This window comes from Drosophila mauritiana, chromosome 3R (genome assembly GCF_004382145.1).
Source record: "Drosophila mauritiana strain mau12 chromosome 3R, ASM438214v1, whole genome shotgun sequence".
NCBI classification, from domain to species: domain Eukaryota; kingdom Metazoa; phylum Arthropoda; class Insecta; order Diptera; family Drosophilidae; genus Drosophila; species Drosophila mauritiana.
Window position 1 is genome coordinate 10,191,021 of NC_046670.1, and position 211,189 is coordinate 10,402,209.

At 43.1% G+C, this 211,189-nt stretch overlaps 20 protein-coding genes across 42 annotated transcripts; 11 read left to right on the forward strand and 9 right to left on the reverse strand.

The window, feature by feature from the left end:
- Positions 1-5,561: 5,561 nt before the first annotated feature.
- On the reverse strand, positions 5,562-7,279 carry LOC117143495 (glucose transporter type 3). The gene has a single exon (XM_033308211.1). The coding sequence runs from the start codon at positions 7,249-7,251 to the stop codon at positions 5,728-5,730; it is 1,524 nt and encodes a 507-aa protein (XP_033164102.1). The 5' UTR covers positions 7,252-7,279; the 3' UTR covers positions 5,562-5,727.
- A 156-nt stretch (positions 7,280-7,435) lies between these two features.
- On the reverse strand, positions 7,436-9,236 carry LOC117143628 (glucose transporter type 3-like). Its single transcript, XM_033308403.1, is given in 2 exon segments — positions 7,436-9,058; positions 9,060-9,236. Coding segments are annotated over 2 exon segments (1,521 nt in total). The 5' UTR covers positions 9,209-9,236; the 3' UTR covers positions 7,436-7,686.
- A 15,300-nt stretch (positions 9,237-24,536) lies between these two features.
- On the forward strand, positions 24,537-48,898 carry LOC117144807. 4 transcript variants are annotated; one of them, XR_004459665.1, is made up of 3 exons: positions 24,537-24,844; positions 37,494-37,615; positions 46,413-46,880. XR_004459665.1 is itself a non-coding variant. In XM_033310182.1 (3 exons), exons 1-3 carry the CDS (start codon positions 29,418-29,420, stop codon positions 48,330-48,332), a joined length of 339 nt encoding a protein of 112 aa, XP_033166073.1. In that variant the 5' UTR covers positions 29,256-29,417; the 3' UTR covers positions 48,333-48,898. The 4 variants fall into 4 exon arrangements, 2 of the variants coding, with proteins under 2 accessions (XP_033166073.1, XP_033166074.1); XR_004459666.1 differs by having other exon boundaries at positions 24,844-24,878; XM_033310182.1 differs by lacking the exons at positions 24,537-24,844; positions 46,413-46,880 and adding exons at positions 29,256-29,582; positions 48,281-48,898.
- LOC117144808 (dynein light chain roadblock-type 1) lies at positions 40,006-40,658 on the forward strand. The gene has a single exon (XM_033310185.1). The coding sequence runs from the start codon at positions 40,096-40,098 to the stop codon at positions 40,399-40,401; it is 306 nt and encodes a 101-aa protein (XP_033166076.1). The 5' UTR covers positions 40,006-40,095; the 3' UTR covers positions 40,402-40,658.
- Positions 48,899-57,287: 8,389 nt separating the features above from the next.
- LOC117144469 (homeotic protein ultrabithorax) lies at positions 57,288-133,156 on the forward strand. Of its 4 annotated transcripts, none has more exons than XM_033309634.1 (4): positions 57,288-58,318; positions 65,656-65,706; positions 80,309-80,359; positions 131,884-133,156. In XM_033309634.1, the coding sequence occupies exons 1-4, from the start codon at positions 57,553-57,555 to the stop codon at positions 132,183-132,185; spliced, it is 1,170 nt and encodes a 389-aa protein (XP_033165525.1). In that variant the 5' UTR covers positions 57,288-57,552; the 3' UTR covers positions 132,186-133,156. The 4 variants fall into 4 exon arrangements, with proteins under 4 accessions (XP_033165525.1, XP_033165529.1, XP_033165526.1 ...); XM_033309635.1 differs by having other exon boundaries at positions 57,290-58,291; XM_033309636.1 differs by lacking the exon at positions 65,656-65,706 and having other exon boundaries at positions 57,290-58,291.
- Positions 133,157-135,281: 2,125 nt separating this feature from the next.
- LOC117144423 (modular serine protease) lies at positions 135,282-138,409 on the forward strand. Of its 2 annotated transcripts, XM_033309565.1 has the most exons (6): positions 135,284-135,508; positions 136,089-136,392; positions 136,472-136,953; positions 137,021-137,324; positions 137,377-137,598; positions 137,652-138,409. In XM_033309565.1, the coding sequence occupies exons 1-6, from the start codon at positions 135,442-135,444 to the stop codon at positions 138,157-138,159; spliced, it is 1,887 nt and encodes a 628-aa protein (XP_033165456.1). In that variant the 5' UTR covers positions 135,284-135,441; the 3' UTR covers positions 138,160-138,409. The 2 variants fall into 2 exon arrangements, with proteins under 2 accessions (XP_033165457.1, XP_033165456.1); XM_033309566.1 differs by lacking the exons at positions 137,377-137,598; positions 137,652-138,409 and having other exon boundaries at positions 135,282-135,508; positions 136,472-136,949; positions 137,021-137,232.
- Positions 138,410-138,500: 91 nt separating this feature from the next.
- On the forward strand, positions 138,501-139,319 carry LOC117144424. Its single transcript, XM_033309567.1, is given in 2 exon segments — positions 138,501-138,670; positions 138,673-139,319. Coding segments are annotated over 2 exon segments (645 nt in total). The 5' UTR covers positions 138,501-138,606; the 3' UTR covers positions 139,254-139,319.
- A 78-nt stretch (positions 139,320-139,397) lies between these two features.
- LOC117143922 (N(6)-adenine-specific DNA methyltransferase METTL4) lies at positions 139,398-140,564 on the forward strand. The gene has a single exon (XM_033308836.1). The coding sequence runs from the start codon at positions 139,423-139,425 to the stop codon at positions 140,500-140,502; it is 1,080 nt and encodes a 359-aa protein (XP_033164727.1). The 5' UTR covers positions 139,398-139,422; the 3' UTR covers positions 140,503-140,564.
- On the reverse strand, positions 140,565-142,974 carry LOC117143921 (T-complex protein 1 subunit gamma). Its single transcript, XM_033308835.1, has 5 exons — positions 142,869-142,974; positions 142,637-142,730; positions 142,517-142,578; positions 141,932-142,431; positions 140,565-141,845 (listed from the first exon to the last, which is right to left on the reverse strand). The coding sequence occupies exons 2-5, from the start codon at positions 142,668-142,670 to the stop codon at positions 140,807-140,809; spliced, it is 1,635 nt and encodes a 544-aa protein (XP_033164726.1). The 5' UTR covers positions 142,671-142,730; positions 142,869-142,974; the 3' UTR covers positions 140,565-140,806.
- A 624-nt stretch (positions 142,975-143,598) lies between these two features.
- Positions 143,599-145,526, forward strand: LOC117144128 (G-patch domain and KOW motifs-containing protein). 2 transcript variants are annotated; one of them, XM_033309152.1, is made up of 3 exons: positions 143,599-143,821; positions 143,871-144,592; positions 144,655-145,526. In XM_033309152.1, exons 1-3 carry the CDS (start codon positions 143,685-143,687, stop codon positions 145,416-145,418), a joined length of 1,623 nt encoding a protein of 540 aa, XP_033165043.1. In that variant the 5' UTR covers positions 143,599-143,684; the 3' UTR covers positions 145,419-145,526. The 2 variants fall into 2 exon arrangements, with proteins under 2 accessions (XP_033165043.1, XP_033165044.1); XM_033309153.1 differs by having other exon boundaries at positions 143,696-143,821; positions 143,878-144,592.
- LOC117144130 (ARL-6-interacting protein 1 homolog) lies at positions 145,427-146,874 on the reverse strand. Its single transcript, XM_033309154.1, has 3 exons — positions 146,688-146,874; positions 146,213-146,578; positions 145,427-146,054 (listed from the first exon to the last, which is right to left on the reverse strand). The coding sequence occupies exons 1-3, from the start codon at positions 146,709-146,711 to the stop codon at positions 145,851-145,853; spliced, it is 594 nt and encodes a 197-aa protein (XP_033165045.1). The 5' UTR covers positions 146,712-146,874; the 3' UTR covers positions 145,427-145,850.
- A 1,298-nt stretch (positions 146,875-148,172) lies between these two features.
- On the reverse strand, positions 148,173-150,515 carry LOC117144627 (protein no-on-transient A). The gene has a single exon (XM_033309922.1). It carries the CDS (start codon positions 150,424-150,426, stop codon positions 148,378-148,380), a length of 2,049 nt encoding a protein of 682 aa, XP_033165813.1. The 5' UTR covers positions 150,427-150,515; the 3' UTR covers positions 148,173-148,377.
- A 2,166-nt stretch (positions 150,516-152,681) lies between these two features.
- Positions 152,682-165,401, reverse strand: LOC117142267 (fasciclin-1). Of its 11 annotated transcripts, XM_033306133.1 has the most exons (17): positions 165,309-165,401; positions 164,429-164,679; positions 161,053-161,091; positions 158,926-159,058; positions 158,678-158,844; positions 158,373-158,603; positions 158,137-158,305; positions 157,899-158,059; positions 156,352-156,360; positions 155,636-155,644; positions 155,029-155,183; positions 154,872-154,962; positions 154,587-154,807; positions 154,366-154,528; positions 154,160-154,307; positions 153,926-153,961; positions 152,682-153,751 (listed from the first exon to the last, which is right to left on the reverse strand). In XM_033306133.1, the coding sequence occupies exons 2-17, from the start codon at positions 164,531-164,533 to the stop codon at positions 153,546-153,548; spliced, it is 2,043 nt and encodes a 680-aa protein (XP_033162024.1). In that variant the 5' UTR covers positions 164,534-164,679; positions 165,309-165,401; the 3' UTR covers positions 152,682-153,545. The 11 variants fall into 11 exon arrangements, with proteins under 11 accessions (XP_033162024.1, XP_033162029.1, XP_033162026.1 ...); XM_033306138.1 differs by lacking the exon at positions 161,053-161,091; XM_033306135.1 differs by lacking the exon at positions 156,352-156,360.
- Positions 161,950-167,948, forward strand: LOC117142269 (coiled-coil domain-containing protein 63). Its single transcript, XM_033306144.1, has 6 exons — positions 161,950-161,969; positions 166,116-166,386; positions 166,445-166,740; positions 166,878-167,386; positions 167,447-167,621; positions 167,685-167,948. The coding sequence occupies exons 2-6, from the start codon at positions 166,162-166,164 to the stop codon at positions 167,899-167,901; spliced, it is 1,422 nt and encodes a 473-aa protein (XP_033162035.1). The 5' UTR covers positions 161,950-161,969; positions 166,116-166,161; the 3' UTR covers positions 167,902-167,948.
- Positions 167,949-168,025: 77 nt separating this feature from the next.
- Positions 168,026-172,815, reverse strand: LOC117145328. Its single transcript, XM_033310930.1, has 10 exons — positions 172,715-172,815; positions 172,552-172,664; positions 171,984-172,494; positions 171,217-171,928; positions 171,076-171,161; positions 169,846-170,031; positions 169,675-169,787; positions 169,105-169,615; positions 168,334-169,045; positions 168,026-168,273 (listed from the first exon to the last, which is right to left on the reverse strand). Exons 1-10 carry the CDS (start codon positions 172,788-172,790, stop codon positions 168,186-168,188), a joined length of 3,108 nt encoding a protein of 1,035 aa, XP_033166821.1. The 5' UTR covers positions 172,791-172,815; the 3' UTR covers positions 168,026-168,185.
- Positions 172,816-173,598: 783 nt separating this feature from the next.
- LOC117142495 (fatty acyl-CoA reductase wat) lies at positions 173,599-176,105 on the reverse strand. 2 transcript variants are annotated; one of them, XM_033306526.1, is made up of 6 exons: positions 176,026-176,105; positions 175,554-175,622; positions 175,171-175,468; positions 174,602-175,112; positions 173,825-174,536; positions 173,599-173,766 (listed from the first exon to the last, which is right to left on the reverse strand). In XM_033306526.1, exons 3-6 carry the CDS (start codon positions 175,357-175,359, stop codon positions 173,679-173,681), a joined length of 1,500 nt encoding a protein of 499 aa, XP_033162417.1. In that variant the 5' UTR covers positions 175,360-175,468; positions 175,554-175,622; positions 176,026-176,105; the 3' UTR covers positions 173,599-173,678. The 2 variants fall into 2 exon arrangements, with proteins under 2 accessions (XP_033162417.1, XP_033162416.1); XM_033306525.1 differs by having other exon boundaries at positions 175,554-175,828; positions 176,026-176,094.
- Positions 176,106-176,350: 245 nt separating this feature from the next.
- Positions 176,351-177,346, forward strand: LOC117142497 (ATP synthase mitochondrial F1 complex assembly factor 1). Its single transcript, XM_033306531.1, has 2 exons — positions 176,351-176,637; positions 176,694-177,346. The coding sequence occupies exons 1-2, from the start codon at positions 176,393-176,395 to the stop codon at positions 177,283-177,285; spliced, it is 837 nt and encodes a 278-aa protein (XP_033162422.1). The 5' UTR covers positions 176,351-176,392; the 3' UTR covers positions 177,286-177,346.
- Positions 177,337-179,832, forward strand: LOC117142496 (synaptic vesicle glycoprotein 2B). 4 transcript variants are annotated; one of them, XM_033306528.1, is made up of 7 exons: positions 177,340-177,428; positions 177,487-177,811; positions 177,874-178,410; positions 178,468-178,612; positions 178,682-179,087; positions 179,152-179,199; positions 179,765-179,832. In XM_033306528.1, exons 1-6 carry the CDS (start codon positions 177,395-177,397, stop codon positions 179,184-179,186), a joined length of 1,482 nt encoding a protein of 493 aa, XP_033162419.1. In that variant the 5' UTR covers positions 177,340-177,394; the 3' UTR covers positions 179,187-179,199; positions 179,765-179,832. The 4 variants fall into 4 exon arrangements, with proteins under 4 accessions (XP_033162420.1, XP_033162419.1, XP_033162418.1 ...); XM_033306529.1 differs by lacking the exon at positions 179,765-179,832 and having other exon boundaries at positions 177,337-177,428; positions 177,474-177,811; positions 179,152-179,295; XM_033306527.1 differs by lacking the exon at positions 179,765-179,832 and having other exon boundaries at positions 179,152-179,295.
- Positions 179,412-181,099, reverse strand: LOC117142498 (neuropeptide F). Its single transcript, XM_033306532.1, has 3 exons — positions 180,956-181,099; positions 179,732-180,011; positions 179,412-179,679 (listed from the first exon to the last, which is right to left on the reverse strand). Exons 2-3 carry the CDS (start codon positions 180,005-180,007, stop codon positions 179,647-179,649), a joined length of 309 nt encoding a protein of 102 aa, XP_033162423.1. The 5' UTR covers positions 180,008-180,011; positions 180,956-181,099; the 3' UTR covers positions 179,412-179,646.
- Positions 181,100-181,881: 782 nt separating this feature from the next.
- On the forward strand, positions 181,882-187,154 carry LOC117142494 (uncharacterized protein K02A2.6-like). Its single transcript, XM_033306524.1, has 2 exons — positions 181,882-182,125; positions 183,029-187,154. The coding sequence occupies exon 2, from the start codon at positions 183,048-183,050 to the stop codon at positions 187,062-187,064; it is 4,017 nt and encodes a 1,338-aa protein (XP_033162415.1). The 5' UTR covers positions 181,882-182,125; positions 183,029-183,047; the 3' UTR covers positions 187,065-187,154.
- Positions 187,155-211,189: the final 24,035 nt, after the last annotated feature.

A 211,189-nucleotide genomic window follows, 5' to 3' on the forward strand; every position in this document is an offset into this window, starting at 1 on the left:
CATAAAAACGAGCTGCGCCGCCCTTAAAAAATATATTTAAGATATTTTTTTTTAAATATTCCTTTTAATACAGTGGAATAGCTATAATAGGCAGATCATATATAAAACAATAGCATTTAAATCGGGAATATAGAATCTTGAATCAATTTTTGAACTTTAGTGCACTCTACTTTCCGACTTTTAATCGGCTGCAGACTCAAATTTTCAATTTGCGCACGAACATTTTTCCAACTGTACGCAATTTTAAATATTCCACTCCGTAATTATATTTATGCAAATGCGCAGCGCACATGTGGGCGGGCAGTGGGTGGTCGGAGATATTGGTTTGAATATGCGTGCTTGGCAGCAGCTTCTGGCAGAATATAATTTTCACTTTTAATATTCTCTTGCATGCACGGAGTTTGTACATTAAACTTATTTATTGCCGCAAATATTGGATCGGATGCCGATGGCTCGGGTCTCTTTCCATTTGCATTATTGCGGCTCCTTTGCTCTGTCGCACACAGATGCAAGCATAGAATTTGTCAGATATATGTATTAATATTTATATATACGCATATGAATGGTGCTGGAGTTTTCTCATAGACCTGGTATTCTACAATAATGAGACCTCATGATCGGAAATAGAAAACCATTAACATTAAAATAACTAAATGAGAATACTGCTCCTCACTATTGTACACGAATTTAGAAAAAGGATCTTAAGGTTGACTTTGTAAAAGACAGTAAAGAATCGGACTTAAGTAACCAACTTAAAGCCTGGAAGCGGTTCCACTTGATCCGATTCGAAGCCTCCTTTTCTGCGGGAGGGGGTGGGGTTGCGTGGGAGGAGCTGCCTGTTGTTTGCTCAAATGGAATTTCCAAAGTCGTTTAGCTCCTTATTTTTCTCGTTTCGCTCTTCTTAAATGCCATTTTTTTCCATTTCGTGCGTTCGCATCCAGAGGCAGCTGCCGCCAACTCCGAGGCGGCAGGAAACTTCCCGGGGTGGCTATGCGGAATTCCTGAGTGCCGGGGCACGATGGCGCACGAGAAGATGGCTGGCTGCCATCGCAGGAATGGCAACCCACCCTTAAAGGCGCCTTCCTCGCCTTGGCCGATTGTTTGCTTTTTGCCGCATTTCTTGGCAGCCAACTGTTTCTACACGGACAAAAAACTATACAAGATTCAATAAATAAGCACTTCATTGAAAATGTACTACCAACACTATAACACTTTTTAAATGCCAACTGAAGACTTCAGGCTAAGAGTCTTTTGTATCACATTAAGGGTCTCAGTTAAGATTAATTTATTTGTTTTTGCAATCTAATCCGTTACAGAAAATGTATATATTATAAATCAAAATGCATCAAATATAAGAAGTTCTTCAAAAAAATAATTTTTTTTGTCCTGTGCAGCTTGTCGGGAGCAGCATCGTCTTAGGGTCTGAGATGCCATTCGGATAGTTTGCTTAGGTTCATTTTCCGTGGGCGAGCAAGTGGGTGGTGCGGACGGTGGGTTGGTGTGCCAGAGGGTGGTGGAACGGCCATTGTTGCCAGAGTGTGCGCTCGTAAAGAAGATTTATTGGGAAGACGCGCGCGCTTCTTGGGGCGCACGTAGCCAGCGGATTCCATTTGGCCGGGAAGGAAATTGGGTTTGCTCTTCCATATCCCCTCCCCTCCTGTGCGGCTTTTCGCCCGCTCCCCCTCCCCAATCCACGACCTCGGCCCAGCAGCTTACTAAATTGCTTTTTCTGCTGGGGTGTCTCAAGAAAAATTACTTGCCCGCTCGCAAACACAGGCGCACTTGTCCTATCTGAGTCCACGGTGTGGGTTGGATATATGTACATTCCTATATCACATTTCTCACATCTGAGACTAATGCTATTGCGTTTTTGAGAGTTTTTCTAATTTGCATTTAATTTTTGCAGCTGTTACAGTTTCTCTGGGAGGGACTTGTCTAATTTCAGCGTCTTCAAGTGGTTGGAAATTCAGAACGCGTTTGCCTTTATTTTAACGACGCTCCATATTGAAAGATAAACATTTGAGAGGCAGGATTTAGCTTGTGGCGCTTCGTATGCAACAGGATGTTGTCCCTAACATGCGAACCCATTAAAAAGTTCCTTTAAAGGAGACAAAGTCTTGACATTGGATTGGAATAGGTATTACAAACACTTTCTGGCACTTAACTTCCTTATTAATTAATCATAATCATTTTTAAATGTAATATTTAATATAATATAAATTATGAGATGAAGGTCATATGTTGGCTAAAATCGCAGAAAAGTACAGCACTTGTGTTCCAAAAAATCCGAACTCAAATCGGTAATGTGAAACCAAGGACAATTCATTGTAATATGCATTTATTCTTTTTGCAAGGTGCTCACTTTTTTGCACTTACTAACCCACCGCAACGGATGCGGCCAGTAAAAATTCGACCAAGGTTAATTGCCAGGGCATAAAAAGAGAACGAAGTACTTGTAGATTTCATATTTCACGGTTATTATCACCAGCTTTGAAATTTGCACTTGGAACGGCAAAAACCAAACAGGTACGAGATGCAGCTCTAAAGGAAGGTCCTGTCTCGAAGGTTAAGTCAAAATCCTTGAGTCTCGGCTGAATAAAAAAAAATACACACGACTGCGGGAGGAGGATGTAAAAAGATGCACGAAATTATTCTTGGCATTTCCCACAAGACCAATACAAGAAAATCGAATCTGAGGAGCAAGGAGCAAGTACCTGGCCCGGTTCCACTAGCTTGGCTTGGAACCGCTCTTTTTTGTTGCTCTTTTTTCGCTTGCCAGCAGCGTTCTTAATCTCGTTTATGACCTCGTATATCCTTGGCAGGGAGCGCAGCTCCCAAAAAGCCGGATGGGAACGGGTCCTTCGTCCTGCGGCGCCGGTACAACGGCCATTACAATAAACAACGAGGCGCTGGCGTCGCCATGCCGGGAGGCTGGGGCTGGGGGCTGGGCGCTGGAGGTCCTTCCTCCCATATCGCAAATCCCAAATCCCGCCCCCGAATCGCGTATCGTTCTCGTATCTTCGGATGTCCCTTCGCCATTTCCGTTCGCTGGGATCGGCGAAAAAAGGGCGATTTCTAGGGGGGTGCACTTTTTTCGCCGCCTTATCCTTTTGGGATTTTGCACCATTAACGTGAATTGCTTTTTGGCCAAATTATGTATACCCCGTACACAGCAGCAGCACAGCGCCAGGAGCTTTAATGTTTTGTAAATTCACATAAGGAAACCATTATCACCTGAAATATGAAAGCAATTTTCATGCATCCTTTTGAGCGCCTGCGTTTCTCCCCCTTTCTTCCCATGGGTCCTTTATCATTAGGCTTCCATGTGCGTTGGTTCGATCGATTGGATCTGGAGATTAGAACATTTTCATAACCTTTTCGGCAGTTTTTATCAATTGGGATCTCCTCGAAAAGTGTGTCGGTGTATGAATTGTTCATTGATGCCAATTTACTACAACAAATGCTCTCATTATCTTAAGCGTATGTCTGAAAATGGATTGGCAAAACACATAATTAAGCCCAAGTTGTAATCTGTTCTCCCATTTCATTTAAATATTTGTGGTTCAACAAGAAATTAGCCATCGCCCGACGGCAACTTTGAACAAAAGAAATTTGAGATGAGTATTTTGCTGCCAGTCTGAGCTTTTTCCCATCCACAAACTTGGCCAAGAATGCTGTTGTCTAGCTCCTGGTTCAGCTTCTTTGGTGGCCACAAGCCGAAGACGATGACGATATCGTCTCAGTCTCAGACTCGTTCTTGGCAATTGCTGGGAGCATCGTTTGGAGCCATTTCGGTGGCCATAACAATTCTCGTAATACTTCGGGCATCGCCGACTAAACGATAATCGCGCGTAAATGCGCCACTAAAATCAATACGACGACTTGCCTTTGCCGTCGAGCTGGAGCCACGTTCGTGGATTTCGACTCCAGTTTCACCTTCGTTGGCTGCGAGTTTTGGCCATCTTGCCATCCTTTTCGCAGGAGCACAGCCAAGGAAAAGTCGGCACCCACGCAAATGGGCGGTTATGCACATGCGCTTCTTAGTGGCAGCTTCTTGTTGGCTTCTTTCTTTACTTTGGCCCCCTTCCAGGGGTTTCCACTTGGCCAGCATCTCAGGGCGAAATGAAGTTGGTCCGCACACAAATTGAGTGTATTTCAGGGTTTATCAGATGCTGATTTATACATTCGCATATAAGCAATTGTATGTGCAAATCCAAAGCGGTTCTTCAAATGGCATAACTTAAAAGGTGCAAATAGATCACTGATCTATAACCAATACCTGACAATTCAAAAAAAGAATCTTGGTAATTGAGAAAATATTTTGATTCCTCACTTGGCCGAAGAAAAACTTTAAACTTTAATATGGGAAGCATTTCGATTTAATTTCAAATATTTGACACATGCGAGCTTAAACTGTCATTTCAATTAGCGAATGCAGCTCATTACAATTCAATTCGGACTGCCTTTGTTCGAAGCGCACATTCGAATAATTAATTTTCCATTTCACTTTAAGAAATTATACATTTAAATGTTCCCCGGTTGTGAATAATTAACTGCCGAGAAACCCAAGACAGGCCGAGCTGAACATTTTAATCAGCCTGTGGGACTGGGAGCACATGGCGGAGTCCTCCACTAATTTACGATTCGGCGGCATGGCGATCCGAGATCGGAGATCGGAAGATCCCAGCGGGCAGGTAAGCAAAATGAGAAATTTATCAAATTTATTGAGGGGAATGAATTGAGATATAATTCAGGGGAATTGGACTTACAAAGACCCAGGACCAGCCACCAAAATGGAGGCTTAAAACCCCAATAAATAAGCCAGGAAGAAGTCCGGGAAAGACAAAGGCCAGAAGGCTCAGCCATTATATTTTTTTCTGTCCGGCGACCGCACGCTGTGTCCGTAATTAAAAGTCGTAAACTATTTTTATGGTGCCTCGTATTTTTGCCGCAAAATGTCAACCCCGATTTGCATGCGCCGCTCGTGGGAATGTAAATACTTATCCGGTGGACAGGTGAGCGGGGTATTCGGGTCGATTTGAATTCAATTTAATTAATTGCGGATAGATAAATCGAGATGATCGCAGAGTACCACTGCGAATCGGCCCACTTACCATCCATACCAATGCCGCAGATCAAGACGAAGTATGTCGGCCATCGCAGCCCCTTCTCTGCCATTTATCTCAATGAGGCACCCAGTTGCAGTGGCTCATTAATTGGACTTTATGGCCGTCTAAATCATGTGGCAAAATGCAAATTAATATTTATACTCGTACCAGAACGCCAGTGGAACCCGATCCCAGTTTGTGTTCGCCTTGGCGCAGCTTTCAGCACACACAGCGCATAAATTCATAAATGTGCCAGCACCGCCAATGAATTTACAGTGTAAAACATAACTTTTAATTACGCGCGCAAGGAAAAGTGCACAAAACAGAAAATGTCGCCACACAAGTGGCATAAATAAGTAAATGCTTAGTAATGATTAAGACAATGTAGTAACAAATATGGCACGAAGTTCAGCAAATATATATATATTCTCATTAATTTGCTAATATTACTAATATATCACTCATTCATCTTTATTAGAAGCGATACATCTCGAATAGCAAAATTGCTTCCCTCATTGGGTTACACAGTTTCACCCATTACATTTAATTTAATGTTTTTTGATTACTTAGTTCTTGACCATTTGCAAATATCACTTCAATTTCCTTGATATCTCAAACACTAAGCGTTCGAGGAGTCGCTGCTGGATGTGAATGTGATCACTGCCGGCCGGTTCATGAACCCGCCCATTCTTTGTTGGATCTTGGCCGAGGAGAGTTTCTTGGTCTCCGGGATGTAGATCAGCGAGAATAGGAGGATGAGCGAAGCGATGATGGCGAACAGCAGGAACAGGTAAGGCTGGCACTTGACCCCGTGGCTGCCAAACCAGCAGATGACGAAGAAGGCGGTCAGCCAATTGAAGGCACAAACAATAGAGCAGCCCAATGGTCGCATGGGCCTCACAAGGAGCTCCGCATTGAGCACCCATGTGAGCGAACCCACTCCGGCGGTGTAACAGCCCACAAAAATAGCTATGCAGAAGAGTGCAATCCAGGACATGACGGTCAAGCCCATCTTCATCCATACCTTAAAGTACAATCCAAGGTAGATGGACACAAAAAACATTCCGGCCGAGGAAAAGATCAGCAGCGGTCGACGTCCCAAACGATCTACGAGAAAAAAGCAAGCCAAAAAACCTGGAACCACTCCCAGACATAAGATCAATGCAAACTCTCGCCCAATCCTTAGGCAATCCAGCATATCAAGGCCATAGAAGATAAAGATCAGGGCACCACACAGCTTTTGGAGCAAGGCAATCGCCAAGGATCGCGCCAGACTTCTTCGTACTTTCTTGTACTTGAAGCCCAGCAGCGGTCCTTGGCGCACTTCCCGCTCACTTTCTGTGGGATCCCGTGTGAGAAGGTCGATCTCCCTCCTGGTATCATAATCCTGGCCACGCAAAAATCTCAGAGAGTCCTCCGCCTCTGGAATGTTATCGTGATCCACATAGTACGCCGGCGACTCCGGCATGAGAATCTGCAAAGGGCCCAGTGCAATCAGGCCCAGATTCACGTAGTTGATGGTTCGCAGTTCAAGGAAAAGGGACATTGTGAAGCTATAGATCACCCCACAAATGCAGGCCCCTTCGAATACTACGCCCATGGCTCCTCGTTTTTTAATGGTGCTGATCTCGGCGTTGTAGATGGGCACCACCACGCAATGGGCTCCGCCGCACATTCCAAGGAAAAAGCGACCGGCATAGAGCATCGGTACACTTCGGGCGAAGACCGTGAGGAACCATCCCAGGAAATTCGGCAGTAGCTGGATGAGGATGGTACGCCTGCAGCCCCAGAGTCGCACCATCATTCCCATCGGCAGACACCAGAGAGCCGCCCCGAGCGTCAGCAATATGCAAACTCCGCTCCATTGCAACGACGTGGGTTGAAAGCTGTAGGAGTGCTGCTCCATCACACACCTCTCCGCAGTTCCTGACCAGCCCACTGCTATGCCGAAGAAAAAGGACCCTATGTTGCTGTACAAGGTTGCCTTGTAGAGACCCACGTTGTTGATTTTTTGGCGGACCGGAGCTGGCTCTACATGTCCTGGCGGCGGTTCAGACGGCCTCTTCGCAAACCAAGCGCCACCCTTCGTCGAAGATTGGCGGGGATCGACCGGCTCCGCATCTTGATTTCCCCCTTTCCTCATTTGTATTAAAAATAAAAATACAACTACTTTAGAATCCAATTTTCCAAATTTAAGGAAAATTTCGTTTGGGCTACTACGGTGTAAAATTGTCCTAAATTGATTCTTCGCAATTTGTTAATAGTAAATTTTAGTCGTTTATCAATGACTTAAGGAGTTAAAATAAAATGTTGAACACGATCATTTTAGGCCGGGTAATATATGTGCGAAATATGCCTTGAATGTGCAAAATGGGCTTAAGAGCACTTTCCAAACATTTGGTTAACCTGAAAGCACGCCCAGTAATTATACGTCTCATTATGATATTCCCAGCAAAAATATCCCAGTATAAAGCCCAAAGCAATGAGGGGATTGTGGGCGAGCAATTTACAATATTGCATTTCCAAATCCTCTTGACCATTTGCAAATATCACTTCAATTTCCTTGATATCTCAAACACTAAGCGTTCGAGGAGTCGCTGCTGGATGTGAATGTGATCACTGCCGGCCGGTTCATGAACCCGCCCATTCTTTGTTGGATCTTGGCCGAGGAGAGTTTCTTGGTCTCCGGGATGTAGATCAGCGAGAATAGGAGGATGAGCGAAGCGATGATGGCGAACAGCAGGAACAGGTAAGGCTGGCACTTGACCCCGTGGCTGCCAAACCAGCAGATGACGAAGAAGGCGGTCAGCCAATTGAAGGCACAAACAATAGAGCAGCCCAATGGTCGCATGGGCCTCACAAGGAGCTCCGCATTGAGCACCCATGTGAGCGAACCCACTCCGGCGGTGTAACAGCCCACAAAAATAGCTATGCAGAAGAGTGCAATCCAGGACATGACGGTCAAGCCCATCTTCATCCATACCTTAAAGTACAATCCAAGGTAGATGGACACAAAAAACATTCCGGCCGAGGAAAAGATCAGCAGCGGTCGACGTCCCAAACGATCTACGAGAAAAAAGCAAGCCAAAAAACCTGGAACCACTCCCAGACATAAGATCAATGCAAACTCTCGCCCAATCCTTAGGCAATCCAGCATATCAAGGCCATAGAAGATAAAGATCAGGGCACCACACAGCTTTTGGAGCAAGGCAATCGCCAAGGATCGCGCCAGACTTCTTCGTACTTTCTTGTACTTGAAGCCCAGCAGCGGTCCTTGGCGCACTTCCCGCTCACTTTCTGTGGGATCCCGTGTGAGAAGGTCGATCTCCCTCCTGGTATCATAATCCTGGCCACGCAAAAATCTCAGAGAGTCCTCCGCCTCTGGAATGTTATCGTGATCCACATAGTACGCCGGCGACTCCGGCATGAGAATCTGCAAAGGGCCCAGTGCAATCAGGCCCAGATTCACGTAGTTGATGGTTCGCAGTTCAAGGAAAAGGGACATTGTGAAGCTATAGATCACCCCACAAATGCAGGCCCCTTCGAATACTACGCCCATGGCTCCTCGTTTTTTAATGGTGCTGATCTCGGCGTTGTAGATGGGCACCACCACGCAATGGGCTCCGCCGCACATTCCAAGGAAAAAGCGACCGGCATAGAGCATCGGTACACTTCGGGCGAAGACCGTGAGGAACCATCCCAGGAAATTCGGCAGTAGCTGGATGAGGATGGTACGCCTGCAGCCCCAGAGTCGCACCATCATTCCCATCGGCAGACACCAGAGAGCCGCCCCGAGCGTCAGCAATATGCAAACTCCGCTCCATTGCAACGACGTGGGTTGAAAGCTGTAGGAGTGCTGCTCCATCACACACCTCTCCGCAGTTCCTGACCAGCCCACTGCTATGCCGAAGAAAAAGGACCCTATGTTGCTGTACAAGGTTGCCTTGTAGACCCACGTTGTTGATTTTTTGGCGGACCGGAGCTGGCTCTACATGTCCTGGCGGCGGTTCAGACGGCCTCTTCGCAAACCAAGCGCCACCCTTCGTCGAAGATTGGCGGGGATCGACCGGCTCCGCATCTTGATTTCCCCCTTTCCTCATTTGTATTAAAAATAAAAATACAACTACTTTAGAATCCAATTTTCCAAATTTAAGGAAAATTTCGTTTGGGCTACTACGGTGTAAAATTGTCCTAAATTGATTCTTCGCAATTTGTTAATAGTAAATTTTAGTCGTTTATCAATGACTTAAGGAGTTAAAATAAAATGTTGAACACGATCATTTTAGGCCGGGTAATATATGTGCGAAATATGCCTTGAATGTGCAAAATGGGCTTAAGAGCACTTTCCAAACATTTGGTTAACCTGAAAGCACGCCCAGTAATTATACGTCTCATTATGATATTCCCAGCAAAAATATCCCAGTATAAAGCCCAAAGCAATGAGGGGATTGTGGGCAAGCAATTTACAATATTGCATTTCCAAATCCTCGTACCGCCCAACTAAGCTGAAAAGGGACATCGAGTCGTCCATAAACTGGCATCTGCAAATATTTGTTCGCTCCCGACCCATGGGCACAGGTACAACCGGACTTTGGGTGGGTGGGTATTTATTCCGAACTCGCATCCGATGCTGTGTTTTGAATTTGCACGGGTATCTGTCCGGGTGTACTTCTGGCAAAGTGCAGATATTTATGCGTATTTGATAGCACTAATGGGCCATTAAATGCGTACGCAAATATGATACACACACGTACCCGTTCGTATACGTATATGAAGCGGGGATCGTGTGTGGGTGCCAGGATGAAAATGTACCTAAGCGAATCTAAATGGCATCGGGGGCACCGAACATGCAAAATCATGTACTCGTAAATCTCCTTAATGCCATCGGCCTCCGGACAAACTGAGACACCCGGGAAATGGCAGGAAAAGCAGAGGAGCAGGTGGCGGGGATGAGGATGGGGATGAGGATTCTGGGGGCACACTGGGGCGGTGTGGGGTTAAGCTGTTCCACACATCGCATGTGCACGCATGGTGGATGCTTGCCTTGCCCCAAGTGGAAAAAGTGGAAAGCGGGAAGCGGATTTTCCGTAATGGAACTCGATATATATGTATATGGCCTGGTATTTGTGTGTGGGTGTGGGTGTAAGGTGCTTTCGAATACGTATTACGTAACTAACGAAAATTAACGTTAATAGCCCTGAGTATCAAAATAATGGCACTCGCCTGTTGGTTGCCCTCACCACGAGGCCGCATTTCGGATTGGATGGCTCCCTTCTCTCCACCCGGAACCCGAAATAAATTTCAAAAACCCATTCCCGGACTTGGGAAAAACGTGAAAATATTGTTATGACCTCCTTCGGGTGCAAGGTTTCTTTGGTGTGCGAAAAAATCATGGGGAAGCAAGTTTCCTTCGCCTTATGGAACATTTCCCATCGAACTAAATTAGATTTTAGTCTCAGACTTACGATACTACAGCGGCTAATTGAGAAAAGTGAAGCAGCGATTTTTAATGATGTTGTGATTTCGGGTGGTGATGTCGTTGAAAAAGACATGCTTATATGGTTTGGGTAATAGGATCATAAAGCTATGTGTGTGCACAGAGTCTTTAGAGTAACTTAGAATATTGGTGAATTATTAAAAAGTATGTTATAGTTCTTAAGAAACTTGAACGTAAGCTATCTGTAAAAACTTAAAGCTATATGCTTTTTCATTTTAAGCATTCACCTAAAAAAGTAGGAGTGTGGAAACCTCTTGACAGCGCAATTCAGTTTTCAACGAAATTGAAATTTCGAACCAACCACCAAGGCAAAAAAAAAAAAAGAAAAAATAAGATACTTTATATAAAGGCCAACATTTCGTGAACTGGGTATGCGTGTATCGTTAATTTTTATTGGCGAGCTCTCGAGATCCCCTTTCGCATTGAAATCGAATGAAATTCAGTTGTTGGTCCTTGTTTGCTTGTTGCTGGCACTCATATCCGGACCCCAATGGCTGCCCGTGCTGGGGGTTTGGATGGGAAGGACGAAAACGCAATAAGCAGTTAAAAAATACTCGTAATTGCAGCGGGAGTCAAAGCCCCGGAGACTGGCTTGCTGCATGCCTCATATGAGATGCCATTGTTGCTTTTTTGTGGAACGTGCGCATCTCATCGACTCGATTTCGATTGCGCCCCTCTTTCCGATTGAGGACAACGGCGGGAATGACACTCAGCGGACTCGTTCCGCCGGAAATTCATGAATAAGAAGATGAAATTGCTTGTACTACAGCCGCCTCCTCTTAGCATATTCGCCCGATCTGCCCAATCACAAGCTTTTCTCGAGTTTGCCTATCTTTAAAAAGTTTTAAAGAACAAAGCTAGCACCGGTTACTCTTATGTCCGATATGCGTTTGTTTGATTTCAGAAAAAGCCCACTCAGAGGTCGACCATCGAGGATGGCTTTTCCTTCCGCGGACCTTACCGCGTTTTCTAGTTTTCCTTTTGTCCGTCTCGTTATTGCCGTAATATCGCTCTGCCGGCGAGGGCGTCGCCTGTTGTTGCTGCTGCCGTCGCCCTTGTTTTTGTAGTTATAATGGACATGGACTACTGGCATTGTGGACGCTCGGCAGCGGCAAAAATGTTTCACAAATGGGTTCATATTTTGACGTTTAATGTAGCGAAAATGAAGCGGGGATTTATGGAATGTGCACGTTGCCCTCGCGACGGTTCGTCTGCCCTCTTTCCCAATTCCCCTCTGTCCCGGCGGCCAATTTCGAAATGGAGAGTGCAAATCAAGAATCAATTGCATTATTAGAGGCGATTCGGAATCACCGGGGCGTAGAGCGTGGATTCGCCGTCTGGACATCTTTGTCTGGAAAATATATCAAGGAGGAACTTAAACGGGCCCCCTCTTTAAGATTAAAACTCTGGCATATTTTGTACCAAGCTCATAACCTGCCACCGGTGTCCTTAATGGCCAATAGCGGATGATGAAAACGCCATCGCTTGCGGCCCGAAGTTTGCCTAAAACGGCTAATCGACTGGCTCGGGCACTTGAGGCCAGCAGTTACCAGGAGCAGTTCCGGCCACCCCTCCATAGATCCAGGACGCACGCCGGGGATCAAGTAAATTGCGAAAACTATGTGCAAGATGGCCTGTTATTGCAGCCGAAGCGCTTGTAATGATGACTCTAAGTGTCGTTTCCTTAAGTGTATTACCTATAAAAAATTTATACAAACATGCTGCCGAATTCGTTCCCATTTTCCCATCTTCCCACCACCGAAGAGGGGAGGAACTCGGCTCCGGCCTCATCTGCCTTGGATGCGATAAGGTGAGGGAACCAGAGCGTCTTGGCGATAAAATGCAACATTAAGTTGCTGATTTCAGCCAACCGCCCCTTTTCCGTGCCACGGACCTATCTTTTGGCCTCGAGTGGCGGCAGTTCATTAGGGTAACATTGCAATTGGGTACGAAAAGGTTATCGAACGTGCCCGGGGTGTCGGTGTCCCAGTCGCAAACACCGAGTTGGTAAATATTAATTGGTCATTATGCATGCAAATGTACCAAACAAATTCCTAAAAGGCAAAGTCAGCAGTCAAATGAAATATGTATCGGGAATGGATTCGTAGATGGCATCTTAAATTACTAGACTTAATCTCATGAATAATCTTTTCATATAAAGAAATACATATTTTCGGGATAATTACCTATCGAATTTTCTTACATTTTTCAAGAGCTATTGAGTTAAATATCAATTCAATATTAAGAATATTTTAATAAATATTAATTTATCTGAAATTTAATATTTTCAAATTTGCTTACAATCTGAAAATAATTTTTTTTAAGGTCTTGATTCAAAATAAATTTCAATGTACTCCATATAAGCGTTTAATTAAAAGCTTAACTCGAACGTATTAAAATGAGAAATTATAAATGCTCGGTATATTGGAATATATAATGGCATAAATTCCGCAGAACGAGCTGGTGTCCCGGTGTCCTGTCTGTGTATCCTGCTGCGTGAAATCACCATCTCGCGAAAAGGACGACCGCTCCCTTGGCGCTCGTAGTTTATGTTTACGTAGAAATTAAAATAAACGCCGCAATGAGATTTATTCAATGTTTGTATTAAGCTGCGCTGTCCAGGAAACGGGGAGCACAAGGAGCACCATGGGCCAACCACCCGCCTGGAACGATGCCCCATCCAGCACGGCTGAAACCGGAGTTCCCGGCCATTCGGGGTGATATCCTTAATGGCCTAGCGAGTCGCGTCCTTTGTACTCGCTCTTGTGCGAGAGCAGGGTTGCTGGCTGGGTGGTGAGTGCTTGGTGGGTGGATTGGTGGGTGGTTTTGCCCTGCCACCGGATTTAAATTCTAATCTAACGGGGACAGCGCCGCTTGGAGCGCTAGCGTTCTGCGCCGACTGCGCACTTATCCGGCATGGCGGTAATAGCTTTATCTGCCAGCTGAATTATGGCCACTCGTCTGATTCATGATCCCTCGCCAGGACCTCAGATCGAAAAGGGGTGTTTGTTCGTTAGAGTCGCACAGGAAGTCGCTGTGTAGGCATTGTGGAGCTTTGCTGTCGATTTCAATAGAGTGATGAGCATACATGTAGTGTATACTGCGTCGTTCATAATAATAGGTTATTCGATTAGAAATGGACTATTTAAAATATTTATGTAACTGCACACTACTAATATATAATTTAAAGCATTCAAGTGTCAATCAATGTGATCACAAAAAGGTTCAACCATATAAACATACACATTTCTGAATAGTCAAAACAAAGTCCATCTGGCATATTCATATTTTCTTTCCCCAGACTGTGGCTTTTCCAAACTAGCTGGTTGATCGAGTGTGCAGCTGAATGAAACTGAATGGGTGGCCGCCGCAGGAGGCTGCCTTACAGCATTCGTATCTGTATCTACACGGCCGGCGGGGCAGAAGAGGAAATCCTGTTCGCCATGCCAGAGACTCCACGGAGCAGCATGGAAAATCGATGCCAACATGGCGGTCCATGGTGGCAGCAGCCACCCCGGAAAAATCCGGGCTCAGCTGGGGGATGTTTGTTTAATTTGCCGCAGTGCAAGTGATGAAAATCTATTGAATGTGCGGCTAAAACTCCCGAATTCCCGTTGGCGTCCTGTGAAAACATTTATTCAGTGCAGCGCAGAGTGAAACGGAAGTGCGATTGCCAGGCGTCGACTGACTTCGATCCTAACTTTCAATGTCAACACAGGCGATTGGAGGGGGATGATGGGCAGGACAGGCCGTGAATGACACGCACTCGCTTAAATTGACATTTAATGCCAATACAAGGACAGTTATTTTAATTGTGTTTGGGTGCTGCGGCAATTTATGTTATGGCTGTAATTGTTATGGCCAAAGCGAAGTGTTTGGGGAGAGCATCTCCATGATTTGCCGTTGTATCCGCTCAAGGACAGTGAGGGTATTTTTGGTTCCACCAGTTGAACTTGTACAATTCTATCAATTTAATTAAATTTTTAAGTCAAGTCCTGGGATAACTTTTTATTTTTTGTAAAAAATAACATGTTTTAGATAATCGAATCAGTAATTGAAGGATCTTATGTATCACACTTTTTTTCTTATATAAATAATTTGTTAATTATTCATTGACCATATTGTAATTTTCCAAATTTGACTCATTTCAGGAAACTGAGGAAGCAGACATTTATGTATATTGTCTTTGTTAATGAGATGGCTTTAACTATTTATTCACTAATCAGACAGAAGATCAGAGTTCTCAAATACGAATATATTGTTTTAATATAAAAATGTATAGAAATAAAGATAAAATAAAGAACTAAAAAAAGGCTTTTTTATGATTTCATTTTTGTGATTTTAGCTAGAATTTGGGGCCCCTAACCCGTTTCAACAGGAACTTCGCTCCCGAACCGAAAACAGGTTTTCCTGGCCATGGCAGATAGGCAGGTTTCGCGGTCTGGCCGGAAAGTGAAGGGGTTCGCCGGGCTAAGGAGGGCGTGGCCCGCCCCATCGCGCCGCAGTGCGTCCACATGCCGCTAGATGGCGCGCGGGTCAATTTAGTGGAATTAATGGAATTGGAATTCATGGCGCGGAAATTGAATTTATGGCTACGAAGGAGGTCGTCCAATCGGCGCGAGCAAAATCCAGGGTCAGAGGGAATAGGGCAGAGGCAATCGACTTTTAATGCGCCATTGAACGCTTCGAAACTGTTTGCGATTCCCAGCCATTGGCAAGTGCAACCAGAAATTCCACAGTTTTCCGAGTTCGGGAAAACTTTTTCCGGCTAAAAGGCAAGTTTACAACGGATAATGTCGCCCGTAAATAGCGAAGGGGGCTCCGTAGTACGAGTAATTAAAAACACGTTTTGTCCTTTTGGGCCATTAAGGCAAAAGGGAGACCGACCGCATTTCTCGCATGCCGCTGCCTGGGAAAAGTTCGAAATAAACTTCTGCGGCGAAACAAAAGGCCAAAAGCACATACATACATATTCGTTACTCCGTGATGTCAACTTTCGTGTTTGGTTTCGCATTCCCATTTCTCCACCTCTTGTTTTCGGCTTTTTGTTCCCATACGGTTAACAGCACCGGGCTCACCTTTCCCGCCAGTTGATTAACGCAGACGAATCACGAAACGGGCTCCTTTTATTTTTGGCCTGCCGTTAGTCATTTCGTTGCTGCCGGCGAACTAAAGGATTCGGAACTGGGATTTCAGGAGGGCAGAGATCGATAGACGGGGAATGTGAACTGGCGCAGAGATGGAGTCATCGGAGGGTTAGGCTTTAAGGCATCCAGTTGAGCTTTAACGGTTACGGCTAATTAATGTGCTCAGAAACTGAGCTCCCAAAAGAGGTTTTATTAATAATTTTGAATACTATAATCCATTAACACTATCTCAGTAGGTATGTATAATTAAATTTGTATCGCTAAGCAATAAATTTTTTTAAATGGTAATGACTTTAATGGCAAATTATTTTATCCAGGGAAAAGTTTCCCAATTTCTTTGCCAATTTCGTTAATTTTAAGTGACCTCTTGCTCTGGACATGTAAATTGATGGCGGAAACTTGGCCAAGAAAATGATATTTGGCCAAGTGTCCCATCCTCTTCGGTCAGAAACCGCCTCTTTTCCGTTTCTGGAGCCGGGCCAAATCGTGCAAAGTTGCGAAACTTTGCTGAATTAATTTGTTAAACTCTGTTGAAATATGTATTTGTTCAGAGGACAACCACAGGACCGCTAAGACCGCAATAATGCCACATAAGCCACGGGCTGGCGAGGTTGAAATCCAATCTCGCAAATCAGGTTGATAAAGCGCCGGCACGCAACCCTGCGAATTGAACCCTTTTTCAGCAGACCATCAAGTCATATATGGCCACCGTAAGCCGGCTTTAATTACGCTCCACCGAGCCACTGAACCCACTCCTGGACCACCAGCACCAGAAACATGCGACACAATTAAGCATTCATGGCTACTGGTGAGCTTAAATTTTGACATTTTCCTGTTTGCTTACGGATGCGGCTGGGTATGGGCCAAGGACCAAGGACCAAAGAACGAAATGGACGGACGAAAGGACAACTGGGTCCGTAATCAGACACACGTCCTTTCCCTTTTCGCTGATCCCGGCGACCATTTTATAATGTGTGTATAGCAGCTTAGGGCACCCGTGAGACCCATTGCCAGCGGCACTAAACAATTTTATCATTTTTAATCATCAGAGTGGATTTGGGGTTGTCGCCGTGTGCAGGACGACAGACCAGGATTAAAAACTCATATTAAGTTATTATCGGGATGGCAGATATGATACTTCCACCCACCGACAGAGCAAAATTCATGATTCCCTGACAAATGCCAGAGAAAACCTGCTGGCCAATAAAAATTCATTCCAACCAGACGATGTTTAAAACATTGTCTGCACTGCGGCAACAAAGGATTGCTGCCAAATTGGTCTTGAGCAGCAGAAAGCGGGTTCCAGGCTCATGGTTAATGCATGATTTAATGCAACTCGGACCGTCTCACACGCATTCTACAGTCGCCGGCCAATTTGGCAGCGCATCAACACGCCATTTGGGAACTGGAATGGTCACACAGCGAAAAATAGTTGTGGTTATGATCAGTTTGGGCTTTGTCGTAATTGCAAGACTGATGAGAAAATAACAATAAAATATTTTATTACCCCAAATCTTCCAACTACTAGTAACACAAACAATTTTATAGTTTCATCTGTAATTTTTTTCTGTGCACTCCAAAACATGGATCCCACTGCAGCATCCCAACATCGACCCGGACACTGCACATGTTTCCATTAATGGCCTTTCGCATCCTTGGTGGCAAATTGGAGGCAGCCTCGATGGCCATAACTCTGCTGCTTAGCTGCCATTTATGGCCTGTCGAGAGTTGGCGGCGGAGATGCTCCATTGTTTCTGTTCCTCTTAAGTGAATTGCCGGTGTTCCCCGCGAGGTTTCAGCCATTTAATGAGCTGCTATTGCACCGCAATGTGCCTCGTCAGCAGTTCAATGACGTAATGAATATCGGCATTACTAAACGGACTGAAATCGGCTGGTAAATAGGTTAGGTAATCGGTTAGGTGAGTGCAAACCAATCAGTCGTAAGTTAGAGATTCATTAAATTGTAGGGGGAAAATCAAATAAACTGGCCTGCAAGGGGTGTTGTGGTGTGCTACAATATCCATGTACTCATTAAATTACAATACAATTATTTGCTTTTCATAATTTCAGTATTATATTTTAAGTATTCCGGTGCTTCAGTATTGGAGAAGTTTGATAATGCTCGATTCCACGGAGCCAGCTACGATTTAATCCTCTGGTGTTTCTTAACCTCAGCCGGAAAAATAGGATTTGAAAATGGTCCTCTTCCTGCAGCAACCGCAATCTGCATACGTGTAAAGTGAGCTCAAGTTTTGCTCATCCAATTGCCCATTCTGCAGGCAAAGTAAAAGTTTTAAACTCGAATGCCGTAATTGCTACACGTATGAAATGGTATATGCCGGTCCGGAACAAAGCCAAAGCCATTAGGTGAGCACACTCCGGTCCGCAGAAGAAGTGCCTCCGCCTGTTGTGAGTCACAATTTTAGAATTAAAACCCGAAATGCATAAATTGCCGTTAACCGCAAGAAACTTTAGCCTTGGCTCGACTCCAGGCTCCCAGCTTCGCCGCCTGCCCCTCCATCGTCATCTCCATGCTCATCCACGTCCACAGCCTCGCAGGCGGACAGAGGAGCTGCTCCTCTGGGGAGAGCACAAAAAGTTGCTTAATTTAATGTTATTTGCGCTTTAGCATATAAAGAATTTTGTGTCTTAATCTTTTGACTCTGCGGCGAGCACGACAGCCTCTGGAGGCTTTGAATATGCTAGTGCTATTTATGCCCGAGACGTGAGTCCGAGCTCCTTCCACGAAATGTATTTGTGCAGAGTGAAAAAAGCACGAAAATAATCACAGCGTTCCGAATATACCATATCAGAAGAAACCTATGTCTGCCCTATAAAATCTATATACATCTTCCGATACTTCTGATTAAGGTGTTTTTCCAAATTTTCTTCATGGGCATAACAAATGTTTATATAAAATAAAGTTGAAAGCATATTCTCTTTTCTTAATTTTTACAATAAGTAGCAGCATGTTTAAGCTGTAAGTGTTACAATATCATAAGCAACTTATAGGAACCGAAACAAACATTTTTTTTCTGTGTATAAACTGATTGCAGCACACATAGAAACGCAAATGCTGCATCGGTGTGCGAGTGTGTGATGAGCTCAAAAAGGGATGCAAATTTATTTCTTCATTTGCATATTTTAAGGAGCTCTCTGCGAAATATATTTTTCGCCATCTTCGCCGCCGTCGTCTTTCCGACTTTCCGATATTCATGCGCCTTGTGTGGACCCGGCCTAAAACCCTTTCTGCCTTTATGCCTTAGTCTGATGAAACTTTATGAACTTTGGCTTTGCGCTGCGAGTGAACTATAAATTCGCGAGGCTCCTCTGATTGCTATTGTTGTTTTTCCGTATGCCTGCATGTAAATCGCATCTGTATCTCCTGCAATTGTGCGCAATCAGCAAAATTGTAACGCAGCTCGTTTTTCAGCCAGCTTCAATCCGGCAACCGATCCGCAGATGATCCCGCCTCAAAGGCGTCGTAAATTCACCACCATCCGCCATCAGCTCGAAAATGTTTTAATTAAATATCCGCTGTGCCGATGCGCCGGGCATTCGTTTCTGGATTGTCATCTCTCCGTGTGGGAGTTGGCCTTAAAAATAATGTAATGAATATTTATCTCAGAGGCGAAACGACATTTCTGCCTGGCTTAACAATGGAAAACATCAGCATCTTAATATTCATTTGGATGAGGCGTTTTAATAACGAGCTTTAACATGTGTTCTTGAAAATATTCAGTTTGATTTGAATTTAAAAACATATATATATTTAGATTCATGGGCTGAAACAAGAAAATGGCCTGTATTACTCCATCTGTTTTATCAGTCAATTATTAGCAATCTTACCACATCATCCACACTTAATTATAAGCTGAATCTGTGCAATAGTACTTGCAAATTAGTAATCAGATAGCATCAGTTGCACTTTTAGATGCAATCATCGTGTGCTCATAAGTAATAACAGTTGGCAGTAATGCCTCAAGCTATTGCAATCGCAACTAGAATTGCATAAGTACATACATTTGTATCTTTGAGTTAGCTTTGGAAGTAAGGTGGCCGGTTACTATGTCTGATCTATTATTATCTGCGAAATCAATTTAAGAAGTAGAGATCTACACCTAAAATATCGCAAAGTTGGGCCCGTTCTTACCCCTCAATTATTATTGTTTTCTTTTCCACCGATTTCCAGGAAAAATAAGGCACAACTACTTAAAGCTAAAAATGGCCGTATCATTTACCATGGTCCTGCAATATTTCACTCTGATTTCGGATAAATTACCAATCCCATAACACTTCCGTCGCTCCCTTAGTTTCCCAATTTTAAATTCTTTTATTCCCATTCAGCGAAATAAAAAACGAATCAGAATTGGAATAAAATTATGCGACAATCTGCCCAGGTTCTGGGATCCGTTCGACCATAAATCGCATTAGAATGCAGAGCAGATCCTTATTGATTCACTAATCGAATCGGCAATGGCGGGCGGAATGGCGGGCGACTGGCGACCCCCTCGCAAATAACTCATTTAAGGCGCGGGCCGTGCGAGGAATCGAAAGCGATTATGCAAATGGGAACACGGACGCCATGGGCATGGGTGGCGATTTTTTCTGTGTCTGGGGGGATCCAGAAGAGGCCGCCACTAGGGGGAGACAACGCGTCACGCGCCGCATAAATATCTGCAAAATGTTTCTAATAATAGTCGCCCAGACGGATATTAAGGAGGCTAAAGCATCAGCTGCACGGGAAGGAAATGCAAAATGGAAATGGATATCCAAATGGAACGAGAGGTGGCGGAACATTTGCGTTTTTAATTTGTCTGACAGAATTTATTTAACACTCATGGCTGGCTCGAATCCCCCACATCCCTCGTTTCGCTCCTGCAATTGTGTCAAGGATTATTTATGAATGGCGCATCAAACATTTCACACAGGCAGAAAATAACAAGAAATAACACAAAAACAAGATGGAAATTTTCAAACAATCAATTTATGTTGTTATTGTAGGATCTTGTTGTATTCCTTATTTTTTTTTTTTTTCGTTTTTAACATAGCGACACACTTGAGAAATATTTTATATATATACCTACGTTTTTAATTTGAAATTATTTAATCCTGCTATTTGCCCTTTTTTCTGTGCAGCATGTGGGTCTGGAAAATTGAAACTCCACTTTGGTTTTAATTTCAGTTATTTTTCGCCCTTTATTTTTTTGCGTCGAAAAGACCATAAATAATAAAATTACTCATCCGCATTGCAATTTACTGATAAAAATATTTAATTGGCTTTTACTCGCACGGCAGCCGCTGCAGCTGAAAAATCGAATCCGAATCGCATTTTTGCTACCGCGCATAAATCGCGTATGCGGCGATGCAAAGAGTCTGATAAATAATTTAATCGAAATTTTTCCACGACGCGGACACAGTGCAGTGCAGCGCGATAGGAGCGAAAATGGAAAGCACGCACTTCATTTATTTTTAATTTACTACGACGCCGCTCCATGTCGGAGCCCGGGGCGATTTCTAGCCAAAACCTGGGGATCCGGCCATTACAGGCGATCTCATCTTACAGCGCTGTTGCAGTTATTTTTATAACTAAATTATATACGCCTGTCTTGGCAGCCCACGGCCACTAGCTCCTTGCTCCTTGCTTGCTGGCCCAGAAACAGAATCGAGTCGGAACCAGAGGACTATGTTCAGAATCTCAGCTCCAGAGCTTGGCAACCAGGGCGTCTCCTCCTTTTCCTGCTCGATTTATGGCGCACAAGGAGCGCGAAACCATAAACAGCTTTTATGGCGTTCTACTGGATTATTGCCAGCGAGTCGGTCCAGGCCAAGCCCTAGAGTCCGGGCCAATCCCCAGATCCTTTTGATTTAGCCAGGCCAATAAATTGCTTGCCCCACATACAATTGTTTCTCCATCTTAAGGCCTCTCTTCAATTACCGGAGTACTCGGCTTGGACCATTCGCAAAACGTGTTGCAAATATTTGATCGTTCGATGCTCTAGATGAAGTACGGAAAATTAAGGGATCTCGTGTATAAATCTTTGGCTAAGTATCAACTGCACTTATTTCCAATCGATTGACTTACGCTTTACTTTATTTATTTTGTAAACAATAACTGGATCTACTAATGTATATTTATACATAGACATGCCATGAAAGGATACCTTACAGCTCAGTTCTCACCATTAAAAAACTTATGAATATTTCAAAAGTCAGCTTCTAAGAAAAACTCTGTTTGAAAGTAGCCCCCAACGGATTTCTATTTCAATCAACTTAAAACAAGTTAAGGCGTTTATTTATTTGCCTTCTAATAAATAAATGTATGAGTTAATCGATATTTGCTTTTGTTTCAGGCCCAAAGTATTTCCTTATGTAAACGGAATTCATTTATTGGGAACATTTGAGTTGCCCCGAGGAGCGGAGAAACTTTTTTTTGCCAAAGTTGTGGTGGGCCAGTCTGTGGCGACATTGTTGTTGTTGGTGTTGGCGGTATTGTTGGAGCTGTTCCTTGGCCACCACCACCCCCCTGGGGTTTATTCATGACGCATAAATCTCGGCGGCAACACTTTATGCGAACTCACAACCACACCAGCGGAAAAGTCGGCAACCACACGCCATGTACTCCTCGTAAATTTCGTGAGTAACTTTTTTACGAAATTAAATCTTGTAACAACAACAGCCTACAACAGCATGTATACATATATTTTTATTTATATGTAGGTATATTTTTTTCGTATTCATGTAATGGAGTTGGTTGCGCCGTTTGGTCAGCACACGGAGAGAAAAAAATGAAAAGTAAATAGAAATTAATTTTTGGCATCAAACAAAAACACTCCCCAAACACGGTAAACGTCGAATAGTTATAATATTTATATTTTTGACGGAAAACAACTCACAACGATCGGGCTACATTCTGTGCCTTCCTTAAAAGGTTTTTCTGGTTCAGTTTTTAATTTTGCTGGAATTGGGTCTTGCATTTTTCCCTGTGGATCTAAGGCCAGAGATTTTGGCGGGCCAAATCTGAAGCTGGCCAAACGGGGCTTCAAGGTGGGCGTCGTGGTTGTTGGTGGTGCTCCGGGTGTTGTCTGTGGTGCGTCCGTCGGTGGGTGGGGCGCTGTCGTGGGCCAATGCGTGTTTATTGCCCTGCAGCCGGGGGCCAGAGATTTACAGGCCAGGCAGCCGGGCCGCATAAATCTGTCCACTCAGTTGTCCTGCTGCCGGCCAGAAGGGAATTGGAAAGGAGTGGAACTTGGAGCTGTGGAATTGTGGGCGGACTGCCGGAGATACGAGGCTGCCTAGGAGGATCGTGTTACCGGGGATGGATGGGTGTGCGGGACTCGAGATGGGAGGTCACGCTGCAGAGGAGCCCAATGGATGCGGTCAGCTAATTGTTAATGCACTCGCCATTATGGCCGACCACTGGGCGAAAAGCAGCACGTGAATGTAAAATGCATTTTAATTACCCGCCATATATTTCACTTTGAGCATTTCAATGCAAATTGCCCGGCAATGCAGCGCAGACCGGGGAGGAGTCGTATTAAATGTAATTATTTGGCACAAATTGCGTGTTTAGGATTAATTATGATATGAATAGGCTAATAAAGCGGCCCGAAGTGCAAAAAACACATTTTCAAAATATGCGCCGTCGCTCTAAATGAGCTTTGATTGGTGGCCATCGGATAGGGTATCACATTAAAGTTAATACCACGCACCTAAATAATGCAGTTACCATATGTGAAAATGGGTGTGCGTGTTGGGAATTTAATGTAAGCCGCCTTGTTTTATTAGATTTAAAGTGTTGGCGACATAAAATGGTTTTGGGGCTTTTAAAGCCGTGTTTATTAGCCAAATTAGGAGCAAAAATATTTAATTTTTTTGCATCCCTGTGCACAGTAGAAAACACTGTAAATAAGCGCTATTCTGTTATTTAATTAGTCTCTTGCTTAAACCTATCAGAACCAGAGACTTAATAAGCTTCCCTAAAGTGAAGGATTAAATTCTCTTGTGCAGTTCTGCCAAATTTGTAGTCAATGAATTTGTGCGAAAGCTAGACGTTCCCCATTCCATTAAACATGACACTACATAAAACAAATTTAATTACGCAAATGTTTTCATGTCCGTGTAAATATTCGTGTTCGTGGAACGCCTGTTCGGAATGGCAGACATCCCGAATTTCGCAGGACGACATAGGGGAGGTTATTAAAATCTGTGGAGGGTCTAAATGCAGCTGGGACTGAGCCAAGTTAAGGGGGGTCTAAACAAATTGAATAAAAAAACCTTGTAGAATGCTCAAGGTGATTTAGGATATTTCCCTTGAAAATGTTTTAGCAGGTTGCGTCATTTTACAGGATATAAGAAAATATGAAACAATCATAATTTTTTGCCATGGCTAATAAAAAACTGCGTCCAAGGTCAGGTCAGGTTTCTCATTGAAAACATACAAGTGCAGCTGCTAATGAGCGATCTTTTACCGCGGTATCTATTCCTTTCTCTTTTAGCCCTCATAAAGGTGAGCGAAGGCACCTTTTTTAATGGCCGACGGCTGTTTTGACCTTGGTGCGAATTTTTAAGCGGAAAAAGGCAACACACATTTTTTATGGCGCATTCCCGTTGCGTGGCGAACCGTTTCGGATTTGGTTTTTTACCAACAGCCTTTGGAAATTTATGATTTATGACGCTGGCCGTGTCCAAATCCGTCCGAATGCCCACATCCGTGACCCTTTTGCATGCGGTCCAGGATCCGTGCATGTTTTAGGATCCTCAGGGATCGGCGGCTGATGTTTTGTAAACACTCAGTATGAGTTCCAGTTCCCGGGTGCTTGGACGTTGCGGATCGTCTTAAAAAACGCATCGGAAGCGAGAATATTCTGCTTGCCAGCAATTCGAAATGAGTTAAAATGTGTGCAAAATATGATAAAAATATATGCCATAAATGTCATATGGGCTGCTATCCATGAAAAAGTGTTAAGTGTAGTGTGTCCTATGGACCGAAATAGGTCCATGTGTTAAAGATGTGCTTGCCAAATAAAAAAACCGAAAAGTAGAGAGGGTTAATGATAATTCTCTAACCGAATTGGATAAAGGATTCTACGGTAAGATTTCTACGCATGTTTTTTAGAACAACATGTAAGTGCTTCTGTAACGGAATATATTCTTTTTCTGAAATTTATGTCTACTTGGTTCATTAAAAGGCATTTATATTCAATATATTTTCTAAGGCATTTATTTTGCAAATCGCATATTTTCCAATTTTCATTTTAACCGCAATGATTTTAACGGCCATTTTGCTATTCAAACATCACTTCAAACTATAGTTCTTCGCATCCATCTTCCAATTAATTGTGTTCGAAGGAAGCTCACAAGCCTTCTTAAGACACCAAAACAACGGGGGAATTCAAGAAGGGACTAAGAAACGGTGAAGATAAATCACAGACGACGAAAACGCAGACATGCCAGGGCATCTCATCTGGGTAGCACTTCTCGCGTCCCTATCGCTCCCCAGATTTTTCTCAGCGTTTTGAGTAATTCCGCGGAATAAGCAACGAAGCTCCGTCCGAATGGCCCCAACCCCTGAAAAACAAAAATACTGAAAAATAAACCCGCTCCAGGTATAAAAACAACGAGATCGGGCTGCGACAAATCTTGAGAGAGCAATAAACAACATGGTTGACAATCTTAAATCTTGCGACTTGCAGGCCATCCCACACAGATACAGATACAGACAGATACGGATACAACCGCACAGATACGAATGCGAATGAATGTCGCAGCCATTATGAAACCTCTTCTTTTTTTGTTGTTGCCTCCTTTGTGTTGTTTTTCTTGGCTCGCTTCTTTTCCAAACGACCAACACTATCGCAATCCCAATGCCAGTTTTCAGATTCAGTCCCAGTAAATGTTGCGGTCATTGCTATGCCGGAATGCAACAACAGCAGCACCGCCAACGGCAACGGAGCAGGGTTCAGGCCGCTCCAAAGTCTTGGCCTGTTCTGGCCCGATACGGCCCATAGCTAGGTAGAAGAAGCCAAGGCACCCCTGCTCCCAATACAAGTTACTATGGGTCACGTACGAAGAGTCTTGTGTCGATGTCTAATGGGCGGAAAATGAAACAATGAAATGTTAGACCTTTTTTAGAAAATATTTTGTAAGCTTTTGATTCCTTCTTAGCTATTACATTACAAATAATTACACACAACAGTTTTGAAAGTTCTCCTACACTGCACCACTAGCTTGTAATTTATATATTTTTAAATGATTTTCTTTTCAGTTCAAGAACATTTTTAACCACTTATTGTGTGTTACCTTCCACTGTAAAAGCATTGGCTTGGACCAAGTCAGCAGTTGGCCTTTTGGCTTCGCGTTGAGTCTTTTTGGCCGCTTGGCCTGTTTGTTGTTTGTCTCCTTTATGGCTTCTTCTCGTACCCTTTATCGCTATCTCCGATTGCAGTTGGATTTTTCCTTGCTTTTTTATATAATTTTTTCTTTGGGGTCACATTTTCATGCTTTGCAGGTAAGAGAAGCAAACGAAAAGCCTTTTCTCTGGTTTTGGTCGTTGTCGTTCGAGATTCCTTTGCGGAATCCACATCCATAACTTGGATATCAAGTGTCTGCTAAACATTCAAATTTAAGCTAAAGCTCAACAAGACTTTGACTTGGAAAATAACCACTTAATATTTGAGCCCGTAAATCATCCCAGAACTGGTTAACGACATTTTAAACACCCGGGAAATCAGGGTACGACATAAAGATTCAATGAACAGCCAAGACATAAAAACCACAGACAACAAGCTCGAACAGAAGCGTTTGGCATTTGATGTTTATTTAATTTGCCGCAATTCATAACAATTTCGTTTACGACATTTTTACTACTCGACAAATGCCGTAAACAAAACAAAGCGTCGATTTGCTCGAAGCCCTCCTCTCCTTTTAGCCCCTGGCAAACGCTCAGGTTTTATGACTTGGTGTCCGTGGACTTGGATCAGCTCTTCGGCAATTAAACGCCATCATCATCGAGTTGATTCGAAGGCGAAAGTGCAGTCAGCACCCCAGCGATTTACGGTCGTTTTATAGATCGTAAAAGCCGCTCTAACAGCCGGCCAGATGATTTTACGACGTGTTGAAATGCCACCAGGACGAGATGTTCTACGACACCGCTATTTGGGCCGGACTGGATCGCATCGGATGTGGTTCAAGTGCAGTGCGTCGTAAAAACTTCCTCCGTACTCCCGTGACTACTTGAAAGAGCCGTAAAAGGGCTATAAACAAAAGTGGCGCCGCAGGAGACACCGCAGGTTGGCCAGACTTACGTGTCGTTATCCGGGCGGATTGTGTGAGCGATTCGATTCTGATTTGATAAGGATAATTATGTCTGATCGCCATAAAAAGACAATCAAGCCAAGAAGGCGGAATGAGCATATGCCCAGTAATTGTTCTATTTAGGACAGAGAATTAAGAAAGTTCTTAAATTGAATTATTCCTAGGTATATAAAAACGGAACCAAACGCGTTTAAAATTTGTTGTATATTAAGTATATTAAGTACACATACCAACTCTACTTCCTATAGTTAATAAAGTTTATATTGGGCAATAAACTTAAGTAAATGAATAAATTTTTTATTTGTTATTAATTTTTCGAATTACAGAAATGAGCAGCGAAAAATATGCATTAAATAATAAATTAAAACCATTTTATATTGCTTTTCTCCTATTTCAACTTTCAACAGATGTATGAGCATTCATTTGGTCGCGGGACCTTATCTGAAAACCCAAAAAAAAAACAAGTGCACTTGCGGCTAATTGAAGTCTGCTAAAGACAACAAAGGGCCCCATTACCCGCGGTATATAGCTTATCCATATCGTGCGTGGTATCCATTATTAAGCCAACCGAAGACGTGTTGATGCACTGGGCCAGGAACCAGACACTTCAGTCATTTCAGACGGGTCGGACAATGCAAAGCCAAAGACAGAGGCCCATGGACAATGAAAAGCGAACAATTGAGCTAATGACGTGACTATGGACACTCGGTGCTCTGGTCGGTCATTTGGCAACCGAAAAAAAGCAGACCCATTCCGATTTGGATGACCATTCCCAACCAGCCCGTCCCACAAAAGTGCCCGTCTGGCAGTGGTTCATTGTTATCATTCGAAATGGCAACGGCCAAACTTATGCATCGAAAGTGTTGTTAAATTACGCCAAATTGCTTAATTTCAATATTGAAACGAACCGATGGGTCGGTAACCACTCAATGAAATTATAAATTTTCGGACCAAATGATATGCAACGAGCACTGAAAGGGCGGAATGATCCGTGATCGTGATGTCTCCTCTTTGAGTTTCTTATTTCGAATACGATTTCAAGTGTGTTTCCCCAATTCCAACACACAGAACAAAATGTATTACTTTTTTGAGACGTGGGCATGTGCTGCTTAGTTTTTAAAAAAGAAGAAATTTTTCTGAACTATTGTATTTTTATTCTATACAACTCATTTATCATGACTTTTTGCACTTCTGCTAATAATTAATTTTTTTTCTGTGCATATTTACTCGATTCCGTCCAGACGGCGGCTCGACTCTTCCAATTTAATGGGCCTATTGAATCGCTCGTTAATGTTGCTTTTTATTTGGCCTTTTATTTGGTCCTCTGTGTTGCTGCTTTATTTTCCTCTGTTTTAGTCTCTTTTTATTCGCTTATTGTTGCTGCAGACTTACTCAATTGTGTTATTGTTTATTTATGCAAGCTTAAGTAATGCGCTGCAATTCAAATTTCAAAAGATAATTTCAAATTTACTGTCAAATAATTTATTAGATGAATGCCTCTCCACTGGGGAGCTACTTCGACTGGAGCTTTATGGTCTTCTTTGTTTGTTTTTTCGGATGTTTGTGTTCTTCACCAACAAAAACACTTCCACATTTTTGTGTGTTTTGAAAAGATAAAAGCGAAGCCGCAACGAAAAGTTTTTATAAAGTTTTACGTATTATTTATGGCTTGGCTGTCGTGGGCGTATACGTAATATTTCATAATTCCCGAGTCAGGGGGCAGAAACTAGTTGAACCAAATGACTTGTGATTTGACACGACAGACAGTTTTGATGGTCCATTGATACCACTTTAATGCGTCAAACGTCCCCTTAATCAGTTTCAATCTTTTACAGCTTTTTTGATTAGTGAATAGAAGAATGGGAGGTGTTCAATTGGATTAACTGACAAAACAGATAAAACTGATTGAATATGAATAGTTGGTAAAAATTGTAATATTACAAAATTTGCATAAATAAAGTAACCTAGCTATTCGTAAGGCAATCATTTCGTAATTTTATAAAAGAGAGCTTTTATTGCTATCATCAAACCAATACCTGTAAATCGAATCAATCAACCTAACGAGTTTTTCGATATCCCACTTCTTTTCAGCCAATATATGTCCCTAGTTTATCATTATCAATCAATTATCAATTATGGCCACTTTTGGCTGACGCCATCATAGTCGTTTTACTGAATGCAGAATCGGCGGCTCACGTCCTTCGTGGGCTGGTGTCTACTGTGTCGAGTATATAGATATAGTAGTTCCTGCCAGATCGAGAGACATTGCCCCGATGAAGGCGTTCAACCCAGAGCGCTCCATGGCATGGAAATTGCGAGTGGACTGGTGACGTTTGTTGGCACTTTATCATGGCCGTGCATCATAATTTAGGCAGCCGTTCCACCCACACTGCCTCGGCTAACAAAGAGGCATACATACTGACAGAGGTTGCGAATAATAAATTCGTTGACATTCGCTGCGCGCTGACTAAGCAACCAAAAGGCCGAGGACGTGTGCAAACCTGGCCAAGATGGGTAAGAGCGATAGCCACAAAACACTGACCACGCCCACCCATCGGACCTGGCCCTGCAGCTCAGGGCCATTTCCTGCGACAACTTTTTGTGCTTAAACACTCGTATTAAGTATTAAGTATGAGCATATAATGGTTCTGTTTTCATTTTGCGACCCAAAAATGTAAGCACAGTGCTCGGGCCCCATTGATTAAGTGAATCGATTGGCCAGCCAACCTGGCTATCAGCTCTTGGCCCAAAACACTGAAATTAGTTGGCATTTTAACACGAACACCTGACACTCCAGTCCGGCCAAAAGCAGCAGCTTCCTTTCGTGATATGGTGGGGCTCTAGTTTCTCTTTAGTCAAATGGATTATATTACAATCGGAGGGGTGCGGAGGTCTGACGGGCAGTACGTGGTCCACCATTATCGATGAGGCCTGACGCAGCAGCAAAACTAAATCACACTTTTAAAAAAAATTTTAGGTTACATGAAAAGTGAAAGACTTTTAAATTGTTTTATTTAATGGTAATGCAATGTTACGTAATGTAAATATTGAAAATATTTTTGTCTTGTGCTTCAGTGACAGTGACTTTAAAGTTTAGTTTTTCCCAAGTGTACCAATGGGTTATTGATCGATAATTCCATTTAAGCAAATGTTCGCGCTGAGCACCAGAATGGGCCAAATTATATGTGTGTGGCCTCTGCACCGAGTATGAATTAAAAAAATGCCCAAGTTTCTTTAAAATCAACTAATTTTACCAAAACGCTGCTAATAACAGAGTCACCCGAGGGATCGGGATCTGGGAATCCGGGAATCGGGCAGTCTCTCACTGCCGAATGCGTTTGTCGCTGGTGGATGTCGGTGCCGCCAACTCATCAGAACCCAGCCCATCTTCATCTACATCCCATCCGCTCTCCAAGCAGATCCCCAGCATCATCCGCATGCACATGCACATCCAGAAGATGTATTTTCACTTAAACGTTTTACTCGACGAATAATGGCTTTAATGACTTTAATGGCGTTCGGATAATTTGGCCTCCGGGCAGCTGCCCGGACTTCATCTCCATCTCCATTTGCGTCCGAACTGCTCCTTCGTAATTGACGAAAGTAGATGGCCGCCGGTGAGATCCACATGCACATCCTGGATGCCAATGCGAAATGTATATAATTTGTAATTGTTGTTCCTCTTTAAAATGCACTCGACTGCGGACCGAATAATTGCAATGAGCAGTTGCAAAGAGATCCAAAATGAAATGAATGCAATTAAATGAGTTTTCTCCATTGCTTTAAAAAATTAAAAGCAAAGCTTTTTTTTGTGGACTTTCTCGCAATATATAAAAAATATATATATATTTTAGTGAAGAAAGAGAATTTATAGCCCCTTTTTTTTAAATAAATTGTACTTGCCAAAATACACAAACTTAGATTCCTTGATTCATCTATGTAACTTACTTGCTTTGCAATTAATTTATAAAGGGAATTGTCGCAACTTAAGATCTTGGTTGACTTTTACATTATTTTCTTAAAATTCCTTGATTATTTCTGGATATAAAGCTATTAGGCCCTTGCTTAAAAATTAAACAAAGCCATTTAAAAAATCGTAATGAATCGCTTTTCTCAACTTCTTTATTATATCCTTGACATTCGATTTTGCCAATAGATAGCACCGGTACGCGTCATTCACCCGCCGCGATTGACCTTGAGCGAACAAAAAAATCCATTGAAGCAATTCGTAAAAAAGACATAAAGAATACAGGTATGGCCAAAAATTACAGGCACCTCGTCACATGGCTATACAAATCAAAAGGTGAAGCATAAAATGTGGCATTGGGAAAACAGATAATTAAGGAAAGGAGAAAGAGGGGCAAGTGGAAAACGGGATGTCTGACCTGAGAAAAGGAGGGGGTGGAAATGATGCTGCCGAATGACAAGTCGCACATTTTCAAAGAAATTACCAACGAAAAAATGGGAATAGACAAGAAAGAAAACATTGGAAAAGTCTCATAAATTTACCGGGACACATCCACAAGCGGACCAGAATGGAGGAGTATCTGGAGAGCCGAACAGCTGCCGGGGTAAAATGGGATTGCGATTGGAGAAGCGTTGATGGAGGGCCGGGAAATGAAAGGAAAAATATACAAAATTAGTCAAACCGGGCGAGTCAATTAAATCAAATGGGATGCCAGGCAGACGGAATATATCGGATCGCTCATGGCGGAGCTTCTACTTAAAAACGCATTTGCTCGAAAGAAAATATTTTCTTAATATTTGTTTACAAAGAGATTCTGAAATGTCGCCTTGCTGAATTTACAACCGGCGTTCCCCATGCGACTTTTAAATTAAAATTCCGAGTGCATTCAACGTCAAAAAATGCTTTTATTATTTTAATTACCCATTTCGGACTTGGATGGTCCCGCGGCACTCAATATTAATTTCATAAAAATAACTTGCCGCCATTCTTTCTGCTGCTTCTGTTCATTATTGTCTCTCTTTCAAAACGTGTCTTTTGTTTGTTTTCCAGCCAGCTGGGTCCCAAAACAAATACCCCAAAAAAAGACCCAACTGTTTTTTTTTTCACAAAAAGAACACCAAAACAAAATAAAGCGCCAAACATTCAGAGGATAGATACGCATTTGTCCGACGTTCGATAAACATTTATTGGGCAATCCAATCACGGAACTCACGTCCCCAAACCGTGACAGTTTCGTTAAATGCTTTTTCTTTATCTGACTTATTTCTCTCCTTTCGGTTGTATGCTGCCAGCTTGTCGAATTCCACAAGAATTATGTTTGCCTTATGAAAACGAAATAAATAAACTATTTTTGTATGCGAAAGGTATATCGATACCATCGCAATGAAACTGAAACTGAATCGCAAAATTTATGGAGTTTTTTAATATGCCGATATGCTTTTTTAAACAGTTTGTGGAAATGATTTTCGTGAATAAGCTAATGAGAGTAACTCGAAAATTTCTTTTAAAACATGTATGCCTGGGAACTATGGTCTGCTTATCAGGAAGTCCATATTAATATTAAGAAAAAGTTGTATATTTAAAATAATTATTTTTATTCATAAATAAATTGTGGAATTTGGCTTACAGAACTGTTTCATAAAGCATATGCAACCTTAGATTAAAAATAAATTTTTCAACCAAAAATTGTCAATTTAAAAATAAGGATATCTTTTTAAAAGTTTTCCCAAATTAATATTTAAAACCAGATTTTTTTGAGGCATCATGCATGACCACCCCCTAACATCCAAAGGGTGCATCCAAAGTTAGCCAACTGAACAACAATATAAAGGCGGTGATAAGGACCATAATCTTCTGTTGCCGGAGTAATTTGTCACCGCAAAGCACTGGGCCACTAAAATCACTTAATGCGAAATAAAAATATTTTTTACGGCCCTTTTATAGTTGTTGCAACAATCTAATAACAATCCAAATAATTATCCAAACAAGCGACGGCAAATGTCAAAGAAGGAACCCTACAAAATCCAAAACACGAATACAAGCCCGAAAAAGAAGAAGAAGCGGCGGAAGAACGCACTCAAAATCCGAAAATGAGCCATAAAACCCCAGTGCGAAATGCTACTGCTCTCTAGGCCACGCCCCCTTCACACGGAAGCCATAACGGCAGAGCCAAAGTGCCGATAACTCAAAAAGAGAGAGGGCTATTCCAAGTCTGACGTGCGTACGAGCGAGATACAGATAGGACTGCGCGCACCATAATGGCTGCGCCGTATAGAGAGAGCGGTCAGAGCGAGATGGCTGTCCGTACCTCTCCCTCTCTCCGCAGTCGCGGCGCAGTCGCTGCCTCTGCGGCTCCGTCGCCATAACTGTCGTTCGTAATGGCCGTTTTAAGTGCGACTGAGATGGCCTCATAATCGTTTGCTGAATCAGAATGGTTTGGCTCAATTGTTTGGCGCTCTTTTCCTTGCTCTTTCTTCTCTCTCGCTGGTTGTGTTTGCCCATGTTTGCTTATTAATTAGTATTGATTTAATTGCCCAGTGAAAATTTGGCAGCTTGCAAAAGCCGCTACGAAAAGCTCTCGCTTGGGACTCTCTCTAACTCGTATTTTTTTTTTTGCTAGAGCGAGAGAGCAGCGTAAAAAGAGCGCGCGCATCTCTCCATACCGCACGGCTGTTAGAAGGGGACATAAAATGTGCCAGGCAGTTAAAATGTAGATTTAAGTAAGTGGAAACGAGATCGTTACGTTGGCGCATAAAAATAAAAATCATTGTGCTCGGGCACTGATTGAAAAAAAAAAACACGAGAGAAGAAGCGGAAAACGAAAGAGAGCGCCAAGGCAACAGGCGAAGTTCCACTCAAAAGGAAAGCCAACGGAAAAGCGAGTGGAAAAGCCACAGCAGCAAACATGTTGCGAGTGCTTTTCCATATCAATCAGGAATCACCTTAAACTTGTTTTTCCCCCTCCTCCTCATCGTTCTCTCTCGAAATTCATCGCTTCTTGTTGCTCGCTGCTTTTTAAGATTCTTTTCATTTTCGTTTTATGGTTTTTATGGTTTTTATGCGGGTCTTTATGACTTTTATGGGGTTTAGTGCGTGCCAAAAACAAGGGAAAAAAACCAAGCCCCCACAACAGCAACAATTTTTAATTGAATAATGCCGGCATCGGTTGTTTGTTGTTTCTGTAGCTTAAAGGCGTCGGTAATTAGCCAGAGATAAACATTTAATTGGCAAATTCAAAATTGAAATTGCCGACTTGCCCATTTTTAAATTTCCATCGGCCACATGCATTCTAATTGGGTCAAAGAACTCGAAATATTATTGGGTTCCTTCTTGGCGAGTTGATACTTGGGTGGCCCCGTTTAGGGTTAACTTTTCGGATCTGTTTAAAATATATAATTCAAAAGTGATATGAATATCGTTTTTTAACTAAAAATATATTGAAAGCTAGTTTTAACGTAACTTTTTCGTTTCATTATATTTTCCTTAATAACCGAATATATTGAAATTTATCGTACGAAGGGTACCTTAATGGAAAAGCGGCTTACGTATCACCCCAATTATGGTTTTCAAAAGCCCGATTAAAATAATGCACTTGCTAGTTTTGCGGACGCGGAAAAGGTAAAATGATTAATTATAAAAAAGAAACTTAATAATATAAATAAGAGGGGCCGCACCTGTCGCATCGACTCACAACTCTCGCGGTAATTGGCAAACTGGAGGCAGTGGCAGTACTTAATTGCAGTTTTTAATATCCTGACCCTCTTTGCTGGATTTTTTAAGGGGCATGGGAGGGAATGATTGGGATGTGAGTGTAAACACGACATGAAATGTTGCACGGCCACTTGGCCACCTCGGAGTGGCTCGAATGGAGGCCCAGACCCCCCGTAGCACGCTACTCCTTTTGCTTTTCCCGGCAAAGGACTGAATTTATGACTCTGGGAGAGGGCTTGTGTAATTGCCACGCAATGCTGCATCCGCATCCGCACACAATTTTCAATTTACAAAAATTAAAAATAAAAAGAAAATATGAGACGTACGGCGGAGGGAAAACAAACAAGGTGCCGAGGTGTCCCTTTGGCACGACACGTCCTTTCGACCGGACACATGTGGATTGCCGGCGTGGAATGTCCTTTTAATGGACTCTGCACTCTCACACTGCCTCGCATCCTTTCGCCGCGTGTGCCGCGCTGTTTGATTGCCGTGAATAGCTGTCTGCAGGATTCCGATCCTTTTCTTTCTCTTCCTCACCGCCCTTTGTTCCATCAACGCAGATGTCATATATTTCGCGTAGTCCTTTCAAGCAATTATGGCATGGTAAAAGCACTAGGACAACAGTTGACCAGCTGGGACCTCTTACGGTCGAACTGAAAGAAATTTTTAGGGAGTTTTGTGCTCACAATCGATTCATAGGATTAAAATATATTTTAATTTAAATTTCCTGTAATGAGTAACACTAACTTACATTTTATTTGGCTTATCCACATTAATAATATGTATCTTATTAATTGTTGCTGCAGCCATAAAAATATTGTTGTTTATAGGTTTTGTTGCATATCTAAGCTAATAAGCATATATAAGCTTTAAAAATTCCTCCTCTGAAATCAATAGAATTCCTTTAATAACTTTATATATTAGGACATAAACTACGCAACTGCTGGATCTACGATATTGCCTTAGCTTTGCCCTATAAATATTCACATAGCATGCTAATATGTCACATAAAAGTCGCCAGAAGTTGTCTTGAAAAAGAGAAGAGCGTAATGCTGCATTTAAAGTGCCACGGATGATGCATGGTACAGTTAGGCCAAGAGGTCGAGAGTGGCTCTGGAGGACCAAGTGTCAGTGGTGCCCCCGGAAACCCCCAAGTGGAGTCCATTGCTCCACAGATGCGATGGCGTGGCGTCAAATGTGACGCTGAATTTATTACGGGGGGCTATATTTATGCGCTTATCTCGTTGGCAGTGCTGGCCTTAGCACGTTGTCAAGTGTTTATCTTGGCCTCGGACCCGAGAGCCAGCCCCAATACCACATCCCCAGTGCCGACCCGTATCCCCAAAGTCGGAACCCAAAACCAGATCCCCGGCCAGACCGAAATGAAATACCAAAAAGCTTAAAATTGAATTTATGGCTGCACCTAAATCATGCGTCGAAAAAACAACACAAGTTACGAATATATACGAGTGTTTTGGGCGCGAGAGTTGGTTGTTTTTGAATGAGCCTGTCGCATGATTTAGAGCCACCGACTCGCTGTCGAAAAATTTAAATAATAAATATTCCATAGTTACACAAGCGCACAAAGCCAGCAAATGGTGGCTCAAACCCAATTTCGATTCAGATTCAGAAGATGCGACCAATTCGTAAAATATTCAAAGCGGGCGCGACTAAATCAAAACGTTGTCGAAATAAAACGTTTGAAAATTGAATTTGGTTCGGGCGAAATTGAAAAGCATTTGTAACGGAAATGAAAATCGTTTGAGGGTGGAAACGAACAAAACTCAATTCACTCTGACTCTGAATTTAAATTAAGAAATTTATCTTTTCAATGGCCTTTGTGTGTGTGCGCCTTTGTTGTTGGCCCAAAGTAATTTTTTCCAGCATCTCCCACCTTTTTGAGATCATAAAATTAAATGAATTCAATTCCTTTGTTTTGGCAAGCGTTTTCGCTTCGACTTCTAAGATTGCTGAAACTTGATATTCAATACGCTGTTGGTTTTTTTTTTTATTAAATTCTAAATTTATTTGCGCTGAAAACGAGTCTCATGAAGTTATTAAAATTAGTCGGGGAGATATATTAAATCGAGCCGTTTTGCACCTCTTCTAACAATTTGTACTCGAGTGGAGGGCAAGCATTTCGAGCGGTTCGAAATGGCTTTTATGGCCGACTTCATGGCTAATAAAAATTTGCATTGTTCGGCCGGGTAGTATATTGTCGATTCTGTTGGTCGAAACCAGATCGGTTGTGGCCATGCTTGCCGCTTTCATAAATTAGCAAGCCAACTGCCATGGGAATTAGCATACGAAATTACGCTTCTTAAAGATAAATACCTTAAATTGGTTGTTATTTAGAAGTCCATAACATAAATTCGAAAAGCAAATAATGCCATTTATCAATGGGATTACGAATTTGGGGCTGCAATAAGTTCACAGTTTTATTGTTCTCTGCGCATCTCAAATGAATCGATTCGACAATTTGTCGTTAAACATATTGCAATCATGTGTTAATGAGTAATCCCTTATTTTATATGAATTTTGTGAGTGGGTAGCTTTTTGAGTTTTATTTATATTTAGGAGAAGCCGTTTTAAATTTTTCGAAAACTGTAATTTTTCTAAAGAATATTTTCTAATGTCTTCTTGAACCAAACATAAATATACTTATGGAATGTGAATTTAGTTCACTTAGAATAGGTTTATTAATTCCCGAGCCCATTTAACACTTTCCATTTAATTTTCAATTACAGAGCACTCACACAGCCAATAAATTGTCCGGCCGCCCGATTGCCACTCCAGGATACCAAATATTACACAACTCCCGAGGACTTTTCTCCATTTCGGGTACATTTAAAATTCAGAACGCGTTGAGGTGAGTCCACATGTAGCATGTATTATATGTGTGTTGTACATTATTTATGGGAGCTTCGGAGTCCGTAATCAAAACTGGGTTTCAGATGCTGGTGATATGCGAGCCGAGAAATTGTGTCAGTGGGTCTGTGAAGGAAAGGGTGGCTAAAGGATACATTTGGGCCAGTTGGACAAAGGCGAAGCCCTCGGCCAATTTGTGCCATGTGTGTGCGACGTGTCCCTTTCGCCGCTCGAGTGGCACAAATGAAAGGGGCCAAAGCAGAGGGCAAAAAACCAGATACCCAGATACACCGTTCCAGAACTGACCGAACTGACCGCCGGCCAATGACCGGACTCTAAAAGGGCCTGAATTCCAGCTCGAGTAGCTCATTTGCATTTTCGGGAGCGAAGGCAGAGAAAGTGTTTTCAAATTGTCCCCGTACGTCCTGTATTTTGGTCTTTGTGAGTTTTTTTTAAATTTCAGTTTGTCAGTTGGTTTGCTGGCTTTTCTAATTAACGAAGGAATTTTCCATTTCGTAAATTTCATTCTCTTTGGGTGTTATTTATCTTTTTTAATACCGCCCGACCTTTTCACCTCATCGCGGTTAGCGGGGGTTGGTATCGTCCATTGGTGGATGAATTATGCCCAAACAGCGATAGTCATCTAATTAAATGAGTTATGGCACCGGCATAATGCCGAGTATCTTGCTTTCGGATAAGCGCTTGCCGCCTAATCCCGCCCCGTGGCCAAAACCCAAAGCCAAAATCGGCCCCACAGATAGTCCGACTTGGGCTCAGGGGATTTACGAGCATGCATTTTGCATAGTTTGAAATGGCACCAGGCCCAACTTGAACACAATTCATTTTCCGGGCCACAAATCTCTCGTTTTGCATTTGGCGGCCATTATTCATGACTAAAAGGGGAGTAGGTTTGGGGGAAAGGCTGTTTTTAAAATTTAATTCTTTAAAAGCGTATTGGGGAAAAGCTCAAAACTCAAAACTATGATAAATTCATTAACAAAATATTCGTTAAGTTTTATTTTATATGGTTAGTGCATGAGATGTTACAACATTAGTCTATGTACTGTTTTATAACTTTACATTGATTAAAGAATCATATGCGTATTATGACATCTTTTCTGTCTAAATATTTGAGATAGGCACCTATGAATATGTCACAATCGCCAGTTTAAGGACTGGCCAATAAATAAAATGTACCCACTGTACTTTCAGTTTGACCCGATAAATGCAAAGGCTTCTCCTGGACGGCGAGAAACGTCCAGATTCGGGTTGCCGTTGAACGGCATCCGGATTTATGCACATTTTATTGACCAGCTCAGAGGGAAAAAGCGGACCAGAGTTGAGAGCTGTTTGCCGGGCCAACAGCATGTCCAAAAGTGTTTTATGGCCGTTCTGGGCGCTTGAGTGGCCATTTTGGGTCGATCCGGGGATATGGGTATATACCCGGGCTCCCACATGCACTCTGGACTTGTCCGACAAGCACTTCTTCCCGAGGAGATGGGCAGATGAGGAGTTGAGCAGACAGGGGCCCTGAATGCAGATGAGCGTGGCTCTGATGAGTGTTGTACTAAATACTAAACACCCGCCAGAATTCAGTATTGCACCACAGTTAGCACTGATTTATGGCAGTCGAATAGGGTTTTAAGTGGGCTTTAAGCTAAGCCAGCAATTGGAATTAGTTTAAGTAGCCGGCGGCAAGTCAACGACCTGCAACAGTGCAGTTCAAAGTCAAAAAGTCAATTATACGGATACCTAAAAATACACCAGCGGGTGGAGTGGAAATCTCGTTAAAAGCCAATAACAGACGCCATTAAATGTGCATGAAAATTAAATGAAAACGGCTTGATGATGAGGTTGCCTGCGGGAGGAGGAACTCGTAGCAGCCACGCGACCACTTGAACTTGGGCGGGAATATCAGTATTTGTGTGCAGTAATTCGAACTGACCTCGTCGAGCGTTCAGATCCAATTGGAGGGCAAGTTCAATGGCATTGGGGATTCCAGGGGGAGTGGGGATCGAGGGCCGCAGCGAGATAAGGAAACTCCGATAAGTTTAATTTATTCGACCCCACTGCCATCTGTTGCGATACAAGCAACACTTATTTAATCAACGCGATAGGAATAGGCTAGTGCTGTAATTATAAATCGGATTTGAAATCGAACATGGAGGCTCAATTCAGAAGGAGGTAAATGAAAAGCGAGAAAGGGTATTTTCATTTTATACGGGACCTAATTGATGTACTAAAAAACTTTAATAGAAAAATAAAAAGCCTGTATGAATTTCTTTTACAGCTTGCATAATTAATAAACTTAGTGAGTGCAGGGATGTCAAATTGTAGTTAATTTCTAAAGAATGCTGAGACTTAAAAGTCAAAACAAACTTCTGTATTTGAATCGATCGTCTCAAAAATATTCATTTCTGTCCTACAAATTCAACAGGGAAGTCAGCTTAATAACAGTCGCAAGCCAAAAAAAAAAAAATAATGAATCGCATTCTCGAGAAGGTGATTCACCAGAATGGAACCATCGTGGATCGCATTCTATCGGAACATACTATTGGGTATGTGGTGTCCGATAACACAGCCAATGCGGTGGCCGAAACGTCCTTCGATAACACAAGTGCCCAGGCGATCCTGAAGCACTTACATGGACTCCTGGTGAGCACCTGCCAAAGCGTAGTCCGGGACATTGACCCGTCCAACAAACTCTGCTTCATGCGCCTGGCCACTCGCAAGTTCGAGTATCTGGTGGCCCCCGAGGAGTACTTCACTATTACAGTGGTTCAATAAAATGACAAGACTATTGCTACAGAAGATTCATGCAAGTTGAACGATTTCGGAAGAAACACAGTTATTGCTGCAAAACCTAAAATTAAACTAGACATTTTAGGAGCGATTTCCTACAACTGGGTCAAGTTTTTAGGAAATTGGTTCCTAAAATATGAAGGTATTTCAAAACATACACGAATCTACAAGGAATTTAATGTTACGAAGACAGCATACAAATATCAACCAAAACAAAAATATAGGATGATCTTAGCAAATTACCTTTTACTTGGTTTTTTTATTCAAATTTTTTATTTTAATACACGGACATTTGATAGTAAAATGTCGATCAACACTAAAACATTCAAAATGGGGTGGCCTAGATCTTGAACCCTTTCAAATGCAAAGCAAACACAGGAAGAATTCTTAAATCAACAGGGCTGCCCGAAAATCCTTTATAATGCCCCAGCGACGTTCCGATCCTGATTATTTATGATATGGCTTCATCGGGCCGAGAATCTATCTGTGAGAATGCGGCATCTAATGCGATAATTCAAGAGATTTACTTCTGTCAACATGACCATTTTGTCCGCTGGATTGGGTTTGCAGGGTGGAATTGTATGGCCTTTGACCTTTTTCATTTCGCCTCGACCATCTTGCTGCCACAATGGAGGCTGCCTGCTATTTTAATTTAAAATGGCAGGACTCGTAACTCATTTTTACGACGCACCCTCCGGGCAGATGAATGTGTGTGCGAGTGTATCTATATCTTGTCCTATTTTTACGGATCCCTTGCAGGGGTTGCAACAATAACTTATCTGCCCTTTTTTTACCCGGCTTTCAACCCGAGTTCATAAACACCACGAGACGCTCCTGGGGTGCTTTGTGCCCCGGCAGCTATCTTTAAGCAGTTTCCATTGTCTGGCGTCGTTTTGTGGTGCTGGGTAAATATGAAATTGTACAAATTTGTACTGAAACTTGATTCAACTATGTCTCGGGGCACAATGGACGAACATCGATGGTGGCAAGGTTGAGCGATGCTTTCCCCCCAGAACTGCGCACTTCATTTGAGGCAGCGTGAAATGAAATTACTCCACGGTCTATTCCCGGTGACGACTTTATTCGTGCGAAATTATCAATGCCCGGGCCAATTTGAAACACTTTGAATTAAATTCGAATAAAACGTTTTCCAAGCCATCGTGAAGAGGATGTCTACGGCCAACTGCTCATACATCACATTTTATGAACTCGTCAAGCGGCTACCGTTCCCATATCATGGTGTTCACCGTACGGGTGTGCCAACACGCTCTATGAATTCAATTAAGTTGTGCCGCAAACCTGAAATTGAAGTTGCAACACGACGAAGGCATCGAGTGTGATGAATACTCAAGCGCAACATCTGTCTATTACATTAGAATATCTACTAAGTTGTTATCAACTTAAGGTCATGAGTTAGTTCGGTTTTTATTTAAAGATAAATTTGGAAACTACGAAACAAAATTTAAATCTTCTTGTTCTTTTGGCATTTGTAAAACCGTCCAGTATATATTAATCTATTTGGTAAATTGGTTCACAAAATTGAACACTGGCTGCCTTTACAAAATTCATTCATTACAAATTCGGCCACCTTATATGTTGTTAGTGTACTGCTGTTTTTACAACTACCATTTTCAAGAAAATACACATTCTTAACAGTAGATTAACAGCTTTTACATATAAACGTATAAATTTATAAAAAATCTTATTGTGCATGATTTCATTTCAAAATTTTTAGGTAAAAACCTTTTTATATTAAAGAAAGAAGTAATTTGTAAGTTCTCGTGCCATTTCTTACATTTTGCGCCGACGGGCTATCAAAATAAAAAGAGTGAGAGGAACCTGAAGAATAGAAATCGAGGAGAATGAGTGCCTCGAAATACTCACTCAAACGAAAAGGCCAAGCCCATTTTCTTGCTGGTGGTGGTGATGAAATGCTGGATTTTTTCTGGCTCGTTCAACCACCGCGCCACATTTCCAGTTTCGACTTGCTCCGGCGCAGACGTCGCTTGAGGGACGGATGAGCGATATCTGACAAAAAGGCCAAAGGCAAACAAAAGCAGAGGCTAGTAAACCAAAAAAAATATTGGAAATATTTCAGAATTAGATCAGTGAAAATTTGTAAAATATGAAAGAATCGGAAAAAGATAAATCTACAAAGCTGCTAGATATAACTTCATTTAAATATTAACGGAAAATAGGTGGGAGCTGCAGATTTCTTACGTCAGATGGCGGCACTGAGTCGCATGCGCCATCTATGGATTCGGTTTTCATAGTTTTGGAGTCATATTGTTCGTCCAGTTTTAGAACCACTGTTACTCCTTTGAAGTTGTTCTATGTTACATAACATAAATATGTTATATGAAATGTTAGAATTAAAAAAGGAGGGCGAAAATTTGCGCGTTCAGCTTGTTACGTCCTTTCTTGAACATAATAAAATTACAAAAAAAAAATCCTTTAAGAAACGATTATAAAACCCTTTCTAATATCTTTAACCACCTTTTGATGATTAATACAGCATATAAATGGAATTTTTGGAATAGTACTTTACCCCAATAAAAACTTTAATGTAAAACCCTTCAAGTCATATAAAATTATTTATATTTCATGAATTTATTTGGCAATTTATTTACCTTAATTCTTATACTTACTTCCTTTCCAACCAACAATGTTTAATTTTAAAATTAAATTGCTAACTTTTAGATTAGACATTCTAGTATTTTCTTGATACTGCCTATTTGCCTATTTTCCGCTCCGGTTTACGATCGACTGGCAACTTGTTTAGGGGTCAACGGAGCATATTGCCAATCAAAGACTTCAATTCAATTTCCCCGACTTGCCAGAGACGATAATGGCAATGGGGCATAAAGCCAAGTGCGGGTGTTGCAGTGCAAACGATTCCATTCAAAATCGGGGCAATCAAAGCATCAAGATGTCAGTAAATGCGGTTAAGACAACAAAATCACTTTGAGCATCGTTAGGGCCACGATTCCAGCTCAAAACTGGTGGAGCACTGGAAACGCTGAGGGGGAAAACATGAAAATCATCTTTCAACGCGATGCGCTTTCGACATTCGCAGCATACAGCCATCGCCGTCCGCTAAAACGGCTAAAACAGAACACCAATCGCAATCAGGGGAAGTGGGCGGTGGGGCTGCAAACTGGAGTTGTTGGCTTCGAGTTGCACATGTGATGGGCAGAAAATAAAGTAAAAAATAAAGAAATATCCAAGCCATAACAGAGACAGCCAGCAAGTGCAGAGAAAGGAACCAGAGGAGGCAGCGACTGCTTTTCATTTGGCTGCCGGCAATGTCCATCCAGTCGGGCACCAACTGGTTTCTTTGGAGCGTATCTTCCCATCTCCAGCACCCATCATTTGAAACTAGACCCATCATCAGGGCTCCCAGACTCGGCAAAGTGTAGTGAAAACCAATAAAAGCTGATTTTTTAAAAACCCCTGATTCTAATGCGTAATAAGCAAATCACCTATTTATTTATTTTATCTTTCTTCACTTAAAACAGTTCTTCAATTCCAACTGGAACGTGTATTAGTGACTGTTTAAAATTTGCCTGCCACATTTACTATTCAGGACGAAATTGTGTTTGTTTTGGGGCTCTCACTGCCCATCATGCAATTGAGCACCACCCACTCCACACTGACCCCTGCACCACCGCCCCATGCTCCCTATCCATGGATTCAACTTCATCTAAGCTGATGCAACACCGATACAGAAACGGTTCCATCGCTCCTCGGTCCACAGTTGTCGTCTCTGTCTCTGCTCGTGTTGCTGTCCCTTTCTCCGTCTCATTGTTCGTCTCGGTTCAGTTTGGCTTGGTTCCGTAAATTACACTTTTGATTTTTAGTGGCCGTAAAATAATCGTAAATGTCGTGGTTATTGCGACCGAAAGTGCCCATTTTGAGTGCTCCCCTTCCAGCGCTGCCCCTCTAACTGATATTTTCGCTCAGTGCAGCTTGTCGATGTCGGTTGGGACGTGCTGCCACTGCACAAACAGCACGAATGCCCCCCAGTGCAGCCAAGTGTTAGTCTGAAGCCAGATCAAAATTATTTCCAAAAATAAACTCTAAACGCATTCTGTATTAAATTTGTCAATTATTTTTATTAAATTAAAAATATTTTGAAATTTCTTATATGTTTTATAAGCATAATTGGTTTGTTCACGGCAATTAACTTCATATAAAATTTTTTAAAATTTTAACCCAAAACCCTTTTAGTTCCAGATTTGGATAGGTAGCTAACTTGACATCACCGATACCCTCCGTGTCTTTCCTTTCCCCCCTTCGCCGACCGTTTTGACCAACTCGCTAAGCAAGCTGCACTTGTTGTTTTTAATAAGTTTCTGGTTGTTGGCTGTTTGTTGTTGTAGCTCTGGCTGGCTTTCTTCCTTTGATGTTTCGATTAAGTTCGGAGTTCGCGTTGCCGAACTGGTTGGTTAGGTCCCCGCTCCGTCCTCTCAACCCCTTCTGGGAACCATTCCCCTCAGTGGGAGCATTTTGGCTTAAGTTTATGGCCATTTCGTTCGTTTCACTGTCTTTGCTTTTTGGCGCTGCTCCTCGTTGGCTTCATTTTCTTGAGCATTTCACCCATTTGCCATTTACCTTTGCTTATTTGGGCTTGTGCTGAAAATTTTCTCACATCGCCGCTCTGACGCAACTGGTTGCCGATTGGCCCGCTCCACTGCACTCCCCTTCGTTCCGACCAACTCCCTATCAGCCTATCCACCCACCGCTCGCAAATTTCAAATTTGATTTTATTGTTATGATTTCAATTGTTTTCGCAACGTAAACACTAGAGATTTCCAAAGCAGACCATGTCGAGTTGTCGGTTAAATAATTTTCAATTTTTATTGCCCTCCGCCAGAGAGGTTGTGCATTTAGCGCATAGTGTTCGAGTGACTCAGAACAAGGGGCTCTGCAAATATGAAACCGCAGCTAGGTATCCCAACTCTCAAAGGAACAATCAAAATCTACGTTTTTTAAGTAATCGCATATTGTGTTATTGAAAAACTTAAAAAAATTTCTTCGAGAAGTGTACTGATTCGACTATTTGCTTGCATAATTAGTAGCCATCTTATTAGCATTCGCAGACAGTTTGCCACAAACAAGTCACATTAGAACGCCCAATTTCACGAGAACAATTATGACCTGGCACCGCCGAAGGTGATCCTAATAATTGCACCAATATGCTTCGGTAATCGTTTTGAGGCCAGACTCTCCCAGGACTCGAAGGCCGCCTATCCGAAACTACAAAAAAGGTATAGATTGTGAGGAAGAAACCCAAAGTCGAAACCAAATCAATTCATAAATCATAAAAATGTGTCATAAAAAATATTGCTGCCATAAATGGGAATGGAAATGGTAATGCTGCCTTTCAACATGTCCTCGACAGCGTAAAAAAATGCCAAGCGAACGATACTTTTTGGCTGACCTTAGGAGATTTGTTTTGACTCGTTGTTATCGCATCTCCGCCGAGCCCAAAAAGGACACCCAGGTATTGTCTATTCGATTATAGCCGCCTTGGTAATAAATCATAAAAATATGCCTCAGATGCCGCCCAGAACTGGAATGGGCCTCGTTACACGGTGGATTCGTAAATCCCCTGTAAAATTGGTGGTGCCCCTCAGTAGGTACTACGTGTATATGTATGTTCAGTATTCGGATGATCGCGCCTTCGAGCATCTGATAACAAAACCACCGGCATGGCCAAATGCCCAGGCAAACAAAAGGGCCAGAAACTTTCTCTTTTGCGCCAGCCGATTCGGGCCGCATTCATCCTTGCCAAATATGAGAATTTTGATTTATTTCCCAAAAACATATTCCAGCAGAGGCTGTGTTTGTTTGGCTGTCAGTAAGAGGCGCCTGAAACTATTTTCTTGTATCTGCATTGCCCTTCTTGAGAGTCTTATTGTGTAAGGAATTCTTTGTATTTAAATGTATGAAATTAACTTCATTTACTTAATCCATTTTCTCTTACACTAAAGCACATTATCACTTTCCATTGGACCGAGATGACTTCATTTTTGTGCCATATGCCTGTGCCGGTGCTGTACTTGTGGTTCCACCCGCTCCTCTTAAGTCGCTGCCATGATTTACTACAAGCAGATGATTTAATATAACCGCATATCTGGATATAGAAACACGCACACACCCGGCCAGAGTGCACTTCAGATGCATTCGACTGTATTCGACTGCACTGGAAACAGGAACCCGTTCAACTGGGCCACAAACAGAGGCAGACACCCCACACATGTTGTCAGTGAAGCGTCCGTTTTGGAGAAAAAACGGGACGACTGTTAAAGGTCCTCCATCTTGAAAACTGACGCCTCTAAGAGGCGGCTCCGCAAGAAGATAACTCAATTGAATATTTAAACAAAAAGCCAATTGTAAATAGCTTAATACTTTAAACTATGGTAACAAAGGGTAATTTGAATATTATTATTAGATTGTGTGATCGGTTAGAATTTAAAATATTTCCTTTATATATTAACATTGTATTATGATCAAGAAAATATTTAATAAATGGTTTCTCATGCCTTAAAACCACAAGCATTTGTATTACATTGTTTCAATTCCTCGGCTATCAACCAAGTTAACTAGTGCGATAGTTGGGGAGAAATTTTCTACATTTGGTTGGCATATGAGTTTAAATTGGCTTTAAAAACGAATACAACTACTACATATAGAGCCATCAAAATGAACTTCTGGCAGTGCGTAAATCTAGGCGTCGACGAGCTGCGACCTTACCGAAGGGCTAATCAAGATGCTGGCCAAATCCGACGTCAAAACAAATCGTTAAAAGGCCATAAAAACCGTAGCCATATGCAATCACTGAGCCCCGGCGAAGGCAAATGCATTCGAATAAAATTTTACCGCCATTTCCTCGGGCATCATCAGCGTCATGAGGAGCATCTCATCACATCACATCAAACCAACGGCGGCAGCTTCCGGGGCACCTCGTAAAAGTAATGATGTCTATGGGCCATCAGCATTTGTATCTACACGAAGGGGATATCACAATAATTATGGCATACGTCACGGAACTTGGGTTTTATGTCTCTTATATTGATTGTCATCGTGTCACACTAACAGATCGTAAAAAGGTCGTAAAGTCCGCCGACTCAAACTCGAAACTCACTCACGCCGAAAATGAACGCAAACGCACATCCCCTGAGGCACTCAGGATCACAAAGGACACTCGAACCGGGAACTGGCTTGGATGCTGAGGCTGAGGATGTTCGGATCGCTTTGAGTGAGTTTCAGAAGACTATTTTTACCATCGGATTTCAGCTACTCAAGTGGCGGTGGCGTCAAGTCGTAAAAAGAACATAAAACTTCGGCCTGTGTTTTGGTATTAACCGCAATTTGTTTATATAGTTGTTAAAATGCCATTCTATCTTGTTCCGCTCTGTTCTGCTTAGCATTTAATTGCCGACTGCCGGTTTTTCTTTTTACGAGCCAATAAAATTTATTTTACGACAATTTAAATGGTTTCATTCTCTACTTGGTGGTACGACATAGGTACGAGGGCTAAAAGCAGCAACAGGTTCTATCGCATCTTGTCACACTACTTCAATGTTTGCTTTTTTATTAGCCAGCCCTAAGACTCACTAATCCCAGACATATGTTAGTCACAACCGATTCGTTGTGGGTGGTTCTGACTAGTTCAGATAGTATAATCTACTTCCAAGAACCTACTTTGCTTATACATAAGCTAATCAAAGTAAGATCTGCCTTTATGCTATCCCTGTATATAGATATAATAAATATATATTCTCAATGACTCATGTTGCACTTCACTGATATTTAAGAAACAAATACCCAATTTATTCTGTTTATATTTTCCATTCAGCTATATTTTAGGCAAGATGTCCGTGCCATCCCCAGCACGATTCCGGTCATAATTCTTCCGGGTTGATGACCGCATTCCCACCTCCAAAACAAACGGCTAAGGCGCCGCGGTAAAAATTTGTTTGCGACTTGATGGCTTAATCCACCGCAAAGTGGCTCAGTGGTGCCTGGTATGGGCTCATTACGGGTCAGAAATCAATTGTGGTCCGAAATCGCTGTGAACCAAAGCAACTGCTTATGCAAAGCATGCCATCCAAACAGAGCAAAACAATGGAGAGCGAAAGAGACCAGGCCAAAGAAATTCCTCGGACACAATGAAGACATTTGCTGCGGACCATACTACCTACTAATCCTGGCAATGAACCCTTGACTTCTGGCCGCAATTCATCAAACAATTGGCCGAGCATTTGCATGCGGTTGTTGGCAGCTCTTCATTTTCAACCTCCCATTCCCGTATCTGCATCCTAATCCGGAGGACTGAGGATTGCGGATTGAGGGCGACTAATTGAGCACTTTTGTTTGAGTGCGGTGCTGCGCGGATTTCGCCTACTTGTTAGTTGCTGCCCAACAACATCGCTCTCCTTCCTCATGCACTGCGGAAAGGATATTTGACTTTATATAAAGCCTCTTAATTAATTGTATCCTTAAAATATACGAAATTGTTAAAAAATATATATATGTGTTATAGATTAGACATATTTCGAACTTAGTTTATATCCAAAGGATCTATGCAAGTAGTGTAAATTAATCAAAGGTTTCTTTTTCAGTGCACCATTATTAACTGGGGCGGTGTAAGCCTGAGCGAAATCCTTTTTCACTTTCCACGGCCTGCGAAAACGTGCAAAGTGGGTGTAAACGGATCGAAATGATGATTGTTTATTGTAATTTTTATGACTGCTTTGCACACAAACACGCCAAGGCGCCGATGATTGCACTCCAGGGGTAGGAAGGCCAGAAGCCGGCTGCCTTTGGCCCGAACTAGTGGGCCACATCCAGCGACTGGCCAACTTTAAGGGTGTGGGTGGAGCGGAGGCACCAGACCCAGCCATGTCCTGCGGATAGACCAGCGAACAGAGTCTTCAGCGACGACAACTTGAACACTTGAAAACTTTCTAATTAAGCCATTTGCCAGATAGTTATTGATGGTGGAAAGTAATGTGACTGGGCGGACCCAATGACAGTAATATGAACATCAAAATTACAATTGCACTTCATCGACAAATATATTGTGTTTCAAAATTAAGCAATTCGAGCAGAAAGAAGGAAATAAGTAAGTAGATAAGTAAGTGTAAGTGTAAGGCTTAAATTTTATTTATAATGATCTTGGGGAATTAAACGATTAGCCATATTTTCAAACATTGTGAGTCCCATAAAGTAATCAAAAGCTTATGGAAGCCAATAAAGTGCATTGCCTGATCTCATATATTCTTCATCCATATACATTATATTTATTTGAACGATCGAAGCAAATGACCCTTAATATCACGTCTTTGGGATCTGATTAAATATTTTGCATGCTCAAAGTTGGCGAATCAATGGCGGCTTATCAATTTCAATCAATTTCCCCCGAGATAATTTACTTCTTAGACACACGTTACGAATCCATCAGGCCGATCTGCCAATCAAGTCCACATTGTACGAGTTTCTATCGTGAGTGTGGCCATAACATGCATACGGATGACCAGATGGGTGGCACTCCACCTGGCCGCAGCATCGGATGGTAATGGATATCGGGTTCCGGCTGGCGGGGTGCCATAACACTAATACGCAACTATTACCTGGGACTGGTTTGCTTTATGGCCAGAATCGGTGCGGCCGTTTTTCCCGGCCCACCGATGGGGAATAAATTAAGCCAGCGTTTATGGAATGGCGCTGGGGGCGGTTATGATGCATTTTTAATTGACGTTCATTTGAAGAAACGCGAAGAGCGCTTCGATTCAATTATGCGCTGCTGCCTCGCCGCTCAACGAGCGGTTGCAAGTCGTCAGTTGGCAGTTGGCTGTTGCCGGTTGCAGCTCCGTCCGCAGCTATGTACGTCTCTGATTGTATAGACCATAAAAGGCGCTCGCAACGGTTTTGGGCCCAATTGCCACTTTGTGTGCAAATTTGAATTGTGGAAATGCTGCGCATAAAAATGGAAAATCGCGCGCCTCGCAATTGTTCAGCCATCCCAGGTACACCCAGAAAAAAAGGTGTTCTTGATACTTACCATACTTTGCAAGCCAAAATTCATATTGGTTTAGTATTCGGATGTGTTAGGAAGTTGGTAATTCAATTAAATCGTTGGCTTTATGGAAAAAAAGGATTATTTTTAACCTAAGAAATTTAAGAAGATATGTACATGTATACATGAGGACACTTACCAGAAATAAAGCAATTGTGCTGCAAATACATTTTTTTCCTTTAGTCTATTGAAATCCTTTTTTCTGCGTGCTTGCCCTGGCATTCGTATATCGCGAATGCAATCTGCAAACATTTTAAGCGTTGCAGCTCGTCAAGCTGCAATGACAATGGCAGCCACTCCCCCACCCACACACGCCTCAATTACCACCGGCACCGCCAACGTTGGTGGCACTCGCTAACGAATATGCACGCCCAATTGTTGCACATTGCGGCTGAAGCTGCCCCTGCAACTGCCCCTTGGGTGTGCATTGGGTCGCATTTGACAGCCGGCGGTGGATCGTCAGTCGGTGGCACGTCAACTTAATCATTAATTCATCAAATCGAAGGAGCTCGCTTTGGAATCCCCTCACGATTTATTCGTACTAACGCAATCGCTTTGGCAGTCGTCGTCGATAGTCTTAATTGGCTTCGTTTCGATTCGATTGTATAAAATAATCGTTAGGAAACGTGTTCTGCTTAATTGGAAAATTTGTATGTCTTGTCCGTAGGCCGGGCTTTTTGCGTTCATTGATTTTCCAACGGATTCGAGCTGGAAAATGCATCGAGTTGTCTGTCCAGGTCGCGAGTCGTCCTATAAATTCACCTAACGGTGGAACGACATTCAAATGAGACTTAATGGTTGCCTAAATGACATTAGCTCCAAGGATATTTAACTTCAGTATTTCAGTTGAAAATATAACTTTTATCTGTTTAATTCTATGCAATACAAAGAAATATAACTTCTTTAATAAATAACAAAATAATTTTACACGCGATTTCAAGTTTAACGCTTTTTATTCTTTGTTTTTCTGTTTAATATTCATATTTAATATTTATTTAAATTCCTTTAAAAAATATACTTAACAAAGTGAAATTAACCAGAAGTAGAGCGAAATTCAAAAGTTTTTCTTTCGATTTTTCGATTAGAATAAACGCTATTAGCCGAAATTGAAATTCCCATTGATTTTGCTAACTCAACTGCAGTTTTCTGTTCGATTTTCGCCTTGCACTGACACATGTTTAATTTTAAGCGGGCTTAAATAGAATGAATGGTTGCGCCCACAATGAATGGGCACTAAATATTCAACTTTGTGCACCGCACTTCTCCCTCCAATCGATTCACCTGAATTTGACGACACTTGCACACAAATAGGCCTTAAGTTTAAATCCGCAAATATTTATAATTCCGTATTAAATTCATAATGCAGAATGTTTAATGCATAAATACATAATAAAATTTTACGACTTTTACCTTATCTTGTCAGGCAAAAACAATAATAAACTTTCATTTAAAAATGAAAGAGGAAAATTTTTTCCGTTGCTTCTGCAGCGGTCGGCTCAATTTTACGAGTATTTTATTTGTGCACGTTGCATTTGCCGTTGCTGGCTGTGCTGCTACTGCAGTTGCAGTTGCAACTTGAAACTGGCAACACACGTGCAAAAGGGCAGGCGCCACATGCAAGCGCCAAACAATTTGTCATTTTTTGCCATTCGAGTGGGAGTCGGAGGCGATGATCAATGCTTTGAATTATGATGAGGATTTATGCTTGACACTGTCGCAATGTGGCAGATAGTGCCGGACAGCCGGACAGCAGATGGATGAATGGATGAAAGGGTGGATGGATGGACAAGCATTTACGGCCCTTTCCCGGTTTAGCTCGGTTCGGTTCGGTCCGCCGGCGCTAGTTTTATGGCCACCATTTCCCCTCCAGAGGCCGACGAAGCGTCGTCAACGGAATGAAAACGAGCTCCAGGGGCGGCTGGAACCATCCTGCACCACCCACCTGCAGCCGCCCTCCTATGATTTATTAAGTGTTAATAAAGAACTTAAATCCGTTGGATTGCATTGCGCATTCGGACCTCTGTTTGTGCTCTTATTCGCATCTCTGTTTGCCATGGCCCTTGCTTTCGGGTCAACTGCCACTCCCCAAGCCAAACCGAAAACGCGCCCAAAAAAACCGCTGCATGGCCCTCAGGATTTCCTTATCAATGCGTTCCATATTCGCGGCGCGCCGATTTCATTTTGCGCTCCCGCCAATTTCGCAATAAAATTTCGCCAGCCTGCAAATTAAAATTGCAATGTAATTGGTTAATCCATGCGTACATTATGACCATTGTAGCCGGGGCCATTCAAATTTGCAGAGGAAGTGCGCCCGGTAGTTTCATTTCTGTTCGCTCCTTGGTCCATTTCGTTCACTCATTGTTTCTGGCTCATTTTTTTGTGGATTACATTTTTCATTAAATTTTTCGGAAAAGCGTCGGTGTGGGAGGTCGCACTATATGGGTAGCTCTTATTGTTTGGGGGGCGGGGCTTTATTTCAAATTTCTCAGGCTTTAGTTTGGCTTATTTTAAAAATAATTCTTGGCATAAATATTTACAAAGTTTGTAGGCCCCAATTAAAAATAATATCAGTGAAGGTAACATAAAATAATTCGAAGAAAATTAGAGGTTGTATTGTTTTATTATTAAAAAACCTACTGTATTTTATAATAACGACATCATAATATTGTTTTAAGAAAACGTACTAAGGTTCCGCAATCTAATTAGTGGCTCTAATCAGTAGCAACATAAGAAATCTAAATGCCAAATGAATCAAATTCTGCCATTTGTTGGCTCATTAACTTGTCGACACCACGTGGTTCGCGATCATTTGGCTTCGGTCTCATCAAAGACCAAAAATCGACAGCGAAGCGTATTGACTTTGAAAATTCTGAACGATTGGGGTGATAAATTTGGAGGGCGTTGAGATAGGCCCTTTCAAAGTACCACCCAAATTTACACAGAAAAAAGTAAGAAACAGTTAAGTTATTCTACTAAAGTGGATTATTTGTTTTAGAAAGCTTCAAGCAGTTGCTAAAATCGCTACATAATGTAGCAAGAACTAATCATTTTTAAATAATATTTCCCAATAGCAACGGCCTTTTTCAAGTATTTTTTCCCAGTGCACCATCTAACAGGTGCCGAGCCGCATCGAACAGAAAAATGCCGAAAGACACAGCCGAAATCCTTATAGACAATACGTAAACAAGTCGGAGAGTGCAGGCAGTATTTTGTTGAACATTTTTGTGTAAATAAACCTCGGGGCCACGAAAACTTTGATCTCGAACGGAGGAGGGCAACTAGTATACTCTGGTACTAGCCGTTTGATGTTTCTGGACTGGCGTCAGCGCCGGCGCTTCCAGCTGCCAAATTGCTGCTTTATTAGCTGCGTAAGTGGCTCCCCCCGATTTCCCTCCTTTCCACCTGGAGCAAATGTATCTGTTTTGGACTATGATTAGATTGGGTGCGCCCATCGCACGCATACGAATGGCGTCGCTCGATTTGAGCGATTGTGGCCAATAAAACAGCGGGTGAGGAGGCAAACGAGCTGCCAAGGTGGCAATTAAACGGCTTGTCTAATTGCCCTGCACCAGTTCTCAACAGCGAACGGTGAACGGAGATGGAGGCCATCAATCAAGGCGTTGGTGTGAAGGAGGAGTCAGGTTTTGGCCACGGATTTGGCCGCCTCGGGGCTAATTGGCCACATTTAGCATTGTCCATATCCACTGGGCAACTGGGCAACCTCAGGCTATTTGGACAGGTGTGAGCTTTGCACTTAATACCCCTTTTCGCGAAACGGAAGCTCTCGTAAATTGCTGCAACAAGCTACCGATGACAGTGAAGCGGGGGCGCTGGTGGTGGCCATATGAAAATGAGATCGCTTTGTATGCAAATGCCTGGGAATCGAATTGCGAATCGGGAATCGCACAATCTCATTGCGACTTTATGCCAAGACAATCGAAGCCTCCCTTTTCGGGCTGTGTGGGCGTGGTGGCGGCCTCCATTGTTAAAACGTGTTTACACATCCAGAAGAAATAAATAAATAAATGCTGCTGCTATAGAGAATGTTACTAGTTTCTAAGTAAAACGTTCTTTTAATATTAATCGTAATTTTTAAATTAATGTGATTGGTGAAAAATCTCCAACAAAAACGCTTCCACTTTCGGAAAGAAATACATCAATTCATAACCGAGCAGTAACTACAAACACTCCTCTTATTTCAGCCAACTCGAGAATGCAGAGCGGAGGAAAAAACAATCATCGATGTCGAACAAAAACAAAACTGCGCGTTCCAACTTTCTGCAGGAGGAGTAGCTCCTGCAGGAGGTAAGAGCAACGAGAGGAGCAGGAGCCACAGAGGGGAGCTGGCGCTGCCCCATTGCATACCCCATAACGTAGCAAGTTTGAATATACTCGTACCCGTAAGATTCCCGAGTATATTAGGTAGCAAAATTTTTACGAGCTCATTATGGCTCATTTCGGCGATTGTTGTGATCCTTTTATGCGCCTTCGAATGGCTTCAAATGGTTATGAGGCTATTTCTCTGTCATCCCCGCGAGTCCTTCGCACTCGTGTCCTTCCCCTGGGTCCCAAATGCGGGATAGCGAGTTTCTGGGTCCTGGATTCCCAACTCACGATATTTAGTTTGCAGTTGCGACTGCGATTTTTACTTTACTTTTGCTTTGCTCTGGGTCTTCTCGCCTTTTGGCTTCGCTTTTCCTTGGGCTTTTGGTCGCATATTTGGAAAATGTCGCCGCGTCTCCGAATGTGATTCAAGTGTTTGCCAGAGTGTGTATGTGGTGGTGTGTATCTGTGTTCTGTGCAAGTTTTTGTATCTTTCGCTTGTTGTTGATTTTTAAGACTTGGCACCGAAAATTTTAGCGGCGGAAATGGCGCTGGCAGGGGTTGGAAAAGTAGAAAAGTAAATTTCTTCTTATAATAAGTTTATTTTGCAAACACTTGTGGCAAGCAACTTTGTTTGTTCGCCGTCGGTTTCTGGCTTAATCTACGAGCCGTTTGTGCGAATGTGGAAACTTTGACAAATATTTGCGAAACTTTCGCGAATGGCGCGGCGTTCTCGGTCTGCAAGACCCCGATCTATTTGCATTATGCATATGAATTTATTAGCATCAATTCCCACCATATTTACATTGACATTAATATCCCATTGAAAGTATTGGCGAACGGATTGAACATTTGGATTCGAATGCGAATTTGAATTTGAATAGGAAAAGGAAAACCGCAGCACACAAATTTTCCGGATCCCTGGCTTGTATTACCGTACCCTGCCGAGCTTGGGGTTGACTTATCATCAATAAACTAATGCCAAACACGGGAATTTTTTTTACAAAAATTATGTCTTTATTAATATATTATAATTCGCTTTTAAATGCCTAATAAAGCTTTTAAGTGCTAAGTATCTTTTTATGCCATATCAAATTGAATTAGCCTTGTAGGTTGTTTTTTACTTCCATAGAAATAAAATTAATAATTACAATATTTCCACTATTAAAAACATTTTTTTAAAACAAAAGATATAGATATAATTGAAAATAATACATGATTAAGGTTTGTTCTTGTGTACTTCACACAATTAAACATTGACGATTTGTGTGCAAAATATTTCCCAAAATATTGAAAAATTAAAAAATGGGCGGCTTAAATTGAAAAGAAATAGTTATAAATATTTTGCGTAAGTCATATTCTAGCACAAAGACAGGGAACTAAAATTGTATTCATGAGTGCGCTAAAACCGAGCAAAAACGGGATGCGCATCGTTTGGCGTGCAACTGGCAACTGGCGGGCAGCCCGTCGAGCGTTTTTTCGCCACTCAGTTGAAGGAAAATCAGCCCTCCTCCATGATGAATTTCCCGCGGCGAGCGCATTTTCCTTCCTCGCGAATGAATGAACAAGAGGCGCCCACCCCGATAAACTTGAACTGAGCACTCAAGAGAGAGCGCAAGAGCGCTCAAAAACAATCTGGTTTTGAGCGTTTCGCTGGCTCTCTGTTTCTGTTTTCCACTCGTTTTTAGGCCGAGTCGAGTGAGTTGAGTCGGCAGAGCAAAGTCAAAACACTGGCAACTGCGATTTGGTGCCACATTCGTTCGATGGCAACGGATTGGATAACAGGCGCGCGCTTTGTTTTATTATCCACATTATCAGCGGCATTATTGTTATTATTGGCCCTCAGCGCTTTACCGCTCGCCCACGCGTCCGCCCGTGAATGCCGCGCGGAAAAGTCGCTTTCCACTAGATTGGCGTCCAGATTCGAGGAAATCCGTCAGCAGACGCATTCGCGCCCGTTCGGTCAGCACTAAGGCTAATAACCGTTCAAATCGTTGAAATCGTTAAAACCATAAAAATAATAATAATAATTGCAATAACAATAAACATAGTAATAATCGTAACGCTTACGAGCCTTTGATAGTGCCAAGGCAAGCGCAATCCAAGTATTCAAATTCGAATTCAATTAACAGCAAAGTGCAATTGGCTAAAAACCGAAACCAAAACGCAACAAAGTATACGAAACACTTGTGAAATCGTACAAACAATTGTGGAAAAATATTTAAGATTATTAAGATTGAAGTTTCAATAAACATTAGTGCTAAAATAAATTTTAAAACGACCCGCGTGGAGAGTGCAATAAAAATATTAACTTTTGAAATAAATATTTACCAAACAGAAAAATATTTTATAAATATTTAAATAAATGAAAAACAAATTGGTTACTTCAAACAAAGAAAATTTAAATTGGTGCTAAAACAAACGAGAAAAATTTTCAAGAATATTACAAAAATAATAAGACATATTTAACTATAAAAAACAAAACTTAATCAACAAAGACTTGGAGTGAAAATAAAAAATAAATCTTAAAAAGAGTTTAACAAAATTTGTTTAAGTCCAAAGAAGGCAAAGGAACATCACAAACACACATCAGGAAACACTCAAATAAAATTCGCCAAAAATCGCAGATCGCTGGAAACCAATTCGTGTGAAATCGGTCAAGCCCCCAACGACTTTTAGCCCGTCTCAGACGGAGCACCGCCAAGATTCTCACCGCCAGCAGCGCAATGAACTCGTACTTTGAGCAGGCCTCCGGCTTTTATGGCCATCCGCACCAGGCCACCGGAATGGCGATGGGCAGCGGTGGCCACCACGACCAGACGGCCAGTGCAGCGGCGGCCGCGTACAGGGGATTCCCCCTCTCGCTCGGCATGAGTCCCTATGCCAACCACCATCTGCAACGCACCACCCAGGACTCGCCCTACGATGCCAGCATCACGGCCGCCTGCAACAAGATATACGGCGATGGAGCCGGAGCCTACAAACAGGACTGCCTGAATATCAAGGCGGATGCGGTGAATGGCTACAAGGACATTTGGAACACGGGCGGCTCGAATGGCGGCGGGGGTGGCGGCGGAGGCGGTGGTGGCGGCGGAGCGGGCGGAACAGGTGGAGCCGGCAACGCCAATGGCGGTAATGCGGCCAATGCAAACGGACAGAACAATCCGGCGGGCGGCATGCCCGTTAGACCCTCCGCCTGCACCCCAGATTCCCGAGTGGGCGGCTACTTGGACACGTCGGGCGGCAGTCCCGTTAGCCATCGTGGCGGCAGTGCCGGCGGTAATGTGAGTGTCAGCGGCGGCAACGGCAACGCCGGGGGCGTACAGAGCGGCGTGGGCGTGGCCGGAGCGGGCACAGCCTGGAATGCCAATTGCACCATCTCGGGCGCCGCTGCCCAAACGGCGGCCGCCAGCAGTTTACACCAGGCCAGCAATCACACTTTCTACCCCTGGATGGCTATCGCAGGTGAGTGTCCTGAAGATCCGACCAAAAGTGAGTGTCCACTGCAGCACAAGTCCACTGAAAGTCCCCCGAAATCCCATCCCTTCTCTACTCATCCCTGCAGTGCCAACCAAAGCTTTGTTGTTTTTCCAGTTGTTATCAAGCTCAACAGATTGCAGCTATGGCAACAAAAGTCATCCTGTGACTAATTGCCGTCTCTGCTCCGATTAACAGACAAGTCAACATGTAAAGCAATTTAATAAAGAGCTCGAATCGATCATGGGAAAAACAGATAACAACTTGTAATGTAAGACATATAAAAGCAGGCAGAACAGACCTCTTAATGGGATGTACCTAGGAGTATTGTACACCTTATTGGCAATCAAAAACTTTCCATTGAAAAAACTAAAATAGAAACTAAAAATTTATTATTGATTTAGGATGCAAAAAATAAAGTCCTAGTTAAAATTGTGTATATTCAAATTGGCTAAAAAGTTCAGAAAAAATATGTGATTATACTTGGTAAAAACATTAAAAATTAAAAAAAAAATAGTTAAAATATATTCTTTAGAGGAAGAAAATTAGGACGTATATTTTAGATTCACTAAGTGTGAAAAAAGCAAAAACCCCTTTGGCTAACTTAAAATTATTATCCAATCATTCTATTAAATGGCACCCGTTGGGGTGGCCAATCCGACCATAGTTTATTCGCTGCCCGCCAATTTCAGCGATTTAATCACTCTAAGCGAGATCACAGCCATAAAGAAGAGCCATGAGTAGCTAAAAAAAAAAAAGAAAAAACCAGCTCAGACCCTCCGATTTCACCTGCTCCGCTCCGCGACACCTTGCAGCGCGCTACGTCTGCCTCATAATTTTCAACACTTTGTTTACTAATTTTTGTCACCTTTGCTTTTAATGATGCTCGGCGGTAATTGTTGCAGCGCTGGCAGCCCAAGTGAGCTGCAATTTGTGCAACAAGAGAGCGGCAACGAGCTGCGTGAGTTATGGCATGCGGCTTAAAAAGAGCTGCAAAATAGCAACGGAGAAGGCTAGAAATAGCAAAAGGCAGCAAAGGCAGCCACAGGAGTCGGCGAGAAAGGGCAAGAATCCTTTCAGGACACACACTGCGCGCAGAAGTCGCGCTTATTACGGTTAACTACGCCATTATGTAATTACGTTCAGCACCTCACCGCCCGACTTTTCCACGGGTTTCAGCCACCAGCCGAGCGAGGCGAACGGCTTGCGTCTGGGCCGAGATTGCCGTTTGGGCCAAGAACAAAGCCAAGAGTAGGTCAGCCGAAGGAGGTCTAGGTGCTCGAAGATCGAACATAAACTGCACTCAAGTTGGCACTAAAGAAATTGGGAAAATAAAGTGCTTACAAGTTATTATTTTCAAAATAGCTTAACAATTTAAACTTAAAATTATTACATTTTCTGAATTGTTTGAAAGGCTCAAATAATTATTTGCCTAATAATTTTTGTCTGTGTATGAAAGGGAGCTTGTAAAATACCCTTCGAAAATCAATCAAATTTCACTTATAGCCAACGCGAAGAGCTGGTTAAAAAACAATTAAAGTTGAACTAAATTCGCGAGCCTTGCGACAGGTTTTCCCTCGGATCGATCCGATCTGCAAGATGATCAGGGTAATGAAATTTATGCGCAGAGCCTGACCAGTCTGAAGTGTCGGTGATGAATTGGCCAGGCCAAGACCAAAGAAACACCATTGCCGAAAACCATTCATACAGGGTGTCTTGTATAACACTTCCAGTGTGTCAGACAATCTCTGCGAGGTATAACATCTTAAGTGGAACATTCCCTCTAAGAAATTCAAATGCATTCTTACCTGAAGATGGTAGGACACGTTTACCTGAAACTTCCATCTTAATTTGTTTCTTATAAGAAAACGAGACGAGCTGGAAGTTACGATATTCAGACTGATTGAATTTTTTGAACTTGAGACCTGGAATTCAAAATATGTTATATGTATATGTATATGGCCTTATCTCTAATTCGCTAGATCCGCATTATTGCCATTTGTCACTGTTATCGCCGATTTGATTTACTCCAAAACATATAATGCGAATATAATTTAATTTTAAGCGACTTGCTCTGAGCGAACTGATTAAATCTGATGATCGCAACGGAAAATCAAGTCATAAATAAATCGGCGCACACTTCCAGCGATCATCGATCATTTGCCGCTGATCCGGGGCCCCAAATGCAAACCAAATTCAATTTTATCGTATCTAAACATGGCTTCATATTTGAAAAACCCACATCAGAGTTTTCTGGCCTTTGGATTCGCAGTTGGCGTTGCTATGTTGTTCTTGGGCCGCTGTTTGTTGTATGTGCGAACACGGCGAGCGGCGGGCGGAGGGCATTAAATCATTGTCCTGAAGGCTTTTAAGTCATTATCGATAAATTTCAACATAAATTCGTAAATTTGCTTTATTTGCCCGGGCCGGTGTGTGAGGTTCACGTCGGCGAAGTGGTTTATGGCCGAGTTCTGCGGCTGTCCGAAATTTGTCGGTCGCCTAATTTCGAACGTGGCACAGGAAGAAAATTATAAAGCGAACTACGAAGTTTTACAGGGAAAATCATTGCAGCTGTATTTAACAAATTTAACAAATTTATTTATTAAAAATGATGTGCAATGTGTGATTTTGGCAAAGCAAAGCCAATAATTTTGAACTTACATATCACTTATGAACGAACTTAAACATCAGTCATAATCTAAGATATCTCTTTTGAATAGTAAAAATTATTTCCATACATTGTGTATTAAAATCGCATGCCAATTTATTAAAGTGATTATAGGAAGAATTCAATGCTGATGCTAGTTTTTCCCAGTGTAAGCACAGTTCGAACTCATAAATAGATTTTGTTGCGGCTTGTTACTTTTTTTTGTCCCACAATGACCTTGAGAATAGCTGGGCGGCTGGGCAATTGACACGTTTCGGTGCAATCATAATTCATATTTGCCGCAGTTCCCGAGGAAAGAACTCTCACGCTGTGACGTAATTATCAGGATGCCTGGTATTCCGGTAATACACTTAAATACATATCTACCTGCAATTGTCGGGAACACGTAGGGCCGAGGAGGGCACGTCATATCCCTCCAAGGTTAATGGGCTGTGGGCTGCAGGAGACACACCAAAATTGTGCAGTTCAAATGTCGGGCAACAGTTGCCGTTGCAACATGCAATTAACTGCCAGGGGAAGTGCGTCGATGATGCCGCTGATTATGTAAATGGCGAAGTGCAAGCGAACGCACACAGGAAAACCTTTCAACGCGCGCTTTTAATCATTTTTTTCGCGGAGCGCAGAATGCAAAATTCAGCAAGATCAGAAACAAATCAAAGCGCCTGTGAGCATCGCAATTTCTGTGGCGGATGCTAGGGATGCGGATGCCCCCCTTGCCAGTCTCTCCCCATTCTGGGGCATCGATTCTCCTTTTTCGGGGATTGGTTTTCGGGTTCTGGGGCAGCTTCTTGCATTTTTTAATGTATTTTTAAATAAGGAATTTAATAAGCACCTTGGCGGTCCTCAGTTCTCAAGTCGTTGGACTCGCACTGCGACTGCGACTGGCGGTCGAGGAGACCAAAGTTGCAAGACGTCGACGTCGCCAACGACGACAACACAAAGTGGCCCAGACACATGGCCCAACAACAACAGCAGCAACAACAACGGCCACTACGTGGAGCTGCAGGGCGAGGAGCAATTTTGGCTTTTCCCTCGTATTTTTCGAGGCACTCGTAGTTGCACTGGGCAAATGCTAAGTTTTTTGATTCAAAAAATTGAAACCATGAGCATAATAATATTAAAATACATAAAAAACGTTATTCTCCAGAAACTACGAATAACTAAAAAATTGACTACGGGAAATATATTTATATAACAGTATATAAATGATTAAATTATATATATTGTATTATAATATAGTTAATTAATTAGAACGCAAGTGTGAACGCTTAAACATATAAAATACATTTTAACAACACAATTTACGGCGCTAAGTTGTTAAACTTATTACAATCCAAAGTACCAATTCAAAATCATTCGCTCTCCCCCAAATGACCCCATTAAAAATGATTAGGTGCTGTATTTTTTACAATAATTTCGTGATCAATAACTATTATACATGTAGAACCGATTGCAGATAAGCAATAATTGTTAGAGTATATGTACTGTGAGATTCTTCCGTATGGTGACATTATCGATCATCATCTTTGACATACAAATGCCATGTGAACAAGCCGTTATTATTCATATTTGTGGGCCCACTGTGCGGACGTCTTCCCGTGGCAGTTGCAAAATCATGTTCTAAGGTGTTTTTGATACCTAATAAAAACAACAACACACGGCCCGGCCAAAAAACACATGCAAAGGGGTGAAAGAGAGATGGACAGAGCGCAGCCATGCCAGAAGGGAAAGGGACAAGGGTCGAGAATATGGGGATATGTATGTGTACATACGGGGGAGTATGGGAACATACATACGTATAGCAGACGTTAGTGACCGAAGCAGAAGACCCCCTCCATTAACCCTTTGGTGGCTACGTCATAGCCATATCGCCACTTGGAAGACGCCAACATTGCTGCTCGACGCTCGCCGTGTTTATTATAAAACAACAAATCATTCATTATAACCACTTGTGTGTCTGTATGGGAAAGTGGCGTAAACATGAAAAGAAACAAATACACACGCACGCGTACACAAAACGCTCCATGTTGTTTCCGATAATATGCATATTTGCGTATTATTTTGATTTTAATAATGATTTATTTATTATTAATAATTCATTGGTGGTGGCCTCTTGCCGGGATTTCGGCCTGATTGCGATCTGATCCCCACGATCCAACGGCCCCAAGTTCTCCGAGTGCAAAAGCTGCCCACCAGTCTCCCAGTCGCCCAATCTCCATCTCGTTTGAATATCGCCTGTCTTCGGGTTGTGTAACAGAAGTTGGGCTACCAGCAAACAAACACGCCGCATCGTAGGAAACGCATATTATAATGAGCTTCAATTAAGATAGAAATCTCCAAGACTAAAAAGACAAAGATTAATGGGTTCACAATTGTCCAGTCGAGCAGCTTCAGGTGGCTCGGCCAATAGAACTGGACAGAAAAAATTTAACTTTATAACTTAAAAACCAAAACTTACTTTCCTAAGAAGCCACATTACTTATGATCTTAAAACAAGAAAAAAAATTATTGAAACAAACTATATTTTCCAGTGTAGGCACAAAGCCACATGCTCACAAGCTTAAGCATATTAAGCATAAATACTTCTTTCGTCTGTTCACGCCATTTAAAATATGTAAGAATATTTTATATGAATAAAGAAGTTAATCAGAGGCATACAACGTTTTAATAAGGAAACCCCCGTGTTTTCCAAACTAGATTCCCCTACCCACTCTATGGCAAAAAATGAGGGCATCTCGGATTCGTTGATACCTTTTCTCAAGAGCCTGTTTGGCCAGCTCTTCATGATTTACGAGATTTGCCTTGGCCAAAAATGTGGGTAACTGTTATGGCAGCTTGGAATATATTTTTTCGTTGTTGGGTCATCGATTGGTTCGAAGCATTCTCCAAACATTTGCTTTTACACTATAATTTATAGATTTTTATTTTGATTTATCTGAACTAGAACTTTGGTCAGAACTTTCGGCTCCTCCGGCTGAGTCCTTCGCCTCCTCCGTTTGGAACCACATTAATGTCAATTTAATGTTTCCTTAATGACTTCTTCTGGCTGCAACTTCTCGAACTTGTTGTTGCCGGCCAGTTGTTATCAGTTTGCTGGTCAAACTGGGAAAGTGTTTATGCTAAATAGCTAACGAGTTTTCCACTCGAAAGTGAATCGCTCGGATGTTCAAGTTGCATTCTGTTGAGTTTGATGGTCTGCTCAAAGTTCTCCATGCCACATGCTCTTGGCGTCTATTTATTTGGGTCGGCAATTAAGATTTATATCAGACCATTTGATGGGCAATAAAAGGCCAAAGACGCCGCAAGCTGCAGCCGGAAAATGAGAGCATTTTCCCGGAGATCTCTCTCTCGTTCATTTATGCGACTGGCGGCTAATCCGCCACAAAAACGAAGCGTGCGCCGCCTTAAAGAGTCATAAAAAATCAGTTTCTCCCGTTGAAAAGGTGTGAAAATTTCCTGAGGGGGGAGGGGCAAGAGCTTAGTTTTCAGGGGGCAAGACCGCAAACTAAATGTTTAATTTTTACAAGTCGCGTCGCATGTAAACAGCACTCAGCATCCCCCCTTTTGCCAGCCATTTGTTTGAATTTGTCTAAAGTGGCGGCTGGCCGTTTTCCTCTTTTTTTCCTTCATAATTCCCATTTTCATTTACAGAAAGAATGAGACAGAGAAAAAGACAGAGAGGAAAGCGAGGCGTTTGTCAAATGTAATACCCTTTACCCCCCCTCATAGTTTTTGGCCGTTTTCTTGTTATTTTTTTTAATTTAATATTTTCTTTGTTGTTTCTTTGCGTCTGGATGGCCACATAGTAGCAGTATCTGTGTGCGGCACTCGGCTGTCTCTGTGTCTGTTAGCTGGAAATTACGTTTACTCAGGCGCCAGGCGCGCATATTTAAATACACACGTGTTTTATCGCTGCCATTAAATCATATTTTTATACTTTTACCTTTTACCTCCACGGCAAGCTGCCGACGCCCCCTCATCGACCCTTTTCGAGGCGTTGGCATTTCGGATTGTTTACATTTTGCACTTTCATGGCATAAACAAAGCTGAGGCGACGCTAAATATCGTGAAAAAGGCGAGACATCCAGCAAACTGCGATAGAAACAGGCGATAATGCCGCGATTGATAGCCCTAGTTCAAACTTTGAAAGACTCTCGTAGGGCCAGACGAGATATCATGAGCTATGAAGTGCACTTTGAGTGGCTTAGAAACAACACCCTTCCTAAAACTGATTATTAAATGGGATATTCGAAGGAATGTTGTTATAGTTTACACCTGGGAGAATTACTAATTAATTGTTTTCTAATTTATATTTTTATACAAATAATTAAACAATTAAAATAGATCTATTGACTTTGATTTAATATTTTTTTAATATAACAATCCGTGTGCCTGTAATTGATAATTGATTCCAATTATCAGTTATCTTTTTGTACCTTTTCATATTTCTCTAGTCAGTAGCCAATATTCCATCGACAACAACAAAGCTTCGGTTGGCAAATCTTAACCGGCTTCGCAACACGTGCGGCTGCTTAACCCTACGATCCCCTGCCCCCTAGATCCCCACGTACCCCCATATAGTCCAAACACCATCCATCTGCATCTCGAGATCTCTTGAGAGCAAACAATTTTGATTCCACATTTTTTAAACGTTTTCTTCTCTCCGCTTTGCTTGCATTTTCAGGTAAGATAAGATCTGATTTAACACAATACGGCGGCATATCAACAGACATGGGTAAGAAAATTTCCACTTTTATTTCGTTACATTATTCGCTCTTAAGTTTTCCGCAAAATAGAGTATAGAGTATAGAGTGTAGAGCAGGTCCACTAACAAACCGTAGAGAACTAATCCCATTATGGTGTTGGTGGCTAAAATATTGTAGTATTCCTCTTTTAGGTGGGCAAAATTCATGAATCAATGGGGCGGGGCTGTGGGTGGACCGGGAAAACCTGGGGGCCGCGTGTGGAAATGATTGATTCACTGTCCCATGATTACGCTCCAGCCGAGGGAGCTCGCCATGTTCGAGCTGCTTGCTCCGCTGGCAATTAATATTAAACATGGCAATTCAATTGGCCAACAAACGCGGCCAACACGCACGATGGATGGGCAGGGGGAGAAGAAATCCAGATCTTGGCCCGGTTGGAAACCTTGTTCGAGCGGCTCCCTTTTCCCTATAGTACCTCGTGCTATCGACTCTCGTTCCCGCCGACGATCAAGTAGCCGAATTGCGTGTTTTCCCTGCATACCCTGCACTTTGAGTGTTAATTTCGTTAATTAACAGCTTTCCAGATAAAATATGAATTTGAATACATTTTTTTTGTTTAATTATTCATTGTCTGAGTTTGCTAGAGCATTCAAATGATTATATGAATTTTTATTTATTTAATTATAATATAAAAACGTAACAAATATTCTGACCTTCTTAAGTAATAGAATGTAATTCTATAAAGCTGGTCGCCTTCAGTTTGCAGCTAGATTAATTATTCTCAAATAATGCATACAGCGAATAAAGATAATGCAAGTTAATAAGGGAATTTGCATTACTTTTTCCATATTTAATTTGCTGGAATATTTGCATCCCCTTTTATTTCAGTGTATCACAAATTCGTCTATATCTGATCCTCTTAAGATAGTCGCTGCCGAACGCGAACATCAAAGCCCCAGAGCCACTGAAGGCGTTTATTTCAGCCTGTTGTTTGGGACCTTTTGATGCGAGGTTATCAATCAGTCTTGTCTCGCGCAGCTACTTCTTAAAATCCAATTACACACGTGAACAAGGGAAAAGCCGGGGACTCGGGGACTCGGGGATGGATGCCTCCCTCTGATCAGCGCGGGTCTTGAGTTTTTTTTTTTGTTTTTTGCGGGCAGGCCACTCAAATTACATACATTGTTGCCGGGGCATTGGGGCGAAAAATTGCCGGGCCATCAGTAAAGCTGAGCCACCCAGATTGCTGCTCAGTCAGCTACTTCGCTCCCACTTATTATTTATATTCAATTGATAATCTCGTGCAAATCGGTAGCTAAATGTTGGCACAGGCGCAACAAGTGGGCAGCTACTTGGGAATCTGCGATCAACTATCCCACCAACTGTGCACGGAGAGAAAAGTGTGTTGCTAAACAACGTGTTTTGATCGAATCCAAAACATTAGTGGAAATAGAAAATTATTAGCTTGCAAGAATACATAAACTGGTTTTAAGTAACCCTGTTATATATTTTACATGACAAAAGAGAGAATTTAAATTCACAAGCAATTACGATCAGTTAAAGCCGAATTCGATTTCCACTTTTCCCCGTGTGGCATCACTTTTGACTCCCGCAGATAAGCACCGATAAGCCGCACAGCTTCTGGCTGTGGATTATGCCCAGCACTTAGGCGGCAACTTGTGGGGGAGGGGTCTTTGGACCCAACAGGGGAACCACTCTCTTCCGGCTTCTCTGACATTGAAAGCCGCGATTTGGGTCCGTAGCCGCAAGAGATAATTAAATAGCGGCCTTAATAGAATTAAATGCCGTGTTTGCATTTCAAAATCCGCAACGTGCCAAAATGCAATGGCCAACGGGCTGACGCCCCCAACTCTAAAATGCATGTGCGTCCACCTGGCTGGCCGGGAAAAAATGTCATTTTGGACAAGTTTTGATAATTGCTGGTCCCCCTAGTTACTCCATATGTTTGTGTGTGTGTTGCTACTGTGCGGCGCGTTGCAGGTTGCATGTGGCCATGTGGCCATGTTGCATGTAGCATGTTGCAGTTAATAATTATTGAAATGTGCGGCCTGCCAGGAGTCGTGCCATGCTCCTTGTGCTTCCTGCGCGGCTTCCTCCATCTGAATGTCCGTATAGCTGTCCGTTTGTCCGTTTATCCGTCAGTGGCTGCATGCTTCGTTACCTTTTAGCCTGGCCAAAAGGCTAACAATGCTTGCATTTTCCCACCTTTTTCACATAACTTTTTTTCGCCTCTCCGGCTTTGTTTTGTTTTCAGCGTGGTTGTTTTTGTTCTGTTTTTTTTTTTTTGTCTGTTTTTCGCCTTGTGTGTTTGCTGGTGGCAGGGTAAACAAGTCGGCCACTTGGCCAACTCGTTACTTCCCGCTAAAACCCTCCCCTCACATGTCGATTGGCGATGTCGAAGTTGTTACCACTTTGGACGCGCGGTTCGGCCTCCGTCGGCCGGCACCCCTGTAATAAATTCATATTCAAATTGTTAATTGAATATTATTTGTTAAATTTGCAAGCATTAAATGTAAATGTCAGCGGCGGATGTCCGACGCAGGGGGCGTGGCACATGGGGGCGAACGAGAGCTCCTTATTTTTATTCGTTTGTATAATATTGGAATCGCCAGAGCCGGTGTTCGATTTAATTGAATTTATGTGGGATTTTTTCGAAGTGCGGGATTTTTATTTATTTTTTTTTATTTATTAGACTTCTGGTACCTAGACATTCAAATTAAGCAAGGATTCTTGATCATCCTACATAGTTAGCAAATGTTAGGTCCAACCTTTAAAAGAGATCGAATCCATAAAAAAAAACCAAACTCGGTCACTGTACCAACGACCTCAAAAATCGCCTGCAAACATGCGGAAACACCGCCCCCAAAAATCAACAAAAAATCCTCCCAGGAGAGTTTTAAAATTCGCGAACGAATGACAAAAAATGGGCAACAAAAAATTGTGCCAAATGCGACTGTGAGTATTTTGAATACTCAGGCTCTTGTTCGCTGGTCGTTGTCCTTGTCGTTGTGGCGCTGCAATTTCCATAATTCATATTCATATACATTACACAATAACAGCCAGTAGAGAAAGGAGAAATGGAGAAAGAGAACGAGAAGTAGACCCAGTCCAGACAAACAAACGACAGCACCTGCAATACGGACAAATGTCCGTCCTGGCACAGCCAACAAAAAATAGACAATAAAAGAGTGTGCAGAGTGCGAAAATATGCCACATATGCTGGAAACGAAAAAGAGAGTCCAAAAACTGTCGCACCACGCTCATGCATAAATTATTCAAGAAGCAAAGCTCAAAGAAGAATTCTGCCACTAATTTGATGGGCTTCAAATCACTGGCAAATTAGCCCAACACACAGCACCCATGTTATCCGACAGATACTCCGATCACACATCCGCATTCGCAACGTGCTGGCAATTTGATTTTACACACTTCGAAATTATTAACTGGGGAGCACTTTGTGTGTGGCAAGTGTAAGTGTTGTACTCTTTCCAACGGAGCAGAAACAGTTCATAAAATGGCAACAGGGCACTTTCGTTTTTACCGTTGGCATTTGCAGCATCTGCAGGATGGGCAGGACGAAAAGGGGGTGGCCCTGGCAAGGACATCGTGGCGTGTGTCGCCAACGAGCATAGAGCCAATGGACATCTGGCCTGGCCTGGTCAGCACCGGACTGAGGCAGGTTTCAATTAATGAATTAGTAATTTTGGCCTCATTGCCGTAATGAACACTTTGGGGAGATTTGAATGAACTGGCAAAGTATGTGCTAATTATTGGTACTGAAGCTCAGAAAATAAGATAATATTTTAAATTATTAGAAATATAGAAAGTTGTTTATCAAAATGATAAAATTCGAATAAAACAGGCCGAAATAATACATTGAAACATTATAAATAGCTTGTTTTATACAAATTTCCCGTTTAAATATCTTCTTTTTACCTAGAGCAACTTTGTTTGCTTCAAAATCTCTCAAAACAAACGTGTATTTAATATTAAGTCAATAAGCACTCCTCACACAGCGCAAAACACTTTAAGCTCCTTTTAGCAGCCGTGATTACAGGCCACAGCTAATAGCATTTACACTGGCGTAATTTACCATATCATTGTGTCATTAAAACGTGCATTTGAATCTTTGATCCAAAGTGAACACACGTTGGAATTGCAGTTTGTTTTTCTAAGCCACACTTAATGAACGGTTGGAACTCGAAAAACAGATACATATGATAGTAGATGGAACCACCACTTTGGGGAGTAGTGACCATATTTGCTCGCGATGAGCCAATGGCTTCAAATATCCGGGAATCCGTCTTATCGCGGAATTTACATCCGTATCTTTTCGGCTGCTCTCTTTCGATTCACTTTTATTGCCATTCTGTTTGCTTCGCTGTGGGTATGCAATTAGTCAATTAATTTGAAAATTTATTAACCGCCAAAAACCAATTTGCTCCAGATCAGCAAAAACACACGAGAAACGAAACGAACGGGGGGAAAACAAAAACAAAAGAACGCGCTGCGAAGATCGCGAAATGCCGGCGGTAAACTGGCCTCGATCTTGGTCAAGATCACGGCTGCGAAAGCTGTAAGATCCGTTCAAGGCGTTGGTCAGCGTACAAATGAAGGGTCTATAGTTTGCAGGACTTTCAGCGAGTTAGGGATTTGAAATCGGAGCCCCTAAAGGAGTTTGGTCCCCCCCCTGTTCAAGTTTCAAATTTGTGGAAAAGTAGTGCAGATAATTTATGGGTTCGGCGGCAGCGGAAGTGCGTGTGTATCTGGGAGATACGAATCGGAATCGCAGCGGCTACCGATGATTTTCTAGGTCAAAAAGCAGAGCCCGCGAAATAAATGACTTTTGTGCATGTCGCGGACTGCTTGCCGTCGGCTTGGCTTCAAGCCATAAATTTTGTGGTATTTGAAAAGCGTTTGTTGTCTTTCCCACTCACTCTGTTGGAGGTGCGCTCTCTTTCCTCTTTCGGCTTATGATTAATAATGCTCGGTTGAGCTGAAAACCTGCTTTTGGCGGCCATCATGATCAGCTGATCGCGCAGACCCGAAAGAAGAGCAAACGTCATGACAATGTCCGCGTCCGTTGGGCAAATGAAATGAACCTGGTGGTGATCGCTCATAGAAACAAGTGACTGATCGCCCATAGGGACAAGTGTGCTGGTGTGCGTGCGTGAACCCATTTTGGAAATGTCAGATGGCTGGAAATCTTCAGTGATCTTCACCTGATCCACAGAATAAGTTGCTTGCTCACCGCACAGGTATGCGCTCGTTCTTTCTCTCTCGCCTTCTTATTCATCTGCTCTCTGTGCGCGTTCTCTCTATTTATCTGGCTCCTCTCTTTCGCTCACCTGGTGATCGATCATCATTTCGCTCAGCCGGTTTAGTGGTTGCTTTGGGAATAAATTTATCTGCTCTCGGCGGAATGAATCTCAATCTCACCTTTATTCGAATTGGAACAATACAGGTGACCGTAGACCGTTTACGATATTCGCAGCTGTCAATGGGAGTCCGCAGAGGTGAGATAATTCTTCTGATTAGACCAAGGTTAGTGCTGCAAAGAACATTGTTATACCAGTTAAGATTACCTGGAGTCGTTAGGGGTTCTTGGTTGGATTAACATGTATCTTATAGATGTTAGCTTTTGAAAGATATTAGAAGTTATGAAAAATTATGATGATGCCGCTTTAATATTAATATATTTTATTTTTAAACTTTGGTTCGGAAATTTGATTAAGATGCTGAATATATTATCAAATTAACATGAAAAATTGTAATTTTTGTTGGTTTTACTGTTGTCTTGTTTTACTGGAAATATACCAATCACGCCCCGCCCTTTTACCAACCCCCACCGAACTGACAACAAAATCACGTTCCCCCGATTTCATGAGAATTTTGTAGGCAGACAGACCCACCGCAGTAGGACCGAACCAGAATCGAGCGTTTCCCTGAAATCTCAATCGATGATCTATTAACGAGTGTCCATAAAAATTATGCAACTTTCCGCTGCAGCAACAAAATGGATGTGCACAACAACAGCAACGACAATTGAGCCAGAATGCCATTTCCTTTGTCAGCTGGGGCCATAAATCTTGAGCATATTAACATGGACGTGCGATGAAAGTGCCAGCCAAATATGTCATTGTCAGTTGGGTTTTGGTCAGGAAGAAGGGGGATTGGAACGGATTGGATTGGATGGGATGGTATCGGATAGGTTGGGATTGGATTGGAGTAGGAGGCCAAGACGCCTCTGCGGCTGCCGAAGGCGAGTGTATTGACACCTGAGCAGCCCAAACATTCGAACTAGAGGATGGAAGAGAAAGTTAGGGACTGTTAGGGCCTCAGATCAATAGAACAGGTAGTTTTCTGTTTTGGGAATACTTTCGGCAGTAAATCACCGAGCCAAACTGAAACTGATAACTGGCCAAAAGTCGTATGCCAAGTATTTTGGGCCCTGTTTATCGCACTCGATGCATTTGGAATTGGTCAGAGTATTTTTACGTATTTATGCGCAAGTTTGTTGTGTTGTGTCTGTGACACAAACACAAAACATGACCAAATTTTTGGGCGTGAGCTCGATTGAAGAGCGAGAGAGAGAGAGAGAGGGATAGATAGAGAGCAACAGAGAGAGAGAGGGCATACTGACAGCGCCCATAAATCTTTGTAACATGACACTTTTGGCAATGGAAATAAAATATGGCATTCGGCGCACCAAAATGTCGCACCAGGCTCCCTCGATTTTTGTTCTGTTCCTTTTATATTTTTGGCATTGCCCCCGGCATTTTTGGCCCACTGTGCCATGCGACACTCACCGGATCGCTCGCGTACAGCATTCAGCTAATTACAAATGAAATTACAATGGTCAGATTGAGCCCCTGCCCACCGCCATGGCGATCCTCTGAGCTGCTGTTACTGCTGCTGGCCAAGTGTCACTTGCCGCTGTCATTTTCGTTTCGTTTTCATGTGTCACTTGGCAGGCCTTCGCTCCGAGCCCCTCTTTACTCCTTTTACCCCTTTTGGCCCCAGTCCTTGTCCTTGTAATAAAGCAAAACGGCTGCGCATGCGCGCAAGTCACTCAGCAACGATGCACTGCGGGAAAATGGTTCAGTGACCATTTAACTATAAAATCCTTGCTTTAAACACATAAAATTGATTTGCACAGTTCGGTATAAATTATTCCAAGCTTCATCACACGTGCTTATTTCGATTTTAAAATGAAGATGAAATATTGGAAAACCCATTTTAAACCATTTTTCTAAGTGCAACAACAAAACAACTCGGTAAAGCCGCTGCCTCTGTCAGATTTTGTGAGTGTCACTTGGGCTGCTTTGTTGCTGGGACCCGGGTTTTGGTCGTGGTCTTGGTAACTCGGATCCCGAGCCAGACTCTTGGGTGTTATCTGTCCCGTCGACCGTCTTCAGTTTCGCTGCGGTTGCATCTCGACGACCGGCGAGCGTCCGGTGACCGTCTTCGAATCTGTATCTGTATCTGAATTCCTGCGGAAACACGCGAAATGCGCGCCTCGGCGTATAAAACTGTTAACTAACTCAATTTTGTAGCTGTCAGTTGGTCAAGGGGGCTGCAGAGTTCAGCATGGGTTAATGAGTTGTTGTTGGTCGTTGCCGGCGTGCCGCTTACACATGTCACAACAAATTGCCAGCCGTTGAGGTTCGGCTTGCCCATAAACAAATCACTTGACCTGTGAGGCGAAATTTCGCCAGGCTTTTTTTACATTTTGATGAATCCAGATCTGGTTAATATATAGGATTACCGCGGATGTGGAGCAGGTATACCGGCGGCTCAGAGCACGTGTGTCACGCAGCAAACTCACGGATGCACGCCGCGCACATGTCTGTCACACAAATGTCACTTAGAGTTGCAAACGCCGCGGACGCTTAACAATTTCATAATTGGGTGGAGAAACGAGGGGGCTCTCTGGAACAGTTGACATTGGCCCAGGAGAATCGGGAATGCGAAAAGCGAGTCCGGATATTTAGTATTCACCGCGCATTTGAGCAGCCAAGTGACCAACAAGAAGCAAAGATTTCTGCACGAAAAAATATTTACGTAATTGGTAAAAGTATCTATTATTATTAAAATACATAAAAATTTATATTTTTTGAGCAACTTTAGGATGCAATAATTATTTTTGATTAAATTCGAACTTTAGGTCAAATTTTTCAGCAAGAAATAGTTAATTTTTTGTAAAAGAAATGTTTTTTGTGCAATGTAAGCCCCTTTCGCACCCGCTTATTCCCAAAAGGAAACAAAGTTGACAATTCAATCATTCTGGGTTCTTGGCCGACCGGAGGCGCCATTGCAGCTGGAAGTGCCGGGCGCCTAATATATAGAAAATAGTTAGTTGTATGCACTACAACTGCCGAGGTTTCCCTCTCCTTACCATTCTTTTGTTTGTTTGTGTCACTTGGCAGCTTCTGGGTTGGGGAAATGAAAGGAAAATAGGGATGGGGACGGGAAAAAGGGGGCACGTTGACAACGGCAACAATTGCAGCCACAACAGTAAAAGGGGGACAAAAGGCGCACCACGCGGCAATTCTGCCCAGAAAGAGTTTTGCCCATGGTCTAGTGTGCTGGTGTGTGTGAGCCAACAAAACTTGGGGCCATAAATTTGCAGCGGATCACATAAATCACATTCAAGTGAAGCTTAACACACGCGCCCAAGTAGAAGACACACACACTAACTCGTTCTTGCAAGTCCCTGCCTTGGTGTGCAGAAAAACACTTTTTCCAGTTCTGGTAGAAGAAAAACCGTTGTAATGGGAACTCGCAGGGTGCAAAGTGTCCCCAAGGGTCAACAAAGGTCAACGCGAATGCACATTCTAAAAGGTGTGTAGCTTATCTTACCTTGAAATTTATTAGCTCAGATAAATTAAGATGTATCAAATGGTAGACACATAAACGAAAGTATTAAGCAAACTAAATTAAAATGCTTTGTGCTTGTGTTGAAATAATATTAAAAACAAAAACGGCTTAACAAGTAAAAAAACCCTCTTTTGAAGCATTAAAACCCCTGCTATCTAGAGTAAAATGCCAAATTCCAAACATATTGTAGTGGCCAACTCTCTATTAGGCAACATATCCGAAATTACCCCCAGGATGGCAAAACTTTCAAGCCAAATTAACTAAACGGTTAAAGCAACAATTGCAAATTGGCAACAAATTCACAGATCATAAAGTGCAGCCGAGGTGGGACAACAATTCCAGTTGCACTTCCGTCTGCAAACTCCGGTTTCCAGTTCCCGGCACCCAGCATCATTTCATTTGAAGAACTTTGCCATTTGAACTTGACATTTAGCACACGGTTCGAGGGGACTTCTTTGCAAAACAATTGCAGGCCAACGGAGAGAGAGAGAGAGAGAGAGAGCGAGAGGCGGTTGCGGCGAGAAAGAGAAGGGAAGTGCACTTTTGGCATTCCTCGACTGCCAGGGAATGCCATCACACAAGCACACGAACTCACTCACACACACACACATGTGCAGGCTGTCAGGACGAAAGGAAACAGTTGCAAGGGTGCGAAGGGATGGGCCAAGCCACCCCCTGCCGGCAGAAAGAGAGGGGTAGATGGTGACAGGGAGGGGCGAGTCCGCATCAGACGGGCGGCCATTGCAGCACCTGTCGGCCATGCGGCTGAGTCGCGTGCTCGTCTCTTTATTTGCTTCCCGGATTTTGCGCCATTAAAAATATGGTTAGAACCTTCCCCTTTTTGGTCACTCTTTACTTAACATATATATTGCATCGAAAGAAATGAAGAAAAATTTAAAATCAAAAGTGGTGTTTTCCTCTTCATGTTTATTTAATAAGTAATAGTATTCGTATTTTTTTTTAAATGTTAAAACGTTTGGCACTAACTTTTAGATAATCTATCTAGCTAGAAAACCACCAGCTTCGCACCTCCGCCAGTCCCTTGGAAAACTGGTGAAATGGGGAAACGCCGTGCAGTTGCTTATAAATTAACCCATTGGCGAAATGAAAATATTGTCTGTTAATTGATCAATGTGTATGCAACGGGAGTGCAGTTGTGCCATTTGGCATGTACTCAGATGTTTGGGGCGTGCGTAGTGCAGCTAAAATTTAATTAGATTCCGTATTAGCTGCTGCGCCAAATGTTCTGGTCCTACAGGCTTTATCAGCTGCACACAATTGCATGGAACCCAAACTCACACACACCAGCGCACTTTATGTGGTACGTGCAGATTTATTGTTATTGAAATACAATTGCAAAATTAACTGTCAAAGTGTGCGACCCATCGTCAATGTACTCGCAAAATGCCATATGTTTTCCTATTCAGTTTGTGTGGGGCAAGTACCACCCATTTATTCAAAGTCAGCTTACGGGATAAAAAATTGGTATAACAACATTAATTCAAATTAAAAATGGGAAAAATAGCTACAAAAAATATGATAAATCTATAAGATATCAATTCAGATTTGAATATACATTTAAAATTTAATCAATGCGTTAGCGGTCGTCAAAATACATATTTTTATTACCATTTTATGGCAGATTCAAAATTAAGTTTTAATGATCTCTAACGCTCAGTGTACTTTTGTCATGGTCATGATTAACGACACGCTTATGCACTCGTAGGGGCTTTATTTTGAATCCATTTCTTTGGCCAGCACCAAAAGTTGACAGTACTCTAAATCAGTGGCTAAAACTCGCCCAAGAACCCCCTTAGAACCTCCCTCCACACCTCCCCCAATAAACCCCCAACTGTTTGCGCTAAACGAGCTTTGCATATTTACTGTACTAGCAGCAGACATTTTACGATATATTGAGAGTTATTTGCAATATATTTTGCAACGGGCAACAGCAGCAGCAACAAGGACGACAAATGTTCCACCGACGGCGGCGGCAACAACAAGTGCAGTGTGTTCGGTGTTCAGTGGAAATGCAGGCAGAGAAAGCTTCTAATTCCGGCACTGAAACCATAAGTCTTTGTCGCATTGTACACACACACACACACACACACTCAGATACCCACTAGCAAATACACTCGCAACGGGGAAAGGGATGAGGGGTTGTATTTGTATGGGTGGTCCTGGCATTTCAGGAGGTCCTGCGAGGTCTAGGCCTGAAGTTGCGTCCATTACTTAGGTTCGATACACAAGTTTCGCCTATAAATTCGAAACTTATTTTTCTGTTTTCGAAGATTTTGTTTAATTTAGGTAAATTTGCATAAGATACAATTGTGCACACCCCATAAGACCGTTTGTAGGATCTGCAGAGTCCTGTTTGCCTTTTGGAGTCTCTAAATTTGTGCGAAAATTGAGCCAAAGTTCAGTTTGGCTCTGAAAGAGGAGCAACAATCGATTCTTTCTATTTCTCTTTTTTTTGCACATTTTATTGCCCCGGCCTGGTCTAAATTTGAATTCAGCTCAAATTGAAAGTTCACAACGCACATATACACTTGTAGCCAGATCTGGCGGGGATTCAAACATACAAACGTGCATACATACATTTATATGTATGTACATACATACACTCGGGGAGACACACCGATATTTATGCGTTTTCGAATGCAGCTCAACTCAGCTTTAATTTAAATGGATTTCTCTGGCTGGCAACCCTGGCAGACATATGGCAGCATTTGCAATTTGCAGCAGAAAGGGGGTTAAAAGGGGCTAAACGGGGGTCCAAATGGATGGGAGGTCGCACTCCCTGGATGGCCGACTCCACTGACTGCTGAGGATTGATTGTGCTTGTTGATATTTTGTCAAATAACGCAAATAAATACACAATTACACACTCAAGTGAATCCGTTGCGAGAATGGGGTGTTTTCGAGCGGGGGGCCTGGGGGTTTCGGTGTTGCCAGGGGTTCCTGGAGTCATGGGGTTAACCCGAGCATGGACGTGCTCTCTGTGTGTTATCCTCGTTTAAAGGATTTTCATTTGTTTAAATGTGCTTTATCGAAAATGGCCAAAAGGCCGCTGGCCATTGCTACTGTTGCTGTTGCTGTTGTTCCCTCAACCCCCTGTCCCTTGTTGGCACGTGAAATTTATTCTCAGCGGACAGTGGTTACAAAATTAGTGGGTCATTTTAGAATCTTATGAACGAAATCCAAAAATTAAATAATTTTGTTAACAAATTACTTGTGATAATAATAATACTGTCATAAATTGTCAAATCGTATCTTAATTTCTTTAAATTATTTTTGTTTTATTTCAAATGGTTTGAAATCGTTCATTGAAACTAATACAGTTTCAATATATTTTCTTGTATAAATTTCAACCAATATGTACTAATATGTACCACTGTTCCGCAACTTTTGACTTTGTCACTGTTTGTTTTTGCCTTTGGCATTGTTTTTGTTGGGGCTTTTTTCGGCGCACGCCCGTAAATTCCAATGTAAAATGTTGCATTTATCTTGTAAAAATAATAAATCCGGGCAAAGGGACTTTACTCTCTCACGCTTGGCGGCACATCCAGTAACAGATTGCGCCGCCCATCTAAGGGATGCAATCGGAAGGGTTCGAGATGGTATGAGATTGGATTGCGGGCTGCGGGATCTGGGCTTTCGGTTTTGGGGATGGTCATTGTTAATGGCCGAATGGGTAAAGAGACGTAAATTTGGCTAATTTTATTAACCGTCAATAGAGCAGAGGCAACGACAAAGGACATCACAACGGGGAAGTGGCGACAAAAAATTAGTCAACACTCGGCCATTAATTTAACTTATTTATTGGCTGCTGCGCATTTATTCCAATTCGGAAAATCCCGAACTGCTGGCGCGATAAATTTAGTCGAATGTGAAAATGGTGCTGCTGCATTTCCACTGCATTCACCATGCACATGTCGCGGATTTTCATTATAAAATATTGCGGAGGGCAGCGGGCAACGGGCACAGGCGACTGTCGCAAAAGAGTTTGCAATTTATTTTAAAATAAAAGTATCTAAAAGCATGACAAATAGTGTGAGATATGTTTTTGCGCACTGCAGCAGGCCGAACCCCTCGTCCAACCCCCCCGATCCGGAGACATATGATGGGGCGCCGCTGATTTATTTGCATACAACAGCGCGGCAGACAGAGCGAAAATACAAAATTCCTCGGCCTGATTCCTCCCCTGGCTGATTTTATTTCTCATTTTTTCTGAGCTACGCCCATTTTTGACGCCAACAGAGACGCGCCGATTGAGTTGGCTGCAGTTGCCAACTTTCGAGGGGTTTGCAAAAGGGGGGCTGTGGGATGCCGACGGAGTTCATGAAAAATCCATTCAAAGTCAAAAACCAAAATGCCAGCAAGCTACAATGAAGGTGGATTGTCACCATGGCAGAGAACATATTTTCAAATGGGTTTCATTGCACCCAAAATGATACGTTGTTGAGCTCCAGTAAATGTGGCACATTGCTTATTCAGCAAATCATTGTTAACATAACCAATAAAATAAATATGATATCATAAAAAGTTCTCTATTTAAATATATTTAAACTGCTTTATAATTGGTTTCAAGCATATAAATAATGTTACTAAATATTTTAAACCAAGCTGGCATCAGCATCTTTTCATTTTATTCCTTCGTTTTATGACTCATCGTAAAAAGTTGAAGTACAACCTGGTTATTAAGAGATTTCAGCTTTTCCTGTATCTTTATCTGGCTTAAAATTACCCTGCGTGTTTGCCTTCCCTGTCTACTGCTCAATTCATCATTTGGCAACATTTTGCCCAGCGCCAAGTTGCATTTAGTTGTTATTTATGCAAATTTTACATGCTTCAACTTTTCGCCAAGTGCGTCTTGTCGTTTTCGATTATTTAAAACTTTGTACGGAATTTACTAGGTTGCTAGGGATGGAGGAGGTCTCCTTTTTAATGCGCACACCTGACGCGCTCCAACGTCTTCCGCCGGGAACACGGTTACCTCGGGCCGGAGGATTAGGGTCTGCCCTCCGTGCATAATTTTGTGCGCTGCTGTTGAGGCAAATAAATTCTTGAGACGGCTAAAGTTATTAGATTAGCATTAGAGAGCGCTGCGAGATGGGACAACAGTCCCCGGGCTGAGCTTAGAATTATGATTTAACTGGGGTTATTTACATGCGCATAAACGAAATTCCTACGGCAGCCTCAAATTTATGAAAAACTCTCTGTTTAGCGAGTCATGTGGCTTTTATAGTTTCTCAAACGGCGCGGCAATTTAAACATTATTATTTTTTTACATTTTACAACCAAAGTGGAAGTTTTCAACCTTAATATGCAAAATTATCTGTTTGCCATATCGTTGTATTCCAATTCTTATATATGTGCGCTAATAATTTTATATTTGCTTTCTGTCTTAATAAAATAAAGTGTTCCTTATAATATTATATTTATTTATATCTTTTAAACCCAATATTTTTAAATGTCTTTTAAGTTTCCTACTAATATAAACAATTCTAATATACCTTAATTTAAAAATTTAATTTACTTTAAGATTAAATTTGTTAAGTATATAATTATAATAATTTATGTATTAATATTGCTATTTTTATTTTTTATCTTTTTTATTTATATTTATTACGTTTTTTTATATTAACTCTGCTTGAATTAATTTACTAACATGTGAGGCATTATTGCGTTCCTGGACCTTTATAAACTATTTCTCTCTATTTTTTCCAGGTAAGAGATACTCAGAATCTCTTGCGGGCTCACTTCTACCAGACTGGCTAGGTAAGTCGAAGTTTTGTTATATTTTTTGTAACCCCTTAGCCTATAGTTTTGCCTATTATTTAATTTGAATTTTTTGTGAGAAATCCCATTTTGAATTTTCACATATATTTTTTTCACATATATTTTTTTCACTTATTCGATATGCGTTGCAAAGCCATTTTTCTTTTTTGTGGAGCATCTCTCTTTTGATTTTGAGATTGCCAATTCCCGAAATCCAAGACCAAAAACATGCATTTCGAAAGCAACATATACACAAAACATACAAAACAAACCAAACCGAAACCCGTCCACTCCATAATGTCCAGCATTTTTCCAAAATTCTCCAAAAACTCCGGATCCATTGAACCGAGCTTCTTTGAATTTTGCGTTGATTTTTTGCGTTTGGTTGTTGTTGCTGTTGTTGGTGTTGCAACATCATCACATCACCATCATCCAGATCATCCCGTTTGTCTTCATTTCGTGTCAGTCAAAAGGAAGCGTCTCCTGCCAGAGTTCGAGAGGTAAAGCGATACTTTCAAATTCAAATAAATCTAGTAAGTTCTGTGTTGTGTGCATATCCTCAAACTATACCCCTAGAATCCCAATGTACATACATACCTATCTGTATCTCAGTGTCTGTCATAGTTCAGCATGTGCATGCCTCCAAAAATAGGTGTTGGCCCAATAAGTTATGCAACTCTGTACGTATAATATGTGAAATTATCAGCTCGTAAAATTTGCCCAAAATAATTGCCAATTATTCAGTTTGTCAACTCGGGCCAAAGCACACACACATATGTACACTACATACCAGTGTAACTACCAAAAACACTGCACACACAGAGACACATTTTCCTTGCTCTTGGTGTGCAATTAAAGCCACCCACCGCCCAATGAGGAAAATCGGGTAAAAGTATCACTTGGCACGCAAAGAAAATCAGCGAGAAAAATGGTGATGCCTGACTGCGAATTTTACAAAGCGTATCATTTTGTTAGCAGTTTTTCAGCAGGCTGCACTTGACAAGAATCGCCCCGGGGCACGAAATACCAAGTGGCACTGTAGTGCAGCAGTCACACAGTGTAGTACAGTGGCACCTCCCCCGCACAGCCAATTAAACACACATTTAATTTACTTTGCCCGTTTAGGCACTCGAAAGGCTGTTAATTCCTGTTTTTAGTTATGTTAACCAAACACTCGACAGACGGCCAACCAGCAACCTCTGCAGTTTCCTATATGTTTATGGGCAATTTATACAATAGCATAAATTACCAGCACAAACATAAACAAAACATCCTTCCACCGAGTGCCATTTGCCAATCGTAATCAATTCCTGTCCATAAAAAAACAGGGACACAGCCCGGAGAGTCCTGTCGCCGACAGTGGCAACAACAAGTACGTTTCCAAGTTCGTATCTATATCCTCATAGCTACCCAACCTACCAACCTACCAGCCAACCCAACCCCACGCATAAATATTTATCTGAAATGTTGAAATCTTCAACTGCAGAAAACGTAAAATCCATTAGAAAATTAATAAAGTCTATGGCGGGAAATGTATTCCTACGAATGCGGTTTTCCACTCTCTCTTTGTCCCACTCCGCATTTTCCTGACTTATTTTTTGTCATATAGGGAAAATTTGTGGCTGTTTTTTGAGGGGCCAAATGTATATTATGCCGACGCTAATAGAATAAAGTCCAATCGATTACAATAATGCTTCTTTGTCTGGATAATGTTTCCGTCTGAGTTTCGGAGGGAGGAGTTTCTGGAGCGGTTGTTGTCAGCCATTTAAGGATATAATCCATTAGACCAGTTCAAGGCAGATGTTGCAGGGGATGGGCGGCAAGGATGTTTACGTTTATAAATGAGAGGTAATAGTTGTTGGATATATTTTAGTAATTTATTACACAGGATAAATTACTAATTTTACAAGTCAGCTGCATTAAATTAGGACACTTGTTATAGAAGATACATTAATATATACTAATACAAGATAAATTTTCCTTAGATAGATTTTCTTTGTCATCCGTTTTTATTTTATAATAAATTACAATTTAAAATCATTTTTCCTAATATAATAATAGCCACCTTTGTAGATCCTCAATTGCTTTGATTAAGATAGCCATACAAATTCCCATATTAGATCAATTATATTGTAGATTGTTATAAAAGATACATTTTTATTCCCAGTAACTAAGAAAATATACAAGATTTGTACACGAAATATGTAAATTCCCCGATGTGTGCGGCTTTGATCGTTTTGTTGGCCAGATGTTTGCACACACTTTGGAGTAGGCTTCATTATCATTCGGGCGGGGTCTATTTATAACCGGGGGGAACATGAATAGAGCAAATGTCTTAATGTCTCGACAAGATCGACGCGTCGGCGCCCTCTTCTCCATCCCTCTCCTGAAACGATAGCAAATGGCACGCAATTCACAATAATAACATAATAATGTGCAATAAAGTATCTTAATTTGTTGAATTGTTGATAAACTTTGGCGCCACTTCGCGGATAAACATGAAACGAAGCAATTGGAAAATTCTGGCCCCCAATACGCCTATGAACTGTTCCATTTGGTGAACGTAATTCGGCAGGTTGGAAATACTTTTACTTTGGGTTTGCTTATCCCACACCAATTACTTGCCTCATGACAAACAGAAAGTTCTCCCTTTGTCATTTCCGGTATTTCGATCCACTTCGTTCTATTGCAATTATCAGTTCGCTTGACTTCTGACACGACCAGGTGAACGGGCAGGTAAACTCTGAGATGAGGACAAATTCCACCTGCAACAAGTTGAATTATCTGCAAGTGCCTCACGTGGGTATATATGTATGTACATGTTTGGTGGGCCAGTATGAGTGCACTTCCCTATCTGGTCGTTGGTCGTGTCCTCTTAATTGCCCCTCAGAGAGAGACTTGGCAAATTAGTTAATTGGCGGCCAGCTCACTTTGAACTGCTCCACGGCCACTGGCCAACAACGTATCTCGGAGATGCAGATACTGTGGAAGTCCCCAGATATATTCTACTTCTTACTTCTACAGGGATAAACCTTTGTCGTTAAATCATTTTAATTAATTTGCCAAGTAGTACCCATACATAGAAAAAATACACGAGTTCCTATTACACTGATTTTTGAAACATTTTTTAATGAAATTAGTTTAAACACATGTACAACACATCTGTCTGAAAAAGATCCATTCTCTTAGGGTCAAATACCAAAATTCGACATGAAAACACAAAAAATAATCAGCTTTCCTGTTCTCTCTCTTCAAACGTCCTTTGATAATGCCGCATTCTCAACGTATTATTATTAACACTTATTATACTTGTGTATATATCTTTGTATACCTACATGTATATTTTTTCTGTTACCGGTTATTTGAACTTTTTTTTACCTTTTTCTCTTCTTGACTTTAAAGTAGTGTATTTTTTTGACAGTAATTACTGGTTATAGTCAAGTTATATTCTTATATGAAAGGTTTCTGATACTCTAGAATGACATTTCAAAATATACAAGAAAATAAAACAAGATTTCAGGGTTAGTGTCAATACAAAATAATACCCAATAAAAAATCAATGTTTATTATTTGTTTGTAAGCAATAAAATTAAAATATGAAAGCATCTAAGTCTATAATAGCGCATTCGCACTTTGTTGTTGGCTAATAAAACCCGCCTACAAATGCTAATTTAATCGCTCTCTCTTAATCTCCTTAGATGAATGATAAATGGCCGCCGAATTTGAATAAAAATGTTTGCAATTAACAACGGAATTAATATTTGAATGCCGTTCGTTTTCAACTCGATTCGCGCGCAATTAAAACACTCGTTCGTCAGGTGAACAGAAATAAAACCAAGTGGCTGTTCTCCTTTTATCGATTTTTGGTGGCCATTAGCTTTCGCACAGTTACCCATATTTTCCGCCATTCGGAAAACTCCCCCAAAAATGGGAAATGCGAGCATTTTCAGCTCCACCCTCGCCGCAGGCAATGTGGCAGATATTTTTCTCGTTCTTTTGCCAGCTCAGCAGATGAATGCGTATAATTTTCGGTTTGATTTATGGCCATTGACCCCGCTTTGGGCCACCTTTAGTCGCACACATGGCCAACATCCGACAGGCAACCTCAGATTTTCTATGGCTTCTGATGCTGCTCCTTCGGTTTTATCGCTGCGAATGCTAAACGCAGGCCATCCATTTGTGGGAATCCAGGGATCCAGCTTTTGGGAGGGCGGGCTTTATTACATTAGGCGTTCGTAAAGTAAAAATTGTGCCACTTTCTCAAAAACACGCACAGCACAATAAGTGGGTGTGTGCGTATTTGCCACTGGCGTTCAACCTGCTGTGGCAAACAACCAAAAAAAAGCCCGGAAAATGCCAAAAGATACAGGACCCAAATGTGCTTGCCTGTACGCTTTTGTTTGGGCTCACTGCGTTTCCTTTCGCTTACATAATCAGTCATGTTATCCTTGTTTCGCCGCCCGCCACCCAAACACATTAGGATACACAACGCGACAGAAACAGGCAAAAAATAAGAAATATTATTTATTTATGTCGCAGGCCTTAGCCAGATATTTTTTTATTTCCATTGCGTGCGACTAGGGTGGTTTCAAATTCTGTCAACCTTTGCGTCGAATTCGTGCGACTGTATAGGAATGTCCAATATTTGCAATGGAGCTTAGGAATTTTCCTAGAACTTGGTATACAAATCATTATTTTTTAATGAAAAACACATTTGGTTGTTAAACAGTGACATTATAGCTCGATGTATTAAAAGCCTTGATCTGAAAAGTCCATTTAATTTCACTCGCATCTTGACCGTGTGTTTGCTCGCATTTCCATTTCCCCAGCTTTTCCCAGGACAAAAACTGGGTTTTTGGCCTTCCGCACCGAATTCCTTTTGCAGTTGATAAATGGCTTTCTACTCGGAGCTTGTTGGTTTTATTGCTCTCCGGGTTCTGGTTTCTGGGCCTTCTATGCTCTGCTCTCGCGCTTTTGGCCATTTGTCCTTTTCGCATTCGCCGACGGCGAAATTTTTGTTTGTTTCCACTTGCCTTGCGCCGGCTTTCTCCTCGAGTTCCTTTTTTTTGCTTGCTCAACGGAATCTGTGCTATTTATTCACCCAATTTCTATTTTTTCTTTGCCTTTTGCTTTGCACATTTATCATTGTGCCTTCAAATGCACACACACACATTCGCAGGGTAACACCCACCAACTTGTACACTTGCGAAAATCACCGAGTTAATAGTCGGTGACCTTCTTTTCTCTGCATCCATTTTGGGCTCTTGACATTTCCCAAAGAGTCTCAAGTCTATAATCTACCATATTTTATTAATCATAATTGCCATTACGTTTTTATGCCTTTCGGTGACTTCGAATCGAAGCCAAATAGGTGAAACCCCCAAGAGAGGTGCGGCCAATGCTTATTTTGTTTGTATTTCCCACCAAGAGTATATCATATTAGGAACCAGCGAGTTCTCTAACTCAAATTCCACATATTATAACATATTTGGAGCTTAAAACCATCGTAAAGAGGTTATAACAAAAAAATATATATAAACACATTTAATGCGATAAATGAATGTACCGTTCCTAGAAAACTATATCAAATAAATTAACAATTTTAGAGATTTTTATTAATTGTCAGCAATTTGTGACAGTTCCTAAATCTTTATAAACAATAAGATAACCCATTACCAATGCTATATGTGTTTCCACCTCAGCGAACTCATAAATAAACTTCCAGCGTCGGCGGATATATGCGATTTCTGTTTTTTCTTATTGGTTTGGTGATACGCATGTTGAGCCCAGCTTGCCCCGCCAACTGGTGATGATGACGCTCTTGTGCGTGTTGGAAACCCAAAAAACCAAAATGAGCTTCTAAGGCTTGGCCGTCGCTACAAACATACCAACACACTTATACCACTTTTGGGTTTCTGGGAAGATAAGGTGATGAACGAATTAACCCATTACTTAAAGAAAACCAGGGTTTTTAATTGCAAGCCATTTATATTATTGCTGTGTTACAATATCTGTTTGATGGTTTTTATTTTTTGAGTATAGGCAAGGTGCCAATTTTTTTCTAAGTGCCTGTGCAAAGGTATTTAGAGGGTTAAGAACGGCGAGCCATCTGTCGGCCATCCCGGGTACCTGGAAAGGGCAAAAGGCAAAGCTTTCGGCTCAAAAGACGAGCTTACGGGATCGCTGGCTTAACACTGGGCTACAAAAATCGAGTTCCGCGGGCACATCCTCTGGATTTCGAATTAAAATGCATTGCATGCAGCAACGCGTGGGTGGAAAAACACTCGTTTTGATGAGGTGTCGGCTGTAATTTAAACAACAACACAGGCCAGAAACTGAATTTCAATTGCCGATTATATAATTGACTCTTGCTCGCTCTCTCTAGCTCTTTCTCCTTGGCACTCCTTCTCCTCTCAGCCTATTCCCAGTGGAATGACCCATATACGAATTTGAATTCCAAAACCTAGCCGATAATGATGGAATGTGAGTACGAGTGCTTTATGGCAACTCAAGTTGCTCTCTTTTCACATCTCGAGTCGTTTTCCCGCATAAATAAATCGATGAGCACTCGAGTTTTTTTTTTTCAAAAATTCTTCATTCTATTGATTTGTTGCCCATTTGTATTTGTTTGTTTACCTCTTAATGAGTGTTTTTGTTGTAATTCCAGCTGGTTAATAAAGTTTAGTTTATTTTTATTGTATGAAAGTCTCTTTCAAACTCTCTCTCTTTCTCTCTATCTCTCTCTCTTTAACAATTTAATGACCATAAATTGTGCAGCCCTCGTAAAACATGCGACTATTGCAGCTGAGTAATTTCCATCGTTTTTATTTTGCGGAACATGCGCAAAAGCATAGGAAAAGATAAAGAAGAAGAAGAACTAGCCGCCGCGTCGCGTGTGTAGAAGATAAAATTAATTTATTATATTTAAAAGTAGCAGGTTGACTACTCAAAAAAAGTGAGAAAAAACAGCCAAGAAATACGATTCTCACATAAATCGCGCAGCTAAAGACGTGCTTAATACTTTTTATGTGTATTTCTAGACACTTGGCAAACAAAGGAAATGGTTTATGACCCGAAAGTATTGAGTTATTGTTGCTACACCGCTGAAAAAGCGAAGTGAATCTAAAAACTTGGGTAAAAACCGTATTACTTTACCTATACCGCGCTAATTTACTTGTGAATTGTTGTTCAAAAATAATATTTATTAATTCCTCAAGCGACAAAGAGCGAGAAACGAGAGAGTGAGCACTTCCCCTCCACAAACACACGCAAAAACACATACACGGCACCTACTCAACGGCTGCTGATTTATTTCACATAAGTCAAAACAGGCGAGCATATAAGCGCGCCGCGCTAGAGCGAGACAGCAGCAGCAAGCGAGAGAGAACGGGGCTGGGTTATTTGTCTTGCGGCAACCGCCATTATTCATTTGGCTCTTTCGCTCTCGCGTGTTCATTCCGATTTTCACTGGACGCGCTCGCTCTTTGAGCGAGTGCGCTCTCGCTCTCTCACTGTGATTTTAATGGCCGCTCTGAAGTGTTTATCGTTGGCACACAATATTCGCAAAGTGGCATTTCTTATGGCCGTCTCTCTCCGCTCCTCTTTTCCGCCCCTTTTTCTCTTGCTTGCTCTCTCTCTATCGTTTTTGTTGCTGTTTTCCATGGCTTTTCCTGTTGCACTGCACTTGGCGTTTTCCAGAGGCAAACTCTTGGCTTTTCTTCTTGGCAGCAGCTGAAAAACCGAGCAAGGTTCCGCTGCCTTCTCTCTTTCTTGGCAAAAAGAGTTGTTTTAAAAATTATTTACGACCGCTTCGCTGACGCTGTTCATTTTCCCCCGTGCACTGAGAAAATTGTATATTATGAGCTGTTTAGCTAAACAGTTAATAGAATTATTAAATTGTTATTCAAATGGAAATATTTATTTTAGATTATACAATCTGGAAATTGTGGTAATCATCCCGAAATAAGTGCAAGAAACATTACTCTAAAAAAAGGCGATAATTATAAACACGATTATTTTCTTGCTGTGTGGAAAAACTCAAACTCACTTCCATCCTTATTCGCTCTTCCTCTTCGTGCTGGCCCTGATTAATAGTTTTATTTATTTTTAGCGCTCATCTTGCAAGTCCAAAGTCGTTTTGTCGCTTTTGTTGTCGTCGCCAGCGGAATTTATGAGTCTTTATTAAAACGCTGTATTTCTTCTCTTCCGTCCTTATACATTTATCCCCCCGTTGTGGCTTTTTTTTTGTTTTACCCTCTCCGGCATTATCAGTTAAACCAAAATTTTTGTTTTTATCAAATTTCTGTCACATTTCGCTGATTTATTAGGCCCCCTAATTTATTGTTCAATGTTTTCCCAAAGACTTTAATGAAGTGACCGGCGGGGAAAATAAATTACCAATACTATTCATGGCCCTGCCAGAAGTGATAATTGGTCCGGGAGAATATATTTATGGATTCAAGGTTTGATGAATGGTGTGAGTTCATAAGGTATGAAAGAATTTTTCAATATCATTAGAATTGGAGAAGGGATTATCATTATAAGCTTTAATTAGAACGGGTGAACTTTTTATTTTGTGAATAGTAGAATATATTAGTTAAAACTATTTTAAACGCTTGCTATGGAATGTAAATGTTGTTACAAGTTTTTTTTTTCAGTTTATGTTCATGGTTAATTTTTAAATAACCTGTACCTTATATTTATTTTTATTTCGGGAAAACGTTAAAACACTTTTTTATCTTTGTATGTTGACAGAGTCGAGTGTTTGGGCTTAAAAAAAGTTGCATCCAAAAAAGGAGACACGACCACGACTGCTAACTTCCAGCTGACCTCGCTGACCCTTTTGGGCCAACATGTGAGAACTCTGCAGCTCCAGCTGGGCATCCGATCGTGTGGCTCCGTGTCCTCGAAGAGATCATGACAAAATTTTCGTGCCGGCGCAGGAGGATGAGAAATGTGGCGCGGGACACGATATTTCTCGACGAATTTCGGCGGGAAATCGTTGTAAATTCTCAGGCGGCACGAATTCGAACTCGACGGAATCGCAAATAACAATCGTTAGAGTTATCCTTGACTTATGCATTGTCTTTTGGTCGTTTGGTTATTTTAGGGAATCGTTTTTTATGTGCGCGTCTGAACAACACATGCGAAACATTAAAAAATCGTTCCAGAGCCGATGGTGATCATTAACTTTTTGACGCCGCCTTCAAGGTGTTTTTCCCCGAAAATTATTTCACCCAGCCTTCAAATCGGCGAAAAATGTGTGCAGTTTTTTTACGAGGCCATAAAAAGTGCAATGTTAAGTGCCGGGCGTCGTAAACAAAACGCGCGCCTTGCAGCGGAGGCAGCGCTGCTAATTTGGCCTTCCGTTGAAAATTCAGGATGCAGGATGCTGCGAGACAGGCCAGGCGACATGGCCAGGACACACGCTGTCCTGCGACCTCTGCCCTCGCGATCCGGAGCCCAATCCTCTGCCATTTAGGTAGATGGGCCAGTGCATTTGGCAGTTTTTTATGGGCCCACCGGCAGTTGGCAGCCGTCGCAGTGGCGGAAAAAAAGAATAACAAGAAGCCGAAAAGTCAAAAAGTAGATAGCAGCAGGTAAATGCGGCAAATTGCATCCAGAGTCGCAGGAGGTTCACCTGATGAGTGGTGAGAGTTTCGGAAATTTAAACAAAGTCACAGGAGGTTCAGTCCCTAACGGTATTGGAATGTCGTCGATATAAATTTCTTTAAATAATAAGGTGGAAGTTAAATAACTTTAACAGTTTAATCCTGCACAATAAACAGCAACCTAATGAACTCACTTAAATTAACATAACCATATGTAAGTTGTCCCTTAAGTAACTCGTCAAACTTTTGAGATTATTAAAAGATATAAAAAGATGAGAATTTGTATATATTTAATAATGTAAATTTTAAGACCTTCAAAGTAAATCCGTTGTCTTTAATGTTTTTTTTTTTTTAAATCCAAACATTAAACAAACTTAACAAATTATACGAAATACTTTCTACATGTAACCAGCAAGCAAAAGAAGTAGAAAACGGGCCGAAAAAGGTATCATGTGGCCAAGAACAAGTCAAGGCTTAGCGAAAAAAAGCAAATTAACTAAGGCGCAATTCGAGTGGAAGTCTTATCAGATTTCTAATTAATTTAATTCTGCCTCGTCGGCCCAACCACTCCCTGCCGCCCCCTAAAACCTGAGTCGACAAAAACGGCGCACAGGTCAGTTGGTGGAAAAGGGAAAAATAGGGGGAAAACTGTGAAACATGTGGGGGGGGGGTGTAAGGGGGATGAGGGACGCCGGACGGTTGACTTCCTGACTCTTGTCAAAGTTTGCTGATTAAATCAGTCATAGAAATGTCGAAAGGAGAACGGAGAACGGTGAGATACACGGCGACAAATGAAAAACTTTTAGACCAAATCAAATATTTGCCTTGGCCAGGACGGCCGTCCAGCCATTTAACCGTTAGTTTTGTGGTCGTATTATGCAAAAAAAAAGAAACGAAATAGTGGATAAAAACTATACAAAGACCACCAGCAGTTGGAAGCCATGACACGGAGGGGGAAAAAAGCTGGTTAAAACCAAACACGAAACAGTTAAGAGGGAGGCAGGAAAAAGCCATCGTCATCGGCAATTCAAACATATGCACGCCTCTGCTTGTGCCGCAGTCGACGGCGCTGCCGACTGCTTAGTTAGCCTCATTTAGAAAACGTTTGTTATGCAATGCCAACATTTGTATTCGAAAATGTTTTTTATTCAGTTGTTGACTTTTTTCCCGTTCGCCGTTGAGTTGGCGCGGCCTAAATGGCCGACTTGGGGTCTTTTGGGCCTGAGAACGTCGAGGAGATGGTCGAAACGATGGCGACATGGCTTTGTGCCGACTTCAGCTGTTTGTTTTTTCCTTCTTGGTCTCGCTTTTTTCCTTATGTTGTTTTTTTTTTTGTGGTTTTTTGCTTTTCGTCCCGCGCTCGAGTTTGAATTTTAAATGCAATCATTTCCTTTGCCGCAGTTGGCAACCCGTGGAGTAAGGACTTCGTGATTTTCGCTATGATTGTTTAAAATGTTAAACGGGTTAACTAACGAGCCGCAGAGAAACGGCACCCATATACAACAAGAAACACTAAAAACCTTGCAAATTCGCTCAGTGTACGAACGGTGATTTCAATCGCTGCACGCCCGCAGAATTTCCACAAAAATTCGAAAACAAAAGTTCGTTTGATTTATGCGTCGAGCGATTTATAAAGATGTCGACTGAAAGTTTTTTTTTTTATATATTTTTATTTCTGTTTTGATACATCTCCGTGTGCTTTGGAACACAAGTATATAAGTATTTCGTCGGGGTCCACGTTTTCGTATACTACCTGAAACCCTCCATCAGCTGAATAAGATAAAAATTTCGAGTTTTTTTCGTGTCCGTCGGTCGCTGTCAACCCAATTCAAATTGTGTACAAAATCGTGAGTCGCATAATTAAAATTTATTCGTTATAATCATGGCAGGAATCCGGCAATTGAGTTGTTCGCGGTAATGTCTGAGTATCGATAAGCAGTTTAAATGAGAAATTATAAAACAGTAAGCCCGATACTCCTTTATTTTCAAACAATTTAATTGAAGTGCGATAAATTAGGTTTTTAAATTAAATTAAATACCTAACAAACCGAGCAATTTTTTTTAAATATTGCATATTATTGTCGATCTTCGCTCTTCAGGAGTAATAAAAAAGACGCATTTTTCCAGCAACGTGATACGTATATAATGCCTAGGTATCTGCTTAAATTAATTATTGTTTGTTCTGTACAATTTAAGTGTGATTAGACATTTTGCCAGTCATGGCAAGACATTTAACCTAACGATCTATCTAAAGGCAACTGGAGCAATGTGGAGCCTATTTATAGACAGCCAATCGATCAGCAGCCACTGCAAAAATCATGGCGCCAGTTAGGCAGTACTGAAAAGCGGTGAAAATCGCGACGAAAAGCCGCCAATCTGTCGCAGCCACTTGAGTCAAGTGGTCAGGGCCGCGGCCATTTTTGGTTGCGATGCGAAAAACTTTACAATGGCAATTAAAAGCAATTACCCAGGCCATTAACGCAGCAGCCACTGCAGCGCAGATACCAAAAATGGAAAAACGCCGGCTAAAAGCTAAGAAAAGAGCCAGTCAAACCACAAAAAAAATTGAGAAAAAGGAAAAAGAGTGCACGTAATTTATTTGTCATCAATCGGCTGGCAATAAGTCAGACAATCACAAAAATGCTGTCAACATTAAGACATGTGAATACGAATACATTTGGCTGCAGCAACAGCGGCAACTGTAAAATCCCAAATAAGAAGACTTTACTCGTTGAGTTTTTGTAAGAAACTGGTTTTATTTGGAAATATCTTCGGTTTAGATAGGTGACATGAGAATCGCATCTTAAAGTAAATGGCCTACGCAGAGGCCTAAGTAAATAGTCCCCGCCTTATCGAGGTCCCACGCTCGGGCACATCTGCCTATCTTGAGCGGCGAGGACCTTATCTGTGGTCTCCCACTAAGGGACTATTTTAGGAGGCGGGGAACGATCTCAAGTGACTGACTCATGTAGTGTGCACTTAAATTACATGTTTTTGAGCAATGCACCCATGTCGCCTTAGATAACAAAATCCTAAATATAATTTATCGCTCTCGATTCATTTACATAAGATATGAACGGAGCCCAAAATTGTAAGTCTTTAAATATATTCGTGTTCATGTGTGAACAGCAACATTGTGGTTGCATTTTGCTGAGACGATGGCGACGACGTCGCCAGCATTTCAAGATTTATGGGCGTGTAACCTGTTTCTTTAATTGCACATTTGCAGCCCCAAACGACGTCAATAGCGGCAGCAAAAGCAGCAAGAAACGTGAAAAATGAATTAAATAAAACTGCATACAAAGCAAACGAAACGATTTGAAAATGAACTGAAAAACAGTAGCAAAAACACTCCGATGCAAACAAAAGCTGCGACCACAAAAAGCACTCATTTAATTCGCTTTTTTTTCAGTCAGTTCCTCTTGTGTTTTTTACATGCCTTTGCTTGGCTGAACTGCATCAAATCTGGAGGCTGACGATGCAAAGACAAAAGGTTGCCATTCGTCAGCGAGGCACATTCGCCATTTTTGGCCTACAAATTTTCCTTTTTGGCGACATTGCAGCTGCAACATCGTTAGCGATTCGCCAAATACGTGAATGCAATCCATCATTAAATTCTATTACCAGCAGCCGTTTAGGCGATTTCGACTTTAAAATCTACTGAACGACACACTAGCTAGATTAAAATGAATGAATTTAAATGAAGCATGGCTTAAGGAATCGTACATCTTGATGTTTAATGGAAAATGATTTAAACCTCTTTTAAAACAGAAAATTTGCATTGCAAACAAAAATTCATATTATTAACTATTTATTTATTCAAATAATTCGTCTTATTTTAGTACGAATCATTCATCTTATGAGAAACAATCGCTTTATAAATTTAAGTTACGATTGCACATTGAAGGAACTCAGAGTCAAAGTTTGGGCATCCAAATTAATACAAGCATGCATCAGCTAATTTTATAATTCCTTTGAAATATAAGGACCCCGCCATAAGAGCCGCATCCTTTGGCATTGGCAAATACAAACACACAGCCGAAACTCAATGAAAACTTGCAGGCAAACAACATCCCAATAACTGTTTTGAGTTTCATGTTTTTGTCGAATTAAAATTTGCTACAAGGCACGTCTCGGCGAGAGCGCCAAACTTTGCCGCTGCCGCTGATCCTGTGGAGCACACAGAAAAAGGACGAGGACAAGCACAAGGACCCTGCCCCTTGTGCCAGTGCAATCCTTTTGCCGGCTTGCTTAGTTATTCATGTACATTTGTATCCTGCGCATAAAATTGCGGCTGCGGCTGCTGTGCGGAAAGGCAGCAGACAAATAGTAATGAAAACTCTTCTCGACTGCCAGGACACTATTTCTTCCGCTCGTATCGCCATGGTATCGCCCCATTGTTGCAACAACGGACGGCAGCGGCAACATTTCGACATAATGTAAACTAATTAAAATTCAAAAGCCATAAACAGATTTTGCCAATAAAACTTTGCCAGCTAAATATTTTTTGCACACACACACACACACCGAGTGGTTGGAGGGGCTTTCTTTTCCTCCCTCCGCAGGGAAAACAAAGAAAACTTCAGACAGGATTTTTGGCTTCAAGTTGTTGGCCTGTTATTCGCATTTTCTTGTCTTGCCGCCTTAGGGCCAGAAATCTCGGGTTAAAGGCAGCTTTAAAGTTTGCAGTTCGCATCTCCAAGATACATTCCCACTTGTGTTTGTTGCCATTGTGCATTGTTGTATCTGCGGAGATGTATAGATACGGCTGCAGATAGATGTGCACATACTCTATAGATTGTATGGAGATTGTGTATGTGCGGAGTGTGTGTGTGCCGGTGGAGGAGGAGGATGCAGCTCAGCTCGAGTCGAGTGCAGGAAGTGAAACGTAGGAAGTGTGGCCAACAACATTTTATACTCGAGCGCATAATATTCATATGCAGGCCATAAAAAACTTTGGCAGCTCAACGAGAGATCTTCTTCCGACGTACCGACAACCCCCTCCAGGTTTCACCTCCCTCGGAGACACGAACAGTGGGCTTTAAAATCCGGGAATGTGGTTCTTCAAGGGCTTAAAAGGGTTAAAAATCTAGTGAAGTTTAGTCTTTTTCTTGATGCTTTGGGTATTTTTTTTTTTTGACTTTTTGGTATTTCTTAACCCAAGAAATAAAAAATAGAAACCAAATTCATAAATCCTCAACATGTTTTTAATATATAGGACATAAAAATGCAAAAGTAAACATGAACACTGAGAAAAAAATTAAATGTCGACATTATTATCATAATTATACATCGAATTTGATTTCTTTTAATCGATTGGCTTAGTTTTAGTGAACTCTTTAGCAATAATTTCCCATAGTGGCTCATAATGCAACGCTCGATAGTTGGGCAGACATTTGTGCAATATACGAGAGTCGAGTCGAGTTGAGAGCCAAGCCGCCCCTCGGCTCGCCCCTTTGACCCCTCGTGTCCCGATTGTTTGTGTTGGCTGCTGAACAATTGAAGTTCGTCGGCGCAAATATAAAAAGTGAGCAAGAGCCAGAGATATATGCACATTTATATCCACGTATACATCCAGCGGGGCAGAAAGAGAGAGAGAGAGTGCTAGCTGAGACTCAGCTGATGGTTGTTTTTGTTGGCGGTGGTGGCGGTGGTGCAACGCCTCCATTTGCAAGCTGTGGGCCAAAGTTGGAAAACGGGAGCGGCAGGAGCTTAACTTAACTTTGCTTTTACTGCGATAAAATGAAAATTGCACACGCGCCATAAATAAGGATTCTCACAAGGATAATTTATAAAACTTTGCTCACAAGCGTTTTACTTATGAGAAGCGAGCGACGCCAGACAACGTACTCCACACCTAAAAGGACGAAAACGGGGGAAAAGTCCCTGCACTGAGGGAAAAAAGAGTGAGATGTTTGAACCACACAGTCGAAATGATTATGTCAAATGAATGCGATAATCAATTCTTTACAAATATCCTTATGACGACTTTTTTAACCCTCTTGAAATTGGAAAAGACAGTTTGTTGACCATGAATAACCAAAACTGTGACTCGATATGAGTTTTATTTAACTGTATTGGTTTTCACCGTGTACTTGGTTTGCATTTTCCCCAACCATTCGTCCTGCCGCAAGTGAAGTTTGTAAATTCCACGGGAGTTGGGACCGTGACGTATGCACCAGTACCTGACCCGCCGTTGGCCCAAGCCCCAACCCGCAGACCTCCCCCGCCAATGGTGACCCCGCCACCTCTGCAAATGGCCGAAATATCCGTAATGGCCAAAACCCCGGAATCTGTCGGCCTGGGACGCACTCCGGCATTGTAATCGATGTGCGAAATAAACAAAAGCGGACATAATTATCGAGTTATCGCGCGGCGCCTTGCTGCGGGTGTGCCTATCCCCCACTGACCCCCTCGTGATCCCATCGTGTGACCCCGTCGCAGGCGAGCCACCCCCTTTCGTAGCCCTCGGGGCCGCTCGGAATGAATGGAACTAAGCCCGCACCGAAAATGTTCGTTACGACGGCAACGCATCGATATTTATGATGTCATGGATTTTATTGTTGCCTGCTGCAAAATATTCATATGCACACTGTGCCGGCCAAGAGTCCTTGCCGGCCCAAGCCCCGCCCTCCGCCCCCAGCTCCACTCCGCCTCACACGGAAACAGTAAAATGACCATCAGCAGTACAGGATGTAAATTTTGCAGTAAAACGAGACAACGCACAAGGATATGAACGGGCTGAAAGAGTGGCGAGTGTAGGGATAGTGGGTGGTTTTTGGGGGCACTTCAGTGGGTGGTTATTGACGTCGGCGATAAGGCGGAAAACGGAGGAGGAGCGAGAGATTGCGATAGTCCGGCAGGATGTTCGGAGTCAAATTTGAGCAGGTCGTGGCCCCCTGACCACCCTCGCTAGGTCAGAGGGCAATAAAATGTTGCCGATATTATTTCGCTGTTGCTGCTGTTCTATTTTTTCATCCGATTTATCCTCTTTTTCTTGTTTTGGCCTTCCTTTGTTTGCCGAGAGGTGTGTGTGTGTGTGTGTGTGTGTGTATGCCTATTGCCAAGTTTGATGGGGTCCAGCATCAGTTAAGCGCCCAGCAGCAACAGCAACATCGGAAGTTGCACATATGCCTCTCGGACCCGGTCCAATGATGCGGGCTCGTTGGTGTTGCTGCACTTGAGTTATGCGCATAGATTGAAAATCTTCGATAACCGAAAAAGAATCGCACGAAATGCAGCAACAAACACGCGCTTTGCAATTGTTTGCCGGACGGGTGGGGGGGTATGCCCCATCCCATCCTACCCGAAAGGGGGCGTGTCCACACGAAGTTTGCGGCGCGTGATGCAACACGCCATTATAAAGTTATTAAAAGGGAACACAGCCGGCTAAAAGATACGAAAACAAGCCGTGAAACAGGTAGGAAAATAAGGTGGGTCGGCCCAAAAGTTGTGCGAATATTTGTGGGACAATGGGGCAGGTGCATTAATGATGGTTAGACCACCTTAATTAGCCAAAAAGTTGGCTACAAAAAAGAAAATAGTTTTCAATAGTATCTCTAGGAAATGGATAAAAAATAATAGTTAATTATTTGTATGAATCTACAGTATGTCAAAAATAGTGGTCTAAAAAAATTCATTTTGCTTTTCTTTACACTACTTTGTTTTTCTCAAACAATTTTCATTGAAGCTGTATTTTTTATTTGGTTACAAAATATTCTGCCTGCCGTCTGCTGACAATCAACAATGCCAAAAAGTCGAGGAAGGAGAGCGAATTTGCAACAATGCAGAAATTGTTTATGAGATTAAGCACATAAACTGCGAAAATGCATTTTAATTGAAGTGCAGCTTTGGGACTTAATAATATTTCGATTTTTGCCCTTTTTGCAGCCACAGTGGCCGATAGTAAATTTTCCAATATCGGGACGCGAAAGGAGTCGGTTTAAAATAAAGCGAGAGGTCCGGACAATGGCGTTGATTGTTTGAACTCTGCCCGGCGCTTCGATGCATGTTTTTCCCATCATTTTTTTCATCTCGCAATAAATTGGCAATAAGCATAAATTGTGGGGATTTATGCGCGGCGCTCACATGTGAAAAATAAATTGTCTTTTTTTCACCAACCATCAAATAGAGAAAAGAGATTAATTAACAGTGGCGATGAAGCAGAGATAGTTAGTAATTTGCACATCCCAAACGGATGCGGATACAGCACTCGAGATGGAAAGGAAACGCTTGCAGACAAGGCGCTAATTGTCCTGCGTCCTTGAAGGGGACCTCATAAATACTCAATGTTTTGCATGAATTCGAAATGAAATGTTGTCTGAGCCGAAACAGGGCATTTAATTTGTATGGAATCCATCAGCGATCCTTTGTCTTGTTTAGTACAACGTGAAACCGAAAAAAGCACGAAATAAAATAGGGGAAAGCCAGACAAGAAGAGGAAACCTCCAGCTAGCCAACTCCTTTGCCGCTTTCATGGCTTTGTTCAAAATTACCATCAAGTTGACAGTTCTATGGCGCGATGACAGTTCACACAGATACACGAACACACGGACACACAGATGCACATATGTAAATGTCGCCAACTCGTTGGCTCATTCTTGTGGAAAATGTTTTTCTGCACCGCAAAACGGAAGGAAAGGAAGGAACTACTGGGCAAACGAAACGAAACGAAATGAAGAATGTGAATGTGGAAAAAAAATAGGAAAAGGGTGGAAAATGCGATAGCCATGCTTTCCCTCGACTTGAAAATGCAAATAAATGTAAGGTTTTGTCATTTTTTAGTCCTTCCACGTCACGAATTCGTCACCGTCCACGTGAAGTATACCCCATCTCCACCTCCGTCCAAGTTTTTTTTTTCACATTGTTTTTGTATCCACCGCAGTCTGGCACTATTTTTGTCGCTGGCATTTTAAGTGTCACATTTAAATGGGATTTTTATTCGGTCCTAGCCACGCAAATGTGTGAATTTTTGTCGCGCCTCGGTTGGAATTTTAAAATGGGCTCCCACCTTCCCGCTTTTAACTCGTCTTTCATATGCAGTGGCCGCGGATAAAAGTCACTCAGGTGCTAAAATACAACGGCACTCACTGAAGGGGTTATTTATGCGGCTTCAGCATAGAAATATATTTTCAGATTTATACGTTCTAACAAATCAAAATATGCCTAATTACATATATCTGTATTCAAAACTAATCTCTTGTAAAATGATGTGGGAAACTATCCGTTAAGCCTATTTTAATTGAACATTTCAAGTTTCCGGCGAAGCATATTCCTGGGGGGGAACCAAATCTTAGGTTACAAACCAACTCCTAAATACAACGTGGCTCCCCTAGATTTAAAATGTGTATCCCCCATCAAGGAGCAGATCGCTTCTTGACAGTGGGAAACTGATAAACCTCAAGAGACTCGGAAAATGCCATGTCTTATCGCTGGAGATAATTGTCAGGCCATAAGAGTCATTCGAACTCCAATTACAAGCACTGTGCTATCTGCCTCCTTTGCTTTTCGTTAAAAAAAAGAAAAATGGAAACATCCTTGATCCTTGTCTTTTGGGAAACATGGCAGCCATTACTCAAGGGCCACACACAAATGTCGCTATTTTTGGTCGATTTCGATGTTCGAGTACTTCCCACTTCTCCGCTTTCTCCGCCTTTCTCCTGCCCATTCTCCCGCTGCACTGAATGTCTCACTAACTAGCGCATATGCGCACATTTCCCACACACACACTCACAGGGCTGTGGACTAAGTACCCTTGAGCCAGCTACAACATGTTCCAATCATAAATCATAATTCAATATGGAGTACTCCCCCAACTCCGAAATATACATACATATATATTCAGAGTGCCCGAACACGCATTACACCCATTCAAATGAAATATGCATTAAAATTGCCTACCAATTGGTGAAATAAAACCCGATCGGTTCTGGGGGTTACGCCGGAAAATTAACGGAACAGTTGGGAGCTATATTTTTTCCTAGAAATTCAACTGACACTGCATTGTTGTATTCCATTTAAAACCCAGACGTGGTAATGTGCTAATTGCCTTAAATCACATGAGGATTTCGTTTGTCTGGCAAGTACACGTTGTGTGGTTACTTAAATTTTAGAGTTCTAAGCAAATCCCACAGTATCTTTGGCAGTGTTCGAGGTATTAGCTAAACATTGGCCAACTAAAAACCCGAAAGCTCCCATAAATTGCCATTGTGATCCTGGTTTTGGCATACGAGTCGAGCCAAAAGATTGCTCAGACATCAGGGGGAGATTAGGTCGAGGATTAAGAGACTGCTCACATGGTTATGCAATATGCACTTCAGTACTCTTCGATCAATTCCCAGGTACCATAAAGATACTTGTCCATAGTTCGATGACATCGCGGCAAGCTGCAAGTTTGTTGCACAAGAAGGAGGAGCGGCTGGTCAAAGATTTAAAAGTAAAAATAGCTTCTTATTCATTTTCGATACGAGAAGCAGCTCGAAAGGAAGTGAAACTGGGGTCTGCATGCCCCCATAACCATTCCAGTTCCCAATCCCAGCCGCAGTCCACAGCCATTTCCATTCCTATTCCCGGAACGTGCAATGGCAACTCGCATGTTGCATGTTGCACGTTGCATGTTGCGCCGCGTGTTGCTTTATTTGCATACGAGGACGCAGACAGATGGTGGAGATTGTTTTTGGGGGTAGGTGAATACAAGCCGAATGCAAATCACAAGACAGCCAAAAGCTGCAAATTCAAGTTTCATTAAGGAGTGAGAGGGAAGTATTGAGATATTCTCTTCACATCTAAGTAGTATAGAGTATAAATTATGAATCCTAATAGCGTTTAATACAATCTCTTAAAATACAAACAAAACTAAGGAGATATGAACCATAAACTATTCGTCTTTCTATCTTTTAATCTTAATTTAAAAGTAAGAAGTGCAAATATTTAAAATATCACCGTACTCCTTGTAACCAACGAACTAAATTAATGTTTCAGTCTCAAGTGCAATAGCGTTAAAGATGTAGGCCATGGTTTCGGCCTTTTATATCCCCATATATACGGACAAAAGATACATACACATGTGAGCTCCATCTTCAATCGGTTCTCCCTCAATTCCAGAGTTCGAATCGCTGTCGGACTTGGCAAAAGATTGGCTTTTGAGATATGCCCACAATAAAACACACAAATAAAGCTTGCAAACCTGCAGCAACTGCGACTCACCTTTGCCTGCCCCATGCCCCTTGGCCCATGCTCCTTGCCGCTCCTCCCCTTTAGCCCCTTTTTCCTCCTTTTTGGCCTGAGTGTTTTGGCTTCTTGGTTGCGTTTTCTTCTTCTGCTCCTCTGTTGGCGGCAAACCTTTTGTTTATTTTATTATCTTTGGCTATTTGGCTGCTCCATGTGCTGTGCCGCCCCCTCACCCCCTGCCCCGAATCCCCCTGCAGCTGCTCTTCTTTTGTATATGGAGTGTGGCGAAAACGCTTAAAACAAAATTTATTTAGTCGGCCCAAACGGAGGTCGCGCGAGATTCGCAATGCGACAAAAATGCGACTAAAAATAAAGCAAATAACGACACAAAGTGAGCAGAAAATGCCAGGGGGAAACTAAAAATAAAAATAGCAATAGAAAGGCGTTTCTAAAAACTAATTTTATTTTCATATATGTATGTGTGTGTGTGTTTTAAGTAAGCAATTTTTCGCGAGGGATCTAAAATAGCCCCCAAATCGGATTCGGAATCAAAATCTCAATCCGAACCAGAATCAGAATCAGCTGCCAAATCCAATTTTATGATGACGCGCAGGCATTTGCATAAATGTTTTTGGTGGCGCGATAGGGACGGCATCTGTGCCGCGCGAAAGAGATGGACATATGGCCTACAACAACGCAGCATGTGGCAGCCTTGTTGATGTTGTTCATTCGCGAGGGGGTTTTTGGGTGGCAGATAGGTCCCATACATAGGGAGCCGGACATTGGACATCGGACATGACATCGCATTGCATTGCATGTTCGCCGTGTTTCGCAATTCTCGCATGCAACAGCAAACAGCACGCGAAGACAGATTAGAAACGGACTAGCACCGAACTGCAGGGGGTTAAGGGGTGCCCAAGGGGGGTTGGTGGGGTGCGCCAAGTGGGGACTATGGGAGCCGTCTGTTATCATTGCAAAAACACAGCGGGCAGCTGCAGTCGCGAAACCGAGAAGCATTAACTGCATCTGGGCTACGAATTGAATGCTGTGGCACAGAACCCAAAGATCCAATCCGATCTGCCCTGACTAAGTGCAAAATGAGTTCTGAATGCAAACTAGAGTTCAAAAAGATACACCTCAGCAATATAATATAATATCAAATATCTATAAAATGTCTTCAAATACACCAAGGAACATTTCCGTAAATATCTAAGTAGGTAAAATATTTAAAGATATTTGTGGCACTTAGCCAATTTAAGTTTCGCCATAAACCAAGAAAACTTTTCGGTAGCGCAACATTAAATCACGAGTCAGTAAATGTTGGCTATTCAAAACGGGGGGCTTTTGCTGAAATATTTGCTCAAGTATGGTAAAGGCAATGAACAGCGGAGCATATTCTTTAAGGAGTATCTTCATTACTCTATCCCGTATTTGCGCCGCCAACCCTTTTTTCTGGCCCGTTCGCAAGTTTAGCTGCATTCTGGTAAAAAATTTGCATATGCCGCCTGTCGACGTCGAGGCAAAAACTTCTTAGCATTTCTGCTCCTTTTGTTTGGTTTTCAGTTTTCAGTTTTCCGCATTTCAGCTTTGTTTTGTTTTGCTCCACTTGCTCCTCCTTGCTGTTGTTTTCCCAGTCGCAACTGTTGGCATTTTCCATTTCGAGGGGCATGGGAAAGCTGGAATGGAAATACGAGCCAGCAATTTCTTTAATTTTCTAAACGATTTTAAATTTATTGCCACGTCTTGCAAGGCTCCTTCAATTATATTCGAGATCGACTGCAGGTTGGAGTCTCCCTCTCCCTCGTTTTTTGTGTATTCTCTGGGCTTGTTAGTTAAAGCTGCAGAAATTGCAATAATGTTAATTTCTTGCAGCCAGCCGCCATGTTGCCATGTTGCTGCAACAGCGGCAGCGGCAGCAGCAGCCGCCGAAAAGGGTTTAATTTCATTTCGAGTTTTCAGGCTGCGGCCCTCCACCTCTCAGGGGGGGCTCCCCTTAACCCCTAAGTGTGTGCTTATGCAGGAGCAGACCTCGTTCACTGTGGCTCTGTTATCTGCGAAACTCCATTAGAAAGGCAAAGGAAGCAAATGGCAGCTAACGAAGGCGAACACAAAGGAGTCTGGTGAGGGGAAAACTGCCAGCAGGACGGCAGACGGATCGAAAAATACAAAAAGAAGAAGGAAAAAACCATCCACGAACGAGCGACGTCGCTTAACGACTTTAAAGAAAAATTAAAAACATCCCAAAAGGAATACATCTTCGCCCTGCCGCATACATCGGCGATACATGGCCACTTTGGAATGGGTAACTGAGAACTGAGAGCTGGGCACCGGGAATCGGGAGTCGGGGACCCCGATGTTGCCCCGACTGTTCTGTTGCATGTTGTCCATCCAACATCCAGCATCCCATCCGATGGTCCGTCCTTCCGTCTGTCCGCTCAACATTGTTAGTGGCTCTCGAATTTATTTTAACGAACTAGTTTGGTCACTTCATACAACATTTTTTGCTCGCGCGGATTCCGCAGTGCTGGCTGCATTTGCTCCGGGTTATAAAATATATTCGCCTTATATAAATAAATAAATTGGTAAATGGCGTTTCATTTGGAGCTCCATCCTACATCCTCCGACGTTGCTGATGCGATGATAAATGCGACAAAAACCTGTCGCAGTCCCCTCTGACCAGCAGCAAATTGAATTTATTTGCTCGCAAATGTCGCAAGATGGAGTTAAGGCCAAAACGGGAACAACAGAAAAGGTAACAAAAAAAAAGTAAAAGGCGAAATGCAGACAACAGCAGGGAAGAAATCTAAAGAGAGGTTGCCTTTTATGGCTTACAGCGGTTTAGTTTGGTTCGATTTGGGCTTGTCTGATTGCCAGCAATGTCGAGTATTTGGCGGATGCTGGCAGCTCGATGGGAAAAACTGGAGGATGTGGGGGAATCGAATCCGAATCCGAGATCATTGTCTGCTCCGCCGCCTGGGGAATTGTCAATCATCGGGCATCGAGCATGCGGGCCAATCTTAGGTCACTCTGGAAACCACGCACAAAAAGTATGATATGATTTGAAACCACCACTAACTAACTTATTCCCTAGAAGCAAAAGTATTAAGTATATGTATATAATAAGTAAATATTTCATTTTAATAGCTACTTAGCACAGTGTATACTTGCTATAATACGTCTCCATCTGACTTTATCAATCTCTTGCTCACTTCTCGAGAATTCAAAAGCATCTCCGCATAAAGTGTTTTATATAATGCACCCAAAACATGAGATAAACGAAACGGAACCACTTTTCATTCTTTTCTTTCCCTTTATCCCTTATTTTTATTTATTTTTTTTTTTTGGGAGCTGCATGATGAGCAACATCAGCAGCAGCAAATAAAAAGCAACAAACTCGCACCCAAAATGCTTAACGAGCAGAGCAGGCACTTGCAAAATGCTCAAAAGCAAAAGCGAACAGCTAAGAATTATTTACTTCAAATTCCAAGTGCAACATAGAATTCGTGCAGCGGCAGCAACATGCAATGCACGGCAGCAACATGTTACCAAAAGGAGCAGAATGCAGTGGTGGCGTTGTGAGAGGGGGTTTTCAAGGGGAATTTTTTTTTTTTTTCGGAGGGAGCAGCTACAGCAGCGGCAGCTAAAACGCCGATAAAAGCAACGATGGCAGTTCAGCTTCGTTTGCTGCTCAGGCGGCCATGTTGCTGATTGCCATTGCCGTTGCTGTTGCTGTTGCTGCTGTTGCTGCTGCTGCTGCAGCGGCAACTCATTGCAAATGCAGCCCAACTGCGCGCCTTTCTCAAGACTCCGTTTCGGCGACGTTCGGCCAGCATCATTACTTCCATTCAAGCTGTTTGGCTTGGCGTGTACATAAAAAAATGCAAAAAAAAAGCAACAACGGATACGGAAAAGTAAAAAGGCCAGCAAAAAAAGAACGCTGCATGCCGGCGCTGCTGATGCTGCTGCTGCTGCGTTGCCGTTGCCCCAACCTCAAGCATTTTGGACAATGCGACTGGGCAGCAGGAATTGTTGCCATTGCATGTTGCTGCTGCAGCTCCCAAATAAAGCAAACGCATTGCGAATTCCTCTTGGCTGGCTTTTTTTCGCCGCTGCCTTTTAATGATTTAAAATTCCATTTTAAGAATTTTATACTTAATGATGTGTTTTGCGTTGTATAGCATCGTTGTCCAAGGCAGATGCCCCCGCCACCGACCGCCCCCTTGGTCCTGCGCCCCTGGCAAATGGCGATTGTCGTCGTCGTCGTCGACTTTGCTTTTGATCTAAACGCTGCGTGCTTTTCGTAAATTGCTTTTCGTTGTCGTCGTTTGGGTCTCTTGGGCTCTTACCTTTTGTGGAAGCCGCATGAAATGTGTGCGAGTTTCGCCTGCTTTTCTCTTTTTTTTTTTGTTTTGTTGGTCCGAAAAAATGGTCGGCAGAATTAAATGCAATTGCAATTTACAGGCATGAAATCGCAGCGACCAAAATATTTGGTACGAGATTTATGGTCCATGCGGCAGTTGTAAATCAAATTTCGATTTTTTGGCAACTGTTTGCGAAATTTCCCAAATTCTATTGACGCATGCAAATTTCACGGCGCACCGCCCGCTGGCTTTGTTTTTGTCATTCTACAGCAGCAGGTATGGCAAATTTCCCGGCCAAGTGCGTGCGGAAATATGAATTTTCATAATTTTCGCACAGTCTGCGGTTGGCAAAAAAAAAGGTCGACTTCTGGACGGTCATAAAACAGCTGCAGCGAATTTTTCATATCGTTTTTGTGTGTCCCCGAACTGATAAAAAGGCGGCTGACAATGGAAAAGGCAAAAGGTTTTCCTCCGACTTCTTTTGAGATGTTTAGAAAGTGCGTTACATGCTTTGCCAGGAAATTGGCACATGACCCTGTGATTTATGGCTGCAGAAATTGATTCCGGTGACTGTAGGTCACAGTTGAGAGTGCACAGTACCGAATGCACCTTTTGCTGCGACACTTGGAACTCCGATTGTGGAGCTCTCGAGTTGGGGACATAAAAATTCAATTATCACTTAATAACAAGGGAAAATGAAAATTGCGTGCGGCGCTGCACAGTTGCACATTGTTATTGCCACCGTGGGGCAGTTGCAGGTGGCCAGCAGCAACATTTGCACTTTGCGTTATTAACAGAAAGGTCGTTAAGGTATTTTAACTTACTTTACACCTTTACACGGGCGTATTTTCATTTTAATTATTTCATTTTGTGCAATTACACAAAAGTTGCGAATGAAAACTTGCAATAATTATGTTTGAAATCTTCTTTGCTGAAAAATGGCTTTGCAACTAATTGAAACGGTAAAACTTGAGATTTTCTTATGTAAATATGCATGTCTACTTTTAGTACTCACAGTTAGCCTAAAACTAATCAAACTATTTTCTTCTCTTTTCTAGGTAAGTGTCAAATATTTAATACACCCTAAAACCAAAAACAAAAACATTGACAAAGTGAGTAAATAAGTATAATAATAAAAAGAACGCCTCAACCAGTTAAAGCAGCGAATGGAGAAAAACAATTTTCCGGATTAGCACAAGATGTGAAACAAAAATTGGAAAAATTACTCATGCGTGCTGGGCCAAAGCCCAAGAGCAGAAAAAACTTGCAAATTTCAACAACCCCTCGAAATCCCCGGGCCAACGCAACTCAACGCCCCCATTTAAATTTATTTGCCCAAGTTTACTTTCCCATAGCCCGAAATCAAATCCAATCAATAAGTATCTTAAATAAATTCATGGCACCCACACACCCCTGCCATCCACATCCATGCGGCATCCCTTCTGGTTTCTTGTTTCTCGCTTTTTTTTTCTTTGCCAGCCAGCCACTTAGCTACCTCATTTTTTGCAATGCTAAATAAATTTATTTGCTAATGTAGTTTCTCAGCTTTTTTCCTCCGGAGAAGTGCAGCGGAGCAGAGAGGGCGGGATAAAAAAGGAGCAAGAGCGCAAGCCAAACGGAATGAAAAAGAAACGCTGGTACTTGTTAGTTTTATCTGCATATCATTGAGATAAATTTGGTGCCGATCAACTGTCTGTCTCCGTCCCTTTTCCGCTCCTTTGCCGCCCCTCTGCCCACTCTTTCCCTCGAACGGCGACTGTCGGCTGCCGTGTGGCACAGCGGCACAGAAAAAAAGTCCGCAGAAAAGCCGCTGATTTGCATACGAAAGTAATTTGATGTCTTGCGAGCAAAACACACTCGCACACACATACACACACCGCATCCGGAAAAACAGGGCGGTGGGTGGCAAATAAGCCGTAGGACACGTCATGAGTTACATTTCCTAGTCATCGATAAGCGGGAAAAATCGGCGGTTGGCAGCTGAAAAAGGAGAAGCGGTTTTCCAAATTAAAATAAACCGATTTGGATTTTTATTCTGGCAGTCATGCTTAACACTTAAATTTATAAATTTTAAAACGTAATAGAAATAGAATATATAAATCTCCCAAGGAAAATCGTAACTCGAATCATATTAAGCTCAAACGGTAACTTTTATGATGAATAACATCGCGTAGACATATAGGAAAATGTTTAGGAAACAAGATCAAACAAAGGCCGACAAATAAATCAGACTGAGTTCAATTTCCACGCAATATTCCAATTACTCATTGACCGAACTGAGGCAGAATCATCATGGCAAGATTAATGTGTGTGCGCCGATTGAATTTATCCCTTGACCATATTTTCCTCGTATCGCCGGTTTAGTTTTCCGGCGTTCCCTAATTTGATTTCTGGAGAATTTTCAATTAACCGTTTGTCAGCTTAGCCAACCCCCGGCCGATTCATATGGATTCTCCGTTTTGGGGGTGGGAACCATTTTGCGAGGCCATAATAGTCGCGGCCATTGCAAAATGGCCGCCACAGAGGGAAAATTTAAATTGAAATTTTCCCGAAATACAAACCACCACCCACCCCCATCCCAGTGCGGAGCGGAGCTGGTGCTCACATAGTTTTATAGTTGTTTGGTCAGTGGACAGTAGTCGGTGCATATGTAGATTTTCAGCTGACCTGACAAAAGGCAATGTCAACCCATCTGGCCCACGCCCCATTTTTGGCCTACTGAACCCACCGCACAATTTATGGTCCTGCAAAATTCCTGACACTTAATTGTCTGCGTTTAATGAATGAATAAATGCCGGGGCCACATTGTCACCCACTCGGATGTCCTGCCGAATCCCTCGTATCCCCCCGCATCCCTGGTACATGCAGAGCATATTTATCGCTCGGTCCAGGCGGTGCCATTAACTCTCGATTATTATTAGTTTTGATTCGATTTTTCCACTTTTGATTCGCAGTTTTAATTGAATTTTAATGAATTTAATGTGCCGTGCGCCGCATGCACTTCGTATTTATGCTGGCCATTTAAATACACATAATGCTCGGTCGGAGTTAATCAAAGTGCGCTTGATTATTTTTGCTAAATTAAATTTTATAATATTTCGTTGGGAATTTATTTTGCACACTAGTTTAATTAGTTTACACAGCTCTACAAATTTTCGGAAGCTGCCTACCCCCCAAAAGAAAAAAAAAAGGAAAAAGAACGACGAGGACGACAAACGTTTTATTTTCGTTATCTTTTTGCCGCAGGCAGCTGCAAATGCCACGCAAATTAAACAAGCTACCTTTTCTCTTTTTTTTTTATTTGGTCCTTGGTTGGTCCTTTTTTGTTGTTGCCTTGCCTACTGATTTTTTACCTTTTGCTGGGTGACAAAGTGGGCTCTCTCTTTTTTACAACCTGCTTCTTTTTTCGGTGGGCTTGCCGCGGGAGCAGGGGGCGGAGTGGGAGGCATCCGGTTATTAAACACCCACTTATTACCTCTTTTTATTTACATATTCATGCCGAGCACTCCGCGCTCCCGGCCTTAATTGGCAGCCTTCTTATTTGGCCACGTAAATTTGCCGGTTCCGCAACTCCTTGCAACCTGAGCTGCTGCCCCTGACTCCTGCTAATCGCATCATAAATATTCAGTGTGCCTCGGTTTGGTTTTTGATTCCAGTTTTCACACCCCCGGGCTTTCGGGGCGTTTAACGTGTTTTATGTCTGGCCAAACAGAAATTGTTGCATACTGCGCGGCGCACGCATGTGAAAAAGGGTTTTTCGGGCTCGCCCGATGCTGTGTCGCGGTATTGGTGGACCCGGGACATAAATTATTTCACTAAATTACGCCACATGAAGCTGCAAACGGTGGCAAGGCATTGCTGCCTGTAAATAATTTTTCAAGCCCAAAGTTTGTTGAACTTCACTTCCCCGCGGCGGCTGCGGGTCCCGCTGCTCGGAAATTAATTGCTTAATTAGTTACGGCCAAACACTTTGAAATATGGCCGACATCGGTCGACTGTTCACGACTCTCAACTGCTCATAATTGCTCTATTAAATGGGCTCAGTGTTATTTTTTTTTTTTTTGCTTTATTTTTTATTCCTCAGATTTTTCGGGGGCTGGCCAGCCTGCACTAATGGCCTTAAAGCGAAAGCCCCTTTCCCTTCGGCCTGTGCTGAGTTATTCGATGACTTTGCCATTAGCCGGGCCATATATTCTATATGGTTCCATAGTCCATGGCCGCTGCAACAAAAACATGTTTTATGTCGCCCCTAATGACCCCGGAGTCTCCAGATCCGAGATCCGAGATGCGAGTTGCTAGTTGCTAGTTGCGAGACTGGAGACACTTAATCGCTTTGAATTGCAAAAGCAAATAATGTGCAAAAAAGCATAAGGATAAAGGATAAACCAAAGCGTCGCCAGCCGGGGAGTGTGTGTGTGTGTGCGAATGCCCTGGCGGATCCTTGTGGCGTCTTTGTCGGCTCACCGCCCCCGAAATGCCAATCCCCTTATTTTGGGCTCCAATCCGAAAGCCAAGCAGCAATCCACTGCGGCGACCACTGCAGAATGACGCCATTATTTTGACAAATTTTTTGGCAATCCCGATGTTGTTGTTGGTTGGCTTTTAGCTGCGACTGCTGTCAGCTTTTGTTGGTTTTTAAATTGCATGCAATAATTCAATTTTATATTTCCGCAAAAAACTTTATCATTTTTATTGGCGAGCGAAGTTTTCCCCCTCATCGCATGGATTAGCGTCGGGGGAGGTCAAGAATTCGTTGGCAAGGATTTTGCATAGCTGGCGGGGCCAATAAATTTAATAATAAATAAATATTTGCACAGGCCATAAGAGCTGCAAAATTATAGCGGACATCAAAATGCATAAGCTTTTGGAAAATGGATAAAATAGTAAGATTATAATACATATAATTCTTTGCTAAATAAGAAATGCAATAGATGAGTTATGGTAAATTTGAGATTCAAATGACTTGTGGCCTATTATTCGGTATCTGTATCTGTAAATGAAGCTTGACATTTGCGATTTGAAAGTAGAATAAATGTTAAAGTTGAGCAAACAACACAAATGCTTATTTCGAATTTTTCTGCTCACGAAAATTGTTTTGCCATTCGAGTTTCGAACAAATGAAAACAATTTCAACTATTCGGAGTTTATGGCAAACTTTGCTCAATGGAGCAAAAATATTCCGAGTTGCCGGTGGCGCCACAAAACTGTCCCCCTTTGTTGGGGAAGCTGCCTGTTTGGCTTTCAGCTTACGGCTTTCGGCTTGTGGCAGGCAGATAACAAATATTTGCAGGAAACCCCGAGACCCTTAATTAGTGTAAAGCAGCCCCGCACCTCTGAACCACATAAAATGCGAGCAAGGAAGCAATTTATCAAAGTTTTGTTGCTTAATTGTCGTTTGTGCGGGTGTTTTGGTGTTTGGCCAGTGGAAGTTTAGAGGGCGTTGGGCTGGAAAACCCGTCGGTTGGTCCGTGGGCGTGCTCTGTTCATTTGGCCCCGCAATCAAGGACCACGGACCAAGGACGAGTGTAATTATCCTGATAAATGCGGTGCAGATCCCCATCATCATTATCGATTTCACTCGCCCCACCCCCTCCCCCGGCAGGCCGTGCAGTTCTCGAGATATTTTCCACATCATAAATATATAAGTACGCAAAGTGCGGCACAGGCGGTTGGCTGAGTAAACACACGGGTCCGGGCTGCGTCGCCCATCACATTTATAACAATTTAAAATTGCTCGAAAAAATGGCAATAAAATCCCACAGACAAACGAAATTACGTGACCAATGTGTTTTATTACGATTTTATTGCGAAAATGCCAAGAAGAAGTCAGGTTCGTGCGGGGATTCGGCGGGGAGCAACCGCAAATATGAGACTGCGTCTGGGTGGAGCGGCATCAGATTATTTATCTTTCGGCTGAAATCGGCACAGAAGCGCAAGGAGGCAAAAACAGGAGCAGCACGGAGGATGAAGAAGCTGGAGCTCAGTTCGGTAGATGAGGGTGGCACGTGAGTGGCCGAGGGTGGCTCGCAAAGTTTCCCGCGATTTATGGCCATTCTTCACGGCGCTACGCCGCATCAGGTTAATGCACAATTTATGAGGAAAAACACGGTTCGGGCACACGAAAAAAAAAAAAAACTAGAGTTTAATTGGATACGTGGTGGAAAAGTGGGTTTCAGCTGCCTCAGCAGGTCCATCATATTGAAAGGCCATCCCTTCCTGACTTCGGGGTGGACAATCGAAGGGGTTGTGTACCCTGTCTAAACCATAAATGGCCAAATACTAACGCCCCAGGTCTCGCATTGGCCTATTGAAAATGTATTTTGTTGTCGACAACATTTTATTAAGTAATTTGCATAAATTTCCATGGCCATATGCTGCACAAACGCCTGAAAGGGGTAATTAATGTTGGACAATAAAAAAACGAAACAAAAAGTGAGATAACTGAACCCGGAGAATGCAATCACAATGATAAGTAATGCTATTAGTAAGTCCCAGGAGATGTAAAAAAGTGACTCCAAATCCAAACCTTGAACTATCAACCAGCAATTACAGGTCCGAGCTTAGACTCGCCAATCTTGATGGCTTGATCTAATGGCTTTCAATATTTTTGATTGCTCCGCTCCAATTCCGGACTTTCGGACCATCCATCCATCTACCTTGATACCCCCTGTACTTTCGTAGCCCTTCACAGCAATCCATCTTGGATAATAGTTAGTGCTGCCATACTGTCCGTACCCCCAGTTGCCCATATTGCGCATATTGATTAAAGGTAGGGGAAATAAATTGCGGCTCTGGCGAGCGGGCGGCGGTTATGTATAAAATGTAATTTTCAACAAATTATAGCAATTTTTATGCTTATAGAAAAGCGCACTCAGCTCGCAATTTGCTGCACTCGCTAACCCTAAAGGGTAAAGAGCGATTACTTTTATTATTCCAACGGACCATGGACGTCGCTGCACTTTTCAGCCGGAGGGGCTCGGTTCGGTTCGGATAGGCAGGGAGCACGGACAGAGGTCAATTCCTTTAAAATCGCTCCATGATTGATGGGTGTCTGTCTAGGCAAAATATATATATCTATATATATGTAGATGTTTCGTAAATCGCGCACAGATATTATTATAATGCAAACTGTATGATTACGAGCGTGGAATGTCCTCCCGCTCGCTCTTTCTGCTGCTCTTTCTGGCTCGGCGGCATCCGAACATTTCTGGTTTTTCTCCTTTTTCTGGTCTGCTCGTAAATCGGCCGAAACTGTCCACAGTTCTTAACTCATTTGGCCTGGCCAGGCGATGAAAGAGCCAGGGCATAACGCGCGACGTTTATTGGCTGCGTCTGGCCATTTATTTCACTCCTATGATCGCTGGCGGAAGCCATTAAAGCCGCCACCGAGCCGGCTTGGCTTCTTATTTTACCTGCCCTGTGGAAACCGGTTAGTGGCACTCGGTGCCCTGGCAACCATTTAGCCATTTCGCTGGCAATTCATCAGCTGCATCTTTTGGCGACCCATTAGAGCGTCGCCCTCCATCCAATCCACGTGGTCTTCTTAGCCGGCAGGTTAATCATATGCGCGCCAAGTGCCAAAAGCCGATCTCAGCCGGTTTGGCCAGTTGTTTGCAGTCTGTGTGTGGTCTCGGCCATGTCTATGAGGCATCTGGAATCCCCTCCCATAAAGCCGAACCGCCGAAGATCGGACCTAAGCACAGTCATTAGTTTAATTGCACTGTTTATGGAGGAGCAATGTCGAACAGGTTGGGGTTCCTCGGTCGCTTATTACCATTTCGCATGTTGCGCGTCCATTGCGATCATGTTGTTTGGGCTATGTTGTTTTAAATTAAATTAAATTTAACATCGGTTAATAGAAAATGTATGCGAATCGGTGGTGGGCTTTAACTTAAATAGTGGGCTGCACTGAATGGGAAAATGGAAGAAAGTTCTGCAGCATTAAGAGGTTGCGATGCATTAGTATGGAATGCAGTTGGGAAAATATGTATCATGGATTAATATTATTATTATCATAAAATAACATGGGAAAACCCCATGCCTTAGGATAAAAATCATAATAAAATCAAATAAATTGATTCCATTTCAGCTAACTAATCCGCGATAGAGCCGCTTAACATTTTTGTAATCTCCGGTGAAAATCAAAAGAAATCCAACAAATTGCGCTTAATGTTAACAATCAATTTGGCCATCTTATCGCGACAAAATCGACAAGTGCAGCTGCGACAAATGCGGCAGCAAAACATTTAGAAGCAAATAATTTCCAAACGTACTTAAAATCAATTTACTTAATAACCGGGCAATTTGAAGGGTTGGCCAGGGGGCAGGGGTACGACCACTGCAACTACAACTGAAACGCATGTGTAAGGGGGGGCAACTAAACATGTTGCATGCACCGCACAAACTTCTGCTGCGTCCGCCGGCTGCTCAATTCATTTTGGCATGCGAATAATAATTTCCAGCCAAAGCAGAACAATGGCCGCAAAGCGTTGCACTTGTAAAAAAAGCAGAGCAACAACAACGACAACAGCAGGAACAACCACATTGTGCCGGCCAAGTTAATAATAGTTGTTCCAACACATACCAAAAAGCGAGCCTCCTAGCCGGCGGGTAATCGTTTTACTCACCCGGCAAACTGGCAACGAGCAATTTGAAAGCGCACAACGGCAACAGCAACACGGCGAAAGAGCGCGGCAACAACCGGCCAAAACAAATCAACAGCAACAGCAACCTGCTGACCAGTCCCAGTCGCCCTCTTTTCCCAAATGCACTGGGGAAAATATGAAGAAGTGGGTCCTGCATTTCAGGAGGGAGCCATTTTCATGCCATTGCAACTCAGCATTTGACATATTGATGGTCAGTTCTTAGTGAATTGATATCAGGGAATAAACATTAGACTATCATAATCCTCTTATTAAAACAATAAGCATTCAAATATGAATGCAAAGCAACGATGTGAAGTGTTTACCATTTAGCATTAACATTTTATAATGATTTCTCGCCGTGTGCCCGTCAGCATTGCGATGGTCATCGGGTTTCGTTCCTTTTTTCACGCGCCCAGGAGCGTGTCCCTGTGCCGCCTGTCCATGTCCACGTTCACGTCCACGTCCACGTCCATTGCCATGGTCCGTGCTCGCATGCGAAGGAAGCGGGAATATGCAATGTCGGGGTAAATTGTCCGAGGTACCGCCAGTCCCAGACCCAGTCGCAATCCCAATCCCTATACCCGCACCGAATCTCCCCGGCCAAGTCCAATCAACTTTGGCTGCCTCTCGGCGTGCATAATTCGCTGTAGCTGGTGCTTGTTGCTTAAATTGCAAATTTATAATAAATAGAAGTCTGCCCCACTCCCCCTCGCCCCTCCTGCCTGGCTGCGTTCAATCATCTGGGCGGTGGATTAGCCATTTGGGTGGGTGAATAACAAGCATTTCATTTCAGTTAAAGACTTTAGCATCGGCATTCGTTCTGCTTTTTAAGCACTCAATCTGGTTATTTATTTAATCGCAAGGCGCATAAAAGGTGGGTTTTTCGTTTAGAAGTTTTGTAATTAAATGCTCGCCTACCTCTAAATCAAAAATACCGATAAAATTCCATTAAGTAACGCTATCAAAAATGGTATTAAGATCTTTGTGAAACTAAAGACTTATTCGGAATTGCCTTTCATTGAAGGATTGCAAATTAAGTTGTTTCTTGCACATATAGTATTTTCCAGCAGGTATCTTTTGCCATCTGACAGATTATCAGCATGGGCCATAAATTAAATTCAGACTGTTTGCCATTTATTATCACATAAGCCCGATCTGAAAAGAACATTACATTTAAAATCGAATAAATTGCTGTGCTTTTCCCAGTCCTCTTGACCATTGAAATAATGGCTTTTGCCCGCAGCCTCGAACGCTCAACTAATTAAAACTAAGCTCAAATGGCCGCCTGTGCGTGCGAATTATTTTTGCCAACTTATTTGTCAAATCCACTTGGCCATGGTCAAGTTTTTGCTGCTGCCAGATAGTGGTATCTACACACAAGTGTGTGTGTTTGTGCTCTCCAGTTAGTTTTTCTGCCGAAGCATCCGGCATTTTGGGGCACGGTTTGTTTTGTGACCATTATATTGCATATATTTTGTATAATACCAGCGAGGGCAAGAACAACAACAGCAGCATAAATGCCAAAAAATATATACGTTTATATGTTATGTGTTGCATGTATGTATGTGCTGCTAGCTGACTGCAGAAATTTGTGTGTGCAGAGATAAAAGTGCCAGGGCAACTTGTCATAATAAATTGTGCAGCTAGAGCTGGCTTTTGCCTTTTTTATTTATGCGCTTTTCATAAAACACAATAGCTTTTGTTTAATAACGCTGCGATTTATTTTTTTTAAATAACGCCGGGTGCAACAACATCAACATCAACATCGACAACCAACCAACCTTAATGAAGCCCGAACAGACAATTTCATGGGCTTCGATTTTCGAGTATATTTTTTGCGAGCGATTTTTGCAATTAATAATTTGCATAAATTTATGTGCGCTTTAATAATCTGTTAACTATGAAAACAAAGCCGGTGCGCTCGCATGCAACAAGGGAAAATGTGGAAAGTCGGAGCAAAAAGTTTATCAATGACTGCACAGGCCCACAAACAACCATCGTCCACGATGCAAATAAACTGCAACACTGTTTAGAGACTGCACTGCAGTCCCCCTCTCCCCCGCCTGAAAACAATGTGCAGCATTCAAATGATTAAAACAGCTCCGAAATGCTGCAGCCACAGCCCAGTTTAGCTCCGTTTGGTTCTGGCCAGGCCGAAACCAAACACAATCCAGTATCCAAAATACGCCATACACCAAGCGGCGGCCACAACAACTGACTCCCTGCATGCATGTGAGTGTGTGCGCCACGTTAATCTTTGAAAATCCGAGTGCTGTATGCGGTATTATGCGAAAATTTATCTGATTTAACACCTAATATACAATAACTTAATATGCAGTGTGCTCCGGCACTTGCACGAGCGGCGGCCCAGGCCAGGCCTGCAGTCATCCACCAAAGCCAAAGCCGGCATCCAGACTACCACTCCTACTCCGATTTCGACTCCGACCCCACTCTGTCTCCTCTGGCCCAGCGCCATCCCATCTGCCAGGCTTTGATCTCGACCAGGCACTGTGGGATACTCATCCGATTGGGAAGCCATCAATTTACAGCATCAGATGATACAATAGATAAGTTATTAGCTGTTTTTCAAAACAAACTATACTAACTAGTTTCTTCCTAGTATTCCTTTCTTTTTAATGAGCAAAATGTTAAACAAAAATTAGCACGCTTGACATATTTTAGATAGATTTAAAATTGTTGCAAACGCAATATCTTGGTATAAATAATAAATTATTATAATAATATTCTTTAGTTATTCGTACTCAATTTCTTGAATTCCGCAATATATAAATATTTCATTATTATAAGACATTTTTAAAATCTAATCGGGCTCATCTTTATATAGTTAATTATTTGACCACCAAAACCGTTTAACACCCACTGTACCAAAACCTTAACAGCAACAAAAACTGCAAACTGCAATGCTCAGCGCCCATTTTGCGCCCAAAAAAGCTCCAACAATTGCGGCTGGACTTACTCTCCCCCCTAAACGCACACACACACACATGTAGGCTGGCCTGGCGAACACATATGCACATTGCAGTGTCCGTGTTGGACACTGTCCATGTCCCCCTCCCCCCCTGCCACCCTGCACCCGTGTGCGTTTCGAATGCTGGGTCTCTGGTATGCGGCGTTTGGAAAATGTGAATATGAACTGCATAAATCTTCCAGGGCGGCACTCTTTGCCACTGCGCCTAAACCCCATCGTGGCCCAGCCCCTCGGAAAAGCCCCCATCCGAAACTCTCGAGGCAAAGGCTTTACGGCTTTTCGGCTTCGTACTCGGCGTTGACTCGCTCAAAATGCAAACGGACAAAAAATATCAGGCGGCCCGCTGGCGCTGAAGCGAGTCGGTGCTAGTCCTAGTCCTTGTGATACACTCAGAGAAACTGGGCTGACAATGGGCACATTAAAGATTCATTTAAGTACAAGAGCAGGATGTTTTCTCAATTTTGTATTAATATTTTTTAGTAACTTGACCTTACACATATTGATGTTTAACGTATCATACATTTTTAAAATATTTCTTAAAACTTCTTTCAACATTTTTTCGCAGTGCACAGCACACATATTCCTGGGCCGGCCGACTAAGATATATGGCTATAGGTAGTTGGAGCGCAAATGCGAATAGAATGTGGCGGCATCAAAGTTCAGCACACTTACTCACCCGGCGATGATGGCCGGGAATGGGGGATTTTGGGGGTGCTGAAGGACTTTAGTTTGCTGCAGTTTTATGCGCCGATTTAGGAGGCGAGCGGGCGGGCAGGGGAGCGGACTGGACGGCGGGGTCTGGCCGGGTCATAACTCTCGTATTATTATGCATTCATATCGCCATTTTAATCACACTCACACACGCATCGGAGGATGGAAAAGCTGTGAGCGATATGGGATTACGGGGATTGCCCTTCGATTGACCAGTGGAGCCACAAGACTTACAAGCTGTAAATGGAGAAGGCCAAAAGTCCTTATTTAGCTAAAAAAAAAACAAATGTTCACAGTAAAAATGTTTACAGTAAAAAAATACAATGAATTTATTTCCACTTTAATTAACTACCGTCGTTTGAATCGCACTTTCCCGCAAAGTCAATTTTCCCCGGTTATAATAAAGCCAATCAGTTTTCCACGCCATTTCCACCAACGGCATATGTCGCAGTGTGTTGCAAAATCTATATAATTTGTAGCTAAACAAATTCCAACTGTGTACATTGTGGAAGTAACACTTTGAGGCCCCCCAATGATTTATTGCCCAATTTTACTGCCATGTTTTCTTAATTTCGCATTCGACATTTTTCCCTTGCACCTCCGTTCGGTGGCGGCCATGCGCACAGCACCACCCCATCCTCAACCACCCGACCGCCCAAAACACCCCCGCCCACTGAACCAACGAGCACCACCCTTCGAGGGGGCGGAAGGGAAAAGCGTGTACCGTTAGATGGTGGATTGTAACTCAACGAAATAAAATAAAACACGCACCAAAGCACATTCATCCCTCGAGAAATATCGCTTATTTGGTCGGTAATAATTCTTGGCCTGTGTGCCAGGCCCGAAAAACCCACCCACCCACGGGTAAAACAAAAGGCAGCATCTTTGGCTGCTGCTCTCTTCTGCCTCTTCCACTTGCCACGTGCGTGAGTCGGGGGCGAGAGGCGTGGCAGGACGCCCTGAAGGAAAGGAGAAAGTTTTGTGCCAGCAACTTGAGCAAGACGCATGGCCCAGGGAAATTCTGGTGGGAAACTCTGGCCAAAAAAGGTGAAGTCGCCGTAGGAAAAACGGGCGTTGGGCAAGGGGGATGGGAAAGTCTTTGCCGGGGGGAAGGGCGGCGAAAGGAGCAGAAAGAGAGCAAATTTTTCTCTCGTAGACACTTTTTACGAAATATTTCATCGAAATGTGTCCCTGGTGTAACATTTAATATTAAAGGTGGGCGGATGCGGTGGCCAGACGGGCGGAATAACTCGGAGGAGGCGGACTCCTTATAAATTAGCCTTATTCTCCAAGACATTTTGTTGCGAATAAAGCAGGCAGGAGAAAGTTTACAAAATGAACCACCGGACCGGGGGACAAGTGCAGGATAAAGTGGCAAAAGGAAAATTCCTGCGAAAGAATAAAACCAATGGCATGAATAGAAAATAAAAGAAAAGTAAATGAAGCGGACCCGCAGACGCGGCAGAGACCGCTAAAAACTTAAACCAATAAATCACAAGTTAATTACAGGCGCGTATTAACTCAAGGCACTGCAACCGCATTGCCACCACCCACAAGGGCGCCCACCCCCGCGCCATCGAGTGCGGAAATCTCACTCCGCTGAGAGCTACAAATTCCATAATTATATTTTATGCGATTTATTTGCTCCTCGTTGTCATGTCTGTTTGCCGAAAGATAATGCCAAGCTGCCACTGGCTTCTTCGCTCTTCGAGTTTCACCCCTCCTCCAATCCAATTGGCGTCATGTGCTGGACCATTTTAATTGCCCAACTTTTCTTTGGGGGAGCGGGAACTGCCAATGCGGGCTCTGGAGAAGCCAGTGACTCTCTCGAACCCAAATACCGAATCCGAGACCGAACCCTCCTCTCCACGATTAATGCTCAGCAAATAATATTGCGCCCCTCGCAACGGCAAACAAATCATATTAATTGTGATTATTAATTATGATTGTTCATTTTATTGGCTACCCATCTGCAACTGAGTAGGGTGCTCTTGCCACTCTTCTTAAATAACTTTAATCCAGAGTTCTTATAAGATCTATTCAAGAGCTGTATTCATTCATTATGAATTATTGTATACAGTTTTTAAACTGGCATATGAATACAAATTTGATTCATTTTAAAAACTGCCAAGGATAACAGATGACTATAAAATATTCACCAGCAAATCCAGCTTAATTTTCTCTGCTTGTTAAATGAATATGGAAACAATTTCCACCCCGACATTGAGCGCAATCACCCCCCCCAATTATAAAAGTATATATTTAATTTGATGGTCTATTTACCATATTCATGATGTCACTTCTATGGCATCACTCTCATAACTTGAAAACTTTTCGTAAGTTTTCTTTTTTTTTTGGAAAAGTTTCGCTTTTGCCCAATGCCGCTGGGCGAGCATTGGCAGCTGCTCAAGACGAATCGGGGCGGAATTTTCACTTTGTAAGCTAAAGTTTTCATTGCCCTCCCAAGATTGCGTGTGGCAATGTTTCTTTTTCTACTGTCTTCTCCATTTCGATTCGATTCGACTCGCCGCTCTGCAATGTTTACTGTTTTTATTTACCTTGGTGGGCTTTTTGCAAACTCATTTGCATTTTTCCAACCCACACCACACCATCCATCTAAGGCCCTAGCCATTTATTCATTAATTCCAAGTTCTGCGACATAAATTAGTTAACTTGGACTCGCAGTTCGCAATTGGCGGGTGTTTCGCCCAAGAATTTTAATGTGGATTCCCGCGGGGAACTGACATTTTATTTGCCTATTTTTTGGTAAGAAGAGGGGTAGCATAAGCTGCGGTTTCTTTCGCCAGTTGTGCCGAAGTGCATGTTTTCCTAGGGAAAAGCAAAAGGAAAAGCACTGGCAGAGGAAAGCGTACAACAATTGAAACGCCAACGAGGGCGTCGGTGCCAAGTCAAGTAGAAAAATACTCGTACAATGCAATAATACAACAAAAAACAGACAGCAAAAACACTGAAAAGCAAACCAAACCCATCTGAAAAAGCAAGTGGGAAAAGTGGAAATTTAAATGCTCTTAAATTTAATTAATTTCTGCAATAATTCCATTGAGAAATGATATCTTCTGATAATGATAAATAAATGAATTAAACAGAGCTGATCAAAAAATGAGATAAATGTGCTAGAATAGTTCTTAAAGTATATACTCTGTTTTGGTTTGCTGTTAAGATATGATTCTACCTACAAACATCGAATCAATCGCAATACACCCTTTGTAAGGGTATAAAGAGGCAACATTGTAAAATGAAACAACGGGCGTGAGCATGGAAAAGCGAACGGCATGGGTTGGTTGGGCAAAGTTTTCCTTTGCCACGTTTTTTTCCGCTCTCCGTTTTGTTTGGGCCTGCAACAATCTTGAACATTTTGGCGCTGTCTTTTGCCGGCCCAACTGGAGAATGGTATTGGGATTGGGAATGGGTAGCTGGAGCTGGAGCTGGAAACTCAGGACTGGAACTGAGACTGGGGACTGAGCAGTGGGAATGGAGAATGTGGGCCGCAGGCGGAAACACCCAATACAAGTCACAGCTGGATTTATGTCATGCCTTTAATTGGCTGCTGTGCCGATGTCGAACTCTCGAGCGCGGAGTACCGGCCCAGTCTTTATCCTCATTCCCATTCTCGGTTTGCAGTATCAGTGCGAGTACCAGTCCCGGTCTGCTCTGGTCTGGTCTGGTCCTGCTCTTCCGAAAGCAACAATTCTGCCTTCATCCATTAGCTGGAAAATCGAGTTTTTTTTTTATTCAGGTCTCTTTTTCGACTTCCTCGAGCTTGGGCCGAAAAAAACACAAGTGGCAATATTTCTGCTCGAGTCTCGGTCTCGGCGATCCGGCGGGATTCCGGGGCAGCAATTAAAACGAAATTTTTCTACCCGCCGCCATCTTCGGGATTTTGCGATGGCAATTAAAAACGAATTTTGCGCGGCTTCATTAGGCGATTTCGAATGGCGGCTGGTAAATTTTGAAGGCGGTGGCTGCCTGCCAGCTTAAATATTCATATGATCCAGGCTTTCGGCTCTTAAGGCGGAATGAGAAACGATGTGCGGATGTACAGATGCAGATACGGATGGAGTAGCAGATATACATTTAGATACAGATACAGATACTGACACTGATAGCGAGCACCCATCAAGTGCCAGCTGTTGCGGGGGCCATTGGGCGCATTCAAATTAAATTCAATAAATTTTTCACCCATATTTTTTATCCGCATTTTTTGTCGCCTCGCACTTGCAGAAGTCAAACGACCATCGAACGAAATATCAACACTTGGCCTGGTCTCCCGGTCCTGGTCCATCTGGAGGAGATTGGCTGGGGGGGTTTTGGGGGCGTGGCAAAGGGTTAGGGCGGCTCTTGAGGCCCAGAAGCCGTCTGCGCCCCACTTGCAATTTATGCGCTCCGGCGACAACATATGGTCACGTAAATTCATGCGACAATATACGATATGATGTCACACACACATGACTCGGTGCTTTATTTTTTATGCAAAACGTTGTTGGGATTTTTTCTCTGTTTTGGTTTTGCTCTGCTTATTTTTAATATGTGAGAAGAGACTTGAAACGCCGCCCGGGAAAATGTCGCACTTTGGGTGGGGGATTGGGGGATAAATCCAGGCGAGCAGGCGCATTGGAGTGGGCTGAGGGGTCTGATTTACGACAGACAGCCGGCCGCCATTCGCTTAAGTTAATAAGCGTGCCTGGCGGAAGGAGCTCCATTCATTCAGAAAGGAAAGCTTATCTGGCAGTTATTATCGGCGATAAAATGGAGGGATAGTCGGGAAAAATGCTTTCTTTCAAATACCAATTTAATACAAATATGCGGCTTGAAGAAAACATAAACAATTGGGCAGCTTGAACTATTATTCATAAGCATATGCCAATTTTCTGGAGAGTGCATTTTTCACCTCGACTGCTTTGTATAAACTGCAAGAAATGTCACAATATTTTCCCCAAATTCGGACCCTCAGCACACCTCTCATTCCTAAGCAGGCTATTGGCCAAAAGTTATGGTCCGCCCTGCAGCGTTTGGCAGAGTGTGAAATTGGCAAAGGGGGAAATGAAAAACTTTTGCCCAGACTGGGGGACGGGTGGGGAAAGTTTGCAGTTGTGGCCAGCCAGTCAGCCATCCAGCAGCCTGCCAAGTTCATAATTTCCCAAGAAGATTTCGCAAAATATTAGTTAAACAAAACATAAACCAAAACCCTGCAGACGTTTGTGCATACAAACGTGGGCTAAATCACCTAAAAGCATGCAACATAATTCACCCGACGCCAGCTCCTTGGAACCCAACACTCTCACACACACACACACACTCACGCAATAGAGGGGGAATCCCAAGAAGCGACGAAGCTCAACGTTTCCGTTTCCTCAAGCAGCACTCCAAACATCCTCCCACACAACGCCCACTTTTAATGGCCCTGAGTTCAGTTTTCGGCAGTTTGGGGATCGTCTTTTGCATGTGCAAGCTACGAGAATCGGGTGGGCAGTGGGGTATAGGACAGGGACAAGGACTTTCCTCCGAGGAGCACGCATGCGAGGACAACAGAATGGGTGGCTGGGACGGAAACAACAAGCCGGGTTGACATTAGCGGGCACGGCGCACAACGAAACCCAATTAGAACGGAGATATACGACACCAGAGCGAGGCGACGAAACAACACGGAAAATGGAGACCCTCGATGCCAGCGGAACCATCTTCCATATCCAGGGGCGTAGAGTCGGGGATTCAGAGAACGTGATGTGCGTCATTATAAAATGTATTCATATAATATACAGTAAATACCTACTCCCATTGCTGATTTTTAATCATTACTAAAGTTTACAAAAGGAAAATTTTGAGCAGAGTGTCCACTTTCAATTTTTTCCCCCTTAAACTATTTCGCAGCACGTCCATGGCCATCTTGGGAGCTTCTTTCTGAACCTGCGCCCTTTCAACAATGAAGCGTGTAATTACAAGCGTAAACGCTGTGTGGGTGGTGGACCAAAAATCACACGACAGGAGACATTTTTTGAAAAGGGTTGCGCTGACTTATGGCGGTGGTGGTGAAAGTGGAGGTGGAAATGCTGGCTCTCCGGTTTCTCCGGTGGGGCAAGGTGGCACATACACACTCGTACGGATGCGTCGCAGCGCATAATTACTTTACAAGTTCATTATAAACCATCATAAATCTATGAAGGAGCATAGAGCCAGGCGACGACTCACAATGTAAATGAAAATTTTCAACCTTAGCACTTTCTTTCTTTGCGCCTTTCCGTTTTCACTTGATCCCCACCCCCACTTTTCCATCTTCCCGCTCCCGGTTGAGCCGTAAATTCTTTGTCTGAGGGATGAGCAAAACAATGGCGAGTAATTCACTTGCGAAAATGTTATTGATTACGAAACAGGACGGCAACAACTGCGGCACCCGGCATCGACCAACTGCATCCCCAGTGCGAGGTACAATGGGATGAAATGATAAGTGGGGAGAGAAAATTCTCAGGGATTTTTATACCACCCTAGAATTTTGGGACAATATCTTATATAAAACTGGTTTTAAATTCAACCAACACAAATTTAAAATCTTTAAATGTTAGGATCAACTGTATTGCTATATTTACTTAACCCACTGTATTCACTAGCCCTCTGCACCTTTGGATGTTTTTGTCGATTTTGCGCAAAAGCAATTTGAGCATAAATCTTCCCAACGACAAACTCGCCGCCTCACACACACACACCCCCACTAACACACACACACACAACAGAGTGCAACTCTCGCAATGGACGCGGCAGGAATCGAAATCGGAATCGGAATAGGAATAGGTGCGGGGTAAGGATCCAGGACTCCGGGATATGGAATGCTGGATGTGGGCAACTGCAACTTTGAAATTAACTGTTAGTTTCACACGTTCTAGCAGCGAGGGCTGGAAAAACAACAATACGGGGGGCAAAAAGAAAGAAATTGTTGCTCTTAACTTTCACTTTTTTCTGTCAGACGGTGGAAAAGAAAGAAAAAGCAGCCTGGGAGCAGCTGGTGTGACCCCAAAAGGCCGAACCCAAAACCCGAATTCGACACCACGCCGAATGGCATCACCATGTTCATCTCCGTCTCTCTTCCCCCAATCCAGCCATCTCACTTGCACAGTTTTTGGACCATAAGTTTGTCGTTTAGTTGGGGGGGCAAATAAAAATAAAAACTTCAAGTGCCAATTATGTGTGAAATTCCGACACTTTTCGCTTGTTTACTTTTATGCGCCCTTAATGAAGTTTCTTCTGCTCCACCTGACCTTTCTCCCCTTTCATAGACACATATGTGTAAGTTAGTGTGCGTGAGTGGGTGAAGGGGCGTGATTTTGGGCGTGTAATGCGAATCGAAAAGGTGTTGGGCGAAACCGGAATCTGCGATAATTAATTAGGCAAAGGTAAGCTGCCGAAATTTGACTAGACGAAGACGAACCTTCTGGCATCCGTAATGAACTCACTCTTTTTATGAGGTTACATGTGACAGTAACTATAAAAGTAAATTACTCCATTAAAATCCTTAGAAATCAAGGATATATTTACAGAAAACAGCAGTAACTCACAGAATACTCTTTCTTGTATAAAAATTGTACTTTTTTATATCCCACCAACAAGACATATATTATGGGGCATAAAATACACCCCTAACTGATTACAAAAAAATGCAATTAAAAACGCATTCGAGGCGATTTCTCAACCGATATCGAAGAAGAAAGACGCCGCCCCAAAGCAGAATCGCAAACGAGAGGGCGTGTCGGATCAGAATGGCGCACTCTCGCGCAATTAAAAGATACTCAGATACATAAATGGCGCTGCAGCCGTCGTCCGATTTGTATCTTGAAGAACCTTCCGCCTGCCCCACCACCCCAAAAAAAAAAAAAATAAAACGAAGCATAAACAATCCGAGTCTTATCGGGGTTGGCAGCCATTTTCCCTATTTGGGAGTCATTATTTAGATTTGACACTTGGCGCTGATTTTTATTGGCCCGTTTTTCGGGTGAGCAGCGGAAATGTTGCACATTTCCGTTCCAGAAGCAGCGCCATAACTCCCATCGATAATTATCGGGGACTCGAGGTGACGTCAGATGAGTGGCTCTATGCGAATTTTGTGAGTTGTGCGTTTTTAGTTTCCGTCTAATGAGCTCTGAAATCGGGAATATATTGCCGGGCAGAACGATGTTCTCCGCAGATATGAAACAGCTTGACATCGTGCCACTTATTTATTTATTCGACGTCCAAGACTGTTGTTTGTCGGCTGTCTTGGGATTTTGCCGGACTGAAACTGAATCGAAATCCCCCATTGAACAGCTTCATCTTCGTGGTCACGCTTTGCTCGCATCTTCCACAAATGCCTGTGCTTGTGCTTCGCATTTGAACTGTTAAAATTTAGTCTGAGTATCCGTATCTCTATCCCTCAATCCCCATCGATGCGTTCCGCCAGCTGTCGCTGCTTTGTATCTGTATCTGCGACTGTATCTGCGGCTGTATCCGTATCTGTCTGTCTATGAAGATGAAAACTGGAAATGGAAATAGAACTTGAAACGGAGCCAAAATAGAGTCGTTGATTATTTTAATGATGACGCCGAGGTTAAAGCACGATGGGAAGGCGTTCCGCACTCACACACACTTGGCTGGGGTATATACGTACGTACGTACATATATATCTAGCAGGCCCTAGATGGTTCGGGTCTATGTAAATATGGAAATGGCGTGTCGCGTTCACATATATTTTTCCTCTTTTTTGGAGGGGCAACGGGCTAAAGGGGTGCCGCGGCGTTCACATCGCTCATTAATTGAGCTATTAAGATAAACCCACATCAAATTCCGCGTTCAGCTTCGACGCGCCATGGGTTTTTGAGCTCCAGACGGCTGAGCTTGGGGCACTGGGTCACTCAGCCATCTTTTGGTTTGATTCGGTGTGCCAATGATGATGGCATTATTATACAACTAACATACTGAATAGAGACAATAAACAGTCGAATGTATTCATTCATACACAAATTGGCTTTTAATTGCCATGACATGCCGGCCCACAAGTAACGCCTAGCTATAACGTGAAAGGGAAAGCCCCAATTAGGGAGAATTGGAAAATTTCAGACTATTCAAAATACAGTGTAGTTTAGTAGATGAAGTTTGATAATAGATAGAGGATTATAACTCTTCTTAACACATAATTTTATTTACTTAAGCCAAATACTTTATTTATAACCCTTTAGAAAATGTGGTACACCAGCTTTCGTCACTAGTCGAAGCTCCCTCTTTGACCTGCGTTTTCCCTCGAAATGAAGGCTGTCCCTGCTAAATTGCAAGCTCAACAGGCCCAGTCGTAACTCAAAACCGGGAAGATGCCACATAACCGGCGGTCGGGGATCGCAATATGGATTGCTGGTCAGTGGCCCTGAGTCGAGGCGACCTGCTACCTGTTGCACCGGCAGCTACCGCGAGCAACTTGCAATGAATTATTTTAATGACGAGAGAGATGCCCCTTTCGTTTGATCCTGGGCATGCGTAAGAAGATACGCCGCCATGCCCGGATCCCGTGCGAGTGGAACCAGTTTCCCAGGCCGTTCCACTTCTCAGATCATCAGGCGGCCATTGAGAGTTGCGCTTGCAAGCCAAAATTACCGAGATAAAGGGAGACACATGAAGCAAAAATTGAAAAAAAAAAAACTAAAACCAAAAAGGTGCGTGAGGCATAAGCCCTTGCGTTAAGCGGATTTTATCGGCAATTCGCCAAAAATTTCACCAGAGGTGCCCTTTTCTTTTTGGCCACAATTACGCCACGGCATCGCAATTTTGTAGGCTGTACGCGCCACAAATTCCGCGATCCGTATCGAAGCGATCCCAACGGCACTTGGCACAACATTTTTCGGCAAGAGCCCAGGGAAAATCTCAATTACCAGCAACTAGGAGTTGCAGATGCAGATTCAGTCTTGGCACAAGCCTATCCTTACCCACCGAAAAGCAATTAAAAACTCTGATTGCCTTGTGAGTTTGGATTTGGGTTTTTGGGGAAAAATTGAAAATTCAGTTCCTGGCTGCGACAGCCATAAGATACTGGGCCAAGTTGGGGGTGCACACACCCTAAACGTGTATCTCAAAATTTGATAACCGCACCGCACCGACAGCTGCAGTTGCAAGTATCTGCAACCTGCAACTTGCTGCTTGCAACTTGGATTGCGTTCGTGTCTGTGCTGGCAATTGCAACTCAATTGCGCATTTGCCACCGCAAGCATCAATATGTGGCATAGGCGTAGTCATTCGATGGGGGCCATAATCACGTCTGAACACCGAGCGATCCAAGGCAGCCACGCCCCTATTCCCATTCCAGTCCCCAGAGCCTCGTACTCCCTGCGGCCAATTTAATTGACAGATTTAGTGGTGCTCGATTGGCAGAGCGGAAAATTAGTTTTCCGTCTCGCAGTCAACCTCAGCCGGAGCTGAGACGCATTTAATTGTTTTATAGACACTCGAATTCGAATCCGGGGAGAATCTATGTACTGACCCACCCCACCCACCTTCCCACCTATATATCTCCCTATATATCTGGCAGCTGTCGGTGGGTGTGTGGGTTGTGTGTGGGTTCGTACATCATATAAGCAAGGTGGAACACGCCCCTGACAAACACGCACGAAAATAGATTTAATTAAATTGCGAATAAAATGCGTGCCATAGAACGGAACGGAGTGGGTGGGGCGACACATGTGTGCCAAGCCATCCAATTAATCGATGGCCAAGCGATGGCTCTTCCCGCCTTTTGGCCATTTTTCCCTCCAAAAAGGGTTCCTTCCGCGTGTCCTTACGGCTTGTTGCTGGGAAAAAATAGAGGCAATTAATTTCCGGTTGGGCCTGAGACGTTATAAATGGCAGCAGTGAGTCCCATTTCTTCAACGATTCCCCGTAATCTTAGTATTGTATCGATGAGATACCAGGAATGTCCCCATCCGAGTTCCAGCTTATCAGACCCGAGGACAGCTCCCCAATTTCTGGTAAAATCTCAACTCAGATAGCACGTGACGATGACAAAAACAAAGCATAAATTAGAAAGAGTAAGATAAGGCCGAAAACCAAAATCGAATTAAGTATAAGTAGTGTATGTAGTAGTGTGGCGTGTATCCGCATCTGTGTATATAAATAGTTATAATAGAAGCATAGATCACACGATGTGCCGCATGCAACATGGAGTCGCCGTCACCTGGAGATTTATGGCCGCTGGCAACGCTCCGACTCCGGGGGTGAGTCACTACCCCTTGGGCGGAAAGAGACGGATATATGCGGCGAGAACGGGACGGGCATAGATATCGCTCCGTTTCGTTTCGGTTCAAAGTTCGCTGCAAATGGGAAACACGTAAACTGTCAAAACTTTAAATCCCTGAGGAATTTAAGTTAAAAAATATAACACGTACTGGGGACCCAGGCGCAGCTGTGCTGCCCCAAAAAAAAAAGAAAAAACACACGAAGACGTAGTCGACAAAACCTTGAAAATGTATCTTCAGGGCGGCCGAGGAAAAGCCATGGAAAGGCCCCATGGAAAACCGACTGGAACCGAATAAATATTCTGAAAAAAGATTTCCTAGACTCACACCCCCACTCCACTCCACTTCGCCCACCGCCCTCGTTTAAATTATCTACAAGAAATTTCGCGCCTTGCCATACCAAGTTTTATTGTGCCACCCCCTCGCCCGCACATACCAGCATTTAAATTATGTACTTAGAAATACACAAAAATTTTCCAAAAGTCTACAAAAGAAAATGGCACAGCACAGCAGGACGCAGATGAAGAAGAAGAAGCAAAGAAGCGAGCCAGCAAAATGAATTTCGCACTTTTTCGCATAATAAATTTGGAAACTTGGCCAGTGCTGGAAAAAATTCTAAAACGGGTGAGAAAAACTCGGAGGGGTGGTTGGGAATAAAAATCGCGGCAAAGCAAAGTTTCGTAAAAAGTTTATTTTTGCATATACATACGCGTACGTAGGGCTCCTTTTTTTGTGGGGCTGTAAGTTGCGATAAAATAGTCGGTCGCCGAGTGACAAATTCCATTTAGAATTGCCGAGCAAAGCTCACGTACTCCTCAAGCAAAATCTCCTACTTCGCCGGCGAGTCCTAAATAAAATGAAACTTTTGCTAAACCTCAGCGTGATGTATTTTCCAGGCCAAGAAGCTGGCACGACGACTGCCGGGGATTTAAGTTAATCAGCAAACAGGTTTAGAGCCAAATAAATTTATTTACGAGTATACTACAGGCTTTTGCGCTGCTTATTTGGCCGCGAATCGCGTGGAAATTACTTGGGAATTCTTCGACGAGTGGGGGCTTCTTTGTTTAATTGAAATTCCAACAGCACTTTAAACAAATAATCTGCGCGGATTTACCAAAATAGGTTGCTGTATTTTTGCTACCATTTCGTTAAGTCCTTCTGAGAGATATTGCCGACAAATTGCCATAAACTGACGCATCGCAAATCTTGTGACCTGTCACTGGCCAATTTTCTGGCACATTAAATGGGTCTTCATAATTCTCGCAAGGCAGTTTAAAAATAAAGCCACATTAAGGAAATTTATCAGCATGCATGAGCGAGCCCATATAGATGATAATTTTCTTTGTTGCATCCTGGTCATTTTATTTCCATATCATTTTTATTGTCTATAAAATTTTTTCGCCATTTATTTCCAACACCCACACAATTGCACTCGCTACGTACGCTGCACATGTGTGTGTGTGAGTGAAAGATAAATGCGTTTTCACTTTATGACTTTCGTGTCGGCATAAATTTGTTAATACCTTTAGGCCAAATTTATAACATAATAAATGCTCATAATATTTAACTTAACATTGTGCTCGGGCCCAGGAGAAAGACCTGGTCTCCAAAATGCCAAGTTAACATGGTCGAATGGGTGGGTTGGTTGGTTGGCCGTTTGGTATGGTATGGTTTGGTTTGGTATGGGTTGATTTCGATAATATCAGACATTGTCTGGGCCTCTTCTTCGATGGGAGATGGGCCAGAGACAGCTGCAGTGCATTTGCACACACACGAAATTGAGTTATTGCACTTGAAGGCAAATTAAACTTCATAAATATTTAAAATCAGAGATTAAACACGGCATTGTGCTGGCCTGTTGATGCGACTTCTGGCTCCCCCTCCTCCTGCCCCATCTCGACTCTCAGGATGCCAATTAAACGGGCATTATCTGGCATAACTGCAATTTAAGTAGCCACATTCGCCATATCCCCAGTGCAATGCCACAACCGAGTGCTCGCACGTTTCTCCTTTTCATTTTAATGTGGCTGCATCTGCGGATCTGTGTATCTTTGTATCTGAGGAACTGTGGAATTGCGGATCTGGATGCAATGACAGCACGGCATCAACATCGGCGGTGCAGCGGCAAACGATCAATTTAAAGTAACGATCGCGACGGAGAAACAAAAACCGCAACTGCAAACTGGCAAACTGGCAAATACTCGGCGATACTCGTAAAGATGAAATGTATTTTTTGCGCTGAGATCCCCATTCCTTTCGATTTGGCCCCCTTCGCTGGCAATTGCGGCCTACGTTCGAGCTGCTTGATGATCGCTGGCAAAAAGCAGAATTTATATTTACGACTTGGCCAAACAACAACGGCGAACAGCAAACAAATGTTGAGCTGCTTGTTGCAATTTTTCAATTTGATTTGCCCGATGAAAGGCCAAAACATAAATACCCGAAAACACTCTGTCACTGCTGCTCAATATGACTTAAATTTTGAGGCAATTTTAATAATATGCGTGAATCATGTGCTCTTAAACGTTAATACAACCAATTAAATCGCTTTTGTGGCGACTTATATAAATAATTAGGCCAATAAATCGATAAACATATATATTTACTTAGTCACTTTGTCAATGTTTCCCTAACACACATCTGCATTTGTTTTGGAGCTGCTGTTATAAGACAGATACTTTTGATTGCAAATGTATTTCGTCGATGCAGATCCAAAATGAATAATATTAAAAGTATAATATTCTGGTTACTTACCAATGCTTTCCCATTCCGATCTGCAGGTACAAATGGTCTGCGAAGACGCGGCCGACAGACATACACCCGCTACCAGACGCTCGAGCTGGAGAAGGAGTTCCACACGAATCACTATCTGACCCGCAGACGGAGAATCGAGATGGCGCACGCGCTGTGCCTGACGGAGCGGCAGATCAAGATCTGGTTCCAGAACCGGCGGATGAAGCTGAAGAAGGAGATCCAGGCGATCAAGGAGCTGAACGAGCAGGAGAAGCAGGCGCAGGCCCAGAAGGCGGCGGCGGCAGCGGCTGCGGCGGCGGCGGTCCAAGGAGGACACTTAGATCAGTAGATCCTTAGATCCGTAGATCCTTAGATCCGTAGGGTGTATGTGGGTGCTGACGCGGAGACAGATACAAAGCAACTATATTGTAACAAATGAACTATTTACTTAAATGAATAATATTTAAATATTTTGATGGTACTTGTGCGAATACGAAACTTAACCTAAATCGAACCTAATGGAATTATTTCAAGCGTTTGAGCAGCAACCGAAAATACGTAAATGAAACAAAACTACAAACTAATTAACTAGGCTAAGTAAATAAAAAGTAGTGGAAAGAGCGCAGATTATAAACCTACTTAGAATTAAATGAGCATGACAAACAATTTTAATTTAGTTCCAAACGAAATAATTCAAGAGGATTCTCTCGAAATGGAAACCTCTGTCCTGCCCCTTTGTTGCTTACTGCTATGTTTAAATTAATTTCGCGAAAAATACTCAAAAATTGAAACACAAAGAGAAGAAAAAAACGAGAGTATACCATTATAATGTTGAATGCGAGCAAAATTCTGTTGATATGAATTTTTGGTAAAAACATGTTCTAAACCAATTTAAGATACGTAACGAAGGATACAAAAACAAAATGAAAACTATTAAACTTTAACTTAAATATAAATAGAATTTGTTAGCCAAGTAAACATATTACGACACGAAGAACAAACGTTTTCGGGAGTATCGAATATTTGAATGTGTATAGTTTGTGCTTATTAAATAAAATAATGCAATTTTAGTTAACTCTGTTTATTTGTAAACGAATTTGTTTAGTTCTCGCCCAAACGACTAGAGTGAAGCTGTTTCTTTAAGTAATGTGTAGTGTGTTTACCTTTTAAATTAAATTAATGCCTAATTTTATTATTATTATGTTTAGTTTAATGACAAGCGTTTATGAGATTATCCGACAGAAGCGGCGAGATGAGGAGTGCGACAAACCGTTTGCCCCGGCAAACGCAAATAAATTATTGGTTTTGAAAAAATCTAAAGAAAACAAAAAAACAATGAGAAATCGAATCCGATTGTTGTGTTATTATTTTAGTTCTGCCATTGCTATTTTCCGTTCTCCCAGTGTAATTAGAGCCTGAGTTGTTTGAGAAAGAGTTCGCGGACTGCCCGCTTGCATGCGAAATTGCTTTTGATCTCGTTTCGATCCGTTAATTGATCGTGAGTTGTACGCTCTATAGAGATACCCATACCGATTAGCTATAACGATACCATACCGATACCGATACCATATATATAGTTTAGTGGATCCAACGAGCTGTGCTCGACTCAAGCCACAAGGCGCTCCGTGTGTGTGTCCCGAAAATTGATCCTTCAGTTGAGTTTCCATGGTGGTCCCAGTTGGGGCTGTTCGAAACGAGGTCCTGCAGAAGATGTATACGTACTACCGCCTAAGATTCGATTATAGATATATTATATTTATAAATCTTGATATATATTTATGTACTTATGTATGTGGGGATCGAGTCGAGATGGACAAACAATAAGAGAGTAATTCTGCGGCACGGAACGGAGGCAGATGCAAATACGTAAATAAGAATAAGTTAAATGTTATAGATTTTAAACGCATATGCGTGGATCGAATGGGGTGTCCCCGCCACCGCAAACCAAGAATAGACGCTAAAATACAATACATAAATATTTAAACGTGGATTATCGTAGCAACAGATATACGTAAAAGGAAGACGATTCGGTGGGGTCTTGCATACAGTACTGCATCCTACCACTTACCTACTACTTACTTACCAGTGCATTCGTAGTAAATAGTTAAATAATCGCTACTTACTTGTACATTTGCTAGTGGCTTTTACTTTAAACTCTCTGACCCTCGGCCGAGCAGGCCTATCCATAAGAGACTACTACTTTTCCTATATACCTACTTCATCCGATCAGATCAGACCTACAGATACTTTGCGGTTACATTTTCTACTTGTAATTTCCCCTCCCCGCGATCGACGATTGGACCCGCAGGCTCCGTTTATACTTAATCGATGTAACTCTAATTTAATGCCATTCTATGTTAGCTCCGTAAGTTGTAAATTATCAATATAAACTACACGTAAAAAGAACAAACACAAAACAAACAGCAACCAGTGAGAACGTGGAAAATGAAACAAATAAATTAAACAAAACGATTTAAATAATTTAAAAGCTGTCTTTGGATTGTTAATGTGAAATAGTTGGTTTTGGAATTGTAGGTAATTCATAAGGGTGGTACTCTTAAAATCGCAGACCCACATTTTAAATTCCTAATAACAATATTCTTCATTTGGCACTAAACTTCTTTGGCTTAAGAAGTATCTTGTTCCAAGATAGTCCATAAAAATTAACATTTTTTCTTGCCGTGCTATCCAGGAATACAATTTTTAGTGCAAATTCAAACCATACAAATGTAAAAGTAAAATTTACACAAATGAAATGTAGACTTCGCATATTCTACATTGTACGCTACGCGTAGAACTGATGGAAATGAATACGATCTGAAATATACGTTGGATTATGGGGAAGGTAATCATTATTTCGAAGATCTGGCAGCACTAGCGTCAAAAAATTTAATTTGCAAGAAATTTGAGTACTTTTAGACTTTAAAAAAACGTACACATTTTTTATTGGGTTTTTATAAGAAGGCCATTTTTATTTAACCGTTTTTATTAATTGATTTAATTTTTACGAATTTCATTTATTTGTCTGTTTTCTACATTTAGAAAACTATTTCTTTAAAAATACAAGAAATTGATTTTCCTAGTTAGTTTCCTCAAAATCTTTCAAAAGAATTAGGCGAAACCCCTATTTCTAGCACGGACTCAAACCAGTGCAGCAAAAAGAATCCAGAATGAATTTGCTAAAAGTTTGATAACAGAGAGAATGCTATAGTCGACTTCCCCGACTATCAGATACCCGTTACTCAGCTAGTGGAAATGCGAACACGAAATTTCATATATAATTTTTCTGCGGTATCGATAGATATTGGTGAATAAAATGAGATATAAATACTACACTCACTCGACTTCTATTATGAACTGAAGCTCTTTGCACTCTAATCGATACTGATGAGGTGCTCTTAAAACGTGTTTTCTCATTGGTATAAGATTCGGCTTGAACACTTTGGAGCTCAGTTCGCTTTGTAAGCTCGGTCGGACTCGTTCTTAGCTCGGCGACAAGTGCTTTCCAGACGACTTTAATCAGCACGCACTTGTTTTAGGCATACCTATGTGATTGCCTTGTGCACCTGGATCGAGTGCATAATAGTGCATCAGAAATAAGGATTATGCAACTAATATCGTTTTTATCAAATCCATTGTTCCTCTGCGCGCTTTTATTGAGATTCAGAACAAGTGAGTAAAGTTCAAAATGATAATACAAATGGAACGAAAATAAACATTTTCTGTACATATGTAAATGCGTTGTTCTCACAGAGAGATTCTCAGAACTCGATTTGAGCCGGTTCATCTTGAAATCGCGATCTGTTTATCTCTGTTGATTTTTAGTTTGTTCAGTACACTCCAGGGAACTGACTAGGTGTGAAGGGTAAGAGATTGTGTACGGAAATAAATAATAAAAAACGCGGTAATTTAGTTAAGCTGCCGGCAGTTCTTACAGGCAGTTTAATCCACTCAAATGCTAGGAAAAATATCTACACAGCATTACACAATCGCGTTATTTAAATGGTAAAAATTTGCATAAGTTGTAAAAGTGGGAATCTTGGAAGTATGAAAGTTACTCATTTATACTAAACGTAAGTTTTCATTAAATTTAAAATGTAGTAAAATGAGTAACACCGCTCTTACTGTGATAAAAGTGCTCTAAATTAATGAAACTTGATTTAAATATATGTGGTTACGCAGTCAGAACAATTAAGTAAAGGTACACACCATTATCCTTATAATATTTTAATCGAATGGATCCTTTTTGAAGTATTTGCGGCATGTGACAGCTCGCATTTTGAGTGCGACAACGGCAGCTGCATTTCGCAGTACGATTTCTGCAATGGCGAGAAGAACTGTCCGGATGGATCCGATGAGACGGCGTTGACCTGTGTCTCCCAGCGGCAGCACTGCACCAAGCCCTATTTCCAGTGCACCTATGGAGCATGTGTGATCGGGACAGCTGGGTGCAATGGAGTCAATGAGTGCGCAGATGGTTCCGATGAGACCAGGTTGAGATGCGGCAACGAGGACGATATACGGCAGCACGATCGACGGCTTCAAGGCAATTGCCAGTGAGTACTGAAATGTAGAATGTAGACAACAGGATGGGGACTAGGAATGGATACATTAATTGCTTCTCTTCCACTTTAGGGAAAATGAGTTCAAGTGCCCATCCGGAATTTGCCTGGACAAGAGCAACTTTCTGTGCGACGGCAAGGACGACTGTGCGGATGGAACGGGCTTTGACGAGTCGGTGGAGCTGTGCGGCCACATGGAGTGTCCAGCTTACTCCTTCAAGTGCGGAACAGGTGGGTGCATCTCGGGGTCATTGTCATGCAATGGGGAGAACGACTGCTACGACGGATCCGATGAGGCACCACTGCTATGCAACACCACCAAGAAGGTGACCACACCCGTTGTGACTGAGACTCCGCTGGAGCTGCTCGGATGCCCCTTGCCACTTGGCGACGAAAGGCCCATCCTGACGGGTGACGGCAGCCGCGTCCTCACTGGACCCATTACCCGGGGAACAGTGCGATTCTCCTGCAAGCAGGGATATGTGCTGGAGGGAGAGGAGAGCAGCTACTGCGCCAAGAAAAAGTGGAGTACTTCCACAATCCCGAAATGCGTGAGTGAGTGACTGTGTTTTGGCCGTTCCCTGGTAGTAATTTCTCACATGTACTCCTTACTTTTCCGTAGAATACTGCAGCACTGCCGGAGAATTCGATGGCTACTCTACGAAGGCCTTGTGCACCCACAATGGACAGCAAGTGGACTGCCGCAAACCATTCCATCCGCCCGGCACCGAAGTGAAGTTTGTCTGCTCCACCGGATTCAAGACCCTGAGCCCACTGCCAGAAATGCGGTGCATGAAGGGAGGATACTGGAACCGCGGACGCCAGCGATGCGAGCAGGACTGCGGCCAGCTAGCCACGCCCATAAAAAGCTTCTCGTCCGGCGGTTATGCGATCAACAACACGGTTGTGCCCTGGCATGTGGGACTGTAAGTCAGCTAACTATCCATCCCGATGATTTCATTGATATTCCCTGTGCAGATATGTGTGGCACAACGAGAAGGACTACCACTTTCAGTGCGGGGGATCGCTACTCACCCCGGACCTAGTCATAACCGCAGCACATTGCGTATACGACGAGGGTACTCGACTGCCCTACAGCTACGACACCTTCCGGGTGATTGCGGCCAAATTCTACCGCAATTACGGAGAAACTTCTCCGGATGAAAAGCGACGGGATGTGAGGCTCATAGAAATAGCACCGTAAGTAAAAAGAAACTGGCTCCTTCACGTTTCTTAGCACTGATTCCTTGCAGTGGCTACAAAGGAAGGACGGAAAACTATTTCCAGGATCTGGCCCTTCTGACCCTTGACGAGCCCTTCGAGCTGAGCCACGTAATCCGGCCCATTTGCGTTACCTTCGCCAGCTTTGCAGAGAAGGAGGGCGTCACGAATGAGGTGCAGGGCAAGTTTGCTGGCTGGAACATAGAGAACAAGCACGAACTCCAGTTTGTACCCGCCGTGTCCAAGTCGAATTCCGTGTGCCGTCAGAATCTGCGGGACATCCAGGCAGACAAGTTCTGCATCTTCACGCAGGGCAAGTCGCTCGCCTGCCAGGGTGACAGTGGCGGTGGGTTCACCTCCGAGCTGTCGACCAACGCCTTCTCCAACTGGAACATCCCCCGTCACTTCCTCTTCGGGGTGATCAGCAATGCACCCAATGCAGATCAGTGTGCCCACAGCCTGACCGTGATGACCAACATCCAGCACTTCGAGGATATGATCCTGAATGCGATGAACAGGAGCGTGGAAACCAGGTCCTGAGTCCGGGCACTTATTGTGATTAGAATAGATTTATTTGAAGAGATTTTATTTAAGTCGTCCAACCTATTTTCAATCGAAACATTGCAAAGGGTGAATCTCAAAGGGCAATTGTGTATTAGGTTATTCCAAGTCAGTTCTTTGTAAAGGACAATTACCAATTGCTACACTAAGCTATTTACCCTGTAATCCTCAACATCATGCTTATTGATACCACATCAGTTTTGAAATATACGCAGTGTTTTTAAGTGAATTTAGATTTAGATTTTGAAAAGCTACTATTTCAAATTTTGAGCGGCTGACAAAAATCGAACTTAATATCTATCGATAAGTCAGAAACTCAGGCCCACCACTGCAATCGTATTTAATCAAATATTTTATGACTAATCAGCTGATAATTAGTCAAGCGACCGGCAATTTCACTTGGTTGGCCAATTGAATGATGTAAACATGTCTGAATATTACTGCGGCTACAACCCGCCGCCGCCGAACTTCAAAACCTTGTTTCCGGAAAAATCAAGGACCGACTCCAGCGACTTCCCAATTTTGGAAGATTACGATCATCGTGGGAGATCCACAGGCGACCGACCCTCGTAGTTCTTCATGTGTTTGCGAATGATATCGGAGCGCTGGAGAAATGGATAGATATGGTATACCGACTAGCTGCCCCTGGGCTTCTTGGCGGCGAGATGGACTTCTTCGTGGACGATGTGTGGCAGTCGTTTATCTTCAATGAGGATGACTTCAGCTTCTCTCGGAGTGACGAAGGATGTACAGTGGACTCATTTCCCCTGGCCGATAAACTGAAACAGGAGTCAGTGCTTCTGTACAAGATGGATATACATGGAGCTAGTGTCCCAAAAAAGTTCCTCGTAGAGTCCCCACCCGCCTTCTTCTTCCTAAAGGGAAACCAAAAGCATAATCCCCTGAGATGCAAATATAAGCTGGACATGTGGACAATGTTGAGATTTATAGCCGAAAATTCCAGCGAGGAGCTTTGCTACTACAACCGTCGTGGAAATCGAACACTCCATGCTGATTTGTTAATCCATATAAAGGATTATTTTAATTTAAGCAGGAATAAGACCCGTTATTAGTAGTGGGTATAACTCTAAAACTCTATATAGTTCTTAATGAATATCGTTAATAATAAAAAATCAATACCGTCGGTATTCAATTATTTTATATTTTTGTAATATTTCGCGCCCTGGAAAAACTATCGATAGACGCAGTGATGATATTCAGATAAACATTTCAATTTCGGAAATGTTAAAATTGCAAAAGAAAACTGAAGATTCGAAATTGGCAGTGTTCTTGGACCACAGGAAACTGATAAACGAATCATATGGCGAATTTAAGATCAAGTCCGAACTGTTCCAGTTCCATGCCAAAAAGACTGGCCAAGGAAATGAGGAAGCCAAGACCAGGAAGCGCAAAAGGAAAGCCGGCGTAGAAGATCCGTCGTCCTTGGAGGATTTACACTTAGTGAATGGATATCTAAAACTTCTGAGCATGCCCCCTGAACTGGGGGACAGTCCACCGATAGAGAGGCACTGGGAGGATGACTACAACGTGCCGCAGTTGCATGGTGCCAACGAAAGTGGACGGATGCAGCGGTTCCTGGGAGTTGATGGATCCCGTGGCGTGTACTTGATTCCCAATCAATCCCGATTCTTCAACCACAATGTGGACAATCTGCCTGCACTGCTGCACCAACTTCTGCCCGCCTACGATCTCATCGTGCTGGATCCTCCGTGGCGGAATAAGTACATCCGCAGGATAAAGCGGGCCAAGCCGGAGCTGGGATACTCTATGCTGAGCAATGAGCAACTGTCGCACATACCGCTCTCGCAGCTTACGCACTCACGGTCACTGGTGGCCATCTGGTGCACCAATTCGGCGCTGCATCAGTTGGCCCTGGAGCAGCAGCTCTTGCCCAGCTGGAATCTGCGCTTGCTCCACAAGCTCCGATGGTACAAACTCAGCACAGACCATGAACTGATTGCTCCTCCGCAGTCGGATCTCACCCAGAAGCAGCCATACGAGATGCTCTACATGGCCTGTCGTACCGATGCTTCTGAGAACTACGGAAAAGATATCCAGCAGACCGAGCTGCTCTTCAGCGTACCCAGCATTGTGCATTCCCACAAGCCACCACTGCTGTCTTGGCTGAGGGAGTACCTTCTGTTGGATGAGGACCAGAAGGAACCAAACTGCCTAGAACTGTTTGCCCGATATCTACATCCCCACTTCACTTCAATTGGCTTAGAAGTGCTCAAACTAATGGACGAAAGGCTATATAAAGTGCGAGAAGTAGAACATTGCAACCAGGAGGAGGTAAATTAGCTACGCCTAATTATGGTATTTAATTTTTACAAGTACCTCATTAAATAAGGGATTTATAAGCATTTTTGAGTTTTAACAATTTTATTTGTGTACTGTTAATGAGAGCAAATGCATTTGAATTTGTGTGTAGGCGGCCGGCGGATGTGTTTCCTCCTTCCAGAGAAGCCAACAATGCCTGGCTGAAGCTAAATGTTAAACATTTGGGGTGGCGTGCATGGGATTTTGTTTTTTCTTTCTTTTTAGTGTTAAATTAAGTATTAAAGGATAGTAAGCATTATTAATACACGTGGTTGATCGCAGGCTACTACTCCTGACCCTGGGCCATGGCCGCCGGGTTGGTGGGCTCGTTGCCGCCGCGTTTCTTTGATCCAGAGACGATGTCGTCGATGCGCAGCAGCAGGATGGCCGTCTCCACGGCGGTCTTGTAGGTCTGAAGCTTGACGGCCAGCGGCTCCCAGATGTTCTTCACGTTCATGTCGACGATTTCGCCGGACTCGCCGTCGATGCCCCAGGCGCAGACGCCATCGCCGGTGTGGGAAGCGTGCTTGGCGCGGAGAGCGGTCAGGGCACGGATGGTGTTGGCGCCGCAATTCTGAGCCAGTGTGCGCGGTATGATCTCCAGGGCGTGGGCCACCGCCGTGTATGGTCCCTTAACCTGCTTGCGCGTGAGCAGCTGGGAGACAGCCATCTCAACGGCGCCGCCGCCAGCTACCAGGCGTGGCTCCAGCACCAAGTTGCGGGCCACGTGCAGGGCGTCCTGCAGGTTGCGCTCCGTTTCGTTCAGGATGTCCTTGCTGGCACCGCGCAGCAGGATGGTGCAGGCCTTGGGCTCCTTGCACTCCGTCACGAAAGTGAAGTACTCATCGCCGATCTTTTTGACTTCGAACAGTCCAGCTCCGGTGCCCACATCCTTCTCGGTCAGCTCCTCGGTGCGGTTCACGATGGTGGCACCGCAGGCGCGAGCGATGCGCAGATTGTCAGTCTTACGCAGCCGACGGATGGCCGTGATGCCAGCCTTCAGCAAATAGTGCTGGGCGAGATCGGAGACGCCCTTCTCAGTGAATACCAAATCCGGTTTCACGGCAATGATGTCGGCGCAGATGCGCTGCACAAACTCCTCCTCGATCTGCAGCATGCGGGTGAAGTCTTGCTCCCCGATGATCTCCACGTTGGTTTGGCTCTCGCCCTTCTTGTACTCCAGCGAGCAGTCAAGCAGCACGATGCGGGGATTCTCGATGAGGCGTCGCATCTTGGGATGCGTCACGTCCTTGTTGATCATCACGCCCTTAAGAACACACGACTCCTCGATGGCGCCACCGGGGATCTTCTCCACCTTGGCATAGCTGTGAAAGTACCAAAGTTAATAATTATTCAAAAATGTAGTTAAAGAAATTAGCATAACAAATTTTTATCTGCCAATCATTCTTACCGTTTAATGTCTACCTCTAAACGGCCATTCTCATTCAGCGTCACCGTCTCGACGGCGTCCAGGGCAATCTTGACAGCAAGGTCGGACCACTTGCCAATGAACTTGGTGCCTACACAGGCCTTGACCACATCGGCCATCTTGGCTTTATCCTTGACGTCCAATTGGATGCTTAGCTGGGACTGCAGGTGGCCGACAATGTCCTCGAGGGCCTCGCGGTAGGCGCGAATGATAACAGTGGGGTGGATCTGTTGCTGGAGGAAGGGCTCGGCGGCGGCCAGCATCTCGCCGGCCAGGACGATGACCGATGTGGTACCATCGCCAACCTCCTCGTCCTGTGTGCGGGCAATTTCAATCATGCTCTTGGCCGCCGGGTGCTGCACGGTGATCTCACGCAGGATGGCGTTGCCATCGTTGGTCATCACGATGCCACCCATGGGGTCCATCAGCATCTTCAGCATGGCCTGGGGCCCCAGACATGTGCGTATCACATCAGCGATGGCCTGGAAAAAGGCGTTTCAATCAGCAGATGGTCAGAAAACGCGAGAACACAAAAACCCAAGACCCAGACATGTGAGTCACGCATACCTTTCCGGCTTGGATGTTCTCCAACTGCACTTTGCGGCCCGATTCTCTCTTTGTGTTTTGACCTGCCGGCGGGTAATTCGATTGCAATTGGGCTCTACGACGTGCAAATTTTATACTCACTCAACACGAGTATTGGCTGCTGTCCACCGAACATCTTTCTGGCTGTTTAATTTATTTCTGCGTGAAAACAATTGAACTCGTGCTGGCGCTGCCGCTGTTTGAAAGAGAATGAGTGAGGTTAGACCCGCCGATGACACATTATTCGAGAAGGTTCGATAGGAAATTGAGCGGACCGGCTTTTTAGTTACTTCTGCCAATTCCTTCTTCCAATTCCTTTTCTTTTCTCACTTACTGCTAACAGAAGTTTGCGATCGCTTACAAGTTTAATTCAAATTCTTTACAATTCGAAGCAGAAGCTCTCTTAAGAATCGATATCGAGAAACAGTATGCTTACACTATGCAACATTTGTTATCGATGTCGCAGAATTGCATTCGCCCTAACTGCGATTCTTAAAAAGCGCCCATATTGGTTTTAAATTTTCCACCTTGAGGCTTACTCGAAATTAAAACATTTAAACATATGAAAATAAATAATATTTTCTACGGTGTAAGTGTTACTGAAAATCAATTGGTAATATAAAGATTTAAATTTTATTTCAAATTTCTATCATTTCATAGTTAAAATGTTAATTCTTTTAGTTTAAAGTCAATCAGTCATGTGGCAATTTGGAAGCCTGTGAAGCCTTACGAATTAAACTTAAAAGAAGTTAACAAATAATTGATGGAAATTTTATCACCTTTGAAAAAGCAAATGTTGTAGGACTTTCTGAATATAACGTGGGGAAGAGCGATTATTTGGAATGATGAGTTACATAAGCAGCGTCAAACTTTTTAATATTGTGACGATCTTGTACTGTTTTTGTTATCAATATAACCGCTAGAAATGGACATAAATGGACTTCATGGTAGTTTTAATGTTATAAATGGGAAAATAAATTATTTTATGAAATACTTTAAAAGTGTAGTGTAAGCGTTTCATAAATTAAATCAATTATCGATAACGATAACAAACCGCGAGTCAGCTGTGGCCTGTTTGTTTACGATCCATTTCGGCTTCAAATTGTTTTTAATAGTTATTCATTTATTAACTAGACAACAATACTAATCCATGGAGGCCAAGAAGATATCTTTTGGCTTTAGTAAGTTGTCCAAGAAACCAAACATTCTGCCCAGCAAGCAGCCGAAAGAGGAAAGCAAGGTGGAGTTGATAAAATGTTTGGAAGGAAACGAAATCATGCCAGTCGCGTAAGTTAAAATACCTTGAAATTGTTTTATACTCATATGTAACCTTTAGCGAAAAGGTGGAAGCTGCTCCTCTTACCATCAAAATGATCGGCATGCAGAAGACTTCGTCCGCTTTGGCGAGCCTGATGAGGAGGCGGGCAGTTCTGCTTGGCGAGGAGGAACCGGATCCAGAGGAGGTGACTCCTGTGGCCCAGTCTATAGCAGAAGTCACCGCAGGTGGTCCAACAGAGAGTCTGGAACAGAGAGCAGCTCGGGAATTAATATCTGCCATGCAAAATAACGGTGCCGAAGGCCTAGATGACCAGAAACTTGTCCTACCCGCTCTTAAGGCAGACGAACTGCCTCTCGATGGTGCCAAGGAGGCAACATTAGATGACTATGACAACATACCTATACAACAATTTGGCTTAGCTATGCTGCGCGGCATGGGCTGGGTTGATCCACCGCCAAAAAAGAAGGGCTCAGGACCCATCGATGATGCCCCCTTTCTGCGACCCAAAGGCATGGGTCTGGGAGCAGATAAGGCGCTCAAACCTAAAGCTCTACTGGTCCAGCCGGAAAAGAACGAGGTACTAGAGATCAAGAAGCAGGCCTACGTGCGCATCCTGGGCGGCAAGCAGAAGGATCAATATGGCCAAATCCAAGGTTTTGATGACCATGCAGGGCGAGTTATTGTCAAAATGGCAATTGGAGGAGCCAAAGAGGCGTTCAACGAGTTCCTTTGTCAGCCCGTATCCCGCAAGGAGTACTCTCAGTATGGCAAATGCATAAGTAAGTAGAGCCTGGAAAATTCAAATCCTTTAAATTTGTGACATTTTAACATTTCTTTTCAGACACTGCCAAATACGAAGAATTCAAAAAACATGAAAACGAGCATGGCCAGATTATTGTAAAGCAGGAAAATCCGTCAGGAAGAAGGGACAGAGACCGCAGGGAAGAAATTAGATCAGACCGGGATGAAGCTCGAGATCAAAAGAGTTCAAAGTCAGAGGACCAGAGATCTAGTAAAGAAGACTATCGCATGAGATACAAGGAAGAAGATAATAGGTCTTACAAATACAAGGACGAACATCGCAGGACGTACAAGGACGAGAGAAAATCGTACAAAGAAGCCAAATCTTACAAAGAGGAGGTGGATCGAGAAAAGAAGTATGTGCAAGACCTACGGAGTAGTAGCTCCTCTGTATCTAAACGCGAGGAACGTGAGCGTCGTCGTTCGCCGAGTCCCAGAGGCAGAAGCCCATCTAAGCCGAAGCGGGAGGACCGTGACCGAAAGCGTTCGCAGAGTCCCCGGAGCACCAGAAGAACAAAGAGTAGTTCAGACGAGGCAGACGATACGGGAGAGTCCACCGAGAGCGACTCCGACTCTGCATATGAACGCAGGAAGCACAAGAAGAAATCATCCAGCCACAAGTCAAGAAAACACTCAAAGAAGTCCAAAAACAAATCGAGAAAGGTGGACCACGACTCCAGCTCAGAGAGCGATGACAGCCTCGATGAAAACCATCGTCGGCACCCCAGCAAGCACAAAAAGAAGACCAAGAGGAGCAAGCACGTCAGGTCCCGCACGCGATCTAGGTCAAGAGACCGTCAGTGATTGATCTATTCAGTTGAAATCTTTATTTAAATATAGTTCATTAGACGCTTAAGTTCCTTTTTTATCTTACTTGGGATTATCATAAATTTCAATTAACTCACAAAATAATCACAAAAATGCCATGTCTTTTGTTGCGCGTTCTTTTTCTCTCTCCGTACACCTCGTTTCGAGAATCCTTCTGTCTTACATGTTACAAACTTATAGTAGGAGATGTGATGGGGCCAGAACCACGGATTTGCTAGTTTTCCGATGAGAATAGTCTGTATGCGCTGCTCTTATCTTTTAGGATATTTATATTTTCAAATTCAATGCGCCTAATGGGTGATTTAGTGATGCGATGTGTGCATAATGGCAAGTAGATGACTTAGGCATGTTTTATATTTTTGGTCAAATGGTGATGAGTTTATCTGGTTGTTTGAGATGAGGTTTCCTTTACTGCAGCTTCCTCTTGTCGCACTGGATCTTCTCGTTGATGATCTTCGAGGCCCTTTGGGTGACGGCCTTAAAAATGTCCTTGTTCTGTAGTCCTGGCCACATGACGATGAGTAGGGTGGCCAGGTACATGAGCAGTAGATTGTTGATGATGGCTCCTATCCAGGCCATAGCCAAAAGACCCAAGCTCATGACAATTACAAACTGGAATCAAAACGAATGAATGTGAGATGAAATAATAATAGAACCCGAGGTTTTAATTTACACATGCAGAAGAAGATCTACTGCACATACTGAGCCATGAAACTGCTCTTTTGTTTTCATACACGTATACACACTGGGTCTCTACCGCTTCTACTCACCACTGTGGACTTCCGCTCGTTGAAGAGGTACTCGTACCAGACCACCACGCTGCTCTTGACGGCGCACACCTGGCCGCACACGTCCTCGAACTTGGCCTCCTGGTCGCCATCCCAGTTGACTCCGCCAAAGATCAGGCGCGACACCTTGGGGAATGCGTAGTTCAGCAAAATGCTAATGACACCGAACAGCGACAGCAGGGTAATCAGCGACAGGTCCAGGTACCACAGCACCAGGTACAGGACGCTGATGACGCCGAACACCACTCCGGCGTAGTACTGCTTCTCCCAGGTTAGCACGCCGTACGCTCCCACGATGGCTGTCCGGAAGGGCTCCAAGTCGTGCTTCAACTTGTTGAGGGCTCGTTTCTGGAAAATGCCGGAAAATTAGGAGTTATTATGATATTAGCTCACGGGGCTTCAATGGCGACGCCGTTTTCCGGCCGGAAAGCTTTCGGCAGTTCCGCCCTTCGCTCACCTGGTCGACCTGCGATGCTGCCATGCTGGCTTTTCTTTGTTTCCTAGCGGTGCGAGTTCAATTCCGAGAAATGTATTTGACCAAAGGTATTGCTTTCGGTTTGAGCGAAAAATCAATTTTCTTGGGTGCTTTTTAAGTCGCCAAAGTCGCAGTGTGACCGTTGTTCCACGTTTTGAAATGACTGATTCAGGGGTTGTTTTATTCAAACACCGATTGCACTTTCCCTCGAAATATATCGATGTTTTCCCTTTACAACTCTGTTTTAAATGTTTGTATTAAAAATCTTGCATTGATTTGGCTAAAATCTGATGCTAAATTCTAATGCTACTTTATATTACAATGACATTTGGGCTTACATTTTTGTTTAAAATCTTGACAGCATGCCATCTTAAAATATTGATTTACTATATCATGATTTTCATAAACATAAATGCGTGCGAGGAGGAATCATATAAAACAGCAGCCAATATAAGCCAATAAATGCATTTAACATAGTGTTGCGGCAGTATTATTCAAATTGAAACTACAAAAATGGAAAGCAAAGCATCATTTTGGCTTTTGCTAGTTAATCAAGCAAATCAACAGCGGCTTACTTAGATTATGAACTCAAAGCCAGTAATAATTTAGATCTCACTGGATGAGATTTAGTTTATTGCTAAAATTTACTTCAAAAGAAATTTGTATTTAATGATAGTCCATAATAGACTTTAACGAAACTACGGAAATAAATATATATATAAATACGTTTGCACAAAATGAAGAGTTTCCATCTGCTTCCAACTCGAGGATTACACAATTGTGTAATTGTTGTGTGCATGGGAGGAGGGCTCATACAATACTTCATTCTGCTGACCAAATAAATTCTTTTGTTTGAACAAGTGATTGCATTTTGACCTAATTAATATATGGACAGCGTCGTGGTACTGAAGATACATAACAACCAGCGGAAATGTGTCCTTCCCTCAGCCTTGCAACTTAAGGCCGATTTCCCAATAAAGCTGCTGGCATTTTCCGACTTTTCTTTTTATTACCACGATAAATTCCCAGTTGAACCTTAGGTTTATTCAGTCAAAATTAACTTGTAAGGAGCCGTTTTTATTAATAGTAGATCAGTAGACAGAGATGTGATGAGGAATACATTGAAACAAAAGTAAGTCCGATTTCGACTAGTTACTCATAAATCAAAGTATAATCCTACTTATCTGCGGCGTACAATTATAAAAAATAGGCTCCTTATCTAAATTCGCCTCCGAATAATCAGTAATTTCAGTCGCATATTCATATTTTTAATTTGAATGATAGACAAAAATTAATCGTGTTACTGGAGATAGTCTTTACATATATCTAAAATTGTCATAATGAATAATTAGATGCACATAATGATAATGTAATGGATGGTTATGTTCAGGTGTTTTTCTTTGAAATACTGCACATCTTCCAAGCTGTCATTCGGGTTTGGATTGTGTATGTTCCTTAGTGTTTGCCTTTTGTCATTTTCATGTTATTACTTCGTGGTGGATTTGTTGTTGCGACCGTTTATAACAGTTTTTTGTAATTATATAAATTCTATTTATATAATAATGAGAATGCATCTTCGCTTACACGATCCCGTTTGTTATTTTTGTTATTCTTCACTCATAACCGAGTGAAATGTCCGATATTATGCGTAACCAATGAGATCAATATTGTTTTAAACGCGTCGGTGTCCCCACCCATCAATGTTTCCGTTTTGGTTTCCGCCAGCTCCAAGCTCGAAACCGTCCCTATTATCTGGACCTCCAGACCCAGCCATTGGTGAATTGTTGCTGTTGTTCCCAAATACTTCAAAAGGGGACTCAAAGCGGTCGAATCCAGAGTTACTGCCAACGAATCCCTCCTGCTGATCGAGGATCAAGTTGAGTTTATGGGCCTGCGCTAGCAAATCGCTCTCCTGCTGACGGGCTCGCATGTCCTCCTCATGGTGCAGCAATTGGCTCTGATAACGACGCATGTGTTCCTCTTCGCGCTTTCGAATCTCCTCGCCTTGTTTCTCACGCATCTCCCACTCCAGTTTCATGCGCTCGTTGTCCAACTCGCGCTTCTTCAGCTCCTGGCGCAGCAGTTCGGTCTCCTGTTCGTAGCGAGCGTACTCCATTTGGGCCTCCAGCTTGTCCTCCTCCATTTTCAACTCACGCTTGAGGGCGTCCTGTTTGCTCTTGAAGAGATCGTGCAATTGCTTCCAGCGTGATCCATACTCGTGCTCAAACGAATTTAAACTAGCGAAACGCGGTCCGACACTACGCTCATGGTTGAATTCCGGCGACTTTTTGTTTAACGTCTTGTCCGGCATGCCGTCATTGTCATTGTTCACTTCCATCGGTTCCACCAGGCACGGACGCAATGAAGCAGTCAAGAAGAAGCACTTTTCATTGCAAAGGCGCAGACAGGCGCTGGCCGAGGACTTTTTGACGAACTCAACAATGCCTTCGCCGATATGCTTACCGCGATCGTCTACGCAGATGAGGGCGCGCTCGATGGGTCCAAAGATTTCAAAGGACTGGTGCAGCAGCTCGTTGGAGACGAACTGGTTGAGATTGCTCACACGCACAATAGCGTTGGGCGCAAAGCGGACGCGCAGCACACGTCCCTTGCGCATGGAGCCATCTAAAGCGCGCTTGGCCTTCTCAGCATTTTGGTAGTAGTCTAGCCGCAGGAATGTGAAGTTCTTCTCCGGGTTCGAGAAGATCTCGCTGATCTCGCCGTATGGCTTGAACATCTCGCGCAGGTCGTCATCGGTTGTGTCGCTGGTGAGGTTGCCAACATACAAGCGGTTGCGTCCAAGGAATTTGTTATCGGTGGGTAACTCAACGGGCGGCAACTCATGGGTGGGTCCACTAAGGCTGCGCAGTCGTTGGGCAATGAAAAAGTCTTCGCTGCGCTGACCACCGCCGCCCATTAATGAGTAGTTCATGCCTCCAGATCCCCCAGGGCGCCTGGAGCGGTTTCCACGCTGGTGACTTCCACCTCTAGCTCCGCGGTGGCCCTGTCCTCCTTGATTGTCTCCTTGGTTGCCGTGATTTCCATAGCTATGCTCCTGGTTGGCATTCTGATTCGGCTGGGTTTGGCCACCACCACGACCTCTGAAACTCGATCCTTGGTTTCCCTGTTCTCCTTGATCGCCATGGTTACCCTTCGGCTGGTTTTCGCCACCTCCGCGTCCTGTGAACCCCTGTCCGCCTTGATCACCTGGACCTTCCTGACTAGCATTCTGATACTGCTGGTTCTGGCCATTGCCACGACCACGGAAGTTCTGTCCTCCTTGGTTGCCCTGACCTTGGTTGTTAGTACGGCTGGACGGACTACGGTTGCCAGCTGAGGGTTCATTGTTCTTTGCGGGTACATTGCCCACAGCCGGCTTCGGCGATTCGTTAATCTGCTTTTGCTGTGCATTCTTTGCGCCTTGGAAACCCTGCCGGTTTTGATTTTGTTTGCCGCCTCGATTGCGATTTCCGGAAAGTCCAACGCCGCCAGTACCACCACCACCACCACCGCCGGCAATGCCGCCGCCACCAGCTACTCCGCCACCGTTCTGGATGTTTCCTCCAAATTTTGCCTTTTTCTCGGCAGGATTACCGTCGCTGGCGGCATTTTGCTTCGGGGGCGTGTGCTTGCCCAGGTTCATATTGGTCAGATTGCCCCTCTGCTGGCGTTGTGGCAAGGGGGAAGCGTTCAAACTGTTTTGCTTAACAGCGCCTTCCATTTGCAAACGAAAATTGCCTTTTCCCAAATTGAACGTTCTCTGCAAAAAACACCGACTGGAATAGTTGTCAGTTATGAAAAAGAATGTTACCAGGCACTGAAAGGAGCTTTACCCCAACTGCGTTAATCCCCTAAAATATCCGGGCTGAAAAGATACAATTCAAAATAGTTACACTTATCGATAATGTTGGTGGTGTAACACTTTTCAGAATAGGAAAAACAGGAAAATCGATTTTTTTCACGCAACTATCGATGTTTTAATGGTTCTAATATTGGGTAAGTAAACTTTCGAGCGGAATTTTTAAATTGAAAAAAATTCAAGTTTGTTAAGGGTATCCACGGAATAAAGTCAATACTGTGACGAGGATCTATAAATTAAAAAGCAATAAGCAACATTCCCTGTGCTATTTATTTTATAATATGTACTATTGTTACTCCAAAATTTTGCAGAAAAGTCGCTTTGTACTTGTGAAACTTTTAGAGTTAAACTATTTATTTCCGGTTCCACACCCATAACCCATGATTAAGTGCAAAAAAGACGGTCGATTTATTTATAGTTAGTTTTAAAGTTTTATTATTCGCTCAAGCTTGCTGAAGATTCTCGGTTGACATTCGGTTTTCTAGTACATGTAATAATTAGTTTAACTAATGCTAAATATAATCTGTCTGTTCTTTACGAGTAATTTAAATGGATTCGGTTTATTTGTAAAAAGCGCTTGTCGTAAAATAAAATGGAATAATATTCTTTTGCACTCCAGTTTTCCATAGTTTGCTTGGTTTCGCATATTGTATATATTTGAATCATATATTTCAGTGTCTAACGCTTGCTTAGAAACTCAATAGCTAATATACATCAATTGTATGTGATTCAAATTCCACTTGTTAGGTTCTTGCGTTTTACAGTAAATAAACTACATATTACATATACGTTATATTATTCTGACAATTAAATATATGAAAAATATGCATTTCTCGATTTGTTTGGTGTATTTGGTGTAAATAGCGTGTGGCGCAATATCATTTGTAGTTATACTTGTATTCTTGGGGTGTAACTCCGTATATATATCTGGGTATCATTCGAAGCGGAACGTATGCTTGGGGTACAAGTATGTTTTGAGTAAATTTGTATAAAGGTTAAGGTAATGCGTTTATCTTTAGTAAGGCACTAGTTACACGTTAAGACGCCGCTTAACGTGTAACTACTGACTACGACACAAATTGCAATGCGATTGCAATGCGGTTCTCCCTCCTCTAAGTTCTCCGATCCTCGCTCCTCCAGCAATTCTTTAAAGCTTACTTGTACAATTCATTAGCGTATTCATTATTCATTTCTGATTTCTGATCATTCCGTGCGATTTCGATCTCGTGTTCATCTTCATTTCATACAATTTTTCTTAGCTGCTACGGCACTGCACGGCTCCAAATGAAACTAAACCACCTATACTAAAGATAAGACTTCCGGAAAGGATCGGTTCGAATCGGGAATTAGCAACTACGTGAAGCGACTGCCACAACTGGGTTTTTGATTTCGAGTTCGATTTCGACTGAGTTCCTAAGTGGGTGGTGGTGGTGGTGAGAGTTGAGACAGTGTACTGGTAGGCTGATAGTTATTCATTTGGGGATAGTACAATTCTGTGTTACTGTTCGACTTAACACGCGGGTTTAACGCACTGGGTTGATTACAATAGTTACAATGTCTAACCTATAAGTACATAGCATTAGGGGGAGAGACAGAGAGAAATAGAAAGAAAGTTGGTATATAGTTAGCAATTGGGTTGTTCTACGTCGGACTAAAAACTAGTTTTAAACTACGTACAAAGTTTGAAATGCAACTGCTCGGCCGAGGGAGAATTTTGTTCAAAATCTCTTCACGTTGTCTAGTTCTTGTTTTTGGTTGTATGCAAGTTAAAATCGGTATCAAAATCCATTCAATGATGACATGTAGTTGTGTACCGTGAGTGATTTAGATTACAGGGAGTTGTATGTATGCTGTATAGTTTTCGTAGTTGTCGGCATTTTCGAAACTTGTACATTGGACTAACCTAGTTGCAGTGGCTACTCTCGCTCCAAGTGGCTGGTGTGTGTGGGCGAATGGGTTTTTCGGGGGGTTCACATGCATAGCGGGGCTAGTAACTAAGTGCAGGGTGGCATATCATATAATTGGGTTTGTTGGTTGCACATTTCTTGTCCGACACTGATATAGTTATAGGCGGTCACGCGATTGGTTCGAGACAAGATTGCTGCCGCTCTTAATAGTAAGGTTCAAATGAAAAACTTTCAGTTTATTATAAAATTTCACACTTTCAAATCTTACAATGACTTTGTTTCGTTACATGTTGTATGTATTTATGGATAGGAATAGGGGGAATGTGTGGGCGCTCGAGTATGAGAGTGTGTGATGCGCGTATTGCTTATGCTTCGCTTCTTCGTTTTCGAGATGTACAATGAGATTCGCATTCTACTTAAGATAACTCATTTCATAAATCATAAATTAGACCATTAACTAAAACAAGCAATTCACAAAAAATGTACACTTAAAATCATAAACACAATCAGTTGTTCCATGGTACGATACCAATGTCAGTGTGGGTCTAAACTTAAAACATAGCGAGCTGATGAACGTAAGCTACCAGTATAGGTCGAACATAAAATTAAAATGTTTTACAGAAAGTTTCATATTCAATATTATACATAAGGCCGTTTGAGGGAAAATCGAGTTTAATACTTAAACATAGGGGGTTCTTCGACTTTAACCTAGTCTTTCTTGCCAGCTATTTTGGGAGAAGCTGTCGATGCAAAAGCAAATTCAGCAGGCAGTTTTCTGCATGCGTTTTTTTTCTGAGTCTGTGTGTGTGTGGGTATGTAGATGGCGTGGACGTGGGCATGTTGGGTTGGAATGATGATCGTTCCTTGTGACGCATATATTACAGATACTGTTTGGGTTGCTTGTGGTTTTCGATCGGTATCAACAAACTGGTGCTGATTATTTTCATCCATGTGGATGTCAAGTTAGTCTGATACTGAGTGTTGTTGGTTCTTGTTCTGTAGACGACTGTTGTTGTTGTTGTGTTTGATTTGCATTTGCTTTGGATTGGATTGGTTTTTACATATCGGATGCATTTAGTTCAAGAACTTTGCTACTGTTATCATTATGAGGTTGGCCAAGATGATGCAAATGCTTGATTCTGGCAAATAGCTACCTCCGGCCACGACCACATCCTTTTCCTCCAGGAGTGGGTAGTCGATGACGTGGATGATTCCGTTGGTGCACTCCACATCGGGCCGGTATACGTTGATCTTCTTGTAGTTCCAGATGATCACATAGCCTGCAAATGGAAGTAATCGTTGTTAATAACCACTAGACAATAGGTATTGGTATGCAATCGATGGGTGGTTAATGCTAGTGGATTGCCCAATGAGCGAGCTATGGGTGGACATGGCAAGGTCAAGGATTTTGTTGTGGGCGGTGCGATGTGGGTTTGAAAAACGACAGCACTCACCAGTCCATTCGTGACTAGCATACTCATCATGGAGATCTTTCGATTGGACAACGATTAGATTTAGTTAAGCAGAAAGCGAGAAATTTAGTTTGAGAGTTGTAGAAAAACAGGTTCGGTTAGTAATGCAGCACGGTAGGGGAGGACCAATAGAATCAATCAAATTAGGTGAAACGAATCGACTTGAATTGAAAGGAGAAGCAACTGAGCCCTTGGCATCCAATGTGGTATACTTACGTCCAGCTTCCTCCTCCACGCGGATACTCAAAGAGTCGCGGAACGTGGGTAGGATAACGCTGCCCGATTCTTGCGAAAACTTAACCAGATCCTTCATGGTGTACTCCTTATCCGAAATAGCCAAATGACGCTCCAGAATGGACTTGGACTGAGGTTACAAAACATTTTGAGTATAAAAGAAAACAGGCTTAGGGTAAAATACCTACATGATAGGAAAAGTCGGCCATAAAAAGCTTCTTGTGAGCTGATGGGTAATCCAGCTCGGTCTTCTGCCAGCCCTTGTCCCTGGGCACAAAGTATGTGAAGCGGCGTTGTGTGTTGTTCAGCTGGTCATTAAAGTGCGAGAATTTTCCCATCTTATAGGTGTCACTTGAGGAATACGTTAAAATTTAAACAGCGCACTAATAAAGCTTAAAATTGAACGTACCTCATCATGGGATCGGATTCAAGTTTGCCAAGAACTGTAGTGTAAGGCACGCCCAGCACGTGGTCGATGATGTGTACATAACCATTAGTCTGGGCCACATCAGCCTGGATAACGGTGGCATTCACGCCGCCTCCCTCAACTGTTATCACGGTATCCGCTCCCTCACCACGAACGTTGAAGTACAGGAAAGTGTTGTTGTTAACAGTGGGCACCTGGGCAATCTTTTCAAAAGAATGGTTAATTGTAAAAAATTTCCATTTGAATATAAGCTCATGTAAAGCTCACCAAATTAGCATTTTTCTGCCTGATCTTGTCCACATTTAAGCGGTCCTTGATGATATGCATGTTCAGGATCTGCCTTATCTTGTTCCGGTCTCTGTAAGATGTATTTATTTATTATTATGATGTTTTAATATTATCTACCCGATTTGAGCAACATTACCGCAAAACATTGTTGATGTTCGAGGAGTTCCAAGCCTCATTGCTGGGAGCCAAAATGGTAACTTCCGTCAGGCTATTGATGTCGTCCAGAACTGCTCCACCATTGTCCATTATAACTTCGTAGAATTTGCGCAGAGCTCCGTTCTCAGCATTCTCCTTCAAGATATATTGCAAATTAATAAAATGAACAAACATCATAATGCTATTTAAAGTATTTAAAAACAAAATATAACTAAATAATAGGGTGAATGGAAGAGGGGTACGCATAAGCTTATAAATTTGTTTTTTTTTAAGTTCTTTTGGGAGAATACAAACAATTACGAAAATAATACAACAAGTGGAAATATATCCGATTATAATGTAAGCCAGTTATACACATATTGGGTGGGGGAATGGATGGCTGGCCAATTAAGTCGTGAATCAATGGGAATGCTCGCTTAATGACTCACTTAACACAGCTGAATTTATGTGATTTAATGGCGGAAAATCTACCGAATCATTGAATTGTTTGCGCGGTGGTTGGGTTGGATGGCAATTTGATAGCAAAGCGTTGCACTGATGACTGTTGTGGTTTTTGTTCTTGTTCTGCTGGTGTGATGTTTACTTACGTTCATAAACTAAATCAGTTTTTAAAACGGAGTGGTAGCAGAAATAGTTCAATATTCATTCGAAGTGATTTGGTGAAGACAAGATTCGAATAAAATTGAATTTAAACATTTAAATATTGTTTAATATGGGATTTGGGTTCCACGCAGATTGCCCGTGTTGTTCCGCCACAAACGAACGTTTGAAATGAAGCACAAGGGAATTATATTTAATCTTTCATTGTTCTAGGCATTATTAAGAGCAGGCAAACGGTTTGGCTCATTATGTACATTGTTACTGAATTACGTGCACTTTTCAACAATTTACAGCGAATCATAATATTTTCCATTACTATGATTTAAAAAATAAAACAAGGATATAAAAGCTCCGACAAAAAATAGAAAGTTACCTTAAGTAATTAGGTAAAATTTCTGTAAATTCATCATACGATAAATACTCTTTAACTTTAAAGTACCATGTGCACTTGCGTCATTTGCAAATTTAAACTAGTGCTGTACATCCTATACATACTATTTGTGAATAAAAATCAGAAAAAATATTCTTAGACCCTTAATAACGCGACTTTAACAACCAATGGACTAATTTTACAAAAAAAGTCTACACATTTTTTGTAATAAACTCATGCATAGCTAAAATAGCAGGGGATGCAAAACAAAATGCAAATCAAAAGAAACCGAACAACTTAAAGTTAAAATCGGATTTTGAGTCTGTTGTTTACCTTGAACGACTGAACGTTTTGGTTTTTGTTTCAATATTTCGGTGCACCGATTCAATTTAGAGCGATATGTGGTTGGGTTGGATTGTGTTTTGTAGTTTTAAGTACAATTATTCGGCATGTGACGAGAAACAAAGGATAGAGGTATGGATCAGTAAATAGCAAAAGGAGAGTATCACACGTAATTACAACAAAACTAGTTTGAAAATTTCGAAAACGATAGCACGATATGAAGGCGCTTACGATTCGAGCGGTCGAATGATATAGCCGTTCTACAGTGCGGACTCAAAACTGTTATGCGCATTTTGCCTCACAGTTTCGAAACGCACTGTTTCTAATGTATGTATATGCCTATGAGAAAGGGAACTATTTAGCGGGCGGTTGGGTGGTGTGTTATCAGTTTATGCTTGGAGTATACATATGCAGCTACGGTTACGGTGATGATCAAAGCATGCCGGCTGATGGCGAGCGATCGATGACTGATCTTTGGATATGCACGGCGGTCGAGGGATCGAAGAACGTTAGCCAATCAATGATGGGAATAGTTTATACACTTGCTTAGTTCATGACGCCATTAAAGTACCAATACATTCAATAAAGAACAATGGGAGTTTTTGTGAATGAAGTTTTGGTCGATTTCGGTCAGATCGAGCAAAGCGCAGCCTAAGCAACTTTTTCAGTGTTTGCCAATTGGTGACTAAATCACGTATTGAATTTCGAGGGCCAATTGTGAGCGCGTTGCCCTACTGAGTCAGTTTATTGCAATTACAATGCGAATAACTGCTTGTGAAATGCATATTGATACGAAAATCTGATTCATAGAAAAATTTACATGAAATACATTGCTTTAAGATTTGTTTTTTGGTTTTTCAGCTTTTTGGCAATACTTACATTACACCCAAAATTTTTTTAAAATAAAATTTATATTTTAAAAATTATTTTAAAATAAAATTTTGCTTTTGATTTTACATAGAACCAAATCGAAATACTTTTGAGCAAATTCCTTTGTTGGGGAATTTTGCATCAAGATTGGCAAGAATTCAGTTCCAGATAAAATCAGTCTTTTGGGTTTTCATTTGTATTAGTTAGGTATATCTAGGGGATACTGAAAACTAGTGTCTGCATTGATCTTATTTATACTGTATGTGTTTAGGCAGTGGTTTCTGGGTGCAAGAATATTTGGATTTGGCTTTGCCCTCAGTTGAGCCCCGAGGAAACTTCAACCTTGGGAATATTTTTTATCCCTTTAGCGACACTTTGGAGGAGCTGCTCACTTAGGGCAAAGAAAAGCCGAGTGTCAGCGTGTATGTTTCAATGTGTTTAGCTCATGTGTTTGTAGCATTCGCTGGGGCAGCAGGCAAGCGATTTAATTGGTTTCCCAGTCCCATCGGGTCTGCCGCCAGCGCTATCTTTCAGTGCGTGCCGAGCCAATCAAAATGCCAAGCCTTATCACAAGCCACAGGCACTATCATTGTTTCTATGTGTTTGTGTCTTGGACTGTCTGTGTGTCTACAATTGCACTGGATGCCTGTCTCCAACACCCTACATACCTGCAGGAATTGGGTGACCGTCGTATCGATGATCATCAGCGGGCGATGGATCAGATGGACTACTCCGTTGCTCACTGGGATGTTCGCCTTCACGATCTCGGCCAGAACCACGCCCACGCGGTGCTTGGCATCACCCACAATGGTGTTTGACTTGACGTACACTGCAAGTAAAATTATATTAATTATACAATCGTTCCTAAACCTTTAGTAAAATGGTATGTCTTTGGTGCAATCTTACTTTTGCCGTTCTTCTGCTTGAAGAAACTGACGGTGACCTTAAGTAGGTCCTCAAAAGCGGCGGAAGCCTTGGGATCGTCATGCTGGGCAGCGGCAGTGAAGATTACAGTGTTTGGTATCACATGGCCATCAATGACCTTTCCGTCCACGAGGCTGCTGCGAGCAGATAGCTGGAGTCATAAAAGAACAGTGAGATTATAATGCGAAACTAATAATGCAATTAAACTAGAAAAGCACCTTGAAGCCTTCATCGACGGGAACCAGGAAGGTGTGCTGTCCGGCGGCATCATAGACCGACTCTTTCTTGGCCATCGTCACCTGGCTGCGGTACGTGCGCACGCCGATGTTGTCCACGTTGAACTCCTCGGCGTTCTTCAGGAACTTGAGAGCATTCGGATTGTTGGGGGTATCCGAGTGGCCAGCCTTGACGGTGAGCGGTTCCAGTACCTCGTCGATGATGTGCATGATCTGTCGGTGAGTAAGGAAGGGAGTTGCTCAATGACTCTATGGTATGCAACATATGCATATATGGGGCCACTGACCTGCCGCTTGCCATCGCTGTTTGTCTCCACACTGAGCGAGGGTATGATCCGGGCATTGTTCACAAAGATATCGCCATTCGAGTTCTTTGTGATGTATAGCGGTGGATTGCCGGCCATGTCCGATGACACGGTATTCGGCAGTCGTTTCTGGGTGTACGCCTCAGTGGCTGCAAAGAGTTATCAGAGGGTGGAGTCATGTTATTTTGATTTTTATTATTTTTAATCAGCCTGATTGAAACTGAACTCACTAATGTGATAGAGCACATGGGTGGTTTTGCTCTTGTAGCGCTGGAAGGCTTCATTGGTGGGCACAAAGATCGTGCAGCTGCGCAGCGAAAGCGTTGAGTTGGCAATTTGATTGCTCTCCAGCAGGCTGTAGAACTGCAAAGATAAACGGGTTCGTTACACTCATTCGCGTCGCTCTATTGCCAATATCTTATCGAACCGAGTGGGGGGAGTAGTGGGTGGTGGATCTAGGTTGGAGTGGGTGCCTTAAGGGGTGGTTCGCAGACGGTTGCTGGGCGGTTTTGGCAAAACGGCAACCGGCCAAGCACCATGGCAACGTCTAACAAACTAATAAAATGAGGAACAACTTTATGCATGTCCTGGTGGGGATGGCAGGGCGGCGTACTAGAAAAAAAGGTTTATTGAACCAATTACGTAAGCCTCGGGGTGGGTTACGCCGCCCAAGTGGATTGTGTGTCATTCGATTGAGAGCGGGATGTGAAAATGCATTTTCCAGCCACCCCAAAACGCCAGCCACTGACCCTAAACCGGGCCCAGAGTCAGTTGCTCGGGCGGGCCAGGCCACCTGCCCCTGCCGCATGAGGCCACATGCAACCGCACACTCTGCGGCTTCCCGGCGAAGAACCACTGGCCGCCACGCCCCGCTGCACATTCCCAGTCGGCTTTATGAGGTCCTGCGGACATATCTGTGTCTTGGTGTGCCTGTGTGGGTGCGTGTCCTGCCGAGGACAACACCTTTTTCCGTGCCCTCCTTTAAAACGGTCGTGTGACTCTCGTGTTTTCGTTGCTGCCCAGCATGAGTCATGGCAATTTGGGTTTAAAAGTCCGTCCTTTCCCTTTTCCTTTTCCATTCCCATTTCCCCTGCCTGCTGCACATATCTATGCTCTGGCATCGCCAATACACACGCATGTACACCGAAAAAAAAGTGGCTAAGCCTAGAAATAGGTGCTTCACGTCAATCAATTCAGTTCACAATTGGAAATATATGATTAAATTTAATTTGTAATCAATAATCCTGACTACTAATTTTGATATGCCTTTAAATTCTTCCAAACCTCAATGGACGTAACAGCTTAAAATTGAAATACTCTTTGTTTGAGGAATTTTCGTCCTTTTTCCCCGAGTGTAAATACACTTTATTCTCGCTCTGCATTCATTTTCTTTTTGGTAATTTGAAACCGTCAGTTGTCGGGGCCGTTAGCGCTGTTGTTGTCCTGGTCGTGGACATTCGAGTCGCCAGCGTGCTTTGTTCTTACACCGTCTTCTTGGCCAGCTTGGTCAGAACTGCTTGCCGGTGTCTATATCGCTCTCGAAATGTTTTCGCTTATCTGGCCAGGAGAGTGCCCTCCTGTTAAGTGGGGTCCTAGGGACTGGCTGTGGCATATGTCACAGTGTCACAGGTTGATATGGGATACGTTCAGGTATAATGGCCAATGGAGTACAGAGAAGTTTTATTGAATAGGCGATGATATTGTTTGCGACACTTTCTCTTGGCCGCCATTTTCCAATGGCCATCTGTCAGCATCCTTACCAAATTCAACCCCCTTGGGTTCTGGCTGGAAGCCTTTGACAATTAGATGCAATTACTTTCATAAATTTCCGTTATCGACTGTTTTGCATTTGATGAAAGGCCGGGCCGGAAGGGAGCAGATCTTAATGAGTTTCCGGCTCTTTTGGCACATCATCGCGATAAGGCCATCTCTTCCCCGGGGAGTCCTTTTTTGGAAGCCCGAAAATTTGCTACAATTGTTAGAGTATTATGCTGTCATCGATAAACAGTTTCCCTTTCGGTCTGGGGCGTCTCATTTACTATGCAAACACCACTCGCCGCCCAACCGCCAAAAGTGCTCCCAAGGGGGAGGGTTTATTCAAAAGCGCATTTTGATTTTCCCGAGTGCCAAGCCAATGACCCTGGGGCCACAGACGAACCACGAACATCAGGGGTGAGAGTCAGACGGCGGAGCAAACAATAATTTGGCCAATGGCCCGATGAGTACGGGTTGGTTAACTAAATTAAGCCGAAAACATGTGAGTTGTACATTTACAATGTCTTTTGAGTTTGTTCCAAATTTACAATAGCTTAATTGTGTTCGTGTGTTTCTGTTTGGTTTTTGGAATTGCAGCTTACCCTAACTGGCATAAGGCGCCTCAAGGATTTGGCAGTGCTCTGAAAGAGATAGAGAGAGAAAGAAAGAAAGAGAAAGAGAGAGAACCGCTGGCAGTTCAAATTTGTTCTGTTTTCTTTCGATTTGTAGCCAAAAATTGTACTAATTCCTATACCAAAAACAACTACAATCATGAGAGGGCAAGCCTGTTCGGAGGAAATTCAATTTCCATCATCTAATGGAGCCATTAAAACTAATTAGCCAAGAGAGCGAGCCAAGCTTCGTATTTTGGACTAGGGACTGAAATCGGAGCAGGAGGGTTAGGTTGTTCCTTCTGGGCGAGTGCATGTTGTATAAATAAATTTAATTGGTACAAATTATGTATGCATATGTCGGTTGTTCAGTATATTTTCTTTTCGATAATTGCAGCGGCAGCAGAAACAGAAAACAGAAGCAAAAGCGAAAGCGATCTCAACCCCCGACTTCGGATTCCGGTTCGGAATCGAGAGATTCGGGCACAGCATTTCTCTTTTAATTGGCGGGGCAGCAGTGGAAAGGGGATCGAAGAGGGGGTCTACACTGGCATCACTCCGAGGCCATTCCGCCCCCACGCCATGGATCGTAAAACTGTGCACCTCCATCCAGTGCTCCGGCGGACAGAGATCCGTCTATGAGCATCTGGATCCATTAAGGTCAGTCGTGGCTCATTCATCGCCTCGCCTGTAATGGAGCTCGTCGCATATCAAATAACGCGCCTTGGCATCGCATTGAAATCTTAAATTAAATTTAATTGAATTCGATGATGCTGCGAGTGTGGACTGTTCTGTGCCATGAGCCATACGAGAGAGTGTTCCTAGACAGAGTTCAGCCATTCCCGCCGTTGTCAACCCAAGCTGTCCACACCCCCACACTCGGCCAACTGCAATTGCATCAGTCAAAGGTTAAAAATTAAAATTAATAAAACGCGCAAGACGTTGCCTGACGCACGACAGGAAGTGGGGGTCAATCGCAGGAGGTCAGTTCGTTCCCCGGACCCGCACATGGTCACTGTTCTCTTTCATGAGTGTACTTACATTTCGGCTGTCCAGAGATTTGAATATGAAACTCAGATCGCGTGGCTCAATTAGTTTCATCCAATGAGATATTTATAGTGCTGGAACTAGCAGGGACTACGATATCTGCTAATTTCAAAACTCTCTACTAAACTCGGTGGTTTGCCAAGCAAAACCACAAGCCGTAAGCCGCAAACCAAAACAGGCAACCTATATTTATCTAAGCCATCAGCATGTAATGCGAAGTGCAGGCACCAGAGTAAAGAAGCCCGACTTCGACTTTGGAAGATGGAGATACCCTTTTGAACCAGTTTTGTCTACATTATAAATACAACTGGGAAAATATATAAATCGGATTTGAGTAAGGGCATTGGATTGAAAGCAGCTACCTGCAATATTAGTTCATAGACCTAAGAAGTAACTTTAAAAGGGATTTCATAAGCCTGACTTTTTGATCCTTTAGTTTTACGGCACTTAATTTACATAAGTGCCCGAAGATTACTTTCCGCCCTTACTTTTTTATGGCGACCAAGTGGACCCACCCTCATGTACAGCAGTACTCCAGATATGAGGCCGGAAATGCTTTGCTCCGAAAGTGGCAAACTTCTGGGCAAAGTTACGATACCCTAAAGCAAGGGTGCAAGTGAGCAAGCCAAGTCCCCCTTCTCGTTTTTATTTTTTTAGCTGTACGCTCTGTTTCGCCTATTGTAACTCGAAAAGGTTGTGTTTTCTGTGTGGATGCAACTACTTCCCTGAGACACTTGCTGCAACAATTACAGTCAGTCACACGCTTTCTTTTTACTTGGAAGTCTAATTTACTTTTGAAGCAGCGTGTATTTCGGGTGTTAAATGCTAGGCAGACTAGAAAATTAAGCAGGGACTCAAGTTAGTTACTTTAAAACGGGTATTCAACTACTACTTCTCCTACTATATAAGCTAAAATCAATTATAATAGACGAACTGTTACTATTTTCTGCGCAAATCAATTCTATTTGTTGAGTGTAAGTTATGTGGCTTAACATATTAACGAAAAAGATATTTCTCCTGGTGTAATGTTATTACCCCTTCTGGTGACTGAACCCCCGCCTTTGAATTCATTACAATTCTTGTTATTTCAGCCGCGCACCTTTGTTGGCTTCTGAGTTTTTTACACATTAATGTGTTTTTTTTTCTATGTACTTTGTGTGTGAGTTGGCCTGTGAAGGTGTAAAAAGGCAAAACTAAATATAAAACTGTTATGCTCAGTGGACGTCAACGGCCGGCGTTTTTTCTACCATTTGCCTTTTGCTGCGGAGAGCCAATTCTGCAGACCTGGGCTTAATTTATGTGGCTTTTCATTTTTACATAACGAACTCCGCCATGCATACGAAATGTGTCCAAGTGGAGCTTAGCGGTCGGCTGGACCTGAACTGCCGCCAGGGATTTCAAGCAGGCAGCATCATCGATTTTCCGCAGTCCAACAACAAGTGAGATGGCTAAAGGTCAAGGACGATGCTGCCGGAACGAAGGCTACGCTACCTGTGCCCGAAATGCGGGTGCCTAAGCCATCTGTGCGTCCCTCTTGCGCAGGCTCCTTTTTCCCGCCCGATCTGCCCCGCCTCCTCGCACACTCCACCAAGGCTTTTCCTTTCAAGGCCAACGAAATGGGGCGGCGTTTGTGGGTGGTGGCACAATTACAGCCGAACTTTGATAAGTTGCCACTATAAGGTGGCACGGTAAATTTATTGACGACGCCAAAGCCAAGTCAGTCATAATACAAATTGATTTTATCATTGCATTAAGGCTTCTGACAATGAGAAGTATTTAAGGCATCACAGAAATATATCCAACATATTCAAGCGCATAAATGTCTGCTAAAAATAGTTCATTTTCTGCTCACACAAAAGTTATTTCAATTTTGGCAGTTACCCTGGCTATAGAAAAATGAGACTGAAAACTGTATAAAACTTAGGGTTAAATAATACTTTTCCAACAAAATGATATATTAGACTAATAAAATCCCCTAAATGTGTTCAAATATTAGATCTTACGCATACAGATACCTAAAATAGTTTTTTTCTGGTTGACAAAAATTCGAAGTGTAACACTACACAATAATTAAATTGTAAAGATAAAAAATACTGCAAATAGTTCATTGTAGACAATGCCTACTGTACCCAGGGATAAGCCAAGGTGAGCGGGGGGCGCGGCGTTTGGTGGGTGGTAATCGACTACGGACAAGTGTTTCGGTTATTTGCACCAACTGTTTCTGCTGCTACTGCTTTTCTTCGTGTTCTTACTCTACCACCTCCTTTCTCCTCCTCCTCAACGTTCTCGTTCTTCGCTTCTTCTTCTTCTTCTGACTCACCTGAGAGAGTTCCGAATCATCGCGCAATTTGTCCGCCAAATCGGCGGCGGCGGCTGCGTTCGCGGCGCAGAGCAGCGCCAAAAGCAGCGCTGCAGCGTTCAGCATTTTAGCGGACGAGCAGCAGCAGCAGCAACAACAACCACAACAGCACTTGTTTATGCGCTGGCAGTGTACGTCGTTTGTGAGTGTGGCTGTGTGTGCTGTTTAGCGGGGGGCGTGTGCTGGTGTGAGTGCTGCTCTACGATTAAGATCTGCAATTCAAAGGCAAACAACAGTTAGCCGACGACAAACAGCATTTCCTCGGAAAAGAAAATATTAATTCACAGATATATGCTTGGCATGCTTTTTTTTCCTCCTTGGTATTTTCTTTGTTTTTGCAAGGTTATCGCTGCGCTTCCTGTTCGTTTTTGCCCAGAGTTCCGTTATGTCACATAGAACAACAAGCGAAAAACGGACCACCGAGGAATCGGCAAGCACAACACAAACGCAATTTAACTAGAAACAAAGCTGCGCTTATTGTGTATTATTTTTTCTTCGTTCCGCCGCTGTGTGTTTAATTATTATGCGCCTTCGCATTTCGCTGCTGCGGCACTTTTTTCTGTTTTCGATTTTATAGTTTCCTCTCTGGTCTTTACTCTGCGTAATTCTCGGAAACTCGGGCTGCAGGAATTAACATTAACGGCCGCCGCAGAAATTATGCAATGTCCACGGACCAAACTCGGAAAACACACAAATTCTTTAAGTAGCACACACAAACGAACGCAGCGCGGTGGTAAATCAATAGCAAGAGCAGCGAAATGGGCCGTGCAGCTATTTTAGAGTTATGCCCTATGCACAGTATAGATTTTCCACAGGGTTTCAATATAAAAGGGGAGCGTACCAGTCGGAGGAATCGCAACGTGCGCCACGCTCGAACGTTTTTTTCGAATTAAAACGAAAAGCGGAGAACAGGTTTAAGCCGAGCGTGTGGTGACGATAACGAGTGTTATCGATAGCTGTCGATGTTTCAAATCGCAACACTGCGCACTGTTATTAAGTCGCTCAACATTTATATTTATGTGTGTGTGCATGTTGTTGGCGGTGACTTTTGATGCTACGTTCAAATGATATGCACAAGATTCTTTTCCTTCAAATGTTTGCCTGTCTGCAAAAAACAATTAATTTAAAATCCCAAAATATCTATGTTTAGTAGATTATTATTTATTCATTTATTTTATTTTTATAAAAACATATATCAGATTTATATTCATGTTTGTTTATCCAATCTTATAATTACATAAATCAGGTGTTCACATCATCACAACAAACCATTTTTAATTCAAAAGAATATAAGAAAAGAAGACTGCTTCAAATTTTTTTTTTTTTTAGCTTAGAAGCGTAAATGTTAATTTTAACCGTTTCGCAAAGGGTGGCAACGGCAAACTGGGTGGATAACTCCGCTAAGCAGAGTCTCTGCTGTTTGAACGATTTCATTCCAAATTAAACCGGTTATAATTTTCAAGCAATTTTGTATATTGTTTTTCCAAACTTTTCTAAAGAGATAACATTAAATTTTATTAAGCAGTGGTTATTTGGTTCTTCTTACTTTAGCTGAAGGTAAAAGTCTTCGATTAACCACGCCGTTACTAAGCAACTTGCCACCAGCAACGCTTGTTTACTATTGAAATCAAATTAATATCTTTATCAGTTTTGAGAATAACATTGCAAAGACCGAATTCAGCAAGTCAATAACGATGGCTGACCTAAGCGAGCTGGATCAGTTGGCAACTGCCGAGCTGCAGAGGTTGCAGCGCCAGCATCGGGGTCTCCAGCTGGACCTTCGGGGTCTCCTCGAGGAGAAGGCCAAGCGCCTGAAGAAGCAGAATCACATGATCAACGTACTGCAAGTGGAGCACCAAAAGCTGAAGGAGGAGATCAAGACTCTAGAAGGAGGCACTCATGCGCGAAAGAACACCAATGTAGATATCCACTTAATAGACAAGTCAGTTACATATAAAAGGTTTACATCGGTTTCAGAGAGAGAAGCACCTGGGAACTTTGCAGGAACAGCAGGCGGATTTGCAGAGGGTGCTCCAGAATGAGCGAACCAATCTCTGGGAACTGGAGGGCCACATCCGGAAAATGGAAAAGGAGATTGATGCCCTGCGGCGAAACGAAGTGCCCGACAACTGCTACAAGGACACCATCTGCAAGGTGCAGAAGAGCGTGGTCAAGTTGGAGAACCGCCTGGATGTCGTCAACAAAAAATGCAGCGATGTGCTCACTGAAAACAGCAAGATGAGGGACGCCATAAACCACATGTTGCAGGATCGGTGAGCATTTCTCAATAAATATATACAATCTATAGAATAAAAGATACAAACTAGGTTTATTAAAAGTCAACTAGGTGCTCTCCATTTTATTGGGTTTTTATACCGAATTGAGCTAATGCGTTTCGACTCCACTCCAGGGCAAACTTCAATGACATGTGGCAGTCGATGGTGACCCAGTTCAACGAGGGCAAGAAGTTCATCATGGATCTCATAGACCAGTCGACCCTGGCCTTCGACCAGCGAGAAGAGCTGTGCAACAAGCTGACCGTCCTGAAGGATCGCAACGAGAACGACAAGGTGATGCACATCCAGGAGATGCGCGAGATGCAGCGCCGCCTGGAGCACGACGCCAAGCTGCAGAAGTTCTTCGACATCAAGGGACAAAAGCGCCTCAATCCGGAGCTGGAGCAGCGCGAACTGGACAAGAAGCAGAGCCAGAAGGAGACCTACGAGAGGCAGCTTCTGGAGTACAAGGAGATCATCGAGAAGATCAAGTTGCTCTACGGCGAGGAAGACGCGGACCGACTTGTGGCCCAGTTCAAGCGCCAGGAGGACGAGAACTTTGCCCTCTTCAACTATGTGAACGAGCTGAGTCACGAGGTGGAAGTACTCAACGATTCCACTCAGGAGCTTCAGGATGAAATAGGTATGTTGGTGGAATCTGGATTAGGCTATATATCCTGTGACTTTATACTAATTCAAACAGAGCGCCAGAAGTCGGAGCAGACTGAGAAGGAGTTGAAGCTTAAGACCGAGGCACTCGACTATCTAAATGCCGAAAAGGAGCGGATCGAGCAGCTGGCGGAGGAGACCAGAGAAAGGAAGCGAACCCTGAGCATCAGATTAGAACAGCTTCTCAAGGGCATCGAGGATATATTCAGGTGCAATCTGGGATAATATTTCCTAACTGCGTTAATAGCTACCAAACTCAATTTTCCTTTTAGACAATTGGCCTGTGACGATGCTCCCATCCTGAATGTGCTCAGTACCAAAACCTTTCTGACAGTCCACAATGTGAAGCTTTTCATTGGCGTTATTGAACGCCGGGTCAACCTGATCATCAGCGCCATAAACATCGAGGATAACTCCAACAAAATACTGGCCCGAAAGGATCGTGTTCCCAAATTCAACATACGGGAATCGGCGAAAACTAAAAACTAAGAATTGGTAGGTTTAATTTTTCTCCAAAATATTAAATGATAACCAAAGTATCTGCACATACTCATAAAACGTACATCCTAGTTGTATCCTAATCTTATAAATATATGAAATATACGCTGCCGAGTTTACTATTTAGTTAAATCGGAATTCCGATTGGACGATTCCAATTCGATCTTATTTCTTTAATTTTAATTGTCCGTTTATTTCTTAAACGTATAAACTACAGTCTATTCAATGAACACCCAAGGTTTTTCTTAGTTCGAGCTCAGATTGAGTCCATTAGATTAAATGAGCAGCCTGACAAGAGTCCACAATAGGATTCCAGCTATGACGCAGAGTAGGGTCACAAAGCTGTAGTGCAGGATTTTCAATCTAATTATGTAAATGATATAATTTTATGCAAATATAGAACATCTTTTCACAAAAACCTACCGATAAAAGAGTCGCCGACCCTGTTCGAGAGATTCCCGCGTTGGAGGTTCCTTGGCCAGGTAAAGTCGCATGCCGAAGAGTGCCTTCCGGAAATACTTTTTCCAGTCCAAAGCCTCCATATCGAAGTTGTACATTCGCCGATCCTCCGGAGACATCATCACTCTCAGCTGATCCGTGCTCTTCGTCTCAAAGTGCCAACTGTTGTGCGAAAAGTGCTCTAGTACCGCAATGTTGGCATGTATACTTCTGTACAGCTTCACCAGATAAGGCTTTCTTCCCGTGAGTCTCAGGGCTAGATCATAGAAATAGCCTGGTAAAGTGTGATAGAAGAAGGCGGCAAAGGGGAAAAGTCGTGGATTTGAGATGCTGTGCATGAACGGGTACCATATCATCTTGGTAAGTGGAAAATCCTTCCGGACGATCAGTGAGTGGTTTATGAAGTCCTTGTTGACTAGTAGATTATTTTCACTCGGAGCTAAGGTGTAGATGGAGGGCTGGGATATGGCATTTCGTTGGGACTTCTCTTTGGATGTTTGCCATATGCTAGCCAGAGCCGCATTTGCACAGTAGTCCACGGGCACCAAGCTGGCAAGGCCATCTTTGTCGAAGGTGGTCAGGCGGAGGACTCCATGGCCCACGCCGTAAATGAGAGCAATGGGTCCGTAGAAATTATCAATCCAACCGGAAACAGGCTCCTCATGGGTCGCAATTACTGTGATGAATGTATGTATAGAGGGATTCTTTTCCCTTTGAACCACATTGAATACTCACTGACTGATGGTCGGAAGACACTCAGGGGAAGATCGCCGGACTCCCGTAGGACTACATCCTCCGCCAGGGCTTTGGTGTAGGTGTAGGTGTTGGGAAAGTCCCCAACTAGAGCGGGCGTCAGTTTGTCCATCATTTGCTCACTCAGTAGCTCACTCATGGCCAGAACCGAGTTCGAGTCGCAGGTCAGGTGTTCGGGATAGAATTTCTCCTCGATGCGAAAAATAACGCAGTTGGAGAACGCCGTTGAAATGTGCAAATAGGCCTCCAGGTGCTGCATCTCCTTGGCCAACTGGAGCATCAGTCTGGTGGCACGTGTATTGATGGCCAGTGCCACATGAAGTGGTTCATTGAAACGCACCGTGGCTGCTCCATGGATGACTATCTGCACCTCAGAAACTAGGAGCTGGCGATCTGACCTATTAATGCCCAGATCGGGGTCCAGACAGTCGCCTGCGATGACAAAGATTCGCTTCAGTGCATCTGGCTTTGTCTTTAGCAGTACTTCAAAAAGCTTGAATAGTGAAAGCAAATCCTATGAGGGGCTCTAACTTGTTGGAACTTTTGACTTACCGGGTCCTTCTGCCATATGGCAAGACGTTCCTGAATATCCTTTCCCCTTTTGGGTCTCATCATAGCGTAGATACGTTTTAGTTCCGTTGTTCGCAAGAGCTTCTCAATAATCACTAGGAAAATGTAGATGAAACAAACCAGTTCTCGTGGATTCCTTTCCTCGGCTCATACCCTTTCCCAGAAACCCGGTGGCGCCTGTTAGGAACACCACCTTGTCTTTATAAAATCCTTGGATGCCGTCGTCCATTTTCGTTCTGGATACGATTTTGTTCGGCGTCGTTCTAATCGAATTCCACCGATGCGATGTTTGCGAGTTAAAGACACACTTCAATAGGAAATCAATTGGGTATGGTCGCGCTTTTTATATTTTTTTGCGACGGTAGACGCAGTGCCATTTGTACAGTGACCCGGCCAATCGTATGCTAAATTATATCAAATACACTTGAATCACCTAATGAATAGTCACAGCTATGCTTGGATTGCATTTCTCGGTTCTCGGCTGGCGCTGAAACATTTGATAACTGCACTGTCATCCATGCTCGTTTGTTTTAATTTAAACACTTTTGCAGCACAATTGGAAATTTTGTTAAATATTTAAAGTTCTTGCTGCACGCCAATTTGATTGGCTTAACTCACAAATGAAATGCATATCTTATAAGAAATCTTCTTCCTGGTTTTACTTCAAGAAAAAGTTTGCAGAGACTCAAAAATATTTGTTTTGTGTGGTAATATTTTCTATCAGCTTTTGGGATCCAATTTTGCCAATTTCCAATTCCCCTTTTAGCAAATAATTTACATATTTAAAAACTGCTGAAAAACGTAAGCCGAATTTTTTTGCACATTAAGCCTTCAGCATACGAATTACACAAAGAAATATAGATTTCTAGATGTTTAAAAAATAAATTTGTAATAAATAAATTGGTTACCTGCGAATCTTTTCAACGAATGCAAGCCTTTTAAAATTTGTTGAAAAAGACTAAAAATTCGCTTACCTTAGAAATTATTTTATTTTTCAAAGCATACTTTTAGGCATCCACCTAAAAAGACAAATGTAAAAGTTTTAAAATATATGTTTGCCTTGTACCGCATTGTTTAGTTGCTTAAATTAGTTGAGTAGCATTACGAAGTAATACAAATGTGCTATAATCTTTTTATCATATCAAGTGATCCAGCAATCGAAAGGTGATGAATAAACCAAAAAGATCGCATCCCAAAGACTTTAATGGCAAGGATTCCGTACCAAAACTTTATAAATACCGCAAACTGTATTTATGACACTAGATTTTTAGTTTTAATATTTTATTTTTGATTATAAATTTAAGCATACAAGTTTTCAGGACCTCAAAATATCATGTCATATCGTTAGGTCTGTTGAGGACATCTAATCCCTCTGCGGAAATTAAACTACAAGTCTGGCCAGCGAATACAGGACGTAACCAGCTAATGAAACCAGCGAGGATGCGAATGCATAGTGCAGGACCTTCAGGCTGCCAAAATGTTATGTTAAATAAAACGATTGGAAAGTGTCATTTTGAAACTCACCGCATCCTCAGCCTCAGTCCCTTGGCAATGGACTCCGCGGTGGGTTTCTCCTTGCCAATGTAGAGACGCATTCCATACATGGCGGCCTTGAAGTAGTCATCCCAATCCAACTGGGCCATGTCGAAGTCGTAAAGGTTGCGGTCCTGCTTGGACATGGCTTCCCTTAGCTCCTTTGTGTTGGTCATGTCAAAGTTCCAGGTGGTGCTAGAGAAGGGACCCAGAACGGCGATATTCTTGTGAATCTTCCGATACAGATCCACGAGTATGGGCTTCCGACCCTTAAGACGCAGCAGCATATCGAAGAAGTAACCGGGAAGGGTATGTAGGAAGAAGGCGGCCAGCGGAAATAGGGATGTGGTGGAGATGCACAGGACGAAGGGATACCACAGCATCTTGGTCAGCGGTATGATGTCCCGATACATAATAGATGATTTGACAAAGTTGCCATAGCTCAGCAGGTTATTCTCGCTGGGTGCAAACGCGTAAATGGGGGGCGTCGTGACCTTTCCACTCAGTACGGATTTCTCCGCCGTTTTCCACGCGCAAGCCAATGCCACATTTACGCAGTAGTCAGCGGGAACCATGCTGATCTTGGCAGTTGGGTCCACCGTGGTGACCCGCATTATACCGCGAGCTCCGCCAAAGCAGAGGGCCAGTGGTCCGAATAGGTTGTCCACCCATCCAACCAGGGGCTCCTTGTAAGTGGACATTACTGGGAATATTTAAGTTGCAGCTTTTGAAGGTTATTCCCGATCTGGTGCACTTACTGATCGCCGGTCGGAAAATGCACAATGGCAGGTTGCCCGCCTCCCGCATGATCACATCCTCGGCCAGGGCTTTGGTGTAGGTGTACGTGTTGGGGAAGGAGCCAACGAGGCTCGGTTCCATCGCGTCCAGTAATTTACTGCTTACCAGTTCACCCACGGCCAGGATCTTATCCGAACTGCAGTTCAAGTTCTCCGGATAGAAGCGCTCTGCGATGTCGTGCACCACGCAGTTGGAGTAGGCAGTGGATACGTGAACGTAGGACACCAGCTGGGTCATCTGCTTGGCCAGCTGAAGCATCAGACGGGTGGCACGCACATTGATGGCCAGGGAGAGGTGTAAAGCCTCGTCGAATCGCACGGTGGCGGCTCCATGGATTACAATCTGCACCTCGGTGGTCAGGATCCGCCGATCCGATGGGCTTATACCCAGATCCGAATCCAGGCAGTCGCCCGCGATGGGACAAACCCGCTGCAAGGCATCTGGCTTCATCCTTAGGAGCACCTCAAACACCTTCGAAACACGAGGGGTCAGGACGCATCTGTCACTCTACCACTGAATATCACTCACCGGATCCTTCGCCCAGGTCGTGATTCGGTCCTGGATGGGAACTCCACGCTTAGGTCTAATTAAGGAGTAAATCCGATTGATTTCCGTGGTCCTCAGTAGTTTCTCAGTGATCACTGAAAAGCACACTCCATGAGCTTGCGAAAAGATTCGAAGAGTGGGGTACCTTTGCCCAGAAATCCAGTGCCACCCGTAAGGAACACGGTCTTGTTCTTAAAGAATCCTTGTATCTCACTATCCATTTTGTTCCGAGTAAGGTACTTGAACGCGTCGCGAGCCAGTGAACTGAAAAGTGATTCCAAACTAGCGCTTCTATTTATTTGGGAATCTATAAGTTACACCCAACAAAGGTCGAGTTCAGCATATTCAAGACACCCAATGGACTCCCGTTTTAGGGAGGAGCTCGTGCTCCAAAAGCAGCGAAAGTGTATTTTTTGGGTATAGCTAATTAATTGGGTTGTTTCGCTCAAAGTCGTGGTTGTATTTATTAATTATATTTTTGTTTATCAATGAAAACACCCATGGTGCATTTAATTTGAAATTTAAAATTTTATTCGAAACTTAGTATCGAGCTGCCTTCTTTTGTGCGAAATTCATATGAGCATATGTATGTATGAATGGTAAATGATAAAGTGCATGCGATGACTTTGAATTTCCGCGTATATAAATATTTTATGGGCACGTGTTAGAAGTTCCCGATTAGTCGTGTTACATAATCGCATATATGTATCCACTCGGGACTACGACACCGTATAAGTGCTCGACCATGTCTTCTGTATAGGAACCCCTCATATACATGTTATATCATACCACTTACCAATTTATGGCCTATTTATTTTAATAAGGTTTAATCAATGGATTAGCAGAGAGCGAATTCAATTAAGAAAAATACTACACTATAATAAGTGCATACTATATATAACCTCTTGATGTAACCAGTTGCCTAGTCTTTATGCAATCGATTGTGTCATTCAGTGCACCTATTCAGATCGACTCGTGAGGGAAAAACCTTATAGCTACCATTCAAGTAATGAAATAAAAGACATGTCATACGCTACATTATATGTTTTGAATATATTTATTTAATTCCATGACGCAATTACGCGAGCGAGTCGGTGGGTACTTCTGTATCAGACTAGGATCCTTACCAACGACCACAGTGCTAGTAGTGCCACAAAACAGAGGACACCTTGCAGGATATGATGGAGCAGCTTCAAACTAAAATACAAATTATATAAATTATACTTTGTAAGAAATAGTAGACAATGGAAATTACCGTTTAATGAGCTTCTTGCCCTGTGCAATGGACTCTGGAGTGGGTGCCTCGTTTCCCAGGAACTGTCTCATGCCGCGCAGAGCTTGAAGGAAGTATTCCTTCCAGTTGAGGCTGACCATATCGAAGTAGTATATCCTTCGATCCTCCTCCGACATCTGCTGCCTCAAGTGATCCGTATTCCGCATGTCGAAGCGCCAGCTCTTGCAGGCGAATGGTCCCAGGATGCCGAGAGTCTTGTGGATCTTCTGGTAAACTTTTACTAGTCTGGGCTTCCGGCCACTCAGCCAGAGAGCCAGGTCAAAGAAGTAGGCTGGCAACGTATGATAGAAGAAAGCTGCCAGCGGGAAGAGCCACGGCACTGTGATGCAGTGGATGAAGGGATACCATATCATCTTGGTCAGCGGGCAGTTTGTGCGTCCATCGAGAGCGTGTCGAATGAACTCCCCGTGGGTGATCTTGTTCTGCTCAATGGGCGCCAGTTGGTAGATGACAGGGGTTTCCTGTGTTCCCATCCCGTTGCCTTCGTCAATGGTCTTCCAGGTGCAGGCCAGAGTCAAATTGGCACAGTAGTCCACGGGCACCAGGCTTGCCTCGGCATTGTGATCGATGGTGGCAATGCGCAGTACTCCACGGGCCACCCCGAAAAGAATGGCCATTGGTCCGTACATGTTGTCTATCCAGCCGGAGATGGGTTCCTTGTGGGCCGCAATAACTGGGTGAGGGAAACATCTTAGCCAAAACAAGATGCAGACTGGGTACGTAAGAATGATCACTTACTGACTGCCGGTCGAAAGATGCAAAGTGGCAAGCCAACCGCTTCCTTCAGGATCACATCCTCGGCCAGTGCTTTGGTATACGTGTACGTGTTGGGAAACGAGCCAAGGAGCGCTGACTCCATGTTGTCCAGAAGCTCGTCACTCATCAGCTCAGCCATGGCGAGCACCTTATCAGAACTGCAGTTCAGATGCTCGGGGTAGAAATTTTCCTTGATGTTGTAGATAACGCAGTTGGAGAAGGCGGTCGATACATGAACGAAGGCCTCCAGCTGCCTCATCTCCTTGGCCAGTTGAATCATCAGCTTGGTGGCCCTTGTGTTGATGGCCAGGGCCACGTGAAGCGGCTCATTGAATCGCACGGTGGCTGCTCCATGGATGACAATCTGCACCTCGGAGGCCAGAAGTCTTCGATCATTCTCGCTGATTCCCAAATCAAAGTCGAGGCAATCCCCAGCGATGGGACATACTCTTTGAAGTGCCTCCGGCTTGGACTTCAGCAGCAGTTCAAATACCTTTTCAAAACCTTTCGAGTGAGTATACTTTTCCTTACCTACCAATTCCCTTACATACCGCGTCTTTTGACCAGGTGATAATCCGATCCTTAATCTCAACTCCGCGCTTTGGTCTAATCAACACATAGATGCGTTTCACCTCCGTGGTCCGCAAAAGTTTCTCAATAACGACTTTTCCCAAAAAGCCGGTGGCTCCCGTTAGGAACACCGTTTTGCTCCGAAAGCATCTTTGAATATCCGTATCCATTTTTAGAAGTATGGTTTACGCTTTAATTGGCGGCGATAAGTCTATCCGAAGCAAATGTTGCATTCGTTTTTAACAAAGAACGGCTTTAATGTAAATCACCTTGAATTCACTGCGGATATTTATACAAAATTTTCGACCGTGCGGTGAACTGAAGACCCAGGGCTGGTAATCACGAATAATATTATAGAACTTACTTGCGCATCTGGTTTCCAATTTTATTGTATGCCAGGGTAAGGGCTCCCGAAAGTAGTAAAAGTTGTTAGCTATTTAAATAAATTGTTAAGTGTACTTTATTACTGCACCCCTGTCTTATTTCCCTATATGTTCATTTCCATATTCTTTTAATCGAGTATAGCCTATTTGCTAACCAAATGCGCTACAAAGGAGGTCTAAGTACGGATTTCAAGTAAGTTTATGAAATGCGAACCATTTCTTGATTGTAGGGTTTACTGGATGTCAGTGTCGTTTCCTATTAAACAATTTTATAGTGATTAATATAAACAAATTTAAAGATTAAACAAAAGGATTTTTTGTGAAATAAATAAAAATGATTGAAGACTTTAGATTAGTTGACGATAACAGCTGATATACCTTTATCAAAAATATTAATGTATATTTTTAAATACTTATTTGCTAAAATGTCGACATAAATATGTTACGCTTTACCTTTGTGTTGGAAATGTGAATATTTCAAGTTTATCAACTTCGGATGTTTTCCCGCCAAGGTAGTAATAACTGTAAAAAATGTATATTTGCAATTGCCTACATCTGAATTAAGAAACTAACTGAATTTGTTTTAAAACGTCATGGCAGCCTAGACGAAATATGGTCTGCAGCTAACATTTTATGTCACAGAAAAAAAAAAAAATAAATAAAATAATCATTTTGAGCATCGCGTATGTCATGTAGAAAAAGTCTTAACGCGCCTATCACCCATCGCTAGAGCCAACTATCGATATACATAGTATCGATTTTCCTATTGACAATCCGAATCAGCTGTCTAGTTGTATAATTTTTGATGTGAGGTGAGGAAATGGCATGCGCCAAGAAATTGCTTTTTCGCGTTTTCCTGAATAACTCTTTGACGGCGAACCGCACAATCACCATGTCCGCCGCGCGACGTGCCGAGGAGGCTATCGAGAAGCTGAAGGAGGACAATCCCTACTACTCCAAGTACGCGAGCAAGATTGCCAAGTTGCAGCAGACTTCGGCTGAGGAGTTCCTCGATCGCGTGGAGCGTGTGTTGAATCCCATTAAAGATGGCCAGAGCCAGGCCAGGTATGCTCAGATTTCGGGCACGAAAGAATCCAAAGCTGATCCCTTGCCAATTCCAGGTCCTACTCCGAGCTCCTTAATCCCAAGCAAAAACTGCAGGCTGAGCAGGCGGCTGAACTGCCCCACAAGAAACTCACTGATATCATGAAACTGGAATTGATTGAGGACAAGACCGCCGAAGAGGTTTCCCAGATCTGGCTGGAGTACCATAAGACCAAGGAGGTCCTGGCCGCCACTCTAAGCACATCTCAGTACGAGAACCTCATGGCGCGCGCCAAGGAGCACCCCGTCTTTCTGCTGCCGCTGCCCCGCAGTGAGGGATTCGAGTTCGTCATGCTGCAGTTCGCCGCCAACACCGTGCACTTCACTCCGCTTTTGGCGTACCAGGTGCACCATGAGAACGCTCCGGAGTGTCTCACACTGGTTCACTATACCGAGGTCCAAGACAAGGGTGTGGTTCTTATGCGCGGCGAATACGACACTAAGGTACTCACAGCCCAGGAGGCTCAGTGTCTGGCCAATGAGTTGCAGATGTTCTACCTGAAGCCCGACGAGGGTAAGCTGCGCTTACTGGAGACTTTTACCCGCAAGCCGGACGAGTTCAAGCACATGGATCTAATTAAGGAAGTTGAGAACATACAGCTGGTCTAGGCCCTGCGATTTTAATCAAAATAAACAGAACAAACACGACAAGGATATATTAAACACGAAACAGTATTCGTTTTTCAAAATTTAAGTCTTCATAGCCAATGCACACAAGATGGAGCACTTTGATGCGGTGATGGAAGATATTGGTAAATATTCAAACGTCAAGAAACGCTTGGCATGCACAAGCATAGCTCACGCCCACAGGTTTCGGAAGGGTCCATCTCTTTGCCACTCTGACGCTCGGTCTTCTGCAGATGCTCACCATCCAAGAAACAATGGGCATGGGTATTATTGGTCCGGCGGCCGTCTGCGACCTCCGCATGAATGAGGCACAGTTGGCCTCGCTAACAGCGGCCGGCTTTATGGGCATTATATGCTCCTCCTACTTCTGGGGCTACATCACTGACAAGAAAGGTCGTCGTTGGACGCTTTTGCGGACCATTACTATAAGCAACTTGTGTTCAGTGGCTTCCATGTTCACGGTAACATTCACTGGCTTCTTTGTGATGCGCTTCATCACATGTATTTTGTGAGTACCATGAGGAGATCGAAGACCACAGTGTACACTTAGAAATTTCCGCTTTCCTTCAGTGTGGCTGGACCCAGCTTCGTGGCAGCCACCTACCTAAGTGAGTTCTGTTCGCACCGGATTATGGTCCGTTCCATTACTCACTTGTACATGTTTACTGGCTTTGCCATGATCTCGTGCCCGGCGTGGGCTACACTCTTTCTCAGCTCGGGCCTAATAGAGTTTGAGGAGGAGTTGATGGGCTCCTTGACACTAAGACCTTGGCGGGTTTTGGGTTGTCTGTACATTCTGCCGGGCGTGGTTGCCTTTTTGCTGTTGCTCTTTTTGCCGGAAAGCCCCAAGTTTTTGCTCATGATTGGCGAGACGAAAAGAGGTTTAGATACTATGGAGTGGATTTCCCGAAAGAACACTGGACGTACTCTTAGCGAAGATCAAGTGAAACGTTTACTCACCTACCAGGAGCACGTTCAGGTCAAGCGGCGGAAGGAGCACCAGAACTTTTTTCGCTCCATGCTCGACGATGCGATGCCCCTCGTTCGGAAGCCCTATGGCGGTTATTTCACGTGCGTTTGCATGGTTATGTTCGTCCTAGGGCTGCTGTAAGTATCGATTGGTGGCTAGGTTTGTTATCCTTTGCTTATTCCAATAATTCCCAGGACACACGGCCTGGGTATTTGGTATACGGCCATGCGAAACCGTTGTAATATGAGGCAAGGGAACACGAATGGCATGACCTTCTGCGGGGTACTTTTTGTTCCAGAAACGGGCCCGTTTATTGAAACTGAATCGGACTTGGACGTGGTAAGCCAAGGATCCTCCGCTAGCTATCCTGCCAACGTTTTAAAAATTAACTTCTTCATAATTTACCAGGTCTGCAGTGACTCCTTTAAGGGCTTCAACGATTCCTTTATTCTGGGATTTGTCTATGTATTGCTGTACAACATATCCTGGGCATCGCTATTCTGCGTGCACAAGAAGGTGATGTTCGTCTTCTCCCTGGTGGCCTCCTCGACATTTGGATTCCTGCTTATATTTTCCACCAACCAAATGTTGCAGCTCTTTTCGCTCGTGTTCCTAATCGCTTTTCCCGGCATTATAATTGGGCTGCTCGGTGGTTCCCTATTGGTTTTCGTGCCCACCTACCTGCGCGGCAAGGCCCTCTGCATCAGCTTGATGTGGTGCAGATGCGGAGCGGCGTTTGGAGCCATGTTGGTGGGCTCCAAGATCCAGTACAACTGCGAACTCTTTCTGTTGGCGATCTCCATACTACCATTGAGTAAGATGCAATGCCAATGATCCTTGAATATTGTTTATCCCATTTTTAATTGCTTTACCTACAGTTGCCGCTTGTATGGAGGGGTACTTGCCATTGTGACTTCGAGGAATATGTAAGATATGAGGTGCTATGAATTCACTTAATGTGTATTTACTGAAGTAATCGCTCTTAAGCCATGTTATCCAAATTAAAGATAGGCCCAAAAGTAGGCAAGTATGTAATGTCTTTGGGTTTTCATAAGAGAGACTTGTAGTATACTTGTGATAGCAAGTTGTATATTTGGGTTTCATCTTATAGTCCATCTTTAATTATGCTGCTGAAGTGAAAACCACCATTTGATCTTTGCACCCTTTATTTAAGTTTTAACATCGATTATTGGGGTAATTCATTTATTTAACCGACATCAAGACTAGAGTAAATACTTAATTCTGTAGCTGCAACTACTTTTTCTTTCCTAGCACGTTAAACTATTGCCCCGAAAAACAATTGAAATTAAAATGCGTATGCTAATAACTATAATCATGAGTTAGTGACGTTGCCATGGTCGCCTAAAGTGGATTTAGAATATATCCTCCTCATTAAAACCGCGCACCTGTAACATAAATCTATAATTTTCCGCCCAAAGTCAGTTATTTCTCGATTACCAATTCTCCTCCGTTGTTAACATTTTTTCCCAGATTTATGTTGTCCATCTCGTGATTCCTCAGGATTTCCATCAGCGATCCGCGCTTTCCGAACCGAACGCGGGCTCTGTCCCCGTAGTAGGTGTCCAGATCCTGCAGGAACTTATAGGCATCGGCCATGGTGTTGACATCGTTCTTCCGTGGGGGTCTGGAGTTGGACGCCTCAACTCGACAGCCGGCGGCGAGGAGAGCGAGGGCCACACAGGCAACCAGGATGCAACGCATTGTTTGGCACATAGTTCTATGAATGGTCAATGTAGGTTTATGTAGGATACTTTGTGAATCATTTTAGAGCTATAAATTATCTTAACTCAGTTAAGCTTAATTTAATTATCACTGTTTTTTTTTAGTAATTTGTCATGGGAAAGCAAAAGGCAAGCTAACATTTCAATAATTTGCAAAGTTAGGGAAGGTCGCAAAAAATTAGCAATAGCATATAAAAGCGAATGTTTTGCTTGTTCACTAAATTTCGGTTATTTTCTGAGTCTTTTTGATATATAATTTTATGTGCACACATATTACCGATGGTAATTTATAATAGTTTTTTTACAGAATCGATAAAAATGAATAGTTTAGTAAAACACGTGAGCGTAACAATGTTTGTTTATAATTAGATGGTGTTTTTCCATTTACAATAATCGATGACAGGGTAGAAAAACCTTAGAATTAACTACCAATATTGAGTAATTTAGATCTCGTATCGCTCGGGGACCTATTTAGGGGTCTGGATCTTTGGAGGGCCTCACTTAATAGCGGGCAATCTAGTATGCTAATTGACTAAAACTCGGCTATAACTCGGTTAAGTGATCGTACAAGCTTACTGCCGTCACTTATGGTCCCTCAATGATTTTTGGGCGGGACTGACGCAAGCTGCTCATACTTCGGCCCGGAAAAAAGCAAATAAAGCCTATAATTACGAGAATTACGAGAATTATAAGGCACTTAGCCTCTAGTTAGGGCCAACTTGCGCCCACCGAAAGGATGTGGCTATGAATCACAGTTTTACGGCCTATTCGTACTAAAGAGCACATAAAATAGTTCTAAGAAAGCGCTTTTACTTGTCATACCTGCTCTAAATGACAGCTCATTGTTTGACTATATTATTTGATATATCTATCTACCATAAGTGTCTAAGTGATTTACGGGGCAGCGGGCCTGGGTGTTGTTCCGTTTGAAAACCCTTACCTGGATCAACTGGGAGTTTGAGTATTGGAAAGCGCAGCGGTGTCACAATGCAATTGTTCGTCGGACTGTGTGACTGTGTAATCAGCGGACGCGACCGTGAATAAATGTTGGCCGAAAGCCATTGGCAACAGGTATTTATAGGAGTCCCCGGCTGGAGGATGTGCCCGGCTTATCATCGCCGACCAGCCCACTCTCCCACCTCCAATCCAGATCCCGAGCAGAAGCGAACGGAAGTTGGCCAAACGATTCGAAACGAAACGAACACCGGGCGAAACCTCTAAAATGTTTTCATATGCAGGCTAATTATGTGGCTGCTGTCGCGTTCAAACTTTCGCAGCAGCTGGAACGGAAGAGCCACCGGGAGTGGGAGTGGCAAGCGAAGTGGGTGGGCGGTATGGAAATGGGAGCGTTGAATGGAGAATGGAAAATGGAGAACGGAGAACAGAGAACGGAGATTGGCGGGCGCTAACAAATAGTGACAGTTGGCTAACGAGATATCTAAAAACGGGGCTATCAGGAGCAGAATTACGCATAACTGAATAAATGACAAATTTTCGATAAGCAGGATTATAGTGCCTGCCACTACCCCACCTGAATTCGTTCTCGTTTGGGTTCTCTGATTTATGTGCTCACAGCCTGGCTGACTAGCTGCCTAGCTGCAATCCTCCTTCCGCCTTCGCTGGCGTCAGCGAGCTGCGGCTCTGTATCATTAATTATAGTATTTTGATTATTGTTTAATAACTGTTGGCTTAGACGGCGACGCTGATTGCGATACGATACGATACGCAACCCACCCGTCCCGATGAGGTATTAAGTGCGCTGCTCGACTTCCCATTGCTATTTAATTTGGGGTCAGGCGGTTAAGTCATTTCAATAGCGATTCAATCGGACAATCAGTGCTGTAATCTGCTTGCCAGTGGCTACGGTGCGTATACGTTGTGGCAACCGGCATTGCCAACAACCAAGCATCGAGAGAGCAGCGACGGGACAGGCGCGAACGATCGCCCAGCAGAGGAGTGAGAGAAGGGATTATTCGGGTGCGAACTGTGAAGCGGAGTGGGTGCGCGAATATTATTAAACCAAATAAACTAACTCATTACAAGCCATAAACCCTAACGTGTATTACTGTGATTAAGCGGGTCATTACATTGGCGACGAGTGGAAAAATCGGTAAATGATAATAATAATAACTAAAACCTTGGAAAATTTGATGAATTAGGGAAAAGGGCGCGAAATTACGGTAAACGACTGGCGTGATATAGGCTGGACGTGAGTGTGTGTGTGATTGAATGGGCTTACCGGCATATACATATGTGAAAGTGTTAAGAAAGAGGAGAGAAAGAATAAGCTGCGGGAGTGCAGATTGCACGTTGCCAACATAAACTGACTTTAAGCACAAAGCAGAATCAGTGATTCTGTATGCATAATTTTTCACTCACTCTCATCCAACACACATGCACTCCGACAGATAGGCTGAGTGAAGAGATTACTCTTCGCAAGCTTAAGAGAAGGTGAGTTAGAGAGACACTCTCTAGCAACCAGGAGATTTAAAAAAAAAAAATAACTAATAAGGCCGGGTAAAGAGTAATACTCTTTACAAGCCTGAAAGGTGATTGATTGAGAAATTTCTCTAGCAACCAAAGAGTTGCAAGGGCCGAGTACGCATTATAAGCTCTAAATAGAGGAGCTGAGTAGTGGTACAAGCCAAAGCATATTTAGAAAAAATAAAAGAAACGGAACACGAAAATATATAAATAAAAAAAAAATTTGTATAAAAGAATCTAATAAAAAAAAAAGAAAAAAAAGATAACATTACAAGCTTGTAAGAAAAGAGCTGAGTAATCGGTTTGAGTGGTAAACAGAAGGTTAAAGGTCGGGTGGAGCAGTATTCTCTCCACAAGCCAAAAGAATTAATAAAATTAAAAAGGAAAAAGTTAAACAACTAAACCCCAAATGTAAATTGGAGGTATTATTGAACTGAGACTGAGTAATAATTACAAGCTCCTAAGAGGGCCGGGTATTAATTACAAGTCAAGTCATAAATCTAATAATGTATTTTTTTTAAACCCCAAGTCTAGGTCCCGTATTTAAAATGACCGACAGTGTCATTAAACCGTTTCTGTGCGAGGTGATCGACAAGGCAATCCTCCGAAATGAATGGGAGAAGTGGTTGAGGGCATTTACAATATACCTCGAGGCCGAGGGCATTGTTACCGAGAAGCAGAAGAGGAGTAAGCTACTGCTTTTGGGAGGAGTCCAGCTACAGTCAGTAGTATTCTCCCTACCTGGTGCGCTAGTTGAGCCCTGCGACGGAAATAAAGAAGACATCTACAAAATCCTCATCGACCATCTAAATAAACACTTCTCACCAAAGCAGAACTCAACGTTTGAGAGACATCTATTCAGAAGTCTGACACCGTTGGACACAGAAAGCTTTGGGGATTTCTTGCTGCGACTCCGTCAACAAATGCAACGATGTGCATTTGGATCCTCAAAAGCGGAGATTGAGGATATATGTCTTAAGGATAAAATTATAGATGTGTGGGCACCTCTAGACCTCAAGAAAAGACTCCTGGGGAAGGAAAATTCACTAGAGGAAGTGATCGAAGTATGTCAGGTTGAGGAGCAGATCAACAAGGAATCAAAAGAAATGACATCAAGACCAAGTGCGGAACCCATCTGTAAAATTGCACATCGTGGTTTCAAGCAGAGTGGGGAATGCCCCAGATGTGGAAAATTCGGACACACACACAATGACCCATCATGTCCGGCAAGAAATGTGACTTGCAATAAATGCTCGAAGCCTGGACACTATGCCAGGAAGTGCCAAACTAACCTGAACAGCCGATTCCCTAAGTCCCAAAGGAATAACCTAAAAAGGCCTCGCACGTACATACGATCTGTCGAAGAGGAGGCCACCAGCTCCAAACTGAAAAAGGGCGAGGCACATTGCTTTCGAGTGTCAAGCGAGGATGAAGAGGAGTTCATACGATGCCGAGTGGGAGGCCGCGAAATTCCTTTAATCATTGACTCGGGGTGCAAGTTTAACCTTATCAGCCACGCGGACTGGTCTCTGCTTGTGAAGAGAAAGGCCACAGTCTTTAACGTAAGAACCCATACAGAAAAGCAATTCCGAGCCTATGCCTCTAATAAATTACTTCGAGTAATGTGTATTTTCGAGGCCCCAATTTCCGTCGAGCCGGGTGCCGAAGGGATTGCTTCATTTTACGTGATTGAAAATGGAGAACAATCTCTGTTGGGCCGAGACACAGCTATCGAGTTAAAAGTCCTCCGACTGGGAAGAAACATTAACCGGATTGAAGAAATAGAGCCTTTTCCGAGTTGGAAAAACATTGAAGTAAGGCTCTCTATCGATTATGACGTAAAACCCGTTCAACAACCGGTGAGACGAATCCCGGCAGCGCTCGAGGACAAAGTCATGGAAAAACTGGGGGAAGCCCTGAGTCGAGATATAATTGAACCAGTCAAGGGTCCGAGTGCTTGGATATCTCCCATCGTGCTTGCGTTTAAGGAGAACGGGGACATCCGCTTATGTGTCGACATGCGACTGGCAAACAAAGCTATCCTACGGGAAAACTATCCATTACCAACTTTCGATTGCTTTATGACCAGACTCAAAGAGGCGAAATTCTTCGCACGCCTAGACCTCAAGGACGCCTATCACCAAGTGGCCCTTGATGAATCGAGCCGGGAGATAACAACGTTCATAACCCCAAGGGGACTTTTCCGCTATAAGCGTTTGATGTTTGGAGTTAATTCTGCTCCCGAAATTTTTCAACGCCTTCTGGAGCAGATGTTATCTACGGTACCTAACGCCATGAACTTCATCGATGACATAATCATTTTTGGCGCAACTGACCTCGAAATCGACAGCGCCGTAAAAGAAGTATGCGAGATATTCCAGGAAAATAATGTCCTACTGAATAAAGAGAAATGCATCTGGAAGACAAGGAAACTAAAATTCCTCGGACATATTTTATCCGACAAGGGAATAGAAGTCGACCCAGAGAAAATTGACGTCATCCGATCTTTCAGAGACCCGAAGAACAAAGAGGAAACACGGAGCTTCCTCGGTTTGGTAACCTACGTCGGAAAGTTCATTCCGGACCTTGCAAGTCACACAGATCCTCTAAGAAAACTGCTGAAAACTGAAAACAAATTCACCTGGGGCGAAGCCGAGAAAAATGCTTTCAACAACCTTAAGAATCTCCTATCCAAGGTACCCAAACTATCATATTTCGATCCTAAACATCGAACTCGGGTGATTGCGGACGCTAGCCCGGTTGCCCTTGGGGCTGTCTTATTGCAATTCAAAGTCGACAACGAACCATTAATAATTACCTTTGCTAGCAAGGCCCTGTCGGAGGTGGAGAAACGCTACTCCCAAACGGAAAAGGAGAGCCTAGCACTGGTTTGGGCAGTGGAGAAATTTTATTACTTTCTGGCAGGCCTGCACTTCGAACTCGTAACCGATCACAAACCCTTGGAAGCCATTTTCAAACCAACATCCAAGCCCCCGGCCCGCATTGAAAGGTGGCTGCTGCGACTCCAGGCATATACGTTCACCGTTATCTATAAATCCGGAAAAGACAACATATCAGATGCGTTGTCTCGTCTCTGCCAACTATCTACGGTAGAACCAATCGATCTCAGGACGGAATACAGCATCCTACGCGTCGTACAGAGCTCCATCCCAAAATCTATGACAATCTCGGAAATAGCAGAATCTTCCAAGAGGGATGAAGAGATTATGGACGCAATCGGTTGCCTGGAAAACGACTCCTGGAAGCCTGATAGTTCAGTGAGCTTCTATCCGTTTCGTAACGAGCTGTCAGCGGTTGGCTCGCTCCTGTTGAGGGGAAACCGAGTAGTCGTGCCGAGATCTCTAAGAATGAAAATACTGGAGTTAGCCCACGAAGGTCATCCCGGCGAGACAGCAATGAAACGCCGCCTGCGGTCCAAAGTATGGTGGCCACAAATAGACCGAGAGGCAGAAAAGTTTGTCAAAGCTTGCAGAGATTGTTGCCTGGTATCTCAAGACATCCGACCACCGCCTATGGATAGAAATCCTTTTCCCACTGGCCCGTGGATTTGGGTAGCGTCGGATCTGCTAGGTCCGTTACCTAACAATGAATATGTTCTAGTCTTTATTGACTATTTTTCACGATATATGGAGCATAAGTTTCTTAAAACCATATCTTCAACGACCCTGATAGAGGCAATGAAAGAAATCTTTTGTAGACTGGGATATCCTGAGTACCTACGAACTGATAACGGACGCCAGTATGTAAGCGAGGAGTTTTCTAACTACTGCAAAGCGTGCGGCATTGAACAGGTTAGGACCCCACCGTATTGGCCGCAAGCAAACGGGGAAGTTGAGAACATGAACAGAGCCCTTGTGAAACGCCTAAAAATAGCATACGCAAATGGGAAAAACTACAAAGAGGAAATCCAAAAGTTTATTTTGATGTACAATGTAACCCCACATGGAACAACAGGGTCAGCGCCCACAAAGCTAATGTTCAGCAGAGTCATCCGTGACAAAATACCAGGCGTTGGGGATATCTACGAGAAAACCTTAGACTCTGAGGAAAGAGATAAAGACATTATTGGAAAATATAAGGGAAAGCAGGCAGCCGACAAAAGAAGAGGGGCAAAGGAAGTCGATATAGAAGTGGGCGACAAGGTACTTTTGAAAAACGTAGTGTTCCCAAACAAACTTACATCAAACTTCGACAAGACGGAATTTACGGTGTTAGAACGACACAATAACATTGTGGTGATCGAAGGGGGTGGTAGAAAACTAACAAGAAATGCCTCACATCTTAAGAAAGTCCCGGCTAGCCAGACGTATCCAGCCTCCTGCCCAACGCCGCAATCAGATGCCAGCCTACCGGAATCAACACCAACTTCAGAGGTCGCAGTACTTCAGCCCACAGAAGGAGGCCTCGGGATCCAGCCACCCCTGCCGCCATTAAAGCTAAAACTCGTCAATAAAGGAGGGATGTGGCAACCGGCATTGCCAACAACCAAGCATCGAGAGAGCAGCGACGGGACAGGCGCGAACGATCGCCCAGCAGAGGAGTGAGAGAAGGGATTATTCGGGTGCGAACTGTGAAGCGGAGTGGGTGCGCGAATATTATTAAACCAAATAAACTAACTCATTACAAGCCATAAACCCTAACGTGTATTACTGTGATTAAGCGGGTCATTACATACGTAATATGCTTTCGCTTGTGGTATCACAACAACGTGACATCATGAAGCGGGTTCTCTGGCTCTTCTGGATGGTTATTAACTTAATGTTTGTTATAAGCGTTCTGACTAATTAACGCTCTAGCCATTACTTACTTACCTGCGTTTTTCTTTTTCATTTTTGTCTCCGTTCTCTTTCCCTGCTACTGTCGATGTGATTACCGCTCCAATTAAACTCGTTAGATATTCATTTGCGACGGGCGGCAGCGTTTTATATTTAAATCTAATTGGCATCCAACATTGTTGGTTCCTCATTGTTCGTCTGAGAGTTTAGCTCCAGTTCCAGTTCCATTACCCACCGGCAATATAGAGCACTAGCCTTTTGCTAATAATCGGAGCCAAGATAGGCGGTTACATACGGTAGCGGTGGCTACTGGAAAATCTCTGCCGTATGCTTACCTTGCGATCAACATTCATTACAGCATCCGCGATACGGACAATGTCTGGCCGAAGTCCCCTGAACCTTCCTGCACTTTTTATTATATTACTATTATCATTACTCCACGTGGAGAAAAGTGCAATAAATTAGCAATATTAATATATATATAATAATGTGTCTGTCCTTTGTGGGTATAAATAATTTATTAGAATGTTTTTCGTAACACGGCCTGTACAGTAGTAGTTCGATTTAACGCATATTTCCCAATAAACGCTTAAAATGTATAGTCCTTTGAAGAACACCTGTTTTATGAAATACATTTTCAAACAATTATCTGAGACTTACACTTTCTTAAAACATTTTGTTTCTAAAATAATGTTTAGATAACACCTCACTTATAGTTATTCTCGCTTTCTGGCCTCGCGACAGCAATAAACATCTTATTTGATCAAAATCTAAAAGGTCGACATTTACACAACCACTAATTAGTTTTATAACGTTCTGAAAATGCAATTTTGGGTATAATTATATTTGTTTTGTGACTCAGCTCAGTATTGAGATATATTTTCTAAGTGCTGACCGATTGTCAAATGATTTATAGCCGTAAGGAAATGCATGTTATTCAAAGGATCAAAACCATTAACAAATAATAATACAAACTGCAAAATTGTAGCATCTGCTCCTTTGGGATACTTTCAGATACAGCTTAGTCATCAAGCAGTATTTACTTAGGTATTAATATTTACATACACTTAGCAAGAGCTAGTAACCTATTCGCAGTAAGTAGTTGCAACAGTTTCCTGCTGTGCAAGTTAGTAGTTAGCCGGGGAACCCCTGCACTGGTTCAAGGACATCTGCAGTCGAATGTTCCGCATCGGAACACGTTCCAGTCGAGTCTGGCTGTCTTTCGGGTTTTCCCAGCACCGCCTATATGCACTTCATTGTTCTGCTGGCTGTGACTTTGCAGGGCTTTTGTCACCTTCCATGTGCTAAATCGCCAGCGTCACTGTGCCAGTAAGTGGCTCAGACAAAACTTGTGGCTGATGCGGCGCAGCAATTACGACAAAGTGCCTTGTTTCATACAGTTATAATCTTTAAGTTGTGGCCTGCGTTTTTCGCATCTCAGACGGAGGAGCTACCCACTTTCCGACTTTCCCAGGCCCATTTCGTGTCAGTTTTGTAGTGGGCACAGTGCACATATTATATGGCACGCCAGCCCCCAATTTTGGAGGAACAGTTCCGAGATGTCAGTTCCCTGACGTAGATGCTAATAATTCCGTTCCGATGATCCGACCCGCCCCTTCCAGCTCGTTGGAAACTACTGGGGGTAATTGAGCGCCTAATGTATGCGAGGCAGTGTTTTAGTGGGGACTATGGGCAAATAAATCGCCTGCTCAGCGATCACATCCGATGGGGGTCGAGCTTTTTGGGGTTTTCCTCGCCTTGAGGATGGTCGCCAATAGGGAGATTGGCATTTAGACGGTCGCCAAACAATAGTCTCATTGGCAGCCAAATGATAATTGTAGCTAAAATTTCGCAGCTTAATAACAAAGTTTGCATCTATTTGTGTGTGTGTGTTTTTGTTTGGTTTTCTAATCTGGCAAATATTGATCTACATCTAAAGGGTTAGTCAGATCCGTGGTATCCCACGTGAATTTTCCATTGGGACAGAGGAGTGTTAGGGGTCAGTTGTCGAGCGTCACAGGGAGTTCTAAGAAATTAAAATAGAAACGGTTTTCACCGTTTTTAATTTGCTTTCATCAGGTATGGGAATTTATTATTAAGACATTACATATAATTGGTTCGCTTACATTAAAAGATATTTTTCATTCATTTATTATCTAGTTTGTTCAGCAAGTTTCTGTATTTAAGAGTTTATAAGCATGACAGCCATAAAAGTCTATGTTTAGGTCAGCGAACTGGTGTTTTTTATAAATTGTAAATAAAATTAGCTTCAAATTTTCAATAAAATTATTTAATGCCAGAAAACGCGTGCGCGATAAAATCTTTATAGCTCTTAGTGAGTTCTTATAAACATTGCTGGCTGAAAAAAGGTTTCTTCACACCTATTTTGTGGGGTAAATGTATTTATGAGGTTGAATAAGAAACTTGTTTTCTTTAATTATATATTTATGAGATAGTCCATTTTAGATTTATGACAGGTAGGTGCTTAGGGGGCGAAACCTAAAATAGGTTACAGGCCAATAGAATTATTAAATAAAGCGTTTATGCAATTCTTTTAAAGAGTATTGGTATTATCTATTCGCAGATTGCGAGCCAACAGGTTTATTAAATAACTAATTATGCAATCCGGCGGAAAAGGACAGGTTTTCTCTAGCCAGGACTCGAAAGTTTTCCCCGATGAGCTTTTATTGCGAACACAACCTAGAACTCGTGGAACTTTTTTGGGGAAAGCATAAAAGCGCCCATTGGAAAATGGGACTTTGGGATGCCCCCAATGCCATAATTGTGCCCCGCGATGCCATAAGCACAAACAACAATTAGCCGGGTAACAACAGCCGTCCGGCAAATCGGTGGCAAATTGCGACACACATGCCATATGGTAGTTAGGAGGGAGCTCATTGTCTATTATTCGGGATCAGATCACCTAAGCGGTCGGCGCGGTGCCAATAGTCCGAAGAACCCCAAACACAATGGCGGGCAATAAAGCTAACAAAATGGCAGTTCTCAGACAAATGTATGGCGGGCTGAGCACGTGAAAAGGCTATTTTTCAAGAGGGTCAGAGGGAATACTGTGAAGCGAAATAGGTCACGTTATAATATGGAAATCGGAAAACTCGATTGTCCGGCTAACTGTTCTTAGTCAGCGCGATCGGATCAATCGCATGGGCATGCCACCGATCTGTCATAAATATCGAACTAAATAGCGAGCGGACGGACAATTATCAGAACAGCCAGTTAATAGCTAATCGTTATTGGCTGCTAAGAATCAGAACTGGATGTAATTGCGTCAAGAAATGGCTTTTAATTGCGGCTAAACTTCATGCATATTTATGGCCGGCAGCGAAAAGGGCACGAGCACGTGTGCGTGTCTGGTGTGCCCAAGATAGAGACCACACCGCCGGATTAAATAGAGTCATTTGAGCCATTAAATTTATGAGAAGGCAATTGCGGCTAAGCGTTCCCCGTAGACAATGGCTAACCCATCTCAACCTGCGCCGAACCCCCGATGATCGTTCTAACCCCAGGGGGGTTTTTCGAGGGTTGGGTGCTGGGCGTTGGATGTTGGATCTTCGCATTCGCCCAGGGGGTTCATAGCCCCGAACCAAAAAACAGTGACTTAATGCTGCTCGGGGTTTTCGTTTTGGCCAACGAGCGTGTGCGAATGTGCGGCGCTTTAGCCGAGCGCGAAGCCCGAGCAGAGGCTTGAATATGGACCGGTTGTAGAAAGGTTGAGATGCTAGTGCTAGCCAACTGCTAGCTGCTAGCTGCTAGCTGCTAACTGCTAACTGCTAGCTGCTAGCCGATCCGATCTCCGGCAGACACTCGGAACTCGATCGGTCGAGAGATCGGGGAACGGCCCAAGAGTCCATATAAAGGTCCCCGCTGCAGTCGAGATCGCCGCATTAAGTTGTCAAAATTTGTGAGAATAGGAAGTGCGTGACAGTTCAGTACGATTCGAGACAAAGCAGCGAGTCTCCAGCCCAGCCCAGCCATCAGATCCAGCTCAGAGATATAGCCACAATCAGCAGCAGAATCAGAATCAGAATCTGGCCATAGTATCATCTAACGCCCAGATCGGATCACGTCGGAGCGGGACTCTCGGGGGACAATCGACAGGAATCAAGCACTCGACCTATTCATTTATATGGAAGCCCATATCAAAACAAATTAAACTACTGCGGTTACCATGCAAATTTATCCGATCGTAATCGGAATTTCAATCACTATCACAATCCGTAACGCGACCGACCTGTTAATAGTTTAATTTGCTGTCATAAATAACAACACAAGAATTAATTGATTTTCGTCATAAATCAATAAATAACTAACCAACCAACAAGCCAGCCGTTCAATCAAGTGCAACCCGTTGAAAGGAGGGGGATACAAAATCCAAATCAGATCGCGCCGGAGCTAAAATTTTATAGGTGCTGAAAATGAAACTGTTTACCAACAAAAACCAGCGCAATGCAAGTGAGTATGAAGTATGTCCAGTCTGGAAATGGCCAAAAGCGACCAGTGCGCTTAATTAAGCCATGTGGAGACCATTGTCCGCATTGGTCAAAGCCAAAGGCCCATAAAAGTTAATTCGAATTTCGAACCGCCGTTTTGCCGCCAAGGGAGCTGCTGCCCTCCCCACGCGATCGTAAAAACGTCAACAAAGATCTCTTGCACAAAACTGAGCCGCCGAAGTCGACCAAAAAGTCGGCTAAAATCGCTGAAATGTAGTAGGGGAATGGTGCAATGGATTTTAAAACGCTCGTGCATGCTAATCAAAGCAATATAAAATGGTGTCGAAACTTCCCATTCGCGTTCCTGGCGAAAATTAGAATGCTAATTACCGAATTACTGACAGCTGGCGGCACGCGTAAATATATCGTTTTAATTTATTGCAAATATCTGGATAGGATACCAGTTCTAAAGTCCATAGATATTTGGCGGCACGGCAGCTGTGAGCTAAAATTAGCAGCGAATTGAAAACGATACGGGCTGGGAAGAGAGATTAACTTAAAAATGTATTAATTAATGCTTTCTAGGGTTATCCGCTTTATTTGTTTGTTTTTTTTTTGGTTTTTTCTCAGCACATCTGGGCTCTCGGCCAAAGCAGTTAACATATATATTCAAAGACGAATTAAAAGGGGCAAGCCATCGGATCGGCCGATTTGCATAACGACAAATGAGAAACCAAGGGCGTAGGGTTCTATACATTGTAGGTCAGTTGTGTGTAGGGTCAGTTGAGATTAATTGTAAGCAGCTGGTAGCTTGTATGTGTACATAGTACAATGTGGAGCTCCGCATATCCAGTAACGCCGTATCTCCAGTTTTGGCAAAGTCATCCGCTAGCTAAATCTTCGGAAGCGTACATACGTATGTGTGTATTAACGGATCTGAGCGGTAGTGCAATTAAGTTTGCATAAATTAAGATTTGAAATGAAATCGGTTGTGACTGAAAATGTCACGTATTACCTTACCATGAAGTTCGATGATTTCAATCAGCATATACATATGCGCTGGGAAAACTGAAGGTGAACGCGATGATTGCCCAGCCCGGGTCAGATTGGCCCCACGATAAATGTAGGCGATATTGCTCGACAAGATGCTGACAGATTCACCTGGCTCCGAATCTCAAGCCGAATCGGAGTCGCTGGCATGACTTGCAGAGATCGCCGAGAACACTTCGATCCAAGCCAACTAATTTGACGCAGTGCGCCATAAATCAATACGATATACAGCTCAATGCCCGCTAAACAATGCAAATAGCAGCCATTGTCCGGGCATTAGCAATAACAATATCATCGCCCGTGTAAAGTATCCGTTCGCAGGCCAATACAAATCGGATCAGCATCGCTATGAGCATGAGCATGAGAATGGGAATGAGCATCAGCATCACATAGGCGTCATATGAGCATCACCTGCGAATCGGGGAAGTTGTAAACCAGGCGAGCTACATATTTACTTTTCCTTATTGGCGGGCATCTAATTGCCGCGAGACTTTGACTGCGACTATTTAAGGGTTTTGGGTTTTTTGGTTTTGGCGATGATTAAAAGCAAATAGCGACAGATCTGGGATTAATCACTAGCCAAACACAGGCAAACACAAACATCGTCATAACAGCTATTCGACTATTAGTCGATCGCCACATGCTGCTAAGGAGAAAAATCACGGCGCAGCTGGAGAGTATCTGTATCTCTATTTGTATCTTGTGGATACCCGAGTGCGAATCTCGGCGTCGAGCTACAGAGCTATAGCTATAGTTTACGGCTGTAGCATACGGCTATTTGCCTAATTTATTGTCGTTTGACGGAAGTCGCACACACACAGATCCACACCAACACACCTGTCAACCGGCGAAGGTGTTCCGTCAGAAACAAAACAAATTCATTCTTGACTTCAGTGGGTCAGCACTGCTGCTCCGATGTGACGCTTTTACTGGTCAAAAAAATTATATATATACATGTATATATTTTGTGTGTATTTTTTATTTAATTTTTTTCCAGCACCGCAGCGTGCACTTGGGTTTATTTTCAGGTTTTTAATGCTGGCCGGCGAATTGCACCGAACTTGAACTTCAGACCGCTGCAGAGGCAGTAGAGGTGGCAGTCGCCAGCCGTCAAGCGCATACTTACTAACTGATATATCCGATCCCGTCAGATACTGATATTGAGCCGATTGCTGCTGCTGTTTGGCTGTTTTGCTGTTTTTCTGTCGCAAACAAGTTCACAGCTCACTGAATCAGCTGCTGCGATCGAGACAAGCGCACAAGCGTCTTTCATTCATGATGCCGTCCGTGTCTTGTGTGTTTTGGCCCGCCAATCTTTCTATCGTCATCGACGATTTGGCAGCGGACTTTGGCTTTTGCCACGCCGGTGCAATTGTTGCGCAATGCAAGCTCCACTTTATTTTAATCATTTCTTTTTTTTTTTTTGCCAGCCAGCCAGTTAGCCAGCCAGCTTGTGGAGATTTTCGTGTCGTTTGGCCACTTTGCGTGTCCATTTTGGCATTGGTCATTCCATTGCAGCAGAATAATTTTGGAGCGCTTTGTGTGCGGCCTAATTTATGGGTGGGCCCTAAGTTCGGGAATTTCGGCTGTCACATTCAAGGCAAGGATATGCATGAGTATCTAAGCGCACACTGCGAGAAAACATAGGTCATTTAATAGATATATTTACTTGGTTTGAGTGGGAACGTAAAGATTGCAAGGCCCATATATACCTAACAACCTGTCTTTTTAAAGAATTTTATACTATTGAATCGTTACATTTAACAAGACAAAACCTCCCACTTTTAAAGAACATATTCTGTCAATATTTGTACACACAATATTCAAAACGAGTTCTGGGAATTAACACGACACAAGGAGTGGAGAAAAAGTACATAATTTGAGATAGTATACATTATTCTTACTGTCACGTAAAAACAAGATATAAAAATTTGATGTATTTATGAACCTTTTCCATGAAGAACACGTCATTGTGTTTGCCCCAAAAATAATATTTTTATAATATTCATTTAAATGTAATTTTTTCCTGTGCACATGCGTATTTCCTATGAATGGGAAATATGTTTGGATTTCTGGTTTCATCGGAGCCATGCATAATTTGTCATGTATCATTGCGGTTTGTTTTGATTGTGAAGTCTTGAACCTATTTATGACACCAAAGTTGACACCAAAGCGAAATTGTTAATGAGTTTATGCTGTTTGCTTTTCGATCTCAGCCGCGGATCGCAGACGCTGTGGGATCGTGCCATTTTGGAGCGAGTTAGGGGCGTGCTAGCCAGTTCATTGATCTTGGCAGGTGCGCCTATCTATCTACCTATCTATCTGTGTATCTATCGGTCGCCGCTTTCGGTTTCTACTACTTCTACTTCCATAGAAACAGTTGGGGACTTTTCTACTTTTGTTTTTTTTTTGTGAGAACTCGCTAAACGATTTGTACCGATAAATGGAGCTGCGATAGTGCGTTTGATTTATGACCGCCTACAATACCCAATGTGATTCTTCATGGAGCGGCCATGATCGCTGGAAATCGGTCACAGGAGAATTGGGTGCGGCCACGCGCACTGGGTTAGCCGACTTCCTTCCAATTTCCGGCCATTTTTTCGAGTGCGGAAGTGAATTTCACCGGGGCAAAGACAATAATCTTAGCGCAAGGTGAGAACAAACGTGTTTCGGTCGTAAAATGAGTGATTTCACTTGAAGTGAATATGAGGAGAATTGCAGCCTAGATTGATATGCTTCGATTGCCTTGCCCATCTTCCGTACTTTTAATCAATATTCCAAACAAGGTCAGTGGAACTGGATTTCATCGACTTTTCTAGGAGCGGCCTTCTTATCCAATTGGTGTAAACAAAACACAAAATCAGTCGCAATTCACTTCTCAGCCTAGTAAATTCCATTGCCTTAAAAAAGATTAAAAGCAAGCCAGTGACAGTGGGAAATAAACTATTCCTTTATTTAAGGTGTAACCATAAATTAAACCAATATTTTTTGTTTACCCTTATGCCAAAAAGTCGGCGAATTTGCAAAAAAAAACCTGTTGGTAGCTGTAGGTGTTTGCTAATGCCGTCTATAAACGAATAATATGACCATTAAATTTAGACAATATATTTAAATTGCCGGAAAAAATGTCCCAGAGCAAGGGCACTTAACAAGAATTATGGGCATTTTTGGTGTGTTATAATTTGTTTTCTTTTTTTGAGTGCACGTATCACCTTCCGCCGCATCTGTGATTATAAAATCGAAGAACGTTCATTGAACCGCCAAATCGCCGAATTCGGGCATAGTCATCGTCTGCCGGCTGTCGTCTGCCGGTTGTCATCGTTTTGTTTATTAATTTTTTGGCCTGGAGGCGCTGTTCCTGCTCCTGCCATTGAGGCAGGTCGCGGATCTCGGCCGACCCTATCCGTTTCGATCCGCCGCCAAGGTCAATGGCACGATGGACACGATGATGGGGGGCGCACGCTATCGACAAACTGGAACCGCACCAAAAACCAGTTCAACTTCAGCTGACATGACCATAACTCACCCGCTGATCTATTTTATTGCAGAGCTGTTGCGCAGCGCCGCCCTCGGGATGACCCTGCTGTTTCTTTCGTTTGTGTTTTCTCGCCTCAGTATGTGTGCACTAATCCAGTATCGCCTCAAACGACTTCCTTCAGTCCATGCACACCCTTCCGTGTGACAACAAACATGTGCCCATCAGGTGCACCACGCGGAAGAACTAGATATGAGAACTGTCCTCTCACAAAGCAAGCCAATTGATTGCAAGTTGTTTTTTAAAAAAGTTTGGTAACCGCTGCCTAACGTCATTGCGGCATAAGGTCTTTGGGCCTGTTATTGAGTAGAGTGCCGTATTGAGAAAGAATCGGTTTGTTAGTATGGGTAGGTCTTGTTGATCAAGGCATTATACGCTGAGCCTAATTATGCGGGGTGTGAAGTTATCTTAAAGTTGTAAGTGTCGTTGGGGCCAGGGTCTGACTTTGGGGACCTGCAGCCAATGATTGACAATCGAGAAAGGGATTTGCTACTCTGTTGTACCTCCGGTCATTGACTACATCAGCGATTGGATGCAAACTTGGGCCGGAAGTTAACGTAAGACAGACTATGTTATATGGTCACAATTTTATATACTACAATGATATATATCTTGAGCGTGTATCTAACAATTGACAATAAGACGAGCATATTAAATATAAAACCTTATCATAGTTAATATCCGGGGTAGTATAATCTGGTATATTTTATAGATACTTAATATAGAATTTTGCATTAATGAGACAAAATATGAGTTTAAATTGTGCATTTCCTCTTGTAGTAAGTTTATATCATTATTAGTTTGTTTCAGCGAAAATAGTGAATTATATATTTCTACTCTTTTTCAAATTTTGCACTTTTAATGAAAGAATTCCTGAGGAAATCGTTGCGTATCTTATCAAAACGAGCATTAAAAAATCATCATGAAACTATGTCACATAATTCGCTCTATCTAAGTTATTTTCGATAATGCGCGCAACCAATAAGAACGAGTACCTCGTCAACCTATGATCGAAGCGAATAACAACTTTATTGTTCCAAATTCAAGATCGAAAACCTAAACAAATAGGTCTTTCCTGAGTAGAGCCAAACCCATTGGCACTTCAATGTGAAAATTCAATGCTGACACGGTTCTTTAGAAGAAGTAATTAATTAAAACAACAGTGTTTATATGCAGCAGACTGAGTATCTGAGACAGGCAATACAATGATTTATATTATTAGTGTGGAAACTCTCTGTTTATCTAATACCAAGACCATTATTTGCGCAAGATCTTGTGCTAAATCCCGTAGCGGCCCTGCTCCACTTGGCTTACTTGCCGCACCGTAATTCTTGTCACCGTGTTACTCACTTTCGATATGTCTACCAGGCCGATGTTCAACTGGCCATTTAATAATATCTGTCTTTCAATACCAATGTTGGATGAGTTCACGTCGGTGTTATGACATGGCCACCAAAGTGTAGCCAGGTCCAAGAGTGCAAGTGGGTCATGGGCTATGGTAGTATACTAAAAGCTACTGAGTCTGGCGGTTGAAGCAACCACAATGTCACCTACAATGAAGTCCAACGAATACCATCACGTATTCGCCGAGAAACGCGTGGATTGGGATGTCTTTGGCACGCGGGAAAGTATCTAGGGTGTGGGTGATCCCGACATGAAGGATCAGATCGAGTGTAAATCCTGCGAGCGGAAACGCCATAAACCCATATCTCAAACTGATCATGCTGGAGCCGACGGGGCAAGCATTTTGCTCTGCAGCTACGTAAGACCTAGCCACTCTGGACCTCTCACAATTGCTGAATCGATATGCCTATGCCGCCAAACTGCCATAGCAATCATGTGAGACTCTAATGGTGAGCTAAATCAATTTAAAAGCGAAGCCCGGATAACCCCGCACCCTTTTTATGTATTACTCACCGGCAGCTTCATCGTATTTGCAGCTGAAACGTCGCTATCTAGCCGGATGACTGGTCTGGAGCTGAGGAAAGACCATTAAGTGTGCGTAGTAACACGAACTCTGCTGACCACTAGTGGGGAACTATTAGAGGGATTACACCTGAGATGGGACGGTGAGAGCCTAAACGTCGAGTTGACGCGGCACAAACCAAGCGACGAGCGAGCCTCAAGCCGAAAATGAGATGCCGAACATACTCGTTCCAGGCTGAGTGTCTGCTAGTATTATGATGAGAGGCAAGAGACGACGTGTGGCAGTCTATTACCATTGTCGTGTATGAATAAAACTTGCGTCTCTCATCTCGGTGTCTCAAAGAACAAACATTTTTATTAACGTCTTCTCGATAGCCTGCCTGCTGCTCATATTATATTGGCTAGTTCTCCGAGCGACGAGGCAGATATAGATCCCGAGAGAGTCCCCAAGGGTATGTTGGCCATATCCAGACCCCGAATGGCAAATTGGAACTGACCTGGCGAAACCGAACGACAGCACACATGGTATAGTGGATAATTGCGAGTGCAGAGAATGACGGGGTATTGCTCCGCGTGGTGGTGAACCAGATGAGCGCTGGAACAGTAAGCCCTGACTCAACAATTGCGCGCGACTGAAACAGTCCGCGGTGCTCTATCCCAGCGGCTGTTTTGATCAAGAGAGTAGGAGTCCAAACTGAAGGCCATCGACAGCATACAATAGCAGTTTGAGCTTGAATGACCCACAGCTCACATTCCTCGATTACTGTTCTATAATCTAACTTCAAGAGGCACTCATTTGCCCCTCTACTTCGATTACTGCGAAATCGTTGCTGCGTTTATGTCAGTCACTCTGTACACACGCTTCCAATACATTTGTCTAGGGCGAGGCTGCAGATCGAGGACATCGTGAGCAATAGATATGAGTCCACGGCAGCGTGGGTCGAAGCAGACCTTCCGTCAGGACTGTTCATGATGCCACGCTCACCCATTCCAGGTGTTTCATTGACCTAGATGAGGCCAAACTTGATGAGAACGACGAGTCTCTTTCTTACGAGGCGAACCTCTCCTGGACCGCAGCGTGTGTTGCCTGTAAATATCAATATCCGCACTATTCTCCTCGACACCCAGCCGTGCTAGTACTATGGCTCCTATTATATCGTCCTGGCCATGTGAGTTCACCGGTCAATGTGGCAGGCAGACCATCTCCTTCTGTGACAAACAGATGCCCGTGGCGATTGCGGACAATGTCTCAGAGGACTACTACTTTGACGTGATCGCCTTGCAACATAATCATACTAATATTGACTGACATACCAACTGACCATGCTCGATATGCCGGAGAGAACTAACCTTCCCAGGCACTCCGGATAGCTTCTCTCTGCGAGAGCGTGGTCACATGTTACTACATTGAGCATGCGCAACGGTGGACCTTTTATATCTCATAGCATTAGACCTGAGACCAATGTTACCTTTTTATTTATATAGCACCTGATCTCTCCTGTGACAAGAGTGCCCAGTGTACACAGTATCCTTCTTATCAGCCATACGGCACGTTATAAACACCCCCGAATATTGTTGTACATCTAATGTGCAGGCCCGATGCAAGTCTGGCTTTGCTTGGAGCACAAATTCACGTGCTCACGGGGAGAACTGGCCTACGTCAAGGGCCTTCTGAAATGCAGTCTGTCCGCTTCATCTCGTCCGACCCTTCGTGGCTGTTCAGGACTAACCGGAGTTCAAGTTGCAATCTGAAATGCGTCTCCGAGCGATACCCTCCAGGCTTCTAACCAGAGATTGGATTCATAATGAAAACATGAGCGTTTCTATGAAACGACGTTGGCCAGAATTCGACTTGGCAAACTGGGAGCTCCGGGTATAGATCTTCGCACGTGGCACGCGCCGAGCGCTCGCTGACGTGGCAGGCTCCATCCAGCGCGAGAGCTTGGAGTGGAGGGCACTTGTTAGACTTCTTGTATCCAAACCGGGTGCCCAGAGAATCGTATGGACAGCGGCCATCGTCCTGGAAGAAGCGGACATTAGTCTCCCTGTCACAGCTAGCAGCAGCCGAGGAAGCCTGTGGAGACCTTATAGCACATCGATCTTGTTAACCCTTCTGTTGCGCAGTACATGACACCTAGTCGAGTTTGATGCTCATAACGACAATTATGCCCTCCATTGCATCCATTGGGATGGTCGTTGAGCCCCATCTGAGAGCTTTTATGGCTCTGGTGCTGCCTTTGCAAGCCAAATCGCAGTGGAAGCGCATGCCGTTGGAATGCTGTTTGGACGCTGCCCCGCGATGAAGGTCTAAGTGCCCTGGGCCCAGGTAGCTGCTGAGCAGATGCCCCTTGTGTATTGCTCTTCGCTTATGTGGACCATACCAACAGCCATTGACAAGTTCCACTGGAAGGCCGTGCCTGACTGTTCAGAGCTGGGCACACTTGTTGCGACTGCTGGGTCGAGCAGGTGTCACAATGCCAGTGGTCAGTATGGCGCCCAGTTCGGATACTGAGTGTTCGGTGATCTCACACGGCTCTGAGGGAGGTTTGGCCACCGCTTTCGATGCCACTGCTGCCCCGCGAGTTAGGAGCAGAAAACCTCGCGACTTCTATTTTGGACACGGCCTGTGGCCAGCAGATGCGGAGCCGCCAAGCACACGATTCTAGCAGCCCACGGCGATGCCCGGGACCCTGGTGGTGGCCAGTCTTGTCTGATCCTGCACCTATAGGATAACCACTACGGTCCTAAGAGCCTCAACTGCCAGGTTCGTCGTACACCTGCAGGATCTGTCACGGGATAGATGGCGGAATACGCCTATCAACTATAGAACCAATGGTGCGAAGTCGGTTGGGGCGAGACAGTCAACAGGTGGTGAGCGCGAATACACAGTAATGACCATGGTCTCTCCTGAAGATACACTTGAGGTGAGGTTACAATGTTCAATGCGGACCTACAATCGTACATCACCAACTTAAGGGAAAGTGGCGTGGTGCCAGTTTCATCCTGGGGGCCCTTATCTATTACCAAACCTACTACATTCGCGTTTAGAGCCAGCAGAATAAGCGGTCCATATATACGCCTGGTCGAACGCTAACAGCTAGTTTTAGACTAGAGGTAAGCAACACGACCCCTACACCTCGCAGCGAATTATATCAAGCTGGAAGGCTTGCACTCGGATAGTCGGAATACATGGTCGGAGTTATGCTATGTAAACGTCAGAGTCGGTATTCCGGTTCGATTCCAGAGCCACCGGTCGCAGCGCGCCGGTGGCTGCCGGCTAGTGCTCTCCTACAGAGTCGCATGCCTCTCTGTAGTTACGAGGTGCTGGTGGGACGCAAGGTCCTAGTGCACACACGTTCTCCTCCGGCCAAGCATCGCCCGCAGCCACCGAGGGCGCATATCAGCGGCACTACATGGACTAATAATCTGCGATCGCGAAAGCAGGTGACAGTCAACAGGCGCCAGGTCATTTACCCAAGAAGGTCAACCTCGACGAGATCTGCAACCAGGCGTGCGCTCATCACAGGCCAGGTCGACGTGTCAGCGGGTGTTCGCGCCTCGCGAAAGCTCGCGGTCGGCGAAGCGCACCATGCGAGTGACCCGCTCTCGCTTCGCCCCGGCTTGCCACTCCGGCTATGCCCGCGAGACGCACAGGTGGTTACCACCTACGAGTGGAGAGTAGCAGCGCGTTTGGTCACGAACACAAGCTATTAGCCAGGCCCGCTTGCGTCTAACGGTGGGTGACTATACACCCGGTCTCATGCACGCTGACCGATCTATTATAAACCAAGCTCAACCAGCATCATAAGACCTAAAGCCACAATCAACATATCACTGGCCAAGGTATTACTGGCCAAAACGCGTATCAGCTATGACGTGTCGGAACGTCACTCAATGCGCTCGCCAAATCTCATCCGTGCGGGATATATATGTCACGAGACACAATTTCTGCATTTAACTTCGTTCGTGCACGCAGTGGATCACGATTTGCCACCCTGATTGGAGAGAATCTCCACGCCCCAACCTACCGACCAATGCTTCTCCGGCCTCTCTGCTCCGCTGTGCCCATCCCGATAGGAATGGAGTTGGCGGCCAACTGGCCCTGATCCCATTGGCAACACCACCGGGCGCAGATCCTCAACAACTAAAGCACGTAACCTGATCGCAATCATGGTCCCAATCTCCTTTCTCTCGGAACAACAAATCATTCCGCGACGCTTATTTTGGGCGGCGTGGCTTGACTGTGGCGTGCAGCAGATCATCCCGATAGCGATAACGAACGGCGGCAGTCGTGGGCCACACACAAGACTTCGGGAGATCTTAGCTTAGAGCTCGGTGCGTTCTTCGCGAAACGCTTGTGGCTGCGCGGGGGAGCGTTGGCGCCAGCGCCTTGAACGCATCCTGCTTTGAGGATCTTTCGATGTTCATAGCTCCTTCATGCTGCGGTACCACTGATTATCCGGCCAGAACGTGCGGCCACTTTTGTGCGCCGTTCATCTATTCTATTCAATACAAGACTCAGCCGACGCGCCGTTACTGGACTGATCGAGCTCGCGTGCGAGCGAAAGTTGTCGGATCTTTTATTCCGCGTGTGCCATACACAATGGCCTCTTTTAAAGCTACGCAGAGCTAGCACTTGGAAAGCAAGAGGGGAATCAATCATTTAGAGATTTAACTTCGATCGGTTGCTCTTTGCATCTTCGGCTCACCTTGATCGTTGTAAGGCTCATAGGCGAGGGGAATGTTTTTGTGGAGGACGAGTATCGTAGTCCTCTATATGAGAGCTCGAACTTTTAACTCTTCTATTTTGCGCCAAGAAATTACGTGGAAGGAAGCTTTCTGAGCGAAGAAAGGGGCAGACAGTACATCCGCCTGAGATATTCTATTAGCGATCTTTGTAGCCTCATATTCCTAGGTTGAAGCGGATTCGCGTCTGGCTCTCTTTGAAAGGAGCTTTCATCGACGAGCAACCATTCTGTTCGTGCCTTAGAAGATTTAGTGGTACTTCTAGTGCGAGGAGGTAGGCGTTGGTGCTGACGCGAGGGTGAAGACAATGCGACGATGATCTTCTCGACGGAATAGCGAAAGACGCAGGCTCGTCGGTTGCCCGACCTCCATCAATCCGCAGATCAAAGTCTGTGGCGTGCGAGCACCTAAAACCAACTGGCGTCGCACGCTGTGGATGTTGGTGCAAAAATTGGAAAAATAGAGGGCCATGGTTATAAATGTTAACAGATGATCCGCCCATTGCCTGCTGAATCGGGCTCCAAAGTGTTTATATTTTTGTCAGCACATTATTTAAAATCCACGTTATGAGCAGTTTTGCTAGTTGCATTTCGAAACTTTACTAAGTGATAATCACCTAGGTTATAGTTAGTAGAGAAGCGGAGTTTCAACATTATCTGGGTAGAGAGATATAATTAAAAGCTTGTTTGATAAATACATAAAAGAAGAAAGAGTAAATTCAATGTATGCATATAACAACAAGAATAAACACTGAGGCAGAGCAATATAATTTTACATTGAATAACAACCGCCCCTATGCAACCAATAAAGCTACGGCGCTTGGCCCTTACAGGGAGACACAAATCGCGAGGTTGAGTAAACTTAGTCGTAGTGCGAGCTTCTTTACGACGGCCGAGGCCTTACCAAGAGCCTGATTGACTGGCACCCTAACATTCGTATATATTGTCCCGCCAAATCACACATTATGCCGATACGAGGAGGCCTACACTATATAAAACTGGCGCCGGAAATAAATAGCCGAACGAACATACACGACAATCATGACGAAGAACAACTATGAAATTATTTATAGTTGAGATAAGACATCCAGACTACAAGTAATAAACATATGCAATTCGTGTTTAAATATAATACAATATACTATACATGGTATGTTTAAGGCACTCAACAAACAATAGAGTAAATAATTTCAGAGAATATTTATACCATTTATGCACTTAACTATTGGGTATATTATACTCAGTATATATATTTTCATTGTGTAGATTCCTATTTTTTTTCTTGCCTTCATTTCTCATATTCCTATGATCATAAAAGCATTTCATTCAGTATTAAAAGTCTAAACATACTAAAACAAATAGCATAAGATATTATGGGAGCCTCGTTATACGACAGTATAGACGAATTACACTATACAGAAGTGATAATATTTGGCGAGTCTATCCAATTATTAAAAAAAAGATAGTAAATCTGTGCCTCAGGTACAAAACAGAGGTCTTCAGACAAAATATCGATGTACCAGATCAGTGCTGATCAATCTTAGTTACTATTTGTTTTATTATTTATCATTATTGGAGCATTCTCTACGCTTCGCTGAGAGGTCTTTTATTTTACACACATCATTTGCAATATTTAAAGAATATATATCCCACATCTATTAACACAGTCTTTATTGAGACCAATTACGTTTGACTCGAAGCAGACTCAAATGACGACACACTAAAATTTATGACAAACTCTAGATTTGGTTACATATTTAAAACTTTAAATGGAACAAATTTGTCAAAAAGCGTCAATACAAAAAATAGAGAGCGGAGAGGTCTCTGGATAAAAAAGTATAAAAATAAATAAAATGATGTAATTTTGAACAGTGTAAATAGAGAAAAGTTTAGTCCTAAATAACGCCATATTCCAACTAACTACTAAATCTACCAACAAGTTATTTTGATAGAAATCCATGACATTATTCCATTTTCAGATGTATGATGTTCTATTAACGTTGTTCCATATTATCACAATCTCACGAATCTTCGAGTATACTGAAACCGCGTCGAAAGAGAGGGCCATGCTTAGCACTTAAGCATAGTCAATAGAATCCAAACAAACAGCCGAGCATCAAGGCTATCGTAGGTTTGATTTTGTCGCAGCACGGACATACGGCCCGCAACTATTAAAATATATAAAGTATTCAAGGCATTGCGATTAGATCTGATCAGAGCTGTGAACTTGTGCCGGCCACATGACATATGAATTGTCGACTGCGGCAATGGCAATTGCGGGATTTAGTCAAGCATAGTGATGAGAACTTCCATCATCATACTGGTGGGCGCCTACGAGAGGACACGACAGGCCAAAGAGCTCAAGTGGTTACAACCTCATCGCGAGCAGCTTATAAAGCCAGTATAGGGTGATTAGACCCGTAGACCCATGCACAATAAGAAGTCACGTGTATCTGTTACGATATCGCATCGATCTTCCATAACGTTATAAGTTCTATCTCACTAATAAAAAAAGAAATGCTTACTCATGTATCAATGCAGACTATTTAGCAATCATCTGGCTAGAGGCTGATTCGCTGGATACCATAGTACATTTTCGATCTATTCACCGCAAGACTGCCAGTCTCAAGAAACAATGTAACTTGAGGATAACTGTCCAAGATCTTTACTTTTGTTTTCCGAGAGAAGCTAGAGGAGATGAGACTGCGCTCGGGGATCGCGGAACTGGATGATCGGAGCAGAAATCAAATTAAAGAACAAGAAATCGTCGTCTCGCGGTACCACCAAAAGCGTGTCTTTTTTATCGCTGTTGTGCTTTTAAATTATTGCTGTTTAAGGTTTTTTGAGTCTTAAAACTATAGTTTTAATAATATACTTTACGCGAGGTGTATTATCTCATTCTTCCGATTAGCCTATACGGCTCTTCTGTCTACTTTACTTTTCATTGTATCCATTTTTACGTACCAAGACTCGCATAAAATTACGTCGCATCGGACTTGAGCGGGCAAACGACTTGGCGAATGGTGTGTCAGAAGCTAGAAACGCTGAGCCGCGGGCTTTCTTCGGTTATTATTGCTTCTTCGCGTCTTTTGGTATTGCCAGAAGAGCAACACTCTAGTGACTTTCCTCGGCTCTTTCCAGTCTCAGCGTCGGTCGATGTATTCTGATAATACGCCTTACACGCATCGTGGCTCGCGAAAGCGCTGGCGACGCAGCTGGCTTTCTCGGTCCAATTTTAAACATTTTCTCTCCAAGTACAACATTGTGCACTTCAGAAGTGCTGTGCGCTTTTCGCGAGGTTCATTAGTAGCTTCAGATCGATTAGTCGCCCCGGGACGCAAGCACTTGGGGAAAGTAGCGCAGAGGAGCCGCATGCAAACTGTTCTTCGGTGTCAAATGCAAATACCTAAAAACACTTTTCCATGGGCAGTTTAGTTAATGCCGCAGCGACAGAGTTAAGCTGCAGTGAGCGCATGGCGCTCATCTGCATAATTTAATTTACATTCGTACGGCGAAGCTAAATGACGCACCAGAAACAAACCAGGCAAGCACTCCTCAGCGTGTCGCAAACTATTCAGAACTGGCTGCCCCGACATTTAGCTCGTTTTTGTGCTTAGTGCGGCGGTCTTTTTGCCAGACTGTGCGCTGAAAGTATGATAGCAGGGAAACATCAGCTCTTGTGTTCGACGCCCTTACGCGAGAGACCCCTATAAATTTGCATGCATCCTGTGCCTATGCTCGGTGCTCAACACGATTTGCCAGGCAATCACATTAGTACCGTTTCGGACAGTCAGAGCGGAGCGCACCATATGAGCGTGCAGCCGAATACTTCGTATCTTGCAAACTGTGGCGAATGACCCACCTGACTCGCGGCCCAGCCAAGCAGCGAATCAAACAACACACTACCTATACCAACACCAAACAGAAAACGTCAGCCGATACGAAAAGTGAAACAAGACAGCGGGAACCGCTGAGGGGGCAATCAAAGCCAACACAGATCGATGCAAGTACTTATTATCAGCATCACTGTAGATGGCGATTGTTCATGTGTACAAAAAAAGCTTTGGTTTAAAGATTTGAGCTTGAACATTAAACTACAACCCGACGAAGAAATCATCAGCTTTATTTTTTACTCATGGAAAAACTAGCATATGTAGGTCAAATGGAACAAGTACAGAGGGGAATGTAATATATAAATGTTATCTTGCAGGCAAATTAATAAAACTATTCGCTAATGTGAATATAATTTTAAGCCCCTCTAATTTGCTGATCTTGGTTTGGCGAACTGTAAATGCGAGGCACATAATGAATACCCCTGAAGATTTCATAACCTTCAATCAAGTTTATTTTCCATATTCATCCAGGTTTTCGTATAAACTTGAAATTATTGAACTAAAACGTACGATTTTGATATTTATTTCCTGATTAAGCTCTAACTTTGTACTTATTCAATGGTTTAACATTGGTTTTATATTTAAAATGTATCTAAACTATTTATAATGTCCTTGTGATGGCTCGGGCTCACACTAATGATTTTTGTCATCTTTGCCCTGGCTCGGTTTTAGGGAAGGGAGCACATCCTTGAGTCTAGTCGAGGAATTCACGTAATAAAGGAAACGGAGATGCCAGTATGAGTTATCGCATCTCAATAAAAATGGGGGCATAAACAGACGATTAATTGGAAAGTCTATGCTGTATTGAGACTTGTGTCTATTTTCGAGCGACGTTTCTGAAGTGTGGCCCTCCTTGAAACCTCATCACAGCTTTAGAATACAAGACCAAGTCCTGGTCATATCATAATTGTCATGTGATGTTTCGATATTGTACTCAGAACTACAAGAATTGACTGGGGCCAAAACAAATAGATTTGCCGCTGAAGACAAAGTTTGTGAAAAATCGCTAAATGCGAAATGAATAATTGCCTAGATTTGTAGGTTGGCAACGCAAAATCTGATCGAGGGACTATGCGGCTGTACGCTTTGAAAAATCCGCCATTTAGCATATTGTGAACAGACATGGCGTATAAAATTATCCTAGAGTTAAGTTGTATTTTTAGAGAAGTTCTCTTGATCACAATCCCTTTAGAACAGTAGACGTGCGATGTAACAAATTAAACCAGGCAACGAATAACATTCCAAAAACACAAGTCGCGCGTAGCTATTAACTTGTAAGTGCTGATTTGCATGCGAGCAAGGGCATCTGTATGCTTGGCAAAGTAAATTGATAAATAGAAACTGTTTGCATCGGTTGGAGTAATATTTGTAAAATTAAGTCATACAAGTGGGTCATTACCATAATTATTTATTTATTTCTATTTATACGTTTAGCCATGACCTTATGAAGACCAATGTCGGTGCATGTGGAGGAGGAAATATTGATGACTATGAATTCGTTTTCGACATCAGAATAAGCTGCATACGAGTAATAAGTATGTTAGATAAGAGAGCGCAACCATTTGATCTCACATTCGTGACGCTGACCGAACGATTCCACCAATTATCTAATCTATTTTAAATGCGAACTACGGCACACATAGGTCGTGCAACATTGGATTGTCTCCGATACATACATAGGTTACATATAGGACCCGCCCGGTCTGATCGATCTGTTTTGCTACCCCGAATAATATAGTGTGGCGCGTCGTTCGAAGGGCGGGGAGAATGCACACACTGGGGGATCTATTCCGCTGCCGGCGGCTGTATTTTGTGTCATGTTGCTGCATCTTGAGCACGTGTGGACAATTTCGTGTAGTTATGTGAAGAGCGACAACGTCTAGTTTCTCTGCCCCTGCATACTCTCCCGGGCTGGCGCTGCCCGCCATGACTATTGGCCATCATAATGTGTCCATGCCCTCTATATATATAGTGTGTGAGGCAAAAGCGCAAAAGTTATAAGTAAATGAGTTTACAGCGGCTATATCAGGCTACACTACTAACGCCGTTGTGTTCGGCTTCACGTGATAAATTGATTGGTTCTGAAGTGAATTAGTGATACTCTGAAATTTGCGATTAGTTTATAAAAAATATGACAGCATTGAAATTAACCGGTTACTGCCCCCAAACCGGCCAGAGATCGCAATGAGTTGTGAGAGCGCTCAGGCTGCCCCGGATCACCGATGGGAATGCAAGTGCGGTGTTATGTCGCTGTATGTTCATACTATTTGTAGAGCAGTGCGAGGTGCGCTTAAGAAGCTTATTCCGTATAAGTTTGCGAATTACCGCTGTACTGACGCAGGGCTAAGCAAACATAGCAAAGTCTAACAGCAAAAGCATATCACATGAAGCAAAGAACTGCAGCCGAAACAATGAACAGTCAATAACAGTAAAGTAAAAAATATGAAAATCTAAAACAGTCTAAATATAAATAAGCCAAAGACGACAGTACAGCTGAAAAGACATGCCTCAACCAGCAGGTCCTAGTACCTATGACCCAATCGAGTATTTTCAAATCATTGAGTCAACAAGTCCACAAATTAATTAAAAGACAATGGTCTAGACAGTGCAAACACCCATTTTTATTTCCCTAGCATCTGCCAGCTAACTATGCAGCACTTACCACTTACATGACTAATAACAGAACTCGAATTCACAAATATTTTTAAATTGCCAGCCTAAGTGTTGATGCCAACAAAACTCATTAATGTCATGTGTGCTGTTCTGCCCATGCCACGCAAACAATTGTTTTCACACAATACAACAAAGCCACAATAGGAGTGCGATTTACCGTTTTCTAAGTAATACCTTTCGTCGCAACACCTGACAGGCCCAAGCCCAAAGCCAATAATGCTAGCAATCAACCAATGCTGCATGCATATCATACGAACATACCAAACAGTGCTTAACTATAAGCCAACAATGTGCGAGCAGGCTGGAGTTTTTTGAAGTCTCTGTTTAGTGTGCAAGTTTTCCATTCACAGAACGGATTGCTGATCATTTAAGCCAAGGGCGACATGTCTCAATTCAATTATGTTTTTGTTAGGTCTGTGAGGCTTTTCATATTTCGGGCGATTTGTATGGTTCTTTCGGTCCGGTCGTTGTTTCAATTAAGCTAGTGCGCCTTTTGACGGGCATGAGCTCTATTAACTTAGAGTCACGCGAAACGAAAGGCAGCAGCGGCAGGCAGTACCCGCCGGATAATCAAAATAGAAAAAACTTTGGAAATTCCCAAAAATCGGCTTTGCCAATCGAAGCACAATTTGAAGAAAAAGTTCCCCACCGCTCTGGACGATCTGTCTCACAATAGCTCTCCGGAACAACAATCCCCGCCGACCAATTGCGCATATAAATGACCATACATGATCTAATTCCAAATAAAAATAGGACTGATAGGCGCTGTTTGTCAGGTTACATGATCTTCTTCCATATTTTGTATATAATGCCCCACGTGTCTGCGGCAGTAATAATATAATTATTTAGTTTCGTGAGCCGCAAGTGCCTAAAAAATTCGCTGAACCCCGATGCCTGAAAATGACCTAATCGGCCGGGAAAGGCCCTAGCGAAAAATCAAATGACGGCAACCCTCAGATGGTGGCAATGGTCAGGTCCTGAGGATTCAGAAGGGCGGGCAACTGTATATCAGCGTCGAGGAAACCAAGTTGGATTCGCAGTCCGTTCGTCCGGATAGCAGCTTTTTAAATTTCAGCATGAATTAAGAATGAATGTCAGTGCGCGAGACGAGAAATCGCATGTACAGTTCGGACAACAGGTCTGAGAGCACAGGGCGTGCTTGTGCGAAGGGGGCTCGGATGCCTGAGCGTACGGCGTGAGTTCGCGAAGGTGTGTCATTCTCTTGCCCATCTAGCTCCCGGGTGTCGCTCGTTATTTCGAATTTGAGTTGGCTCGTGGCCTGCGCTTAGGGCGAAGGGCTGCTGGCCATTAGTCAGTATCACTGTCGATGGAGAGATGCCTATACTAAATAGCGAAGCAAAACAACCACATCATCCACGTGTGTTGCCCCACAATCAGTATTCTCCGCTAACGGCGTGTTGCATGTACGTGGCATTAACGAGACTCTCTGCAGATTGCCTACAGAGAGATAATCTCTTTGAACAATCTATATGAGACTACAAAAGTTGAAAATGAGAAATTTGTAATTATATAATTGAGCTACAGTTGTCATTCAGTAGGGCGCGGAAGACTATTAACACTCCGAGAGGGAACTGATCAATAGCATTCTGTGTCAGAACAACAT

Bases quoted from the DNA above. Each gene is read 5' to 3' on its own strand.
- LOC117143495 (XM_033308211.1), bottom strand. From the start codon at position 7,251: ATGAGGAAAGGGGGAAATCAAGATGCGGAGCCGGTCGATCCCCGCCAA.
- LOC117144807 (XM_033310182.1), top strand. From the start codon at position 29,418: ATGGCCGTGCATCATAATTTAGGCAGCCGTTCCACCCACACTGCCTCG. The intron at 29,583-37,493 runs GTAAGAGCGATA...TTTCAATTACAG, and splicing joins TGCAAACCTGGCCAAGATGG to AGCACTCACACAGCCAATAA. The intron at 37,616-48,280 runs GTGAGTCCACAT...TTTTCCATTCAG, and splicing joins AAAATTCAGAACGCGTTGAG to CTATATTTTAGGCAAGATGT.
- LOC117144808 (XM_033310185.1), top strand. From the start codon at position 40,096: ATGAATCGCATTCTCGAGAAGGTGATTCACCAGAATGGAACCATCGTG.
- LOC117144469 (XM_033309634.1), top strand. From the start codon at position 57,553: ATGAACTCGTACTTTGAGCAGGCCTCCGGCTTTTATGGCCATCCGCAC. The intron at 58,319-65,655 runs GTGAGTGTCCAC...TTGCATTTTCAG, and splicing joins TCCTGAAGATCCGACCAAAA to GTAAGATAAGATCTGATTTA. The intron at 80,360-131,883 runs GTAAGTCGAAGT...TCCGATCTGCAG, and splicing joins ACTTCTACCAGACTGGCTAG to GTACAAATGGTCTGCGAAGA.
- LOC117144423 (XM_033309565.1), top strand. From the start codon at position 135,442: ATGCAACTAATATCGTTTTTATCAAATCCATTGTTCCTCTGCGCGCTT. The intron at 135,509-136,088 runs GTGAGTAAAGTT...TCCTTTTTGAAG, and splicing joins TTTATTGAGATTCAGAACAA to TATTTGCGGCATGTGACAGC. The intron at 136,393-136,471 runs GTGAGTACTGAA...CTTCCACTTTAG, and splicing joins CGGCTTCAAGGCAATTGCCA to GGAAAATGAGTTCAAGTGCC.
- LOC117143922 (XM_033308836.1), top strand. From the start codon at position 139,423: ATGTTAAAATTGCAAAAGAAAACTGAAGATTCGAAATTGGCAGTGTTC.
- LOC117143921 (XM_033308835.1), bottom strand. From the start codon at position 142,670: ATGTTCGGTGGACAGCAGCCAATACTCGTGTTGA. The intron at 142,579-142,636 runs GTGAGTATAAAA...ACCCGCCGGCAG, and splicing joins GCAGCCAATACTCGTGTTGA to GTCAAAACACAAAGAGAGAA. The intron at 141,846-141,931 runs GTAAGAATGATT...GTACTTTCACAG, and splicing joins TTAGAGGTAGACATTAAACG to CTATGCCAAGGTGGAGAAGA.
- LOC117144128 (XM_033309152.1), top strand. From the start codon at position 143,685: ATGGAGGCCAAGAAGATATCTTTTGGCTTTAGTAAGTTGTCCAAGAAA. The intron at 143,822-143,870 runs GTAAGTTAAAAT...TGTAACCTTTAG, and splicing joins AACGAAATCATGCCAGTCGC to CGAAAAGGTGGAAGCTGCTC. The intron at 144,593-144,654 runs GTAAGTAGAGCC...ATTTCTTTTCAG, and splicing joins TCAGTATGGCAAATGCATAA to ACACTGCCAAATACGAAGAA.
- LOC117144130 (XM_033309154.1), bottom strand. From the start codon at position 146,711: ATGGCAGCATCGCAGGTCGACCAG. The intron at 146,579-146,687 runs GTGAGCGAAGGG...GGCATTTTCCAG, and splicing joins CAGCATCGCAGGTCGACCAG to AAACGAGCCCTCAACAAGTT. The intron at 146,055-146,212 runs GTGAGTAGAAGC...TTTTGATTCCAG, and splicing joins ACGAGCGGAAGTCCACAGTG to TTTGTAATTGTCATGAGCTT.
- LOC117144627 (XM_033309922.1), bottom strand. From the start codon at position 150,426: ATGGAAGGCGCTGTTAAGCAAAACAGTTTGAACGCTTCCCCCTTGCCA.
- LOC117142267 (XM_033306133.1), bottom strand. From the start codon at position 164,533: ATGCTGAACGCTGCAGCGCTGCTTTTGGCGCTGCTCTGCGCCGCGAAC. The intron at 161,092-164,428 runs GTGAGTCAGAAG...TATCTCTTTCAG, and splicing joins ATGATTCGGAACTCTCTCAG to AGCACTGCCAAATCCTTGAG. The intron at 159,059-161,052 runs GTAAGCTGCAAT...TTATCTTTGCAG, and splicing joins GGCGCCTTATGCCAGTTAGG to TTCTACAGCCTGCTGGAGAG.
- LOC117142269 (XM_033306144.1), top strand. From the start codon at position 166,162: ATGGCTGACCTAAGCGAGCTGGATCAGTTGGCAACTGCCGAGCTGCAG. The intron at 166,387-166,444 runs GTAGATATCCAC...CATCGGTTTCAG, and splicing joins ATGCGCGAAAGAACACCAAT to AGAGAGAAGCACCTGGGAAC. The intron at 166,741-166,877 runs GTGAGCATTTCT...ACTCCACTCCAG, and splicing joins AACCACATGTTGCAGGATCG to GGCAAACTTCAATGACATGT.
- LOC117145328 (XM_033310930.1), bottom strand. From the start codon at position 172,790: ATGGATAGTGAGATACAAGGATTCTTTAAGAACAAGACCGTGTTCCTT. The intron at 171,929-171,983 runs GTAAGTGCACCA...AAATATTCCCAG, and splicing joins CATTTTCCGACCGGCGATCA to TAATGTCCACTTACAAGGAG. The intron at 169,788-169,845 runs GTATGAGCCGAG...ACATTTTCCTAG, and splicing joins CACCGGGTTTCTGGGAAAGG to TGATTATTGAGAAGCTCTTG.
- LOC117142495 (XM_033306526.1), bottom strand. From the start codon at position 175,359: ATGGATACGGATATTCAAAGATGCTTTCGGAGCAAAACGGTGTTCCTA. The intron at 175,113-175,170 runs GTATGTAAGGGA...GGTTTTGAAAAG, and splicing joins TCACCTGGTCAAAAGACGCG to GTATTTGAACTGCTGCTGAA. The intron at 174,537-174,601 runs GTAAGTGATCAT...TCCCTCACCCAG, and splicing joins CATCTTTCGACCGGCAGTCA to TTATTGCGGCCCACAAGGAA.
- LOC117142497 (XM_033306531.1), top strand. From the start codon at position 176,393: ATGGCATGCGCCAAGAAATTGCTTTTTCGCGTTTTCCTGAATAACTCT. The intron at 176,638-176,693 runs GTATGCTCAGAT...TGCCAATTCCAG, and splicing joins GATGGCCAGAGCCAGGCCAG to GTCCTACTCCGAGCTCCTTA.
- LOC117142496 (XM_033306528.1), top strand. From the start codon at position 177,395: ATGGAGCACTTTGATGCGGTGATGGAAGATATTG. The intron at 177,429-177,486 runs GTAAATATTCAA...TCACGCCCACAG, and splicing joins TGCGGTGATGGAAGATATTG to GTTTCGGAAGGGTCCATCTC. The intron at 179,088-179,151 runs GTAAGATGCAAT...CTTTACCTACAG, and splicing joins GATCTCCATACTACCATTGA to TTGCCGCTTGTATGGAGGGG.
- LOC117142498 (XM_033306532.1), bottom strand. From the start codon at position 180,007: ATGTGCCAAACAATGCGTTGCATCCTGGTTGCCTGTGTGGCCCTCGCT. The intron at 179,680-179,731 runs GTAATCGAGAAA...TTTATGTTACAG, and splicing joins TTAACAACGGAGGAGAATTG to GTGCGCGGTTTTAATGAGGA.
- LOC117142494 (XM_033306524.1), top strand. From the start codon at position 183,048: ATGACCGACAGTGTCATTAAACCGTTTCTGTGCGAGGTGATCGACAAG.